The sequence below is a fragment of the Podarcis muralis genome, chromosome 4 (genome assembly GCF_964188315.1).
Source record: "Podarcis muralis chromosome 4, rPodMur119.hap1.1, whole genome shotgun sequence".
NCBI lineage: Eukaryota > Metazoa > Chordata > Lepidosauria > Squamata > Lacertidae > Podarcis > Podarcis muralis.
In genome coordinates this window covers 66,449,274-66,737,631 of record NC_135658.1, presented here as the reverse complement: position 1 = coordinate 66,737,631, position 288,358 = coordinate 66,449,274, and the positions used below count along the sequence as shown (strand labels likewise).

General features: G+C 40.8%; 5 protein-coding genes and 2 long non-coding RNA genes across 17 annotated transcripts; 5 read left to right on the top strand and 2 right to left on the bottom strand.

The window, feature by feature from the left end:
• Positions 1 to 19,793: 19,793 nt before the first annotated feature.
• LOC114595346 (uncharacterized) lies at positions 19,794 to 67,137 on the bottom strand. The gene is made up of 3 exons (XR_013392468.1): positions 66,806 to 67,137; positions 57,365 to 57,507; positions 19,794 to 19,892 (listed from the first exon to the last, which is right to left on the bottom strand). It is a non-coding gene; the product is annotated as an uncharacterized LOC114595346 (long non-coding RNA).
• A 41,180-nt stretch (positions 67,138 to 108,317) lies between these two features.
• On the bottom strand, positions 108,318 to 172,123 carry CTPS2 (CTP synthase 2). 5 transcript variants are annotated; one of them, XM_028727601.2, is made up of 19 exons: positions 171,984 to 172,123; positions 156,215 to 156,420; positions 153,431 to 153,601; positions 152,366 to 152,466; positions 151,877 to 151,993; positions 151,195 to 151,278; positions 149,978 to 150,058; positions 148,268 to 148,419; positions 147,198 to 147,330; positions 145,353 to 145,441; positions 144,112 to 144,206; positions 141,491 to 141,553; positions 141,067 to 141,110; positions 122,370 to 122,466; positions 119,324 to 119,379; positions 117,258 to 117,354; positions 113,635 to 113,779; positions 110,103 to 110,208; positions 108,318 to 109,879 (listed from the first exon to the last, which is right to left on the bottom strand). In XM_028727601.2, the coding sequence occupies exons 1-18, from the start codon at positions 172,049 to 172,051 to the stop codon at positions 110,139 to 110,141; spliced, it is 1,869 nt and encodes a 622-aa protein (XP_028583434.1). In that variant the 5' UTR covers positions 172,052 to 172,123; the 3' UTR covers positions 108,318 to 109,879; positions 110,103 to 110,138. The 5 variants fall into 5 exon arrangements, with proteins under 5 accessions (XP_028583434.1, XP_077783610.1, XP_077783609.1 ...); XM_077927484.1 differs by lacking the exon at positions 171,984 to 172,123 and adding an exon at positions 157,808 to 157,962; XM_077927483.1 differs by lacking the exon at positions 171,984 to 172,123 and adding an exon at positions 157,545 to 157,787.
• S100G (S100 calcium binding protein G) lies at positions 124,162 to 127,363 on the top strand. The gene is made up of 3 exons (XM_077927488.1): positions 124,162 to 124,186; positions 126,030 to 126,178; positions 127,120 to 127,363. Exons 2-3 carry the CDS (start codon positions 126,042 to 126,044, stop codon positions 127,217 to 127,219), a joined length of 237 nt encoding a protein of 78 aa, XP_077783614.1. The 5' UTR covers positions 124,162 to 124,186; positions 126,030 to 126,041; the 3' UTR covers positions 127,220 to 127,363.
• LOC114596257 (uncharacterized) lies at positions 135,305 to 139,796 on the top strand. The gene is made up of 3 exons (XR_003706484.2): positions 135,305 to 135,348; positions 135,734 to 135,881; positions 139,482 to 139,796. It is a non-coding gene; the product is annotated as an uncharacterized LOC114596257 (long non-coding RNA).
• On the top strand, positions 160,007 to 170,835 carry SYAP1 (synapse associated protein 1). Of its 2 annotated transcripts, XM_028727611.2 has the most exons (10): positions 160,007 to 160,374; positions 161,446 to 161,475; positions 162,293 to 162,411; positions 164,347 to 164,413; positions 164,926 to 164,999; positions 165,303 to 165,442; positions 166,148 to 166,290; positions 167,383 to 167,441; positions 168,476 to 168,620; positions 169,539 to 170,835. In XM_028727611.2, the coding sequence occupies exons 1-10, from the start codon at positions 160,167 to 160,169 to the stop codon at positions 169,664 to 169,666; spliced, it is 1,113 nt and encodes a 370-aa protein (XP_028583444.1). In that variant the 5' UTR covers positions 160,007 to 160,166; the 3' UTR covers positions 169,667 to 170,835. The 2 variants fall into 2 exon arrangements, with proteins under 2 accessions (XP_028583444.1, XP_028583445.1); XM_028727612.2 differs by lacking the exon at positions 161,446 to 161,475 and having other exon boundaries at positions 160,009 to 160,374.
• A 193-nt stretch (positions 172,124 to 172,316) lies between the features above and the next one.
• On the top strand, positions 172,317 to 193,276 carry TXLNG (taxilin gamma). 3 transcript variants are annotated; one of them, XM_077927487.1, is made up of 10 exons: positions 172,317 to 172,477; positions 176,983 to 177,127; positions 178,384 to 178,475; positions 180,327 to 180,497; positions 182,724 to 182,918; positions 184,684 to 184,803; positions 186,194 to 186,268; positions 188,007 to 188,099; positions 188,981 to 189,076; positions 189,880 to 193,276. In XM_077927487.1, the coding sequence occupies exons 1-10, from the start codon at positions 172,346 to 172,348 to the stop codon at positions 190,204 to 190,206; spliced, it is 1,446 nt and encodes a 481-aa protein (XP_077783613.1). In that variant the 5' UTR covers positions 172,317 to 172,345; the 3' UTR covers positions 190,207 to 193,276. The 3 variants fall into 3 exon arrangements, with proteins under 3 accessions (XP_077783613.1, XP_028583442.2, XP_028583441.2); XM_028727609.2 differs by having other exon boundaries at positions 176,983 to 177,298; XM_028727608.2 differs by lacking the exon at positions 172,317 to 172,477 and adding an exon at positions 176,226 to 176,347 and having other exon boundaries at positions 176,983 to 177,298.
• An 8,657-nt stretch (positions 193,277 to 201,933) lies between these two features.
• REPS2 (RALBP1 associated Eps domain containing 2) lies at positions 201,934 to 278,442 on the top strand. Of its 4 annotated transcripts, XM_028727597.2 has the most exons (20): positions 202,191 to 202,781; positions 222,182 to 222,305; positions 223,028 to 223,176; positions 224,386 to 224,512; positions 226,110 to 226,207; positions 227,204 to 227,342; positions 228,798 to 228,861; positions 229,651 to 229,793; positions 231,009 to 231,100; positions 231,972 to 232,043; positions 232,974 to 233,043; positions 233,728 to 233,802; positions 235,484 to 235,526; positions 237,707 to 237,843; positions 248,351 to 248,412; positions 250,358 to 250,435; positions 262,907 to 262,990; positions 265,060 to 265,205; positions 267,726 to 267,831; positions 273,334 to 278,442. In XM_028727597.2, the coding sequence occupies exons 1-20, from the start codon at positions 202,536 to 202,538 to the stop codon at positions 273,400 to 273,402; spliced, it is 2,124 nt and encodes a 707-aa protein (XP_028583430.2). In that variant the 5' UTR covers positions 202,191 to 202,535; the 3' UTR covers positions 273,403 to 278,442. The 4 variants fall into 4 exon arrangements, with proteins under 4 accessions (XP_077783608.1, XP_077783607.1, XP_028583431.2 ...); XM_077927481.1 differs by lacking the exon at positions 231,972 to 232,043 and having other exon boundaries at positions 202,189 to 202,781; XM_028727598.2 differs by lacking the exon at positions 250,358 to 250,435 and having other exon boundaries at positions 202,189 to 202,781.
• The last annotated feature ends 9,916 nt before the right edge of the window (positions 278,443 to 288,358 follow it).

The following is a 288,358-nucleotide window of genomic DNA, read 5'->3' as shown; positions in this document are numbered from 1 at the left end:
CAAACAGCATCACTGCATGCTGCACACCACTCCTTTACTGGAGATTTTCATAAGCAGTTTCTGCTATGATATGGGGATCCACTTCTCAAAAGAGGGAGAATGTCAAACATTCCGCTGGGTTTTGGGTCCACCTAAAGTAGCTCCTGGGAGCACAGCCATGGTCTGCGCAGACTGCTGTTCTTTCTCTGGTTGTTGCTGGTGTTTCTGGACCTTCCTGTTGAAGAGTTAGTCTTGATTTTCTGCCAGACATAGTGACACAGAATGAAACCCAGATGTGACCACATCAAAAACAAAACTTTCATTAAGCAAACAGATCTTTTAATTTATAGTGCTAACTCCATGTGGAAAAAAACCTGAGAAGTATTTGAGAAATACAGCTAAGCACTCATAATGTTTGGAGAGAGCTGAATAAGAAAATCCATACTTTGTCTGTGCTTCTTCTTCTCTGGGCTGTGTTCTGTACATTGCCTGACCCTGAACTGCCAATCAGGATGTTATTAAGCAGAATGTTCCATTGTGGGAGAAGGAAACCCAAGCCCAAGTGTCTTTCCCTTTAAAAAACTTAATTTCTTGGTGAAAATTCAGAAACAAAAAGCAGCAGTGTATTCTCAGGCCCCATCTGCTCAATACAGATAAAACAGTATCATACCAAGCCATGGCTTCCCTCAAAGAACCCTGGGAAGTGTAGAACCTTGTAGCAATACTTGGATCTTGCAACTGACATATGTCCACCCATCTTCCTAAAATGTGTACCCCAACATACTATAGAGTGCTAATGGACTCAGAATTGAGGCTGAACCTAAGAACTTCTTTGCTATGTACACTAGCTGGAGTCTAACTAAGGAAGCAGAGGAGATAAGCAAGAATGACCAGGCCTTAGATGCATGAGAATTCTAGTAAATGTTCATTCTTTTGCATGTTCCCTATGTTTTACTCTCTCCATTCTATTATAGCTGTAGCTCAATACAGCTTTACAATATTTTGAAATGGTCTGATCTATCACCACTTTGTTCAGTTGGTGGGAAGACTCCGATGAACTCCTGGTTTGTAATGTATTATTATTTATTGTTTTGCTAGAACTTTTAGCTGAAATCATTTGCAAGGATACAAAAACACTAGGTGTCATAATAAATCAACAGGAACATAAAGAAAATTTATTTGCCGATGACATTGTGATTAACAAATGATACCCTGACAGCAATTCCTGCTTTAGTTAATAATATAGACAGGTGTGGTAATGTGCTGTCTTACAAATTAATTGTACTAAATCTAGGAGAGTATGAATATTCTACCAGGGCTAAAGGTTTCACTCTATATCACAAACATTTCCATTATCTAGGAGTAACATTTCCTCCCAATTGTAAAAAAAACCTGCAGATATCACAATACTGGTATATATGTATCTATGGCTCGACTGCACTTGGAATATTGTGTGTGTGTGTGTGTGTGAGACTCGGGGAAGACTTCCGGTTCCGGTCGCGACCTGGGAGGGAGCGCAGAGAACCAGCTCCTGGTTTTCTGGGCGTTGTGGAGGTCTGGGGAGCTCGCTAGGGCGCTGCGAACCCGAAAAATCCGAAGGGGGGTACCCTTAGGAGACAGGCCCCCAGCGGCGTGGAAACGGGCGTATCAGCTCTCCGCACCGATAGAGAGTGAAGACGGAGCCCGCCAGCGCAATTGGGGAAAGTTCCGACCCCGCAACGCGACGCCTCGAGCTCCGTCCAGGAGAGCCGACGGGCTTCCAAGGAGAGAAGAAAGGCAGCCGCAGTGTGTAGCAGCTTACAGACAGAACGTGCATCTGCTGGGAAGCATAAAAAGCGATAGTGAAGCTGCGTTCTGCCTGGTGCTATTCAGAAGTGTGTTCGGGAGTTCACTTGGCGATGGAACTGAGAATGCGCAGGTGAAAGTCGACGGTATGAGAAGCTTTTTTATAAAGTCTGTCTGAGTGAGCGAACTTTAAGTTGTGAAAAGCGATTGGGAGACTTATTTGCCTAAAAGAGACCTTAAGAACTTTGAAATTATAAAACAATACAGACGCTAAGGACGTTGGGTGCGTCAACGATAATAGAGAGTGACTAAGCAGTGGGGGGGACGCTAACAGCGAACTCCTCTGTGTCGTCCACGTCGCTCTTAAGCACCGTATGCTTTTTGGAACTGCAGTTCTTTGGATCTTAGACTGTGCAAATTGTTTTCTCTTATTTTTTTTTCCTTTTGCGACGGATTTAATTGAACCACTGGATGATTATTGGCTGTCCTTGAAGGGAGTCTAGATGCCTGAGGATTAGGTGGAGTGATTGGCTGAATTTAGGAGAGTGTTGGCGGTAGGAGACACGGAGGAAACCTCTGGCGTCCCTCCCTCTTCTTTGCTTCGCCCCCTCCCCTCCTTGGCCGACTTTCCTCTGCTCCCCTCTATCCCCCCCTCGTTTCCCCGGTCTGAGGACGTACTTACTGCCGTTTGGACTTGGAATAAGAAAGTGGAGAATATCTCTTTAAGGCTTGCTCGTTGTTGACCGAAAGTGCTGTTGCTCTGGGACCTAAGGACTGTGGGGGAAGGCGGATGGGGAGGAACATTTGAAAGATACTGTTGGGATTTAAGGTGAGATCACCCCACCCCACGTCGTTCCGCACTGTTCCTTTTTCGATATCCCGCTCCGAACTAGAACATTGGGCTTTGGAACTCCGGGAGAGATATTGGCTTAAGACACTGCTCCGGAGAGGATTGGAGATTTGCGTTTGGGTATAATATTGAAAAGTCTGACCACTTCTAGTCGGTGTAAACTGCTCATTTTTGCTCTGTTTTCTTCCCCTCTTACTTTGTTCTACTTCTTCATAGTTGTCGCTTAAAAATTGTTGATTTATACTGATTTTTTAGGGTGGGACCTAGGGGAGTAGAAGGTAGGAGAAGGAAAGGGAAAGTAATAGGGAGGGGAAAATTGGGAATGGCGGGGAGGGATGGGAAGGATGGGAAGAAAGGGGGTGGGACTCCAGGGGAAAGGAAATGGTCCCGACAGGAAGAAATCAAAGATCTAGACAATCTGTGGGTGAGAATAAAGGAAGAGTTTAAACAAAATATTTTATGTATGGAAAATAAGTTAGGAGAGATGCAAGAAAGAATTGATAAAAGGATAGAAGGAGCAGTTGGGGAACTCTCGGCTAAAATACAAGACCTCTCTGTTAAGTCCAAAATAATTGAAGAATCTAATAGGAAATTACAGAAGGAGATGAGGGAACAAAGGAAGGAGACAATAAAGATGAAAGAAGAGATGAGAGAATTAAGCAGCTCACAAGAGAGGATCTGGGACAATCTAGCCATGGCGGACATGAGACAAAAGCAGTTACATTTGAAATTTAGGGGAGTAGCAGAGGAAAGAAACGAAGACATAAGAGGAAAAATGATTAGTGAACTCTCTAAATGGCTGGATATAAGGGAGGAGGAACTGGCTTCTTCTATAGAAAATGTTTTTAGGATGTCGAGACCTAAGCAATTTAGAAACAGTAAATTCTTGGGAGACTGTTTGGTGATCTTCAAATCAGTGGAAATGAAAAATTTAATTTTAAGGAAGAGCTACCATAACAGATTAAGAATTGATGGAAGACCCATTATTATTTACAAAGAAATCCCGGTCAGGTTATTACGTAAAAGAGAGAGATATAAACAGGTGGTAGCTGCCTTGAAGAGAAATGGGATACACTTTAGATGGGAGTTCCCGGAAGGGATCACTTTCTATTATAAGGAAAAGAAATTTAGATTGATGGACATACAGGAAGCTGAAAAGTTTTTGAGAAGGTATGAGAAAGACTTGGGAAGAACAGAGAATAGGCCGGGGAATGGGGGGGAGGGGGAGGTGGAGGTGGGGAGGATGGGGGAGGATGGGGGTCGAGAGAGGGAGGAGAGGTCGGAAGGATCAGATGAGGAAATTGATGAGGCCGTGGTGGGAGCAGGGACGGCAGAGGAGGAGGAGCCCTCTGGTAGCAGAGGCAGCAGAATCTAGTTTGGGACTTTGGTCAGTGAAACCGTAGCAGATAAAGGAAAACAATAACACACAAACTAAACTTTTTATCCTGGAATGTAAATGGTTTGAATGAGAAAGTTAAAAGGAATAAAATCGAGAGAGTATTGAAAAACAAAAACTATGATGTAATCTGCTTCCAGGAAACGCATATCGCGAAAAAACATAAACATATCTTGAAGAACAAAAAATTAGGAGTAGAGTTCATAAATTCGGAGATAAATAAAAAGAAAGGTGTTGTGATATATGTAAAAGAGAAGTGGGATCCCATACAAATTTGTAAAGATGAAGAAGGGAGAATTCTAGGGGTACAGTTAAATTTTCAGGGGGGAAAAATCAATGTTGTGACGGTATACGCCCCGAATAAAAATAAAGCAGAGTTTTATGAGAAACTCGAAAGAATTCTGCTAGATCTAGAAACGCATAAACTAATCCTGCTTGGGGACCTTAACGGGGTCCCAGTGCCGGAGTTGGATAGGAGCGAAAAGAGAGGGAACTCAGATAGGGGAAAGCTGCCGAAATCTTTTAAAGACCTGGAGGAGAATCTGGATCTAATCGATGTGTGGAGGTATAAAAATCCTACCTCCAAGCAATTCACTTACTATTCAGAACCTCATCAAAGCTGGGGAAGAATAGACCAAATTTGGGCGACAAGAAATCTTATATTAAGAGTAAAAAGATGTGAAATCTTACCCAGGACGCTTTCTGATCACTGTGCACTGGTTATGGAAATTAAAGGGGGATCTAAGGGACAATTTAGATGGAGGCTGGATGAAAATCTATTGGATATAGACGATGTGAAAGAAAAGGTTAAAGGCGCCCTGAAGGAGTATTTTGACTGGAATCTGAAGGGGGAACCCACCATAGATATGGTATGGGATGCCAGTAAGTCGGTCATGAGGGGTATCCTAATTCAACAAAATAATTACAGGAGGAAAATGCGAGAACAAAAGAAAGTAGAAATTCTTACAGAATTGAGAAACTTTGAGAGGAAATTGACCATAAATCCAGCAGATGAGGAGGTTATTCGTGCTATAAAGGTGCTGCAGGCCCAGTATTCAGCTATATTAAGCCAAGAATCGGACTGGAGAATCAAATATATGAAGCAGAGGTATTTTGAATCGGCGAATAAAATGGGAAAGTTGCTTGCGTGGCAGCTGAGGAAGAGGAAAAAGCAAAATGTGATAAGTAAGATAATGATGGAAGATAATATTATTGAAGATCCAGAGGAAATAGAAAAAGGGTTTGTTCAGTTTTTTGGAAAGTTATATGAGAGAGGGACAGAAGATAGAATAGAAATTGAAAGATACTTGGAGCAGGATAGAGGAAAATATATCTTAGAAGAGGACAGAGCGTGGTTAAACAGGGAAGTTACTGTAAATGAAGTTATTGAGGCCATTAATAGGATGAAAAATGGTAAGGCCCCTGGGCCAGATGGTCTGCCCTCAAAATATTATAAAACATTAGGAGAACTCCTTGCTCCGGTACTTAGAGATGTTATTAATAATATCCTCCAGGGAGGGAAAATTCCTGGCTCCTGGAAGGAGGCATATATAACTTTGGTCCCAAAATCAGAAACTGAGAAAACAGACATAAAAAATTTTAGGCCAATCTCTCTGCTTAATAATGATTATAAGATCTTTGCCGATATAATGGCTAGTAGACTGAAGAGGCTATTAATGAAACATATACATAAAGACCAGGCGGGATTTCTTCCTAATCGTTATCAGAAAGACAACGTTCGTCATATATTAAATATTATTGAATATTTAGAAACAAGGATAGATGTCCCAGCCGCCCTTATCTTTATAGACGCCGAAAAGGCGTTTGATAACGTTTCCTGGGAATTCCTATTAGTATGCTTGGAAAAGGCAGGTATTGAAGGCCCCTATTTGAAAGGCATCAGAGCAATATATTCGGAACAACAGGCTATGCTGATCATAAACAACAACTTGACCAAACCATTTAAGATTGAAAAAGGTACAAGACAGGGTTGTCCTTTGTCCCCCTTGCTATTTATAATGGTCTTGGAAGTCATTGCAAACAGAATAAGAGATGCTGGGAATGTGAAGGGTATTAGAATTGGAAGGAAAGAATTCAAGCTAAAGGCCTATGCAGATGACCTAGTCCTATCCCTGGAAGAACCATTGGACAGCGTTTGCAAGTTGATTGAATTGTTAGAGGAATTCGGCAGACTGTCAGGATTTAGACTAAATAGGAAGAAAACAAAAATTTTAACAAAGAATCTGGCAAATGAAGATAAAAACCAATTGGAACAAAAGACGGGCATTAAAATTGTGAATAAGGTAAAATATTTAGGAATTTGGCTATCTCCAAAAAATATAAATTTGGTTGAAGATAATTATGACAAGATTTGGCAAGAAATTAAAAAAGATCTGGATACCTGGCAGAGGCTGAAGCTCTCATGGACGGGGAGGATGGCGGCGATTAAAATGTGTATCCTTCCAAGGTTATTGTTTCTGTTTCAAAATATCCCGATAATCAAGGGCATCACTCGTTTTAGCAACTGGCAAAAAATATTGACTAAGTTTATCTGGCAGGGGAAGAGAGCCAGGATAAAGTTTAAATACCTGACAGATGCAAGAGAGAGAGGGGGGTTTGCGGTACCGAATCTAAAGTTATATCACGAGGCAGCCTGTTTAAGTTGGTTAAAGGAGTGGGCCACCCTTAGGAATACTGATTTATTGGATTTGGAGGGCTTTGACATTAGGTTCGGGTGGCACGCTTACCTGTGGCAGGGGAAAGGTGAGGTGCATAGAGGGTTTTCAAGCCATATAATTAGAGGTTCACTTTTGGCGGTGTGGAATAGATATAAAAAATTGATTGAAAAAGGGACCCCCTGGTGGCTCTCCCCAGTGGACATCATTAGATTAAAAAAACCAAACATGACGGAGGAAAGATGGACCTATGAGGATCTTTTGACAAAGACAGAAGAGGGTTGGAAGATAAAACCTTATGATGAGTTGAAAGATAAGATAAAAGAATGGCTACTCTTTCACCAGATTAACGCACTGTGGGGTGAGCACAAGAAACAGGGGGTGAGGGATAAAAAATCAAGATACCAGGTGGAAATCCTAGAGAGTAATGATAAACACCTCTCTAAATTATATAAACAACTATTGGAATGGGATACAAGAGAGGACCTGGTGAAGGGCGGGATGGTAAAGTGGGATAGAGACCTAGGATATAATATTGATTATAATAAATGGCGAACACTTTGGGGGAAGGGTATGAAATTCACAGCGTGTGCAACCCTCAGAGAAAACTTAGAGAAGATGGTGTACCGTTGGTACCTGACTCCAGCAAAGTTAGGAAAGATGTATAAGACCGTTGATAATTGCTGCTGGAGATGTAAAGATAAGATTGGGACTTTTTTCCACATGTGGTGGACTTGTGAGGCAGTAAAGGAATTCTGGGGAATGATTTATGATGAACTGAAAAAAATCTTAAAATATAACTTCCCCAAAAAACCTGAATTGTTTCTTCTGGGTATGATTGATGAGGAAATTAAAAAACCGGATCGAACCTTCTTCCAATATGCGTCAGCTGCAGCCAGGATCCTAATTGCACAAAAATGGAAATCTCCAGATATTCCCACGATCGGAGAGTGGCAAGTGAAATTATATCAATACATAGAACTAGCGAGATTAACTCAGAAAATAAGGCAAAATAACACCATGAAACATAAAGATGAATGGAAGAATTTTTTAATTTATGTTAAGAATAATATTGGCATTAATAATACAACAGCAGAAGATAGTTAACACCCTCGATGTATAATACAATTGTAAACTCTACTGTAAAGATTATATGATGGTTATGTAATTCCATACTAAGTTGAACGGAAGTTTGCTTTTTTTCCGCTTCTTTCCTTTTTCTTCCTTTTTCTTTTTCTTTTCTTTCCTTTTGTCTTTTTAACTCCTTCATCTTATTCCAATCTGGAATAAGATAGGAAACTTTGTAATTCGTTTTCTTCTTCTTTCTGTTTCTTTTACCTTTTTAACTGTGTGTATATATGTATCTGATTTATGATGTGTAACGTGTAATTTTTTTCTAATAAAATCTAATAAAAAAAAATTAAAAAAAAAAAAAGGAATATTGTGTGTGGTTCTGGTCACGTCAGCTCACCTAGAAAAGGATATTGTAGAGTTGTTAAAGGTTCAGAAAAGGACTATCAAAATTATCAAGGGAATGGAGTGACTTCCCTATGAGGAAGGGTTGCAGCATTTGGAACTTTTTAGTTAAGAGAAAAGGTAAGAGGGGACATGATAGGTAAAGGTAAAGGGACCCCTGACCGTTAGGTCCAGTCGTGACTGACTCTGGGGTTGCAGGGCTCATCTCGCTTTATAGGCCATGTGGCCAGCATGACTAAGCCGCTTCTGGCGAACCAGAGCAGCGCATGGAAACGTCCGTTACCTTCCCACCATAGTGGTACCTATTTATCTACTTGCACTCTGACGTGCTTTCAAACTGCTAGGTTGGCAGGAGCAGGGACCAAACAATGGGAGCTCACCCCGTCGCAGGGATTCGAACCGCGACCTTCTGATCGGCAAGCCCTAGGCTCTGTGGTTTAACCCACAGCGCCACCCATGTCCCAGGGGATGTGATAGAAGTTTATAAAATTATGCATGGCATGGAGAAATCAGACAGAGAAAAGTTTTTCTTCCTCTCTCATAACACATGGAGTTGAATGTTGGAAGATTCAGGAAAGATAAAAGAAAGGACTTATCCATGCAGTGCACAGTTAAACTATGGCACTCACTCCCACAGAAGGCAGTGACAGCCACTAACCTGGATGGTTTTCAAAGAGGATAGACAAATTCATGGGTGAGAGGGCTATCGGTGGCTACTAGCCATGATCAGCTGCCTAGGACAAATCATTCCAAGCATGTAGAGAAATTTGTTTTTGGACGTTGTGAAATCTGCTTAGAGAAGCCCAGTACCGAGCAAAAGATATCTCAGTTGGGTTGCTTATGTAATTTGCAAAATTAATGGCTTGTGTACTTCCTAGCTGTGTGACATTTACCTTACCCCCTGCCTCCATCTGGAGCCTGCTACAGGTAGGGTGCAGTGAGCTCTAAGCAGCTCTTCACCGAACCTTAGCAAATTATTCATAGCTGCTGCTTAGATGCAGGCTTTCTGTATCTAAGAGGTAAATGGAGGTAAGCGGATACTATGGTACTATGGCCAAGGACTAAAATGTAGCACACACCAAAGAGACAGCATAGCATAGTGGCTACAATGCTGAGATAAAAGACCCTGAGACTTCCCTCTGCCGTGATCCTAGGCAAACCCTCTCAACTCAGTTGCCTGCCCATCTTGGGGTAATAATAACAATAATCTATTTTATAATATTGTTGTAAGGATTCCAACAGGCATTATGTTGTCCTGTCTGAAATCCTGGAGAGCTGCTGCCAGTCAGTGTAGACAATACTAAACTAGATGGACCAATGGTCTGACTTAGTATAAGACAGCTTCCTAAGTTCATATGTTCCTAAAGGACCACCAAGTATGGTACTTGGTGTTTAAATGTGTAATTTGGGCTATGTCCAAAAAAAAGTGCTTCCATTGGTACAAGGACTTTTGGCTGTGCAGCAAAACTTCCCCTCCCTCTTCTTTCTGCCTGGGTTTTCTCCCAATGCTCTGGAGCAGATTTGGAGAGGGGGTACAGAGAGAGGAGAGGAAGGGGAAGTTCCATTGAACAAGCAGAAACTTGTGCAGATGTACTTCATTGGATACTGCTCAGTTTTATTAAAATTTCCGAAGGTCCCAGAACTCAGTTACTCCTCTTCTCGCAATAGCATCTTCAAGGTACATTTCCCAAAGTTGCTCTCCATACATGAATTAAATCTATCAGTTAAATTAAAATATGAATCAGTAAAGCTAAAGAAAGACAATTTTCAGTAATACAGTGGTACCTCGGGTTAAGAACTTAATTCGTTCTGGAGGTCTGTTCTTAACCTGAAACTGTTCTTAACCTGAAGCACCACTTTAGCTAATGGGGCCTCCTGCTGCCACCGCGCTGCTGGAGCACGATTTCTGTTCTCATCCTGAAGCAAAGTTCTTAACCCGAGGTACTATTTCTGGGTTAGCGGAGTCTGTAACCTGAAGCGTCTGTAACCCAAGGTACCACTGTATAAAAGAGAAGATGTGAATGGAGGAGAAACCTTGAGTCAAGATATTCAAGGTGAAGAATCCACTCTTTTTAGCTTGGTCTAATCTTTCCTGTTAGGGACGCGGGTGGCGCTGTGAGTTAAACCCCAGAGCCTAGGATTTGCCGATCAGAAGGTCGGTGGTTCGAATCCACACGACGGGGTGAGCTCCTGCCTGTTGGTTTCTGCTTTCCTTCACTGTGCAGCGAAAGGGCTTGTCACGAGACAGGTGTTTACATTCCACAGTCTGTACTGTTGGAGTTTCTCACGGGAAAGGGAGACTGGATGTGACGTACACTGGTTTCCTGTTTTTCACTGTGTGATTCTCTCCAAGCTGTCGAGGAGAGAGGATGCATTATCTGCTCCGGCAGAGGCAAGATGTCTTTCTGTAATATACCAGCTTTGAACTGTAAATAAAGCAATATAGAGTATGTAGTACGTACTCCTCATCCTTCCGCTGGGCACGGAACTCTGCTTTACACCAACACGTGGTTATGGGCCCAGAGGTCGAATCGGAGTGCCGGCAAAGGATCGGAATGCAGAGGGACGGATCGGATCGGAATCTGCTCTGCGCGTAAACATGATTGATGAGGTATGTGCTACTGCTCCGGGCAGCCTGCCAGCTTCCAGTTAATGGCTTTATGGCTGGACTTTGAACTTTTAAAGCCGTTTTGCCGGGAATACGCAAAAGGCTCCCAGGCACAAGTTACTATGCTGGGGAAATCGAAAGTAACTTTTAAGTGCGCCTTTGGAATAAAGCAGCTGCAGCGGTGACGCAGCAAGATTTAAAGCAGCATATATAACGCTGAAGGCTAATGCCAGAATCATGATGGCCCTTCAGGATGCTTGTGGGATTCCTAAGCTCAACAAGAAAAATTATGCGGACTGGGTTTTGTATGCAGAGGCAATTCTGCGGAAAGAGGGTTTGTTTGAGGTGATTACAGAAACCCCCCCAGCTCCAGTTACAGATGCATGGAAAGCTAAGGATTCCAAAGCACGGGGAACACTTACATTGATAGTATCCCCAGAAGAGCTCTGTCTATTGCGTGATAAGACCTCAGCCAGAGAAATTTGGGATTCTTTGAGAGAGGCTCACTTAAGGACAGAAGCTGGATCTACTATGTTTTACTTTAACAAGCTGCATAATATGGCTCTTGCTGAAGGTGGAGATGTGCGTTTACATCTGATGGAGATGCAAAATCTGAGACATGAGCTGCAACAGAGAGGACTCAACTTTCCAGAGGCTGTGTATTCTTTCATGATACTACAATCTTTGGGTTCAGGTTGGGAGTCTGTTGCAACCCAGATTGCTGTGCAGCCAACAGCTCAGCTGACAGTGGATTATGTTACTGCCGTGGTTTTAAATGAAGCAGATCGCCGGGGTGCTAGCTGCATGGGCAAGGGGGAGTCTTCACAGACGTCATCCCATAGTGCAGTGGAACCACCAGATGGCGCCAAAGCTTTGAAGGCAGTGAAATGCTACTCGTGTGGACGTCTAGGCCATATGAAGAGGGAATGCAGATATCCCAAGGCCAAGACAGAGCAGCGCAGCGAAAGCTCATCGCGCGGAAAAGGCCGAGGCAAAGGCAAAGGTCCGGTGTCTAGGACAACGCAGCACAAGGCTATGGTTTCACGCTTCACTCCAAAGGTTGCAGAGGTCCAGAAGAAGTCTAGATCTTTCTTCGTTGTTGATTCGGCGGCGACCCACCACATGTGCAACGACAAAAGACTGTTTGTGTCTTTTACACCGCAGGAAGGTGCGATTCACCAGGCGGATGACCACACTATTCCCAGTAAAGGCTACGGAACTGTTGTTCTTCAGAGTTTGGACTTATCGATACAGAATGTCCTTTACGTGCCAGACGCCAAACATAATCTTCTCAGCGTTGGACAGCTAATTGAGCGGAACATTGACGTGTCCTTCAAGAACAAGAAGTGCATCATCACAAAGAAAAATGACTATGTATTGTATGCTGAATATGTTGATCGTTTGTTTGTCTTGTATTATGATGATGTTGTGCAGGATGACACTTGTTGCATTGCAGGTTCTAACAAAAGTTTGCATGCAGAATGTATTCATGATTTTCATCGAAAATTTGGTCATTTGCATTTTGAGGCAGTATCTAAAATGCCTGCCCTGGTTGAAGGTATGACTATTAAACCCTGCAAGTACCACATGAAGTGCAAAGCATGCGCAGCAAACAAGGTGAAAATGGCTGCGAAAGGTAAGGTGTCTAGTAGGCAAGCTACGGAACCATACCAGATTGTTCATGCTGATTTGGTTGGACCACTAGCGCCCTCTTTGGGTGGAAATAGGTACTTCATGGTTCTCGTTGATGCATTTTCCAGATATATTTTTGTGTACAATCTCAAGCAGAAATCAGAGGCTTTTCCTAGGTTCAAGGAATTCTGTGCTTGGTTGGAAAATGTGCATGGTAAGAAGATAAAGACTCTTTTCAGTGATCGCGGGGGAGAATTCACTTCTCAGCAGTTTGAAGCTTTTCTGACTGAGAAAGGAATTCAACACGATTTGTCTAGTCCTCGCTCGCCATGGCAGAATGGACTTGCGGAACGGGCAAATCAGACATTGCTTCAAGGGTTAAAAACCTTGCTGCATGATGCCAATCTTCCAGAGAGTTATTGGGCCGAATCTCTCTCGTGTTTTGTTTACAGTTACAATCGCAGGTTATCTTCAGCGATTGGTTGTACCCCCTATGAGAAGATGTTTGGCAAGAAGCCATACATCAAACACATGAAAATTTTTGGTTCTGACATGTGGATCCACTCACCACAAAACTCCAAGTTAGACAAGCGTGGTTTGCATGGTATCTTTCTAGGTTATCAGAAAGGATCTTACAGAATAATGATGACTGACTCTAAGACAATTAAGCTCACGAGAAGTGTTGAGTACAATGCAAAGTGGGGGGAGAATGTGGGAATTTTCCAATGTTATCCTGATGACGGTGATGAGACTGAGGATAGTCAAAAGCAACCACAACAACCCACACCTACTGATGAAGGTTCTGAGTCTGAATCTGAAACTGAATCGGGTGATTCAGAGGATTTCAAGAGTGCGAAAGCCTCTATGCGACCCTCTGAAAGCTCTGATCGAGAAGAATTGGAAGAACCATTGTTCACAATAGATCGTTTTTCTCCTAAGAAGGAAGAGGAGAGTGTTGAAGACTTAAGGCTAATTCGTAGGTCACAGAGAGCCACAAAGGGCAAACCTCCAAAGAGATTTGCTGATGAGTTTGCTACGATAGCAGTAACAGCTGTTAAAAGCTCCAAGAAGGTATTTGAACCTTCAAGTTTCCAAGAAATCCAGGGTTTGGATTCAAAGGAAGCTGAGCCATGGTTAAATGCCATGAAGGCTGAGCTTGATTCCTTGGAAAGGAACAAAACATGGGAGCTTGTTCCAGTAGTTCCAGGAATGAAACTGCTTGGAAGCAAATGGGTCTTCAAAGCGAAGACAGATCAAAATGGCAAGATAGTCAGACACAAAGCCAGATTGGTAGCCAGAGGTTTTGCACAGGTACCAGGTGAAGACTATCACGAGACCTACTCACCCACAGTGAGGTATGAAAGCATTAGGCTTATGCTCAAGCTAGCTGCAGAGGAAAATCTACACATTAGTCACCATGATATTAATACAGCTTTTCTGTACGGATCTCTAGATGAATCACTTTATATGCTTCCACCTGATGGCGTACAGGTAAAACAGGGATTTGTTTGTGCTCTGAAGAAATCCCTTTATGGTCTCAAACAAAGTGCACGGTGTTGGCACACAAAACTCACTGAAGTATTGTTTTCTCTAGGTTTTAAGCAAGGGAAAGCTGATCCATGTGTATTTGTCAAAGAGGAGGGGCAAAAGAAACTGTACTGTTTGTTTTATGTTGATGATTTATTATTCTTTTGGAAAGATGTCGCAATGTACAATAACGCCCTAGCTCAACTGAAAGAGCACTTTGACATGAAAGATCTTGGTGAGGTAAGCAACTACCTATCTCTGGAAATAGAGAGAGATCAAGATGGTAACATTCTAGTACACCAGTCACGGAAAATTGCTGATGTGTTAAGCAAACTAAACCTGATGGATGCTAACCCTGTAGACACACCGATGACAACAGGTTATCAGGTAGATGACACTGAAGAAGCATTTTCTGACACTACACTGTACAGAAGTGTGCTAGGCAAGCTAAACTTCATTGCCAGATGTTCAAGACCAGACATTGCTGTTAGCTGTAATTTGCTAAGCAGACAAGTCAACAATCCTAGTGTCAAGGATTGGAAAGCTCTGAAACGCATAGCGCGGTATTTGAAAGGCACTATGCATTACAGACTGAGATTTAACAATCAGAAATCTGGTGGTCTTGAGATATTTGCAGATGCAAGTTTTGGAAGTGACACTACAGACAGGAAAAGTACGTCTGGAGTTTGCTACATGTACAATCAAGGTCTGTTTGATTGGTCATGCAAGAAGCAAACAACAGTTAGCTTAAGTACTTGTGAAGCTGAACTGAATGCACTGTCATATTCACTTAAGGATTGTGAATGGTTAGTACAATTGTGCAAAGATATGAAAATTCCTGTCAAATGTCCAATCCAGGTTTACCAGGACAACAAAGCATGTTTGGCTTTGCTGAAGTCTGAAGGTTGTAAGCAAAGCACGAAGCACTTGCAATTAAAGTTGCAGCATGCTAGGGAATGTATTCAGAAGGGACTCGTAACGGTGTCCTATATATCAGGTAATGAAATTCCTGCTGATGTATTGTCCAAGGTTGTATCAAGGGATCAACACTGTACCTATGTGCAGAAGTTGGGTTTGTACTGATATTGTACGAACACGCTGCCCAGTGATGTTCACAGAAAGGGGGAGGATGTTGGTTTCTGCTTTCCTTCACTGTGCAGCGAAAGGGCTTGTCACGAGACAGGTGTTTACATTCCACAGTCTGTACTGTTGGAGTTTCTCACGGGAAAGGGAGACTGGATGTGACGTACACTGGTTTCCTGTTTTTCACTGTGTGATTCTCTCCAAGCTGTCGAGGAGAGAGGATGCATTATCTGCTCCGGCAGAGGCAAGATGTCTTTCTGTAATATACCAGCTTTGAACTGTAAATAAAGCAATATAGAGTATGTAGTACGTACTCCTCATCCTTCCGCTGGGCACGGAACTCTGCTTTACACCAACACTGCCAACCTATCAGTTCGAAAGCAGATCAAAGTGTAAGTAGATAAATAGGTACCACTCCGGTGGGAAGGTAAACGGCGTTTCCGTGCACTGCTCTGGTTCACCAGAAGCGGCTTAGTCATGCTGGCCACATGACCCGGAAGCTGTACGCTGTCTCCCTTGGCCAATAAAGCGAGATGAGCACCGCAACCCCAGAGTCGGCCACGACTGGACCTAATGGTCAGGGGTCCCTTTATCCTTTACCTAATCTTCCCTGTTAGCCCTGATCTCAACAACAACCATGAAGCGATGGAGCAATGCTGAAGACAATGTTATTATCCCATGGAACATGTGCAACTCCAAGTGTCTGCCTTCTGTCATTAAAGAGGCACATGCAGACCCAGCTGCTGCATGAAGCAGGCATCAATTTTTAAATACATTTACATTTTATGAGCACCTAAATTGTGCCTGTTTAGCTCGACCTGTATTGGAGGCCACAAGATCAACCAAACTGCAAAACATCTCAATAAATAAAGCCCCTGTGTCATTTTGAAAGCAGGCATCTCGGAACAGGAGTAGCAGATGTGCTGCGTGTCAGCAGTGGCAGAGTTGTTGCAGAGCGATGTTGCAGAGTTCCCCAAATCTAACATTTGCCTCACTCAGTCTAGCCAGTGCTATTACTCATGTGTGTCACTAATGCTTGAAATTATTCCAGAATTTTGGGGGATTCTGGGTTAATTGGAAAGAGGCAAATTGAGAAGCCGAATGAATACATCCAATATCTAACCAGGTCTGTTATCAAGATACAATCCACATGTTTGTTTGCTAGACATCACTGCACCAATATTTTTCACAGAAGCAATTGCAACTCACAGGGCATGCTGTATGGAGTAGAGCCCTGTGTCTCCCTTGTTTGTAGTGAGATTTTGTGCTGCATGCCACCACAAAATGTAATAAAAAGCCAGAGGGTCTTAAGTCACAAGTACTGTACCTTTCAGGAAGCAGGAGAAGTGGATGCTGCTAGAATAATAACCTTTAAAATGGACTCGGGTACATGCATGCAGACCTCCACACCTTCAAGCTAATGTTGAGAATGCTCTCTCCATTAACTTGAATAGGGAGAGGAAGAAAGAAGAGGCTAGTCCCCCGCCAAAATGGCTGAGGGTGAAGGGTGACTCTCAGCTCCAATAAAGGCTGTTACTGCAAGGCTGCTTGATGAGTGGGTGAGATGGCCCCTCTCTGCCTAATAGTAGGGCCAGCCCTGGTGATTATTGTCCGCTGTTTGGCTGAATACAGGGCTAAAACGTGTGCAAGAAGTGAAAAGAGAAGAAGCGCAATTTGCCAGCAGACTCCCTCAATGACAGAGGAAGCTGGTAGTGCAAAATGATGCAGGCATGCACATCAAGCACGACCCAGGAAAAGTGCCGGATTAATGTATAGGCTAAGTAGCCAGAAGCCTAGGGCCTCTAAATCTAGGGGGCCTTGCCAGCCTGCCTGCTCCCCAGCAGGCAACCTCCCCTCTCCCAAAATTGCAAACCCAAGACTTCATGCAAGGGCAGGGCAACTTGGGACTCTAAATCTAGGGGGCCTCCCCAGCCTGCCTGCTCCCCAGTGCCACAGTCTTCCCTCTTCCAAAATTGCAAACCCAAGACTTCATGCAAGGGCAGGCCCAGCAACTATGAGACCCAGGGCTAGCCAGTGGGGTCCCATTTGAAGAAATGGGGCCCAACTTTAGTTTTTCGTTTTGATAGGGCCCCAGTCCACAGCCAAAACCTGCAAAATCCTATAGATATAAATAAAATTCATCTACATTGCCCTGGTGCTGGGGTCCTCTTAGAAGCTGCACGCAGGACCCAATTTGGCCCAATTGCTCCAATTGCCTTAAGGTCAGCCCTGATGAGACTGTGCAGGGGTTGGACTGACAAGCCCTGCACCTTCTAGGTCCCTGGTCACTATTCAGACTATAGACTCAAGGACTTGTTGTGGAAATAAAGAGGAGGGCACTTATTGGAAATCAGTATTGTCACCTCTCCCCCCCCCCTCAAACTCTGGGACAATGAGCCCAGCCACCTTTTATTCGCAGTCACATAAGCACTACACTACAGCATGGCCATAAACTTGTACGTTCAACTGCTGAAATACACACCCAATATGTAGCCATGGAGATTTATGTTACTGCTTTATGAATGAACGCTGTGTTTTATTAATGGACTCTGTATTTTTGGAATTAGCCAAGAGCCACCAATAGGGAGCTCTAGAATCTGACAGCTAACCAATTGGGTACTACCAAACAGTGACCCCTATTGCTGAAAGCAGGTAACCAACAGGAAATGCTTCAGCTCAGCCTTTGCACTGGTGACTGAACACCCCCTGCTGTGCAGATAATGGAGAAAGCTCATAAATTGTATCCCTTCTGGCATCCTGGCCAACTCTGTTATGCTGGTGTAAACCCTGGTGCACCAGGAGCCCAGAATAGCAGCAAATAAAATCCGCTCATACATCAGCGACTAATAAGGGTTGTCAACCAGTTCTTCCAAAGTCTTCCTAAATTATAAAGCTCCAAAATAGAGGCCAAAAGAGAACAGGTCTGGGAAGAGCGAACCATACAATGGGCACCACCAGAGAAAAGCCCCTGCTCCGTGTAGCTCCTGCCCTGTCATTTGATAGGGTGCCCACTTGCCCTCCTTCTTGACATGGAATGCTCTCTATTGGAGTCTCCAGGTCCAATATAAAGACCATAAGAAGGGATACAGGGACCTTAAAGTTCCCAATAGCTGTTAAGCAAGCAAGCAAGCACACAGGTTACCTTTGTCACAGGACGCCTATGTCCTGGCCAGACCTGCACTCAATCTTGTTTTTGTACAATCTTGTTTGTTCTCAGTAACCAAAATCATATTATCAACATAAACAAGCAGAAAAGTTGTTTTCCTTCATTTGCAAGGAATTGTACAAAACAAAGTGGCACTAATAAAGAAAAGTTCTAGGATGGCAACAGAAAGCAAGCTAAAAATGCTTTTGCAGTTCATCAGAACTATCCAGCAATATCAAGTTATAGGAAAACTGGTGTTATTAACAGTAACCCTTCTAGCTGGTTAATTGATTTGGCAACTTCCATGCACATGACGTCTGATGCTAATTCCTCCCCCCCCCCCCCCCGAATTAAATGATAACTCATCAGAGGCAGCTACAGTTGCAAATGGAAACAAAATATCTGTGAAAGGAAGAGAAGCAGTTTTGCTGAAGTGTGTTGCAGGTAGAAATACTGTTTGTAATGAAGTGAGAGCAGTAGTTGCTTGAATTAACAAATAAGAAAGTTTTGAGAAGTTACATGCTAGATTAAAATTGATTAATTCATTGAGAAGGGGATTGTAAGGAAAACCCTGGGGCCTAATTTGAATAATTCATTCAGGTGAGGGTCATATGCCTTGTCAATCCCAGCAAGGATATAACAGGAAGCCCCGGCCTGGTGCTTTGGCTCTCATAGAACAGTAGCAGCCTGCGGCCTGCCCAGCTTCTAGTTCTTATGCATTTTTGTCATTTAAGATTCAGTTGATAACCATGATTGCTCTCTGTACAGTTTTCAAAAGAGGTTGCCTGAACAGTTTTATATTTAATATTGCACCATTGTGAGGTATAAGTCAAGGTGACTGGAAAGGATCATAAAGGAACCCAGATGCTACAGAAGTCTTTTCAGACTCAATAAGCCATGAGGACATTTACATAAAAGCCATCTCACTCACTGGTACCTCTCTCATCCCCAAACTATTATTTTACTTATTTCATAAAATTTAAACACAGCTTGATTGTAAAAACAACAACACATAAACCCACAAAAACAAACAAACACACACCCTCTCAAAGCAGTTTACGGAAAGATAAAACAACAAAATCAATGAAAATTTGAAATCATATTTTAAAATGTACAAAAGTTAAAATACTTTTGCTATTTCCCCCCCTATTTCCTGTCCTGCCATTAAGTATGTCTCTTGAGTCTCTTCCTTGGTCATCATTTCATTGGAATTGCTCTTACAAAATGCCTAGAGATTTTCTTCTAGGAAAAACATACTAGACTCTTATTTTATAGAATAAATCTGTTACATATTATAGGTGGTGTTATTGACCATTTTCTCATTTGCAAAGTGATGGGCATCTCTGTTCCAGGAAGCCACTGATCTGTGGCACCACAAACAGTATATTATCTTGCAGTAGTGGCTGGTGGGGCAGGACTGTGCTGCAGCTTCCCAGGGCTGTGTGCTGCTGCAGGTTACTGAGATGGTGAGGGAGCAAGGGTACAGTGCAGCAACAAGAGTATGAGCTTACTCCCTGCTGCATCATGCAGTGTTGGGAGGCCAGGTCAGCAACACAACTCATCCCATGCTGCTCTGCCAGCTGCTACTGTTCTATGATAGCCAAAGCACCATCAGCCATAGGCTCTGTTGGCAAGACGTTTCTGGAATGGAATTAGAAAAGGCATAAGGATGGCATGTTGTGTGGCTGTTCTTGGGCCCAGCCTGAACTCCCAGCATCTCCAGGTAGGACTGCTCCCTGTCAAAAAAAACCAAGAGCCACTGTCAGTTACAGTAGACAGTACTGACTGGGGTGGACACAGTACAGTGGTACCTCAGGTTACAGACACTTCAGGTTACATACGCTTCAGGTTACAGACTCCGCTAACCCAGAAATAGTACCTCAGGTTAAGAACTTTGCTTCAGGATGAGAACAGAAATTGCGTGACAGTGCGGCAGCAGCGGGAGGCCCCATTAGCTAAAGTGGTGCTTCAGGTTAAGAACAGTTTCAGGTTAAGAACAGACCTCCAGAATGAATGAAGTTCTTAACCCAAAGTACAACTGTATAGAGCTGTTTCCTATGTTCCTATGTATTGTGGCATATGCTGTGGAATGGGTATATTTTTAAAGTCATCAATACAGATAACCTAAAACTGCTGAACTAGGGATGGTATTGGTTCCTGGTGCCATAATGTTATGGGCTGGATTCAGGTGACTCTGCAGCTACAGCACATCTTGAAAGAAGAGGCTTATAATTATTGTTAATCTGTTTAACCACAGCAAACAAACCTACTCACTCTTATTGTGATATAATCAATATTTTCACTTGACTGGAAATAAACTGAAGGATTGTCATACTATTCATTCTTGGTGGAGAGGGGAGAAATGCATTTTCAGAAGACTCCGTTTCTACAAAAGATTCCTTTTCTACAAAAGCTAGCAAAGGTATTTAGTGTATTGATTGAAGGTAAAGTTCCCCAGCCACCATTAAGCGCCTTTTGGCTCCGTTACCAGAATCAATTTTCCAATGACTTCTTTTCTTTTCTATATGATACATCTTTGTACGTTGATTCAGTGATGCATATTAGGGCAACACTAAGAATAAGATTCAGCTCAGATCTGAATCTGAACTTTTGGGAAGCCGTCCAATCGGTTCCACATCACACTGTGGCCTGATTTGATTTGTATTTTGGGTCCCAAGCAGCTTTGTTAAGAACAAAACTCTGTTCTTGATCATCCACTATTATGGGGAATTTAAAAAACAGCTAAAACCTTTTCCCCCCCCTTCTAACTGAAGTGGATGAACTTTGTAGGCAAATCAACCTTGTGGTTCGAGGACCCGATCCCCACATAGTGGAATGACACGTGATATAAGGTTAATGGGCAAGAAAAGGCCACAACTTTATTGATTACAGCAAGTGAAAAGGTATTGGCTTAGGCATTGGATTATGTCAGCTGACTCCACCCCCTCAGAGGGGGGGGGTGAGTCTGAAACGGGGGGGGGGTATTCACCAGTAGGTGGAGCCTGTTGATGCTAATCCAACTATAAGCTCTCCCCTGATGTCACCGAGGGTCGTGCCATGGCCTCCCGCCACGCAGGCATCGGACAGAATACACGACTGCCGGATTCCTTTTAACGGAATACCCAAAAATTGAAGGTGTAGGCGATGGCCACACCTAGCCCTTTGACACACCACAACACATTATTCCAATGCCTAACCTACCCACCAATACCACGAAAGTTGTGACGATTGCTACGAGGTAGGCGAAAAAACCAAAAAGCCTAATGCCAAATGGAAAAATTCCTACCAGGCCCCCCGGACAACCAGGGCAACCAACCAAAGGTCCATAGCAAGGCCAAAAGAAAACTGAGACCCTGAGCTCTAAGGGAGTGGAGGGTGGGTGACTCGCGACGGGACGACGAAGAGTGAGGCCGGGAGGCTGGGGCCGTAGTGATTTAAGCTGCTATACACGCCCCCTTGCAGGCACCTGGTTGGGTGCCTGTCAGTGGGTGTGGGTGCCAGCCAGGTGAGTGGGAGGCAGGGGGCTAACGCCCCCTGCTTGAGGCGGAGTCTGGCCCCGACCACAACCACTCCCCTCTTTGCAGGAGGAGAGTCTTTCCCTAGGTGGAATAAGCCAAATTATAAGCAAATACATATTGGGGCTTGGGAGCTAGAAACCTTGATTCATCTAGAAAACAGAAATGATTTGGGGGAGAAAGGAATTAAATTTTCAGCTATGATCACCCCTGAATGAACTCTACTGAATTCTCAGAAGAATAGCTGCAGTGGTTTTCCTGCAAAGGAAGGTGTTATAGTTTGGGGTGTGTAAAAAATGAGCGCTCACACCTCCTTTTGTGGGTGCCCTTTGCGGGACCGCACACAGCACCCTGGCTCACCAGTTGGATGGGCTGGCCCGCCTCCCTGTGCTAGTCATTGGGGGTTCCCACCAAACCCCAGTTAACCTATCAGCGCTGAGTGGAGGCGGGGATTGTGAAAAGGGAGTCACTGAAAGGTTGTCAGTGAACTCCCCACCATTGCAGGTATATGGGGTGGGCTGCCTGCGTACACAAGCATGTTGCAGTGAACCCTCCCATATCCCATTCACCCTGAGGAGCCCCAGTTCCCTGGCTGGGGCCTGGGAGGGATACATGCCCAATGCCTAAGCCAATATCTTCCTACATCTGAAAGGTTTAATAAAATTGTGGCCATTTTTAAATTCCATAACACATTGTCACAAGACATTATTCCTTCTGGTGGTCTCTCAGGGCTGGGGGGTTTCCTCCTGGGCACGCAAAAGGAACCACTTAATCTCACTTAGTGTTTTGTGGGAAATTGGTTTGGAAATTGCAGACATGAGGGGCGTGCCCCCGGGTAACAAAGCTGCTAAACTACCGACAAATAGGTCCAGGAGTGTTGTGCTATGCACCCTTAACATTTGTTGTTCCAAATAAATCTTGCATGTACATATTTATTGAAATTTGTATTCATTTTTCTTGTTGATGTTAATATCCTGTTGCTATCGATTTGTTTTGTTTGTATCTTTCTTACAATGAATGCAAGTACTATTATTTTCCTTTACCAAATCGTAAAATTGATAAATAGCATTAGATGGAGCCTGAAATCATGCTTGCTGACAGCTATATAATGGCTGCCCTGGAAATAATGGTGGTCTGTACTGTACTTGTGGTGTTATTTGTATTTCTGCAGTAAATTTACAGTTTTCCCAGATGTTTGGCATGCTGACATCATTAGTTTGGTGCTCTGATTCAAATTCAAGTTGACAGCCACAGGGGTTACACAAGTTTATCCAGACAATATTATTATTAAGATAAACACTTTTTTGTAATAGTTTGTGATCTATTTTAAATTCTTATGTGGCTTTTATGGTGTATGTATAATTGATGTACACTGCTCTGGTGTGTGTGTGTGTGTGTGTGTGTGTGTGTGTGTGAGAGAGAGAGAGAGAGAGAGAGAGAGAGAGAGAGAGAGAGAAAGAGAAATCATGGTATACAAGTATTTTTTATAAAATAAATAAATATTAACTTCCAAAGGTTAACAATTGAAGACAATAACTCCTGGCATGCAACCAATTTTAGTTTACTTTATCTAGTTCTTTATTCTAGCTTTTAACCTTCCCCCTACTTAGAGCCTGAGTAGGCAAAAACCCTTGTTTTTCATTTGCAAGATAAAATTGCTGCAATCTTATGCAAAGTTGCCTGGGACAATGCACCGCTGAACACAATAGGACTTACTTCTTAGTAAACATGTAAACAATTGTGCTGTAAGAATATAAAGCACATTACAATGCCCAGTACTTTTGGAAAGCATATTAGCATTTATTTATTCATTGCATTTGTAGTCTTTTCTGCCTTCCAAAGGAACCCAGGCATATCCAAACACGCTTCCTTGAATGCTTATGAGCAGGTTCATAGAACTGTAGAGTTGGGAGGGACCACAAAGGTCATCTAGTCCAACCCCCTGCAATGCAGGAGTCTTCTGCTCAATGTGGGGCTTGAACCCCCGACCCAGAGATTAAGAGTCTCATGCTCTACCAACTGAGCAGTCCCAGCATCAGGGTGAGCAGAGTCTGGTTTCCAGACCACTTTATGCAGGGTTCAGCTCACCCTGATCCATAGACGATTGTCAACGCCTAGCCATTTTCCTGCCCAATGTGAAGAAATTTATGTTAGGGGCAGAGATGGATGTATCTTTTGAGAGTGGACCCAAATCCATATCTGCCCTGAAGGGTGAACGTAACCCTGTATAAAGCAGTCTGAAAACCAGACTGTGTTCTCTCTGATCCTGCTCAAGGAATGCTCTAGGAACATTCAAAGAAGCCTAGTTTGATATGCCTGCGAAAACTCCCTCCACAAAAGTTCACCAGGTGCTACACTACTGAGCACAAGGAAGCAGTAAGAGAAGTTAAAATTGCTTTTTTTCCCACGGGCGACCATATCTATTAGTCCCAGAAGCCATAGCACCAAAAGATATTCCGCTAGAGCCTCCAATCATTGCTACCTCCTCCTCCTCCTCCTCCTCTATCCAAAAGGGAGTTTCTTCACTTTAGCTTCTCTTACTGCTTCTCTTGTAAGCAAGGGTATATTTTATCACCTGCCCTAGGACTTTGGGATAAGGTAGTGGCAGGAAGATATCTTGATAAACAATTATTCTCTTCTCTTTTACCATGATTTTTTTAAAATGCAAACTGTTTTGGTGAGTTAGTATGATGAGCTCTTATCTATATTCAGCGAGACATTATTTACACTTTTTAAAAGAGATGCTAAGGTACATTCTTTTCCCATTCTTAATTATTTTCAAAAGTCCTTAAGGCATTGTGTTTGGTCCATGCACTGATAAGCATCAGACCAAGACTGTGGTCCAATGTATGTTCATGGGAGAGGCAAATCCCATTGAAATGAATGAGACTCACCTCCAGGTAAGCAGGTCTAGGACTAGACTACAAAGCAGTGAATGCCCCATTTGGAAAGTCTACAAGCCGAAAGATTAGGAAGGAACGTTTATCTATGAAACATTTTAATGAACCCCTTAATAGACTGTGGATTAAAGCAATACAAATCTTTTAGATAACTCTTGTTCTTACCCTTCAGTATTCCTGCCAGATCAATCTGTGAGTGGTACCTTTATCACACTCCTGCATCATAGTTTTGCAGTCAACACAATTCTGTGTCCAATGTCAGTACAATGTTATCACAAGGTCAGCAGACTAAAGTTCAGAACTCTTTCCCCCTCCCCTCTCTCTGCCAATCACTTGCCAAAGGTGATGTAATTACAAGCTGATCAGGAAAGGGAACACACCATCTACAACACACACACAATGTTCAGCCATATCTGATTACTCATGTCTTACCAAGTTAATATAGCCTTATTCAGGCATTCTACTCCAGAGGGAAATCAACCCATGATGGCAGGGTGAATACAAGTGTATTAGATCTGCACCTGCTTGTCCTCCATGATTTCGAAGGATAACTTTGGCAGTGAAGAAGCTTTTGTACCTGTGTAGGCACCTATAACCCTGGACATCAGGCCTCTACAGTGGATGAGGAGCCTACATCAGTAGAAAAGGCTTCCCACTGCAGAACATATCCCTCCCACTCCCTGATGGAGCTAGTGTCTCGGCCACACTGTCTTCTCTCAGGTGATGATTGTATGATGAAATAGAACACCTGATTACAGTTTGAGAATTATGTGTCAAGTAAGAGTACCTGAGACTGCAGCAGATATTGGGAGACCAGGAAAAAAGAAGGCTTCTATATCTTTAGAGGGGGGAATGTGGGCTGGCATTTGGATGTCATTGATGTCAGCTGAATACTTCAAGAAACTTGAATGCTTAAGAAGCACTGATCCCACAATAAACATGCACCTGGAAGCACCTTGATAGCTTCCTCCTCCAGTGGGAAACTTCCACTCGATCCTGGTTCCCTCCATGAATGGAAGGAGCCCTTAAGTTTGTAGATGGACAAGTCAACGTTTAGCAACAGGGTAAAAAGAAGCAAAGGATTACATATGCCACATGGGAAGAATTACACAAACATAAATCTAACCTGCAAGCACAGCTACCTAACGTGTTCAATCTTCATATGTGTACAGGCACTTTATTAGGACATACGTTGTAACCACAATGAGCCACTTGCTGACCACACACCATGATCCAATGAAAATACATTGTTTGCACTGTATTCATTAGTGCTAATTTGTATAGGTTTAAATTATTAAACACTAGTTTATACTTCACACACACACAGAATGGTGGAGTTTAGATGGTCCAACTGGGAGGTGATCCTGCAATTCAGGACATGTTCCCCAAATCCTGTTTAATAATGAACTAGGTTGATAAAATAGTTTTTATCAAGCACATAAACTAAGGAATTGTTTGCCTGGATTAAACAACCCATGAAAAGGCAGCGTTTAATGATAAGATTAGTTAGTAGAAGGAAAATTATTCCAATTGCTTTTGTTGATTTAATACAAAGCTCCAACTAAACAGACTGTTTTGCTTGCTGTGTTACACAGCCTGATCCTGTACATCTTTACTCAAAGTAAATCCCACTGAATTAACTAGAACCTACTCCCAAGTAAATGTGCAGGGAAATGCAATCATAGGTTCAAAGGTGTGTTTTATTCATTACTTTAGTCACTCAGCTTGTTCAGATACCCAGCAGGAAATGCACTCTGTACCAAAGGAGAAAAATATTAAAACACAAAAACACAAAAATCCAAGCAGAAATTGAACAATTAATAAGGAAGCTAAAACCACAACAAGCAGGAGAGATAGCTTTAAAATGCCAAGGAATAAGAACAAATATAAAGGCTGCAAAAACAGAGGACTTTAAAATAAGACGCAGGTTCTAAAAGCCTGAGAGAACAAAAAGGGTTTTGCCTGGTGCCAAAGACACTAAACTCTTCAACACAATGGGACTTGGGAGAAAACATCTACAGTGGTACCTAGGTTACAAAGGCTTCAGGTTACAGACTCCGTTAACCCGGAAGTAGTACTTTGGGTTAAGAATTTTACTTCAGGATGAGAACAGAAATCGTGCAGCGGTGGCGTGGTGGCAGCGGGAGGCCCCATTAGCTAAAGTGGTGCTTCAGGTTAAGAACAGTTTCAGGTTAAGAACGGACCTCCGGAACAAATTAAGTACTTAACCCGCGGTACCACTGTATAGCTCATTCATATAAGTTGCCACTTGATCCCATGGTTTGAATGGAGATGTATGAAGCAGGCCTTTGGCTTTGGGTGGCAAACGGTTACTTGTTTGTGCTGCTGGATTGCATCTATATGGTGCTAATCGGTGGCATTTTATATCTTAGCCCTGCTTCAGAGACAAGAAGCCTTATAAATGTTGTTAGATTCCTGAGCCCATCACCCCTGACCATGGGCCATGCTGGCTGGGACTGATGGCAGCTGGAATCTAACAACATCTGGAGAACCATAGGTTCACCATCCCTGCTCTACGCAAAGTGTTGCATCTATGAAAAAATGGAGATAATATTTCTCTTCCTGCCTCCATCCTTTGTCTGTCGTCTCTGTGTAAGTTTGTGAGCAGTTCCTGACCTCTCAGGGCAAACACTTCCTGTAATGCATTAGCTCACAAAGGAAGGAAATAATTTCCACTTTTGTTGTTTAAATGTATTCAGCCAGGACACAAAAATGAAACACTTCAATGCATTCTTAGACTCCTTAGGTATATTAAAGGGATTACGTATATCAGGAAACAGATATGCAGCTTCCTCTCTCCTATTAACACTCAGAATCCAATTTCCCACTTGGCTGATCGTTTCAGTTAACATTTGCCCAAGCTGAGAGACAATAGTAAAATAATGATTGATGCAGAAGGTGCAGAGGATGTGGTAGAATGTGCACAGACTTGACAACCTTCACACTCTCCAGTCTTCTTCCTTCAACTTTTCTGAACATGATTTTTAAATATTTTTTTAAAATGGCTCTCTCATACAATGAAGTACTACCTTCCCAACTGCACTTCAGGGGAGAGGGTGATGCTGTGTGATGCTGACATGTTCTCAGATATTCTTTCATCATGTGTGGACTTTTGAGTGGACTCAACACTTGACTTTACGGAAAACATGAAAGATGAGAGTCACTTTTTGGGGTTGAAAAAGTGTTATCGCAGTTGAACAGTTGAGGTCTTGGGATGAGATGAGACTAAATTTATGTAGCACACAAATATGAATTTCATATTGTTCAGGCTAGTGCCCAGACTCTTCAATTCACATTGCATGTTGCCAGAAGCAGTAAAACTTGTAGTTGCCAGCCACAGAAACCGCTTTCTTCTATTTAGTAAATGGCAGCTGGTTTTCTCTCTTTATTTGTCCCTTTGCTATTGGAAAGCACGCCAATAAAAATCATAGAAGATAAAAGGGATGGGGAATGATAAATCTCTGTCCAAAATGTTAAATCTCTGCCCAAAGATAGAATGCTTTTAAAATATACTTTTATTTTAAGCAGTATTGGGTTTTACAGTCATACCTTGGGTTACAGACTCTTTGGGTTGTGCGATTTCATGTTGCACATTGCGCCAAAAAGTACCGGAACAGTTACTTCCGGGTTGTGGCACTTGCGCATGCGCAGAAGTGCTAAATTGCGCTTTGCGCTTTGCACATGCGCAGACATGCGGGTCGCAGGTTGCAAACACACTACGGGTGTGTATTTCAGCAGTTGAATGTACAGGTTTGTGGCCATGCTGTAGTGTAGTGCTTATGTGACTGTGAATAAAAGGTGGCTGGACTCATCGTCCCAGGTTTTTTGGGGGGGAGGTGACAAAACTGATTTCCAATAAGTGCCCCCCTCTTTATTTCCATAACAAGTCCTTGAGTCTGTACTCTGAATGGTGACACCAGGGACCTAGAAGGTGCAGGGCTTGTCAGTCCAACCCCTGCACAGTCTCATCAGGGTTGACCTTAAGGCAATTGGAGCAATTTGGCCAAATTGGGGCCCACGTGCAACTCCTAAGGGGGCCCCCGCACCAGGGCAACCTTGATGAATTTTATTTCCATCTATAAGATTTTGCAGATTTTGGCTGTGAACTGGGGCCCTACCAAAACAAAAAACAAAAAACTAAAGTTGGGCCCCATTTCTTCAAATGGGGCCCCACTGGCTAGCCCTGAGTCTCATAGTTGCTGGGCCTGAGTTGCTCTGCCCTTGCATGAAGTCTTGGGTTTGCAATTTTGGGAGAGGGGAGACTGTGACACCGGGGAACGGGCAGGCTAGTGAGGCCCCCTAGATTTAAAGGCCCAAGTTGCCCTGCCCTCTCGTAAAGTCTTGGGTTTGCAATTTTGTGAGAGGGGAGGTTGTCTGCTGGGGAGCGGGCAGGCTGGTGACGCCACCTAGATTTAGAGGCCCTAGGTTTCAGCCTACTTAGCCTATACATAAATGCAGCACTGCTGCTTACTCAAACTACAGTCCAGAGCTTAAAGGGGAAAATATGTCAATTTCCACCAAATACTTTCTAAACTCTTCTAGACTAGTTCCTAGAGAAATATTATTCCATTGTAACCCTAGTAGTCGTGCCCAGCACTGAATATAAGCAAGGAAACATCACAATAAAATACCTCATCTCTTATAGTTTGCCTTACACTAGCATATTTCATACTGAAATTATTTGTGTATTTTTAAAAAGGTAAACATGACCACTCTTAGAACCTCTAGACAAAGGTTAGGTTTTTGAGTATCTGAAAGTTCATCCTTTGTTCTAGCAACCATGTCAAGAAAAAATTCATAGAGTTCCCAGGCCGATTTGCTTGGCTCCATCACTATTTTGTTTCAAACATTTTCTGTGTGCTCATACTTCAATGGCTTTTAAACTTTCCAATTGGGTTATGCATTGCTCTTTTATTCTACCTTTTCTGCTGTTTTAGCGTTCCTGATTGTTGTATGTAATTACTGTTTAAAATAGTATTGTGAGGTGCCTTGGCAGCTCATCAAAAGGCAGGGGATAAATATTGTTGCTAGACAAATAAATATAATGCAACAGTGATGGAAGCAATATTTGATTTCTAAAATGAGGGATGCTGAGACTGATGCCTACCTGGAAATAATACATTTTAACATGGGTCCACAGGGTCCACATAACAGTGAAAACCAGGTTACACTTATCAATGAGAGAAGAGCATTTTGCATATGCATGGAGTGGGACACGCTGCTATTACTTCACATGTTCCAAGGCCAGCCTGTGGAATTGAGAAATAGATCCTGGAGCTATGCATCTGCCCAAAGTAACCCATGGGAGCAACAGCTGGAAGGATATGCCTCCCTCCATCAAGAATTGGTTGGTTTGCACTACAGTGGACTTACCTATTTGTTAAAAGATTTCTATACTGCCTTTCTCAAAATATAGCAAAGCAGTGCACAACTGTTTTACGACGCAACCAGGTAATGTGTACAGAAGGTATATATTAGCGGAATATATATGAATGCAAAAATGTTTATGTTCATGACAGTAGCATACCATAACACATTATATGATTACAAAACAATGCATGGTGCATGCAAAATGTGCGTATTATGAGCAATGGGCATTAAAATGCTGCTGCTAATCTTATCAAATGCCTAGGAAAAGGGAATGTTTGCAGCCAAAGAGCCTGTTTTCAAGGCGTCTTGCTTTTTCTTGTGCCTCTTTTATCTGACTCCTGCAAATAAAACATTCCCTCTGCACATGTCCCATTGTGACACGCTATCTCCCTCAAGCCCTATCTTGCTACTATGAAAAATAAAAAAGCCAAAATGAAAGCATTTCCATTCTATTCCATCTGCCAGTATTTGACTGGCATCAAATTTTATTTAATTACTTTATATATACAATATGGATGTCTGGGCGGGGGGATCAGAGATGAAAGTTTTAGGAAATGGGCAATAGCAAGGGACTTTTAATGTGTTCTCTGCCCAAACATTTAATTCTTTCTTCTTTTAAAAAAGGGAGAAATCTATATTTCCAATATTGCCAGCAACCACTTTAGCAGAGGTAACAATGTGTGTGTTCAGTGACGCTTGCTTTATATTCCCTAAAATCATTCACTTTTATTGGCTTGTTTTTCACTTCACTGTGTTCAAAGATTTTTATTACTATTTTGAGACGGGAAATCTTGTATTCCCTTTGACAAGGAGGTGAAATAAAAAATACATAGATCCTCTTTCTTCATCAATAGGACATAGAGACATGAACTTTTCCATGAAATGGCCAAGGAAAAATGTGTTTGGCTCTCCAGTAAGAGCTCAAAGAAAATGTTGAACAACATCTCAATTTTTTTAAAAAAAACACAAAACAAAAACTCACTACCTTAGTTGTGATAACTGTATCACAGAGTTACGGATCCGTAGATGCCTTGACTGAAACTATGGCAACCACATTTTGAAACAAAATGAATAAAAATGTTTATGCTTCACAAATACCCCCCTTCCCATTTATAGCTATAAAATTGCCTTTCAGCACCACTTTTGTCCAAGATAAATTTATTCATTCCCTACATGTTTCCTTCATCTTTTCATATATAATATGTCTGAATAAAACTCACCATTTATGCTATCATTGTCACAAGAACCCCACTGCATCCACCTATTTGGCTTTGAGCCCACAGTAACCTCACTGTGCCCGTATTAGCCTGAGATGTTGCTATAATTAATGGGTGCTGCGTCCCCTCTTATAGCTCAGCTGTTTCACTCACCCTGATGCTTTGTCAGCTGCAAACACTGAACTAGCAGCAACAAATTATAAAGCTGTGCTTCGAACATGCCTAAGCTCCTGTTCCATTGGATGCACTTTTCTAGTCCATGTTTATAAACTGAGCATGGTGAAAGAATGAATATATTATATCACCTGAGAGATGCAGTAAACTTTTTATTAATGTCTGTTAAATGGTCCATGAAGCAGCACTATATTTTGCCTGCTCTCCCCTTCCAAACAGAAGTCCAGTAGTCAGGGGCGGAGGGAGGGTGCAATAGGGGTGGTGCACCCTGGCTGTCACTACTGGGGGGGGTGACAAAATGCCAGGCAGCACTCAACACAGAGCCTGCAGCACGTCCAAGCCATGCGTCTCTCCTGGGAGTGGTGTGGTGGCTTGGGCACCTGCAGGCTCCGCACTACCCCAAATGGTCCGCCCCCCTGCCTCACCCTCAGTTGTAGGGCAGCTGAGTGGGAGGAGGCAGGCAGACTGCTTGGAGGCCCCGCGGAGCATCCTGACCCTGCTCGCCCTGCCCCCATGGGCAGCTGGCCCCGCCCCTGGGCGCAGGGCACGCACACTCCCCCAGACGCCCGATCGGCTTGCTCCACCGCTGCCAGTAGTGATCACTATTTTTACTGTGTTTGCTGCAAAAAAAGTCTAATGACACCTTAAAAGTTAGATCTATTGTGGTGGCATGAGCTTTTGTGGATCACAATGCACTTCATCAAAAGCATGAAAGATACTTGAAGGTATCTGAGGCTAACGCTTCATGCATCCTATGAAATGAGCTCTAGTTCATGAAGGCGTGTGCCATAACAAATCTGTTACTCTTTAAGATGCCACCAGAATGTTTTGTGTGTCTCTTTGTGTTATGGTAATCAACTTGCCTGGTGCCAATGACATGTACTATACTGAAGTGTTTTTCACCAGTGAGAATGTTCAGTTCTTCTAGTTTATTACTCAGATGTCTGACGCAAATATATTAGCATAAAAAAAATGAACATCACTTTCTACTTGGATTCAAGGCAGCATAAAAGGAATGCGGTGATCAGCTTGAACTCTTTTGCCCCACTTCTAATCTTCTGCTTTCAGTATTAAATGATTTCTGAGAGAAAAACTGATTTGTCATGTTGGGCTTGCTATCTTTAAGGCACTTTACCAACATGAAGGTTGACTAACCTTCCACAAAACCGAAACCTCATTTATTTTTAATTAACATCATACAAATCTCTCTGTGTCTCTCGCAATTTGCACATGAGGCATGCAAAAGGACTACAGGCCCAGTGAATACTGGTGAAATAATTAGGGCTTCCCTAGTGTTGCTACCTTTTTTTATTGGGTGTGCTCATGTGAATTTAACAACTTAACATACATAAAGTAAATGGAGTTTTCCATCACTCCCTGGCAGAGAAGTAAGTTCTGAGTCAGAACAGTAGCATGGAAGCTTCTAGACCTGATCACATTCCTGACATAGTCACATAGGTGCCAACTCCTAAGGGCCATGGGGGCTTTGGCCCCCACAATAAAATATTTGAGGGGGCTGGGCCCTCACAAAGTTGATGTGCATTCCCATTCATCATGATCAGTTATGTGGTGGGGCAGGACTTACCTGGTCCCCTACAATATTTTATTTAAGTTGGCAACCCTGCATAGTCGGGCAAATCTACTGTGAACTGGCACAATGAGAGACCATTTTAACTCAACATGGATTCAATGTGGAATTCTGTGCATCCCTCGAAAATTTCACAGCTGAAAATATACTGATTTTTTTCTGTTTTGAGGCAATCCTAGTCACAGGATGTGGAAAGATGCAATTTTTTTTGAGCCATGGCACTGGGAAATAATATATTTAATTTTTAGCCACACCCCACTGGTTCAAATTCAAGCATCCACTGAGGACCAAGAACACATACATATATTAAAAAGGTTATGCATTCATTTCTAACAGATGGCAAAAGGAAAACTGGAATGAAGACACATAAGCAAAAGTTAGAAATGATAAGGTTGTCTCAGTTTCTATAGCACTGTCCAGGAACTAATTTAAAACCGAAGCCTAATCCAATTAGACAGAAGCAACACTTATTTATGTACTGCTTTATAACAGTTTACCTACGTTGGCTTGGATCCCAAGATACATTTATTTAAGAAAGTTCCACTTAAAACCAGGTAAGAACTAGTCTTCCAGGTTCCATGAGAGGAGGAAGAGTTGGAAGATTACATCCTGCTCAAGTAAATCAAGGAGAGCAGATGAAAGACTCTACTAAGCGCACGAAGAAAGCAGACACTTGGCAAGGGTGACCCAACATCAAAAACATCTAGGTTTATGATGTCCTCTTTCACCAGGAACTGATGAAATGTGCAATGAAGTATCAGTATATACTATGTGTTTTTCTTTGGGCAAGCAATGCAGTCTGCTTTTGACAAATTAAATGAGTAGGTACAGTGTGTGTGATCACAATAATGACTAAATACTTAACAATGAATGCTATGGAATTAGAGGATTCAATTAAGAAGAGACAGAGTTTTAAATTTATTTTTAAAAGATTCCCCCACATTACATTTCTGCAAGAGACATAACTCGCAGAGATTGCTAAAGCACTGATCCTTTGTTTCCCATTACACCACTCCAGCTAATTAAAAATCCTGGGAAACAGCAATCGTTTTGGCAAAATCTTTCCCCTTTAATTGCAAAGAAGCCTGTAGGGACCCAGGCAGGTAGATCTGTATTTATCAAGGGTGACTAGGGAGGATGTAAAATTGCCTTTGCTTTGATATATTGACCAAATAAAACCAGCAACTCAATTTTCTCTCCTCCCTTTTAAAAAATTGAGAGAAATTCAAGGAAGTGGACCTTGTGATGGGGATGACTTAAACCAAATCCAGTAGACTCAGGACAGGTTGACAAGACAAGGAGCACTTAGGCAAGCCTTGGTTTTCTTGATCCAGAACATGGTTTCTGGGACGTATGGAGAATACTGAATTCAAGAATCAGGGAATATGCTTACTTTTCATTTTGAAATTGAACACTTGCTTGCATAGCAGAAATGGCTGCACTTAAGAAGACAACTGAGCCTATTAACATTAATCAAACATTAATCAAACAGGGTTTTCTGGCAATTTTTAAAATAAATTTTGATTCACCCAGTTTGGAGTCATTGTTTCAGAGTTCTTCTTAATCACATTTTGTTTTAACAACTCAGAACCATTTGGTAACATCAACATACTTGGCTTCCTCATTCCTCACCTGCAACTCTAGATCATTTATGAACAAGTTAAAAAGCACAGCATGTCCTCTGTCTTCCCCACTGTTTGTATTGTCCTTAGAGCCTTTTGCACTTAAGAGCTAATAAAAAAAGAAAAGCTTATACTCTAGGTGGCAAAGAGCATCTGCCGAGTCTCTTTGTGGATGATATAGCTCTCATACTACAAGATCCAGAAATGATTGTGGAAATTAATCACTATGGAGAGGGGGTAGGTTTATTTTTAAAAAAATAAATAAATGAACTGGAATCCCTCTACATTAATTTACCTAAGTTGCAGTGCTCAGAACTTGATAAGAACACAAATGGGTATTACTTTTTGTTTAAAATATTTATGGCATTTGGGTGTCAAAATTCAAAAAAATATTCTTCATGTCTTAGGAAAATTAAATAAGAAGCGAGAAGTTGGGAAAATATGGATTTCTCAATGCTGGGTAGAACTACAAGGATGAAAAGACCACTTACAGTGGTACCTCAGGTTAAGAACTTAATTCGTTTGGGAGGTCCGTTCTTAACCTGAAACTGTTCTTAACCTGAAGCACCACTTTAGCTAATGGGGCCTCCCGCTGCTGCCGCGCTGCCGGAGCCCAATTTCTGTTCTTATCCTGAAGCAAAGTTCTTAATCCGAGGTACTATTTCTGGGTTAGCGGAGTCTGTAACCTGAAACATATGTACCACTGTACTACTGTCCACAGCAGCAGTGATTGCAGCCCAACATGGCCGTGGGAAAGCCAGAGGGGGCCGGTGAGGATCCTCTTCCAGGGAGGCAGCAGCTGCGTCATCAGTCACAGTCAGTCATGGGGTATGCTGGGTCTTCCCACCAAAATTTTTAATTCAGATTGACAAGTTGCAGCTGTTCAACAATAGCTGGATGGAATCCACACCCCCACCAACATGTATCAGTTTTCTGTAATATATGCAGACCGGGACTCAATTGTCTTTGATTGCCAGATATATTTCTACTGGTTGACTTGCATTTTCTCCCTATATATTTTTCCCATGCAACTTTAAGACCCATAGATTTTTCCACTGAAGCGGAGTATATTTTACACACCGTGTTACAGGAATCACCGTCTGCTTCCAGCACAACATTCTCAAAGGCTGTTAGAGTATGGGTGGTTTGTCCCTTAATAAACTGATTTCAAATAAATTTGTTGAATCTGCAGCCATTTGGTCTTAAGTCCCATTAGGCCAGGTTTCAACTGTTCCTCAATACTGCATCAATTACTGGGGTAAGAAATGGTGTGAATCTTTGCCACCCTTTGCAAATAAGCAGAACTTTTAAAAAGGAACTCTATTATAAAAAGTTCTGCAAGAGGTTAATAGTATAGTAACTAAGTAAAATGTTTCTTCTTTAGAGAAAGAGGTTGTATTGTTAATAGAAGCAAAACACTTCTCTAGCGTGTTCGCCTACATTATTTAATAACCCTTTTACTAGTGTAGTAATATCTGAAAGATCAACATATTCAGAAAAGTACCAGTTTCAAGTACTCTACTTGTGGCCATTTAGCAGGTTTGCTTGAACACAGCGATAAAAAAATCTCTGCACTAGAGAAGTTCAAGGTTCTCTGTAGAGCCTTTTGAACACAGCAAAAAGAAAAAAGAAATCTGCATGGTGTTATTAAGCTCTAATTGTATGACAGAGATAGACGATAAACTTTTCAGGCCTCGTTGGTCAGGTTATTCAAATAGTCGTTCTGCCACTGTGGTTTAAAAGAACGTTAAACCCACAGCTGTATGGTGAGCGCTTCAAGCAGGGAAGTTGCACTGCTATATAGAGATGTTGGTTGGATCGGTTGAAAACCGTCTATCGAGTGCATTTCTTTCTGTCCACACATTTCTGTGTATTTCTGTCCACAATCAAACCATGGATTCTTGCTACGAATGCTTTTTACTTTAGTTCTCTACATCAAAGGTGGCACACATTATATGTAAATAGATTAAAAATGTCTTAGCAATCTATATTATTTTCATAATTGTTAATGTATGATTGCTGCTTCCTCCCCCCCCCATGGCCTCATTGCATTGTCTTTTGTCTGTTGTGTTGTTTGTTGACTTTCTATGTGTAGAAGTTATTGGTTGCTAGATGCTGTAATCTTAAAACTAAGATAGCAAGGCTATAATCCTAACCCCATTTACCTAGGAATAAACCAACTAAATTCAATGGGACTAACTTCTGGGGAATATAGTTAGGACCGCAGCTATAGATGGATTTGTGATGGGCCTTTGGCCACCCCCTCTAAGCATCTGTTGATGGCTGAGATATGCATGACACCTTTAGATCATTTTCCTATAGAATTTTTGTACTTCGGGTACAAAGATTTTTTTTTTTTGAACCCTAGGGTTCCCCCAGTTCGACTGATACCTCCATCTTGTGCAAACATGGCATCATTTTGGCTACATAACGATCCACACTCCAAGAATGAATTCAGTAGTAATGTATGATAGGATGTGCTGTCCTCATGTATATAGTCTAAATATGGAAATTATGTTGGTGGTCCCACCCACCTACCTACAATTTTTTTCAACATTGCAAATTGTTTTTCTCAGTTTCTCCACACCCAGATCTATACCCTAACCACTACATTACACCAGCTCAGTGCAGGGTGACATTTTATGATACAAAATACAGAAAATGCAACCAACTGTCCTAAATCTCTGGATTGACACAAAATTGAAATATACACCAAAATTATGTATGCAAGTAAATTTGTACTCCCCTAGTCTTTCCTTTAGGGATGCGGGTGGCGCTGTGGGTTAAAGCCTCAGTGCCTAGGACTTGCCGATCGAAAGGTCGGCGGTTCGAATCCCCGCGGCGGGGTGCGCTCCTGTCGCTCAGTCCCAGCGCCTGCCAACCTAGCAGTTCGAAAGCACCCCCGGGTGCAAGTAGATAAATAGGGACCGCTTACTAGCGGGAAGGTAAACGGCGTTCCGTGTGCTGCGCTGGCTCGCCAGATGCAGCTTGTCACGCTGGCCACGTGACCCGGAAGTGTCTGCGGACAGCGCTGGCCCCCGGCCTATAGAGTGAGATGGGCGCACAACCCTAGAGTCTGTCAAGACTGGCCCGTATGGGCAGGGGTACCTTTACCTTTACCTTTAGTCTTTCCTTTAAGACCTTCAAAAGAAAGTGAGTTGAGCTTGCTCCATATAAACCAAAAAATGAGCATTTATCCCTTATTACATTCTTCTCTGTTGCCTCTGCAAAGGGAGGGACAAGGGCTACCAAATCAGCAAAACCAAGATGAACAGTGTTGTTGTTGTTTAGTCATTTAGTCGTGTCTGACTCTTTGTGACCCCATGGACCAGAGCAAGCCAGGCACTCCTGTCATCCACTGCCTCCCACAGTTTGATCAAATTCATGTTAGTAGCACCTGGAGCAGGAACTGACAAGCCACTCCAGTATCCCTGCCAATAAAACTCCTTGGACAATAACAACAGGCTTATAAAAGATGAACAATAGCCAGACCTTTAAAGGTGATCAGCAGCACCAAGGTGGCTATAACAGGGCAACAAAACTATATGGTTTGCAATGCAAGGGAAATGACCCATGTCCCTGCTTCCAGCATACACATACTTTAAAACAGGCTCGGCCCTCCAGATGTTTTGAGACTACAATTCCCATCATCCCTGACCACTGGTCCTGCTAGCTAGGGATCATGGGAGTTGTAGGCCAAAAACATCTGGAGGGCCGAGGTTGAGAAAGCCTGCTTTAAAATGATGTTGGTTCATTCTTTATAACTGAGGAGCAAGAGAGGACAGGAAGTGGATCCAGAGAGCAACTGGGCAAAAGGAGTGGCTAAAGCCCTCACTTCACCTCCACTTGTGATGTAGGATGACTTTGAGGAGAATGTGGTCCTGGAACAGCAAAGTAGTACAAGACACACACCAGAGGATAAGGGTGAAGCAGCTCAAACTTTTAAAAACCACTGACGCCCTTGAGGAGGAAGGTGAAATCTGATTTATATTATCCATTTACACAAACATGGCCACTGCATCTTTAATGGCTTCAGGTGCTTTATCCACCTGGAGTTTATTTCTTTAGCATATGGAGGGAATTCAGTGATCAAAGCAGCATATGCTCACCCCTAACAGCTCTGTTAAATTGGATAGTTAACTTTACCTCAAGATACCTGACAAAGGGAAGGCAACATAATGCTGGATAAATCTCAGGCAATTGTGTTTGCTATACACATATTTGAAAAGCAGTTTTCCCCAATATCATTCATTTTTGTGTGTTATTTTCATACGACCCTAGTGTATACATTGCCTGGAAGCCTGCACTACAAAATTCAGAAAAATGTGAATTTCAAAACATTTTGATTCACATATTTCAGAAAGTATGACTTACGTTCACCTTGAAATGTAAAGTATGCAGATTCTCCCTCCTACTTCCCTAGTCATGACTAGGGCAGATATCATGGTGAAACTCTATGTATCCTTCTCTCTTATATGTGTATATAAAAATGCAACTTTAGTGTGCATTAGCATAGAAATGGCTTAGCCTCTACACCTAAGAAATGTAGGACCTTGATACTGTAAAGTCTGAAGCCCAGCAATAACAATAATTATAGCTAGGATTCCTATGGCAATTGTTAAGTTTTCAAAGCACTTCACAAATATTACTGCTTTCAGCAACTTATACAAATACTTGTAAGATAAGTGCATGTTATTTGACACACAAGCATCATAAGTTGGAGTGGGAGTGGGAAGAGAGTTGAAGTGGAAAGTTAGTGGTTTGCCTAATGGAATCTTTACCCATTGACCTCGCAGACTTAACCACTCATTGTTGTTGTTGTTTAGTCGTTTAGTCGTGTCCGACTCTTCGTGACCCCATGGACCAGAGCACGCCAGGCACTCCTGTCTTCCACTGCCTCCCACAGTTTGCTCAGACTCATGTTTGTAGCTTCAAGAACACTGTCCAACCATCTCGTCCTCTGTTGTCCCCTTCTTCTTGTGCCCTCAACCTTTCCCAACATCAGGGTCTTTTCCAGGGAGTCTTCTCTTCTCATGAGGTGGTCAAAGTATTTGAGCCTCAGCTTCACAATCTGTCCTTCCAGTGAGCACTCAGGGCTGATTTCCTTAAGAATGGATAGGTTTGATCTTCTTGCAGTCCATGGGCCTCTCAAGAGTCTCCTCCAGCACCATAATTCAAAAGCATCAATTCTTCGGCGATCAGCCTTCTTTATGGTCCAGCTCTCACTTCCATACATCACTACTGGGAAAACCATGGCTTCAACTAAACGTACCTTTGTTGGTAAGGTGATGTCTCTGCTTTAACCACTACACAACATCAACTCTCTGAAGATCAGGGGCAGCTAATCTGGCACCTGCCAGATGTTGTCAGACTACAACTCGCACATTTCTCAACCATCATTCTTAGGCAACATCTGGCTGGGGCTGATGGGAACTGGAATCCCACAAATCTGGAGGACACCACATTGGCCACTCCTGCTGGAGATCCTTTATGATTGCTTGCAGACATCTTTAGATGGACAAAGCAGGACAGCTTGCATCAAATTAAGGCAGAATATGAAGACAGCATTTGTGACCATATTACAACCACTGCTATGAGGTGGTCTGAGAGCTCTGTTTGCATCGCATTCTGCAGCATGTCATCAGAAATGTCTCTGTTCCAAGAACCACCTTACCATACATGAATGGTGCAATAAAGGCTTCACTAATTTCACAGATTCCAGAGGATATTTTCCCCCTCCCACTTCCACCTCTGCGTGTCTTGTTTCTTGAACCAAGTGTAAGGCATGATGTGTCATTTTGACCTTTCATTTCACAAGTGGACAAATTAGTAAGGTTGATGCTGCCTCAGTGGCCAACACAGAGCTTTTCCACATCGGCCTGAAGGCAAAATAGTTCAGGTTATGTATAGCCTTCAGCTTAAGCTGATCCATAGATGTCAACAGTCAGCCGCATCAAATTGAGAATGATGATGTACTATATTAGAGATAACATCCCTGCTGATTCTCCCATACTTAAGGCTAGTGTCACCTTGACATGCAGCAGTTTAAGTCAGAATACGTAGAAAACTCATACTGCTGCAGTGGCTCTGGCAGACAGAACTTGAAGGATTTAATAGCCTTTCACCACCCACATGATAATAAAATCTGCTGTCAATATCAGCATCATGCATATTACATGCAACTCTTCAAGGAACTGGAGATAATTAAAGCAAATTGTTATGTTCCACCTGTTACTGCTTTATGACTTTGAAATGATATAGCTTCCAATTAATTGCAAGAGGTGATAACAATAAACTTAAGCACAAGGGGTTTCCTCCTTTGTGCCACCTTGGTGTTAATTCAAATTTCAAGTAGTAAAATTTGAATCAAATGAATTTAAAATAAACCACTGATTGACGTTGACAAGCACTTTTGTACTGTACTCCTCAGAGAGGTTGATCTTAAAAGGAAACCAGCTCCAGAGGCAATTATAATAGTTTTATGACTTCTGTGGGTGTTTTGTTCCTGCAAAACTTTCTCATGATTGGAGCTTAGGGTAAGCCTCTGAGCTCCCATTTTGTGATAACCTTGAGGGTTCTATTTTCCTTTTAACAGTATCATGGACAGCTCCAGTTCAAAATATAAATAGACTTGCTGTTAACTTGATTTCACCTGAGCGCTTGTCTCCACTTCTCTGAACAAATAGGTGTTGCTCAGTTTGGCAATACCTCAAGGCCCACCTTTCTCCATATGAACCAACCTGGAACCTGTTCTCATCAACTGAGACCCTTATTCGTGTGCTGCCTCCTTCAGATGTCAATGAAATAAACAACTATCTGAAGGCAGCCCTGTTTAGGAAAGTTTTTAATGTTTGATGTTTTATCGTGTTTTTACTATTCTGCTGGAAGCCACCCAGAGTGGCTGGGGAAACCCAACAAGATGGGTGGGGTATAAACAATAAAACGATGGTAGTGATGATGATGATGATGATGATGATGATGATGATGATGATGAAAGGTTTGGAGGGTGGCAACACGAGAACAGACCTTTTCTGTGATGGCTCCCTGTTTGTGGAATGCTGTCCCCAGAAAGATTCTCCTGATGCCTTCATTACATATCTTTGGGTGCCAGGCAAAAACATTCCTCTTCTCCCAGGCCTTTGTTTAATTAGCCAACCTATGGCCTTTTAAACTGTTGGTGGTTATTGTTTTTGTTTTTACTATGCTATGCATTTTTGTGGTTTTACAGTGGTACCGCGGGTTAAGTATTTAATGCGTTCCAGAGGTCTGTTCTAAACCTGAAACTTCTTAACCTGAAGCACCACTTTAGCTAATGGGGCCTCCTGCTGCTGCTGCTGCGCCGCTGGAGCACGATTTCTGTTCTCATCCTGAAGCAAAGTTCTTAACCTGAAGCACTATTTCTGGGTTAGCAGAGTCTGTAACCTGAAGCATATGTAACCTGAAGCGTATGTAACCCGAGGTACCACTGTATATTGTAAACTGCCTTGCGATCATTGGATGTGGAGCAGTATAGAAATTTAATTATTAATAATAATGGTGGCGGTGGGTTTGGCAAGGCAATAAGGAGGAAATGGGAATAATTTGGTCACAGATGCTTCAGGGATATATTACAATGGGCAAAGAAGGATTTGATCTTCTTGGGTGATGTTTTGCTTGCAATGGGCTTTGCCAAGGCCAGCCTACCCATGAGGCAGAGTGAAGCAGTCCCCCTCAAGCAGTGGAATCCCACAGGAAAGGGCCCCTGCTGGCATTCTTCCTTCCCCTGCTGCTGTTGCTGGGGTTGCACAGCAACAGTAGTAGCAGCAGCAGCAGCAGCTTCTGGTGAGTTCTTGTGGATCTTGTGGAACTTCCACAACCCTGGTAAGTGAGGAGTGGCATTGTGGGGGGTTGTGGTGGGGAGTGGCACAGCCCTTAGTCTTTGTTGTTTATCCTCATTTGGTTAAATGATTCAACTGACTCATACAAGTGAAAATATGCAGCAATAGGGAGAAAGGACATCTCTCTTACTTATTCTCTCCAGACTTGTTGTGGCTTATACAGTCCCCTGATAATCCTGTAGCATGGAAGTAGTAATGCAAGAATGAACTGATCAGACAAGTAGAGAGGGTTAATAGTTACTACGGTCTCTCTAGCTCCAGGGACAAATTTGAGAGGAACAAAAGGAAATCACTGATGCTAAGAGAGATGGACGAAACATGCTCATGTGTTCTTCAGAGTATGCTAAGGATAGCTGTCTGGACATTTTCCGTGAAGGACGTGTTAAGCTGGCAGGTAGTATAGAGAGTCTAAAGCCTCTTATGTGCTCCCATTATTGCAGGTTTAGACTGACCGCTTACACATCATCAAAAAAGAGGACAAAATATATCATGAATTTGCATAAAAATTGCATACACTAATTTATATGTATAGATGCAAATTTAGAAATGATTACTACAATTAAAACAAACTGTAGTCTGGTGATCTGTGTGCCTGTTTAGTCTGCTGTACAGATGCTAAGTATTGATGGGAAACTTCAAAACCCTAACAAATATGGATAGAATACTTTCTACAACTTTCAAATACTTTCTCTTTGGGCTCTTATGGCTCTTTGTCTTTATACTGGGGCATTCAAATAGAAGATCATTTCAAATAGAGAAGGGTACTTTTAAAGTAGGGCGCATGGTCAGGTTTCTAGAAGGCCTAATTATGAACAAAGTGTACCATACTGCCTGCTGGTTAAGAGAAATCTGAATAAATCTGGCACAATTACAAAGTCTGGATTTTTAAAATGCGGTTAAATATTTATTCCCTCCCTTTCCTACTAATTCAGGCTGGTTGATGTACCTGTGGGATTCCCCTGCCCAGTCATGTAGGTTCCTAAATAATAGATTGGTATGTTTGTTTATTGCCAATTAGGGCCTTAATTTATCCTTTCTGATTTCTTTTGCTAAATGAATTAAGCAGTCACCAGTGCAAAAGTTAGTGTGCTGTAATTACCAAAGAGCTCTCACAATGGTTCCAATCAAGCTATGCAATATTTAAGCACATATTTGGAGGTATACTTTTAATTAATCTATTCAATGGAATTTGCTGCCAAGGAGTGTGGTGGAGTCTCCTTCTTTGGAGGTCTTTAAGCAGAGGCTTGACAACCATATGTCAGGAGTGCTCTGATGGTGTTTCCTGCTTGGCAGGGGGTTGGACTCGATGGCCCTTGTGGTCTATTCCAACTCTATGATTCTATGATTCTATGATTCATTTATTTTTTATTTGTCCCCAATTTCTTAGGACAGATGCTGTCTGCATTATGCTCTCTCAGGCCCTGGGGGCAGCAAAATTCTTACCACACTATTTGGCAGTGGGTAGAGTTGCCTTACCCCAGTCCCTCATATCTGGGCAGACTAATTTGCCTAATTGTTCTGCTAATTGTGCATACTATGTGTTGAACTGTTTTTGTATCTATTCCTGAAAACTAGTTAGAGAAGGCTTGCAGGGGAAAACCTTTTACCTAACCATTTGTTCAGGCTAGCGTTTCCTTAGTTTTCGAGGAAAATGGAAAGTCCCAATAGTTGCCCCAAGTCAGGTTTATGCTGCCATCCTGTGATTTTGATGAGTTGAATTTGCTTCCAAAAGACTTTCTCTCAATTATACCTAGGTTAGAGGTGGGCCAAGCTTTCGCAGAAGACATATTTTTTTTTGAGAAAAATTCTGACATTTCAAGCGACAGACCAATGCACCTGAGTAGGCATTCCAGCCTGCCATTTGAATCGGCAGGATGGAGCATCTCTGTCAGTAAATTATTCTGACTCGCTAGTTCCTCTCCATGACTGTGGACTGCAAAAAGCAAAAAACAAAAACAGACCAAGAAGATACCAAGCATGGCTTAAGGGATGGCTGACAAGCAATCATATTATTTTTTAAGTGCATTCGTAGTCTAGTAATACATAGGGAGGAACAGTAGAAATGCTTTTCTGCAGTTGGGATTCATTTTGAGAAATTGGTATTAGAGGATTTGGTTTAATGGCTTTCACAATTCTGCTGCTGTTATGCATTTACATCAATGTGAATGTCTTGAACCTATGCAAACGGAGTTCCATAAACTTAGTTTTATGTAGGACTTGGAGGCACCAAAATTATATGTGGCTATGTTTACACGGTCAGGGTCAAACATTTTAATATTGCACTCCTCCCCACATGGCAGTTTTCTAATTGCAAGCAAAATAGCTATTTAAATTGATGCCACACATTCAATGGTCATTTAATTACAGGGTACATAATTTAGATCAATATGTCCCATTGTTAACCTGTTTCTCAGAGAAATAAAAGGTTCTTACTGAGCTTTCTATTAAAATGGAAATGTGAGTTTGCAGATGAAAATAGGTTTTATAGGAGAAATGGATTCCATTACTAAAAAAACCCTATCATGCATATATTCCTATCTGAGCACAAAGCAATTGCAGTGTGATATACTCTTGAGTTAGAAAATAGCTTGTGTCCTGTTAGCATAGGATCCCAGTGTCTGCCAAGCAGCTTGTGTGTTGCAACAAATGTCACATTACGCTGCTCTTATGTACTTTCTCCCCCTTTCTAAAATGAGGAATGTTTGTTCTGTTTTATCTTTTGAAAAGCACACATAGTTCCTCAGTACAGAGACCAAGTTCCAACTATGCTTGTAAAGTTCTGGGAGGTGCCAGTTCCCATTCTCAACAGATTAAGAAAAAATGTACTTCTCTCCAGAGAACCTGCTCTAGGCCTCCACCTTCCTTTCATTCATTAGGAACAGCATCTTTCACTGAAGAAGTCAAAAGGCAGTACAGTCGTACCTCCTTGGGTCCTAAACACCTTGCAAGTCGAACGCAAGCCAACCTGACTTCTGCAGCTTCCAAATGGCTTCCTGCAGGCAATTGGAAACTGTGCCTTGGTTTCTGAATGTTTTGGAAGTCAAACAGACTTCTGGAACGGATTCTGTTCGACTTCTGAGGTACGACTGTACTTGGAAAGTTCATTTTAAAAAGGAACAAGTTCAAGTTTATCATTTTGAAGAAAGAACTAGTTCCTGTTCCAGTTTGTCCTTTTACAAAACAAACTCAATCAGTTCAAGTTCATCCAGATGAGCTTTTTAGTTCGTATTAAGTCCATCTTTCGGGAAATAAATAGAGGAAACGTTGCAACATTCTGAATGTTGATTTACTGTGCAGAAGTAAAGGTTCCAAAAGTACCAAAATTAGGAGCTGCACACCAGTAATACACCCATAACTGTAAAGGCTTATTCTCTTTAATTTGTGTTCAGATCACAGCAGCTAAAGTTACAAGACATCATTTAATTTGTTCCTATACTTTCACTGCAAGTTGCCCATGCCAGAAGACAGCACGTCTCTTCACCAAGTAATGTACTGGATATGCCTCACATTCCTTCTGATTACTTAGCAACAATGAGTAAATGGTCTTAACAACAGCAGAAGCTCAATATCTGCCTAATAAACTTAAGAAAATTGTCTCCATGTTTTGCTTTCTAACTTTCTTTATAGGTGTCCAATTGACACCACTTGAAAGTGAAACCTGGATCATCTTCAAGTTAAAAGCTATGGAAGATCCCTTGCTGCTGCGATTAAACAGGAAAACTGATGCTTTTCAATTAGGAAACACTCTGCTTTCAACTTAAAAGCACTGCAACTCAATAATCTTTAAAAAGTTAATTTGTCCAAGGTTATTGAGGCTATCAGCCTGTCTCAATAGGTCTCCAGCTTAGCAAATATACACAAAGGGCTGCTTGCTTTCATCAGCACCAGCAATTAACAAAGCAATACAGATGGAAGAACAGGATGTTCATACTAAAACATAGCTTGATTCAGTGGTGGTAGCCTGTGCTTTCAAACATTAACTCATTCCTGTCGCTTAGAAGTGACAAGGAAATATTTGTCCCCTCTAGAATTTTGCTTTACAAATGATATACGTACACAGGCATTGCCATCTGAATCAGACAGCAATCTCATTTACATTCATTGCAGTAGGGATGAGGAACTTGTGGCCCTCCAGATGTTGCTGACTGATGGGAGTTGGAGCCAACAACATCTGGAAGGCCACAGGTTTCCCATCCCTGCATTACAGGTTCCATTACATCCAATCAAAAAATCAGCGCTTATTGCAACAAACATTCCTTAAAATACCTTGGGGATAGGAAGAGAATATGTACCAGATACTGAGACAGTATGAGAAGGTAGGCTGTTGAATAGGCTTGGATTCTAAGATCGGCTAATTAAAGGAAGCTCACACCGATAATGTTTCTCTTCTCTCCCTGTGCAACCACCTATGCTCTCTTCCCTGTCTCTATGGTCAATGTGGGATGGGCAAACCTCTCTAAAGTTACAAAATTTTCCACAGCTTCTGCACGCTGTCTGAAAGGATGTATCTTTTGCTGCAAAGTAATTTTTAAATGGATGGACATTTTAGAAAACTGTGATGGAGGTGCTGAATTTTAAGATAAAAATACATTCTGACAATCTCTAATTGTTCTAGGAAAAACAAATACAACATTTTGTTTCATGTATATTTCTATGTGGAGTTTTATTTTTATGTGGAGGCTAGATGTATTTTATTTTGTTCTCATTTGATGTGGTCTGCAGATTAGTTCAGTAACTTTCTATTCTACCCAAAAATGGTTGGACTGCCGGGCGTTTATTCTGCTTCTGCAGTGACATGAGAGGTGAACTGGCTGCTGTTGTTCTAACCTGTCTGTACCAGGTAACCATCGGGGCAAGGCTGGTTAACTGCTGCAGCACCATGGACAGCTCTGAGGAAGCGACTTGATCTGACAAAGGCTAGAAGTGAACGAGGCCTTCTAAATCTCTTCCACCTTTCTTAAGCTGCTTTGGACTGAAGACTGTGGCTCTTAAAGGCCCAGCCCCTTGGTCTTCAGGAAAGCCCTTCTTCACCTTTCTGTGAACTCCTGTGCCATAAGGCAGGCATGGTAGCATAGGAAGCACTTGGTCATCTGATAAGGTAGGCTTGGGGAACATCTATGAGGGTTCCAGCTCAAGTTCTATAAGTTTGAGACTACCAGGCTCCATGGGCTCATACCACCAGGCTTCAGCTGTGTTAGCTCTGAAACATCAGCACCAGAAGCTTGGTTTGATTCTCCAGTTGGTGGTGCAGCAGCCCTGGAACTGATTGGCTGCTGCTCCTCCTTCTCCAACTGAGCTCAAGGACATGACACTTCCAGTATTTTGTGAAGATGAAGTTATCTCCTCCAGGTTGTCTTTGCTCCCTTTTATTACTCTTGATCAACATGCCTTGTCATCTCTGCAGCTTTGCGAAGAGTTAATTCCTCTATTACCTATATGGTTTCCTTCAGTTCTTTGTCTAGAATTCTACATAATATCCAGAGGGACCTTCAAGATGGTCAGTCAGAGAATCAGCTTGTGTAGCACCATGCTTCAGCCAAAAAGAGGTGACCATTCACCCAAATCAAGGAAGGCTTCTTGCACCAAAAGGCCTCTCGACATTTTTCAGATCATGCTTATCTAAGCAACTTGAAATTCTGTTTATCCTCCTACAGACAACCCGCTGCCTGATCTAACATCTAGTATGAGTCTGACACCTAATGCATATCTGGAGTGGAGTAATATATAACTGAGTAATATCCACAGTTACATTATCCTCTTTTGAAATAACAGTTTTAGGGTTTTGATTTCTTTTTCAAAAAGCAAACAAACAGTAAGGCATGTGAAGTAGAGGGTTTAATGTGAACAGTTGATTGAAAGTTAAATGATTTCATTAAATGAGCAGAAGCATATGGATCATGCACTGTTCCTTCTGCTTTGAATGGTTTTTGAGACCTCTATTTCTCCTCTGCTATCCAGGAGCCTGTTTATGCAGGAAGATAAATACCAATTGCTAGCAAAAGAGCATAGTTCAGTAGCTAAGCTAGTAGCAGTAAACATCACAAACAAAACTACAAACCACTTCTGACAGTTGCCAAACAATTCCAAATTGGATGATTCACTTTAACTACAAGTCTTGCCTATTCCATTGAGAAGCAAGAGGGGTCCACATTCAGTGAACATTATTCAACATTTCATTTGCACTCCTACACCTGCAATTGTTTTTTATGTGAGTTGAGAAGAGAAATGTGTTGATAGTTCCAGTAATAAAGGGCCTAGTCTATGATATGTCTACATAAATCCTTTTGATTTATAATACGTGTTAGACATTGCAAAAGCAAAACACTCACTCTGTTTTCCAGAGAAAGTCCATTAAACATCAATTCTTTATTTTTATCCTGTCTAGAGAAAGCCATGCCAAATTAAATAGAAGGATGGGAACTCCAACATTTGCACTGCATCAAAGCTTAGGATGAATTGCATATAGGTTAGAGAATGCTTCTCATGCGCTACACCAGCCTTCCCCAACTGAATGCCCTCCAGTTGTTTTGGACTACAGTTCCCATCAGCCCCAGCCAGCATAGCCAAAGTTCAAAGGTGTTAGGAGTTGTAGTCCAAAGATCTGGAGGCACCAGGCTGGGGAAGGCAGAACTATACCATCCCAAAGTTCCTAAAGTGGTATGTAGCATAATTGAAACATAACTGAAGATTTGTGAACTTAATGGGATGGCTATGAAGAAGGTAATAAAGTGAAGCAGACTGTGACAATGTCATTGCAAGACCATGACATCAGTCCAATGTTAGAAATTTGTAGTTGGAAGCTCCCTAGAGTGGCTGGGGAAACCCAGCCAGATGGGTGGGTGTGGCGATCACACAGGGTCCCCGGACGTTTGATGTTCTATTGATCCCTGTGCCACCACTGCGATCGCTTCCCCACTGCCACCAACCCGTTTCTCTCGGGTACACACTGAGTCCAGACAGTTGTTAACATTAAACCAAATAAACAAGTTTATTTTATAACCATTAACAAGTTTATGGTTTCAGATAATTTTTCTTGTCAGTTTCTTAACCTTAGTTTCTTTACCTGCCTATACCTTCCTAATACCTTCTAACTGATTAACCCAACTGTTTAACTGACTCCTCTTAACATATTCTCTCACTCTCACATCAAACTAGCCCAACCCACAGACTTATCCTCCCTCTCCCTTCTCTAACTCCAGACTGACTTCTTAACAACTCTAACTCTAACTCTAACTCTAACTCTAACTCCTCCCCTTGGGTTCCTATTGGTTAGGCATTTTACAATTAGTTAACCCTTTCCTTATGAACCCAATATGATGTCACACACCTAGGAGGGCAAACATCACAGTGGGGTATAAATATTACTACTACTGCTGCTACTACTTCTCTAGAAAGTATTGCTCGCTTTCCATTTTAGATGCTTAACCCTCAACTGCTCCTGTAAGATTTTCTTAACATTTTCCACGTTGTACAAGGGGTACAAATAAACACAGTAGTGGACAATAATGCGTCCGTTCTTTTCTTATCACTATTGAAGATCTTTATTTTGTTGCATCACAGATGGATTTATCCATTATCATTGTTGCTATAGTCTGTTTTTTTCAGCTCAAGCACCAATGCCACAACCAATAAACTATAAATGATCTCATTAGAATGCTGTCTGTTCCAGCACCTTGAATACTGCTGATAGTCATCTGCTCTTTGTGGCTTTAATATTATTTTAATGCTGTGTTTTACAAATGCTGCTCTGTATAAGGAAAGGTGGGGTACAATAAAAACACGATGATGATGACTGAAGAAGATGAAGAAGGCTGTACTCATAGGAGCCAACTCCTAACCTACTCAATAAAATATTTGAGGGGGGTGCCCCCCCCCCAAAGTTGATGGGCATTGCCATTCAGATGTTGAGTGTGCACTGTCTTGTGATCAATTATTGGGGTGGGGCTTACCTGGGTCCCCCAATATTTTATTCAAGTTGGCACCCTTGCTTGAATATATGGCTTAATAATAATGAGAGGATATTTGAGCAAAGTGCCTTTCCCTCACTACACTACAGTGTGGTGTAGTGGTTAAGAGCGGTAGACTCGTAATCTGGGGAACCGGGTTCGCGTCTCCGCTCCTCCACATGCAGCTGCTGGGTGACCTTGGGCCAGTCACACTTCTCTGATGTCTCTCAGCCCCACTCACCTCACAGAGTGTTTGTTGTGGGGGAGGAAGGGAAAGGAGAATGTTAGCCGCTTTGAGACTCCTTAAAGGGAGTGAAAGGCGGGATATCAAATCCAAACTCCTCCTCCTCCTCCTCCTCCTCCTCCTCCTCCTCCTCCTCCTCCTCTTTGTTGAGCAACCACAGGCTGCCTACAGATATTTCAGACTAAACCAGGTGAAAGAGTACGTTATCCAAGCAGATTTGAGTCCCAGAAGTTCTATTTTAAGAAATTGGCAATGGTCTTCCAAAATACAGACTTTGTGAATGACAAATAGTAATTATAAGACTTTTTAAAAAAGTAACATCTATATCTCATATATTTTTTTCCTCTCTAAGAGATCATCATTCCTTACCACTCTCTCACTATAAAGAATTAATGCTTAGCTGTAGAAGTCAACACATTTTTCCCCTCACAGGCCAAGGATCATTTCCCCTGATAGATGCTTGCTTGACAACTTTGGGGGAAAGCCATTGTACTCCATATTTCTAATGTATGTTTTCACTTTGCTCTAATAAATCTGAGCAATCTCAGAAGGCCAGTAAAAAGCCTGAAGGCATCATTTTACAGTATGTAATGAAGACAAAGTCTTGCTGGAATAAACCTGGATTGTATAATAAGAAAATTAGGTTTCATGTGTATCTGAGAATCATTATTTATCCATCCGGCTAGCTGGGCAGAAACCAAGTCTCATCAAATGCCTGTATTGTGGCTATCAATATATTTATAGCTATATTGGATACAGTGTGTGCTTAGGCTTACAAAATATCCCATCAAACTCTTCTACTAATAAAATAAAAGGAAACACTGCAAATGTTCATAAACAGGTGGAAACTTCTGCTTCATCTTCTATAGAGAAATTAAATTGACTCCCACCTCCCCTTCGAAAATTGCTGGAGCATCTCTGAAAAGCTCTGTAAGGTGGTAGAACATAGGGGGGGGGCCCTCAAGTTCGCCAGATGCTGTTGGAGTCCAGCTCCCATCAGCCCCAGCCAGTATGGCCAGCGGGCATGAATGATGGGAGCTGTATCCAACATTTTGCAGACGACAGGTTCCCTCTCCCTTCTCTTCCACTTGACGGAGCTTTCCCACTTTTAAGAAACTCAGATTTTATACTTTCTCTCTTTTTTAACATCCTTCCTGCCTGCTTGCACTTCTTTTGCCAAAGCTGGCATTCCTTTTCATTCTCTTCATTTGGACAATAATTCAATTTTTTGAAGCAAGTATTCTTGCCTCTAATAGAACCTTTCCTGACCCAACTGAGCTTCTAATACTGTGTTTTTAAACAACTCCCTAGCATTTTTGAATGGGTTGACCTGCTTTGCTTTGCCTTTCAACTTCATTTTTACCCATCTCCTCATTTGGGGGAAGTTTCCTTTTTTAAAAAAATCAAATGTGAGCATGTTGGATTTTCTTCACAATTGGCCATTTGAATGTATATTTAATTTAATAACACTACGGTCACTGTTCCCAATTGGCTTGACAACATTTACATCGCACCCTAGGTCCTGGGCACCATTCAAGAATACGCCCAAAGTCACTATCCCTCCTTTTGGTTCCATGACCAACTGTTCTAGGGCGCAGTCATTTAGAGTGCCTAGAAATGTTACCTCTTTCTCATGACTGGAACACTTGTGTAGCCAGTTCATGTGAGGGTAACAGTCAATTGGGGTGCAAAGCTGTAAGAATCATAGAATTGTAGAAGTGGGAAAGACCCCAACACTCATATTGTCCAATCTCCTGCAATGCAGAAATCACAGCTAATGGGTCCCTGACAGATGGCCACCCAAACTCCCAGATGGTGAGGGTAAGGCACCCCACACATAACTAAAAGAACTCTAATAGTACTTCTTACTTTCAACAGTTGAACACAGGCAATGAAAGTGAGCTTGAGGTTTCCATTCTAGCAAACTGAATTTAACTTTGCTGTGCTTTTAGTCCATTTTGTAATGCAAGTGCTTTGTCTCCTGTAGAGGAGCTCATCCTTCACATACCGTAACCAATTCATTCCAAAACTGAATGAGACGGTGTGCAGTCTGGATGATAAAAGGAGCAGTTATCCTGCCACCATATATCACTTTCTTGTTTTGAATTTCACAAAGAAGTTCACAGCAAAAGCATTGCATACTCCACATTTCAATTCTTTTTCAACAGCATTCCATTTAAAGTTAAGACTTTCTGGAGAGCTAGGTGTCAGTTTTCCCCATTTTGGAAGATTTTCAGAGGAGTCCAGTTTCGAAGGATGCTAGGGAATCCAATCTTCCAAAAATCCAACCAGTCATGCAAGGGTTTAATTATATGGAAATTAGATTCTGTGGTGATGTGCAATTTTAATCATATTTTAAAAAGAAGAAGAAGAAGAAGAAAGTCACCTATAGCACCCATCTCAAGCCATATGTGCAATGAAAGTGTAATCATAATAAATCGCCATGTACATGGAGCACTAATAGGTGGCATGTCTTCCAGCTCATTCCTGATTATGCTATTATGCCTGAAGTACTTGACATTTATTCCACTAACCTGAAGAACTGAAATACTCAAAGTTTAAAGCTATATATCCCAAAGTCTCTCATTACCGCTCTCTTTTTTGTAATCAAATAGCTATAATATTTTTGTGGTACAGTACTATGTAAAGGCCAGGTCACATCCTAGGTATAAAGCTCATCTAGGAGAATTACTGAGACCTCTGCCCTACTTGTGAGACCTCCTACAAGTGAAAGACAGCCCTGTGACTTTCTGGTTTTTTATATAGTTAATTTGAGGATTTTTCAGTTACAAAAGACCAATACGTTCTTCAACATTTCATTAACCACACATTTCAAATATAACCACCAATTACATTGTCTCTTTTCAGTTCCCAAAGATCAGATTAAGGTCCAATAGACAATTTGTATCACATTCCTCAGCATCCCTTAAATTCAGTTTTAATAATAATTTAAATGCTTGACAGAATCAGAATATAAAAATAGGATTGAGACAAATAAACCTTTTATACACATTTTAGAGTTGTTTAGAGTTAACGTGTTAAAAATGGGGCCTCTTTCCCCCAGGAAATTAGGGTGCAAACCAGTCCTAATTAGGTAGATTTTTTCCCCATTTTAAAGTAATGCTATACTTCGTTAAACTACCCCTTGATACAAGGTGTTTGGGGGTATTTCCATTGTGAAATAGCTCTTAATAAATAAATGCCCATAGTGAAACCCAGAGGGCTACATTCAGTCCAGAGGCCTGTGTTTCCCTCCCCTGACTGGAATTGTTTGTAAATGAAATAGTACATTAGAAGATCGACCATTTTCAATTTATGTGTTCTTATAAGGCATGATAATTTTTCCAGTGCATTTGAATTCAATGCACCTAATGGATTTGATATAGTAAATTAAATCTGAACCATTAGCTATAAGGTAAACCCCCGTAATGTAATTGGCTGTAATGTAATTAATGTAAATGTTTCCACACATCCCATAACCCACGTATAACCAGAATGGGTCTGAATAGTTTCTCATTCATTCTCAATTATATTTATTAGTAAGATCTCCAGTTTTGCATCATTAACTTTAAGCACAGACACCTCTCTGCATTGGGCCAATGATCTATGAATCACTAAGAAGAAGGACGAGGTCATATGAAATATGAAACATGGCTTTCATATTTCTCTGGTTACACCTATAGTAAGCTAGACATCTAAACAGTGTTAGTAATAGATATGAACTACTTAAGCTGATGTTGGTCCTGATGGCACCCAAGCTTTATGATGGATAATAATTTTTATCTAAAGGGTTGCTCCTTAGAGCACAATTATGGGAGAACTTATCTCAAAAGTATCAAGCCAAAAGCCTGAAATTTATGCATGAACAGCAAACAGAAAGCAATCAGAAATATATCCTACTGTCATGTCCCAACCAATACAGAACAGGAATGTCACAAGTCTGGACATTATCCCTGGGTAATAATGCCGATACAGACCTGAAGGACATGAGGTTCAGAGCTCACCCAACTTCTGGGGATCTGAAGCCTCATTTGGGATGGAGCCTATGATGAAGTCCAGCACAGAAGAAGCCTCCTGTCCAATAGGAATCAACAACCCAGACCTCTCAGAGTCAGCCCAAGCCAACCAAGCAGATCAGCTTGAGACAACCAAAGAACTGCCTCACCAATCACTGAAGATTCCTTGACCGATTAGCAGGCATATCAAGAGAATACAAAATGCCAGGGTGAATAGACCCTAAGCCAGAGCATCCAGCTCTCATTAAAGGGAAATAGACCTAGGCAGTTTTTGACGCTTGCCTCACTACCTAGGGTTCAGATCTGCTCAGGGAGTTGTCAGAATAATTTTCCCCCTAGAAGCAACCTGCAGTTCTTGCATCTGGCTGGCTCCCTGCCTTGCCTCAGCTTTAGGACTTTTGCTACCTGTAACCCACATCTTTTTATTTGAGGCACTGCGGCCTGCTGCCTCCAGTTCACCCCATTCTAACGCCACCCAGACACTTAGGACTCTTCCTTGACCAATGGGCTTCAACAAACCCTGACAGAACAGCTAAGTTTTTTAACCAGCTCAATGAAATTTGTTTGGCAAAACCCAATTTGGGGCGTGGTGGTTAAATTAGGTTTATGGAGCAAAACCCACCAGGGGGACAGAAATTTCATTTGCAAACCTGAGTTCCACACCAGCACAAACTTCACTGTAAAGTGTCAGTTTAAAATTTGAGTTTCAATTGATTTTTGTATTCTAACCATCTGATTTACAACTCTTTTTTTGTTTTTAAATCATTTTGGGTTTTGGTTGTTTCCTCCTATGTGTGAGGCGTGTAAATGAAGAAGGCGCTCTCATTATACACAATATTCATGTAAAGGACACACATTTGCCCTTCTACACCAGTAATTTATGCATTGGGTGCCACAATCTTGAAGCAGAGGGTAGCCACATAGAAATAAAATAAGAGGACAGGCTCTTAGGATCAATGAATTACTCCATCCCCGCTGATTTATTAACTTTATGAAGGCCGGATTGTCTGCAATGAATTGCAAGCATGTCAAGAGCTCAAACATAATACTTGTGTATAGTCCAGGAGAAAAGAGAAAACTCTTTTTGTTGTTCAGGAGAAGAACCCTCCATTTTCTGAGTCTGGTAAAGGTCACAAACAGTACCTTGAATGGGATCTGGATTCAAATCAGGAGGCAATGAAATAGATGCAACATTACATTGACTGCCAGCAGTCTTGAGTGCTGCACATTGTACCAAGAGCAAGTTTATGGACAAGTTTCTAAGTCAGCCAAAAATGCATCATGCTACAAAAGCTTTCCAAGTCCCAAATAATTTATGGCTATATGGATGCTTTGATTTGGATCCAGAAACCAGGTGGCATTCAATAAGCTGTTTAAGAACTGGTGAGATATATTCAGTAGAACTGTCCCACTGAGTTATCTTCTTGCTGCATTTGGCTCTAATGGAAGCTTCCATGAATCTTCAAAGGCAGCTTCCTCCCCCCCCCCCCCCGTACCTTGCAGTAGTCTAGCCTAGAGGCAGTTTAGTCCTGTATACCAAAAAAGACAGACCAGTAATGCATGCTGACCGTATCCCTCTCATTTTAGGTGAATGTACTGCCTCCTACACTGTTCCCTGTGCTATTTTCCTTTGCCTTTGCCGTCACAGGCTCTGACTCATCTGCTTACACTGCTGTTGAATCTACAGTGGCAGTGGCTAGTTATCTGATTTTTGTCAATGCCGTCACAGCATTATGTCTGATACGAATAGGGGATAAATTATTTCTGTTTGCATACCGGTTGTGGAAGTGCAAATTAAAGCGCAAACTAAAATGCTGCTATCTCTCAAAGTTCACATTTCTCCAAATTCTGCAGTGCATTTGCCAACCAAAAAATAATAATATACAAAGTATATACATTAGGTAAAGTGTGTACATAATGCATGCATTAGTGAAAATAATATATGGGGGGAAAGGATTATATTAGAGGAAGTTGCTTGCCAAAAATGTGTATATTAAGAGAAACCTGTGTTCACATAGAGGGTGGAAGTTCCTTTGGGCCTGGGTAAATATGTCAGCCTGAAGTTATTAGGATATCTTCTGATGTTCAGATTTAATACCCCAACAAAGTTTTTACATGGGCCTCAATAGATACTATGTGATCCCACTTTCCAGCAACCATGTGAGGTTTCCATGCATAGTAAGAGTTTCAGCTCTCTCCTAGTCCCGCTTTAGAGAAGTTGCTCTCAGTCTCCATCAGTCAGTGCCAGCTGGCAGCATCCTGTGCTCTCCACACAGCTTTCCCACCAACATCTTTAAATCCCTGTTCACTGCATCTCTGGCACATCACATTCATCTGCTTCTGCCTCCTGTCCTGCTGTCTGAGAGACCAGGCCTCCCTCGGCTCTTTCTCCAAGCTGTGCATTTCCCTGCTTCACCTTTGATCATGGAAAAGCTGCACTGGAAATGAATTAGGAATGCATAGGCCAGGCTGCTAAGGAAGAGACCAGTCTTGGAGGAATTTTTCAACATCATGTATTCAGGATGATATCTTCTCATGGTGGTATTGGGATGGTTATTATAATTACTATATTTCTTAAATTTGTATACCACCCTATACTCACAGGTCTCAGGGCAGTTCACAAGATGCATGTTGATAAGTTGTTAAAGTTACATTTAATGCACATCAAATGCTGATTTTGAATGCATAGCATTTAAAATGCTGTAAAGGGAAGTTGACCTTAGGCAAGAGGTTCCACTCTGGCAAAAGTGTCAGAGGGGGCTTGTGTTTTTCCATTTCAGTGAGATAAGTTACCTGATGATTCAGCACCAGAAAGAGCTATCACAACGGAAAGATGAGACTTGCGAAGCCAAGTTTGTGTGCTAGAGGGACCAGAAAGAGGGATGTTTATTTAACCACTGAAGCCCACTGCTTGCCTCTAATGCATCAACTTGTTATTTTGTAACATTTATCTTATTATAACTAATATTGAAGACTTTTCTGCAGTACAGATTTATTTTGCCTTTTAAGCAATGCTGAATGGGGCAGAATGGGTCATGGGGTTGAGTAATTCCAGGCTGCTCCAAGCTTTCAAACTGTGACACCTACCATGTGTTCTGCAGCAGACAGGGCGTTCCAGTTTTGTTGCACTATAGCACAAGTGTGTCCCTCCAGACACTAAGGAAGCAATGCGGATCAACTAGTAAAGTGGAATGATGTGTGGACAGTCTAATATAAACCCACCACCAAGGCACTGTTATGGTATCAACAATATAGCACAGAATGCACCCACACAAAAAGGAAACCCAGTGTGGAAGGGCCCATAGAATCAAACATGAAATGATTGTAAGATGTTTTTGGCTCAGCCCTAGATCTTGGGATTAAGAAAACCATAAGAGACAAATATGTAGGTTCTCTGACCTAAGAAGAAGTAAACATCTAATCCCCTTAATCTATTTATCTCTTCCAAACATTCTCTGCAGCAGCTCTGTTTGTCATGGTGGAGCATGGTCGTGACCAGTAGACAAATATTCTGAAACAGATCATTTCTTCCAAATCCCCAATCTAATAAAGACAGAGCTTCACAGTACCAGTGTGGCTTACTCAAGTGTTTTACAGGTCATGATACCCTTCCCAGCACTAGCTAAATTGTCAAGCAAAGTAAGTGTTGCCTCAAGGCAGGAAATTGTTGATTAGTGATTGACCTCAGTTGTGGGTGTTGGTGACTCTTTTTACAAGTTTCATTCTGAACTAGCTGCCTCTGTGTTTTAACTGTTAAAGCCACAGCAGGGTTTTTTGGTTTTCATTTTTGTTTTTAAATTGTCCTTCCCTCCCCTACTGAGATCCTGATGGGGAGGATCTCACGCTCTGTTTAGGGGGCAGGGGAATCCCATTGTTGCCAATAAGATTTTTTTTCTATCACGAATTGTAGCACATGACAAATGTTGGCAGGATAATAGCTAAAGAGAGGAGGGTTAAACCTCCCCTCCCCACATGCTATATGATTACAGTGGTACCTCAGGTTAAGTACTTAATTCGTTCCGGAGGTCCGTTCTTAACCTGAAACTGTTCTTAACCTGAAGACCACTTTAGCTAATGGGGCCTCCTGCTGCTGCCGCGCCGTCGCTGCATGATTTCTGTTCTCATCCTGAAGCAAAGTTCTTAACCTGAGGTAAAATTTCTGGGTTAGCGGAGTGAAACATATATAACCTGAAGCATATGTAACCCGAGGTACCACTGTATATAACATGATGTTGGCTGTTGGTATCTGTCTGTCTCAAGAGACAATGGAGTGCACCTCGGGTGAAGTCAAACTGCTGCATTAACAGCACCGAACTGACCTCCATGAGGTGCTAGCCTGGGCAGTGTGCATGGAGGTCCTGGGCTGCCCAGACAACAAGACCCCTCTCTTGGCCTCACTTATGTGTTCCAAAGGAAAGCAGAGCAATATTTTTGGCACCAGCTTGGCTGCAAGACAGGACACCATCCAACCTTTTTAGGAACGCCACTCTGGATTTGTGTAGAGCAGGGATGTCAAACAGGTTGATTGGAATCTCATGGTTGATCCCATGGAGGTTCCGGTCGATCGCGGTCTCCTTTTCCTTTGCAGTGGCATAAGAGCTTTCGGCCTCGCCCCATCCGCACATGATCGCTAGAATGGGAGACGGAATTTTCATTGTGAGGCTGTTTGTTCTCTTAGCGATTTTTTGGTGAGCGACTTCTTCCCTTTGCCCCTTTCTCCTTTACTAAATTTCCACACATTTCTTTAAAAAAAGCTCAACAACTTTGACCTTGGGAGTTGGACATCCCTGGCATAGAGTTTGCTTCTTAGCCTTTTCTTCTCCTGTATATCTCCCACAAGGCAGAGGAGGTTTAGGATCAGAGTTTTCCTTCTCCTAGTTGGCCTCCCTTCCCAGGCTGACAACCTTCTGCCCCTCACTTCTACAGCACATGCAGAAACTTCTTGACCATTGGACCCACTATTGGTCTTGTCCGCTCAATCTGCCAAAGCCTGTCTTCACATACAGTGGAAGACCCTTATTCACCAAGGATTTGAGACCCATCGGCTTCCCTCACCTGGTTTAGCCAGCCAGCTGAAGCCGTTTCCCTTTTAGCCCAGATGAAAAACTATCCCTCAAAATTTTTTGCTGTTGTCAATATCAGTAGTTCATCTCTTCAAAATAAAGCCTGATAAACTAACAAGCACTTTATTTAGTATTCTTGGAAACCACTGATGGTTTTGCTTTTGCTTCTGGCTCCTGCTGGTGCTGCCTTTTTTCGACAGCTGCACATGGCGACTGCCTCACTCAGTAAGCTCTCTTCCGCTCTACATTGTACCACCAATTTTCTGAATGTGATTGCAAGTAGTTTTTGGTGTTGTTGGTTTCACTGATGTGGTGAAAATTGTAGAATTAGCACCAGGAGTTAGCCTTCTTTCGTCAGATGTCTCTCGTGAATGAAAATCCAGTTCCCCCACCAGGTCAACTAAGCTTATGAACAAGCTCTTACTGAGCACTTATGACTGTCTCTGCAGAACTGGCACTGACAGGGCTAAGAGAGTTCCAGCCCACATCTCCTTCTATTCAATTATCTCCCTCATAGGCTTGACATCTGTCTCCCTGTTGCGTGTGGAACAAAAGTATCCAGAAAAATGGACTGGTCTCTACTCGCAACCTGCAATAGCCCCAGAAAACATCTGCAAAACATCACCAGAAAACTGTATTTATGTGATATTTAAACAACCCCTGCCAGCCTTTTTCTACCTGTTGCTAGTCAGAAATAGCTTTAGATCCCCAGGCACAACTTTCTTATCTGTGCTTTCAGAGAAATGTTGTTTGGCAAAATAGGATATGTTCGCTTGAGACAGGGCGGGGGATGGATGTTATCATATGAGCATGCTAAGCAGGTTCAGGAACTGACTGTGTGCACCTTCTTATCTGAAGTTGTTGAGTCATCTTGATCAGCAATGAAAAGAGAAAACATCAATTTTCTGCTGCTGTATTTTCAGCTGAACAGACAATAGCATGTTCAAAATGGCTGCTTTGCTTCACTTGAATTTAGATGTGGTCCTACAATTTTGCTGTTGGCATGGTCACTAACAGCCATTTTTGGTCGTCCAAAAATGGAGCAGCAGAGAGGGCAAATTGATCATTCTTCAAGTGAGAAGCAGGAAGGAGGGGAGGCCCTTGTTTATCACCTCAAGCGGTTTGCCTTCCATGCCTTGCCTTCCATTTTCTCCACAGTGTGAATTAGCAGCAAATTTTGCCAGACATGTTATTTTCCTTTTTGCAGATGAAAACCCTTCTGTATAGATTTATTGGGGGGGGGGGGTTGTTTACCTGTTATATATGTGTTTTTCCATGAACAGCTTCTTTTTTTAAGCCCTTGTTGATAGAATGAAGGTTCTGGGTTAGTTGGAACAAAGAGCTTGCACAGTCTTTGGATGCAATCCAGACTATTTAAGTACAATTGATTTCAGTCATGGGAGAACAATAAGGGCATTCTTAACTTTCTGCGGCTGAAATCAATAGGACTCTCAATGTGTTCTAATTGTGACTGTGCATCACACATATTATGCTTTTCTAGTACTTGATTTCCAGGTGGGAATAATTTTTTCTTAAGATGCTCATTTGGGTCAAATGTAAATACAGCTCGAAGTGGGTGGCCTCCTGTACCTATGGAGACTCCCCACATGTCTGAGAACTCTGAAAAATCTCATCCTGGCTGAGTTTCTGCCCCTTCTCCGCTGTCCTATGTTGTACCCTGACTTCCAGCTTTGCAACAGTTCTTTAGATTGCTTTTTCAAGTGTGAGTGCAGCTACACCTTATTCAACAGTGATTGGCACAAAATTTCACTATTCGTGCGTAGGGTCATAGATACTAAGTTTGCTTGTGCTTTCTCAGGTGGGGAAGCTTTCGGCCCAGCAGGCCAGAGCCTTTGACAAGGTGGGTGCGGCAACCCACTAATGTCATTATTACCTAAGATGATTGACAGGTAAATGGTTCTTTCAATCCATCAAAGCTCTGTCACGCAGTGCTGCCTAAGCACCCAATATCCAGTTGGTTGTCGGGCACTTGGGAACTGCAGCACAGGGGCTTTTCTGTTCCTGTAGCACCAAGCATTGAAACTGCTGGTAAAACAGAGGGGTTTTGCCCTCCATTTTAGCAGCAGTTTCCATGGAAACCACTTGGTGAAATTCAAAGAAGGTGTGCTCCAGCAAAGGAATGCTTTACGCTGCTGCTCCTTTATAGCCATGTCAATGTCCGTTTCATCATGGTTTAGGGAAAATGGCCTGGTGGGTCCAGTATGGAAGTCTGACAGGCAAAGTCTAGCACATAAACTGGAGTTTTCCCAGCCTTGGGGAATTCCCTGGGAAGAGGGATTGGTTGATAAATCACTCCAGGAATTGTAGCTCTGAGGGAAATAAGAATCACCTAGCCACTCTCAGAACCTTTAAAAAATGCAGTTCCCAGGTTTTTTGGGGGAAAGCTATGGCTGTTTAAAGTGGTATGATACTCCTCCAAAGATATGGCGTAGATGGGGCCTAAGTCAGTTACAGCTCTGTATGAACAAATATTTCTTCAGTTACCATAGTTGCTGATTTTGAATAGAAAGCATACACATAGATTTCCCAAACTGTACAATATTTCATACCACTGTTAACTTTGTATACATTCTTATCAGCTCAATCTTCATGGGAAAGCCCCATTTTCCTGCAGCCTGACTCTTGTCGAACACTGTCCCACAAAAGCCCTAATTGTTATGGTTGACTATTTTCATCACAAACATAGAAAAAGTAATGCTGGATCAGTCCAAAGGTCCATATCTTGTAATCACAGCAGTGGTGAAGGAGAAATTAAATTCAGTGAAAGAGGAACCTACCTCACACTTTCCTAAACAATAAAGAAACCAAAACGCAGTGCTACTTTGAAACCCACACACCTCTGCATTTTGCAGCACAGTACTACAGCTAAGAAATGTGCACAGAAATGTACTTACTAGGGTAAAGTGTCCCTACAAATGCATATATTAGTGAAAAGAACATTTACAAATTTGTTACCTATGGGGAAATTGCTTGGCAAAAATGTAAGTATGAGAGAAATTTTCGTGGAAATGTGTATATTAGGAAACATTTGTACTAAAATGCTTATGAATCCTCATGAGTGTTAAAAAAAACAACAACCCCAGAATATTACAAACTGATGTGGAGAACTGAGCTTAAGGCTGAGAAAATGAAGAACTGACAGAAACAGAAACAGACAGATTTGCCCACCCGTAATTCACAGCGGCCAACCAGATATCTAGAGGAAGCCACAAACAGGACCAGAGCACAACAACCCTCTCCATGAAATAACATGCTTGGATGCTGGTACTTCTAGAGCTGCTTCATGCACTTCTTCAATTAAGGCTCTAGGGGCAGTTGTTAACACACATGGGAGCATCTGCTTCTTACTCAGATTTTTGGAGCATTTTTAGGAAGACCTTGCCAGGGCATTTACTTCTGTTAATATGAAACCCCTATGAGAATGGAATGGTGGGTGTTGGGGTATATTTATGAATTAAGGAAAACTGATTAAAGGTGATTGTGTGGATCCCATTCTGGGTTTTTTCAGGTTGCTTAGTGCTGATTTGGGGCATGTGTGCTATACTGCTTTGGATGCTCAAGGCAAGCTAATAATTCCTTAATAACTTTATCATCATTGTGTGGCTTTATATGTTCCAAACTGCCTTGATATGTTCCAAACTGCCTAAAATATATATTAAATAACCAAGCAATTATCCTTGATTTTTGTTGTTGTTGTTGTTGTGGTTTTGTCCTGGTTGTGGATTTGCATCAGCGGACATCTACAAGATCTTCTCCCTCCCACAAAATAATTAGAACTGGACCTGTTTAAAAATTGTTCAAGGGATCATTGTAATAACATAACACTTGGTGCTTATCCTTCTGGAAATATTAATCTGCCACTACAATCATCAAGCTTGATGTTGCATGACAGATGGTTTTGAAAGATATTGGACAATTAAATAAGAATATACTGTAAATGATTTATTGCCTCCACGGATGTTCAGCAGTGTGTAGGAAGGGAGTAGAGATTATTTAGATACTAGGTCCTCTAAATACACAAGTGCCCCTGTTTTCATTCCTGAATTATTTTTGTGAGGGTATGGCCTTATCACTAACAACATGAATCATCCCACTTTATGTGATGGATTCCAAAAGGGGTGCCATTTTTATGCCTCGCTCCACTCTTATATCCTTGTGACCATATAAACATTAGCTTAAGTTCAGAATAGAGGAAGGAAGTAGCTTTTCGCTTTAGTTGTGTAAAGGTCGGAAGTTGCCACCATATGCATATATTGAAGAAGAAGAAGAGTTTGGATTTGATATCCCGCCTTTCACTCCCTTTAAGGAGTCTCAAAGCGGCTAACATTCTCCTTTCCCTTCCTCCCCCACAACAAACACTCTGTGAGGTGAGTGGGGCTGAGAGACTTCAGAGAAGTGTGACTGGCCCAAGGTCACCCAGCAGCTGCATGTGGAGGAGCGGAGACGCGAACCCGGTTCCCCAGATTACGAGACTACCGCTCTTAACCACTACACCACACTGGCTCTCAGTGGTCTCTTGTCTCAGTTTCCATGAGCTCAGATTGTAAGCAAACTGCTAGAGACATCTCTTCTTCCCCCTTCCTTTCTGAAAATTATCTTTGAATTCAGTTTAATCTCCGTTTGCTTTCAGTGGGACGTGTAGACCCACAGATGGCTATGTTAAACATAACCCTTCTAGAACCTTGAGGCAGATAGCTTGTTGTTATTATTTGCCTTGCAAGCCACTTTACAGACATAAAATAGCTAAAATTATTTTAAAAACCGGACAAGAACAACCAAGTGTAGACTTTTAAAAACCCTAAAATGAATACCTAATGCCTACATTTTCATCCAGCTGGAAAAGTCTGTTGAAACACACACAAAAACCCACGTTTTTAATTATTTCCTAAAACTACAGATAGTGGGCACCTGTTGTATCCCAACAGGGGTACTGTTCCACAGAGTGTATGTGTAAAAATTATATATGCTTGTTAGACAGGTGGCTTGTCATATGAGTAGCACACCTTATCACTTACGGTAACATCATCTCCCTGGAAATATATTTCAGAGTGAGAAGGAATGTGCTATACTGTGACTGAAATCAAGGAGCTGTAGCCAGTGTTAGTCATACTCAGAGCAGAGCCATATGACATTATTGGAGATGAATACCTTAGGTCCATTAAAAACAAAACAATGAATGTACTCAAATTTTACTGGGTCTGCTCTAACTAGAACTTGGTTGAGTATTACCCAAAGGCAGCATGTATTACATCCTCAGTAAAATGCAATGTGTTTGTGGGGCCAATACAATAAAACTCATCTGGATGTGTAATCTCTGGCTATGACAGAGAACTCTTGGAATATCTGGATCCATTCATCACACTGGCCATATGAAACAACCTTAAACCAAGTCACACCACTTACCCAGCACCATTCAATAAGACTGGCAGCAGTCTTCTAAAGCCTTAGGCAGAGGTCCCTAGGCCTGAAACACTCTGAATGCAAATCATATCCTCTGCTGCTGAATTCGACACCTTCCTAAATTGCTTCGGATAATTTAGCACTCCCTCAGCATTGTTGTCCAGGCTTTCCTGTTGAATTCTGGGAGAGTGATCACACTTTTATTTCATTTTCTGCTAAGAACAGCATTGCTCTGGTGATGTTTTCCAGAGGCTGAGGTAGGAAAGGAATGTGCTGTACTTTCGCTGACCATCAAATGTACACGTTACTTATATTACCCAATGATGCTGAAAGTTGCAAAGACAGATGGCCTCTCTAAAACTAAGATGCTGTGGAGGCCTATTTATCTTGTCAACTGACGCTACTTAGTATCACGATGTAAATGAAAAGTAGGAGAATTCTGAAACAATTAGGCACAAGATTAAGCCATGCTGAAAGGATGTAGTTATGTTCATCAGATATCTACATACAGTGCTGTTTTTCTAGAAAAAGAGGTGCCAGAACCTGTCTGCAAAGCAATATATTATCTAGAAATTATTATATCTCTATATATTATCTAGAGATTTGTAAAGCTACAAACAAATGATACTTCATTTGGGCAAGGGCCATAGTTCTATAAATGCAGAATGATTTAAATGTATGGTGTGGATGGGACTAGTGATAGAAGATGGCGGTTCTGGCCCCACCCACCACCTGCTGCAGCATCCAGTCCACTGTTTGGCATTCAGCACCTGACAGACTTTCCTCCCCACAGAATATGGCCCTTGGAGAAGAGGATAGTTCCCCACCACTGTGCAAAGCAGTGGGCAGTTTTACTAGATGTAAAGCTTTGCTAAAATGTAGAGTGCTCTATACTCTCCTAATTCAGTTTTCAAATGAGACTTCATTAGATTTCCACTTGGATACTAATTCAGTTACAGTGGCAAAAAGCTAATTAACTGCTAGCTTCCAATCCTGTTTGTTGACCACATCCCCTGCATCTCAAAAGTACAATCAGATGCCGCTGTTTGCTCTATTGAAAGCTTGCCATCAGCTGCAATCCTTCTCTCTTCATGGTTTCTCATATTCCATCTATCACTGTCATGTTGCTTCTCAGTACAATAGTTCAATCATCTGTCTCTTCCCCTGTTTCTACAGCTAAAGCTGTCATTCCTGCTTTTCCCCTTCCCCTTCCCCAAAGGCAAGTGCTTCTTTCCAGCCTTCTCACCACACAAGTCCATGGCAAAAAAGAGAGATAACACACAACACTTTCCTATTCTGGCCAGGCAAATAGGGAAACAGGAAACTACAAACAGGAAAGAAAATGTGAGAGAGGGAAAATGAATTCCGTTTTCCCCATGGAAGATATCAGACAGATCAATACCCATGATGCCTGTGCCACTTCTTCAGGAAGTTCATCTGAATAAGGTCAAATAGAGGTGACACAATTAAAGTCTAGGGGAAACAGACAAAATAATCAAAAAGGCACTGTGTCTGGATAGAATTCACTATCCAGGGGAAATGGCTGGTCTTTTGACAAAATATGCAACTTTTCTTCTTCACCAATGCACTGTAAAAGAGCCAACATGCTGTTGTGGAGGGTGGGGTGATTGAAAAAGCAATCCTCCTGTCAGACTGGGAATATCTTCTCACTCACCCAAGTTGAGGATATTCCACCATTCTTCAGCAGAATATCTTTCCTTTCAGCAAAGTAAGCGACTCACGTATATGTCAAACAAAGCTTCAATAATAAAGAAAATTGTAAACTGAAGAAACGAAAACAACATCATGAGGCGAGAATGACAGTTGGTCTCTTTAACTGAACCTAACCGAACACATGAAGGGAGGGGCCGATTCCGGAGAACAACACAAAAGCCCCACCCACCAGATGTCAGACACCCTACTATTCAAATTTGGCCCCAGTGTTTTTCTAACACATACCAGCATTTTTTTAAAGGGAGGATTTGCCATTTTGTTGCTTTTTAACTTGGCTTGAGGAGAGGCTTTTTGCAGTCCAACATCTTGAATGTTTGGGTTGCATCTGTAGACTTGGCCAATAATCTGCTCACCCTGTGACCCCTAAATGCTGCAGAATTCTCTGCTTCTGTCCTATGTTTATTGTTCTTCAACTAATTACTGATCAATCAGATGGCCTATCTTATGCTATGACAAGAGCATTAAACAGTTTTGGGTGCATGTCCTTGTCAAAAGTTTTTTGGAAGTATAAATATACAGTGTGTTCTGATTCCAGGGGGTAGGAGTAAACAGACAGCACTTGTAATGCAGAAAAGTAAGTAGTGGGATCCCCCAAGGATCTGGTTTAAATGCTAAACTCTGTGCTATTGTTCATAAATGAGTTTACATAATGTTTATTTATTGAAACAAAACCTACTGCTTCATTGTAAGAAAATTTCATAAGCAATTGATCAGGATGCTCACTGTTTATTGAGCCTTCTGATTGGTTTGAGCAGAAGCTGTACAATTTCCATCAATCGGTATCCCACACTTCCTTGTTCCTGCCAAAAAAATTGGTGTGTTTCTTTGAAATAGGTTTGTTGTGCAAAAGCTTCAGGGTGCTTTAATCTACTCTAATTGTGCAAAGGCAGGTGTATGACTGAATTCCTCCGGCAAAACAATGACAGACTGGAAGCTACAAAGAAGTGAAATATCACTTTATACATGCATCATGGTGCATGGAGGGAGTGGGAGAGAGTTGATGGTGCATAAGGCAATAATATTAGGGAAGCAATGTCAGTGCAAGAAATAAATCCAAGTTTCTGTAATAGCAAGGTGCCAAATGAAATTAAAGTGCCGGGGGGGGGGGGCTAGGAGGGGAAAAAAGCAGGAAGCCTTGCTGATTTCTTAACTACAGAGCAGCAATTTAAAACAACAGAGGCAAAGAAAACTAAGGATGATGGCAGAGAAGTGCAGGAGGCCTGGAAATGGGAACCACATCACCATCTAATACAAACAGAATAGAGATAGGTATATTACAGAACACTAGCATAATTTAAAGTCCTGAAAGGGTCTTCAATGACAGCAATTACCTTCCTATCTCAGTGTTGTTATTTGATCAGGATCTGGCTGGCAGCTATGTTGCAGTTAGAATTTTTAATTCGGCTGATACAAGCACAATTGCATGTCTGCAAACAGGTTTATTAGCTAATAAATTCATTATGTATTGTTCATGTCTTAATGTAAGTGTTTATGTCACGAGTTCCAAGGCATTGCTGGGCTCAGGAGTGGAGTAGCAGGCAGAGGTGGACAAGGAGGTGGAACAGGAGGATGACATGGGTGGGGCTGAGATTGGGGGGCAGAGGCTGAGGGACACAGGTACTGTCAGGTGTTCAGCCTACACTCGAGTAGGACCCTGGCAGAGACACATGCCCAACTGGCATGTTCCCTCCCTCCTGGTCGATCGTTCGGGAGCTTCAAAAGCTTTCTTCAGCCCAAACATCACAGTGACCGATGCCAACTGACACCAGCACACTGAGGGATCCGCAGAGTTTGCACAGTTGCGCAACAGACCTCAGCAACTCAGCATTTTGGCTAATCTACTTTATTTACATATAAACACACACGGAGCACTGCAGCATGGCTCCCTCTCTCTCTAGCATCAGACAGCAAAGAGAAAAAGGACAAAGGACAATAGTCCCACTTCACGGAACACAGTAACACAAACATCCTTTTTCCGTCACTTCCCACTCTGTGGAGTTAAAACATATACCGCCATGTGATAGACAAAAACCCCATGACTGCAATCATAGATCAGGAATTCTAACAGGTATATCCTCCTTCCATGATACAGTTGCCTTGCCTGTGGAAGCAGGGCTCCCCTCTCAAGGAAGAGAATTCAGCTGTGGAATCGGGGGGAGGTTTCCTTTTTGTTTATCACCCCCCCCCAAGGTTGTGAGGTATCTTTTTGCAGGCACTGTTGCCTTACTCACAATAGGAGGAAGGTAGCTGGGCTTCACCACATTTGCATGTACCGCAGACCCTCCAAGTGTCTCTGTTTTCCGAATTTACACAAGCCATCCCTGTTTTGATTTGATCCCGGAATATTCTGGAATATCCTTAGGACATCCTTATTTTCATCAGAGAAATATTGGGGGTGATTGTAGGAGGTTCCTTTATTCATTGGATAAATGCTGGAGGTTATGGAGTTATGTAACCCTCAAGCCAAGGAGATAGGTAACTATGCAACCTTTAGAAAATATCTGAAGGCAGGCCTATACAGGACAGTTTTTCAAAGTTTGATATTTTGTTATATTTTGTTATATTTTTATATATGTTGGAAGCTGCCGAGAGGGCCTGGGGCAACCCAGTCAGATGGGCAGGGTAATAATAATAATAATAATAATAATAATAATAATAATAATAATAATAATATGGAATAGGGCATCCCTGTTTTCATCAGAGAAATGTTGGAGGGGATGGTAGTGTGCATTTGTTATTTGATCAGGATCTGGCTGGCAGCTATGTTCCATGCTTAGGAAACATGCCCAGAGCCAGGTTTTCACCAACACAAGCAAAAGCCATTGTCACTTGTTGGCTCACAGTCCCCTAAAGCCTATAGTTTTGGCTGTTCTTTGCTGGAAATGATCCTTTCAGCAGAGACTTTGAACTATTTAACTAGCTAATTAAATAACACTAGGAGAAAGGAAAGCTTGTAGCCCCGAGGAGTGTTCTGTGAGACCCACCAAGGAGGCCACGACTTTGATTTTCCATTGCTTTAACTTTGTTTTCCGTGAATCTCTGTACTTTAGCTACGAAGGCAGCAGGCAGAGAACAGTGTGCTACTTTAATAAGTTTAATACAAACATAAATCTAGCAGTATAGCCATAAAGGTATAAGTTACGTCAGAGTCACATGGGGCTGTGTGTGCTGCCGTGTGGCTGCCTGTCCAATTTCTGTCATGAACGGGTAAGATCTCCATCATTATGACATATGAAGAGGCAGGAGACAGGGGTCCGAAACATAGGAAGGACCCAATCAATGCCTCTTTCTGGATCCCTTCAGCAAAGGCTGAATCACTCAGTATCAGGGATGGACAAAAGAATGGTGAAGCACTTTTCTCATAGGAGTGAATGACAGCCTTGCCCATGGAAGATAAGGGTTGCTTTCGGAGTCACAGTTAAGGAGAGGGGTTGACTTGTCCCCTTGTCCTGGTGAGATCTTGCCCCTTCATCTCTTTTTCGTTCACTGCTGACTTTTATTTACTTACTTATTTTATTTTGTAAAATTTATGTACCACTTGATTGCAGAGAAAACCTCAAAGCGGTTTCAGTTGTTCTTTAAATTTGTTTCTAACTGTTTTTATTGAGCTATTAAATATTTTTTAATGAACCGTTTATAGAGGTTTCGTTACAACCAAGCGGTGTATGATTTTTGACAAATCATTAGTAAAACATCGGCCATCTATTTTTAAAAAATCCAGTGCCCTTCATTATAAAGATGAGACAGTCGAAAGGCAGGGTAGAAATATTTGAAATAAACGTCTCGCTATAATGACGATATTAATAATTAAGATGGCCAATGCTTTTGTTGTTGTTGTTTAGTCGTTTAGTCGTGTCCGACTCTTCGTGACCCCATGGACCAGAGCATGCCAGGCACTTCTGTCTTCCACTGCCTCCCGCAGTTTGGTCAAACTCATGCTGGTATCTTCAAGAACACTGTCCAATCATCTCGTCCTCTGCCGTCCCCTTCTCCTTGTGCCCTCCATCTTTCCCAACATCAGGGTCTTTTCCAGGGAATCTTCTCTTCTCATGAGGTGGCCAAAGTATTGGAGCCTCAGCTTCAGGATCTGTCCTTCTGGCCAATGCTAGATTTCAGTAATGGTGAGCAACTCACCTAACATTTAGACTGGTGTCTTCAGTTTCAATGGTGTATCTTGACAGGGCTGGCTCAGGACATTTTGCTGCCTGAGGTGGTGAGTACCAGGGCCTGCTTGTCCAATGATTTTGGCACCTGATGCAGAAAACACTCTTCCTGGTATTTTTAAAAAATGCAATAATAATAACTAACTAACAATTTGTTTCCCTTTCATGACCTTCAAAATAAGCCACTCTGTCAAAGGTAGGGCTGGACCTATATGAAATGAGAGAGACAGAAGGGGGCAAGGTCCTGTCATATCCCCTTCTGCCACCAATCCTGGAAACTGCGGGGTCATGTGGGGCTCCCCATTGACAAGACAGACAGCTGTTCACCACAGAAATGCTTGCTGGATTTTACCCCCACATTGCTGCTCCCAGTTTCTTACTTGGATCCTATGCAGTCATCAGGCTGGGCCTTCTAATTGACGTTCAAAATAAGTGCTCTGCATTCCAGCAGAGAAATTAAATTGCAATAAGATTTAACGGGATAATCAATATTCCCAAAGCATAGAAGACTCAGGCAAAACCTTCTGCATAAATGCATGAAGAAGGTAAGGAACAGGCTGACTGCAGGGCAGAATACAGCCCATCAGAGAGAGAAAATCACCATCCCTGACGCATTTCCCTTTTTGAAACAGAATCAGATATATGAAAATTGCTTTTGAAATTTTGTTTCTGTCTTCTCAGCAGTGTCTCAGTGATGTTTCCTGGGCTTTGCATGGAAAGGAGCAGAAGAAATTTAATCCCTGAAGGCAATGCTAAAACAGAAAAATTCAAGTTCTCTTTCACTCTGTTTTTCCCCAGCTTAAACAAGAGAAGGAGAGTTTTCCTTTTCTATTTCATCAAATCTGCAATAGTTTGGTTTGAAACAGAAAGCTAGCTTTCATCTGTATATAAAATATCAAATTGTATAATTCAATGTTTCAATGTTTTAAGAATAAGTTTAGGCATTCATTCATTCACTCATTCATATTAAAGTGTTTTTATACCCTCCAACAATTCTCCAATGAGAATAGGGAAGTTCTATTCCATAATAATAATAAAAATAATAGTAAAAACACTTTAAAAAGTAATACAGAGCACTCATTAAAACGACTGCCTACGTAAGTGGTTTTCCCAGTAGTGATGTATGGAAGTGAGAGCTGGGCCATAAAGAAGGCTGGTCGCCGAAGAATTGATGCTTTTGAATTATGGTGCTGGAGGAGACTCTTGAGAGTCCCATGGACTGCAAGAAGATCAAACCTATCCATTCTTAAGGAAATCAGCCCTGAGTGCTCACTGGAAGGACAGATCCTGAAGCTGAGGCTCCAGTACTTTGGCCACCTCATGAGAAGAGAAGACTCCCTGGAAAAGACCCTGATGTTGGGAAAGATTGAGGGCACAAGGAGAAGGGGACGACAGAGGATGAGATGGTTGGACAGTGTTCTCGAAGCTACCAGCATGAGTCTGACCAAACTGCGGGAGGCAGTGGAGGACAGAAGTGCCTGGCGTGCTCTGGTCCATGGGGTCACAAAGAGTCGGACATGACTAAACGACTAAACAACAACAACAACACAACTGCATAGGCCCGACCACATAAAGAAAAGCCTTTGTAAGTTCAGAGCAAGGCTGCCTGCCTGCTGAATCTCTGCTGGAGAGTCCTTCACAGCGTGGTGCCAGCCACACTAAATCTCCGGCTTCTGCTTAAGGCCCATTTGGCCTCTGTAACATGGAGAACAAGTGACAGTGCTCCTCTGTATTATATTAGACATTTCTAATATATTTTGTAAAGAAATAAATATGACCTGACTGAAAAGGAAGGCAAATGTCTGTGCTGGACTGTGAAATGCTTTCTATGAAAACAGGCTCACACTTAACGACCAACATCACAAAAACAAGTTGTGACTCGGGATCGTATAGGTCTGCATGCAGTGTTCTGCTTGTACAATAGAACTTCTATTTCTTCTCCTCCTGCACCTAACAGCCCAATCTATTCCAGAGGGTCCCACAAGCCTCTGGAGCTGTTGTTAAGGGTGTTCAGCAGTCTAGAGGGGACAGGAGAGGAAGAGGAAACCCTGTCCTATGCATAGAAGGAAGTTGTACTAGCAGGGCTTCAGCATTTTGTTAGTTTGCTAACATAAATATGAATTATGCAATGTGTTTGATATATTTATGACTTTGGCTGCTATCCCTTGTTCGTCATGCTGAAGTCAATAAACCTAATTCCGTTAATTTCTGTGGGTTTATTTATTTCATTTATTGTTTTCTTCCCACAAGGCATCCCAAAGCAATTTACAATAGAAAAACAAACAATAGCCTATATCAAAACAGTTAGAACTATAATGGAAATAGAAATTTGTATTTTCAAAGTAATTACATTTAGGTAAATATAATTAAATACTGAATAACAATTTTGTAGAAAGGTATAGTGGTGTTTAGGGTATGTATTAACACAGAGTATTAAAACTGTTGTGTGCTGCCGAGAATGTTTTAAGTTATTCATCTGGGAAAGCCAAAGAATGGCAACCGAATAAAAGTAATACAATTGCAGTATATTAAAAAAAAGCAATTTTACTTTTCTAGTGAGGAGCAAAAAATGAAAATTTAAAAATAAAACAGTTAATACTTATATAAACAATCAGAAACAACTGCATATGTGAAAACAATTTAAAACAACACACACATAACATCAATTCCTATCCAATACAGACACCAACTGGGATCAAAGTCTCCATTAAAAGATTTGTTGAAAGAGAGAAGATTTCAGCAGGCTCCAAAAAGATGAAGGGAGCAATGCCTGCCTGGAACTCCCTCCCACTGCATAGCAGGCAGGATCAGTACAGACACTGTGCAGAATGGGCCTCCAGATAGGGTGGTGCCTGCAGGATGAAGCCCTCTCATACAGAGTGCAGTGATCGGTTGAATATAGAACGGATGGGACATTTAGGTATCTTGGTCCCAAGTTATACAGGACTTTGCAGCCCAGTAGCTAACAGGCAGCCAATGCAGCACTGTAAATGCAATACGATGCCGATATTTTACCTCAGTGAACAGTCAAGCTGCCACATTTTGCAGTAGCTGCTGTTTTCGTAAAACATTTGAGAAAGTTAGTGCCATTAATCGTTTTGAGGGTTTGCTTAAGCTAATTACTGGTGCTTAATGTAAAGAGAAAGACAATGTTACAAGGAGGAGCAGTTAATCAAGCCTTAATGAACATATTGGCCATCTAAAAAAGATTATAGTGTCTTGTTACATATTGTAACCCAACAAAGTCATTATTATTCTTTAATTGTTACCTAAGCCTATATTAATTTTAACTAAGGACATTGGATTTTTATTATTCTTGTAAACTCTGGGAAAAGCTTGAGGAATGCAATAATTAACAGTAAACAATAAACTCTAGAATTCATTGATATGAATTCATCATTAAAGGTCTTCTTTTACTTCTGGTAAAAACCAATTATGCCGGGGTGAGGTAACAAAAGTATCCAGTCCCAACTTTTACCCTTTTCTACACAACACCGGAGTCATTTTGATTTTGTTTCATAGCCAAGTGTCTTTTTCGAATCTGCCAAAACCATGTTTAGCCTGTAGCTAGCCCTCGACCTCATATTCTCATGAGATGGCATCATGCCTGAAGCCAGGTCCCCATAGAGTACATCCTTGGGGATCCCGCCATCTTCCATTTTGTGGACATGACCAAGCCAGCATAGACATCATTGAGACAGGAGTGTGTACATGATTGGAATGTGGGCTCGGGAGAACACATCTTTGCTTGAGACTGTCCTGCCATGCGGTGCCCAAAATCTTCCTGAGGTAGTGCATGTGGATGGCATTGAGGCATCACTCCTGGTGGCTGTAAGTTGCCCACAGATCACTTCCATAAAGCAGCATGCTCAACACTCAAGCTTTGTAGACGCTCATCTTGGTATTGGACATTAGCATCACATTTTCCCATCCCTTTTGGGAGCGGCGAGCCATTGCTATAGCTGCCTTGCCAATACACTTGTCCAGCTTAGCATTGATGGAGGCAGACAAAATTATCTACCACCTCAAGTGTGTAGTCATCAATGCTGATCCATAGAGTTCTGGTGACGTCCTGACCCAGGAAGCTGGTGTTCGCCATTACTATTACTACTACTACTACTACTACTACTTACTTACTTACTTACTTACTTACTTATTTATACATACCCCTCCCATCTGGCTGGATTTCCCCAGCCACTCTGGGCAGCTCCCAACAGAATATTAAAAACACGATAAAACACCAAACATTAAAAACTTCTCTAAACAGGGTTGCTCCAGTGTTGCCTGGGGCTTCCAGGAGGTGCACCTGACTGGCCGAGAGGCCAAGCGACATGGCTCTGGGGCCTGATCCCCTTGTCACTGCGTTACAATGCCCACCACATTTCCTGGACGCACCTGGCCAGCAGATACAGAGCTGCCTTGAACCTTGCATGGCTTACTCTTGGGAAACCTCTGCAGCATCCTTGCCTCAGCAGCTTTTCTAGGATCTCCTTACCATCCAATTCTTGGTAATTTTTCAAAATTAATAGCAAGTGTTTAAACTCTGGCAGGCCTCTTCTTATTTCATACTTTCTTTCTGGTTTGCAAAGTCAATTCCTCTTCTTTAGGTTCAGGGTGGAAAGGAAGCTGAGCTTGGCCCAGATGTTGTAGAACTCCAGCTTCCATCAGCCTGAGCAAGTGTGACCAATGACAGGGATGGTGGTTTTATAGTTCAGTAACATCTGGAGGACGCGGGTGGCACTGTGGTTTAAACCACAGAGCCTAGGACTTGCCAATCGGAAGGTCGGTGGTTCAAATCCCCATGACGGGGTGAGCTCCCGTTGTTCGGTCCCTGCTCCTGCCAACCTAGCAGTTCGGAAGCATGTCAAAGTGGAAATAGATAAATAGGTACCGCTCCGGCGGGAAGGTAAACGTCGTTTCCGTGTGCTGCTCTGGTTCACCAGAAGCGGCTTAATCATGCTGGTCACATGACCCGGAAGCTGTACGCCAGTTCCCTCGGCCAGTAAAGCATGATGAGCGCCGCAACTCCAGAGTCATCCGCGACTGGACCTAACAGTCAGGGGTCCCTTTACCTTTACTAACATCTGGAGGACCAAAGGTCTCCCACAACTGCTTCAGTGCCTATTTGGCAGAAGCCTAGAAGTGCATGGCCATACAATCTGCAGTAATATTTCCAGAGCAGGAGGCTTCCTGTTAACTTTGATATCTGCACTTTTAGGCTCCTGCTGCTGGTTTCTTAAATGGTCCCCCCCCCAAAAAAAAAAGTCTACGAAAAACCATATAAAGCACATCCTTCCATAGGCTTACAATGGGGTAACTGAAGTTGATGATATTCAAACACCACTGTGCAATTCACATTTAATACACATTGTTCCAATTTGTTGGATTTACACCTATACTCATGAAACTATATCTGTGGTTTGCCAAGCCTTTATTTCTGGCACAGGCAGAAGAGCAGAGGGGCAGCTCATCAAGTACCTGTTTTCAGCACACAGACAGCAAATATCATGGGACATGTGTGAACACAATGTACAAATCAGCCCTGTAATGAGCTGAAATGCAGTCAGGATATCGACAGCACAGACATCTAGGCTCTAGATTCTAGAGGGACTGAGATCCCATCAAAAGAGAAAATTAAATTGTAAGGTTAACTTAATGAAGTTGTTTCCCCGAGACTTAAGAGACGCAGCACAGCAAACCAAAGGTTTACGTGGGTCACGTCCATCCAATCCATTTATAGCCCTCTTATACCACTTCAGCAGGCATGGCTCCCCCCGAAGAATGCTGAGAACCGTAGTTTCTTAAGGGTGCTGGGAATTGTAGCTCTGCAAGGAAACACTAGGATTTGGGAAAAGCTATATTTGTGGATGGGGGAGAAATTCAATTCAGGTCACATTTAAAAGCGAACTCGTTGAATTTGCACATTCTGAAACAATATGTGAAGTGAAACATTGAGATTGACACCTGTGCAAATTCTGCTATGCAGTTTGCCAACCAGTGAAAAGCCCGCTGAGCTCAGAAGATGCACTGACCCAACATGCTTAGGACCTGGAAGAGGAACAGCTCTCCTTTTGGTTCACTCTCCTGAGGCTGAACAGCTGCCTCCACTTCCTCCACTTTTCACTCTAATGGCTGCACTGGCTTTACCTCCAGGGCAGGCCCTACTTTGAGGCAGAGTGAGGCAGCTGCCTCGGGCGGCAGAGGCTGAGATGCAGGCTGTGTAGCCTGCCCTGTACGTCCAACACTAACCTTCTGCCCTCAAGTGCAATGGGCAGCACTGTCCTTTCACCAGTATTGGAGTAAGATTCAACTAGCACTCCAACTGGCTTCTGTATGTGCCTTGGGGGAGGGTACCATCTTGACCTTTGCCTCAGGCAACAAAATGTCTTGAGCCAGCCCTGTTTCCCTCTCATTTTGCAGCAAACTGTGCTCTGCTGTTCAATATGCAGCTTGCAGACAAGTCATGTAAACGTTAGATGGTTTTGTTTCTGACAAAGCAAGTTAAATATGTTTCCAATTAGAAAAAACAAGCAACGTGTGGGGGACAAATAAATAACATGCTGTTGACTGATGTTTTAAAGTAAAGTTCAGACCCTTTCACACCCATTCAGAAAAGCTGAGGTGAATAACTGGCATATGTCATTCTCAACATTTGACCCTAAATATTGACACCTGGAAGGGTAGCTGCTACTCAGACAAGTGACATTTGGCACAGCTTTATTAAATTCCAAATCAGGTTTGTTCAGTTTGCTATTAATTTGCTTATTTTTTTCTAAATGTCAACCTGATTTTTTTCCTCCATTGAACTGAAATCCAAGATCGAAGGGACTTTCATTCCTGCATTGTTTAAATATTTTTATTTTTTATTTTTATTTTAAAAAACAAAAAAGTAGTAAACCTTTTTTAAAATTCTGTTGCTGTGTTAATTGGAGCTATCTTTTAAATTGGTAATAGTAATTGATTGGTAATAATCAATTGGTAATTGATCCCAATGCTGAACAGCTGCATCACTGATAAATAAAGTTTATCTTTATATACCTGTATGGTAGCGCTCTCTCTCTCTCTCTCTCTCTCTCTCTCTCTCTCTGCAGCCTGCATACTCCCTGTTTTCTCTGTACTTTGAGTGGGGCTCAGAAAGTAGCACTGAAAATGAGGGCTGTACCTCAACCCAGTGGCATAGCACAACATTGGGGCAGGGGCTCAAAATTTCAACACCTGGTGCTGCCTCAGTACAACTGCATGCTTCCATTGTTGGGATCCATTGAAAGCGGAAGTGACTTTGAACCAGGAAGTGACTTCCAGACAAGGGAACAACTCTACTTTTCTCATCTCTGTGGCTGCAGTCTCTTGGGTGATGTGGATGCCATTAGGCAGTTGAATGGCATGTGCACTCTGTCCATTTCCCTCCCTCCCAGCCACTCATCCTCTTTGTGTGGCCACGGGTGCTGGCAACCCACACTACGCTATTGCCTCAACCTAGTACCCTCCAAATGTTGCTGGACCCCAGCTTCCACCATCCCTGATCCTTGGCCTTGCTGGCTATGGCTGAAAGGAAATTGTTGTCCAAAAGACCTCTAGTTGGGGAAGGCTGAAGAAAGCATAAACTGAGAAGAAGAAGAAAGTGGCAGTATAAGTGTGGGTTTTTTTAATTGCTCCCCTTAAAAAAAACAACTTCTCAACTGGAGCCAGTTCCTAGGTGGGATTCAGGAATCAGATTATAATTAAATCCATTCCTGATGCTGGTTCTGCTGACTCATAAATTGAGTGAACCATTGCCAAAAAACATCACAATCCAGCTGACATATTCCATAATGCGTGAAATGCGAAAAAGATGTGTGAAAGCATTTCACCCTAACTGTCTCTACATCAGCTTAACCATGTTTCTAGGTGCCAATTTAGACTGTGCAACAAATTGCTGCTTCTTTTAATCAAGGTTTAGCAAGCAGGCAATAAGGGGATTCCTTTCTCCTGATTGAATTAACAAAAAACTTCCATGTCAACATACATTCTGGCACCTTGTTCCTAAACATATTAAATGGAGAAGAAAAATCCAATTGATATGAGTAGGGGTGGGGTGGGGAACTAAAATTGCTCAGGATTACAGTAATGAAAGCTAGATTTTCCCTTTATTTCACCCACATCTGAATAGGGAAATATAAATTTGCATCAGTAAAGATTTTAGAACTACATACAGGGTTTGGTACTAGAATAAACTTCACTCTATTGGATTTTTACTACCCCCACTTAAAAAAACTCTTAAGAGGTTTGAATGGGCAGGACTCGAATTCTGAAGTTTACTCCACTAAAGACTTATAGGAATTCAAGTTTGCTAAGGATATGCTAAGCATATCCTTATAAGATGCTTAGCCTATTTCCTTTCTTCATCCAGATCTTTTGCAATGAGTTAAGTGCCATTTATCAAGGGATCTAGCTGCTATGGTATCGTTATGACAACCAGTTTACAGCTGAAGCACATCTTTCCTTTTACAAACATCAAGTTCAAGAAGGGAAGATTCTAGCAGTAAATAACCATTATGTTCACATGGGCAAAAAGTAGGAATTATCCTACTTTTGCAATATGACATTACCCCTGGGTTGCAATATGACATTACCCCTTTGTCAAGACAAATTAACTCTCACACATTTGATCTGCTAAAATTGGGAGAACACAACTGAACAGGGAAAGGGGAAGTTTATACAATTAAGGAGTCACATAGGTTTGCTTTTCTTATCTATATTTGTATTTTTTAAGTTAGCTTTGAAAAGACATGCAAAAACTTGAACCAGTCCTCAAAAGATCTGGATTGGAATCTCTTTAGCACATTGCAGGTTAGATATGCCAGTTTAGGTTCTCATTTTTCCATTCTTAAATGCTGTTCTCCTGTTACAGTAGTGTCTCACTCATAATCTACACAGCAGCTAACCTGCTGTGTTCCCACAATTTCTGCCACTTTGTTCCATATTTATCTGCCTTGGTTTATAGTGTGGTGTAGTGGTTAAGAGCGGTGGATTCATAACCTGGTGAACCGGGTTCGCTTCCCTGCTCCTCCACATGCAGCTGCTGGGTGACCTTGGGCCAGTCACACTTCTCTGAAGTCTCTCAGCCCCACTCACCTCACAGAGTGTTTGTGGGGGAGGAAGGGAAAGGAGAATGTTAGCCGCTTTGAGACTCCTTCGGGTTGTGATAAAGCGGGATATCAAATCCAAACTCCTACTCCTCCTCCTCTTCTTCTTCTTCCTCCTCTCTTGCTCTAGTCTAGTGTTTCTAGTGTAGACACATGATATGTTATTTCTACACTTAGCCAGTAGGGTTACCAGCGGTTGCACGTCACCATAAAAGGGAACAAAAGAAGACACAGTTTTGCAGGAAATGTGCATTTGCTGATTTGTATGTATTGGTGCAAATTCAGAAAGAAATAGTATAGTGTAAATATAAATACAATACCTCTCACCAGCAGGGCAAGACTGACACAGGGCAACCTGTGTGCCTGATCCCTTTGCTGTACAGGTGATATCTGTTTGGGGGCAGCTCCTAGGCCTCTGCTCTTCTGCCTTATGGTTCTTTATCTTTAAACTGGTCTTGGCCCAGACAGCCCTTCAGATAAAGCACTGTCTTTTGAGCAACCTTTTCGACAGAGGACTGTGATCTGCAGACACATGGCAACCCTGTTGGATCGGTAGGAGCAGTTTTGGCTTGCAGGAAGAATTTGCTGACCCTTAACTGGGGAATGAACAAGAAATAGACAATTTCTTCTCCATTCCCAACCCTTTGCAATCTGACTGGAAGTTCTGCCTTTCTCCCCCCCCCCCTTTCTTTTTTGTAAAGGTTATTATTTCCAAAACTTAGTTAATCGCTGCAGCTGATTAGCTAATAAATGGATACCAATAGTTAACTTCTTACAAACTCTGAAATGTTTAATACAATGTTTAGCTTCACAGTGGACCAGATAGGATTCTGTGTGCAGAAGCTGCAAGTCAAACCTGCTCAGCAGTATATTCATTAATCTGGACAAGTCGCTGTGGGAGAGGAAGATGGAAGCTTTTAAAAAGTAATGCCCCAAATCTCTCAAGACTGCACAGCACAGGCAGAGACAGTGAGTCATTAGTCTCTTGGGACAGACCCTGGAAAACAGAGATAGTTGGTCGCATAAAGCATTATTAGAACTTGCTTTATTTAATCATTCCCGTCACACTTTTGCAAGCAAATGCTTCTTTGCTCTGCCGTCTATTCACAGTCAGGCTTTGGCCAACTCACCATTTTTTACCTCACTGCATATGAAATCGAAACTGTAATTAAAGGCGGTAGAGAGATACAGTGGTACCTCTGGTTACGAACTTAATTCGTTCCGGAGGTCTGTTCTTAACCTGAAACTGTTCCTAACCTGAGGTGACACTTTAGCTAATGGGGCCTCCTGCTGCTGCCACCGCTGCGTGATTTCCATTCTCATCCTGAAGTAAAGTTCTCAACCCGAAGTACTACTTCCGGGTTAGTGGAGCTTGTAACCTGAAGTGTCTGTAACACCTCATATGGGGCTTATTTTGCAGATCACATAGGGGACAACAGTTGCTTCCCTCAGTTTCCAGAGGTCAGAATGGAGAACTGGAGAAGGGAAGAAGAGCAAGATAGACAGAGGGGGACGGATGGGTGACCTCCATCGCAGTTTCATGTCTTCATGTGTAAACAAAGAAATAATACGATCACCCATGTGATTTGTGCAGCTAACAATATTAGGATATGAATTTGCACTTTGGCCCTGCGCAAATTGCTTCCCTTTCGTAACAGACGACATCTGATTTGCAGACATGCTGCGCAGAAGGGGGAAGTTGAAGGGTAAGACAGATGGATCACAATCTCTCTGATTCAATTTGCGTTAAAAATCATATCATGTATTGTAGCTTTCTAAGAGTGCAAAGGCAGATGGGTTTCTTTGTGAAGTACCAGCTGGGAGTGTAATGGGATTTTATTTTATTTTATTTATTATGACATTATCATCTTGCCTTTCTACTGCAAACAGCAGCATTCATCAATGAAAAAATAATCTATATATGGTTAAAAAAAATAGAAAGGAAAATATGGAAACTTGGAATAAGCTACACCTCTCTCTCTGGGGCAGAATCTCGGTGGTCAAGATGAACATACTCCCCAAAATGATTTTTCTATTTCAAACTATACCGATATTGGGGGGGTTGAAATGTTTCCAAGAGTGGAAGAAAGATATGTCGAAATTCATATGGAATTGGGGGGGGGGGGGACGAGAATAAAATAGATAGATAAAAAAGAGAGAGGAGGCTTTGCACTCCCTGATCTAGAGTTATACCATTCAGCTGCAGGACTACTATGGCTTAAAGATTGGATAACATTAAGGGATTTTGATGTATTAGATTTGGAGGGATAAGATAATCAGTATGTGTGGCATGCCTATTTAATATATGAGAAGGTAAAGGTCCACAGGGGCTTCCTGAATCATTTAATAAGGAAATCATTATAAAAGATCTGGTCAAAATATAAAGGAATACTAGAACCCAAGATCCCCCTGTGGACCTCACCTACAGAAGCACAGGCAGTTAAGAAAAAGAATATGGAAGGGGAATGGGCCACATACCAATTATTATTAGAAGGACAACAGGATGAACCTATACTGAAAAAATATGAAGAAATTAAGGCATTTAACAGACTGGCTGCAATATTTTCAAATACATCAAAGATTAATCATTGATAAGAAAGCAGGACTTGCAAAAGAAACATCAAAATTTGAAAAAGAATTGATACAAAGTAAAGGAAAATATATTTCGTGGGTATACAACCTCCTATTAGAATGGGAGGTAAAGGAAGAACAAGTGAAAGCCGTAATGGTGAGATGGGCACGAGACCTGGGTTATAATATTTACATGGAACAATGGGTAAAATTATGGCGGGAAGATATAAAATTCATGCCCTGTTACAATCCCAGGGAAAACACAATGAAGATGATGTACAGATCGCGCCAAATTCCAGAAAAACTTGCTAAAATGTATAAGAACAGATCACCAATATGTTGGAGATGTAACAAAGAAATTGGGTCTTATTTGCATATGTGTTGGAAATGTGCAGACATTTGTGTATTTTGGAATAATATATATGAAGAACTTAAAAAAAATTATTTAAATTTACATTTTAAAAAAGGCCAGAAATATTTTTATTATGAGTCTTGCCAAAAGAAACAGGGAAATCGAAAAGAACATTGTTCATGTACGGGATAACTGCGGCCAGAATTTTATTAGCAAGAAATTGGAAATATACAACAATACCCAACACAGCAGATTGGCAAATCCAAATGGTAGAATATCTGCAGCTAGCGAAGGCGACAGGAAGGGTAAGAGGCCAACCAAAACAAAAAGTCTATAAGGATTGGAGAATCTTTAAAGAATACTTAGAAAACTATGGTAGAAAAGGAAACATCTTGGCAGAATTAGACTGATCCTTGTATTGTATAAATATAAGTTCGTAGGGAGGTAAAAAGAAACTATATAAGAAATATGTAACTGTGCGGTATAATGGATAGACAAAAGCCATGGTTTTCCCAGTAGTGATGTATGGAAGTGAGTGCTGGACCATAAAGAAGGCTGATCACCGAAGAATTGATGCTTTTGAATTATGGTGCTGGAGGAGACTCTTGAGAGTCCCATGGACTGCAAGAAGATCAAACCTATCCATTCTTAAGGAAATCAGCCCTGAGTGCTCACTGGAAGGACAGATCCTGAAGCTCAGGCTCCAATACTTTTGCCACCTCATGAGAAGAGAAGACTCCCTGGAAAAGACCCTGATGTTGTGAAAGATGGAGGGCACAAGGAGAAGGGGACGACAGAGGACGAGATGGCTGGACGGTGTTCTCAAAGCTACCAGCATGAGTTTGACCAAACTGCGGGAGGCAGTGGAAGACAGGAGTGCCTGGTGTGCTCTGGTCCATGGGGTCACGAAGAGTCGGACATGACTAAACGACTAAACAACAACAACAACATATTAATCTTGTTGTTTCTTATATTGTGGTTGTTCGTTTGATTCTTCTGTTATTTGTTTGCTTGATTGTATGTTTGTTTAGTTGTTTGTTCGTCTGTTTTCTCATAAATGTATTTATTTTAAATCAATATATATATTTTTTAAAAATAGAGCAATAAAACAATAATGAAAGCAACAAAATAGCAATATCAATAAATCAATACACCAGATGAAGAAGGGTAGGGCACTGGCTGCCAGCTTCCTTTTTCTTAGCCTCAGCGTCACCATTGCACAACTGAGCAAGGAGAAGGATGGGGACAAACTAGAAGTGGTTGGCTCTGCCTCCACAAATTGTCGGTCTCCCTGTCTTCTGCTCTGCCAGTTCCAATGGGCAGCAGCTGACACAGGTGGTCGGAATGTAAGCACATGGCAGGGGAAGAACGTCAATAGGTGAATAAGCCCAAACGTTTTGCTCCAGTGGTTAGAATGAATTTGCATTCAGTGTTCGGAAGAAACATGGCAGGGAACATCTCCTGCTATTTCACTAATCCGAAGGAATCAATGCATGGCTTCTTGAAGTTGACTTTTACTCAAAATTCAGCTTTCACTATAACAACTGGCATATAGTTTCTTTTCACCAGTCTAGACAGGCATTTGCCCCCAGAAAACATTTCCCCACAGAGACATTATTTGCTGGTACAGCAAGCAACTGTTTACTGGTACAGCAAGCACCCTCTGCGTACCTTGAGAAGATTGTGTTTAATATTGCCCATTTCGTTTCAATGTGAGAGTCGTTATCTTTTCTAACTGCAGGCAACTCATCAATACTGCTTTCTGCCTTCATTCTGCTCCAGTGAATTATTGTTACAGATTCCTCTTCAAATGCTTTGGCCATTATAGTCAGTTCTGCAGTTCATCCTGACAGTTGTGTTGGTGTTTGACTCCACGGCAAACACGGATCACAGTCATCACTGAAATATTTCGGGTTTCTAGTATTAAATGCAGTGTTAAAATAACAAACTGCTCTGTTACCCAGTAGTGAAAGGAGAAGTCCTTGGTTTGTGTGTTATACATAGATCGGTGTAAAAAAAGTTGAACTGTCTGCATCTTTATTCATGCCTGTATATAACATTCGCCTAAATTGCATCCCTCCCATAACTTGAAAACTATAAGGCATAGGAAATATTGATTCACACCAGTGACTTTGACCTATGAGATAATTTTAATCAAAATCTGAGATGTAGTAGTTTTAAAAAATGTGGTGATCTATCGTGGAACAACCCCACTGAAGAAAAGAACAGTGATTACCCAGAACTGGTTGCTGGTTGTGAAGGGAGGCCCCATAACAGTTCAAGCTTCAGGCCCCTCAAAATGTAGGTTCACTAGTGTGTTAAAATGCTCAACGTTGCTGAATGTTTGTCTTGTGTGTTATAGGCCAGGGACAAAGGGCTAGTATACTTCTCAATGCATCCCCCAGTTGCTGTTTTAAGACTAATCACAATACTCGGCAGCTACCTGGACTCAAATGGGAAATGGAACGAATTTGCCTGATACAAAGGACTCAGCTACATCTTACATTTAGCACATGGTTACTTGCCATGTGATTCTTCGTTTATGGCTGATAAATGTGGATGAATGAGAATACTAGGTGGTACCTGGAATGCAAAAAGCACACTGGTATACTCACCCCACTTGTCTGAGCACCAGGAATTTCTGGGGATGCAGCATTTGATCCAAGTTTGGTTTCCACCTGAAGGAGTTCACTATAGACATATGGGTGTTTGGTTACATGTTCATGGGTTGGTTGGTTGGTTTACAAATGTACAGATTGAGCGGAGATGCAGCTTAAGCTATCTAAAAGATAGCCAGTGACTACTGACTGCTTCCACATCAAATCTCCAGGAAAGCAGCCTGTGCTGCTTACAGAGCCCAAAGTCAGCTCTGCGTTTCTTCCACTTTTTCACTCAACTTGCAGTCTCTCTTCACACATCAGCATCGAGAGGTAGGGAAGATGAGGGGGAACCAGAAGTGAGAGGCACTCCTGTTAATTCTGCATCAGTGACACATGCAAGGCAACTTTGCCAACCTGAAGTTAGAAGGAATGGCTTCTAGAAAAACCTGAACTCCAGGAGCACCTCTTCTCTTAGAAATGCACTGTGTGTGAATAAATAAAAATCATAGCTGACTGCGGGCAGGATGTGCAGTGCGGTTTCAAATTCAGTACGTGACAGAAACGGCTCCATGTTCTTTGGTCCATGAATATAAGGAACCACTGTGAGTTTAAGGCATGTTGTCTATTTACTGTTTCCCTAATACTGTTGACTAGTGTACCATGCAAGGTAGCTTCCATAAATTATGAAGTGTATTTCTACAAACAGAACACTTCTAGAAAAAGCCTTTCTTTGTGTGCCTCCTCTGCAAGAGGTCCAGAGGGTGGCAACCTGAGAATGGCCTCGGTTTTTTTTTTATTATTCATTTTTCATTACCAGACAATGACAAAAAAAAACAACAACATAAAAAGAAAGAATAAGGTAACAGTCACATATCAAAAACAAACAAGACCATCAACCAAATCACAACCCCCAAACCAACCAACACACAAACATTACAAACAATTAACAATTGACTTCCCTCCATCTCGGTTTTGGGTTATATGTGTATTAAATCCAATCTGCAGTTTATCATTATAAAATATCTACGCATCGGAAGAGTTATATTACACCTACTGTGATTTTTATATCTCTAGAATTTGTTTCTATATATGTTATAAATCTAGACCATTCGTCAATAAACTTTCTCCCTTTTTGCTGTCTAATGTTCTGCGTCATTTTTGCCAACTCCATATACTCAAATAATTTGATTTGCCAATCCTTAACGGTCAGGATATTTGGCGTTTTCCAGTTTTGTGCTAATAAAATCCTGGCAGCTACAGTTGCATATTGAAATATTACATAGTCCTCCTTTTTAATTTCCTCTCCAATCATTCCCAAAAGGAAAACTTCGGGCTTTTTGACAAAGGTGTATTTAAATATTTTCTTTAATTTATTATAAATGGAATCCCAAAATTTCTTAACTTCTTCACATTTCCACCACATGTGATAGAAGCTTCCCTCTTTAGATTTACATTTCCAACACCTTCTGTCCCCGTTCTTGTACATTTTTTGCAGTTTCACAGGAGTAATGTACCAACGATACATCATATTTTCCATATTTTCTCTGAGGGCAGTACAGGCTGTAAATTTCATTCCTTTAGTCCACAACTTCGTCCATTTTTCAAAATCCAAATTATATCCAATATCTATGGCCCACTTTATCATAACTTCTTTGACCTCTTCATCCTTGGTGTCCCAATCTAACAGTTGAGTATACATTTTAGATAGCAGTTTAGTTTTACTTTCTATTATTTCTACCTGGAATTTAGATTTTTTCTCATTCATTCCAATCTTTCTGTCTTCCTTCCATAGAGCATTAATTTGGTGGTACTGCAACCAACCTGTCAGTCTACTCTTCAACTCTTCATAGGGTCTAATTTTCCATCCTCTTTCCGATCTTTCCAGTAAATCTTCATAGGTCAGTCTCTCACCTTCTATATTTATTTTTTTAACAGTTAATATATCGATAGGCGATAGCCACCAGGGGGTGTTTTTTTCCAGTAGTCTTTTGTTCTTTTCCCACACCTCTAAAAGTGCTCCTCTGATGATGTGGTTTGAGAAGCCTTTATGCACCTTTTCCTTATTCTGCCAAAGATAAGCATGCCATCCAAATCTTAGATTGAAGCCCTCTAGGTCTAACAGATCTGTATTTTTTAAGGTGACCCATTCTTTGAGCCAACAAAGGCACGAGGCTTCATAATACAGTCTTAGATTTGGGACCGAGAAACCTCCTCTATCTTTTCTATCCGTTAACAATTTAAATCTAATTCTTGGTCTTTTACCTTGCCATATAAATTTGGATAGGATTTTTTGCCAATTTTTAAATATTGCACTTCCTCTAATCACTGGGACATTTTGGAATAAAAATAAGAGTGGCCTCGGTTTGAGCGGCTTTCCATTTGTGGAATGCTCTCCTCAGGGAGGCTTGCCTGGCTCATTTGTTACTTTTGCCTGTAAGTACCAAGTTTTTGTTGAGATTTCCAGACCACCTTAAGGAGCAGACGTGTGGAACTGTTGCGTATCACATGTCTATTTACATTCCAGCACAGTCTGCTGGGAACTTCCATTGTGTATAGCTTTTCCCTTTTCCCTGTCTCTCTGAGAAGACGAAGAGAGAGACAACATGTTTCTTTGTCCTGATTTATGGTTATTAAATCTGTAGTTGTAGTATGCTTTCACAAGCCTCTTGCCTATTCTGCGTGCACAGTTCGATCTGCTGAAAGTGTGCCCTGGCTTTGAAGCCCGGGTCGCTGATTTACATCGGACCAGAGGCCGATGGGTCTTCACAGTGGTACGGCTGGAAGGAGATGGCCCAGCTGGGCTAGTCAGCTGGCCTTGCGGCCCTCTGCATGGCAACAGTTTTTGGCTAATTAAACAATCTATGGCCTTTTAAACTGGGGGGGTGGGGTGTTGTTTTTGTTTGTTATTATGGTCTGAATTTTTTTGTTTGTGCATTGTAAATCACCCTGTGAGCTTCAGCTGAAGAGTGGTATAGAAATTTAATAAATAAAAATAAAAATATGACCACAATGTCTTCAATGAAAGTACTATCTGCTTCTTAGAGCCACAAACTAGAGCAGGGGTCTGCAACCCGCGGCTCCGGAGCCACATGTGGCTCTTTTACACCTTTGCTGCGGCTCCGGGGCAGATATTAGCGAGGGGAGGAGGTGCATTGTGCGCCCCGACACTCCCCACTGTGGCGGGTGCTGTACTGGCTGTGACGTCGCATGGGGGCGGTGCGTGCGTTAGTCACGCACCGTCCCGACATCACCTTCCCGCCCGCCCGCCCGCCCGCTACATTGTAAGGGGCATGTATGCTAGTCACTGCATTGAAAGGGGAGTGAAGAAAACACACACAAAAAAAAGGTAACTTGTTAATTTAACGTTTATTTCTATGAGGAGGAGTAATTCTGAGGGGTCAAAACAAAGAAATAATTTTAAAAAGTGACAAAAAAGTTATTTTTATAATGACGAGTTTTGCGGCTCCCAGTTTTTTTTTCTTCGGAAACGGGTCCAAGTGGCTCTTTTTGTCTTAAAGGTTGCAGACCCCTGAACTAGAGCCCCCTCCAGACTGGTGGATTTTTTCTGCTTTGTAGGTTGCTCTGTGATGCTTCCCCAGTGCTACCACATTTGGGCTAGGGGAGGTGTGTAGCACAAGAAAACAACTCTAGAAGATTAGTGGGTGAAAAATTAGGGAATTTCAGCAGGAAGTTATAGGGGATGTACCAATAGGACATGAAGCAGCAGGACTTGCCAGGTGCAAATTGTATTCAAGGTGGGGTGACATAAGACCACCCCAACTGCATCATGAGCACAAATTAGAATCAACATGCAAAAAGTGGGTGCCTAGAGGGACCCTGGGGCTCAGCACCTTCCCTCAGCCATGTCTGCTTCAACCGCATGAGCCTACCTGTACCTTGCACTCATGATAAGAGGCCTTCTGTCAGACAGGTGGGCAAGGACTTGAGAAGGGGTCTTCTTAGCTGTTGCACCTTGTGCTTAAATGCCTTCACAAAAGAAGCGAACTCCTGGCACCAATACTGGTGACATTTCCATGCCAGGTGAAGCTGATGACGACTGCTGTCAATTGTTGTTGTTGTTTATCCAGGCATTTTGGTATATCCATAAGCTGGTTTTAGTGTGTTACACCTTCTGTTGGGTTTTATTATCTGCCTTTGGTTTGCTGCTTTTTTAGTTTGTATGTTTGTTTCATCTATTTGTACTGTTTTCAAGTGTACATCTGGGAGCCTTTTGCTGAAAGGCAGCATATAAATCCCTCCAAATAAATAAATAAATCTGCTGCCTGACTGGAAACATTTAAGAGCCTCCATGGCATTCACCAGGAAAATACTACCAAAAAATGACCTTCCAAGGGTGATTTCACACCAACTCAAGCCTCAAGCGTTGCGGGAAGGGGCTCTTGTGTAAAGGTAACAAAATTGCCCAGACCTATCCCATACTTTTCATTTGATTAGCTCAGAAACAGAGCACCAAACCCTGGATTTCATCAGCACTATCTGTGGCGAGAAATACTTATCAGTATGCAGAAACTGTTGTGAGTAAAAATTATGACTTCGGCTGATCACTTCAAATACTTTGCTGAGAAATTACATATGATATGTAATATCGTTAGCAGTCTTGCTTGTAAGTAATTGCTAATGCATAATAACCCCTGGCAAGCTACTGAAATTAATAATTAAGCTGCCTTTGTTATGAAGATATTTCATATATAAATGACTTTCCTAACAATTAGCTAAAAGGAAAACCACGTAGGGATCCAGTTCTCCACACTCCATGTTAAGGTCACCAATAATGAACCACCACTTTCCCTTAAGCTGGCAGTAAAAGCTGTATAAAATATAGGGCTTTGCGGAATCTTTCTTGGCAAGGAGTTCCAGAGTGGAAACAACACAGAACTATCACACCCCACCCCCCAAAATAATCTAGCTATGAAGATTCAATCTGCAGATCTCAAAGTATGGGGTTATACACAGTGCTTTTCTTCTAGAAAATAACGGTGCTAGTACTCATCATGAAGTTGCTTCAGTAAGTGCCACACTTTTAACCAGTGCTTTTCTTGTAAAAAAAATAAAGGCGCCGGTACTGAGTACACTTGTGTACCCCCAGGGAAAAAAGCACTGGTTGTACAGATTATATGCACTTATTAGTTTGTTTATGCTCACAATAGGTCACCATTATCCTCATTTTACAAATAAGAAACTGAGGCTGAAAGCAAACTGTCCGTGAGTCCATTGCGAATACAGTGGTACCTCTGGTTACGTACTTAATTCGTTCTGGAGGTCTGTTCTTAACCTGAAACTGTTCTTAACCTGAGGTACCACTTTAGCTAATGGGGCCTCCCGCTGCTGCCGTGCCACCACAGCGCAATTTCTGTTCTCATCCTGAAGCAAAGTTCTTAACCCGAGGTACTATTTCTGAGTTAGTGGAGTCTGTAACCTGAAGCCTCTGTAACCCGAGGTACCACTGTATGTCTAGTCCAGCTTCCTGTTCTCACAGTCGCCAACCGGATGCCTATGGAAAGCCTGCAAGCAGCACATGAGCAACAGCCACAGCACTCTCCCCATCTGCGGTTTCCAGCAATGGTATTCAGAAGCATGGCTGTCTCTGACTGTGGAGGGAGAACATATCCATGAGGGCTGGCAGCCATTGATAGCCTTATCTACCGTGAATTTATCTAACCCTTCTTTAAAGCCATCAAAGCTGGTGGCCATCACTGCCTCGTGGGAGAGAATTCCACTTTTCAGGCCTTTCTGGAAATGCCAAAAAGATGGCTTACCTGACCATGGCAGATCTTCATGCTGTGACCTACACAGAAGTAATGTGTCCAGAGCAAATTGGTTTTGTTTTTTTGGAAGAGCTGTAAACAGAGCTAAAATGAATACTTATGCATTCATGTCAGTATTTTTATTCTGCCCACCTATAACACGAAGGACACAAATTTAATACTAAACATTGTAATACCAACCACTTTTATTTTGGCGTGGAGGTGGAAATATTCCCAAACAACAAACTTGATAAATCTACACTATTAGCCCTGAATTAGGGGGGGATGGGGGGGGGAATCATAACATATAGCCATTTACTGTGATAATTAAAAACCCTCAAATTAGGTGTCCAACTAATGAACAAATTACGGGAAGTGGCCATTAAAAACTTTATCTTTGTGACACCACAATTTCAAGTTCTCATGTTAGGCTCTGCATGCAGGAACTGTGCAATTTTATAAGCATTTAGTATTTAAATGCCCATAAAGGGAAGCTGCAGACTAGCATATCCAGTACAGCTTTGATTTTTTTCTCCACATTGAATAGCAATTTCTCCATCGTTACAGGACACAAATTGTACAGTGGTACCTCGGGTTAAGTACTTAATTCGTTCCAGAGGTCCGTTCTTAACCTGAAACTGTTCTTAACCTGAAGCACCGCTTTAGCTAATGGGGCCTCCCGCTGCCGTCGCACCGCCGGAGCATGATTTCTGTTCTCATCCTGAAGCAAAGTTCTTAACCCGAGGTACTATTTCTGGGTTAGCGGAGTCTGTAACCTGAAGCGTCTGTAACCTGAAGCGTATGTAACCCGAGGTACCACTGTATTCAGGAAGAACCCAGAAAGCTCTCACATACTGTGTCAAACCACTGGTCTACCTAGCTCAGTAGGGATGTGAGTGGCCCTGTGGTCTAAACCACTGAGCCTCTTGGGCTTGCCAATCGGAAGGTTGGTGGTTTGAATCCCCATGACAGGGTGAGCTCCCGTTGCTCTGTCCCAGCTCCTGGCAACCTAGCAGTTTGAAAGCATACCAGTGCAAGTAGATAAATAGGTACTGCTGTGGTGGGAAGGTAAATGGTGTTTCCATGTGCTCTGGCACTCATCACGGTCCTCCATGTGCCAGTAGCAGTTTAGTTATGCTGGCCACATGACCTGGAAAGTTGTCTGTGGACAAACGCCGGCTCCCTCAGCCTGAAAATCAAGATGAGCGCTGCACCCCAGAGTCGCCTTTGACTGGACTTAATGGTCCAGGGGTCCTTTACCTTTACCTTACCTAGCTCAGTATTGTCTACACTGACTGGCAGCGACTCTCCAGAGTTTCAGGAAAGGAACATTCCCAAACATATCTGGAGATGCTGCGAACTGAACATGGGACCTTCTGGGTGCAAGGCAGATTATCTATGACTAAGCTTCAGCCCTTCCACATACCTGTTTCTTCAGCTGCAATTCTGCGAGCAGTTAGGCTGCTTACATCCCACTGGCTTTCAATGGGATTTAAGTAGCCAAACCGTGTATAGAATTGTAATCTAAGCTACTCTTTACCCTGTGTAATAAAAAATGCCTGCAGAGGTGACCTAACTTCCATATGTGACAGCTAATGGGCAGAAATAATCATAAAAAACCCCCACAGGAACACTATCCTAATTGAAGTGATTCATAAATCTGATGAATCCTATGGTTCTAAATCCTATGGACTTTGAAAGTGATTTCACAGGCTATGTTGGAATATCGCCGGCCTAAGTTTTGTAGCGAAGGGAGCCAAACATCATCTGCTCTCAAAAGTGCCATGTTTTTGTTCTAGAGGTGTCCTCTTTGGTTCTCAGTCAGGCGATAAAGCTGTGCCGGGGCTGGGCCATTTCAGACTGTAGGTAGACACTCATAGATCTGTGAGCCTCTATGTACACACAACGTATCTTCTATATGGAAAACTGTAACATGTTTCTGATTTGCCCCCCCCCCCCCCCCGAGGACTTAGGCTTCGCCTCTCCCTCATTTTAGGCCACAGGCTAAGAGAGGAAAACAGCAGGCCTCTCTTCAGCCTGTCCACCTCCCACCCATGGTCAGCTGTCATACTGCTCTCGGCTGCCTACATGCTGATCTCTGCAGCCACGGTCCCATGGCAACATGATAAGTCCACCAGGCATGAACACATGTCAACCCTTTCTTGTGGAATTGGAGTTAAGTAGGTAGGTCATTCTGAACCCCAACATTCCCTGAAATGTTAGCCTCTACTCCTTGCCTGTTTCCTCATTTGATCTGACAGCTGTTTATATTTTGAGAAATAAAACTACACCCATCCTTTTTTCTCTCACCACAATATGACATTCCAGAGAGTTATCATGCAAATACTGCATTTTACAGCACTATTGAATATAAATTGGAGTTGGTGGTTTATAGTTTGGAATATAAACCAGAAGAACTTATTTTGACTTGGCAGCATTGGAGATATTGCAAGCCAAAATCATCTGTCCCCATATTTTCCCTGAACGGCCAAAGAAACGTGCTTGGAATACATCTCTGTTTTAATCCAACCACCCTCGTACATTTTCATTTTCATCTGGAGCCCTTTGAATATTTCCATTTCTGTTTTCATCCAGTACAAACAAACCATTAAAAGCCAAAAGGGTGCTTGGTCACAATAAGTGCTTCCAGTGACAAAATATGGAGTTTATTTTATTTTATTAAGTGATTGAAAAGGAGCATTAAAAGGTAGCAACTTATTTTGAGAGTTGCACTTGAGTGCCTCAGCTAAACAGTAAAGGAATAATTACCAACAGTACTCAAATGGGAAGTGACCATGTCCTAGTATGTGACTGATGCTTGTGCCCTCCGACTCAAAGACCCTGTCCAGCACACCAAATGCCTGAGGTCTACTTGTGCTTAAAGTAAAGGTAAAGGGACCCCTGACCATTAGGTCCTGTCGTGACCGACTCTGGGGTTGCTGCGCTCATCTCGCTTTATTGGTCGAGGGAGCCGGCGTACAGCTTCCAGGTCATGTGGCCAGCATGACTAAGCCGCTTCTGGCGAACCAGAGCAGCGGACGGAAACACTGTTTACCTTCCTGCCGGAGTGGTACCTATTTATCTACTTGCACTTTGACATGCTTTCGAACTGCTAGGTTGGCAGGAGCAGGGACCGAGCAACAGGAGCTCACCCCGTCACGGGGATTAGAACCACCGACCTTCTGATCAGCAAGTCCTAGGCTCTGTGGTTTAACCCACAGTGCCACCCGTGTCCTCTACTTGTGCTTACTTAGTAGTAAAAGAACCCTCTCCACCAAGTCTGTGACAAAGCCTTTATACTGACAGAGGATCCTTTGTCTTAGCCCTAGCGAGTCTCCACCCATATTACGTCTTTCTGTCTGCAATGTCTGCTGTAGGAATGCCGTTACAAGTACAGGTGGGGTGGGAGCAATGTCAGGGCTCAAAGGCCTTCTTGGATATAGTCAGTACTGAATTGTTAGAAGGCAGTGGATTTTAAGAGTATTTAAGAGTATTTGTTGTGGTTACATTGATAAACATAAATATAGTAATCATGTGTGGTCTAATCTATAAGGAAGGGGGAGCTATTTCCACCTCCCTGCCCCCAGGCTTTCAGAAGTGGCGCTTCTGGTCCATTCACTTGCTTTCTGTGCCGAGAAAGATTCACAATGTAAGATAATGAAAACCACTTAGGGTTGGTGTGTCGACACTCTGAAATGTAGGTCATTTAAAGTCAATACTCCCAATGAACTATATTATACTTGGAATCCCAGTGCTGCCCCATTGGCATATAAGGATGTCCCCATGCAGCTGAATCCATCCATTCAACTGTGCACAAGAAACACCACCATTGAAATGGTACATTCGGAGCTCTTTCCAGAAATTCAAGGAGCTCCTCCTTTCACAAAATGTTACATCTGGATCCAGTGCCATGAGTTTCCATGTGTACACATCTCAGTATGAATCAGCCCAAACATGAGTAGTCTGGTTCCCCAGAATTAACAGCTTGAAAACTTTGCAGTGAGATAATGATTATTTCCCAACTTTGCAGGTTGTACACTAATTTTTTAGAGAGCTTTGAAGGCAAAACATTATACTTGTTAACTTCAGGCTAATTGACTGCTAATTGATTGCCCTGAAACATTTAGCATTCTTAGGCAAGATGTGCCACTAATGTGTGACACTTCACTTCTCACAGCTGGAGTTGTCAAAAGCAAAAGGCTGCTTATACTCAACTAAGAAAGGGGGAGGAATCATTATTAAGGGCACCATCCTTGCAAAGCTATTGATTCTGGATATCTCATTAAATATATTAAGCCTCGTTTTGTCATTACATGGCACAGCAGGTACTTTGAGGAGAAAAGCATTTCCAAGTCCCTTTGAATAAGGTTAGGTTTTTTTTTTATTTCTTAGGTTCCACACACTATCCTTAACAAGTGCTACCCCAGCAGTAGAGTGCTCTCTTAGTTATTTTGCATATACTTGCTCCGAATTGATGCTTTTGAATTATAATGCTGGAGGAGACTCTTGAGAGTTCCATGGACTGCAGGAAGATCAAACCTCTCCATTCTTAAGGAAATCAGCCCTGAGTGCTCACTGGAAGGACAGATCCTGAAGCTGAGGCTCCGGTACTTTGGCCACCTCATGAGAAGAGAAGACTCCCTGGAAAAGACCCTGATGTTGGGAAAGATGGAGGGCACAAGGAGAAGGGGACGACAGAGGACGAGATGGTTGGACAGTGTTCTCAAAGCTACCTGCATGAGTTTGACCAAACTGCGGGAGGCAGTGGAAGACAGGAGTGCCAGGCGTGCTCTGGTCCATGGGGTCACAAGGAGTCGGACATGACTAAACGACTAAACAACAACAACAACTTGCTCCTAACACAGCAAGCCCTTGGCCACTACATTGCACAATTCCAACAAATTAACTTGCACAAATACAATTATATTTGTGTTCTGCAACACTGTTAAATGATCAGTGGTTTCATTCCTAAATTGTATATTCCAACGGTAGAAATCCAGTCCAAACCAATTTTGAAGTGATCCTCAAAATACTGTAAATAAAAACATGTGTGAATCATGAGAGACAACACAACAAAGACTGCTTTTTATGTAAACATACTTCACTTGAGTTCAGTCGAACAGCTATTGTGTGGAAAAGAATGCATGCCCAAGTGCTCCATTATATCCAATCAAACATGGCTGCCCCATCTTGAACCAAAGACCTTTTCTGTTTTCTAAACAGTCATTTGTTCCCACCAATTACCTTGGCAGATTGAAGGCATCAGCTGAAGACCTCTTCACTCAGCATTGCTCTCTACAGCAGGATTGCTTCTCAACTCCTGTTGGGTTTATACTCTTCCAGGACAACCCCATTCTCTAGCCAACACAAGAGGTTATCCCACCAGGTCCATAAACTTTGCAATGTTTAGTTACCTTCCTTCCAGATTCTGGCTTCTGTCTTCATTTGCCCTCCTGCCCAGTCACTCATGAAGAGGAAGACACAGTGATTGGCTCTCTTACCTTGTCCTCTGCAGACAAGAATGAAAGCCATCTGATGAAGGCTCGCAACACATATTGCTGTAGCATCTGGTAAAAGTTGGGGTCTATAACCAGCTGGGGCAACAGCAGAAGACAGGAGGGCCAGTGGACTCTCGCTTTGACACCACGGTTATCCCTGCAATGTGTGCCATTACTTCTTCTCAGTGCACAGGGCTATGTAACACATTTTCCTGCCTGAAGATGTTGGCATCAGCACTAGGACCTCATTCTACTGGCAGTTATATATTACTTCAGCCCTGGAGAGGAGACCTCATCCTCCACCACTTCTGAGGGCAGTTGGCTAGCTTAGCAGGTGCCGGGTAGGCAATGTGTCACACACAGCTCTGTCTTCCAACATCTCACTGCCATTCCCTAACATCCAGTGCCTGAGGTGACTGCCTAGTTTTAGCGCCGGCCCTGTCAGCCCATTTGCGACAAGGCTGGTGAGCTTTGCCTTTAACAAAACTTAAACCCATGGGGTTTGTTAGATCCAGGTTTAGTTGTGCTTATGACAAACCCACTGAAATCAATGGCAGTTTTGTTGACTACAGTGGGCGTGACATAGAAAGCAATCCCAGCCAGGGAGGTACAGATTTTCTTCTTCACCTGCAGCCCTGACAACTCCAACAGAAAATGGGAGCAGAGGGAGGGAGCTTGTTTACTGCACCAATTTCAGGCTGACACAGGTGACAATATTGGGTCTCCTGTCCAGGAAATGGGCCAGCTTTAGATCTTGCAGACTCATTGCCAGCTCTGCCCTGCCATGCCCCTATAATGTAATGACCCATTTCAGGGTCTTCTGATAACTAATGCCTGAAGGCATACTGACATTAGTTGTGTATGCCCAACCATGCTTTCAGTGGGTACAGCAGGGTCCTCTGTGGCAATGGAGTCCCCCATCCCAATGTGCTGATAGATTCTGATGGAGCATATGTCCCAACCTCCTAGCGCTAATGCCCTCCAGCAGTGCAGATTGGGTGTTAGGATTGCTCTGTAAGCCTAAATTTGCTCAAAATATTATTTTTGGTTGTTAAAAGTTCCAGGTCTTTTAAAATCCATTATAGCTATACCCACAAATATTGAGTCCTAAATGTGTCTTGAAAGGAAACATTTGTACAAAAAGAAATACAAAGCAAAAATTCTAATTTTAATAAACACACACAGAGAGAGAGTTTGTTTTTTCCTGCAGTGGGGTTATTGTGGTTTGCTTTGTGTTGCCATAGGAATGGCTGAAATATCAGGTTCTGTGCTATCATAGTCCCAAAGTAGCCAATATTATTTGCACAATACCATTGGTCTTCCTTATTCGTATTGATGTTTCTGTCAACTAAAATAATATTCCGCCCCTGAAGCTTTAGTAATTCATTGGAAGAACTATGGTGCGACGCAGAGTGGTGAAAGAATGCATTTTACACACTAGAAGTAGAGGCAGAAATATGGTATAAAGGCTCATTTCCAATAGCCCACCTTGTTAAAATCTAACTGTACAGTAGGTTTGGGAGAATCAAGAATAGATTCCGTTATCCAAAGATCCACACTCTTTGTAAATAAGCATTATGAGAAGGATGATGTAGGAATGGGTCATAAAAATTGCACAACAGAGAAAAAGTAAAAGCAGAAAGAAAACAAGAAAGACAACAAGATGTACAAGGTTTTAGAAATCACACTTTTAAAATACATTTTATGCAAAAAAAAAACACCCCACCCCACCCCCACAAAAACCTTTCACTCATACCCAGCTAAAAGGATGAGCCATTGTTATTATTTAAAAATTTGTGTGTTTCTGTATCTTTAAAAAAATAATAATAATCCAAAGATCCTTTATCCAAGGATCACAGGGCAGTTTAGAATATAAAAACACAAAAGTACATAACATAGTAACAAACAAAACAATAGCGTGCCCCACGTTTAAAAGGCCATAGTTCAGGGGTGCCCAAACTTTTTTCAAAGAGGGCCAGATTTGATGAAATGAACATGCGTGAGGGCCGACCAAAGTTGTTGACCTTTTTTTAGGATTTTATTGAGCTTTTGGGGGGATTTTACCCCAGGAAATAAACTGCCGCAGGGGCCAGATTAAACTGACTGGCAGGCCGGATTAGGTCCCCCCAAACAGACTTTGGACATGCCTGCCATAGATTGTTTAATTAGTCAAAGGCTTGGCAGAAGAGGAATATTTTTGCCTGGCACCTAAAGCTATGTAATGGTCTCAGGTGAGCCTCCCTGGGGAGAACATTCCACTACAGAAAAGGCCTGTTCTCATGTTCCTGTCTTCCAGACCTCTCACAGAGGAGGCACATGAGAAAGGGCCTCAGATGATGATTGCTGGGTCTGGGTCAGTTCATATGGGGAGAAGTGGTCCTTGAGGTATGGTGGTCCTAAGCCATTTAAGGCTTTATAGGTCAAAAGCAGCATTTTGATTTGGGCCCAGAAAGTAACTGACAACCACTGCAGTTGGGACAGGATTGCTTTAATATTCTCAACTTGTCTTGTCCCAGTGAGCAACTTGGCCACAAAATTCTCCACCAGCTGAAGTTTCCAAACTATCTTCAGAAGCAACCCCATGTATAATGTGCTGCAGTAATCTAACCTAGAGATTACCAGAGCATAGGCAACAGAAGTTAGGCTATCCCTGTACTAAAATGAAGACTAAAAATAAGAAGGATCAGGCTGTGTGGTGCTGCAACATTGCAAGACTACTGGGGGTGGGGATCCAGTGTACCCAAATTCCCAGCAATGCTGTGAAGAGTATTGGCAACTCACAACAACCTTTCCAAGACGAATGACAACTTGAATTTGGATATGGCTTTTCAAAGCACTTTTGTCCAGTGAGGCATGTGATTTCAATTTGAAGTGGGCATTGTGCCATACCATTTTTTTAAAAAGGCTATTATTGTTTTTGGCAATGAAGCAAGTACCATTTAATGGTCTTATTCAGCATGTAAACAATCTGATTGATGGCTATATAGTTGATACGTTTAGGCTTGGACTCCTAGCGCAGGTTTGGGGGGAGAAGGTGCCAGCCATGGGAAATCCTGAAAAGATATTCAAAAGGAAATCCTCCTCCAGCTGCACATTTTGGGTAAATCTTATTTCAGCTCTGATTTTACACCTCCTCTTGAACAATGACACTTAAAGGATCGTCCATTTGTGGTCATCTCTGCCGTTTTCCAGATTTTGATTATGTTGAGTGTCAGAGCACAAAGGGTTTACTTGGGTGGGAAATCACAGAGATTCCGCAGGGCTTGTTAAGTAACACCCTGAGAAAAGAAACTGTGAGTAGGCGCTATCTAGTGGCAGAAGCTCTGTACTGCATACAATCCATCCAAAAAAACCAAAGTGCTGCTCCAAGTAGAAAATAACCCCTTTGCAGGGCCACAAATCCTGAAGCACCACTTTAGCTAACTGGGCCTCCTGCCTCGCCACCGGAGCACAATTTCTGTTCTCATCCTGAAGCAAAGTTCTTAACCTGAGATACTATTTCTGGGTTAGTGGAGTCTGTAACCTGAAGCATATGTAACCTGAAGCGTATGTAACGCAAGGTACCACTGTACCTCAGGTTAATAACTTTGCTTCAGGATGAGAACAGAAATCTTGCTCTGGCGGCGCGGCGGCAGCAGGCGGCCCCATTAGCTAAAGTGGTGCTTCAGGTTAAGAACAGTTTCAGGTTAAGAACGGACCTCCGGAACGAATTACGTACTTAGCCCGAGGTACCACTGTAGTGTAGAACAATGTTAGTGGTTGAAGTATAGGACTAGGACATGGGAAACGAGGGGTCAAACCCTCACTCTCAGACATGAAGTCCACTGGGTGACCTTGGGTCAGTCACTATCTCTCAGCTGGGTCTACCTCACATGGCTATTGTGAGGAAAAGATGGGGGGCGGGGAGTGTTGAATGGTTTCTTTAAATGTAAAGGTTCACCATTGTTCCACCCGATGTGTGTGTCTTTAAGGGGCCAGAGCAAGGGCCAGAGCAAGATAACGAGACCCAGCTTTACAGCTGTGAAACATAGCAGGTGCTGCTGAGTTGCATTGATTAAGCTGTGTCAGCAATAGGGTGTAGTATATAAGGAGCAGCACCTAGCTCTCCCATTACCCTGGGGGATGGGTTGGTGGTTGGGTCATGTTTGTTTGTTGATGTATTTAGTGTAAAAGGAGTTTTTGTTTTTGTAATTAAAACCTTGTTTAAGTACTTTTTGAGTCCCTTTTTAATGCATGGTCTCCCCAGCAAGCTCTCTGCTGTGCTACCATACTGCAAATAGCCAACAGGGAGAAGCAGGTGTTCTTGGAGAAAAAACACAGGATATGAATGTCAGAATAAAAAAATGCCATACAATATACACAAACCATTGCTAACAACCATAGTCAACACCAGCGGAACAAAATTAAAAAGGAAGACAGAAGGATTATAGAAATTAAAATGTCTGGGTAAATAAAAAGCCTGGCACCACAAATATTGTAAAGTAGGTGCCAAGTGTACATTCCAAAGCCATGGCACCATGACTGAAAAATCCAAAACCAGCTACTGATGGGATAGTTTCCATGATGGTGAAGATGAAGCCCAAATTTCACCTTTTCCCAAGTATTATTGGGATAGTTATCCAAACACTGCAAGAGATATGTACAGATGAGGCAGGAATACAAAAACCAAAATTGAGCAAGAATTTATAAACTTTGCATTTATTTTTTTAAGAACCAGCACTAGAATAGTTTGGAACATACTGTTCATATTACTGAACAAGAAATGCCCATTTATCTAACAAGAGACTGTTATATGGATTGCCTTTGGGTGTTTTTAATGAACTTACTGATCACAACAACAAAATTGGAAGAGTTAAACTCATGCTGTGAGAATTTGGATTTATACATCAATATACTAATGCAGCACATAATTAGGGTTTTGGATGAAATAGTAAAATGTGTATTATCCTCTTCAGTTTAATTCTTTCATGGAGGAGGCTGAATGTAGGGATGTGATTTGGACTGACAGTACTGTACTAATGTATTTATTAATCACGACAAAGAAATGCAAATTCAGGATGCATTTTAGCAGAGCGTCATGACAGTATTTAGGTGAAATGTTAATGGCATTTTCTTCTACCCTATACTTCCATATTTATTTAATTTTTTTGTTCCATCAGCATATAATTTTCTGATGCAGTTCAGTTTGTTTCAGGTCGCTTATGAATACTCAGCTGTAAGGCAATTAAGTATTTAATGCTGCTAACATAAAATTTCATTATCTTTCTTGGCTTTACTCAAATGGATTTTGCCCACGAGGAAAATTTGAACCTTAGTGCAAAATTGGTGTTAAGATGTGTGGATTTTATTAATTGAAGGCGTTTATTAATTGAAGGATTTTTATTAATTGAATCAAAATAGCTCATAAACTCTAAAAAAAAATTTATCCAAACAGAAGGAACACAAATTATTTTTCAATAACACGGCTGTATTTAAAAGGTGCTAACTGTATAGGGGATTTTTTTTTTTTAAAAAAGGAAACTGGAACCACTCACAAGACTTTTTAAAAGATTTAAAAGTAGTACCAGAGATGGGGTCAGAGATTCTGTGGTCCAGAAGATGTACAGTTGGAACTTCATCTGAAAGTAACCTTGCAATCTTGTTCAACGTCTGCCATAATAAGCCTTGGATAAATGACACTCTTCCACTACCACCACTGGTCTTAACAGTAAAATGGTACTAATAGAGATGGTCCTTGTAAAAAGATGCGTACAAATAACAGCAGAAGTCTTGCAGGCAGGTGTTCACTAGGACAATATGAGAACTGTGCTCTCCAAAGAGGTATGAACTTCAGTTCATTTTCTAATCAGTGGTGCTATCAGGGGCAGAACTTGAGGGGCAGAAGTCCTTGCAGAAAGGGCAGGAATGTTCCCAAACACAGCAGGGCTGGCTTACACTATTTTGAACTAAGTGAAGTGCAGGTAACAACCAACTGATGCGCAACCATGCATGCCAACCAATGGGCGCCCTTGCACTGACCGTTGAGGCCTGTAGAGAGCTGGAGTTTGAGCAAGGATGTTTGGAGGGAGCAATTGTGGTGGAGTTTGGCGTCTGGTAAGAGCTGCTGGGTTTTTCAAGGATTTCCAGAGGTTTGGAAAGTGTTTGCAGGCTTTTCCATTGGTGTTTCAAATATACGCGAATAGATGCTAATCTATTCAAATATCTCACAGATTTCCATTTCCATCTCATTCTGTATGAACGTTCACAAACAGTTCCATAAAGCGACTTTATTAGAAAGCAAAACCAGACAACAAAAACCTGCAACAGCACCAAGGAAGCTGTAATTGGAAATATAGTAAGCAGTGGCTCCACTAATTGAGCGCTATGAAGTTATCCAAACAAACAAATGAGCCCAATACATTTTCCAAACAAGGCCGGCCATCGGATTTATGGCACAGAAAATATAAGCAGACATATATTGCAGAAAGGTTTTAAGGGAAAGGTATGAGACAGAGGCTTGGCATATATCTCAGCTATTTTGGCCGCTACTAGGAAGTCTAAGGTCGTACTATGCTGAGTGAATATTCCCTCTGCCAACACCAGCTTTTTCAGCAATTTTAAGGAGGATGGGAGTGAATCAAACTGGTCTGCGAAGAAGCACAGGAGAACTTTGTAAAAAAAATGGGGGGAGGGGGTATTGCGCTTGCAGTGGTACCTCGGGTTAAGAACTTAATTCATTCTGGAGGTCCGTTCTTAACCTGAAACTGTTCTTACCCTGAGCTAATGGGGCCTCTCGCTGCCACCGTGCTTCCACCATGCAATTTCTGTTCTCATCCTGAAGCAAAGTTCTTCACCCGAGGTACTATTTCTGGGTTAGCGGAGTCTGTAACCTGAAGCGTCTGTAACCTGAGGTACCACTGTATATGTGGCCGAGTGGAACTTCAAAGTTAAAAAGAAATATGAAACACTGGGCAGCACAGGGCTCGTCTTGCAAAGGCTTACATTTGGGCACTGCTTCTTAGGAGGACTATGTGACTAAGCTTCAAAAGAAACATGAAAAGGAAACAACATCCACTTGTGTACTTCATACATTTAGTAAGGTGCACGTACCTCCCAGAAAACGTCTTTGAAGTTCTTCTACTTTCTGGGAAAGAAGCAGGAAGAAACAAGTACCTCTTACAGAAAGCGAAGATTTTCATGAAAGAGGGGGGGGGCTACACGCAGCACTAATCTTAGGGACAAAGTGTATATCTTTCAATATCTGTGTGTAACAGTGATGCAATTATACTGAGTCAAACCATTGGTCCCTATAGTTCAGTACTGTCCACACAGCCCAGCAGTAGCTGTTTTGGGTTAAAGACAGGGGTCTCTCCCAGTCTCACCTGGAGATGCCAGAGAATGCCCCTGGAACCTATCATATGCAAAGCAGTGTGGAGCCTGCGGTGGCACAGCGGTTAGTGATGGACCTGGGAGACCAGGGTTTGATTCCTCACTCAGCCATGAAGCTCACAGGGTAGTCTTGGGCCTATCACTACCTCTCAGCCTAACCTACCTCATAGGGTTGTTGTGGGGGTTAAATGAGGCGTGGGAGAACTATGCCACCTTCAGCTCCATAGATAAATAAATAAATAAAATACCGCTATGGCTCTTCCCCAAAAATACCTTACTGGTTTGACAGGGGCTTGAAACCAGTATTTTCTGCATGTAACTCGGACATAATAACTACTATACTATGGAATTCCAGTGCATGCTTAAAATGCATTTATATGTGTGTTTTGGTTTCTCATGGATTTTTTCTGGTTGAAAATGCCAGCTCTCATATTTCTACTGTCTTGTCTATTCATTTTAGCATTTTAAAAAATGTTTTATTCTATGATATCAAGACAACTGTCTTGAACAAGCATAGGCAAACTTGGCCCTCCAGATGTTTTGGGACTACAACTCCCATCATCCCTGACCACTGGTCCTGTTAGCTAGGGATGATGGGAGTTGTAGTCCCAAAACATCTGGAGGGCCGAGTTTGCCTATGCCTGGTCTTGAGGTACCCACATAACAGTTGATGTAAATTTTAAAAAAACAATTAAGCAAATGGAGGTGCAAAACGGCCCCACAGTTGCACTGATCATCTCAAAAGGGCAAAGAGATCACAGAAAGGAAAGCAACCCAGGAATGTCAATCCGCCTTTTGTTTCCTGCTCAACTGTTCAACTTGCTCATCGTATGCAAAATAATTGATGCTTTGGATTCGCTTTCAAGCAAGTAACTGAACTACAATTATAAGTAAGCTTTCCTAACCTCCACTGCAAATATTTTATTTGATCTAATAATTTATAGCTTCATCTTCTCCACATGTTCTCTGGAGCACTGGGGAATCATCAAATTTATCCCAGCTCCACTGTAATAAAAGTGGGAAACAACTAAGTACACAGATGAATAAAGTATCCCTCGTGAAGTTCAGATTTTATGGGATATGTTTTGATGGCCTGTTTTACTGCCCTTCCATATAAATTATATGAACAGAGTATTCCACCATAATAATGCACGCCTTGCTTTAACTCTTTGTGTAGTATTCATTGAATCACCAAATGGTAGAGTTGGAAGGGACCCCAAGGGTCATCTAATCCAACCCCCTGCAAAGCTGATTCAACCAAGTCTTACTCAGAGTAGACCCACTGTAATTAATGAATATGATGAAGCTAGGTCCATTCATTTCAGAGAGTATATTATTATCGTAATTTATTACCAGCCTTTCACGCTAAGATTCCAGGGCAGGTTACCAACAATTAAAACACAATATTAAAGAAAGTTTACGGCTACTTACAATCATGGAAATAAGGTGGATTGTAAAAATATACTCCTAGCAAAGCTTATTTAAATACTGCCCTGAGAGATCAACAACAATTTCTAAAAGAAAATAATCCCAAGGGATGGTTATAAAAGAGCTGTTGGGATTTTTGTCATTTATTTCATGGAAAGTTAAGGACAGCGCTCAGAGGCATCTGAAAAACCTGTAGGCGTGTCTAGAAAACCCGTTTGCCTACTTTCTATAGCCAGTGTTTAGGAGTCAAATATTTACTGCATGCAAAGATTAGCCAAAATCCTCAACAACTTCCACAAGATTTATTAGTCTATTTAGCTGTGCTCCTTCTGGCCTGCTCATGACCAAAGGGCCACAACAGAATAGTAAGGCAGCACAATCAGGGCGGCTTCTCTGTTGCTCCACTGTGCTTTAATGGCAGCAAGACTCATTCTGTCACAGTCCCTCTGAAACCCTGGACAGCCACTGCCAGTCAGTGCATACTGAGTTAAATAGACTAATGGTGTGACTCAATATAAGGCAGTTTCCCATGCTCCTAAAATTGGTGACATACCAAGGATCTGAGGCTCATACCCTGAGCAACCTTGAACAGCCACAATAACCCACATTTGTCATGTACCACAATGGTTGTGTGAACTAAACCAAAGTCTCTGCTGAAATCAGGCAAGAAGTTCAGCTGCTGTCATCCACAGAGCTGATACAAATGGGCCAAATATTTTTGTCACCGCCCACTGATCTTCTTAGAAACTCATTTAGATTCAACATCTAAGGCCTCATCAATAGTTTACTAAATAATGGTTTTGCTTTTTCTTTATTATTTTTTTAACCTAGGTGAAAGGTAAAGGTAAAGGACCCATGGACGTTTAAGTTCAGTTGAATTTAACTATGGGGTGCGGAGCTCATCTCCGCTTTCAGGCCGAGGGAGCCGGTGTTTGTCCATAGACAGCTTTTCTGGGTCATGTGGCCATGACTAACTTAGAAGACCTTATCAACATTTTTTTTTTTTTTTGGCAGCACATTTTTCTCATAATAAATTATTTTTACATAGCAAATAATTACAGATAAAAAGTTAATACCTGGTTTATTCAAATTATGTGATCGCAATTAGCTGTCTCCATTTCAAAAAACTCCTAGTCCTATTCAAAATCTATATGCTTCATTGTACATCTTCCCATTAGTACAAAAGTGAAGTAAATATCAGCCTGGACATGATTGTACCTGTCCTTGGAGACTGGTTATGGTAGGTCCAAAAATATTTATTTTTATTTAATGTATTTATTATGTTTTTGTACAGCACATCCAAGCAAATTCTTTGGGTAGTTTACACAGACATTAAAAGAAAAATACAATTTACAATTAAAAACCCTAGTGATGATGCAGAAACCCAATTAAAATTGCCATAAAGCATACCACCTAAAATAGGTGAGTTTCTGGGAATAGAGGTGCCACCACCGAAAAGGTCGTCTCCTTAGTAGCCACCCACCATACTTCACTAGGTGGGGGGAACCTGGAGAAGAGCCTCCAAGAAAGATCTCAGGGTCTGGGTCATTATATATGGGGAAAGCAACCCTTCAGGTAACCTGGCCCCATGCTGTTTAGGTCTTCAAAAGGTCAAAACCAACATATTGAACTGGGCCCAGAAATGGACAGGAAACTAGAGCAGATTATGAGCCCCTGTTGTAACATGATTAGATGTAAGCCTGCTTTGAAAACAGTTGATCCCAAAGGACTGGTAAATAATCATTTAAGCTGGCTACCCTGTTTGGGTTATCTGTTTTCAAAGCAGGCTTACATCTAATACATTGTAGTAATCCAACTGGGAGATTAACAGAGTACAGGTAACTGCCACGAGACTATCTGTCCAGGTAGGGTCATAGCTGATGGATCAGGTGAAGCTGCTAAAAGGCACTCCTTGCTACTGCCGCCACCTGAGCCTCAAGTGATAGTGCTGGATCTAAAAGCACCTGCAAATAACAAGCCTTCCCTTTAGGGGGAGTACAACTCTTTCCAATGCAGACTGAACAAACCCCCAAATGGACAGAAGCGCCATTATATGACAGCAACTTTGTTTTGGCTGGAATGGGTCTGTTTATTTGCTTCAATAAGCTCCTTAGCAAACCCAAGCACTGGTTCAGAATGCCCACTGCCTCATCTGGGTTAAATGAAAACAAAATATAAACCTGGATGCCATCTGTATGTTTAGGCCCCTACATTTTGTCTTATATAGTCAGTTTTTAGTCCTCATGTATGAAGTATGAATTATAAAAACATGACAAGAGTGTGCGCCCTAACCCTGCTTATTTTGTAGCCCACAGCTGAATCGTCAGAAAATGCTATTTGCCATAATCTAGCCAGAGAAGGAAAGAGGGCATGAACAGAAATGGGAGCTATACTTTCTTTTTAAAATCCAATGAAACTTTTAGCCACATTCACTAGGCCAATAGAATAACAGAATTGTAAAGTTGGAAGGGACGTGAGGGTAAGCTAACCCAATCCCTGCCATGAAGGTCTTGGGCTCAAATCCTGAAATTAAAGAGTTTCATGCTCTATTGACTGAATGCAATATAACGTAACAGACATATCTTCATTTAACATTTTAATGCATTTCAAAATTCAATTTAAACTTACAGGAAATCTTTAAGAAAATCTAACATGCTTTAGATGGCAACGATCAATGTATGATAACTGAGACTCAGTCATCTAGCAGCATCAACTCTCATAAAATTTTCCAATGCATTAAAAAAATACAGGAAGAAAGTTACTTTTCCCAGTTTTCTCTTCACATGTTACACTGGCCTGAACATTAGGAAACTAATGGTTTTCTATTGCAGTTGGTAAAATATCATCTTAAGGTATAGAATTTTATTTGGAAGGAAAATCGCTTTAAAAACACACAGCACTTGAATAACAGGGCAATTTCCTGTAGTGACACAGGATATTAAAACACACAGCTTCTTATTCCCTTTCTTCCTCTAATAATAATAATAATAATAATAATAATAATAATAATAATAATGATGATGATGATAGGCATGCCATCAAGCTAGCTCGTGTCTGGACATATCTCCACTCACCTCAAAAGGGCTCTCAAAAGAAGCAGTGCAAAAAGCAATCCTTTGCTGCTGCACTAGTGACACTGCTACTCTACTGCAGCAGACATGCTGAAAAAGGTTCTACCTAAAAAAAATGTATCTGGAAGTTACCAGTCTCTGAACCTCTCTGGGGCCCAAAGAGAAACTTATCTCTGTCCCCGTGTCCCTAGTAGCTGTTTGAATATTCCACAAATTATAGAGCATCCCCAAACGGATGAGATCACATGGCACAAACTAGTCTCTGCTGGGAGACCAAAACAAGGAATTAGGATTAAATCCATGTTCACAACCAACTCCCTAACATGTGTATGCCACAGATATAGAAACTAAGATATGGGCTTGTGTCTAACTATTACTCCCCAATCTGTTATGTTAAATGTATGATGAACCCAATTATTTTTCATTAATGTAGTCATATTTTATGTATCTGTAGCATCACAAACTTCTGCTCTATTATTTATTAGGTTGGTACTGTGCAGCAAATACTTTCTACATTACTTCTGTCGAAGGACAATCATCGTGTACAATGGTGGAGACCAAGATTTTATTTCTATATAGAAATAAATCAGCATCACTTAAGAAATTAGACAGGGTTATAATGCATCAGAGGCATTGGTCAATCCGATAACAATATGAAGGAAACAGACCTAAAACAAATCTGTACTGATCATATTTATGTATATTGGACAGTTTCATTTTTTAATTTGATAAGCAACGCTATTAAGGGATTCTGAAATTTCAAATGGTTTAGAAATGTATTCAAAATATTCCCATACCTTCCAGTCATCAAAAATTAGCACAAAGCTAACATTTACCTGAAAACATGAGACAGAGTGAGACAGTCCTTTATGCAATTTTAAAAGAGCTATAATGCTTAAATGGAATTGATTTTTTTTCTCTGGGTCAGTAGAAGCATTGTCTGGAACACAGGGGGATCTTCACAAGATATATGGAAAGCAGCTGTGTGATGTTAGTCTTCTCTGATGGTTTTAAAATGTAATAGGTTTCCCCCTGCTTGGAATGATCTTTTCAATTATGCCTTTTCTTCCACTTATTTTTTTATATTGGAAAGAAAGAAAGAAAGAGAAACATGAAAACAAATTACTACTATGCAACCACCTTTTCTACATGAGCAATTAATATCTCTATAAGCAAGCCCATAAATAAACAACTGAACCATTTGACCTTGAAGCAAATGGGAAAATGTTGTCACCTTGAAAGCAGGTATTTGGTTTGGGGTGGGGTTGGGGAATCTCCAACTAGGGATCTAGTTTACCTGTTTCTTCCATGCTCTTCCTCTTCGGAATAATGTTCAGCCTCTTTCTGATTCGGGATATTCTTTTTCTGGAAAACTGTCGTCACTAAGGTCGCCATAGCTGTCACTGAACAGAAATGAATGAATGAATAATAGAATCATAGTATTGTACACTAGGAAGGGACCCCAATAGTCATCTAGTCCAACCCCCTGCAATGCAGGAATTCTGCCCATGGCTGTCCTGAGAATGAATAAGAATCGTATTTCTTCCCCTTCAACTCTTAATCTCTATTAGTACAATAGCAATCAATATAAAGCATTTTCAAATCCCATTAGTTTCAGTGGAAGAATTAAACACATATTAAATGCTCTTCCTTATGGAAATCAGTAAACCTTAAAAACTGTTTAACTTTGGCTGCTCATTCCCTCAGGATGATTAACAAAGTAGTAATCTCAACATATGAGAGCTTTCTTCCTGCTGATAGCATCTTAGCTGCGCTAAACAGATGAGAAATCTATTTTGTGATGAGTCGCCGGGTGATAAATACTTGACATGGTTCAGCAATTGTGTATCAGTCACAATCAACATGCAACACCCATAAACAGTGTAGTCATCTGACTCCACCCTTATTTTAGCCAAAAGTTCCAAATTGGGAAAATGATTACATATTTAATATTTTTTTTGAAGGGCAGTAGGCTAAAGTCTCTTTCAGGTTTCATTTGCTATATAGTTTGTAAAACGTCCTTGAATGTCACTAGATGTAAACATTTGTTTAACGAAAACCTGTTATTATTCAAGCCATATTTCTAACTTTCAAAACTGAGTCAATCTTCTTATATCAGTAGAATGGTAGAGTAAAATATTATGGTCCCTCTTATAAACTATTGTATTTCATGGGTGCTACTTGCAACCCTTGTTTGGTTTAAGCAGCTGTTCTGGTAAGCATTAACAGCCTAGGTACAGCATTCGGTATTGATTTCCATCTGGCGGCAGAGTTGCAATTGCCCATGACTGCTGGTGATGCTTTGGGGGTGCATTCAGAAACCATTACTCAACTGTCTTCTGGTTGTGTACTGGTGACTGAATGAATCCATTGACTCTCCATTTCTGAACAAGAACTTTTATTGCTTTGATACATAGGGATCATCAAGATTTCTGTAACCGTGAGGAAGTGGATTGTTCAACAAGCTCTTATTTGGGCTGGGTATTCCAGCCCTGTGTTGTTGGGCACCCAGGCACCCCATGGTTATCAGCTCCCTCCACACCTGATTACAAAACAACAACAAACCTTCTCTGTGCTCTGACTGCTTTCTAAGTGAAGAAAAGTGATTGAGGAGACCATGGGGGGGGGACGGACACTCCTATCATTCCACCCAGTCTCAGTAACATCTCTATCATCCCAACCCATCCTCAGCAATGTCAAGGATAAGGTAAAGGTACCCCTGACCATTAGGTCCAGTCGTGGCCGACTCTGGGGTTGCGGCGCTCATCTCCCTTTATTAGCCGAGGGAGCTTCCAGATCATGTGGCCAGCATGACTAAGCCGCTTCTGGCGAACCAGAGCAGCGCACGGAAACGCCGTTTACCTTCCTGCCACAGCAGTACCTATTTATCTACTTGCACTTTGACGTGCTTTTGAACAGCTAGGTTGGCAGGAGCAGGGACCGAGCAAAAGGAGCTCACCCCGTCGCGGGGATTTGAACCGCCGACCTTCTGATTAACAAGTCCTAGGCTCTGTGGTTTAATCCACAGCGCCACCTGCATCCCATGTCAAGGACAGGAGAAGGTTTAAGTCTCAGCTGAAAGGTGTCCTTGAAAGCAGCAGTTTGCTTTTATGATATTCAGGACAAGAATAGCAGCCATGCTGTTCTTTTGGAAGGTTGGGGAACACAGCACTGTTCTCTGGGATTCAGCTGAGATTCCCTGACCCTGGGAAGCAGAGTGCCTGCTGATGGGGACTCCATTAGAGAGGAACGATTGGTACTAGCTTCTGTTGTAATGAGGGGTGTTTTGCTAGTCACTGATTTTAAAGCACGAGTAACAACATAGTCAGAGATCTTGTACTTACTGCTGCTGTACTTACTTTCTTCTGAATGTACCCAAGGAAGCATGGAATAGAACACGGTATTATGAAACAGTTTTGCATATTGCACCAAAAATTAAAAAGATATTAAAATACGATGACCTGGTTCACACATCATACCAAGTTAAACTACGGTTGCACACCCTTTCCAAACCTGGGAGAAAACAAACCATGAGAAGAACAAAACATTTGGTCTTGGCTTCTTCTTGCAGTGTGCCCAGAGAGAAACAAGCCACAAGAACTGTTCTGTACATAACACTGAGCTAATACTTTGGTTTGTCTCTTCCTGCTTTGGAAAGGGAGGAGCGGGGGGGGGGGGCATGTAATTTTAGCACGTGAAAAAGCATGTCGAGCTATTTTATGCTGCAATCCTAAACACACTTACTTAGAAGTTAATAACATGGTTAATATGTAATTTCAAGAATTAATTCAAGAACAGACATTTTATCTCTTATTATACAAAATCCATTTCTCTTCTTTTATATCTTGGTACAGATATAACATTATCAGCTGAAAGCAACCCATTTCTGTATGAAAATAAAAAGCACGGCATTTTGGAAGTCTGTTACAATTTACTATCGCTGTTACAAATTAATAATACAAAACACAGTATTGTTTAGAGATGGCTCTAGACTGAACATGATTATAAATTGTTACAAATTGTTATTATTTCAGTTAAGGGCGTAAATTATAAATAATCCTAATAATCTAAGGATTTTGTACAAAAAAAGGTACTTGCTCTCATATGGGGTGGGGGTGTTGCCCCTCTTCTCCTCCCACTGTCTGCAGCCCCAAACCCTCACTCCAGGGCACAGCTATCCAAACTGTGTGTCGCAATACATTAGTGTGTCGGCTGCAGTCTGTAGGTGTGTTGTGTGAACACACATGCGCTCCTCCCGGGGCTGGAAAGGGGTTAGTTTAACCTCTGGTTTGCTAGTAAAACTGAATTACTATGTCGCAAAATGATGCACATTTAAAAAGCGTGTGACCAACAGGAAAAGTTTGGAAAGGTCTGCTCTAGAGGGTCCCTCTTCCTCTGTGTTTGGTCAGCCTCCCAATCTCCAGGGAAGTATATTTTACTTATTTAGTGAGATCTTTGAATCCAAGTAATTGTTTCCTGCAAAACTCCCATAAATAAAAAAGGTAAGTTAGAAACCCAGAAATCTTTTATGATAATCAGCTTTTATTCCCTGCAGGCAGTCATGATTTAATTAATTGCCTGGGATTAAGGGATGGGTTTCTCAACCTCTACGTTTATTTGGCTCTCATAGAAAAAGCAATATATCAACTCATCAAATGACCTTTTAAAACTAATCATTATTCAGAACTTTTCTAGTACACATAATAACTAATAATAAACACTTCAAAAGTAACTTTGCTTTTCTGGAATTGCATATCAATCATGAAGGCTTTTTATGAAGCATCCATCACACACACACACACACACACACACACACAAAGCAAAGTTACCTAGGAGACAATTTACATCCACGTTGCAAGTAGGCACTGAGAGACCCTGTTGCAGCAAGCAAAAGGCCAAGGTAGGCAGGCGATGGCTTCATAGGCCTTGAGGAAAACTCTGGGTGGAACTGGACACCAATGAAATACGGGTGATCTACAGATAAATCACAGAGAAAAGTAAAAAAAAAAAAAGTTAAAAGGCAAACATATAACACTAATAATATTACAAACTATTTAAATTACAATGACTTTAATCCTGATTTCAGACATGAAGATACCGGTACATATTACAGTGGTACCTCGGGTTACATACACTTCAGGTTACATACACTTCAGGTTACAGACTCCTCTAACTCAGAAATAGTGCTTCAGGTTAAGAACTTTGCTTCAGGATGAGAACAGAAATCGTGCTCCGGCGGCGTGGCAGCAGCAGGAGGCCCCATTAGCTAAAGTGGTGCTTCAGGTTAAGAACAGTTTCAGGTTAAGTACGGACCTCCGGAACGAATTAAGTACTTAACCTGAGGTACCACTGTAGTTAGCATTTAAAATATAAATGCTAATGTCTGTAAATTTTAGATAGCTTTACGGTTCAAAGAACAGCACAGAAATTATCTTGTTATAAATCTTACTGCAATATAGGCAAGTATAAGTGGGATCTGCAACAAAATGTTGCAGTGTGGTCTATGTTTCTGTTCAGCCAGCCACACCCTCCCACCACCATATTCCATTTAATTCTTCCTTTCACCCAATTATCTTCCTCCTTTGAAATGCTTTCCACTTAGCTTATCAGTGCTGTGAGGCTGGAGAGGTAACAATAGTGGAAGTGAACCTTCAGCCCCATTTTTTGCAATTAGCTACTTTCTGCTTTCAACACAGGCCTCTCAGTTGAAAAACACTTGCCATAGGGGAAAGATGCTTCAGTCGGTAGAATAAACACTCCACCCCACCCCACAAGCATATCTAAACTTGCATACTTTGCCTATTAGTGGCAAGGGAACTGTATTTCTTTGCTTAGCTGATTTGTTTTCTGCTATGAATGAAAAGTCTTGCCTTGCCACCCAAAACAGATTCTGGAAAACCATTAAGGATTGCATTGCTTGCTTTAAGGAAAATTTAATGAAGATGATGTATAGATGGTATTTGATAAACTTGCTAAAATGTATAGAACTCAAGATAAGGCATGTTGGAAATGCAAGGAGAAGGAAGGGAATTTCTTCCATATGTAGTGGACGTGTAGTAAAGTTAAAGCCTACTGGGATATGATATACGATGAATTGAAAAGATCTTTAAATATACTTTTATTAAAAAACCGGAGGCTTTTCTATTGTGGAAGAAGAAATTCCAAAAGTAGACTTAAATATGTTTATGTATGCTACCACGGCTGCAAGGACACTTTTAGCCCAGAAATGGAAGCAGAAGGAACTTCCAACTTTGGAAGAATGGCAGATAAAAATGATTGAACATGCAGAACTGGCAAAACTGACAGGGAAAATCCGAAACCAGTGTGACGAACTGTTTCAAAAGGACTGGAGTAAATTTATACAATATATGAAAGAACATTGTAAACATTTGAGAACATTTGCAGGTTTGATTTAAAATATTTTGTCATGATAATTTTTGAAACTGATTTACAAATACTAAAGTAATTTTTTTTAAGTATGGTAAGAAGGTAAATAGGGTGATATAGAAATGCGAAGAGGATTGTGATTGCTTAAGAAAGTCAGGGAGTGGGAGGGGGGAAGTCGATGCTCGGTATGAGCAAAGTTGTATGTGATGATATGATTTGATATGAATGTGACAAAGGAAAAATATTATATATATATATATATATATATATATATATATAGGTTTTGGTGTCCTCGGGTGTCTTCCCGTGTAAAAGTTGGGGTGTCTAGGCGACGTTTCGACGAGGTCTCACTCGTCATCTTCAGGCTGGTGCTTTCGGCTTCTTGTTACTGGAACAGAGCAGGATCTCAGTGTTTGAGTTCCTATAAATACTGTTGAGGAGGTGTGGTGTATAGCCTCCAATGTTCTGGGCAGAGAGGAAGTTCCCAGGCTAGTGTGCCTTTTCTTCTTTTGTTCCTTAATTACTTGAGGGATATCTTGAGTGATTTCTTGAGTGATATCCTGAGTACCACTTAGGTGGGTCATTAGGTGTGGATTAGTTGCTAAAGCCTTTGTGTCTTGACCTCTTGAACTTTGTGAAGAGTTTTCCTGAGAAGATGGCTGTACTGCACTTAGTTGTGCTCTGGCTTGGCTTCGTGTATAGGGGCGAGCTGTGGTTTTGTGGCCTGTGCCAGCCAGATCTGTGTAGGGATTGCAGGGGGGTGCAGCATCCGGAGGTGTATATACACACACACTCTCTCTCTCTCTCTCTCTCTCTCTCTCTCTCTCTCTCACACACACACACACACACATTGCATTGCTTATGTTATTTCTTTCATAGCAGCAGTGTTTAACAACACTGTCATATTTTATCAAGATCTGTTTTCAGTATGTATATCAGAAGCAATATAGCAGAAATAAAACAAATGCACTTAGACAGTTCTTTCTTACAGGTTTTGAAATATCTCCAAAAGGACAACCTACGTTTTGTGCCATATCAGCATGAGACTATAGAAAGAATTCTTTCTGTCACATCCTGGAGCCAAATTTAATTACTATAGGCTTCAGGCTTTCATAACCAGGTAAATTTACATTTTTGTTTTTACAGACAGCTAGTATCTCTGCAATAATTCAGTTTTTAATATCAGTATCATACGTTTGTGACAAAGGATATGTATATTCCTAAATGTGAAGTATTGACAAATGTCAGTGCCTGGAATTCAAGACTTTTACACTGTCTCCTTTAAAACAGAGATTTCAAACTTTGTGGTTAGCAGTAAATAAAAATATGTTGTAAACATACCTTATTGGGCAGCAACACCTTTAAAGTGTAAACAGCCATGACTAAATGGCTGTAAGTCAATCTATATGCATACTGGTGATTAGTCACTTTGGAGTTTTGTTTGAAAAAACGAATATATAGACATTTCAAATAAATAAGCAGGACATTTTGTGAGTGGTCTATCCTTAAGAACATTTTCCTTAAGAACAATTTAGACTTGAAACATCTGCAGGAACATTTAAAGCTGAGTAGTTGCTAAAACAATGATTGTGTCTCCACAAAATGTGCCATAAGAAAGCAATCAGCCATTTTTTGGGTGTCTGCTGATGTGTCTGGGCTATATAAAACCACCAAGGCATCTTCTGTACCTCTTTCCAGCCCATTTTCCCTTAGAGCAAAACAGACTGTGGAACATATCCTCCGAAATTAGCCTGCCTGGCTGTTTTTTGTTGTTGGTTTTTTAACTAAGAAGCATACTTTCTTTCTACAGGTTCATGTATCCTACCATTTGACCAGCTGCTACTTGAAAATAGAGTAGTTATAGCCCAAAACAGTGTAATTCCCTCTTCACAAATGTGGCTTCCTGGAATAACTGAAATCTGCTTTCCTTCTTTTTAACAGAAGACCGAATGAGAACTGCAGATAAAAGTCCTCTCCAGTGTGTATCTGTCAGGTGTGGTTCTGTAGAGTGAACCCTCCATTTCCTATATATGAGAATGCTGCAGCTAAAAACCAAAGCCCTTACCATTCAACTCAATGACCTCCATCCTTTTCCCTTCAGTATCATGGCCAACAAATCTCAAACCTTTATCTTCAAAGAAGTGAGTCAACTCAGGGTTCACCTTTGAAAGAGCAAAGCAAAAGAGAGAAGATAAACATACTTTTAAGATGAAAACTGCAATACCGGTGGAGATGTGCATCCACATATGAATCAGTATTGGCAATGCATATAGATGGTTATTGTGCTACAATAATCTCTCTCTCTTGCTGAAACATACCTTTAAATGGTTCTAATGAAAGAAAGCTTTCAGGACTAACAATAACATGATAAGACTGTTTCAGACATAATGTCCAAACCATGGTTTGGTATTTGTGAGTGCCACACACACTCGCACTCCCGCTTCTTCCCCTTGTGTATAGATACCGCTTTGCTTAAACATAGGAAAGCTATGGTCGAAAGCTGTCTCCAAACCACCATTTGAAACCAGGTTTGGAATGGTGAAACTTCATACAGGGTTTCCAGAATAGCATTTGCTCAATTTGTTTATCCAGCTGAACAGGAATGGAAGGAATCCTGAAAGGCACTAATGATTACCAAATCCTGGTTCAATCACAGCACCTTGAACTGAGACAATGGATTTCAAAACAGCAATCAGCATACGTTGCAATTTGCAGGTATTACAAAATATGGGAATCAGTTTTAAAGGAAATACTCATTTATCCTTTCTGGAAGAGAGAAAAAACACTCAATGTCAAGAAGTACAACGGATAGAAAGAAAGAAAGCTGCCTTTGCCTGTATACTATTGTGTGGCCTAGTAACAAAACAAACAGAATCAGAAAAAACTGTATTTAAGTCCTTTGTTGCCAGAGAGCAGTATTCTGCTATTGTTCTATGTGTCCTCTCAGAAGCAGCTTAACTCAAAGGCTTACTTTTGTCTGCAAACGTTAGCTAGACTGGAAAAGATCTAGCAAGCTGAGTCAAAGTACACTTGAAAATTTCCCACCTAACGCTATTAAAAGAGACAAGGCAGTGTCTACCCCCTCTGCCATCCTTCTCCAAACTGGTGCCCTCCAGTTCTTTTGGATTACAACTTCCATCAGATTCAGACAGCATGGCTAACAGTCTGGAATGATGGTGGTTACAGTTCAATACCTCTGGTGGGCAGCTACTCTCCATATAATACCATAGGACCTCCTGAAGCAGTGTTGCTTAATCTTCCTCAGTTCCTCATCTTTTCGAAGCAATGCTGTTGATTGGATATGGAGAGTCCTGAGTTTTCATGTGTCCTTTTGAAGAGACACTTTATACTGTAAAACGAATCTCTGAACTGAGTGTCCGGCATCTCCTGATTTCCACCTGAGTCTCCCCTCAGTCCTCCATGATTCCCTTTCTCCGAGTTTCCTTTGTGCATTTTCATTAGTTTTGCTGGTAGACACTCTGCTTAAGTTTTTAGAGTGCCCATCTGGGTGCCTGTTCTCAAACCTTCAAACCCCTAATTTCAGGTGGCTCTGAGTATCAATACTGATGTGATAAACTCAGGGCCTGAATGACCCTGGACTCTTTTCTGCAACTCTGTGTTTTCAGTGGACTCTGCTTCATAAAGCCTCACTGAGGCTGACAAGTGTTTCTTTAGCTTCTTTTGGGATTGTACCCCTATGTGAAGGATTTTATCCCCTCCTCCATATTTAAGGAACAGCACATAGAAGGAAACACCACCTTGCACTGAGTTTATTTGCAGTAAGGTTTGGGACTTTCCTTGTTGAATGGGTATGTGGTGCTACATCTCAAGCAGTAGTTCATAAGACTTTATTGTTTAGACTTATTATGCAGATTCTATGAAGACTTTCCATTCCAGAGAAGGGAAATGCTGATAAAATACACTTCCGTCACACCCCTTTAAAGCCTACATTTGTCTGTAGTTTTATACAGGCTTATAAAGGCTGTTTTATACAGTTTTATACAGTTTAATACAGGTAATAGTTCTCATGGTCTTACTGTGAAAACCTGATGGAATGGAAAGGTGGCGTTGCCTTGACTCCAAATTGAACATGGCTGATAGACAGCAAAAATTACGTTAGCAGTTACTTGCCTCATAGCGATGCCTATGTCGTTCTTCCACAAAAACTTCGTCACCATAAAGTTTCCCTACAAATACATTTAAAGGGTTACTTCTGCTTTACTGTTACAAGTAAAAAATAACATTTTTGTGTATAATCTAGTATTTTTCCAATCAATTACGTATAAAGGAACACAGATATTCAAATAGATGCAGTCTAGCCATGTAATGTGGCAGGACAATGTTGAACATATCTAAAAGATAAGCAAGGAAGATCATTAGAATTTTAAAACAAACTTTAGGGCTCCCTATCTCCCCGGACTACATGTGGACCTTGCCAGAGGCAACTAGACACTTCCTGCATCTTATAACATACACAACAAAAAGCAGATTGGGGTTATATTGAGAGTTTAAGAAACTGGGGAAGAAGGATGGAATAAAAGAGAAATACTTCAAAAACACATCTTTTTTAAGATAGTGAAGCATGTATCTAAAAGATATTTCAGACGGGGAGTAGAAGTGCAGCTTCAAGAGACCTCATGTCAAATTCTATGTCATGTCCCTTCTCCTGCAGCTCGTAATATTTTCTGTACTTCCCTTTTTGTGGCAAAGCCTAAACTGGAATATAGTTTCTTTGCAGCTATCTTGGATGCTTGTGGAATTCAGCAGAAAGAATGGCCAGGAACATAGGAAGCTGCCTTATACAGAGTCAGATCATTGGTCCATCTAGCTCAGCGCCATCAACAGTGACTAGCATGGCTCCCCAGAACCTGGGACCTTCAGCGAATAAGGCAGATGCTCTGACACTCAGCTTGCCCATCCATCTTAAAGTATTACACACTACAACTGCTACTATTTAAAAAAGTGAAATGGCATGAGAGTTCAAGGGTCAACCTCACTTTCCAGAAGTTCAGAGATCCACGGTCCCTGGGACAGAGGGAGATAGGATGACATGAGGGGCCACGAGAAAGGAAAGTCATAAGGAAGTCACAAACCCTCCCATGGATATGGCCAGCCAGTCTCGGAGAAGGTGAATGAGGCACTCTTACTGCAGTGATCCAAAACTATTCCTTTGCCTTGAAGCAAAGCTTCCTTACAATAATAAGATCATGAATAAAGGAGCTAGAAAACTGATGTATCTAAAACAAGCATATGCACCAGGTCAACAAAAGCAGGGGGGTATTTCACTGACTCCACAACCACCAATCTGTTACTAAACAAATGATCACACAGTCATGCAATTTTTGTCTTTTTTTCCAAGTTAGTTTCCCCCCCAATCCAGTTATTTACATACAGGAAAGGAATCTGGAGCTTCCATCTCTCACAGCAACTAGAAGTGCCTCTTCCGGGAGGGCTGAGAGATTACACTCATCACATTATGAGTTAAATGGCTCCTTAACAAAGTCTTCCTAATTAATATCAGTGTTTTAATTATAAATCCAAAGTATTATGAATATGCTTATTGCACTACTTGTCAAAAACAATACTGCCTAAAGGCGAAATTATACAGCTTACATGAAAATGAATAGCTTAATAGGTTTGTTATTTGACAAGTTCTTATCTTCAATGGCATGTGTGTTATTTTAACAGGTGAAACTTAATTTTTGCTAATTTCTTCAATGAAGGGGTCCTAAAATATGGTTTTGGGTGTGAGAAATTCAAATCTGCTCTTAATTTTGTTACCGGATAACGTTTAGCTTGGTAAATCTATGGTTGATGAAGGAGCACATGAACTGCTTCCATAAAAGCAAATAATTTTAATTTTACCACCTGAAAGTGTCAGGTAATGCATAATAATAATAATAATAATAATAATAATAATAATAATAATATAACTTCAAGTGCTTGGCAATCATTTTAAATGATTTGTATGCAATTTTACACACATTAAACTTACCTAAATATATAAATGTAACCAAAATACTCTCTGAATGCCTAAGTCATGTTACAACTTTTTAGCACCCCTCATTTTTTGGAATTTGAATGTTGAGAAATGCAACACAGCCTATGTTTGATATTTATTGAACCACAATTCTGACGGAGTTTTTAAAAGTCAGTTTTCATGTGAATGTACTCTTTTTCAACCTGAGATGGAAAGGTTAGAATAAATATGCAACAATAATAAAGGATAGATTGTAGGCAGGCTGTGCTTGGCTAGTGCACAACTTAGAATGTGAAGTACAGGTTTCTAGCCATACCCACAATTCAATGGCGGTTGTTCTCCGTAGCTCTTCCAGGGGCTTCAAAGAAGTTCAGGCAGGGGAAAGGGAGGCCATGAGGCGTAAATCCTCCTGGTGCTTTCTACTGGGGTCTAGGAAGTCCACTGCATCCCACAGTGTTGTGCAAGCCTGTGTCTGCCAACTTGGAAGGCAGAACGGAAGTGATCTGGGAGTGTGCCCCCATCATGGACTAGCCTCTGTTACTTTGTGGAAGGTTCCTCCTTAATCTGGATTATTGGCGTTAATCAAGAGGCACTCCCGAAGCTTCATATGCAAATGGGCTGCAATCAATCAACCACCGAAAGAACTGGGACTGGTTTTCTGAAGGTATTTGAATTGTTTTATGAAATTTGAGGATCCCTACTACAGCCGGGAAAGGAAAGGTGGAAGACGAGGTGCTCTGTGCTTTCTTATGGTTTTCTAATGGTCTTTTCCCCCTGTCCTCCTCTACATAATGAAGAGACATGTGTAGCTGCTGCTCAGCTTGATACTTCGAAAAAGAAGGGGGCTTTTGATTTATGCTTTACAAGGGAAGCACACTTTTCGGAAATCTGAACAGGTCAACAAATTTTAGTTGGTCTTATTAAACCATAAAGACTGTGCCATATATTAAAAAGCAGGACTTCTGAAGAAAAGGGAATATGGCTACTTGTTACTTTTTTGGACGATAAACATTAGGCCCCTTCTTTTTCCATGATCATAACTAAATATGAAGAAAAGGTAGTGAATCAAACCATTATTACACTTAAGTCATTCATACATTATATGAATATGTATTATTTTTACATACAGATATGCGTTTTTTAAAAAACATATATATCACAGAAGCAAATACATCTGCCAAAGAACGTAAGACTTACTTAAGATAGAGTCCTTTGTATTAAAGATAGTTTTCCTTTCCCCTAGTCTCATTGTTCCTCCCATGTCTCCAGGATTGTGTTCAGGCATGTCAATGACCTTAACGAAGAAAAACATTTACTTTGGTTTACATTATTTCTATGCTATACAAAGCACTCGGGTCACCACCTTGCATGCCCATAAATCTTCCCATGTTTCTAGTACAGCAACATTGTATACAATAAAAATAGGTTCAACCCACAGATGGTACTACCACTGAAACTGAGATGTTGAGGGTCAGGGAAGAGTTTCAACATAGGCTCTGTTCTTTATGTTACAGCTACTGACAGTATACTGGGTGTGCTTTGCTCTAATGAAGGTGTAGCGCCCAATGTATTTACTATGTGGATCTTTTGCGTTTTAGAAATCCTTTCCCAGAAAAAAATGGGCCTGACCCAGTTAAACTTAAGCAGAAAAGGGAGAATCAAACTTAAAAAAACAAAGACCGCAACACTGTGTTGGGTGAGTTGACCAAGTGATTTCAAATAATATTTACATTGATTTAAATTTAAATTAACATATTTAAGTATTTTGCTAAGACTGAAACTTAGAATGCAAGAGGCTAAAAGATTTTTGCTCAAACGAGATTTTAGTTTATCATCATATGGCGATTTTACTCTTCCACTTCCCATGTACACACAAAGGGTATATATGAACTAATGAAATTTCTGTCAAATGTGGTTGAGGATCAATGCTACACAAAGAAAACACCATTCACTCTTATGAAAACAGTATTAGATGTTTCATAACATCAAGCAGATGATACAACACTAAAGACATAATAAGAATAATGCTGATAAGAAGAAAAATCTACTTTTTTTCTTAGCTTGGAAGCTCAAAGCATCTGTAGCAAATATCCTCCCCACCCCCTGAAATGTATTCCTGTCCTTCAGTGGCCCATCAGCATGACAAGGATAGCTTAAAAACTGTAAAAATATAGACAACTCTAAAACAATGCTAGAAGAGGATAAAACTCCCATGAATAAAAACTCACAACAGCTTAAAAGAGTGAAAAGTTAGCCTAGTGGAAAAAACCTGCTTAGCACCAAAATGGTAACAAACCCTTCACAATGCTAACCTATATAGAAATGATTTGACCACGATATTCTACATGGGGCTGCCCTGGAAGATGATCCAGAAACTTCAATATGACAGATTACTTGAGATTCCATTTAGAACTCCTATCACCTTTTTTAAAAGAGTTGCACTGGATCCCAGTTTGTTTCCAGGCCCAATTCACTGTGCTCACACTAGTGTTTAAAGCCCTAAACAACTCGGGTCACAAATATCTGAAATATCTACAGGTGTACAAAGGGACTCTCTTGCTAGGTCCACTGACCTCGGAGGTTTGGGAGGTGGCCGTGTGGGAAAGGGCATTTTCTGTGTCAAATTCTAGGGGCCATCCTGTTAGGCTGCAGTAGATTGCAATGGATTGCTCTGAAGTCACATCAGCCCCAGATTTTTTGGGGGGGAGGGGGGAATCACCCCCAACCGCCCCTCCTCTCCCTATCCTGTATTTTGCCAGAACAAAGGTGGCACCCTAGTCAAAGGGAGTTCTTTCTTGCAGAAATATAATTAGGAATTTTGAAACAAAGACATGGGAAAGAAGTACAAACAAACTTAAACTATTAATTATTATTGTTAATAGCAACAAACAACACAAACATTTCACAATCAGGTTGACACTCCTGCCTCAGACAACTATAAGAATGCCAGTCTCAAACTGCGTCTTTTAAAGCTGCCTTGACAATTTCAGGGGGTTTTAGGTTTGCAGAGCAAGGTAAGTAAGATCTGAATTTCATGTGATAATCTATGCTTGTTTGTTTTATTGTTTTAAATACGGTAATTGCCCTGGAAGCTGTAGTTTACTCAGTCTTGGGCTACTACCCTGCATGACATTGAGTTGTAACTTCTTATCCATTTTAAAACTCATCTGGTCAGTCTGAAAAACAAGCCCCATTTTCAGCCTGCAGCACAAATTAATTTAGAACTGGCACTTGCAACTAGTTCTGAAATCATTTGATATCCATATTTAAATTGCTTTACTATTGGCAGTATAGTATCACTTATTATTTAGAGATGTCATTGCTAACAAAACGGCAAGTGTTGTCATGCTATTCTACTATATAGTATTGCATTGTGGGGAATGCCATATGAAAAGCTGTGTAATTGTTTTCAACCTGTAGTAACCCTCCTATAAAGGGATGTGGGCGCAATATTCACCCCCGCCAAGGCCCCTTCTGAGGGGCATGAATTGAAAAACCACGAAGTATGCCCTAGATCTAATCCTCCACAGAGTTCAGTTGCTTAAATGCAATGGCTCAAATCCTATTATAATGCTACAAGAATGTTATTGTTAGAATTAGCAATGTGAGACAGTGGCTATGGAAGCGCCTTTCTTAAACCGTTCAATAGAATTAGGATTGCACATCCCCACCAACAATGAATAGTCCATCTGTAGCTGATCATTACAATTCCCTTGCTGGATCAGGGAACTGAACTTTGCAAAAGATGAAGTTCCAAGTTAGTATTTCTAAAACACACTTAATTGGAAGTAATTTGAAATGGGCAGGGTGTGCTTCCAAGGAAATGAACCTAGAAACTGTAGAGTGAGTGGGTATCACCAGGTGGTGTGGTTTTTTTGCCTCCACAAAGTGGCAGACAGAAATCCGGGATATCAGGCAATTCAGTTTTTCCAACTTTTATTTCTTCATGCCATATATCATGCCATATTTTATCTGCTGCTCGCCTGTTTTCTGTGTTGATCACCTGCTTCCCAATCTTTCTAATACTGTTCTAGATAAAAACTATGTTCAAAATGTTGCTTCTCCTTGCATTCATCCTGAGTATGTAACATGTAAATTCAAATACATTACTCTATTGCTTTTGCTTCATACTGGTGCAGCTGTAGGTAGTCTTCATCATAAACACCGAAGAATCGGGTATTTTAATGCCAACAGCATTGCAGACGTGTCTGTGGACGGGATATATTGATTGAAAATGTCTAGTAAACCAGATTGATAGTTGGGTTCCTACTGAGGGTATTTGGTGAGCCAACATGACGGAGATTTGGGATTGAAGAATGAAGTGATCATTCTGTGATATTATGACAGTGGACAAAGCTGTATTGTAACTTTTGAATAAATGTGTAAAAAAACCACATATATTTTCTGCTGGAATAAATCTGTTCAGGCAGTCAGTAGGCTGCATACAAATTGCAAACAGAAATGTGTGGGGCCATCAATGGACATGCAATTTGATCAGGATAAGGTAACAGGTTTAAATATATGAATTTGCCCTGTAGCTGCAATTGTGGAAGACTGAAAAACAGAAGCTGCAACATGTACAGGAAACTGTTGCAGATAACAGTTTTAAACAAAGTTATTTACACTGTTTTTAAAATAATCCTGATTGACTGTTATGACTGCTTTTGTTATCTTTTGATTTTGTTTTTATTTGTAAGTCACTTTGTTTAGTTTTTCATAGAAGAGTGAAATATAAATAATAATCAAGTGATTTGCATATTTTGATCCTCTTTTGTGGTGATTTTTTGTTAGCTTATTCTACTTCTGTGTTCTTTTCTTTATTTCTAATTTGAGCACACTGGAACATTACCTTTTCAGGAGGTCTATAAAATGCCCAAGACATCTACTGAAGAACTGAGAAAGGTTTTCGCCAAGTATGCTTCAAAAGGGGGTGATCCTAATCAACTATCGCAATGTGAACTGAAAGAATTAATTGAGAAGGAATTTCCAAATGTACCAAAGGCAAGTCCATAACTGTTTCATTGAGGCAGCATATGAAAGTGTGTGGAAATGTCCAAAAGCAATTACAGAAGTAATATTTGCCAAATATTTAACTGGGGATGAAGAGAGCAAGACTGCAGAAAGCGCAGAATTTAAAAGAATGAAGCCCCAAGCATTTCCATTTTTCCTAATGAGGCATGTGCTCATAGTCCCATAATGTACTGTACATTGTTTTATTTAATGTATATATATTTACTCCACAATGCCTGAGATAGATTGCTGGAGGTTCATTGGCACATAAGTTATACTCAGACTAGACCCACTGAAATTGATGACGTTAGTCATGCTCATTGCTATCAATGGGTCTAATCTGAGCAGCACTAACACTGTAAGCAACCCGTCACAGAAAGAGAGACACAATAAATGCTGGGCTGAAGTTTAGCTGAACAGCATGTCAGTAGGTGTCCTCCGTGGCTGGAGCAAAACTGACCATTACGTTTAAGAAATTTGCTTGTAATTGTAGCACCAGTGCTTTAATCTTCAGTTTTAGTATCTCATTTATAGTAAAATATTTAACGACTGGCATTCCAGTCCTTAAAGCACTTAGTTCTTACATTGGAAATTATGGGCTGTATCTTAAAAGTTATATTCAGAATAGAGCCACTAGGTTGCTAACTTATGTCCATCGATTTTAACAGATCTACTCTGAGTATGACTTAGTCTAAGTGAGTGTGTGTAGGATTACAATCTATATAGAACCTCATTGTTAAACAACTGGGGAAGCCAAATATCAAATGGTAACCTAAGAAACTTTAAAAATGAACCACACAGTGACTTGAGTAAGTATAAGCCAGGGACTGCTTCACAGAGACAGCAAATCTCAAAGTAGAGAGAAAATAGCAAAATTATTGTCACTAAGGTGACATCCATTGATTTGACCTTCTTGTTTTGTATTAAAATCACAGGCTTCTACTATTGATGCCATATTCAAAGAGATGGACAAAAATAATGATGGAGAAGTCAGTTTTGAAGAATTTGAGGCTGTGATGGCCAAACTAATGGGGTGAAGCCAATAGTACGCCCTACAAGAATATGAAAAGCACTGCAATTTCTAGAAAGAAAGCAAAACAAAATCATAAAGGACGAAACCCTAAAGTGACAGACTGATTTCTTTCTGAGGCATGAGAACAAGATTATGACAATAAAAACATCTCAATAAATGTGAACTGCTTTATTCTCTAAGCTATCATTACATATGGGTACAGTCGTCACAGGATATTTCTTTCAGTAAGGCTGTTACACTGAATGGTAGCTGTGCAAGAGTACAACAACTTGAGCTAAAAAGAACAATTTGCTCCACAGGGTGTGGTTGGGGTGATGACAGGAGGAGAAGTGATACAAAGGCCGACACCTCACACATCTCACTTGGGTTGATTACAATCACTTCCTCTACTGTAGTATAGTGTAATGTGAGAGTAAGAAATACATAAAGTTGAGTTAAAAAGAAGTATTGTGAAAAGTGCATTCCATTATCTAAGGAAAAGAATAACTTGGAAGATGAGCTTCTGAAGTTTCTGAAACCTGACACATTCCATCCATATTTAATACATGCCCATTCATTTATTAGAATCAATGAAATATTTGGTTCATTGGATAAGGACGACATTGGTTCACTTGAATTCTATCTCATGCTGCTTTATAACATGCCACTTATATCTACAGTGGTACCTCGGGTTACATACGCTTCAGGTTACATACGCTTCAGGTTACAGACTCCGCTTACCCAGAAATAGTACCTCGGGTTAAGAACTTTGCTTCAGGATGAGAACAGAAATTGTGCTCCGGTGGCGCAGCGGCAGCGGGAGGCCCCATTAGCTTAAGTGGTGCTTCAGGTTAAGTACAGTTTCAGGTTAAGAACGGATCTCCAGAACGAATTAAGTACGTAACCAGAGGTACCACTGTATTTGTCCTGGCAAATGAAAAATTCCCTATCAATATATTCTCCAGCAAATTTAACTCATGTCCGTTTTCCTCAATAATTTCCCAGTTAACCATCTGTATACCAATCTAGAAACCTTACTAGGTGCACCCATTGCCTACTCTCACATTCCTGCTCACTTCCTACAATTCTCTTGTGCAACACCAGCCCCTCCATCATGCCACTTCTTCCTTTGTGTTCCTGTGCTCATCTTCTTTCTGTATGAATATATCTCCAGCCAGAGGTAACTGGGCCTGGAGCGACTCCAACACACTTTTCTGTTTCAACAATCCCAATTAGGATGTGAGCCGTACTTTGTGATACCCTAAATCTTGGCTCCTTCCAGGCTTACTACGAACAATGCACACACACACACATAATCTGATGTTTTCCACTTCAACACACTCTGGTGACCTACATTTTCTGTTTATGAAACACTAGTTACACGTAACAACTAGTTAATTAATCGAAAGATGCAGCCAGCCACTTCAACAGGACATGAATGAGCATCCTTATGCACTTTCTCACTAGCAGTATTTTTAATCTGCTCTTTAGCCAAAAAGGCTATAAGAACACCTTATATAAGATCAATAAACACCGGTACTCTCGTCCCCTAATCTTATATTCTAAAAGGCACAACTCAAAAGGAAAAAGGCATGAAGAGGAAGCAAATTTCTGATATCTCCCTCTGCTGGAGCCTGACAGAAAATCTTCTTTTACAAATGGAGTGACTGCCATTATTGCTATATACTATCACAAAGTTATCTTCAGGGGAGATAATTTTCTACAAGCATTATATTCAAAACTGTTTATACATTTTCCTATTATTTCTGATGTGTTTATGCGTTTATACATTTCTGCATCATTACCCCAGGGTTTATATAATGCACTTTACCTCACAGCAATATCTATAGGATCTCACATTATGCTTGAGGTAGTCTTTAGATACGATCCACTGGATATTTGCATACCTGTAACTGAATTATTTTAATGATTGTGTAGATGCAGCAGCAAAACCTCTTAGCATAGCAAAATGATAAAACGTTGTGCATGTGCCAGCCCAAAGATTCATACTGAACTCAAAACGATCTACACTATTTTAATTATATATCTTCTTAGAGTTATCTGCAGCACACACCCTTTTTGCCCCTATGGGTTATTTGGACCTTTTCCATTCTTGGCAGTTAAAGGATGGCAACTTTATCCATCCTTATCAGACTTCAGAGAGCAATCTTTTGGAAACCACCCCCTAAGGTGTATTTAATTTTAGGGTGTATTCAACTGACTTCTTTCTTGCCACAAAAACATTTTTTAAACTTTCCTTCCAGTTGCATGTGGATAAGACACATGAACGGTGTAAAGAAACCCCCCTTTTTCTAGCCCATTTGAAAGTGGCTTTTATTCTGACTTTACTGGATACAATTTTCAGTGAGGAAAAAATTCAATTAAACAGTGCTTCATGCCGTCTGTGAGCGTCTGACACAAGATGGTGTGAATGTCACCATGACTGTGGAGAAATTGGCTAAGTGGCTGTGTGGCGAACAAGCACGTGCACCTTCTTGTACTGGAAATATGCCTCAAAGTCACAGAAGCCTCTTAGGACTCCAGTGACAAGCTAGAATCCAGGAGTACTCCCAAATTATGCCCTGGCACAGTATCATATCAAGATTCAGCTTCAACTGATTATCCCTCTTCCAGCCCATCATGGTTTCCAGAAGCTGGTCCAACACCTTCACAGCTTCTCCTAATTCAGATGGAATGAAGAGATAAGAACTGTGCACTGTGCTCCAAATTCTCAGATGGTAACTCACAGTGATTTTCTATAGATGTTGAGCAGCATAGAAGACAGAATGTAACCTTACAATACCCTTACAGCTCAAAAGCCACGAAGCTGAGCAACAGTCTCTTAGTACAAATAGCACTGCAGGTAGGAGCAGAACCGCCACAGTACAGTGCCTCCGAGTACCATCTTCCAGAGTAATTTCAGAAGGACCTCATAGTCAACGTGTCAAAAACCATTGAGAGATCAAGGAAAAACTACAGGGAACCAACTCCCACTCCATCTGTCTTCCAATAAAGGCCATCAATCAGGGGGACCAAGGCTGCTTTAGTGTTAAATATGAACCTGAAACCGTATTGAGCCAGGTCTAGATTAACTGCTTCCTCAAGGCATACCTGTATCAGTAGAACATCTTGCCCAAGAAGAAAGTATCAGTGGTAGTTTTCTTAGACCACTGGATCCTGGAAGGACTTTTTCAAGCAGGGCTGCACCACTGCCTCTTTCAATGACTCCCTTTCACAATGAGACATTAACCATTCCCTGCACCCATCAAGTCAGTCACTTACTTCTAGACTTTATCAGCCATGATGAGGAGGGATTGAGGGGGCATGTAGCTCCTCTCACTGCTACAAGTCTCCTGTCCACATCTTCCGTCTGCAACAACTGATGTTGAAGCCACAAGCTGCAACTTAACAATTTTATCTTCAAAGCATTTGGTAAATCTCTTGCAGCAGGCTATTGAGTGGTCTTTGATTAATGATACAGCACTGGTCTGGACCTGCCAGTTTACCACTCACTCTGCAAGGCATAGAGCACACATTGGTTCTGGCAGCGACTGCTCCATCACACAACAATGAAGAAAATAAAAAAGAAAGCAGACCTTTTTAAAAAAAGCCTGTCATACACGGATCCTTTTTTAGAAGCTGAAGAGAACAGGATGGGGCAGACTTTCCAAAAAGTTCCCACCCCCATAAGCTAGCATCACCAGTAATGATTTGGGGGAAATGGCCTTGTGGGCCAAACTGGACCTTCTTGTGGGCCCAGATTAGGACCTTCTTGTGAGCCCACAGGCCAGAAGTTTCCCATCCCATGTTGTATAAAGAATGGATGTGGAACCCCCTACCCCAGATTTCCCTCACTGGGATATTCATTTAAAGATTCCCTCACTCCCAGCAAAGGGTCCCACAACCCACTAGAGTCCTCCTTATGGTCCTTGTCACCCTGGCTTGGCCGGCCCATTGCATTCTTGTCCTTCGACCTGCTAAAAGTTTATACAATTACATATTCCAAAGGATATATGAATTACCCTATGATGTTTAAAATAAATTGCTACAGACCACAAATTAAGTGTGGACATTCCAGGCAACAGATAATTAGTTGATTAACCACAAACAATTAAGGAAGGGATAGGTGGTTTCATTCTAAGATCCAAGCATCTGCTGACTCACAGGACACATGGGACAATTACAACACAATCCCAAGTATGTCTAGTCAAAAGCACACCCCAGTAAGTTCCCTGGGGCTTACCCCAGTTTAGGATTGCCGCCATAGATTAATTGTTCCATGCTTAAAAGAGCACCAATAGAAGCTGCAATATGGTGTTAGTCACTGGTGTCTGGAGCCTTTGCTGAATGCAAGGATGGTGTGCACCTCAAAATTTGAACTTTGCTGATTCTTTCCTAATAGGCCATCTGAATCTAGAGATGCAGGCACACCTTCATTGTACATCATGACACATACATGGAATGGAAAGAGTTGGGAGTGGTGCTTAAGAACAGAAACACATGGGCAGGACATGGAGTTATGTTCTACTATATCTACCAGCGCTCTGGATATCTAAACCAGGTATCTCCTATCATGAGTACAAATCTGATTATCTTAGACTGTTTACTATGGGTGATATCCAGCATGAGTTATATTCAGAATAAATGACTGAAATCAATAACCTAAGTACAGATTTCCAGGGGTCTACTCTTAGTGAGACTTAGTATTATACATCTAATATTATTGTGTGCCATATTTAATCTTAAACATTATGTTCATTCCAGAAACCATGGTGTCGTGGTAACCAACTACAGAACTGCAATCATTACAAGATATGGAGCCAAGCACATCCACCATTTTCATGCTCATTTATAGAATTCCTATAAGAAATGTTCACTGAAGGCACAGAACTGGAGGGCTCTGAGGTCAGATATTTCATGAAAAGTAGGTGAAAGCTTCTGTGCTATATTCTGGCACTGGCCCAATTAAACTCTGTCCTATAGAATAAACCAGTAAATTTTATTCTTTTTATAAAAAAAAAAATTAAAAGAAAAAAACTAGAAGTAAATGCCACCTTTATTCACTGCCATTCCCAATTACCTGAACAAAACAAAACCAGATTTTACAATGCGAAATACCACAACACACTCAGATATGTTGTCTAAGAATGGTGTATTGGAGACTGATTGTTAATTTTAAAAATCTGTTCCTTTTTCTAATGGGATACTTACTAAATGGGATATTTATCACCAAGCAATTCAGTCCTAAAGTGCTGTCGTAAGCCAGGATAGGCAAGAATGTAGCTGACCACACTTTCCCAAGAATTACGTCCACATCCTCAACTTGCACGAACCAAAAGGTACCCACCAAATTTGGAGAAGAAAGAGCTGTAGCTACATCTGAGACAGGATCTCCAATCTGGATCCCTAAAACAATCCACAGCATCCCTTCCATACATTACTGAATCACCTTTACGATTAGGAAACGGACACCATTACGGATCATGTACATGTGATTTCATCCTCCACCCCCCACCAGTACATAAACTGCCAAAATTGCAAAATAAATTTCTGTTTTTCCCAGTTTAATGTATACTGTAGGTAGATTTTATAGTTGATAACAGGAAGAAATGACATTTTGTAGTGAAACAATATGAGTGTTGGACCCGTCTGAGTTTGGCAGAGTAGGATGGAACTTAGGAACTAGCTTTTATATAGTGATTGCTTCTCTTGGCATGCCTTCATCCAAACATGCAATACTTCTGCCTGTTTGCATTAGAAGCCCCACTTCCTGAGTCTCCTGCAGCTGCTGCCTTTCCTTTAACCCTGTCAAACAACATCATGTCTCTCAGCATCATACTGCCTTTGGAGCAGGCTTTGAGAATAAGCAAATAAATTCGTTAGCAAAGATTTGTTCTGTTGTAAATACATTTATCAATACAACAGATGGGGGTACAGAAATGCACAAGATGAATAACAGCTTATAACTGTTTTCTTAGATCTTATTATCAGCAGATATCAGAAATGAAAAGGAATGATGGAAAAGACCATATTCCTTCTAGGCCAGCAATAACTTCAGAATGAAATGTCCTAGCGCCCTAGGCCAATCATTAAGCTCCCTGGATTCAATGTACACACCCAGTTTATAGAACATACGCCCTATGAGAAATGTGGGGGTGTTTAGATGTAGAGGAGATAAACAGGGAGTAAATGGCAACAGGCATCATGATGGTAACAAATCAGTGCTATGGAGCCAACAATACAACAGTAGCAGTGTTCTTCATTGTCACAACAAACAGGTGTGTCGTTCTGAAGATTTAAAACATCATCACTAATAAGGTGCAGTTAATGCAGTAACCTGAAGCAGACCAGCAGTGGCACCCACCCCACTCACTCACAAATACTTACTTGACTCTCTTAACAGATCTCTGTGACTGTTCCTTCCCTCATCTCCATGCCTGATCTTCCATTTCAGACATTGTGATATATCGGAATATTGTGATGTTTAGCTGCTGATATATCACGATGTTGAAAACCAGATATCGCTCAGCCCTAGTCTATTTTTTAATATACCTAAGATCTTTTGCTTATTAGGGGGCTACCGCATATTTTGTTCCAAAAATTGCTCTGCAGAGGTAACTACCATGGAGCTATAAAAATTTTCAAAAGTAGGGAGTCTGTGGCTTGGCCTTTGAAATATAGGGGGTCCTCAGTAAATAGCTAATTGGGAACCAGTGATACAGAGAATTCATTAAAAGTATCAGCTTAGTTTGTCCTGAATTCAGATTTGAAATTTGATATACTACTACCGGCCAATGAAGTCAGTATACTTTGCTTAAAATATTATTTTACAACCTACAGGTAGCTGCCACCTACCCGTATTACCTATCTCTTCTGAAAAACATTATTTGTCTAAGTATCTTATTAGTTTCTAACATCCTGCTAAAATGCCAAAACTACATGGAACTGTGGTAAAATCAGGATGACTTAATAGTCATTTTATAACTCATTCTCTCTCTCTCTCCTTGACACTCTTGTTCCCTTATTAGTTTCAATAAATCTGTGTTTGAAAACTAAACACAGGCAGAGCAGCGGAAGAAAAAAACCCTTCTTCTCGGTTACTTAATTCCTTTGAAAGGATAGATGTTTTCAAGGGCTACAGGTGTGCTATCTGGTATGAAGCTATGCTAAGTGCATTGCTATGTCAGGGACTGGCGGGGCTCTGAAGAGTGTGTGGCGGAGGCAGGGGACTGAGGGAGTGACCCCGGAGAGGGGACCAGTGACTTATAGGGTTTGACGCCACCCACAAGTAGGAGCCAGGGCATGGGGAGGAGGGAGAGTCGGAGGTGAAGGAAGGTGTGCAGGATGTGGCAGAAGAAGAGGCTGTTCAAGCGACAGATGGGTCGGGAGACTCCCCACCTTCCCCCAACCCACTCTCTCTGAGAACCAGGAGGGACTTGAAGCGGGAAGAGCAGCAACGAGTTCCATGCAGAAGACGTCTCAGGTTGTTGGTGTGCAACCCACCAGGTGAGGGAATATAAGCCAGCAGAGGGGTGGCGTCTCACTGTTGCTGCAACTGCACTGCAAGGAGCATATCTGTGGGGGGACAGTTGCTTGGTGGCTAGAGGCATGTTTGTGCATATGCGCTGCGGGAGTTGCTGTAAGTGCTTCTTTTATTGATATAGACTTAACTATCAGACATGGGCCTTCCAAAGCTGGCATGGGCCAGGGCATGCTGTGGCATTTCCTACTTACACCACAGATGTATTACAAGTATGAATGAGGGGAATCAGGAAAAACTTGTAATACTGCAGTGTGCCTGGTTACAAAGATTCTATATAGATCTGTCAAAAGCGTGGGCTGCTGTTAAAAATATAACAAAGTTCTAGCAATATCCAGCTATTTCCTTATCCCAAAAACACATCTGAAAAGGAAAAAACAAAGTTTCTATGATACACCGGCAGGGTGAATCCAATTACCATATTTTGTTCTTTAAAAAAATAAACGTGAATGTTAAAAGTATGTAACACATCCAACATCTGCCAGCAAAGACAAATTTCATAATCAGGGCGGAGTGAGAGTCATAACAGGGTGGAGCGGGAGAGACATAAAAGGATGCCTCAGCCCTGAGCTTCTCACATTGCATTTGCAGAGCCTCTGCTTTTGGAGTATTAGGTAAATATGATTTATTTATTTTATGTCTTTTTGGATGTCTTCTATGAATGTCCTCAATTCTACTACTTTCAGAATGCATTGCACCACAGTGTATAAAGAAAAATGTGTTTTTATCTTTCCAAGAAAAATATACATCAGGAAAACATGATAAAGTTTTTCCACAGGAGAAAATACCGCAGCTTCTTACATGTCAGAAGTTTCACATATGATGCCAGTTAGCTTGCAATTAATGTTGTATGAGCTGAATTAGCAACTTAAGAGAAAATGGCTTCATTTTAATTGCTATATAAAACTACATTTTCCACATACCTATGTAGTTGTCATATTAAATCCATGTATTTCCCCTCTACAGACTTCAAAATATGTTAACTTTGCTCTTTTACAGCTTTCGAATATACAAAAATATGGCAGAATTTAATAGTGACCAACTCTTAAGTCTCTTCACTCAGTATGCTATGAAAGAAGGTAGCAAGCATCTGCTTTCCATGGACGGACTTAAAAGTTTGATTCAGAGCCACTTCTCGAATGTTTTGGTAAGTCTTTCCAAATTGGACTGCCAATTACACTAGATAACATTAATATTTACCAAAGCCTGCATCTAATTTGTGGTATTTTCCAAACAAATCCAACTCACTAAAGTACAAACAAGGGACATAGTCCAACGAAGCTCTGAAGAGTTTAAAACATGACTGGACAGCAAGGGAGGGATGGGGAGGGACAGCAATGTGGGAATAATTCAGCAAGATAGACAACAGCTTCCATTCATTGTAATAATTTATGTGGCTTCATATCCAATTCTAAATGAAATTAATACAGGCTTTACTTTGGTGAACTGCTTCTATAATGATTACTTGTAGCTGTTAGGCAACCTGAGAAAAGTAGGATAATCTGATCCTAAGAAAAGCATGTTTTACAAAAGGTAACAAGGAAAAAAGAAATCTAGTACACTGATGCTTGAATGTTTGTCTTTACTTTACATGCTGAAAATATTGTTCAGAAAAACATTTGCAATATTTAGATTGTTTTTGTTGATCGCACCTGAAAAGTTTTAATTTAGATGAAATCATGTTTTCAAACATTGAAATCTCTCCATCAAAATGTTTTTCAAACATTTGAATTAACATTTTAAGGGTTTCTTCAGACAAATATATGGGTTTGATTATACAAAACACTGGGCAATCTATGAACGTGTTATGGTGAAATTTTAGTTACTGCTAGAATCTTAAGTAGCTAGAGACAGGAAGTTGATTATAATATCAAATTTTGAAAACAAAATTATTATTTTAGCTGAAGTTAGTTGTTGGTTTCTGAGGCGAGAGTCCTCTCTAAGTTACTTACATAAAGAGCGTCACTGGATTACAGAATAGGTGGGGAAATTATAAATTGAGAACCACAATGGAAAGATGTCAAAGTCAGGACTTAGAACAACAGAAGGGTGCTCTAAGAATTACCTAGTGAACTTGCTGAATATGCCAACAATATAAAGCCCTCAAAATTTTCTTTCTCTTTTAATATCATAGCATCCAGTTTTTAATATGGTAGCTTCCAGCAGACCCCCAAAGTGTTCAATGGATATAAACAAGACTCTGCCAGAACAGGCCCAAACAAGAATGGGTTGATACGTGTGTATAGAGTAAATGTTAGCAAATTTGCTTAAGTTCTGTTTAAGATCATAATAAGCATTCCAGTGCCTTCTGAAACAAAGAGTCTAGTCCAGGCTTCCTCAAGCTCGGCCCTCCAGATGTTTCTGGCCTACAAGTCCCATGATCCCTAGCTAGCAGGACCAGTGGTCAGGGATGATGGGAATTGTAGTCTCAAAACATCTGGAGGGCCGAGTTCGACGAAGCCTGGTCTAGTCTATCCATTTCTGTGCAAAATTAAATCTAGAGAAAACTATGCACAATTAATAAGTACTTTAAAAAATATATGCTCCTTGCTAAAATGTAAGTGTTTCATTTAGGTATTTAGTGAAAGCTAATATTTGGGATAAATTGTACATAAAGGTAACTTTTATAATAGTTTTGGAACAAAAGATGAGTTCAGCAAGGACAGTGGGAATATACATTAAGGGAAAATCGCAGCTGAAAAATGTAACTCACCAGAGCTGTTAGGATCAGTACAATCTAGTGGCTAGAATGCTTGTTTTGAACAATGAAGAAATACATGTTCAGATACCCACTTAGGTGGGCAATCACCGTCTTTCAGCTTAATGTGAGTCATAGAAATATTAAAAGAAATGATAATACCCAGTAGATAAGAATGCCACTAAAAGAATGTGCACATTCACAAACAGCATTTGCTAGCACAAAAGCTAAAATACTAAGAGATAAATGCGCTGTCTCAAACAACCACATAGCGTGCTAATAAAACAAAGTATGAGAAAAAGGGTGCAGCTGCACTTTTTAAAAAGCAGTGCGAAAGCAAACGCTTAAAATGCTAATATGCTCTGCAAAAGTAGACAGAACTATCTGCAAATGTATCTTATTTCTGTTAACATGCCTGGTACAGCTACTGAGAGTAGTGCAATCTTTGTGCCCCATGTAGAGTGGTGATCAGAAGTCCTAACCCTCTCTCACAAGGCGCACAGCAGCATGGTCATGCCATTCACTTCAATGCAAAGTTCCTTCACACCTCCCAGCAACAGCCAAGAGATTGTTCTCTGTCCACAGATATACTCTTGCTTTTCCCACAAGCAGCCTACGTGGCAGGAGCCTGGGAATAAAAATAGTTGCCGAATGTTCTTGGGAAGCACTTGTTTAGTGAATGGCAGTGCTGTGATCCCGGTTGTGGCCTGGAACAAAAGCAGCTGGGCACAGAGACGCCATGTCTGGTTTCTATAACAATAACAAAATCCCAGCCACAGGCTAATGGAGGCCTACTAATATGGGTCTCATGTCAGTCTTATGTCATCAGATTTTAACATTTGCCTTGCCATCTCCCTAAATTAAAGGCAGGTTTGGGCAGGACCAAAGCATACTTTGGCTGTGATGTTAAAGGCACAGCGAGTTAGGTTTGCCTTCCTGGCCTATTATACCTTTCTGTAGACTGTCTGTTCAGTACAAGAGGACTGCTAGAGGGAGAGTATGCAATGGCCACGGAGGCTGAGCCACTGTGTGTGTGAGAGCAGAGCAGATTTTGCACCGTAACAAAAGTTCAGTGGTTTAGCTTTCTAGCTTAACTGCTCCAAGTACAGTGCTTTGTCTTTTTTCCACAGATGTGAATGGTACTCAGTTAATTCACTGAGAGCCTTTGTGAACTAAGTCAGATCCTATCTGCCCCACTTCTTAACATCCCTCTACTCAAGCTACATATCTTGGTGTGATGCTAGAGTCAATTATTATTGTTTTTGTTGGTGTTTTAAGTTGTTACCCACCCTTCAACGCTAAGGTCATGGGGCGAGTCACAACTATTTGAAAAACAACTTTGAAAACAGTTTAAAAACTTACAATTATAATTAATGGCTTTTGCATATTTGTTTTATAAACTTCTGTCTCAGTGTTTAAATTATGATTTAGGTATCTGTTTTGATATATTTTCATTTTATATTTCTATTATGCTTTGGGAAAATATCTATAAATATTTATAAATATAAAAAATTGTATTTTTATATTTTTATTTTGAAAGGCAGTGTTTGAAACCAATAAAAGCCTGTTACGTTGGATGTGAAGGGGAATTACAGTTCTTTTCTAACCCCACTCTCCCAGTTCTCCATCACCCATCAATGAGGCCATTTACTCAGGCCAAGTAAAGGACAGGGCAGGTCTGCTTTTTTACACCTGGTCCCACATCCTGTTTTCCCAAACCAAATGTAGCCTCAAACTCCTGAGAGAAAGGCAAGAAATATTGTCTCCGTTTCTAACTTGGAAGAAGAACACAGAACGGGGCTGATGGGGGGGAAAACAGTGTTCCAGAATTGTTCAATGGTGTACCCAACATATACCCTGATAAAATTGTACACCACCTATAAGGAAATGAAAAGGCTTGCTCAACATTATTGTGTATAGATAACCATGTTTCAAGGAAAAATTTTAGCTTAAATATGTTCTGTAACTCACTATTCTGAAAGTTATCGTATATAAAACTATTTTGCTTTGTTTTCCACTCCCTTACCACCACCCAAATAAAACTTACAGGGTTCAATGTCTCTCAACGATATATCCAAATACGCGGACTTGGATAAAGATGGAAAAATCAACTTTAATGACTTCAAGGCACTGATGAGCAAGTTAGGCAGTTTGGCAGGATTGTCTAATTTGGCTGGAATAACCGGTTTGCTCTCCTAAGGCGTCCAATGAAGAGACAACAGACAGAAAGTACTTCCAAGATCCCCAAACCAACCTATTATGGACATTTACAATTACATTTGTACAAAGAATCTCTCTAAAACTAAATTTAATCATTGTGGAACGATGGATGTCATTGAATAAAAATCTACTTTATTTACTTTATTTGCTTTCAAACCATGTATGTATGATGACTGGTAAAACCATGCACAATCTTGACTAGCAGATTTAAAGGGTTTACACAAAGCATATGCAACTGGACTAAGTCTATGGTTAATACTTCTTTTTATATATATCTAGTCCCTTTCCTAAAAACTTTGCCCTTTTCACTGTTGCAGTACACTGAGTTGACATTTTATATGAGCTTTCTCTGCTATGTGTCTAAGGAGCACTGCCCCACCAGCTCAGTCTGCTCTCAGCCACCCGCCTGTCATTTTGCTTATAACCAGTCTAGGACTGGGTCTGTCGGTCGCTGGTTCTGGCTCCACCAGCTGCTGGTCCCTCTGCCTTAGATCCTACGGAATTCACCAATGGGCACCAACCACCACCAAATAATCCTAACATTACTAGCCGGCTGTTTACAACTCTCCACTGTAAAATTCTCTGTTATTCATAACTTTTTGTTCTTGTTTTTTAGCTGGCCTTTGAACCCTAGAAATAGGAGTACATCTCCTAATGCAAAGGCTTTTTAGAGTCTGGGAACTTGGCAAAAGCTATCTGAAAAGTCCAACCAGAGACATATTCTTTAATATGAGCTCTATTATCCTATACAGAACACTAGTCAGCTCTTGATCAATGCATGATAATGGTTAGGGTGTTTTTTGACATTAAAGTAATTCCAGAATTATTCTGACCACGTGGAACTGCTAAAATTTGTACTGTTATTACTTCTTCATTTACTAATCCTCAAGATAATGATCTTTTTAAACAGATTTATCCAAAACCAATCAGCAATTTGCAAATGATTCACTTATTTGCTCTATGACCTCTGTTATGCAACCTCTCTACAGTTTGATCAATTGCAATGGTGATAACCCATTAAATTTGTCTAATGGAAAGTCTCATTAACTGAGAACAGAGATCATCAGGGCAAATTGCCAAATATGTTTTCTCTGTTGGAGCTGAGCACCAGAACATACAAAATGGAATATTAACAAATGTCAATTATTTCTTTGGATATGAAAAGGGTATGGGGAACATGTGACCTTCTGAACTACAACTTCCAAAATCCCTCAACATTTGGGCAGGTTGGTGCTGGTTGGAAGAGATGGAAGTCTAGTAATATTTAGCAATATTTAGAGCACCACAGATTTCCCACTCACTGCTATAGAGGAACAAACTTTCAGCCTCTCTTAATGCCACCATGACTGACACAATTTTTAAGTAGCCAGCACAAAAGATCTATCAAAACCATAAGGGGAAATTCAATACTTACAACAGGATTCTTTGTGTTTGGGTTAAATTCTGTAGAATTTGCATCTGCAGAAAAAGAGCAACGACATTTTAAAATGTTAAAGGTGGTGAAACTAAATATAGCACCTTTGTCATTTTGAAGGGGAGGTTTTTGGCACACGTATCAGCAAAACGTTTGGGGGGGATCATATGAATTTTAACATCCACAGAGAGACATATGTTCAAAATTACAGCACTTCACTTGTCCTTGTTTCAGGAAATAAAGATAAGCTAAAGGCCAATATAAGGAGTACACCCACAGCAGAAGAATGAAGATGAGGGGGGTCAGGAAATGACAATTCTTTGTCCACCTGTCAAATTGGCATGGCAGGGAGATCTAGCCCATTGGCTAGCAAATGTCACCCATCCCTGCTTTAAATGAACAATTTTCATAGAAGGTAACACACCTTGCCAGTTTAGACAGTTTCTTGCAAACTCCACTACTGCCAGCTGCATCCCCAAGCAAACCCCTAGAAGAAACAGAAAAGAAGAATGAATGAGCACAAAAACTCAAACTTTTTTATATTCTAGGCCATGACCCAGTTCATATTTATTGGCTTTGGAGAACTCAATTGTGGGAAAGTGGGATTTAATATAAAAATGAAATCAAATGTGTTTGCCAAAAGATTTTTCCATTAACTGCTGCAACATATCACTTCTCACTAACCACTATTTAAATTCAGAGTAGTTTGGGGTGATATAAGTTTGATTTTCTAGTACGGCTTTGGCAGCTCACCCTCAACTTGCCAGCACAAAACAGTCACAGGATGTGCAAAACAGGCAAACACAGTCTACCCAGATTAATCAATGAAAACCTTACAGAAGTGCCTGCTATAGGTAAGTACCTATATGTTCATTAGTGGTGCAAATACTGCCTCAAGCTACAGTGGTACCTCAGGTTAAGTACTTAATTTGTTCCGGAGGTCCATACTTAACCTGAAACTGTTCTTAACTTGAAGCACCACTTTAGCTAATGGGGCCTCCTGCTGCTGCCGCGCCGCAGGAGCATGATTTCTGTTCCCATCCTGAAGCAAAGTTCTTAACCTGAAGCACTATTTCTGGGTTAGCAGAGTCTGTAACCTGAAGCGTATGTAACCTGAAGCGTATGTAACCTGAAGGGTATGTAACCTGAGGTACCACTGTACAACCTCAGACTTTGACGTAAGATTCCGTTTTTCTCTTCTATCTCTCAGACCATATTCTCATTTTCCCTTCGGCTCCTGCTTGATCCAGAACCATCAACCTCTATATACCTCTTCCCCCTTCTCCCTACTTCTCAGATTCAGGAATATTAAAATCCAGGGTCCATAACTGACCAACTACTATGGATATTCAGAAAATGCAACTTCCACATGAGCAGTTTCTACAATATATGTATTTGTATATCATTTAAATCAAACCTTAGAAACTCTCAGGTACTGATTCCATAGTAATTCTTACATGTTATAAAACAGCAACAAATTGTTTCCAAACACAACCCAAACCAATTTCTTTCCCACTCACTCAACATTTTAGCAACATATTATAATAAAAACAAACCTCAGTTTCAAATGTGAAAACTGAAATGCTTTCCAGTATGCAAAACTAATGATGCATTTTGTCACAAGAGACCAATTACATTTTTATATTCCTGAAATGTTTAGCCCAATTTACAGACTTCCTAAACTGTGTGAGCATCTTTTTCAGGCACTAATGACTACAGTGGACATTTTTGCCCTTATAAAAATTCAGAATTATCTTTGCAACTATTGGGCTAAGCATTTGATTTGGATTTAATTTGAAAGATTAGGTTTTTCACTGTTTAATACAATCCCAACAGGATTCATTATGCCTGCTAGATCAAAACTGACCTGTCCTAATTTACTCCTGCTAAAGCGATTTAAATGGGACCAAACTTATAACTGTATACTCCAATGAAATGGATATATGGACCTATCTAAGAACTAGAAAGCTTTTTTAGTTTCTCTTTTTTGCTTTTTTCAGCAAAGTTTAGTTTTACTTTAAACACTGAGGGCAAAATCAGAACAGACAATAGGTCATACACAATCACATAGCCTCAATGTTATAAAAAGTTGAATAAATGAAACCATGACAGACTTGGATTGGGGCCATGAAAATGGAAAGGGAAATTTAACCCTCCTCCCATGCACTGTTTGTTTTCCTGATCTAAATTGTCCTCCAGTATGGTTTCATCTTCTCTAGTTTAATCTTATAGCTAGAACTCTATGCACACTTATGCGGGCATAAGTCTTATTGAACTCAGTACAATACACTTCTGAGTAAACATGCTGCATGTCAAAAACATTCAGTAAGAAATGGAAGTGCACTGCAGGAATAGTCAGAAGCAGTGTTAGAAACTGAGATATGAAAGCTAGGAGCTAAATGGCACCTTAATCCTAGGTTATGGGCGCAACAACGGAATGTCTAGGTGCGCTTTTTTATAACAAGAATACAAAGCTGAAAATGAATGAACTGGAGTTAAGATATTATGTTCATTTTTCACATGGCCTAGTCCTTCCCCTGCCCACCCCCCTAATATTCTTAAGAGGGTCTCTTCTCCAGTTTTCAGAGAGTAGCTGGAAGTGGGAAGGCAGAAAAAGGCCCTCCTTTCCTTTCACTCTGCAGTTTTAATCTGAAATCTTAGGCACAGTACTGCGCCTTAGAGCTCAGAAACTGCTGGCACTAATGAAATTCCCTGATACATACTGTGCCTATAACAATGGGAGTTTTGAACACTGGGCAGAAGGTAGGGTGAGTTGATTTCCAGTAGATCCCTAGTGCTGCTGTGATTTTTGCAAAAAATTAAAATGCTGAACTAGATGAGCCTTGATCTCAATTAGTAGGGCACTTCACTAAGAAGTGCATATTCAGGCCAACTGATCACAGATTAATCATGCCTTAATTAATAATACTCTCAGAGTGGACACTTATGTTTTGTAAATCAAAAACACATCGGTAAAGCAGATGGATTCTAGTTTATAAATATGAGACTGCGCAGGTTGGCCCACTCCTGACCTTGAAGTCTTACCAAGAAAAGGCTTTTTCTTTTTTCTTGCCCATGAAATGGCTTGAAGTTTTCCCTCTGTTCCCCTATGTCCAAAACCTCCAGGAACTAATATACAACTGGAATAAAATACAAAATGCAAACACAGCAGCAGATGAGAAGATAGAATGGCGAGTTAGTTTAACATGTTACTTTGGGGGGGGGGTGACATGTATGTACAGGAACAGCAGCAAGACCTCACTGTGCACAAAAGCTCTCAGCTTGTTCAGATTTCTGATCTAAGAGTAATATGGCTATGATAAAACTAAAATTCACATCATGAAAATTGGACAGTGCAAATACATCATAATCACCATACAGCAAATCAGTTCTGCTTCAAATACTGTAGATCTCTATAAGCATTCACCAGATTGTTCAAGTTACTCCAGAGTTTCAAGTCACAAATTACAGACCAAAATGCCGAAGTGTACAGTGTACACATTATGAATCCTAGCCGGTGCTTTGAATTGTAAACTTGAAATAGTGGAAGCATTCAGAAAGGCTTCCACTATATTTCAATGAAAATATACACTTTAAAATACATTTATGTTATTTTAATTTATGACATTTGACAATTTTGTGCAAAACAAACTAGACTAGGCATATATTAAAACACAAGGCATTTGCAATCAGTTTAAGCCATCCTTCTTGTTATCTCTTAACAGCCCATCAACATTACATTTGTCAAGTGTTCAGTTTTAAAATTCCATGTCTACATGGCATTTTATGTGCCTATTAAGAGTCTCAGAACAAATTGTAAGTCTTGCAGAAAGTTTGCTTTAAATTAACATGTTCAGAATCATAGTATCAGTTCAGCATGGATAAGCTCTAAATACAGGCATCCCAATGCTTAAGGCAGAGCTTTTCAAACTGTGTGTCGCGGCATGCTAGTGTGTCAGCTGCAGTGTGTAGGTATGTCGCGTGAACACTCCCTGTGCTCCTCCCTGGGCTGGAAAGGGGTTAGTTTAATTTTCAGTTTGCTGGTAAAACTGAATTACTATGTTGCGAAATGATGTGTGTCTAAAAAGTGTGTCACCAACATGAAAAGTTAGGAAAGCCCTGGCTTAAGGTCTAATGTGAGTTTTTAACAAATCTAAGTGTCTTTGTACAATATATTTGCAAAGAATAAGCTAACAAAAGTAAGCACTTGAAATTAGAAGGCAACAAGGTATTGAAACTGGAAAGTTTTAAAATTATTTGAGCTTAAGAGCTAGACCATCACTTACTCTGCTTTGCATAGTTTTTGCCAGGCTTGGTGGAATTTCACTGGATTCTCAACCTCTGTATTATTTTCAAGGTCTGTTGAATCTATATACTAATTAAGAAAACACATACACACTCACATTCATGTGTAAGACAATACAATTATTTTCATATAATGATCTTCATACTCTATAACTAATGAAAAAACTATAGGCATTTCCAATGGGGAAAACTGAATACATGAAAAATACCATCGCCTCAGAATGGTACATACTTTTTTCCATAGATGACTAGGATTGCTGTAATTTAAACAACATGAAAGCTTTGCTATGCTACGAAACTATCTTGTATCACTATATTCCCTTTTAACTTTCTGATAGAAAGCAGTTATTTTACATTTTTTGTTTTTCCAAATGATGGAAAGGCAGGTGTGGAGGAACTTTCAGTCTGGAGGACAAGCTTGAACCATTAGGAGGTCCAGTTTGGCCTGTGAAGCCATTTCCCCCCAAACCATGCCCACCTATCAATCAGCTGATATCACCCATGACATCAGCTGGGGGAGGGAGGGCAGGGTTCAATTTTACATTGGCTGCAGGGGCCTGTTCCCAATAGCAATTAGCTGATGAGTGGGGGTGAGATCCTGCTTAGGTTATGTGCCAGGAACGTGCAGGCAAAGAAAGCCTGTAAAATGCAGAAGCTTGCTGCTATCAATACTTCACATAAATGCTCCAAGGCTGGCATAGTTTGATCTCCTTGTTTGGGGCTGCGGTGGGGGATTGAGAAGTCGCTGGATCTTTTGGATCCAAATCTTCCTCTGGTCCTTGCATGGCATACATCCCATTGACACTACTGACACTGCAGCTATAGGCCACGGATGTTTCTATGGGGAGGAGTAATCCAATACTGCATATCCCCCTCTTTCCTCTGAACTCTCTTTACTGCTTTGGAAAGTGAGATCTGATGTTTCCTATAAATACTGAAATGCTCTCCTGGGGAACACAGGAGTGCAGAGTTAAAACCACAGTCCACAGAACACTTACACCTAAAGTAGATTAGCCAGTTGAAAAATTGTAAGTGTAAATGGATATTCCTAGTCATATGTTAAATCAATGCCTTAGTACTTAATGCTGCAATTAGGATTAATAAAGTCAACAAATGTCCATGTTAGTATTTGTTAAATGTAAGCAATTCCCTTCATAATGCACAAATCCAGTTAAGGGAATTACTGTATCGTTTTTCAAAATAAACATCATATTAAGTCACTCCATAGTTCTACGCCCATTAAGTTATAATCAACTTATCCTTTATTTCTAAGCAATATTCATGAAGTGAAAGCCTAGCTTTTAAGTAAGGAAGGAGAATGCAAAGAACGGAAGCAAGGTAACATATTTTTCCATGTATAAGACGATTTTTTTTGCTAAATTATGCTAGATTGTCTTATACACAGAAAAATGCAGTCTCTCTTTCAGCAACACAGCGACCAAGATTTCCTTGATCTTCCCAGCTGCAGTGAAAGCTTCCGCCACCAAAGACATGTTTCCACATGGGAGGCAGGCACAGCTCCCAGCAAGTGTCGCCTCCTCCTTCTCTGTCCCCCCTCCCCAGATGCACGTGCCGCTCTCTCTCGCACATACATGGCTGATGGGTATGCCACAACTGTGCCACAAACCATGCAAGGTTAAGGACAGCAACTGGAGCACTGCAAGGAAAGTGCCTCCTGGGCCTGTTCCATCCCTTTGCTTGGCAGGCGGTATTAGAGAAACATAGGAAGTGCGCACAGCTGCCTACGGAGACTTAAGACTTCTTAAAGCTTGGGTTTTAAAAAAGGGGGCTCGTCTTATACATGGAAAAATACAGTAAGTCCTCACCATTAAATTGAGTCTGTGGTTAATTGCTAGGGCTGAATGTTCTAGGGCCTTGAAAACAGAGGTATAGCAATCACTCAGCTTTGTATACTTGCCAACCAGAGCTACAGAGCATGTCTTCAACATCCTTTCATACCTGACAATATAAAAGATCAATCAATGTGCAAATTTCCACAAGGAAGAGGGGAGGAAACATTTTTTCTTATATTTAGTAAGTCACCAAACCACTTATAAACTTGAATTACTTTTGGTCTAAATAGCTATTTCTTACATATGGTTTTTTTAAAAAAACACACACATGGAAAAACATAATCTGAAGTGCTATAAATTCAGATTGATAAGACATCTATTACAACTATGCTCCAGCCAATAAGCAGGGCAAAGTGCTCTGTCTCAAATGGGAGATTTTGGACTATCATTAAAACAGATTCCTATGAATTCAGGGGAAAGAAAGACAGAAAAAAGAGATCCAACACGTGATTATTGATGATGGTATGGAAATAATTCTCATGCGGAGCCTGACTGATTCACTAGTTGCTGGGAATCACAAGTGGAGAGGGTGCTGTTGCTCTCTGGTTCTGCTCATGGGCTTCATCCAGGCATCTGGTTGGCCCCTGTGAGGACAGGATGCTTAACTAATGGGCCTTTGACCTGATCCAGCAGGAATCTAAAGTTCTAAGAAGTAGAAATCAGCAAAGATCTTTCCCTCATACTTTCCCAATCAGTATCTACAGTGACGGGGATGCAAAGTTGGGCACAGAAATCAGAGAGGACAAGTTGGATACAATTTACCTTGCTAAGTCATATAAAACCTTTGTTTCAGTGTTCATTGTCCAAAATGACACATTTCAGGTTTAAGAAATCATATTAACCTATGAACAAGTCTTACTAAGCCATTTCCCAGGATTATATATTAGCCCTGGGAGCACACTATAACTACTGTCTTGCTACAGTCATCACAAAACTAACAGACCCTAAAAATTATGCTTGCATGTTGAGTTATTTACTACAGTTTGGCAAATAGATTTGCAGGTGCAAAGTAAAAAGAAGAAGAAGAAACAGAAGAACAGTACCTATCTGCCATTTTCTTCCATTTGAATAGAAGATCACTTGGCTGGTCATCAATTGGCAAATTCAGCCTCTCTTTAAAATATTTAATTATCCCTTGCTCTTCCAGCAGAAGAGGCACTCGGTAAGTGGAAGAAACATCATGGATGAATATTACCTATGAAACATAAAATTTAAATTACTGATATGTGAAACTTAAAATTGAAAGATACAGTACATCCATACAAATCATATACAATCATATAGCTATTTTAAAAACTTGCTAAAAAGGAAGAAAATACTTTAAAGCTAGTTGGTAATCATTTTAATTAATTAATCAGTTCAATTAATTCATTAAAAAGTGCCCCAAATGAATCTGATACACGGCTCTTCTGCTTTGGTGCCTAGTGCAACATACACACAGATAAACACAAAGGCCTGATTCACACATCACACCAAGCAAAGCCAATGCGAGGAGATGAGCTCAAAGGTGCTGTCCGTTGCATTGAACTAATGCAAGCTGGAACTAATATCTGTTCTTTGTTAAAACTTGTGATTGTTCTGGACCCAAGGTTTCTGAGTACTCATGTAGAACACTGCACCGCAAATAAGCTTGTAATATACTGGCCGTCCAATATGCATTATTATTTTTAACAATTGCACTTCCTGCAAACCAAAATTGGGGGGGGGGGGGAATCTGATGGGTCCAGTATTCTAATTTGCATTGAGAAGGCATAATTTTCTATCAAACATATAAAGGGCCTGCTGGATCAGGCCAATGGCCTGTCTAATCCAGCATCCTATTCTCACAGTGGCCAACCAGATGCCTGTGGGAAACCAGCAAGCAGAGCATGAGCACAGGAGCACTCTCCCCTCCTGCAATTTCCAGCAAGTGGTACTGAGACACATTGCTGCCTCCATCTGAAGAGGTAGAGCATGGTCACGATGGCTAGTAGCCACTGATAACCCTCTCCTCTATGGATTTGTCTAATCCTCTTTTAAAGCCATCTTTGCCTCTTAGGAGAGTGAGTGCTGGTGTTAAAAGAGAGGGAGAAAAACTTTTCTCTTTCCACTTTCTCCGTGCTACGCATAATTTTATAAACTTCTATTATGTCACCTCTTCCTTTGAGTTATCAGCCTCTAAACAAACAATTGCACTGGTGGGGCAGGGGGGGGAGCTCATGAATCTGTTTTCATTTCATGGTTAGACAACTTTGAATAGTAAATTTTTAATCTGCAGGCTTGTCTAAGAATGCAACACTGACCTCTGCTGGGATGTAATGGGAGTCTGATTTCTGAATAAGTTGATTGTCCTAGTGATGAACAGCACATTCACCTGATTAAAAAGGTAAAGGTAAAGGGACCCCTGACCATTAGGTCCAGTCGTGGCCGACTCTGGGGTTGCGGTACTCATCTCGCTTTATTGGCCGAGGGAGCCGGCGTACAGCTTCCGTAAATCACGCTGAATTCAAGGAGGATTACTCCCAGACAAACAGAGCTAGGTTTGTAGCCTATATTACTGCATGTAGTATAATGCATATAAACTATTATAAATTACAGAATAAAGGAATCCTGAAAATAACTATTTACTTTTTGATTATCTCAATGAGCTGCTGTTTGTCCCCCGCAACCTGCCTCCAATGTCTCACATACTCGGTCACATGAACTAAAAATAAAACACCTAGAAAATGATAGCAGACATTAGAACAACTGTGACTGTTAAAGACCTTACCAACCTGTTCAGGTTCCACATGGCAAAACATGGAAATCTTTTCTTTCACAGCCATTTCTATAGGTTTGGTACTTCTGCAGACTATCTGTCAAAAATACAAATCTACAGATAAGCAGCACAAATTGTGAAAAGACCAACATCTTCGTCCTTTTTATTTATTTAAATAATTAACATAATATTTAAATGTCCTGTTTTCTATGGGAGAAAAAACACACTCCCATTGAACAACTTACAGTCAAACAACAGCATCTTATCATCTAAATGATTATAAGTTTCTTTTCCTGCCCTACAATGTGCTGCTCAGCATGAGCAGGGGATACACAAATTGCCTCCATGTTATGAGCTTTTCTGATTGAAATAAATGGACATGTTAAACGTCTATATACTGGGGCCTCGCTTGCAGGTCTTGTACTTTTGTCAGAGAACATTCAGTAATAGGTGTTCCCTTTTTTGGGAGGGGAGGGGGTTCACTGACTAATAAATAAGCAAAGCAGATTGGATCCAGAATTTGCCTTCCACATGTGGAAAAGCTCTTTCTATCCGAAGGAAATATTTTGTGGATGGAGACGTGCTGTGAGGGGTTGCTGGGGCTGCAGGGCGATGAGTAAATCGGCAAATGTTGCCTGCTCACACCTCACCATTCCAGGACAAGAATTACCCCCTAGTGGAACTCTACTCACAAAACACGCCTGAGGGAGTGAAGTCCAGATCCGAACCAATATGCACAGCCAAAGATTTAAGGCAAGCCCTTCAAGTAGAAAACTTATATGCATGTCTGTTTAAGGTACTTAACTTCCCCAGAATTAAGTGTGAAGTATAATAGGTAGAAAACCAAACAGGCACAGCAAGAAACATAAAGTTGTGTGATCAGCTGGACACCTAGCTTAACATTCCATTAGCATATTACCTGATCCATCAAAGAATACATTGCTGTATTTAACAAAGTATTTGGATTCTGAACACATTTTCATGATTTTATTGAACACATTCCTACTCAAACCTGACAGGAGCAGCTGGTGGATTGGATCCACCACTGTGCCAACTTCCCTGCCATCTCTCACAAACAACCTCTTGCTAAGTGCAGTGACGATGCTGAAGAGAGACTAGGTATGTTGTAATGCCCGCCCCCCCAACCAGTTACTCCTGCTGCCTGAGTTATATTGCTACCTTTATACTGGCCTTCCTTTCTAACATGATATTGTAAAATTTTATCAAACTCACCAAGTCAGGAGAAAGGCCAAGCCCTCTTAAAGCCCGGACACTATTCTGAGTAGGCTTTGTTTTCTGTTCTCCAGTAGCATTAGGCTGAAAAATAAATGTTTTGTGCCATTGACTGCTGTTGCAAAATTAAAATCTGATAGGCAACTATATTAATATGCCCGGAAGCCACTAAAGTAGCTATTTCTCTGCTTTAATGACTTGTTCTATGGTTGCCTGAGCACAAACATCCACAGTAAGAGTTGTACACTACTTTGTCTCATTAGTATGAAGCCACAGACCCATGTTGGACTTCTCTAAAAAGAAGTCATACAGTATCCCAGATTTCCTAAAGCATATCTTCAAACAGAGTAACGTGTCTATAGCTAATGGATTATTTTATATTAAATGATTGCTTAAAATTTGTTATAAGGCTCAGTGCCATCCATCTAAAATGTTTAGGTTTTATTCTATTTCACCAGCTGTAATAAATGTTTAACTTCTCAAACCTTCCCCCAAAGATACTATATTTTTCGCAACCAAACCTAGAGTGAGAATAGGATGAACAGGTATCAGCGCATCTATCACCAAGTTAATGTAATTTGCTCGTTATTCACGGTCCTTAAATATACCCTATATGAATATTTCCCCCAAAAATTTAGATGTGTAAAACATTAAAGCACAATAGAGTATGAAAACAACTTACTTGTGGTACAAGGCTGACATGGATATTGCAGAAGTTCTCTCTTTTGGCCTTAAATTGAAATTGTCGGAAAGCTTCTACAAAAGGCATTCCTTCAATATCTCCAATAGTTCCACCCAGCTGAAAAGGAATATCTATAGTCAACTAGTTGGAGCAACACGAAAGGAAATTGACTTATATCACCTCTATATGCTTCAATTTTAGTTTAGTGTTGCTTTTTTTAAAAAAGGAAAGAACTACCATCTTATGCAGAGTGCCAAAAATAACATAGGTCAATGAGAAGTAGCTATTGACAGATAATGACAACTGCTTCTGTAATGCAACCCACATACGTAATAGCAATAAATAATGATTGTTTAATAATTATTTCCTTGCAGTTATTAAAAGTAGCTTTAGAATGACAGAATAAAACCAATGAGGAAAAATACTCTGCATTCACATTATAAAACAAACCCTGTCTTTATCCACCATTTCAGACAATTTCTTACTTACCTCAATTACACATATCTGTGGTTCTTTCTTATCAGCATCCACAGGAACCTTTGCCTGATTCATTACCCATTCTTGAACAGCATCAGTAATATGTGGGACAACTGCAAGGCAAACCACATGGTAATGCTAGAAAAGGTGAAAAATGCATGACAAGATACAGCTCTGTTCAAAGTAAGAATCAGATGTAATCCAATTAAATTAGAATAAAAAATAGCAGCATTTAAAGCTATAGCAAATTCCTTTCATATATGAATCTGAAAAGGTCCCTCAAAAACTCCAAAGTAAAAAGAATAAATGAAGTGAAAATAAAGTACAAATGCAACGGATGATATCTAGGAGTAGGATCCCACTTGTGCGATAGACTACTTCTTGCACAAACATGATTTCCTCTTTAGGAGGGAGGAAACAATATGCTTAGAGGGTTGGGGGACTGTCTGACGCAACCTGGGGGAAAGGTAACAGGGTGATTCAGGAGGGAGAAAAGGAATGAGAAGTCCCACAGTATCAGCTGGTGAAATGTTGGAACCAATTTGGGCTGGTTCTATACTATTAGAAACACTGGTAAAGTGGGTTTGAACACTTCTGCATAAGATTTTTAAAACATGCCTCTGTAAATACTGTACATACGTCGTCGTCATTTGCTTTCAACATTTTGAACAGTTTTATTGCTACTTGGCATCCAGGAAAGCTTATGCATTTAAATAAGAAAACAGTACCGCAGAGACAAATATGGCGACAGTGGGATGCCAGCCCTGCAAAGATTATTTCATCAGTCAAAGGTGTGTGTTTTGAACACTAAGCTAATAAATAAAGATTTTTTAAAAAACTTTTGGCAATTATGCCACACTTTGGTTATGAGACACTAAACTAATCCATATGAAGATGACTGAAGACTTTGGATTTGGAAGTCCTCTGATCAAACCTCTGCTCAAAGATCACTGGGTGGCCTTGGCCAAATCACAATCTCTCAGTCTAATCTAACACCCAGGGGTTGTTGTCAACAAGATAAATTGGGATGATGACAGAGGGAGGAAGGGAGGGCAGAATAGAAATATGATAAAGCACCTTGAACTGTTTTTCCCATGTAATCTCCATGCCTTTCTTTATTGATGACATGCTGATAGATCTTTCCAGTGGTGATGTTGTTATCCTTGTAAAGGTTAATATCCAAGAATCGTTCATAGTTTCCCAAGTCGAGGTCAACCTCTCCACCATCGTTTAGCACAAAAACTTCACCTAAAGAAACAAATCATGCTTTTACATATTTTGGTGAAACATACATATTTATTCTTCAATCTCACAATGTTATGCACAAACATATATTTCAAGTACATCCATTCAATATGTCCAAATTAAAGAATATGCCTTTTATATTTGACTGTGAACCAGGAGCTTTTACTAGTTTCAGTACACAGAGAAGTAAAGGTCGGCTCTAAGTACGTTAAAAAAAATAAAAATCAAAGTCAATACAAAAGTAACAAGAAGCACAAAAAAATAAATTAAGACAGAAGGCCAAGTTACTTTTAAGGGACACAGTGCATATTTCAAAAGTATTGATGTTGAACGGAGGTAATTTCTTAGTAGCAGAAAGGCCATGTATAATGGTTAAAAATAAGCTAAAAACAAAACTAATTTCCACTAGCAGATGCATTGTAAACTTGGAGAAATCTTAATACCATTTCGGGGTGGAGGGGGGACAGACTCCACCTATTTTAGTAAAATCATGGGGGGGAAATCATTTGGTAAAGATATCCAAATCCATGAAATTACATGAACATTCATTATATATTAGAATGAGGCTGAAAAGGGATTTCCATTTTCCCACACTGTTTTTCTGTTCTGGGCCTATCGTATATCCTTAATGCACTGACACATTTTCTTCTTGTATGCTTGGGTCAATGAGAAATTAACTAACACAAAAAGAATGATTAGCTCAGCAGAAAGGCCAGCTTGCATCATCTCTTACAAAATAAAAATAATTAGTTAAGTCATAAAATATATTCCATGATCTGCATTACCATGGTCAGCTACCTCTACCAGAAATCATATGTCACAGATGTCAGTGCCAAAGGCTACTGTTAAAAATTCACCTACTACATTAGGCCTAATATAAAATGCATCACATTTTACAGCCAGCTCTTTTGAGTGATTCTATGCTGTTGAGATTCTTAACAATAAATCTCAACTTAATTACCCTGTAATGTATCAGAATAAAAATCCTACAAATTAGTCGTTCCGTCTTAGTAGCTATGTCCTTGTAACCTCTGTCTGCAAGTTATTTCCTTTTCTTATATCAGCAAGATTATATTAGTTCACAAGTCCCAGTTATTCTAGTAAACCTGGTTAGAACCACATAGAAAACAGAAGCCCAAATTAGACATGATTGTGATAGATCTGTCTTCAAATATGGACTGGCCTCAATAGCGGAAAACACTTGATTTATAATGCAAAAGGAACACATGGGTGGGGGATATTGAACTTTCCCCATCAGCTACTCCCAAAGTTCATCAAACCCTGGGAGACCTTTGCTCCAAACAGACTCAAATAGTAAAAGTGATCCTGGCTGAAAGAAAAAGTCATTGGGGGCAAGTGAGGCCAAGGTTCAGAATCACCCAACCGCATACCTTTCTGGTGCTTTAAATCTAACTCCTGTTTATATTGTTACATAGGTGGCACGCCAACCCCCAAACTCTGCTGAGTAGTAGCAAGATTACAGGGGGTTTCAGGTGCTCACCACGGGTTTGTGTTTCTGTTGAGAATCAAGATGTGGCAGAATATGATTTATTCACATATTTATACCTGAATTTGGATGGAGGGAGTTCAGATCTTACAGAATGGTCATCTCAAGAGGGGTTTGTTCCCCACAGCACTGCAACACTGGACTCCAAGGCATCTCTCCCAGCCTGTGTTCCGCCAGTCTACCAAGATGGATCTGCCTTTGCTCCCCAAATAACTCCTCCTCATCCATCTGCTATTCCAAACCTAGTTTTTTACAGGAACATTTTTCCTGTGAGTACAACCTGCCCCCTCCCTGTCATCTAAGCAACTCCTGTCTGCCCAGGCCCAAGGATTCCTCTTGGATGTGGGTCATCAACACCTTTTGTCATGTTAACCTCTCTAGCCCAGGTGAGGCCCTTGCTTGGAAAGGAAGCCTAGCCTGTATTTTTCCACTGGCCTGGAATCTTCCCTTCATTAGAACAAATATTAACTAGATTCTGACATTCATTAATTTCCTGGGTTTAGGGGGGGTCTCTCCTCTCCCCCCAAATTTATGACAATATATAACTGGTCTACATCAACATCAAAAGTTATGCAGGCTTAGGCTGGATCAGAGGTTACTAGTGATAATCAAAGCAAGAGCAATGCCTCCCCCTTCCCCTAATTCTCATATGTCATGAATCCAGAAACTCTGCAGAGACCAAATCCAATTCAGAAATCTCTATAGACAGTTCAGATGTCTCAGAAAAAAACCCAGTGCAGGAGGACACAAGATGGGTAATGATGTAGGAGGACTGGCAGGAGCAGAGAACTAGATCCTAACAAATGTGAACCAATCCTATGCAAGATAAACACATGTTAGATATCACACTGGGCAGTTAACTGAGAGAAATAAGTCCTACTGAGTTTAATGAGACTTACTCCTAGTTAAATGTGCATTGGATTGCAGTTTTAGGCACCTCATTGAACTCAGCATGACTTCTGTTTCTACAGTCATGCATAAATACAATACTTAAGTCTCTACTATATCGGACATTTCACAGCTTCATATTCCAAAAAAGAGAGATCAATTTCTCAATAAAAAGGAATGCAACCAAATTTGCAGGGAAAAGACGTTTGTGTCACTCGTACCATGTTCATATGGCGAGAAGGTTCCAGCATCTATGTTAATGTAAGGATCTATTTTGATTGCAGTAACTCGTAGACCGCATGATTTCAAGATGGTGCCTATGCTGCTTGCAATAATTCCTTTACCAATGCCTGAGATGACACCACCAGTTACCAGGATGTACTTCATGGGATAATTATGGATACACTGTGGTACTTGAGCTTGAAATCTAAAAATGAAGAGTTAAAAGTGAACTTATGAAATACTATGTATTTCCCCATAAAAAGAAGAAAAGCTGGAGCTATTTTCAATATGGAAAAGTATTTTTCACGCTTTTCTTGGAACTCCCTGTGAAATTTATGTTGTTGTAAAATTCTTCATTGACACCAGAAGACAGCAATATAAATAGGTTCAAGGAAGGACAGAGAAATGCCTAAAGACAGGATCTTCAACATCACCAGCAACAAGGCAGAGTATCCAAGAAGGCACTGTGATGTTCAGAGTATTCCTAATGACAGGAATCATATCGACAATCAACAAATTTAGGTGCTAAGTTAATGACAGCTATGTAGCCAAAACTGGGCTAATGAGAAACAAGAGAGAGGGTGCCTCAAAGCTTACAATAGCAGAAAAAAATCTTTTTAACAATAAATGTTAAAGTGGTGGGGGAAAACAGAACAGTTCAATGAGGACTGGGTATGGTGAGGAGCCACAGATTGCTAAACTTGATTGGGAGCAACAGAATGGAGAATTCTGAAAGAAGGTATGGCTGGATCCCTAAAACCCTGAACAAGGGAACTCCAAAGGGTCCACGCACAGTACTCTTGTTCTTGTACATGATGCACTGCGGAAGGCAAAATACTGAGCTAAATGGACAGTGGTGGAGCATATGCTTTGCTTGCAGAAGGTCTCAGGTCTAATCCCTGGCATCTCTGGGAAAAAGACTTATCTGGCATCCTAGGGAACAGCTGCCAATGCCAGGGATGAGGCCTTCCAGATGCGTCCTTCCAGTGTTTTAATTATCCACCCTTGCAACGAATTATTAACAAATAAATACTTGTTTTGTGGCACAGCACTGCACTTTTTTTAAGAGCGCCAAAGCTAAACAACCATGTATAATAGTGCAGCGGTTGTACTGTTGGGACACAGCAAGGACTGGCCCAGTCACAATCTCCCAGGTCAACCTACCTCGCAGGGTTGTTTGGAGGGCGAACCGCGGAGCAATAAACGCAATCAATAAATAAACTCGCTCTGGAAGGGACTCTATAAAGTGTGGCGTATTAAAAGATCCCCCTTCCCGGGAATTGAGTGCGGGCGGTAGGTAAGATGAGGAACGGAACCCGAATCCTGCACCTGTTATCGCCGTCGCGGAGAGGAGGGATCCAAGCAAGGAGGAGGCCCGAAGCTTTGCTTTGCCTGCTCTAGGAATCAACCCCCCAGGAGCCAGCCTTCAGGCCGCCGCCATGGCCGCGGGACGGGGCGCCCACTGCGACCCAGGGGGCGGGAGAGGGACTTGGCCGGCGCTCCTCCTCCTGCCGCCGCCGCTGGGGCCTCCCGTGGTCGCTCAGGAGAGCCAGCGCGCTCGCCCTGGTGAGGAGGCCCGAGAGGCCGCTTACCTGCGCCCGGCGCAGTCCTAAAAGCGGCGTCACCGTCGCAGCCAAGTTCCCCGGCCGTCGCCGCCCCCTCCCCGCCGGCTGGTTGCAAGGAGACGGCCGCTTTCGCAGGAGCCCTATCCCAAGCGGCCGCTAGAGCGGGGGGGGGGGGGGGGGCTCAAAACTCTCAAGCCCAGCCGCTGTGGTTTTTTTCCTTCAGGAAAACGGGTCCCTGAGGCGCAGAAGTCCTGCCTTCTTAACCCCAGAAGGAATGAGGCGGAATCGCTCTGCACGCGCACAGAGGCAGCGCCGTTTGCCACCACCCTTCTGAGTAATACCCCTTCCCACCCTCTCACTATATATAAGGGTCTGGTGACTTCTGTTTCAGTGTATCTGAAGAAGTGTGCATGCACACGAAAGCGCATACCAATAACTACCTTAGCTGGTCTCTAAGGTGCTGCTGGAAGGATTTTTTTATTTTTTATTTTTTTATTTTGTTTCGACTATGGCAGACTAACACGGCTACCTACCTGTAACCTGCTAATAATGACACTCGCTTTCTATCATGCATGCGAGCCACCAGATTTGCCCACAGGGCAGATTTGTGCACCGTTCGCATGCACAGTGATGAAAGAATCACTTCTGTGGGTGACTGAGGCGACAGGTAGGCAGCAAGGAAGGAGGAGGGCTGGCTTTGCACCATAACCAGGTCCCCAAGACCTTCTTCAGCTGCTCCTGCAACTTATGGAGTACCAGTGCCACAGGCTGCCTGCCATCTGTGTCGGAGCTTTTTGGCCCACAAAATCAATATGTAGGGCCAGCTCAATACATTTTGGCGAATGACAAAATGGTGCCCCCTCCTCGCCAGGGAAGAAGCAGGCGTGGAATAGAAGTGTATTAAGGCCCATTTTTACAAAAGAGGTTGAATGATTTGCAAAGACCTAGGAGTCCATAGCAATGTCTGCTTTATAATATTGTCCCTTGGCCTACACTAAAGGCAAATATTTGATTTTTGAATATTCAGCCACTCAGTTATTACCTTGAAACACATGTGGGAACCTGTGGCCATTCAGATACCGTTGGACTCCATCAGCATCAGTCAGCATTGGCCAATGGGAAATATGAGAGTTGGAGTCCAGCAACCAGGACAGCTAAAGATCCCCTCAGCCACCCATCCAATAGCCCTGGGGGCACTGTTAATATGCTTAGTACCAAGCTATAGGGCCGCAACACAATCCTGAATGTTTTATATGGCCAAGAACAAGTTTACTAGAGCTACTCTCTAGAAAATGCACATACGAGATTTCAGCTTTACTAGCATGCATTTGATTCTTTTAAATCTACGCGTCTGAAGAGATGGCTGTATCATGTGCTAGTTTATCCTGAAATCTCTTTGGACAAGCTCTGGGACCTAATTATTCATTTGTGCTTTTCATTATTTGCTCTATTATAATTACTCCTTTTTTGGCACAAAACTCTAGTGTGACAGCCTTGATTAGTCCCTTTAGCATTAGTGCTCCTTAACAGTGTTCAGGATGGGAACTGAAGTTCAATTAGCTGTATTTATTAAACCACGATTAATGTAGGATAACTAGTAATCACTGCTGAAAACCTTCAGAAGGGAATCTGCTACAGTAAAAAAAAAAAGCAAGAGTTGTAATAGCTGAAAGTCTAATAAGGCAGCAGACCAATGCACACCTGTAAACAAGTCCCATTGAACTAAGTGGGGCATCCTGAGCAGACAAGCCTAGCGTTGCACCACTACGTATTTATGATGCACACACTTTTGTGGGCTTCAGTTCCCTTCATGAAAGCTTATGCCATCATGTTACAGCGCAATCCTCTGCATGTTCGTTTGAAAGTAAATTCCCCTGTGCTGTGCCCACGTTACGCGGGCTTGTCTCATTCTTTCAGGTGCTGCAGCCTGGTTCTTCGTAGGCTCGCCTAAAGATATTGCATTTAAGGCTGGGGGGGGGGGACTTCCACTACAACATTACTAAATGCAAGGTATAAAAATATCACGCTACGTGTCTCAAAAATTTCTTTTCGAAGAAACAATCTTAACATTGTCGAAGGAAGGAGCTCTTTCGAACAAACGCACACGGGCAGGATGGACAATAGAACTATATCCAGCCAAAGCCATTTGGAGACGTGGAGAGGAAGCCTAGAGCGTCGGTGCCCGCGGTGACGCGTCGGGATGACGTAACTCGGAAGTAGCCGAGCACCCTTTTCCGGAAACAAACAACGTTGCCTTGCTCTCAGGAAGGGGCGCCGTTCCCGTGAAGTCGTTGGAAACGGTTGAAGGGGTTGGGGGTGCGGGGCTTTGGCGCTGCATTAGTAGGCGACCTGCTCGAGGGGGGCGGCGTTTCGCCACTTAGTAAGGATGCTGCGCGGCCTGAGCGGCTGGTTCGGCATGAGCCGGGAAGGAGAGGAAGAGAAGCCGCCTCTCCTCGAAGGGGAAGCCGGAGCTGCTGCTGCTGCCGAGGAGGGAGAAGAGGGGACTGGAGGGGACGCGGCAGTGCGGAGCCCGGAGCAGGTGGAGCTGCAGAGGGACTCGGACCCGCTTCTGAACCAGGCGAAGGGGCTGGGCAGTGAGTGTCTCCCTTGCTCCCCTTTAACGCCCTTTCCCCAAAGGCCTTCCTTTCTCGCGTCCAGACTCCCAAAGCATCCCTTCAAGCTCATATAACTAACCCCCACAGCCGCCCTATTAATGTAGCAAGCCACCTGCTCAGGTACCCTCTTCGCAGTTGCTTGGAGTTAAGCCCCCCTGGACGTGCACTTCCGCAGCGTGGAGCTTCGCAGGAGTGTGCTCACTAGGGATTACTGCCAACCTAAGTGCGGCTTTCAAAGCAGCAGCCTGTAGCCTGTTTTACTCCATGGAAGTTGCTTCCGTTAGTATGGATTGTGGGTTGCAGCTAAGTAGTCCTATGTGCGAGTACTCGGGGAGTAAGCTTCACCCACTTCTGCAAGCCTTATTTCTGAGCTAACTTCCTTTTGAAATTATTGCTTCTCCTTCAGTGAGCACCCCAACATCTCTTAAAGAGTTGCATCTTTTAAGCACGAGAAAAACGCAAATCGCTCACCTCTTTCAGGGACACTAGAAAAGGTTCAAGATATGTTCTGTTACAGTTCCATACACCTTAAAACATAAGTCACATTAACAAAAACAGTGGGATGTCAGCTTTGTGCCTAGTGTTTTCTGTGGTTAGGTGGGGTATGACTCTTTTTAAAAATAGGAACACTTCAAAATTATGGTCTCTGGATGTGTTATTAAAGGGAAATAACAGTACTGTATCTTTATGCAAGCCCTGTTGGTCGTTTCCAATTTGCAATAATGATACCGCTTGAGTTATTAAAAGTAGTATGTGACTTCTCTGAACATAACTAGATTTCTCTATCAACATTTTGAGCTTTACTAAATTGTCATTATTTGCTTTGAATTTAATAGAAACTACCACAATTGACTTTAAATTACAACTGAGGAATGGATAGTAAGCAGTAAAGCACTAATTCCGGAGTAGTTAGATTTTTCTTAATGTAACAACAAATCCAGCTAAAATAAGGCATTAGGTTATCAGTGATACAAATAAATGTTAGCTTTTTATGTCTGCAAAACAGATTGTCTTCATAATGGATTCCTTTTCTATTGCTGTGTACTTTAGAACAGCTTCAAATGCAGCATCTTGGAAAAGGTACTGTTACCTTAAATTTTTACATAATACACATTGCTCTTTCCCGCTTACAAGATGTGCAGTCCAGAATTCCTCACATCTGCCACACACACAAATAGGTAGATGGAAATTAATGTGGCCTGTGCATCAATATCATTGATGCACAGGCCACATTAATGGTGGTCCATTAATGTGGCCATAAAGGGTGGTCCACTTTTCATATCAAGTGGGCCGCAAGAGTTCTTTGGCACACCCACAGGCCACACACTGCCTTATCACGTGGGGGGAGAGGCAAAAATTTGACACCCCCAAGTCCTCGTGCTGCATTCCCAAAGCTGGGTGAGGCCAGATGTGGATTTAGGGCAGCATGGCCAGTTCAGCCGCCATTGGCACTGAGCCTAGGGAGAACTGCAGGGTATTGCAACTATGATGTAGTGAACTGAGCAAAATTAAAATCAAGAAAACTGAGGGTGCCAAATTTTGGCCTCGCATAGGGCACTGCTGAAATCTGAAAGACCAAAGTCCACCCCTGGCAAGGTACCAGGCTTTGGGAAGGAGAGTGGAGGGCTCTAGGACCCTGTCAGAGCCCTCACACTACCTTACCAAAGCCCATCCCTCACCTGGCTTTCCTTATGCAGCACAAGGCAAAGCGGGTGTGGGGGTGTGAATTGTTGCTGAGGGCTACCAAAAATGCCTCAAGGCCTGCACATTAGACCACACTGTTCTAGGAATTGGAAGAACTGAATGACTTGACTCTGTAAGGTCCTAGTAGGTTATCGTGCAGCATATCTTAAAGACTTTGTAATAAAGAAAAATTTAATTGTCTTATTTCCAAAAGGTTATCTCTTCAGTTTTGCCACTACTGCCACAAAAAAGATATCTGAGTCAGTTGCTGAAACGGCACAAACTATAAAGAAGTCTGTAGAAGAAGGGAAAATAGAAAATATAATTGACAAGGTAACGTTTATGCTGTAAATAATTTGTTAATAAATTTGGTATCTGCTCTTGCATGTTCTGCTTATATTTAAGGCTACTGACATTATGGGTTTAGTGGCAATAAAGTGTTTTGATCAAGTGCTGTACTGAAATGTAAGCCAGATCAGCAACTAATAAAAACTTCATTGAGCTAATTTAGGAATGTTTTAAAAACATGAATTAATCAGTACCACTTGTTTAAAATTTTATTCTTAATAATGCAGTAATATAATTCAGGCAAACCAAGCACACACAGGAAATATCCTGGAACAATTGTAAGCAGTTTACAAAAAAAATATCAATTTGTGTTGCAAAAAAATATTATGTGTTAGGCAAATATTTGATATTTATGTTGCCTTTTCACAGTTGTTTGTGTTTATCAAAGGTAGTATGCAGGACTGAAAGCAATTAGAAACTTGTTGACACTATAATGTACAGTCTGCAGGCACCAAAGCTTGAAGCACCAGTCTAGAATGAGAACCTTTGATGTATTGTGGTTTTAAAACTACACACAGCGGTAGCAGTTAAGGTTCTCCATGATGTTTTATTAGAAATAAGTGTAGTCATGCTTTTTCCAGCAAATATGACTATCATTGACTTGTTAAACCAAAATGTCAATGAACGTTTTCCCAATGACACAGCTCCTTTTTAGCACAATCAAACCAGAAGGTCTCTAATTAACTATAGCTTCTCATTTCATCCAAACTAGGAAGCTTTGGTTACCAGATTCCAAGAAACTTAGGATATTAAACTATGTTTAAAATTAAACATATTAAGCTATGTTTTAATATCCTGGCCTATTCAAAATGTGGCAGCCATTGCTTCCTGCTGTGGACAAAATGGGAAACTGGTAGGTTTCCTCACACCAGGAAGGAACTGCGTAGATGAGCAAAAGGTGTCCCAGCTTATTAAACAGAGATATATGGCTTGAGTATTATATTTGAAAGCTATTGTCGACAATATGCAAATTTATTTGTGTAAACAGTTTTAAGAGATATAAAGATTAACAAAAGATATCTGATAATGTTTCTCTTCTGTGCAGTCAGTTAAACCTGCCCTCAGACTATTATTTGTTTGTTTCTGAAACCTGTTACACATGAGCCTGCATGCTGACTGCTGTAGGTGTCCCTATGCTAGCTCAGAAGATTGGAAGAAGAACTGCATTGGGTCTTCTAGCAGTTTTTGTCGAATACAATAGAAAATTCCCAGTTGGTTCAATCACAGCTTGCACACACACACACTGCACATTTTTAAAAGGTTTTTTTAAAAATATGTTTATGGGATACTATTGTTTATTCCTCTCCTCTCATGCCTATATCATAACAAATAATTATGCTGGTAGAAGAAAGGGGGCAGAGTCTGACAGGTTAAGAGAGGAAGGCATGTGGAGGTATCCCAGTACTCGGCCTGAAGTTCTTTAGGTTGGCTCCAGACCCACCTTTCATGAATGGAAGAGCTCCTTTCATGAAAGCAAGAGATCAAGATCCAGTGGAGGTGCCTGCTGAAGAAAGATGGGTAGAGACTCTTTTGCCAATTCCCCCTAAAGCCCTCTGTGCCATCTCCCATGCTATACCAGGACATACTCCAGTCCTTTGGAAGAGATTTTCAGGAGACAGCAGTAGCCTCCCCAACCTTCCTCCAGAAGAGGGCTGCATGGATGGAGTTGCATCTGTGCATAGTCTGAATCTAAACCTTTGTATTGAAGGCTGTTACATTCAAGACACTATACAATGTGCAAGTATTTGGATGTACTATTGAAATCTGATATATACATGTTACAGATAGGAATTTGGTTGACTTTGGGCAATACAAATAGATTCCAATTTTACATGTAAATAAGTTGTTGGTAACAGTGAGAACCCAAGTAGTCTGGCAAATTTATTGCTGTTCTATATATAACTTTGTTTTTTCTTATAGACAATTATAGGAGATTTTCAGAAGGAGCAGAAAAAATTTGTTCAACAGCAGCAAACAAAGAAATCAGGTAATGCATAACAGCGTAATCTTAACCAGGGCTGGGAAGACACAGGGCAATGGAATCCCTGCTGCATCTGCAGCCCTGTTATCCAGGGTGTAAAAGTTTTGGGTTTTGTTGCAGGCCGGCACAGCACAGGTATTTAGATTGGGTCCCTCTTTTGGAAATGAACCAGCTTTGGATCTAGTGGGTCCATCACAGGTCCTGTCCTACCACTGCAGCTTCCTGTTTTGGAGCCTTAACAGTGATTTCTTTCTGCCAGTGGGAACACTGGCAGTAGTAGCATACATTCCCCTATGCTTTCAGATAGCACAGCAGAGATCTCTGTGGCAGCAGACACATGTACACACACTGCCAGGGGACACCTGGAGCATCCTAATTCCCTCAGCTAAAATGAAATTTAGTTGGGAACACTTGTTACACAGATCTTGGCAAGCGGCCTTTTTCAATCAAAAATGCCTGTAGTTCACATGTCTTCTAATACTGAACGCAATATACATGTGCTCCCCTTTTCCTTACAGAAGCAGCTGTGCCTCCTTGGGTAGACAGCAATGAAGAAGAAACAATTCAGCAACAAATACTGGCATTATCAGCAGTAAGTAGTATTATGTTGTTTCTGTTTAAGGTTCTTCCTCCTCCTCTTTGCCTACCTAAAACAGGACTTTACATTTTGAGGCATCAATGTGTTAAATAATAAAACTGCTTATGGGATTTAGTGAGATCATGCTAATTGATGATATAAAGACTTCTTTTATTGAAAGGTGTTTCCCCGTGTATCTAGCAGAGCTGCTTGTGCTATCAGTTACTTTTCAAAGCAATTGATTGACAAGTGCTCTTTGGAAACAGAAGCGTAACCTTTTCACCATTGACAGATGGATGGATTTATTTTTTTGCAAAGGACCGAAGAAACTTCCTGCGTGACCCACCGGCTGGGGTTCAATTTAATTTTGACTTTGATCAGATGTATCCAGTGGCATTGGTAATGCTCCAAGAAGATGAACTTCTGAACAGAATGAGATTTGATCTTGTTCCAAAGCAGTGAGTGATCTGCCTATATTTTCATAAGCTGTTGAACAATTTTTTAAGTCTGAGTAAAAATAATAGCTTTGTGTAACTTGCAATATTTACTAATATTGTGTTTCCATTTGTACATTAAAATGTGACAATAAATAGTTCATGGTATTCTATTCTGAAATTTAAGTCACAGTCTAAACCTAAACATTAAATTATTTCTCAGTGGTGTTTTTGTTTGTTTGTTTTTTGTTTTTTTGGAAACCTAACTTGCCAAATACTGTTACGCCTACCTCTGAGGAATTTTATTTTATCTTTGGCAGAGCTAGTAATAGTTGAGTGTAAGCTCATAGCACAACCTTATGCATAACTACTCAAAAGCAAGTTCCATTTAATCCAATGGGAATTATTCCTGGCCAAATACATGTGGGTTTGTAGCCATCAGGTTGTATCCAGATATGCCCACCTGCAAACTCCAATCCAGCAGAGGCTTCCAGTGGAAAAGTAGGAAGAGTGATTTTTGTCAATTCCCCCTTTTTCCATGCCATCTCTCATACTGTTCTGGAAGGTCCTACAGCTCTTCTGAGCTGCTTTGCGGGGAAGAAACCGAAGCAGATCTCCTGCTCCACTCATCCCTCCACTATGCATACAGTAAACTCCCACCTTGCATGCATGTTTCATGTTATATTTATATAGCGTAGTTATCAAAACCATATATTTTGTTGTCTCCAGTGTAAAAGAAGATGTGTTTTGGAGGAATTACTTTTACCGTGTCTCCCTGATTAAGCAGTCTGCACAGCTCACAGCACTGGCTGCACAACAGCAAGCCGTGAGGAAAGAGCAGAATGGCAGCCAAGAGGACAGACAGCTAGCAGGTAGAGATTTGTTTCACTATGTTGGGTGGCAACTCCTTTCTCACCTGGCTGACAAATGCACATTCCAGACTTTCTCCCTCCGTCACTTTTTAAACATTTCTTATGGTGGAAGTTTCATAAATTATTAGCCTTCAACCATTTGAGAACAAGCAAAATAGTTCCATTATTAGTTCCACAGATATTCTTATTGAGGAAGAGAAATCTAAGATACATATTTCCACAATATAGCACAAGTTCAGGACTATAGTTCAGTTTCTTCACAATATTCAGTTATATTACTTTCTCTGTTAAGAATTAAAAATAGTTTCATGTAGAGAGTTTTGCTCTTCATGAAAGCTTGTCCTGCTGCCTTTTGGTGGGGATGAAGCCCTAGCCTTTTACCTCAGGAGCTGAACATGGGGGTGTGGATCATTGTTCCTTCCTTAGCTCTAAGGCTAGGGGGAAGATAGAGTGGTTTGGCCATTGCACTGAAACACAAGGAGTGCCTTGAAAGCACAAGGTCAAACTACCAAGGCTCCAAATTTGGAGTCTGAGGTGGAAGCAGAGTATTATCTCTAATCTCACATTATAGCACAGTATAAGGCCAAGGACAAGGAGATGGGTAGCTCCTGGCAACGACAAAATCCATTTCAGCTATCAAGGCCAGTCAAGAATTGTGGAATCAGACATGTGAATAAGTCATGCATATGCATATGAGCCGCAGCAAGCACAGAATTTGTACACACACACACACACACACACACTTTTTTCTTCCACAAAAAAGAAAGCAAAGACATTGCAAACTATGACCAAAAACCTTCAAACTACATTTTGTTCAACCATAGTTAACAAACCAGAAAATCAAACTTGATAACATGGCTTGTACAAACCACAATTTTACCTATACATAAAGGGAAGCTGCAGCTTGTTGTAAATCAGAACCAGAAGCTTTAAATATTCTCGGTGTAAAGAGAGAGAGGAAGGGTGTGAGTGTATTGTACTTTGTGTGTAATGATAAAACCATGGCTTGTTATGTTTGAGTCACTGTTCACTCAGCCACAACTTAAGCTTTAAATGCTCTGCTAAATTCTATCCTTTCTGTCTTTTTCCTAGAAACAGTACGACCAAAGACACCACCCGTAGCGATCAAATCTCAGCTAAAGCCTCAAGAGGTAACATTATTCTCCAGTTAAGATTAATATGTGTATTTACAGCATAACCATTTTTTATACTTTAAGTTTTTTAGGTGCATATGAGTTTGGCTAACTCCAAAATTGCTTCACAAAAAGCCCTTAAACAAATGTACTGGAGGAATCAAGAATTTGGCTGAAACAAGGTTAAAAATGGTGGCTGTTTGAGGACCTTCAGAATCCTGAGCAAAGGAGGTCACCCTTTTGATCAAGTGATTGCCTATGATTGGCAAGTTCTAGCTGAGCCGCTAAAGTGCAATTTTCCCTTCCCCAACCCTGTATCACAGCACTTCCTCTCTTTGGGAAACTTTGCACTTTACTATGGTTGATTCAAGTATTTTATTTATACCATTAATGCCAGGTGTGGGGTGGGATAGTGGAAAGGAATAGTGCAAGGGCATAGCTCAGTGCTGAATTTTCCAGCTAGAAAACAAAGGTAACTGTTTTTGTAATGTTGGCCAGCACCAGGTATGAGGAACCTTTGACCCTCCAGATGTTGCAGGACCTTCAAGCACACTGCCCAGGCTTGCACCCTGGGGAGGTCACTTCAGTGCTGCTAACAGTTTGACTTCATCCCCAGAGACACACTCCATTGTCTCTTGAGACAGATGGATGCCAACAACCGCTCCCACTATCCCTGACAATGTCTGCTGGAACTGATGATGCTTAGCAACATGTGGAGGGCCAGAGATTCTCCACATCTGACTTTCTGCTGCATTGCATATCTCCTAAGAAAGTAATACAGAAGGAAAATGAGGACAAAATGACTTTGTCTATCCCTTCTACCTGCCATGGTGATTCTCATGAAGATAAGCTATTTTACAAATTCCTATTAGGCCTTTGTTCTGTGTAGAGATTCTGTGCATGTGACCTCATTGGTTTCCCTTTCACTATAGGGAAACGGTGCATAACATTAAGGAGAAATGCCCATGATATTACTATATATATACACTTTTAAATTCCTTCATCATCTCCTGTAAATAAAGATTTCCTTCCTTTCTCATCTCCAATTTAAGGAGGAAGAAGAAATTTCAACTAGCCCAGGTGTATCAGAATTTGTGAGTGATGCTTTTGATTCATGCAGCTTGAATCGGGAAGATTTGAGGAAAGAGATTGAACAACTTGTACTTGACAAGAGCAAGGAAACTACTACAGTAGAAGGTAAAAAAAACCCCAATGTTTTGCAAATTATGCTCCCTCTCATTATGGGTATATTAAATTTGTAATTATATTCCATATTTGAATCAAAAATAGCTTTAGAAATATCCCCTTACCCAAAAAGGATAGGCTATCTGAAATAGTAAGATTTATGCCTTTATTTGCTTATTTGATTGATTGATTGATTGATTTAGTAAGTTTCTATACCACCCTTTATCCAAAGCTCACAGGGTGGTTTATAATAAGCAAAGCTAGAAATGTGTCCTGTTCTTAATACTGCTCATCTTCCCTGCATTCTGAAGTCTTGAAGTATCTTACCATAATTGTTAACAGCACTATCCTTTATTTCCTGGATTGTGGCTGAAGCAGAATGTGCAGGAAACTGGTTTTGCAGATTTAGAGTACTTGGATGTCTAGGTTTATAGAAGTGCATACCCCAAGGAAGAGAACAATGTTGAAAAGGAAATCTAGATGTCACTAATTTGGGAACAGCTTTTTCATACAACTTACACCCAAGTAAGGGTTTTATTTCTGTATGTGCTCAGCTCTGGCCCTTCCAGAGTATTCTTTCAATTGGCATGCCTTGCATGTGATTAGAGAATCTTGGACACCGGCAATTCCCAAATGCATAGCATTTGGAAGACATTTTAGTCAAAAATATAGCAGTAATTTCTTGATGTACAGGTTTGTTTTCTACACGTTCATGCTTAAGAAAGCTTGGAAATGTGAATGCCAAAGAGAACAGAGTGTAAATTGACAAAGTAGAGAAGTATTTAAACAATTGCGATTTCCCCTTACTTGCAGTTTGAACTGGTACACAACACTTTGTTGTGTGGGTAGACTAGTCCTTATGAGCAAAATTAGTACTAAATTAGTGCAACATTTATTCAGCCCTGTGACCTGTATATGTTTTGTTTTTAGAAGAAACTGCAGACTGGGAAAAGGAACTACAACAAGAACTTCAAGAATATGAAGTAGTTGCAGAGTCAGAAAAACGAGATGATAACTGGGACAAAGAAATAGAGGAAATGCTACAAGGAGAAAATTAACCACTTTGCATAAAAGTTTTTTGGAAACTGATGTGAACCCGTTTTTATACTTGCTTCAGAGACTTTTCTAAGGCATAAAATTGCTCTTTGTGAAAGAAAGAAAGAAAGAAAGAAAGAAAGAAAGAAAGAAAGAAAGAAAGAACGGACTCCAGGTGATACGTAATCGGGTGTAAAAACAGTTCTTTGAAAGTACTGTTAATCATCCAGTGGCATGTGAGGCAAGTTTTAAAAGTTAATGAAACAACAAAAGTTGCTGGAAAATGTTAACTGGATAATCGGAAGTGAATTTTAAAAATAATTTGTGAGCTGCTTTCTGTACTGGGGTAAAAAATTGAAAACTTCTAACCATATTCCTACAAGTAATAGGAAGTCATGTTAATATTTTGATCCCTTTGGCTCATTTATAAATATAAGTTCATAATACATCTAGGTATTAGTCCCTTAATACCATACATTGTCTTAGAAAGTGTTATCAGGCTTTGTCTATAGCTTTTTTTATCTTAGCAGAACCTCGGCACCTAGACATCAAAAGCGGTGAAGGTTTAGAGTGATGGTATGGTGTGGCTAATCAAAAATTCAGTGATTCAATTATCCTCACTTTAGTCACTAGACAGAAAACAATGACCGCTCAAGAGATACATAAATGGCACATATACTGGCTCAGGGTTCACTTACTTTATTGGGATTTTTTCACTCCAAGAATAATAGAGCATTTTAGAAGAAAAACGGTTCAGTTCTTCTGTTTAAGATAAAAGTATCTCTTCATTTAATTGCTAAAATGTATAATATACTTTAGAGTGAAGCATAGGTTAAAAAGTAGAACCAAAGTGTAGCAAGAAATTCAGGCTTGGCCTGTGGGTGTGGTTGAGTAGTGCTATACTCATAAGTGTTAAATGTTTATTAAGGTGTGGGAGGAACACTGTGGTGTGAATAATCAGAAGTCAAAAGATGACTGCCATCCTAGACTGACAAGACAACACTACAGCTGGATAAAGGGGTCAGAACTGAATGGAAGGTAATATGTTATATTTAGCAGTGTTGCAGGAGACTACGCATCTAACTTTGGGTCAGTAATTGACTTCTGTTGCCTTTGTTTAAAATGTAAAGTACTAGGAACTTGATTTTTGGAGCAAACTGCTGGAGAATAAACTGGTTACTAGTAACTGGAATGATGGTTGCTAAAGCATAAGTTAACTTTGCGTGATGTCCAGATGTAAAGAATTCACGAGACATCTTGTCTTACTAATTCCCAAATAAAGATTTCACAGAATCATAAATAAGCTGTTGTTTTCCTACAGGAAATAGCTTGGTTCTCTGTAATACATGAGCAAGTTATTTGGCTTTGTGTGAAGTCTACACTTCTGAGGATCATTATGCTAATGTATATAGTTTAATACACTACTACTATACTAGAAGGCTAATACAAAATGGAAACATTATATAAAATGAAGTAGATACTGTGCATTAGAAGAGAATTTATCTGAAGTGGTAATCGGTGTTGTCAATTTTAAAAATAGACACCCTATTTTTTTTTTAAATTTAACAAATGTTAAAAGTCCAAAAATATTTATTAAGAGATGTTTCTATGCAGATTGAGTTTTCTGTTACACACTGCCAGATTGGATTAATTACGTTTTTCCTTCAAAAGGCACACTGGTTGCAAAACTAGGCTTGGGATGGGGATGGGGGCTTTTCCTTTAGCAGGTATACCCAAGCTGGGTCTTAACTTGTCTTGTAGGATGTCTTATAGGCTGTATTATTCTTCTCCCTTACCGAAACAACTACTAGGGGTGTGATTTACACACAGGAATACATACAAGGATTTGACATCCCTGTATGCCTGCTTTCAATAAAACTTGTTTATTTTAGATGTATAAACAGTACCTAGACTGAAGTTAGTGTTCACTTACACTGTGCTGAAATTAGATGGGCACTAGGGGTGTATCCAAAGTTACTCTTACCTGGATTAGATCCACTGAAAATAATGGACACGACTCCCTTGAGTCCATTAATTTCCGGGATCTAATCTAACTTAGTTGCATACTGTTCTAAAAGTGTGGAAGTCAGACCGTGACCTTAAAAATAAGTCTCCAGGCCTCCTCTTTGCTGATGCTACTCCTTTAATGCGAAGTACATTTCTTCCTGGATAAAGCGGGGCTAATGAGGCTGTTTCGCGGTACTGTGTTCACACTGAATTGCCCCACCCCTTGAGAGACCAGGGTTTCACCCGCCAGCATTCCACGTTTACCAGCTTCAGGAAACGTCGGAATGCCTGTCCAGGATTACAAAACAACTCCTGAAAATGAAGTGGACTCACCCCAGCCTGGAGTGGGGCGCTTTGCTGAGAAAGCGCCTCAAGAGCGGAAGGCATCCCGCAGCGGACATGTGCGCACCCCGCCGCTACCAGCGAGAGAAGGAAGCGCGCCTTGGACTACAACTCCCGCGAAGCAATGCGGGCGGGAGGGAAAGCGAGAGGGCATGCTGGGAGTTGTAGTCCGAAGCTGCTCTCACGGCCGCCTCTTCAGCGAGTCCTAGGCTCGCTCCCTCACTAGCCTCTTCACCCGGGCCCAAGCGGTGGGCGTTTCTTCTGAGTCACATGACGGGAAAGGGTGGGCGGTGATTGGCTGAGAGGAGGCGCTTCCGGCGTAGGCCGGCTTGTTTGGGTATTACCGTCACACTATGGCGGCGCGCAGAGCTGAGCTAGCGTGTGTCGACGGCAGCCGCGCTGTGGGGACCGGACCGAGCCCTGCACAGCCGCAGGAGGAGCGAGAGGGACAGGAGGCGGCGCGGGCGTCAGGAGGCGGCTCTGAGGTAAGAGCCCGCCCTTACCGTTCTCCGTTGCGCGAGCCAGGGGCGCCTGCTCTCCACGCGGCCGCTGCCCCGTGGCGTAGTGGAAACGGCAAGGGGCTTCTCGAAGGGCTCCCTGAGGAAACGGGGCACGGTGCCCCCAGGAGCGTCGCGCGCGCCTGCTCTTCTTGGGTGTGTGGCGACTCGGGGCAGACGCCCTTGGGGAGGTGAGGGCTTCAAGTACGTTTCGGGGCACAGGAACCGAAGGTGGGCTGCCCGTGGCGACCGCTGGGTAAACGACAGTTCAGCTAATCCGGTTCTTGCGTTTCTCTTTCTCCCGGGGCGTTATGACTTCCCCGCCAAAGGGCCGGCAGGCCGTTCTCGCGTAGCCGCACAAAGTCGTAACGACTGCAGCAGCAGGAAGAGATGTCTCTTAATAGGATTTTGTGCGCAAGGTGATATTAATATTTTCCAGCCCTCCTTCCTGGCGAGGGATGGGAGTCAGATACAACAAAATCATATCGATATGGGTTTGCCATACGGATCTCCCAGGCGTTGCTAACAAACACCTGTTCAGAACAGTGGCGTAGTGTGGGGGGTGCAGGGGGGGCCGGCCGCACCGGGCACAACATCTGGGGTTAGGGCAAATCCACAGGTTAGGGGGCGCAAATCCACGGGTTAGGGGGCGCAAATTACTTGCCTTGCCCCGGGTGCTGACCACCCACGCTACGCCACTGGTTCAGAAGGTAGCCTTGCGAGCTTATGTGTGGGCACGCACTGGTTGCCTGTCTGCCTCTTTTAGCCAAACCAAAAATGCGGATCGTTGTTTTTGCTTCTCTCTCACACGCTGGTGCCCAGCAGCAACTGCGAAGGCCCTAGGTCAGTATAGAAAGGTAAGAAGGATGGACAAAGGCATTGAAACAGCTTTGTCCAAAAGCAACACTAAAAGCCCCTGTGAATTTTTTTCCGTTGGAAAAACAGGCTGGGATGTGTGTGTTGGTTTGAGCAGTGGGCAAGAAAGCCATCCATACAACATGTCCTTCATGAAAGGCAAGTGGAAATATGCTGGCTTGGACACTGTCACTCAGGAGTCCTCTGTGCAGCAGCCAAGGAAGCCTTTCCTCTGGCCTTTCCTGATCCAGAGCCTAAAAGAGCAGATGGCTTGATGACATGACCCTGCTTGCCAAAGCAAATCTTAGAGTTAGAAGACTGGTTGCTAATCAGGTTTGTCCAAGGACAGCGGGACACTTGTTACAGTGAACAAAAAAGACTTGAGTACTTGCTTGGATATCTATTATGTACTATTGGAAGAAAATTTTGCTTATGTGGGGTGGTAAATACCAGTAAAATGTAACATGTGAAAAAGGGTGTTTGGCTATATTTTGCTACATATCTGAGATGTGAAGTGTGCAAAATATGGGAAAGGGGAAGACACCTTTTACTTCTCCCAGTATTATGCTTATGTAAAATGAATTAATCCTGCATACTGAACAGGGAGCTTACAACATATAATAAAAGCAACAACCGGATAATAAAGCAAGACTGCAGTCCTCACCCTAGTTAGAGGGGAGTTAACCACATTGAATTCAGTAGGACTTTTAAGTAGATTGTGCTGCAGAAGAATAATTTATTAATATTAAATCTGACTAGACAGTGAGCTTTAGCAACAACAGCCATTTCAAATCTCACCAAATGGTTAAAAGCAAAATTTTAACTGGTTCTTAAAACTCAAGGAAGGTTGGAAAAGTTCAAAAGAAAGGCTCTGTCTCTTGTAGCCACCCACCTTAGTTCAGAAGGTAGCGGCACATAGAGACATCCAAGGTCTCAAAAGGTAGATTCCTATGGGAGCAGGCTGCAACATTTAAAACTTTAAAATATCAAAAACAAAAAATTTAATGTGTGTCCTTAAGCACATAAGAATTCTGTGAAGTTTTAAAAGATGGTTCTTTCTGTTCATACCAGACAACAACAGGTATGTTCTGGACTAGCTATTCTTGTGTGAAATATATTCACTTCCATAATGGACAGGAATATCTTGGTAACATCTAACATAGATTACTGCAGACCATAAATAATTTGAGAGACCATGCTTTTGTGTGAAGAGCTGTAGTTTAATGTAATTGCTTTAAAAATATGTGTAAATGTCACTGCCGTTTAGAAGTACAGGGGATGACAATTTTGTATGTGCTCAAAGCAAGTGTCATGTTTTCAAACCCAAATGATAGCAGGTCAGGCTTCTGCGCGATCTACCGACATGCATGATGATGCAGAACACAAGCCCTGTGCAAATCAGGGGTTGTTTGTATACTGTTTGCTCAGTTGCTGGGTAGGGGAGTATTTAAAACATGCTTTGAAAAGCAACTGTTTGTAATAGTTTGATGACAATGCTGCAGTCTTAGCATTAAATCACATGCTTCATATCATTCTCCTACCTAGAATATCTTTCCACAGGCCCCTAGCCTGCAGAGCCAGTATTATTTAGCATAGTCAAAGTTTGTATCTTAGCACAGCCATGAACTCCAGTATGGTATAAATTTTGCTTTTGCTCCAGATAAAAGAAGGGGGAAATTTTGTTATACAGATGGAAAACGATGGCTCAGACCCTACCTTTTTAACAGTTTGCCCTTTATTCTTGATGTATGAATACGTAGTTTGTTAGATAGCTTTTAAATATGGATTGGAAGCAAAATTACATCAGGATAAATATACAAATAATGACTATATAATCCATAACCAAACTCTATATTGTTAGGTAAAACAAGATAAATCTAACATTGAAACAATAATTGTGCATTTGCTGTAGATTGATTTTACTGTACAAAAATTAAAGAATGACCACATTTTAGCAAGCTTTCTCCACTTGTTTCTTTGACCCTTAATTAGGTCATTTAACTATAGATGAAAATTCCCACAAGACCTTTTCTGTTTAAGATGATATGCTCAGAAGTCTCCCAATATTTTGCATATAGAAATATTGGTGCTGTCACAAAATGTTGGTTCCTTGTCCTTTTTTTCCCTGTGCCGCAACAGTTTGTCAGGAAAAGAGAAGTTCTATTTTCATTCTTCCTTTTTTTTGGCCAGTCTTTACCGAAGATTCCAACAGGCTAAATTAATAGCTTTTTCTTTTCTAATAAGTAGAGCATCATATATTTTCATTACCTTAATTTCCCTTTATGACCCTATTTCAATAAAAATTGTGGTCAATATTCCATAAACTTTCCCAACCTAATCCGTAGCTTGTTTCCTAAAGCTGGAGCCCAGTTAACCATGCATCTCTCCCCTTACCCGCAAAGCAAATACCATCGAGTGTGCTGATGGAATCTTTCAAATGCTGAAACTGCATATTGCTGATTTGTTATAAGGTTTTTAAACTGCAGAGTAATTGAGCCGTCGGGTTTGAACAGTTGTTACATTCATTTCCCCTGCGGGACATTCCGATAGCTATTAAGAAAGCCTCTTTCCAAAAAATAAACCCGGCATCAGGCTTCCTTTTAAATGAACTTCAAATAAACGTGCAACTAATTTTTGTTTCGAAATTCCCCATGGCGCTGAGAGAGCGGGTGTGTGCACATTTTTTTAAAAAAAAACCTGGGCTGCCCTCCCATTTGGGGATGGAACTCCATTGTCCCCAAAGCAGCCCCCGCTTGGCCTGCGCTTTCCTCGCCGGCAGCCGGCGCCGCAGATGCCTCTGACGTCCTTTCTCCCGCGTGCGCGCCCAAGCCCCGCCCACCGGGGCGCACGCGACGGAGCGCCGGCAATAGCCGGGTATTTAAGCAGCAGGGAGCGGAAATCCCTCCTCCTCCCCTTGGCGCCCTTCTAGCCCCTGCGCCAGCTTCCGGCTTCGCAGGTTCCTCGGGTCCTCGGTGGTGGTGGACGAGGCGGATGGCGGAGCAGGTAAACCGCTTCCCGCCGCGCTCTCCTCGCGCGCTCAGCTGAGCAACAGCCGCGCATCGGGACAAAAGGCGCCGGTCGTCGTCCCCCGTCTCTCGGCGCCGTCCCTTCCCGGTCCTCGCTTGTCAGGGACCTTCTCCGGTGGCGGGTAGCATCTCCCGCCGCGCTCTTTCTGCCCCGCACGATCCTCAGCTCTTTTCAGGAGAAGTGGACTGTACCGCGAGGGATTGTACCGAGGCGCGGTTAACTAGAAGGGTTTGCTCTGGCATTCCTAGCCTGCTGCTATGTCATTTGTAAAAAACAAATAACACGTAATACAGTACAGGGATACCTCGGGTTACAGACGCTTCAGGTTACAGACTCCACTAACCCAGAAATAGTACCTCAGGTTAAGAACTTTGCTTCAGGATGAGAACAAAAATCGAGTGGCGGCGCAGCAGCAGGAGGCCCCATTAGCTAAATTGGTGCTTCAGGTTAAGAACAATTTCAGGTTAAGAACGGACCTCCGGAACGAATTAAGTACTTAACCCGAGGTACCACTGTATATGGGGTTTTGTCAATGTGTGTTAATCTCGGGACGAAATACAAATGGGTCTTTTCCGCCTGGGTAACCTGAGCTCTTTTCTCTCCCTTCAAAGCATATGCTGCTTACTGAGGAAGAACCGCAAAACTGTAAATTTGGAAGGAGCAGCCTGGACCGGCAGCTGAGGAACAGCAAGTGCCCTGCGCTGAATACAATGTTGCAACATTCAGATACAAATTGCGATGGCACGGAAAATGCAGGTGCGTTGGAGGAGGCAGAGGATTTTATTCCCAGAAACAGAAATGTGTTGGGAGCAGCATTCTGCCCTCAGGAATTGCGAGAGGAGACCCCTGGAAGAGAAGAGACTCGTACTGACCCACCTGATGGCCAGCAAGACCCAGAAAGTGAGAAGGGCAAAGAGAAAACCTTAGGTATACGACAGTGCTGAACCAGGATAAATAATTGAACATTGACTTTTGAAGTTAGGTTGTCCAGCATTGAAAAAATAAAACACTTGTTTACATTTCTTGATAACATACTTAGCAAAGCAATCAAAAGAGGGGCTAAGGTCGTGTGAGCCAGTGGATCCTCTGCTATAGCCCTGCCAGTTAGGACTGAAGAAGATGTGTATGTGGGGAGAGGGAGTCTTTGTTGTGGCAGCTCTAGTCTGGTGCAGGAGACATGCTCAGATCAGGCCCTTCTCTAATAAAATGACTGGCTTAGGATCAGGTGGATACATCCCTGTCCCTGATCTATCCCCTGTTTTGGAACCCTATGGTAGTTTGTATCAGCAATAGCTTTTCAACATCCTGTGCTTTTGGTAGTCACAGTGGAGGCCTCTGTGCTAGTGGAGTACCCCCCCCCCCCCTGAGCAGAACCTGGCAGATAGAGACTTCCACTCAAGCCTAACTCCCTCTCACTGTTCTGATCACGGGATTAGGACACCCAACAGAAGGTTCTTCTGCTGCCTTGTTCTTTGCTTTCCCCCCCTTTGCTTTATCAAATCTAATTTTAGAAAACGATGAGACATTCTGACAACTGGAGAATAAAGCTATGCTCTACCTTCAGTGTTGGAGGTAGTATGCTGGGAATCAGAAGTGGGGAAATCACCCTTGTAGTCAAGTCCTGCTTGCGGGCTTCCCATAGGCCTCTGGTTCGCAATGTGAGAATAGGATCCTGGTCCAGATATGCCTTTTGCCTGATACAGCAAGGCTCTTATGTTTTTTTTATGGTACTTTGAAGAATGCCTTGCTCTGTTTCATCACTTTGCCTTTGAAGTAGAGTTCCTAAGAAATGTCCAGTATTCCTACTGTATCAAACTTCTTAGGTCCTTTTTCAGTAATCTGGCCTTGTATTGTACCGAAGTTCTTGTTGCTTTTTTTGTTGATAATTGCCTAATACTTTGCATTTTCTAGGTATAATTATAAATGTTCCATTTTCTACTATCAACATATGTTACTCAGAGCACAAAATGTTCTGGTAATACTTCTAAAATACTTTTCTTCTTGGTCTGTAGGGAAAGAAGTACTCTTATTGATGCAAGCTTTAAATACTCTTGCTACTCCGGAAGAAAAGTTGGCTGCACTCTGCAAGAAATATGCTGATCTGGTAATTATGTACTACAATTAAAGTCACATGCTTTCTCTGTAGTTGCAAATTAACTTTGTAAACATGCCTAGGTATCTTAGCATTGGAGTTTCATTCCTTTGAATGTTCCTACAACCAATAGAAACAGATTGAAATGTCAAGAACAATTAAACATCTTAATGTTGTTATTTGCACCGTTTCTATACTGCTTAATATCACCCTGGTTAAAGCTTATTATAACGGGATCATGGAAAAAATATTTTTTTATGTAAGTTATTTGGCACTGTCCTCTCAAAAGTGCGGGAACTTTTTAAGCTCCTGGTTGCATGTTAAGACATTATTTGGTTTTGATAAAGGTGAGGAAGCAGAACTATACTTTCTGTTGCCCCTATTGCTGCTTCATTCAAAGACTCTAATTCAGGGGTGGGAAACCTGTGACTCAGAAGCAATTTAGTGCAGCAGCAACTGGACAGTCATAGGTTCCACATCCAAGCTGTAATTGGAATATGTATAAATACAGAGGAAATGGTATTTACATGTGCTTTGGCTAGGTGTTTTTAGTCAAGACACCAGCTATCATTCAGCTGTATTGTTGACTGCAAGATTGCCTGTTCCCTCTCGCATGCACAATGGATAATTCTTTGAGAAAAGAGTGTATGCAATTTCTGTTTATGTGGGATCATGACCCTAGTTCCTGGGTTATATCCAACATGTCCGCGTGACAGCAGACTGGACTTCTACTTATGCAACAGGTCTTCCCCTTCTTCTCCTTCCCCCTGCACACACCCCAGATCTGCTGTGTATTCAATTCAGAAAATGTTTAGAATGTAACAAATCTTGAGTAAAGAATTCTATAGATGAAGGTCAACATATGAGAGGTTGTCTATGTGCACTTATTGTCTTGTCAGACAAAAAGTTCTAAAAGATTTGCTGATAAATTTGCCTCAAGTCATGGAAGGACAATGTGGAAAGAAGAAAGAATTGTGGATTCCAAAGTCACAAGATTCTAAAAGAAACTAGCATTGTGAATCCTGTTCTGAAGCTAGTTCAGAAGTAAAGAGGAATATTGGTTATAGGTGTATGCATTGTGTGGTGGCTGAGTTGATGGGGGTAAGGACACCTGGCCATCACCACAGTCCAAGCTTCCAGTTATACTACAAGGGTAGCAAAGATTGCAAACTAAAATAACTGGGAGGTGTTGACCCTCTTCTTTAAAATACAGTCATACCTCATGTTAGGTTTGTTTCGTGTTACGTTCTTTCAGGTTACTTCCCGCAGCGACCCAGAAGTACCAGAAAGGGTTACTTCCGGGTTTCGCCACTCATGCATGCGCACAAGCACCAAATTGCGCCATGCACCTACGCAGATACGGCGCTTCAGGTTGCGCTCTTTTCATGTTGCGAATGGGCCTCCGGAACGGGTCCCGTTCACAACCAGAGGTACCACTGTAGATCTCTCCAGTCTGGATAAGAGGCCCTAGCAGACCTCAATCTTACCTGGATTTGATTATGCTCATTTATAATGAAATGAAACATAATCCAAGTGAATAGCTCAGTTGGTTAGTGTTTGGTGCTGATAACTCCAAGGTTGCAGGTTTGATCCCCATATGGGACAGCTGCATATTCCTGCATTGCAGGGAGTTGGACTAGATGATCCTCAGGCTCCCTTCAATTTCTACAATTTTATGATTCTGTAGCAAGTTGTGATTGTGAGGTTCTGGTTCTGTTGGCTTATGGCCTATTTATCTGATTGATTAAAAACAAATGCAATCCGTTGGAGACTGTAGCTACAGAAAACCACTTCAGTTCTAAAGGGTAATGGCAAGGAATAGGTTGGTGGTTTTTTTAACCTCTTCTTCTTTTTCTCATTTAGTTGGAGGAGAGCCGAAATGTTCAAAGGCAAATGAAGATGTTGCAGAAGAAACAAGCACAGGTTGTGAAAGAGAAGGTCCACTTGCAGAGTGAGCACAGCAAGGCCATTCTAGCACGCAGCAAACTGGAATCTCTCTGTCGTGAGCTTCAACGCCATAATAAAACTTTAAAGGTCAGTTTGATACGATAGTACATGAAGCAGATTCTGAGAGCAATATGATTTTCTAAAAATAGGGTGGCTGCTGGAATATATAAACAATAGTATAGCAAAATGGAAAACAATTGGGAGTGGATGGAAACACAGTCTATTGAGCACCAGTTTAGTTTATTCCTTGATGCTATGTTATAGCAAAGATGCTTGAACCTCTAGAAGTTGACTGCTGGTTATCCCCTGGAAATGTGTCTCTGAACAAGGTTGTTAATACATTTTACACTGGGACGCAGGGATAAGAGGCTAGAAAGCAGGTGGGCTTCTCTCAGTTTGTGTCCAGCTCTAAACCCATATTGGATGCAATGAATTATTGCAAGTACAGTGTGACAAGGATGTAGTAGTAAGAGCACTTGAGATGATTAAGCAGCATACAGAAGGGTGGTATGGGGTATTGTCATGCCAAAGGCAAGGTGGTTCTTTTATAATGAGATTCAGAAGCAATACAAAATACACAAGTGAGTGAGAAGATTTAAAGATTTTATTCCAAAACAGCAAGCAATATATACATACCAAGCAAGCACTTCAGTCTGCTACTTGGAAGCCTTCAGGAAGCGGCAAAGCGACTCCCCCAGGTAGCTTCAGTCTGCACGGCCCTGCAGCCGATCAGTCCATGCACGAGCTTCAAAAAAACCCTGCCCAAACTGTCCAATTTTATAGATAGCCTGTGTGGCTTCCAAGACTGGTTACGTGCAGATCATCCATTAGCCACCCCCTCCCAATGCTTCACTTTCTCAAAACAATGTCAAACATCAAAGAAGGTATCCAGCACTATCCTCCACAACTGAGGAAGGCAGCTGTGTGGGGGGGTTCACCTCCTCCCAACATTCTCAGGATATTAAAGACTGTTCTCACATCATCAAAAAACTTAACAAGAGCGAAGGGAGGGGGGGAATGTCCACCCCTCCCTCCCTGTTCCCAGCTCTGGAAATCAGTTTTTGACTCTCCCTGACACTCCCTAGCATCCTTTGGGGAGATTAGTTCTCTAAGTAACAAAGACGCCTCAGCCCCATTTAAGGAGATCTGCTGGTGCCTCCTGCTGCATTACAAAGTCTAGTCTGTGTGATGCAGTATCCCATAGAGTCCTAGCAAATTGCACATTGGGGAAAGGCCATTACTAGTTGTAAAGCACATCGTTGCATGCAGAAGGTCCCAGGTTCAACCCCCCTCTGCCAGAGGACTCACTGCTACTGGTTTAGATGGGCCAGTGGACTCAGTATAAGGAAGTTTCTTAAGTTCTTGTGCTCTGATCAAGCGGGGGAGGAGATGGGGGGGCAAGGCAATACTGTTCTCTTCCTAGCTCCTGTGGAGATAGCATCACTCCAAGTGTGAATTGTATCCTTCCCTTATTCCATCCTGAAGTTAAAGCTATGATATTGTTAGCACTTTGGGATGTAGCTGTAGTGACGTGCAACTGTTCTGGAAAAAACAACCTGATTCTTCAGTTAGATCAGCCCTTAATTCATGGAAATGTGCTACTACTCGCTTTTGTTGATGGTTGAAGTTAAGTAGAAGTAAAAATTAGGGTGTCCTACTAGACCTCTCAGTCACAAAGTTTGACCAGCCTGGTTCTAGATAAAAGAGTTATTTGCATACTGTGCGCTTGTACTTCAGTGGAGGCAGGAGCCTGTCTGCATATTTAAGGCAGGAGCAAGAATAGAAAGTTGGACCTCATGCTGGGTGTTGGTGTAGATCTTGTGGTGACTATTGATTCTCATGAGGCAGAGGGGTGGAAGCACAACGGCAAAGGCCCTGCTGTGGAAAACAATTGATAGCTCCTTGTTCCCCCAAAATATAGACTTGCTTGCTTCAGTAGAAGCCAGCCTATTTTGCAAATGAAGTGACAATAACTGTCTAGTGCTAGTAGCTGCTGGTACGTGGAAAATAATTCATTTATAAGCTGCTTTCTTTTGCTGATTCAAGCTCATAGCCACCACTTCTCCAGTTCAAGAGGTATAACTTAATAATTGTGCCTCAGCAACAAAACCTACTGAGAAGCTTCTATATACTGGTTGGAGAGCAAAACGGTGCATGTTCATGTGTCTTATAGGCAAATTGTTCCAGAGAAGTGGAAGCTAGCATCCATTCCAAGGGACTAAACCATTAAGATGACATTGGCCTGATTTTTTTTTTTATTGTTGTCCAAAATAATTAGTAAAAACACGTTGCTTTAATCTCTCTTGGTAAAAGGAAGAGAACATGCAACAAGCCCGTGAAGAGGAAGAGAGACGTAAAGAAGCAACTGCCCACTTCCAGATCACACTAAATGAAATTCAGGCACAGCTGGAACAGCATGGCATACACAATGCAAAGCTTCGCCAGGAAAATATTGAATTAGGAGAGAAGTTGAAGAAACTTGTAGAACAATATACACTGCGAGAAGAAGTAAGTGGATTTATTAGTCCTTCGCTGTTTTAGACATTGCTTTGTTATTCAGTAGCATTCCATTTTGGAATATTACAGGTTGATGATAAATTATCTCACATGAACATATTTACTCTTAGGTTTGAATGTGATGCAGTGGCTTCTGACTGCAGGAAATGCATTTGACAGAGTAATTAATAATCAAAGGTTACACGTAGAAGGAAGGAGACACCATTTAAAGCTTGACTACATAAGATGCAGTACCTGCACACTATAAAGAAATACAGAAAGGAATACAAATTCTACTTACCTCAACTTAGGAGCAAATGTTTGATCTATACAATGTTTCTATATAGCAATGTGGGGTACCTGTGGTCCTCCACCTGTGCTCTTGACTATAATCCTTGTCCATGCTGACTGGGGCTGATGAGAGATGCAGTCCAGCAATATCTGGAAGGCCACAGGTTCTGGCTCTTTCAGACACACTGGGTTGTATCCAGAGTTGCCTTTCAGCGAATGGAACAGTTCCTTCAATTTACAGAGAGGGCAGAGCTCCAGTGGAGGCTCTGCTGAAGGAACAAGGGGGGCCATTATTTTCCACCCGCAGCACCCCATGTCATCTCTTACTCTGTGATGGAGGGTCCATTACCCTGCCCTCCAGTCAGATTTTCAGCAGGTATCAGGGGAAGAAAGAATTCACAAATGTTGCTTTCTTCCATAGTATTGTCCCATGTTTTGCTCGGTGCAGCTCTAAATCAAACCCTCTCTCGTTGTCCTGCCCTTCCTCCTGGAAGCAAGGGGGTGGTACACATGGTAAATTGGGCTGAGAGAAAGTACCAGTCCAAGAGTTACCTTAAGAGTGAACACATACAGATGTTCTCCATTTTACATTTTAAAAATGCTATTGCATTCCTTCGGGGATCCATAAGACACTCTTATTGAAATTTCACAGTGTTTAAATTGCACCAGTTAACTAAATAGAAACTCTGAATGGCATAATAATAATAATAATAATAATAATAATAATAATAATAATAATAATTTTATATTATTATTATTATTATTATTATTATTATTATTATTATTATTATTATTATTTTCTTTACCATCCTCTCAAAACTTCAGTTACTGCTTGTTCTATTTAGTATTGAATAATCCACTGTATAGTGTGTCTTACAGAGTTAATGTTGCTAAACAATACTGTTTGAAATCAGCTTCTGGTTATCTACGTTTCATCTTGATGGCGGTACTTCTCAGTCTTTGATCCTGCTCCTTAATAAAATAAAAAAGCCTCTACTATAAGTCAAGCTATTAAACTTTTCCTCAAGCCCACTTCTGCTTACTTGTTTTTGAAGTGCCGCAGATTACTATATTGTGTGTTAGAATCGGAATTTATGTTTGTGGGGTGTATGTGCAGCACCTGTTGCTTAATGGTGTAATCCTGTGCATGTTTACTCAGAAGTAAGCCTACACTGTTAAGCGGGGTTACTAAGTGTGCATAGGATTACAGCCTGCATGTGTTTTGTCAGTCCTACGTTGGTGGTTGTCACTTCAATTTCAAGGGTTTTATGATGGTGTCGAAACTGCTAGCAGGTGTTTTCCAGGTTAAGCATGGTTTTCCGTATGTGGTGGTGGCCAGTTAGTTAAACCAGGTAAGAGCCATGATGAACATGAGGATACCTTTAAAGTTAAAAAAATAAAAAAGTCTGATATGCAAATTCAGTTTTGAATCTTTTGAAAAGGTTTACTAGGTATTGATGGCACCAACATTCATGCTTTCTTCTAGCACATGGACAAAGTCTTCAAGCATAAAGAACTGCAACAGCAGCTGGTGGATGCCAAGCTTCAGCAGACAACTCAGCTAATAAAAGAAGCAGAAGAGAAGCATCAGAGAGAGAGGGAGTTTGTAAGTATTTCTGATTGCAAGAAAAGTATTTGGATATGCCTGAATTTTCTCTCTGGTAGTAACTTGGTACAGTAATGCGTTTTAGGCCTGAAACTATAACTAGAACAAATGGTAAACTGCTCCATTTGAATGTTCTGTCTCGTGCTTACTGTATGTTAGCAAACTTATCAGTAATCTGTATAGGTCATAAGTCCTCTAGAATGGGCAGTTTGGCAACTTCTGCACAGTTCACTGGCATGGAGTAAATTTGTAGCAGTAAAATGTATAATATATAAATAATAAAAATTATGTATGCATGTATTTGTAGCCCACCCATCTGACTGGGTTGCCCCAGCCACTCTGGGCAGCCTCCAGCAGGGCTGCCTTCAGATGTTTCCTAAATGTTATATAATTACTCATCTCCTTAACATCTGATGGGAGGGCATTCCACAGGGTGGGCACCACTACTGAGAAGGCCCTCTGCCTAGTTCTCTGTAGCTTCACTTCTTGCAGTGTGAGAACTGCCAGAAGGCCCTGGATCTCTCCGGGCTGAACGATGGGGTTGGTGACGCTCCTTCAGGTATACTTGCATATGCAGCTTTGTTTCTTGTTGGTCTCATTACCTCTTAGCAGCTTAGTAATGCATTTCTACATGCCATTATTTTTTCTTCTGCTCGGAAGAAATACAGATGTGTTAACTCTTGATGGCTGGGATGCCTAGCAGTTTTATGGGAGCATTAAGAAAAACTGCTACAAGAAAATCTTTAGATTAACATATTTATAATTCCATACATTCAAAATATTTTGAACAGATATTCTGTAGTTACTCAACAAAAACTGTGTATTTTTAGTGAACAATTAAAGTATGTTTCCGAACACCAGATCATCACATTGTGTGATCCATGGTGCATTAAATTCTTCAGTGCACGTAAACTCAGAACATCTTTCCAGTGATGTTCATTCAAAACCAAAGCTTTGCCTTTGCAGAGAAAAATTTGCAGTATTGTTGTAGAATCTCCAGTAGTTAGGATATAGTAACCAGTGATACTATATCCTATATAGGAGTAAAAATCTGCAGTAGTGTTAATAGGAACTGCTAAACAAAACCAAATACAGTAAGACTGGCTAAATATGTTCATATTTTTGAATTTATTTGTAAATTTGTCTCTCTCATGTATCACCACTTTAATTGACCTTAAGAAAACAAATACATTTGTTCTAATTGACTTTGAAAAAATGACTCTAAATTTGAATGCCGGCTGGTAAGTTTCTTCATCTTCTGCCAATAAATAACTTTGTTTAAAATCTCTTACATAAAATAGGAAGAATAAAGGCTTAGCAAAATGTAGATGATGTGCTTTCTTTGGTATAAAGGTAATGTAGAGACAATACAATTTTTCTTCCTCTTCAGCTGCTAAAAGAGGCTACTGAGTCTAGACACAAGTGTGAACAGATGAAACAGCAAGAAGCTCAATTAAAACAGCAGGTAAACTAATTTAAACATTTGCTGCATTAAGGATGTTAATCACTTAGTTACAAACTTGGTTGAGAGAATTATTTGTTCTCTTAGAATTTCTAAAACATTTCCAGAAACTAGCAAATCAGTGAAATAAGTTGGAAACCCACAAGAAGCCCCTGGGAAAGGGAAGATAAAACAGTTGGGAAATTCCACCCCCCTTGGAAGATTGGTGAACTCTTGAGATAATGAGTAGCTTCCTGTTCACCTAGCCCCCTAAATCTGTTCTGGTGTTCCCCTCAACTTTTCCAGCTAGATTTGGGGAGGGGCACATGAGAGGAGAGGGAGTAGTTCTATTGCACAAGGGGAAATCTTTGCACTAGCTTGAGCCCATTATTATTGTTATTGTTAGAAAACAGTATATTAACTCATTTCTTGTTCTGATGGTGCTGGGTACGTTTTGGCTGGTCTCTGGCAAATTCACAGGACTATTATTTTTCCCCAAGGTGGCTGTTTTTTGGGCCATAATGCAGGTACTTGTGAAACCATTCTTGTGAGTGGGTTTATCACTTTAAGTGGCTGCTCTTATGTCATGCTAGGTAAGTCTCAGAAATCAGACTTTCCTAGTGTATGATGATCCCACTAACAAGAATAGATTTTAATACGAACCTCCACTGCATGATGCCACGTGGAAAAGTTCTACCTTGTGGCAAAAAGTTCTAATGCCTTGGTTCTTGGTTTGGTAGTGCCCTGCCTAAATCTAAATGCTGCTGGATTTACTTCGTTTTTCCAGTGCTTACTAATAGTGCATGGGAAAGTACCCCTGAGAAACTCAGTGCTGAAACAAATTGCATACTAACCTATAATATTGGCAATGACTTAACAATATTAAAACCATTTTTGTGCACCCAGTGGCTTGGCTTTTTTGTTCTATGCCTTATTCTGCAGCTTAAAGTAAAAGAGATATTGGTCAATAGTGGCACAAATAAGCAGTTCAATTGGGAATTTAGTTTCTAGAATGATTTTGGCAGAAACATGTCTTGTGTGGTGTCCTGAAAGGTTTGTGATGGATTTACATGTCACGTTTTGTGGAGGACTGATGAGATATGTTCACCCATGACAGCTCAACCACTCACGAACTTGTTATTCCTGTAGTACCTTCCCTTCCACTTCAAGTTTTGCGTCATTATTGCATACTATGCAAATAAAAGAATTTGTATTACTTTAAGATGGGTTAGGTAGCCTACAGTGCAATCCTACACACGTCTACTCAGGAGAAAGCACCATTAAGTTCAGTGCAACTTTCTCCCAGGTACCTGTGTGTAGCATTGCATCCTTAATCTCTTGGTTCTAAGAGAGGAGTGGGAGAACAAATGGCTAGTTTGCAAGATTTTTCCTAGGGCATGTGCATAGGTGGTGGTTGAGTTTAATACTTGAGTGAATAGACCTTAGATAAAAGTTCTTCGGGGGGGATGGGCTCAAAGCAGTTCACTTCAGTGGGACTACTCATGAGTAGGACTTAGTTGACTACAACCCAGCAAAACAAAGAATCCTTTATTCTCGTTATTTTTAACTCCTTTAGCATGCTGTTCTGCTTTGAAAGCCACCTCATTCTTAGGTAATTGTCACATAAGTGAAGTTCAGTCTTTTGAAATCACATATTTCACTGTTTACCAAATAATGGAATTTCCAGTGTGTGGCTACTGCATTTTATGTGTAACTCTAAATACTGCACGTGTATAGAGGACTTAAGCATTGTCTCCTTCAGCTTTCTCTCTACATGGATAAATTTGAAGAATTCCAGACAACAATGGCAAAGAGCAACGAACTTTTCACAACATTCAGGCAAGAGATGGAAAAGGTACTTTATTTACATGTATTATTTTCTGATCTGCCTCATTCATTCATTTACAGTGGGGAGAGCATAGTAAGACTGCAGCCTTTTCAGTGGTGGCTGGTCCATGAGGGTGAATGGGGCAGTGCCCCACCAACCTTACTCTCCCCTTATCCAGCTCCCAGCTACCTGCCTGCCTCCAAGGTTGGCATTTCCTGTCAGAGTCCTCCACCTTAGCCTCGGTTTTGCCCTTGTGGAATGCAGCAGGGAGGTGGACAGACACAAAACTAGAATGAGTTGGTTCCACCTGCCATAGACTCTTGCTGCGGTTCGCCCTCCCAGTCCCAGTGGCCGAATCCTGTATACATTCACCCAGGAGTAAGTCCCATTGAACTCAGTGAAACTTAACTTCTGAGAAAAGAGGTATAGAATTGCACTGTGAAAGAGACCTAGCTAGCCTGTGCACATCTTAATTATTGAAATCACCACCGTTAAAAGTTATTAATGATTTTAATTACTAAAATGCCAATAACTGAGTGATCTTGGTATGCTTGTCTTGTGGGAGATAGTATAGTGCACTTAAAACAAAAACAAAAACCTTTAAATGAAACATGTAGGGAGGAGAGGGGAGAAAGTTCCATTGCACAAGGGAAAATTCTCCTACTGATGGAACATTCACCTTAGCACTGTGTTGAATTCCTCCCGTAATGTCTTTTTTTCAGTTTAACATCTCATTTTAAACAGTGAGCTTGAGTGACTTAAGAATAAAGAGGCATTGAGACTTAAAAGGTAGGATTGGCTGGTGCCTGAGGCTCATGGGAGTTAGTGGTCACCAAAAGGTTAGTCATCCTGGTTTTAAGTAGTGAAATGTTTTTGCTTAAAAGAAATCAATAACTTTAACATTTCAGATGACCAAGAAGATAAAAAAACTGGAAAAAGAAATAATAGTTTGGCGCACAAAATGGGAAAACAACAACAAAGCTCTCTTGCAAATGGCTGAAGAAGTGAGTATTAGGTTTCATGATTAAAAATCCAATGTGCCTTATATATTATGCAGGTAGCCTGTTTTGTATAGCTTTGTAGAATGTGAAGTTGAATCAAAACCACCAGGTCTCCAACCCATCATTGGAAAGCAGACTGTAGAAAAGCAGCTGAGAAAGGCTTTAGATTTTATTATGTTTGTGGATAAGCTTGTTGATGTCATGATCCATACAAATAATTTGGCTGTCTTGGTGAACAAATTTATTTTGAATAGATGTCTTCCATCATATTCTAAATACATTGGTCAGTGTATGCTGCTAAGTGATTTCACTAGTGCAGTTTAACTTGCCTTCCCTATGTACCCCCTGCACCCTTCTCAAATCTGCGCCAAAGGGTTGGTGGGACCTCAGAACAGATTTAGGGGTTGCACAGAGGGAGGCGAAGTTCTGATTCACAGCCGAAAGTCCTTGCACTAGCAGAAGCTCTTCTGTACTGCCTGTTGTCTTTCTTTTTCTCTTGTGAAATAGTTACCAGTTATTTTTATACAAATCACTTTTATTAATATCTTCTGGTTAAACAAGGGAGGGCCCTGCTTAATGCTCCTAAACATATAATTTATTATCTTGTTTCTGAACATTTCAAGTATTTCTAGCATGCTCTTCATTGTAATGCAGGTTACAACAATATATAAATGAAAACCAACCAAACATGCAATCCTAAAATAAAAAGAGCAGATAATATTACAGCATCCGCAGCAACAAGAGGAATAATCAGAAACAGGTCACACAAATGTCATCATGTGCAATCTCTTGCTTGTTTTCTGCAGAAAACAGTGAAGGACAAAGAATACAAAGGCTTCCAAATAAAACTGGAGCGTTTGGAAAAGCTGTGCAGGGCTCTTCAAACAGAAAGGAATGAGCTGAATGAGAAGGTGGAAGTTCTTAAGGAACAGGTTTCTTTAAGAGAAACAGATGTTGATCTAGCTGTGCATGTGTTGCAGTCATGCACACTCAATTCGCATGAGGAACTGGGGAGTTCTACCAATGGAGCGCAAGAAGGAATTCAGCCAGATCCTGAATCTTCAGTGGCAAATGAAGGCTCTGAAAAAACTGTTTGCCTGGCTTCCATTCCTACTGCAGATTTTGTTGACTAAAAGTGTAAACACTGTATTGAGAGATATATTTTGTGTATAACTTTAACTGGTGGTGGTAACTCTTAGTTTTGTGGTGAAAATTTTCTTACTTTTTCTACCATATCTGTATTTTCTTAGAACAGAACTTGCCTGGTACAGGAAGCTGCATAGCGGCTATTGAATAGCTTATCTATAAATTTTCCACAACTGTGTTGCACATCTGCCTCTTTTTTTAAAATAGAACTCATAAAGGATGCATGCAGATTCCTTCCTTCTGACCCCATAGCACACATCACCATGTCATCTAAGACTCGTGTACAGATTTAACATCATGTCAGGGGAACAACTGTGGCCAGAGTGTTGCAGACTTGGGGTTTGGGGGGGGGGAGGGAATCGTTGCTTCTATTAAGTGAATTAAGGCTTAGTATTGAATTGTAATGACCAAATACTACAGTGAACTATAATTGGAGATGTGATGGCCAGTGGAAGCTCATTACTGGATTCATATATGAACAAAACTAAAAACTCTTACAGGGTTTAGTGTAGCTGCAGTCTTGCCTACAGCTTTGAAATCTATATAATTTTGCAACTGGAAAACAGGGTGTACAACTCACATATTTCTCAGGATTGTCCTGCACAGTCAATTCATAGACTGTTGCCTGACCTGTTAAAGTGAAGAAACAAGGGAAGAAAACGGGCGCTTAAAAGTTTGTCCAATTAACCACCGACCAAAACTCAGATGCATTTTGAGCACACTTTTGCGTCATCCTGGAGATAAAACCTTACTAGTTAAAACCTACTGCCTACAAATGCATGTGTGTAGTTGTGGCTTGTCTGATAAAACAAAATGCAATGGGTTTTTGGTTTGTGGGTGCTAGGCAAAAGTACTTTTTTCTGCCATGATTTCTTCACTAGGTTTGGTGCCTAATTAGCATGAAATAATGAACAGCTACAAAGGTGTTCATCACTGAAAATGAGTGTAATGACCAATAACACTCCATCTGTTGGTCCCTTTAATAGACAGTACAGCAGACCATAATGCACATATTTGACTGGAAACATGTTCCCATGAAAACTTACTTGCCTATTTAACAAGGATAGGTCAGAGTATAGATAATACAGTTTGTCGTCTAGGGATGGAGGGGGGAATACTCTGATCTGTTTTCTCAACTATTGCTTTTTGTAAAATAAAAATGTATGACTAGATAAAACACACCTGTAAGCGAAAGTGCCTTCTGGTATCTATAGGTTACCTGGTAGATTTGGCACATCAGTTAACTAATATACAGCAAGCGAGGCTCCACTTTATTTCTGTTGCGTTTGTGGTTAGTGTTGTGAATGTAGATTGACCTGGAAAAGCCCAGATACTCCCATAATTTGGACTTGTGTTTCTTTGATTTATTTAAAAGACAGGGACCAATAGTGTTTTCTTTGTTAATGTTAGGCAGAGTGCTACTAGGTCAGAAGCTGCTGTTTAACTCTGCCTTGCAGTTAGTAGCTTTCTAGTTGCTGGTTGTTTTGAAAAATGCAAATACTCCTATTTCTGGTATTTAATTTGGTTTCCATTTTTAAGAGATTTCTGACTCAAGCACATAATTGTTGGCAGGTTCTCTCCTTGCCTACCCATTCTCTCTGAGTTGCAGATTACTTGAATGTTCAGGCTATGTTGCTATGTGCTACCCTTTTCCTGATGAAATGTACAGAATGAAAATAGATGTCTTGAAAGGAAATAAAGGTTGGATCACACCTACTGAATGTTACCTAATACCATTGAGCAAAATCAAATTGGCATCTGCAGTGACCAAATTTGGAAACTGGCCAGTTAATATTCCTTATAAGGTGCATTTGCAGTTTTTCCTTTTCTTTTTTGGTATGCATTTCAAGTACAGTAAAAGAAAGCAAAGCTGGTGGGAGGTTTTATAGTGAGGAAGGGTAGAATGAGCTTTGTCTGTCATAACAATTTGATTGTAATTGATTCTGGAGAGAAATTTTCTGATGTTTCCTTTAAAAAACAAAACAAAAAACCTTGTCCAATACTTTAAAGCATATATGTGTAAGCAAAGACGTCATAGTAAATAATTTGAAACTGAATGCAATTTTGAAGGACCAAACTGCAGTGTATCTGAACCATCCCACCCCACCAACCCAATGTATGTGGTTGCCTTGCATGTAGCCAGGATTGGTGTAACGTTTGCTTTCTTTAGAGAAGAGTAGACTTTCGGTCCCGGTGCATTAAAAATTGCTTCCACGTTATAGCTAAAAACACCCTAAGGATTGTGGCCACTAATACTTAAAAGTAATTGAATTGAATTGACTATTCTTTCTGGTTCCTGTCTTTTCTAAGTGTAGAACTAAATTTTGTTTCCTGAAATCTTAAGACATTCCATACATTGACCAGTGAGAGGGCCAGCATGGGATAAGCGCAGTCCTTGTCTGATCTGGAATTGCACTGCTGTTCTCCAGCTCTTTTTTCCAATGTACTTCCACCTGTACAACCCATGCTTACCACTGGCAGCTGCTTTAATGTGCGAATTCCAGTAATCATGTGCTAAATTTAAGGCTGTTCCTTGTACCGTCCATCTCTTTATACCTTTTGCAATGATGCGTACAGTGTGGGGGGGGGGAGTGCACTGTTTTTCCTATTGCATAACCGGTGGTTCAAATCTGCCGATTAAGCCCTAGAATCTTAAACTATTCTCACACAGGACCCTCAAAGCCAACACTCTTTTTCATTTGTAATTCTTAAGTGCATTTGAATACATGCTTGGGGGCTGTATCTTTCCAATCCGTTCTCCTCTCTCTATTACACCTGGTTATGTTACCGTTCAGTTCTCAGGTGTTGCAGAAAATCTACCTCTTCAGACTGTAGATGGAAATAACTGTGAAAAGTGATGCAGATATTTAGTTTGTGCCGAACACTCTGCTTTATTTTTACAACCCATACCTGCTTTCATGAAAAAGAAATGCTGAATAAAATAGCCAGTCTTGTTTTTGCTTTTCAAGAACATTTTGTAGAGATTTTTCACTAATGTGAATCTGAAATTTTATCTACTCAGTTCTGTATAAATTAAGTAAATATGTGTGCTTAATATACTAGGCTATGTGTCTTATTTTTTTTAGAGTTCTCAAGTAAATTTCGCTTTTCTGGCTGTAGGTCTTGTCCGTAGATGTGTGGTGTTCACTGTACGTATTATTAAGTGAACTGTAAACATGCAGTTTTGCACTTCCATAGCTATCCTAAGGATTCAGAATTGAAAGCAAAGCCCTTCCATCAGTGTATCTAAATGTTAAAACACCATAGCTGTCTTAAACATTCCTTTAATAATGGGATGGAAAACTCCATTCGATTTCCGTCAGTAGTGCATCAAAAGAGTTTACCAGCACCATCTAGTGGCAAAAGACAAGAGTCTTAACAAGCATCTATTATGGGTGTATGTCTTACACAAAACTGAGGACAACAATCCCTTTAATTATCTATCGAACTTGTGGTCTGTACTATTTCTTCCATCTCAACTAATAAATTGACGCAAAATTCTCTCTTTATAAATCGAAAAGGAAGAAGTTTAGGATAGAAAGTGTCAAGATGTCATTCTAACATTCATTTTTGTTTTACCACTCACTGTCACTGGCTACAGTGTGAACAAGCAGTATTTTGCCCAATAGTTTTCCCTCTGTCCTTTACAGGGTCAATTTGATTTAATGAACCAAACAGTGCTTCGTATTAAGGTGCCTAATGTGTATTTTCACACACACACACACACACACACCCAAGTTGTGCCAGGTGCTTTTTTCACGATTACGAAAAATAAAATATTTCTCTCTACATTAATGTGCAGCTGGTGTTTTGGGAATACCTGTTTTGCTAAGTGACCTTATGAGAAAGCATCCCAGTCACACTACTGTTAGGCATAGAATCATAGAATCATAGAGTTGGAAGAGACCACAAGGGCCATCGAGTCCAACCCCCTGCCAAGCAGGAAACACCATCAGAGCACTCCTGACATATGGCTGTCAAGCCTCTGCTTAAAGACCTCCAAAGAAGGAGACTCCACCACACTCCTTGGCAGCAAATTCCACTGTCGAACAGCTCTTACTGTCAGGAAGTTCTTCCTAATGTTTAGGTGGAATCTTCTTTCTTGTAGTTTGGATCCATTGCTCCGTGTCCGCTTCTCTGGAGCAGCAGAAAACAACTTTTCTCCCTCCTCTATGTGACATCCTTTTATATATTTGAACATGGCTATCATATCACCCCTTAACCTCCTCTTCTCCAGGCTAAACATGCCCAGCTCCCTTAGCCGTTCCTCATAAGGCATCGTTTCCAGGCCTTTGACCATTTTGGTTGCCCTCCTCTGGACACGTTCCAGTTTGTCAGTGTCCTTCTTGAACTGTGGTGCCCAGAACTGGACACAGTACTCCAGGTGAGGTCTGACCAGAGCAGAATACAGTGGCACTATTACTTCCCTTGATCTAGATGCTATACTCCTATTGATGCAGCCCAGAATTGCATTGGCTTTTTTAGCTGCCGCGTCACACTGTTGGCTCATGTCAAGTTTGTGGTCAACCAAGACTCCTAGATCCTTTTCACATGTACTGCTCTCAAGCCAGGTGTCACCCATCTTGTATTTGTGCCTCTCATTTTTTTTGCCCAAGTGCAATACTTTACATTTCTCCCTGTTAAAATTCATCTTGTTTGTTTTGGCCCAGTTCTCTAATCTGTCAAGGTCGTTTTGAAGTGTGATCCTGTCCTCTGGGGTGTTAGCCACCCCTCCCAGTTTGGTGTCATCTGCAAATTTGATCAGGATGCCCTTGAGTCCATCATCCAAGTCGTTGATAAAGATGTTGAATAAGACCGGGCCCAAGACAGAACCCTGTGGCACCCCACTAGTCACTCTTCTCCAGGATGAATAGGAACCATTGATGAGCACCCTTTGGGTTCGGTCAGTCAGCCAGTTACAAATCCACTGAGTGGTAGCATAGTCAAGTCCGCATTTTACCAGCTTCTTTACAAGAATATCATGGGGCACCTTGTCAAATGCCGGTAGGCTACATCCACTGCGTTCCCTTCGTCTACCAGGCTTGTAATTCTGTCAAAAAACGAGATCAGGTTAGTCTGACATGACTTATTTTTCAGAAATCCATGCTGGCTATTGGTGATCACAGCATTCCTTTCTAGGTGCTCACAGACTGTTTGCTTAATGATCTGCTCCAGAATCTTCCCTGGTATTGATGTCAGACTGACTGGGCGGTAATTATTTGGGTCCTCTCTTTTCCCCTTTTTGAAAATAGGTACAACATTTGCCCTCCTCCAGTCTGCCGGGACTTCGCCTGTTCTCCAGGAATTCTCAAAGATGACTGCCAGTGGTTCTGAGATCACATCTGCCAGTTCTTTTAATACTCTTGGATGCAGTTCATCTGGCCCTGGAGACTTGAATACATCTAGACTAGCCAAGTATTCTTGTACTATCTCCTTAGTTATTCTGGGCTGTGTTTCCTCTGCTGAATCATTTGCTCCAAATTCTTCAGGTCGGGCATTGTTTTCTTTATCGGAGAAGACTGAGGCAAAGAAGGCATTGAGGAGTTCAGCCCTTTCTGTGTCCCCTGTTTGCATTTCACCATCTTCTCCTCTGAGTGACCCCACTGTTTCTTTGTTCTTCCTTTTGCTATGAACATACCCATAAAAGCCTTTTTTGTTGCTTTTAACCTCTCTAGCAAGCCTGAGTTCATTCTGTGCTTTAGCTTTTCTGACTTTGTGTCTACACGTGCTGGCTATTTGTTTGAATTCCTCTTTGGTGGTTTCCCCCCTTTTCCATTTTTTGTACACATCCTTTTTTAATCTTAACTCAGTTAAAAGTTCTTTAGATAGCCACCCTGGCTTCTTTAGGCACCTTCCATGTTTCCGTCTCATTGGTATTGCCTGAAGTTGTGCTTTTACTATCTCCCTCTTAACAAACTTCATGCCTGAGAGGAGATATGATAGCCATCTTCAAATATCCCAAGGGCTGTCACATGGAAGAGGGAACATGTTTGTTTTCTCCTGCTCTGGAGGGTAGGACTCGAAACAATGGCTTCAAGTTTCTGACTAAATGTTCGAAAAAACTTTCTGACAGTAAGAGCTGTTCAGCAGTGGAACAGACAAGAGGTGATGGACTCTCCTTCCTTTGAGGGTTTTAAGCAGAGGTTGGATGGCCATCTGTCATGGATGTTTTAGCTAAGATTCCTGTAGTGCTGGGGGTTGGACTAGATAGCCCTTGGGGTCCCTTCCAACTCTACAGTTCTATGATTCTATGTAAATTTCCCTGACTCTTTTGTATCATTTGCTGCCGCGAAAAGAGCTACAAAGTCTGACAATTAGGGACAGCTCTTCCACAAGAAGCATGACCTTGCTACACATTGTTCTAGTTCAAGCCACAAAAGGTAAATTCTGTGGTAAGGTAAAGGTAAAGATAAATGACCCCTGGACAGTTAAATCCAGTCAAAGGTGACTATGGAAACATTAGCAAATAGTGTTTTCAGTCAATTGAAAACCCAGAAAGTGTCAAGGTGTGTTGTCTTCTGTTTTCCTTTCATGATGAAAGGTGCGAGGTAATCTCTCTGGGCTTGTGGGGTCTACGCAACTGGGCTTTCATAGTTAAAAACATAAGAAGAGCCTGCTGCATCAGGACAATGGCCCATCTAGCCAAGCATCCTTTTCTCACAGTGGCCGACCAGAGGCCTTTCGGAAGTTTGCAAGCAGAATTTGAGCACAAGAGCACTCCAGCTTCCTGTGGTAGAAACATATTACTGCCTCCAACTGCGGAGTAGCCATCAATAGCCCTCACCTCCATGAATTTGTCTAACCCTCTTTTAAAGTCATATGTAGGGTAGTTGAAGTCACCCATTACTCTAATGTCTCCTCTTTTGGGTGCTTCCTTGACTTCATTCTTCATCTCAAGATCTCCCTGAGCATTTTGATCAAGGGAATGGTAGCATGCTGCTAGTACAAAATGATAAAATTACCCACAATGATTATGTGGGGAAGGTTGCCCCTTTGGGGATTTCTAGCTTGCTAGACTCCAAGCTTTCTTTGACATACAAAGTTCAAAGCTGAGACCTTGAAATAGATGATCCGGCTGACCAGAGAATTATGCTACGTAGGGGGGAATGGGCTTGATCCTATGTCTTTCCCCCAGGCACAGGAGTTGAGCATGAGAGAACACTTAACAGTAGCTTGCTGGTGCTTTGGAATCTGAAATATTCTTACTCGAAGGCATTTCAGCTATTTCGCTAGCTCTAAGTGTTTTGCTAAGACGAATTGGGCAGTTCAAGTACCCTTGAACCAGGATTATGATATATCTTGTTAATCGCTATTGTTAATCCATCAGTTTCCCCTAGTTCTTTCAAATGAACAAATCTATTGCACAAAAACAAGTTTCTTTTTGTACTGGATTAATTCATTATCTTTGGTTTCTTCAATTATTTTCTCAAAATGCCATTCTAATAGAATTGAAAGCGCTACAAAAAAATTGCCACCTTTTAAAAAAGACATTACATTTGTTAACTAATACCAACCTATATTTCAGAGAGACATTTTTAATAATTGGGTTGTTTTAAAAAATGCCTTCTCTACTTGAAAAGTCTCCTTTTGTGGATTTATATTCAGTGGTTCTCAAGGGGCAGAAAACCTCAATAGTAAAGTCTAAGGTGAGAAGAATGCCATCAGGTTTGCATTACTGTCTGAATAACTTTAAATATGCAAAGTTTCTTCCTTCTGCTTTGTCTGCATGTTGATCAGTATTTAGCTGTAGTACGCACAAATATGAGGGCATTCAGTTGTTATATTTCAGCTGGTGAGTAGGCGTTAGATCCTGCTGCTTTGACTGCACATGCCAGTTCCTTTTGCAGAACCAGCAGGAGCAGCCAACACAGAATTGAACTCCACCCATCACCCCAAATTGCCCAGCGATGTCAGCCAATGGACAAGGTTTGGGGGAAATGGCCTCACTGGCTGCATTGGATCCACTGGTAGGCCAGCATTAGCCCATGGGTTGTAGGTTCCCCACCCCTGATTTACACATATGATAAAATAAATCCACACTCTTTTCTTTCCATGTTAGAGCAGAGCATGAAGGTTGTGAAACAAGCTCCACAAGGCTTGTTAACTGCTTTGTGCCCTACATAAATATATATCACTGACCATTCAGAAAGGGATTTGAAGAATGGAGCAAATATGAAGGAATGTCTCTTGTTCTCAGGCACTGTTTACTTATTAAATTCTTATATATGAGAAGTATAGTAAGTTCCAAGCATACTTTGAACGATAATGAGGCATAATGTACCTTAGCCTGCCTCCTTGTTTTTATTGTTTTTCATATCTTCATAATAGGTCGTCCTTGGAAACAAGGGTCAGGTGTCCTCCCAGAGATGAAGTAACATTCTTTGCATTATTCACTTACACATCAGGAAATTCACCAAGAATTAACAAAGGCAGTTGATGCTATAATCACTTTCACTCAGGAAGCTGTCCATGCAGAACCAACTACTGTATAGACTTTTAAGTTATATGAACTGCTGCTCCCAACCTCCCTTTCAAACTTGACTAGGGTAATATGGAAATAAAGCCAAATGGTTTAAATAATTTAAGACTTTGTGTACGGCTGCTTTATCGGCTGGTGCTGTTCCAAAGTCAGATATTCTGCAAGATCTGGTTCCCTGGAAATTATTTCTGCCATGACATATTTACTGCTTGCAAAGTAAGGTTAGATAGAGCTTCAATAGTTTGTTTGCTTTTTGTGTTCACAAATCCTTACAGGAGGTAATACATTTTTAAATCAAAGTCTTTGCTCCCTCTTTCACATCCTGGGTTTTACAACTACTTCTAGCTGTTTTTGTTTAGCTTTAGAAGACATTTAACTATTCATCTTGAATGTAAGAGTTGGGAGAGGCAATTGCAGAACACCCACTAAAATAAAACACAGCTTGGGTGGCCTTCTGGCGGTATCCTTTTCAATGAAAGGAAAAAAAACAGGTGTTAAGTAACACTCTAAATAATCTTGACATGCACACTCAAGATTACGGGAAGATCAAAAGCCATTCCTTGTAAGGGAGTTGCTACAGCCCCTTGATCATTTTGATTGACCTTAATGCATGGTTTCCAGCTCTACAATATCCTTCTTGAGATGTGGAAACCAGAACTGAACAAAATATTCTAAGTGTAGTCTCTTTCCAGATTTTCTGTAATAGCATATTAGCAGTTGTATGTTTGTTTGTTTGTTTGTTTGTTTGATTCCTTCCTTAATGATACAAAAATGGAATTCATATTATTCACAGCTGCCATATACTGGTGTGCTATCCTCCTAGTAATTGTATAAAGCAGTCATAAAGACATTCTGTTAACATCAGCAGGACCAATACGGCTCTAATCCTGTATAAAACTCACATGCTCCTTGGATGAATATTTGCATAGGAACTGCTTGCATATTTTCTATTTGTATTGAGCTTTACTTGCAAACCCAGATTTTGTTGTGCCTGGATTACCAGGTGTCTTTGCTGTACCTGCCCCTGCTTAAGTATTTATCTTTTTATAGACCTATAAAAGAAACTTAGGATAGTACCCCTTTTCTAATATGTGTTTGGACAATGTGAATGTATGGGATTGAGATCATGCCATTTCCACTGTGTGAAACTGCAGGAATTATTGCAGAAAATAACAAAGCCATTGAATATACTTGGCATAGCATATTACCTTGCCATTTCATTATTCAGCGTAAGTAATCTCAAACTTGAAATAAACTCATTTTTATTATAAATGTGAAATAGATGGTCATAGTTGTAATAATTTAGAAACGGGTAATTTGGAAAGGCAACTAACTGCTGGTGACGAAGTGTGACAATTTCAAAACTGGTGACTAATATGCTGCAGTGGATGACAACCTGTTGACTAAATCGAGGCTTGTATCTTCATAGAACATATATGGTGGCCTTGAGAAAGGTTGTGGTTAGAATAAATGTAAAACACTGTAAAGTACAGTAGAAAATGTTTTTAAAATTGACTTTACATTAGCTGACAATTTAACAAGGAACAAAATCGCTAATATGAGTGCTGAGTTTATCAACTTTGTGTCAATCATTATTGACATATTTACCAAACTTACATTTTGTGAAATTGGGCTGAATAGTTTCTGGATTGTTTAGGATCTAATTTGGTGATGAATGGCTAGCTAAAAATTAACTTGTTCAAATTTATGTGTGGTGGCAAGACTGGTTCACACATTTGCTCAACTATGATTTTAAAGAAAGGTCTGATAGAACTGTTTAATTTATGTATGACAGTATTCCCCCCAATGTGATTTGTTGCCAAATAAGACTGATTATTTTGTTTTTATGCATATTTATTAGCTGAGGCTCGAGCCATAAGTACATATTTAACTTTCTACAGCTGTGGCCATACTTAAACATGCAGTTGGCTGTGTCTCTGTTTTCATTTGGCCTAAGGCACAAATGCCTGCAACAGAAGGTTAATAAAAGGATGCAATATCAACTTAAACATTTCCTCAAGTTTTCTATACCATTGAAACTAACCCAAACACTGTTTCTCCTTACATCTTCTTTTTTCTTCTCATCTCCATTCTGATTGTCAGGTATGTGGAGAATCGAAGCATAAACAAGTATTAAAATATGTTTCATTTTATGTCTGTCTGTTAATAACTCTTCTGTAGTTCAAGAAACAATTCCTATTAAAATATAATCTTCCATCTGAAACTTGAATGGTTTCATGTTTCAGTAGGGTGGGTTATTTGAGGTCTACGTGTAGTTAAGGCAAAATAACCTAACATACTGGAAAAACGGTCTATCTGCCATCTTTGCAGTGGAATGCACTGCACACCCAGCAGGTTGTTTTTTTAAGGGCAAACAGGAGCATAGTAGGTTTTAAAGGGGAAGACAGCAGGTGTTTGTCTGAAAACTTCACTGCAGGCCATTCTCTCTTCCCTGTTATTTATTTAATAATCACTTTTCTAAAGATAGGGTTCTCTAAAGCAGCTTTCAAAGCAAGCCAAAAACTCAAAGCAACCCAATGTCATCAAACCAGTTTTAAACTGCATGTCTATTTATATCCCACTCCAAGTACCTGAGGTAGTTATGTTAACTGCAAAATCTTCTTGCCCTGTTGGACACCTTTCCCTGGCTCACCAAAATAAAAGCTTGAGCACAAGGGTTTTTGCACCACTTCTGGAAAACAATGTTGGTCTCCAAGACGCAACTCCCTTTGGCCTCCCCAATAAAATATGTGAGGGGATGCCCACCCCAAATTGATAGGCATTGCCATTCAAATAGTGTGTGCATGCCACATCTTGTGATCGATTATGCGACGTGGGGTCTCCCTGGACCCCCCCCCCCCCCCAATATTTCATTCGAGCGGGCACCCTTGCCAAGACCAGGGCTTTTCGGGGGTACTCGCCGGAACTCAGTTCCAGAACCTCTCAGGTGGGTGCCATTGCCATTCTAAGAGAGAGGTGTCCCTGGTGAATTCCTGCAACCCCTCCCCCCCCCAAAAAACAGAACTGGCCAAGACGTAGCTTTTACCCCAGGGTCACCTGCACCCACCCTCAGTACTGGGCTTCGAGTTAAGTCTTCAGGTGAGAGGAAATTCCACAGGTAACCCCAAGTGTCCTCTGCTGGGCACACCTTGGTGCCCAGATGCCAGAGAGATTGAAACGCTGTGGGGCTGCTTTTTTCATGGAAGTGGGGGGGGGAGGGGGAGGGCTCTCTGCTCATGCTCAGATGCTCAGCCCTACTGCGCCATTCTTCGAAGAGCAGGGCGTCAGGGTCAAGCAAGCCCGTCCCTGAGGTGGCCATGTGGGCGTCTAGCCTTTTTCCTCAGAGTGTGGCTCTCACCCCCCTCACCCCACGGAGGTGGCGGCGGCGGCGGTTGCCTCCTGCTCCAGCCCGGCGTGTGGAGGTGGAGGCTGCGGAGCGGGAACGCCGTTTTGGGCACGTGCCCTGAGGAAGCCTTTTTTCCCTTCCCCTTCCCTCCCCTTCCCTTTCCCGAGCAGCTGCCGCCGCCGCTTCCCGCTCTCGGCTTTCTGAGGAAAACCTCTGAGGGAAGCAGAAGAAGAAGGCGCGAAGAAGAAGAAAGCTTCTCTCCGTCTCCCGCCGCCGCCTCCTCCTCCGCCTCCCCCCTCGGGCAGCACTGCAGAGGCAGCTCCGCTCCGCACTGGGGAGGAGGAGGAGGAGGCGGGGGAGGCCGCCGCCGCCGCCGGACGGAGGACGAGGCTCAGCTGCAGAGGCTCCTCGCTCGCCCCTCTCGCCCGCCGCCAGGAGTTTCTCTCCCGGCCTCGGGAGTCGCGCCGCCCCCTGCCTGATTCCCCGCAGCCATGGAGCCTGGAGCAGCCGCCGCCGCCGCTGCTGCTGGGCCGGCCGCCGCCGGCGGAGCCGCGGCGCTCTTCTTGGCTGCGAGCGAGCAGCAGGGCTACTCCGAGCTGTTCTCGCTTTGCGGCGGCGGCCAAGCTGCGCCCGAGGCGGGGGGACCGGCGGGAGCGACCCCCGCCGCCGCCGCCGAGGGGAGCAAAGTGGCGGAGTTGTTCCGGGCGTCGCAGCTGCCCGCCGAGACGCTTCATCAGGTAAAGTAGTAGGAGGGGCGCGCAAACACACACACACACGTGCAGAGTGTCTTCTGGGCATGTGCAGAGTGCCTTCATCCTAACTATTAGGGGGTGAGTTTTCCCCCCCCCAGGTCGGAGGGTTGCACTCTGGTTGCGCCTAAAAATAGAGAGAGGCTATGACTTTCTCCCACGAGGTTGATTCGCCTGTCTGATGCTCCCCCAGCCTCACGACGAGTCCAGTTGTGCGGTTTTGGAAAAGAAGGCGATCTTCTTTCCTGCGCCCCCTTTGCAAACGTTGATATGTGGTGCAAGAAAAGAAACATCTGTTCCTGTTGTCTTTCTCTGTGTCAACGTTTTTTTGTTTTGGTTTTTTGTACGCTCTTGTTCTGTTTCTTCTGTCTCCTTTCGTTAGTAAGGTACATACATGCCTTTGAGTACAGGGAGTGGTGTTTAAACCGTGGCTCCTGTCAGATTGCAGAGTATAGGTAGACAAACCTTTTCAGTACGGAGTTGTAGAAAATATGGGTGCTGTTAGCTTGTAAAAGTGAACTGCTGTTTATTCTATCCTCAAGCTGTTCTTGAGTATGAAATAAACAAATTCACCCTTTAGTTCCCATTGCCCCGTACACAGCTTCTTGGTTTGATCTTTGCAAGAAGTAATCCTAACAAAACCCACACAAGAGTAGATCTCATTACAGCTCCTATCTCACTTCCAAATTGTTTTTGAATTTTGTTACCTATTGCACCTATTGGTACTTGGTGTTTGATTCCAGTATGCTGTTCATTCGGTCATGTAGTTCACATGTATTGTAACTGCTAATTTTTCACATTGGGAGTCAGATTGTAGATTGCAATGGAAGGGAGCCTTAGTTTTATGCTGTCTCATCATCCCACTTCCTTTATTTCCTCAGAAGTCCACAAAGGGAGGTGAAAACAAATGAAAACTGTAGTAATTTGCAGCTGTAAAGGCACACACTGTTTGTTATTGTTTGATATATACCTCCTCCTCTACCAGCTGCAAAAATGTTTATATAATAGACATTTCCTGTTGTTGTTTTTTAAAAAAAATATTTTTTGGCAAGCAGTAGCCTCTGAAAATTTTGCTCATGAGTTTAACATCGTTACTTTAAATATTAATTTAAAAATATTGCACTAACAATAGATGCTCTTTCACCTTCAAGGGGCTAATATTTTTGCTAGTAGTGGAAGATAGACACTTGTGGTATCCATTTGTGTTATTTTGGGATGAATTAAAGGTTGAGATCCTTTGGGATACAAATGAAACGTTACTCATGCATACCACTCCAGTTACAAGATAGAGTAGAAGTTGAGTTTTTAGTTGCCTTTGAGAATCAAGTTGTTTGCTTGATCCAAAGAACACAGGATACAGTAGAGAACTGTACACCCACTGCTGTTTCCACATTTCGAGACCTCCCAGCCCAGTGTAATCTAACTTGGAAATAATCAGAACTATCAAAGGAAGAAAAGGAATGTGCCCAAACAGCATTTAATTTCCCCATTCCAAATCCACTGAACCAAGAGGATAAGTAGACATCAATTTAAAAAAAAAAAAAATGGATGCAACAGACAATGTTCTTCTGGCATCAGTTATACACAGACAACTTCTACTGATTGAAGCTGGTTTTATTTCTGATCAAGTAAGTTCAGGATTGTAGCCAAAGAGTAAAGTTTACACAAAAGCCAGAAAATGGATTCTATAGTTCACCACCCCACCCCCACCCCACAGCAGCTGCCTTCTGCGCCCATACTGTGCAGATCCAGACATAGTCATATGTTCCTGTTCTCATTTTTGTTAGTGGATTAGAACAGAATGTTCTTGGGGTTAGGGGTGGGGGTTGGAAAGGCTGATATACCCCCAGATTTATTAATGATATTTCTCAATTGGATCTACATTTCTACCCATTTCAGTAGACACAACTGTATTTTAAACTGATTGCATACCTGCAACAATTTGGACGCCAACCTCCCTGGGGTTTTATTGTTTTTTGCCTGTGGAACCATGCAGTATTGATTCATTATCACAAAGCTTCTAATAGTATGTGAAAAGGTAGAGGAACACACAGACTGTAGTTCATATATAAGAATATAACTTCAAAACACTTGTTGTAAATCATATAGCAAGAAGTATTTTAAAATCTAAGTTGGGATGCAGGTAAAGCTAGTCAGGCATTAAAGGCACTAATAATTGTCTCCTGTTTCCCTAGAAACTGTCTGTTGTTTGTTGCTTGCTGCTGTACCAATGTTACTCTTTCAAGTGGTTCTGTGTTAAGTTTTTGAGATGTCATTCTGAGATGTCATTTGCATAAAATGTTATCTATAAATTATTCCACCAAACACTGTTCCTCTCCATTGTGCTAATCACCTTTCAGGAGAGCGAATAGTGGCCCTGATCCAGTGCACAGAAATACATTTTTCCTTTGCAAACCTCTTCCTGTGGTTTATGATGTAAAGAAAAGCTTATCTTTGAACATGCCAGTTTTGGTGCTTGCATTGTTTCTTGATGTTACCTATACAGAAGTGGTAGATTTTTAAAAATCTTTCTCAGACCTAGGTAAAGAATATGGTTTGAACTAGCCGTACATAAAATCTTCATTAGCTTTTGACACTTGCAAAAATGCACAATGCTTGTCCTAAGTCCTCTTTAAAAAATGAGAGATAAGAAGGAATGTCATTATGGGGAAAAGTTGTCACCCTTAATGATCCTTCTAGTAGTGCAGATGGAAGCAGGTCAGATTTGAGGTACGCAGACTTGTAAAAGTTCGATGAACACCGAATACTATTGTAATTCAAGCCTCAAATGTTCACCAGGTTAGATGAGTCCTAAAGGTCGTAGCAGTTCAGGCAGGTAGAGCACAAAGCTAGACCTGGCACCAGTAGTCAGCAAGGTCAGGTACTGGCCAAGGGCTCTAGGTGCTCAGAAGACTTCCTTACCAGCCTGTGCAAGCCATGTCATCACTCCTTTCACCACTGGGCCCCTACGTAACTGGCCAGCAGCTATGAATGAGAGTGAAGCTTGGGTTCCATCTGTGGTTGGCTGCCCACCACCTTAATGTTAGCTCAAATGCAATGCCCTTGATTAGCAGTATATAATCTATAAAACCCTATCTATAGACCTATAGAGGGGGCGGACAGCAGGCATCACCAGGACCATGCAGATGGCCCCCTGAATCCTTGTTCTAGCTCTGATCAAAGCAGTGCTTATGGAACTGAACGGCAAGGCTGGGCTCTGTTGGTTGGATGATCTTGTAGAGTATTTGAGGGTAGCATTCTACAGTCAGTAGGTAACGTTACCCAGTTTGGGTAATAATGACTCCTATTACTTAGTACTCAACATAAAGTTAAGCTCCAGCTTTGGTAATATAGAAACTGCCATTTTTTGTTCTTTGTTTTGCTTGAGTTCTCAACCTAACAAGGAACCTGTCTGTTTCACTTAAAGCTGGAGGCAGAGCTGCTGGATGTTATATTATTAAAAATGGGGGATCAGCTACCGTCTGTTTCATAGGTGTAATTTGAAGCCTGCATAGCACCTGGTAGAGACTAATCCCTTTAAGCCTGCTATCTCCTCTTACACTCCATCATATGACTTTGACTAAAAATGCAGACTTTGTAGCTTCAACTTCAAACTGGTTTCTTTCCTCTGTCACGCACACAGCCATACCACTTTGCTTAACATCCAAACATCCAGCCTGATGAATAGCTCTGAAAAACTTGAAAGCTTGCCCACTATTTTGTTAATAGCGTAGATTGCTTGACAGTTGATGTTAGATTTTTTTCCTTATAGACCAGCATAGCGTATTGTATTGTATTGTATTGTATTGTATTGTATTGTATTTGGCTTTTTGTGAATTAGTAGTAGTTCAGTGCTTAGTGTAATACCATCTTGGGCTTTCTCAGCAACATATTAGGTTCTTTTTATGCATCTTTTAAAAACATATTTGTGATAAGAAAGCTTTTCAGGTTTTTATTTTTCTGTATAGAACATTACAGTCTTCTGTTTTTTGTTGTTAATTTTCTAAGTTATGCTTAAAATGCTCAGCTATAGCATTAAGTAATTCATTGATACCACAGAATTTGGGTGTGTGTATGTTAATTTATGTGGTAATCATATGAACTGCTATATATGATTTCATTATTCAACATTCCTTTTTATCGGTTTGCTCTAAGACAAACAAAACTTTCTTTTTTAACCATTAGGAAATAAATGCTTTAAAAATGTGCTAGGAATATGAGGTGACAATTTTGTATGATAGCTTTGCTGCTGATGGCAGGAGGAAGCACCCATTTCAGGAAAAGGCTTTCAACTGCATTTAATAGATAGCTTATGTATTTTGAAATAAATCTGTCAGTTGAAGTTACTGAGTGTTAAAATGTTTCCTCATTAGCACCTAGCATCTGAAGAAATCTTAGAGCTGTTTGAAATTTGCATGCAGGATACCTATGTTTAGATGCCCTGGCTTAATTTTGGAGTACAGGTGATCTTTGAGAGACTATAGTAATATGTAATCTAGTTTGAAGTCTCTGCTGTTGTCTTGCCGGGTAGTCTTTCAATGTTTTGTCATCAGAACCCTGTAAGATTTTGGTAAGTTTACAGTGCAGGATTACTGTCATGTGGCTGTCACTGTGCTATTTTTCTGGAAAAAGAGGTGCTGGAGCTCACTGTGAACTTCTCCCTTGTTCTCTTAGAATGGAAATGGTGTCCACCTGAGAGGTACTGGAGCTGAGCTCTGGTGACCTCTGCCTGAAAAAAAAAGCCTTGGCTGTAACTCTGATAATTTGCATCTTTCTGCATTAGATTTTTCTTTCATTTCCTTCACTATTGCCACTCCAATCTTCAGTGAAGCTAACAAGTTTAGGGGGAAGGTTTTGTCAATTTTATGGAAACATGGCCGGCTTTTCTTTTTCTTTTTAAAAAAGTGCAATGGTGCTGTGATAAGAAATAAAAATCAAGGTTTTTCTCTTGACCTTGCCAATTTCACTGGAAAACAGAAGGGCAAGGAGATGGGGGAAGGAAATGGAAGTTTTAGAGATATCCACATTCACAGAAAAAGAGATGAACCAAGAAAGGAAACATCTGCTAATAATGTACAAAGACATACTTTTCTGACGTTCAATGCCTGACATTCAGTGCCCTTAAAAAATAATAATTGTGGGGTGTGATTGGGTTGTTCTTGTTTTTATTTTGATTATGTATTCTGTGTTTTTATGTTGTGATTTTATCCTGTGAACTTCCCTGAGACCTGCGAATATAGGGCGGTATACTAAATAAATAAATAAATAAATTTTGTTAAGGAAGGTGAGGTTAGCTGTGAAAAAAGGCCATTCCCAAATGTGTACAAGTCTATGGAAAAAATGATGGGTGAAGTAATTGTGCTTCACATAAAATCCGTCTGTTTGTGGGTGATGTACAGTTCAGGAAAGCTGAAATGAGATTATGTATCTACTTCCTGTATGTCTATTTACAAATCTGATACAAGCTTATTTTAAAACTGAATTCCTGTTTTTCACATAGGCATAACACCCACAGGAAATAGGCTTTATATTGCTTTGAATACCACTATGAAATTGGTTTTAATTTTATCAGGTTGCTATCTCAAAGCACTATGGAAGAAGCAATATTGAACTAAAAGTCCAAATGTCTACCATGAGGTTACATCACACTTAAAAGTTTAGAATGTGATTAATCTCATGCAGCAATGAGTTAATAGCTAGTAGCTATAATTTGAAATGCAAACTTACTACAGAGCATTTTTAGCCAGACAGTATTCACATCTGAATGCTGGAGAAAATGCACATCGCAAATACATTATTTTATTATCACCCACAGTACATGTCTCAGAATTTCATCTGAAGCATCTGAAGGTATTAAATTTAATTTAAAAAAAATACTTGTTGTTTTTATAAACATAAACTCCCCCATGTTTAGAGTAAAGAGCTTTTATTCATGCATAGGAAAGTGTTTTATTAAGGACAATGTTTTTTAAATTTTTATTTTTTAATTTTCAAATATCCCAGGGTTCAATTATGTAACTTGTTTTTATCATGAACTACACAGACTTATATGCAAGGGCATAAATTAAACTGTATGATATAATGCCTTCACAATGTCAATAGGCACACAGTGTTGCAGTTGTAAGGACCTGTTTTTGAGCTGTTGTAATTGTGCAAATTGCAAGAGGGCATGCTTTCCCTGCCCCACGTGGTGGTGCTGGAACATAGAATTTGTGCCTTTGTCCAATCACAGTCATTAATCACATGAGCTTTGAAAGCATCTGTAGTGGGCCACAATGTTTGTTCATATCTGTGAAAAATGCTGACTTGGCCCCCAGAAAATGGCACCTGCTTATATTTACAGATGGTAGAAAGGTGGAGGGAATAGCAACAGCAACTAGGATCTGTTCCAAAAACTATGAATGTAATTCTGCTTGCCCACCTGTGATTGTGTGTGTTCTGGTTTTGTTTAATGTCGGTATGCTCCAATAAGGTTTTACCCTATTCAATGGAACCGCTGGCAAATATTGTACAGCTGGGGGTTGATAAGGATGGTAAGTGCAGAACAAAAAATCTGGGACAAAATTCCACAAAGATCAAAATGAAAATCAAGGCAAAGTATTTTCTGGAATGTAGGAGAGGGACTTAAAGCACATTCTGTCCTGGAATGGTAACCGGCTGTTCAAAGGGAAAAAAAATTGGTGATGGGTTCACGAAAACCCTTGTTCTTCCTAACTAGCTCCAGATTTTCTATGCAGTGCCTCACTTAGAGCTGGCCCACTCCATATTGAGAGCAATATCTTTTAGCAGCAGTAATCTGTTGTAGCAAGTGGCTGGATTTTCCCTTCAATTCATAGTTTTTCAGCTCAAGTGCACATATGACAGAGCATTGAAGATTCAATTTATATTGAGAAATAAGCCATATAAGAACATAAAGGGCAGAATATGCTTTGAGGTTTTGCAATTCTGGCTCTCATTTAAAATATTTTTAAACCAGTCTCTCAAATTTTTCAGTTTTCCCCTCACAATCTTTTGATCTTTCGCTCGCACTTTTCTTAAGTCAGTCTTGAATGTGAGCTGCTATAGCATTTTGAAAGCTTGAGTTTCTTGTCCAGTTAATTATTTCCAATCTAGTTGTTCACAAACAGATGGAAGCAGGTGTGTCATGACAGAGGTGGTCAGCAGTTTAAGTGTTGAAAACTACATTGGAAATATTTGTGATATCCAAGTCTATATTTGCTACATTGCAGATTAGAAATATTTTTTTAAAAAACAACTTTAAGTAGTAGAGCACCTCCTTTTCATGCAGAAGGCTCCAGATTCAGTCTCTGGCATTTGCAGATTAGACTGGGCATGGCCCTTATCTGAACCATGACTCTTGTCTCTGCACTATTGCACTATAATGGCACTGTTTTTAACTTCTACTACCTCTTTTGATGACATAATGTTATATAGGATTGCCATATGTCTGGAATTTCTCGGACATACCTGAAATATTGTATCCGAAAGGAGTGTCTGGGTGGAAATCAGCTAAATGCGTAGGAAAATCTGTATGGCAACCAATGTCGGCAGTGTTGATTTTGCCGATTTTCCTAAGGAAAAGCTCAACAACTTTGGCCAAAAAGCTTTTTAAAATATGGCAACCCTGTGTTATAGTCACCAGTGGTCAAACCAATCTGTAGGTGAGCATAGGATTGTTACTAAATGCAATTCCTGCTCCACTGTGGCTTTTGCTGCCTGTTTTTAGGGTTTGTGTAAGCATTGCACTTGTGCCATTATAAGTGTGGTGCTATGTCGTCTCCCTGATACCGGCATATCTTTGGGCTCCACTGGGATTTGGCCAACCAGCATGAGTTGAGGATAGGGTTGTGCTGCCAATTAATTAAGCACAAGTATGAAACTTTTTTCAATGTGGGGGGGAAATCTGAGGAAAGAGCTTTATTTCTTGAAGAGTAGTCATCTTGCACGTTCTTAGGAAAAGAGAAGTACTTTCATAGGGTATACCGAGTAATATACAAACTCAGAGTCTCCTTTTCAGGTTTCGTTCATTTAGGCATTTTGGTTGTGTAAAGTGAAATAACGTTGTTATTTTTAACTGAACTAGCTTCTGGGAGCGAGATTAAATTATCATTCCCTCCGTGCCCCATTTTCATAAAATCATAGTGCTAATAGTAGCTGGGAAGGGGAGTTTGTTGGAACCATGGTGGGAAGAAGTATTAACTCATTTTCCACACACTACGGTCCTGCTTCTGCACAGGTGTTCCCGTTTACTTTGTTAAAAGCATGGTAACTGCTTTCATGCAACAAATGAAACCTCTGGTTTGACCCTAAGAGATTTTCTGTATACTGTATATGCAGAAGCACATATGCAGAAGGCAAGCTTGGACACAAAACACAGTTTCTGGTAATTCTCACAAATGAAGACCTAGATATGTCATATTTACAGCACACTTGAAGAATTATAGAATCCTAAAATTGTAGAGTTGGAAGGGATCATGAGAGACTTCTAGTCCAACCACTTGCAATACAGGAATATTTTACCCAAGGTGAGGCTCAAACCCATGACCCTGAGATTAAGAGTCTAATGTTCTACCAACTAAGATCCTAAGGTTAGAATGGTCAGCATGAGTAATATACTGGTAGTTCAATCCCTTTGCAGTTACACAGAAGTTGCTATTTACTTGGTTAGTGAGATTTTCTGTCTCTGAAAGAGCGACCAGCAGTATTTGTTTTCAAGACTGGCATTTTGCCATTAAGGGTGGTTGTTCATTTGATGACTACAGTGTCAAGCAGTAACTTATATGATTCAATGAGCATCACAGTCACATAGCACAGACAGAACTTTTTAATAGTCAGTTCACACATCCCCTGCAGAGAAACATTAAAATATACTCTTTTCCATTGGATTTTCAAATTCCTGTACTTGACAGTTCTTCTTTAACTCGTCTTGCTTTGTAGCCACCAAACCAAATGGATATTCCTCTTTTTCTCACAGCCATGACCTGATAACCTCTCAGCTAAGCTAATCATTACATTTCCCCCTTTTCTCTGGGAGTCAGGGCCTCCCATGACTGGATGGCAAGGCCAGCCCACCCATAAGGCATGGTGAGACAACTGCCTCAGGCAGCATGATCCACAGGGGCAGCAGATCCTGATGTAGATCTTTATTTCCCCCTTGTTCCTAATGTAGAGCTTCACTCAGCTCTTCTTCCCTGGCAGCTAGGCGGGGGTACGTGGTTCGTCTCAGGTGCCAAAATGTCTTGGGCTGGCCATGCCTGATGTGCAGCTGTTTCTCATCCTTACCCTTGCTGTGCTCAGCCCCTCTAGTCTTATTTTGTGCTGTAGAGATCCATTTCCCTTTGATTTGGCTCTTTGCTAGCAGCCTTTATCATAAAGTCATCTTAGTCATCTTGACTAATTGACTAAAAATGTCCAACAGGTTGGTAAGGGAAGTTCTTTTTATCTGCGGCTGTACCCTGCAAAATGCTTGCAACTGAATGGATGACTTCTACCATTTTATTGGCCCATGATGACAGTTTTAGAGCACTATGATAATATATAGACTAAACATATAGGCTAAACAGATTACAGCATTTTAGACGAACTATATATGTATAACAGACTTCTATATTCTAAAGGATCTTTTCATTCTTTAGAAAGCAGCCTAGGGGCTTGGCCACGCAAGCTGACTCCCTGATAAAGTTGTTGCCATCTCACAGTAAGTACTCTATAGTTGCGGAGCATACGTTTTCAGGACTAGTGTCTTACAATTTGCAGTAAAGAATAAAAATAAACAAAATCTCTTGTTTCTCACAGCGTGAAAACAACCCCCCCCCCCAATAACTGAAACTGTGGCCAAACTTTTGACCATATCTTAATTAAAATCAAAACTATGATTTGGAGACAGTCTTAACTATAGTTTGCAGCTATGTTTGAAGTAAGCAAACGATGGTTAGGCAAGCCAGGAAAGAGAAGGGAACCAGAGTTGAGAAGGGAGGAAATCTGTGGCCCCATGGCACATTCCTATTAGCTCCTGTGACATCTGAAAGGAACCAGTATGTTTTCCTCTTCACTGGGTTAAATAAACAGCAAGGAAAGGTTGCTTGGAGTCCTGCCAGAATCACAGCGCTCTTAACTGATCTGATGTAATGCAAGGCAAGCTCATTTAGCCTTTATGGGCCTGATAAGTGACCCAGCATTAAACCTAGCAAGTGACTTTTGTTTCTACAAATGTTTGTTGCATACACAGATGTAGAGGGCGTAAGTATTATTTACTTTTTATTCATTGGGTTTATGTGTCTAAAAGGTTAAGGAGTAACTATGATTCACATACTGCCACAAAATAAATTATATATTTCTACAATCCTATTTTCTCATGTATCCTAGTAAACCGAGAATGTAAGACCATTTAAATAATGAATACGTATATATGTGTATATACTTGAAAAGACTTTACACACATAATCAAGTTATATTAGAGTCGCTGACCACTAAATGTTAATGTTTCCCTATGGTTAGGGGTATGTACACACACACATACACGTACAACCCCCCCTCTTTATCTGTTTGAGGAGCACAAATTTTTATTTTTGAGATCAAAATTGTATATCAAAGGTAGACAAATCTGTTGCATTAAAATTGTTGGAAGTCGTACAGGTATTACTTGGGATTTAAAAACACCACCACCACTATAGTCTTATTTCTCTGTATCTTGTATACTTATACAAGTTACAACGTTTTGTAGGATTATTGCAGGACAGATAACTTTCCAAAATAACATCATTACATTTACCTTCTGGAGCAACTGTTCTCTATCTGTAACTTTGGAGTGAATACAGAAGACCTACTGACAGGGCGGAGAAATTGTGATTCTTTCTGGGCTGTGAAGACATTAGTTCTACTTACCCTTCGAGTTGCTGCAATGTTTTGTGTCATTTCCTGGTGACAACCCACAACAGATAAAGTCTCTTGTCTATCTGATTGTCTGGCCATCCTTCCATAAAGAGATAATCCTGTGGCTGCATCTGGATTATGTTGCCCTTCCTTTCTGACATTTGCCAGAGTCCCCACTGGATCAAATCCCTTTCCACTACTGGAAAGTCATTTTTGGATCCAATCCATTATTTCATAACAACAGTTAATTTGTTTTGTTTTGTAGTTGGCATAATTATGAAACTTGCGTTTGATTATCTTATTAGTTTTTATACTATGAATGTTTAGAAAATAACTGACTATTATTTTTATTGGTCGATTGACCAAAATATTTTTTGGGGACCAATCAAATGCCTAAGCTTACATACATTTAAAAAAAAAAAAATCAATGCATTGGCTTAGCTTGTTAGTCTTGCATCTCCCTGTTTCATGTGGGTGATGGTCCTGTTAAGAAGCCATGTTAAAGTAGCTTCTTCATAAAGTAATTCTTCATATTACGAAACTAAAGTAAAACTCTTTTAAAATCAGTTATAAAGCTGGTCAGGAATTGTAGGGCAGTATGCTGATATTGTTGCAGACGCTAGCCAATATTCAGTTGACTTTTCTACAACCCTTTGGAAATGTGCCGAAACATTTATCTACAGAGCTTACTCCAAGATAAAATAATGAATGTGTTTCCAGGGCAATCTCTACCATGTCTTAAAATATTATGTCTGTCTTCATTGTTACAGTATATAAAAGATGTTGCTGCATAACTTTAGAAATATGTGCTCAATATCCAGGTACTGTATAGCGCCTCACATTTTAAAATAAATAATGCTATCCTTTGGCTTCAACCTATTCACATTTTAACTTGTAATATGTCACATATTTCCAACAAAACAATGGAACATCTGGTAAGTGTTTCCAGGTTTGTTTTTCTTCCCAATTGAGGAAAGGATCGTGGCTGTTTCCAGCCGTTTCTCTCCTGTAGTCACATGCTGCTTGCCCCTAAAGCCAACCTTGGCTGCCATCCAGAAGCAATACTCCTGACTTTATTATCATAGGCCAAGTTTAAAAGAACTATAGTAAAAGAAAAAGAAAAAGTTGGAAATATTTTGCACTGAAATGGAATCATCATCCATGATGGAATGGAGTACCAATCCATTTTCTTTATTTTTGAAGGGTGGAAGTTTCTTAGTCACTTTGAAAAACTAATTGGATGATATAACTTGCCTGTGAAAACGTTGCTTTCTGTAGCTGCAGATTGGACTGTGGTTGTGAAAATTACATTTTCATGTTATGTTTAAAGGAATAACTGTAAAGGAAAGCCCCAATAATATTGTTGTGCTTTATATTACCAATTTTATTTTATAAATCTCTGCTCTCAAGAGTTTAATTTCTTATATGCTGAAAGCTATTGAAAATATTCCTCCATACTGCCCTCATTTCTGCATCATGTTATATATCTGGGCCCAAATGGAATATAAATCTCTTACTGGCCTAAATCTGAGACTAATCCTTTTCATAGCTTTTGTAGAAAATCAATTTCCTCTGCATGGTGTCAAAGTTTTTGAGGTCAGTTTGGTTTGGAAATGTTCCCAATGCACTTTCGCGGTGGTATAAGGTCTTCTGGGGTGCAAATTCATTCTTGCTCTTGAATTTCTGACCAAAATGAAGACAACTGGGTTTCACTGTGTGTCTGTGTGTTTTCTCTGAAAATGTGAGGGAGATATGCAGTGTGTTGGATAGGATTTTTTCCTTCTTCCTCATCCCCTGCATTGTAGTGTCCTTTTGGAACCAAAGGTTTTGAGCTCTCTAAAATGCAGCATTTCACAAATAGACCCAACAGGATTATAAAATTATGAAGAGCTGAAGCATAACACACCTTGATACTGAATAAACTATAAACAATGTGAAAAAGGCTAACATCTGCTAGCTTTGGTCTTAACATCATATAATGTGATTTTAAACATAAGGGAGTTTTTGTTTTGTTTTGTTTTCAGTGCTGCAGAACCAGTAGTAGGCAACTTGACTCAGCTTAAAGAGTTGTTATGTGGTTTGGCCCAAATAAATAACTAAATTATTTTTTAAAGTACATTTATATGCTGCCCATTAACACAAGTTCTCTGTGCAGCTTACAATAGAAGTTAAAACAATTAGATATAAAAATGGCTACAGCATGAAGCCAGCAGCAGAAGATAAAAAGGAAAACAGGAAAGCTCACAGCATCACCAGAGATTCACAAATCTTGACACATTTTGATGAGGCTGCACACACAGGTTCCTTGGCAAATGGTTTAATTTTTAAGGAGACCTAGGAATCATCCTGTAATAAGTTCTATTAAATCCAGTCCTGTTAAATTCTATTAAATCTAGAGGGGCATACTGTATGTGTGAGGAACTCTTATCTTTGCTAGAGAAGATCAGACTCTGTTGTCCCTGCTTTCCTGCCATCTTGTCTATTCCATTTACTAATTATATACACTCCAGATAAGGAAGATAAGAAATTTTTGGCATTCCACTTTTGCAAGTTCTGCTTTTAGAAGGAGATTGGGACTTAAATAATTCACTTCATTTTCTTTCCATTATATTCCAAAATTTCAAAATTTAGTTAGAACACATATTTTTGAGAATAATTCATATATAGTCTGGCCAAAATCCTATACCCACTTAAAAAAACCACAGTTTTCCTGGCACATTCACCATGTACCTCATCCTACATGGGGACCACCAGGAGGGCCTCATCTGCTGATTTTAAAGCATGGGCAGGTTGATATTGGAGATAGCTTGTGAGGGAGTATTCTTGCAAATAGCTTTTCAAAGGGCAGCAGTGTGTTCACTATCAATTACTTCACTTCTGTAATTTGCACCATCATTACAGCGGGGAATAAACTACTGCATTACTAAGATCTGATCTTTACTTAATCTGCATATGTCTTGGGATGCTGGTAGATAGTTCCTCCCATTTTATTTCCTGACTTTGAGTGAGGAGCATGGGATACTTTTGAAAAGGTATTCTGCTGAGGTATTTCTGCCCAGCAGGATGGGAAAAGTTGTACTTCTCTCCAGAACTGTTTGGGGTCTTTCAGCAGCCAAGGGGACACAACAGCTAAATTAATAACTTGGATGATTCATATATCTCAGTTTGTAGTGTTGCTGACTTAAAAGAAAAATGCACATGAGATCTGGGTACTTCATAAATGACAAAGTTACTCATTAAGCAAAAACATGTAAAAAAACAATTTCTCATCTGAGAATTGGTTTTGTGTATGCATGCAAAAATTGAAGAGCTTTAAAAAATGTATTCAAGATTTGTCTCACAGGATCATAAATGTGGAGGAACAGGTGGAACAAGTCTCATAGTTAAAATATTTCTATGTATTGTGTCCCGACCTGTTTGTCAGGCTATTCTCTGTTAAAGTTACTCATGGATGGAGCCTTTGGACTTGCTCCTTCCTGTGAAAGAGGGATTTTTAACAAATGTAGTGTACAGTGGTACCTTGGTTTACAAACTTAATCCGTTCGGGAAGTCCGTTCTTAAACCAAAGTGTTCTTAAACCAAGGTGTTCTTAAACCAAGGCGTGCTTTCCCATAGAAAGTAATGGAAAATGGATTAATCCGTCCCAGATGATGAAAAACAACCCCTAAAACAGCAATTTAACATGAATTTTACTATCTAATGAGGCCATTGAGCCATAAAACCAAAGCATTAGATCAGGCTGCAATCTACTATCCAGTATAAAAACTCTTACTGCAGCGGTGGCGCCAGCATCCTGCCCATGCCGTCCTGCGCCTCCCATGGTGACTCTCCACCCGTCTCCAGGGTCAGTCAGGCTTCCGCTCCCTGATCTCTCTCTCCGTAGGGCTGCGATGGAGGCAGGAGGGACCCAGAAGCAGAGAGCGAAGCAGCCTCTTGGAGGGCCATCCTTGCTGGCCTTGACTGCCGCTTGCCTAGCCTCACCTTGCCTCTGTTCTGCTGAGAGTCGGGGATCGCTCTGCCAGTGGGAAGATGGCTATGGAAAGAGTGAGCAGGGAGCCCAGTTCTGGAAACCGGGGCGATCTGGAGGAAGCAGTAGGTGAAGTGTGGGGCTTGCGGTGCACTGCTCTGGGTTGGAGGCGGCTCCCTCATTCACCACTGCTGCCGGGCTGAGCTCCACACTCGCTCCCAAGCTGGTGCTTTGTGCCCGGCGGGAGAAGGTGCACCTCTCGAGGCTGGGAGAGCGGAGCGTGCTGAGGGAGCGGAGCAAGCGGAAGTGCAGCCCCGAATGGAGTACGTTTGCAATCCAAAAAATAAATAAATACGCAAACTGGAACACTCATTTCCGATTTTGAAGTGTTCGTAATCCAAAAAGTTCGTTGGCTAGGTTGTTCGTAACCTGAGGTACCACTGTAGTGTGTGCCAATGACATATCTTTTCATCCTCAACTTAAAACATGCTCTTACTAAGCCACAGGGCTCATAAATGTGCTCTGAAAAACCTATATCTTATTTCTACTGCATTTCTAGATTCCCACCCTCCATTTTAAAGAACACTTAGCCCCCAGACAGCCTATCAAGATCCTGTGGAGTAAGGGGAAATTAGTGGGGGTGGAAATAAAGAAACAACATTGAATGCAGATTGAAATATATACATTTATCGGACGCAATACCTAAGCACTGGACCCCTATGATCATAAATATTATCACCCATTCCGTTTACTTGATAGGTATTTGAGTATTTCCTTGAGTGGATGCCTTGAAAATACGAAAGAGTAAGAATATTGTTGTCTTTCCCTCCCACACAAACTTCAGTCAGCAGGAGTGGGGGGATTGGATTGGATACTGTGCCATGATGAGAAGTGGGATGAGGATGTCTACTCCACAAAGACATTTGAACTAATATGTTCTGTGACTCGTGAGTCAGTCCTGTTCAGTCAGCCCTTAGGCTGCAATCCTATACCTATTTATATGGCTAATACTGTGCACACACTCCTGTTTACTCTGCATCCAGTGCACTCCCACCACAGGTTCAGGAAGTTGTGTACACACAACGTTAACCACAATCTACAACTATCCTGTTTCCTTTTTTTTAAAAAAAAAGAAATGCTTTACTTTGATGTGTTTTTCCAAACCAGCTTGGATCCAAATTGAAAAAAGAGCAACCTAGCTGTGTTTTAATCTAGTAATGCTTATGCAGTCTAAGCCTCACTGAAATCAACGGAAGTTATTGTGAGTTGACATGTTGACATTGTGCTGTTATATAGTTAAATGTTTGTATCTATAAAAATGCAATTAGCCTTAGGTTAAGGTTGAGTGTTTTTTTCTTTTAAAAGCAAACCCAGCCAAATCACCAGCTAGTAGTGGTAACTAACAACAACAACAACAACAACAGAGAAGCTATTTCTTATCCAAAAGCTGCTTCTATGTGTACATTGGTTTCCATTTCCTACCACCCTACACCAAAATGTATCTGAAGAACATATACGCAATATCCACTTTATATTTGGTGTGTTCTTAGAAGTTAGACTGGAAGGAGCTACTTTGCCAAATACAAAAATGAAACAGGAAAATTGAGGAGGATGCTTTAACAATGTTTTTCCCAAAACAAGAGTTTCTTTCTCTTCCTTTCACTCCCTTGGGCTTGGGCTGGTAATAGAGCAAGCTCAGCTGAATCTCTCCTAATTACAGTTTCTGGTTGCATGTTAGCCTCTTGTTTATCTCAGGAAGATAAATTCACAAGCCTGCATTCTAAGATCATGTTAAATCCTAGACATTTACAGTGTGCATTTTCCTAGGATGTTAAGTGGTTCAGTGTAGTCAGATACCAGTATGAACATTTATTGGGGGTTGGAAGACTATAGGATGGATGGCCTGTGGTCCTCTAGAAATTATTGGATTCCCAACTCCCATCAGCCAGTGAATAGGGATAGTGGGAGTTGGGGTCTTAACGACCTCTGGAGGGCCACAGGATATTCGCCACTCTTGTTGTGGATGCAGTGTAATTTCAGCTGTAGTGGTGAAAGTTGCCTAGTGAGCTGATGCTTCAAATGCTTTTCCTTTTTTTTAAGCTGCTCTCACTTTCTCTTATCACTTTCTCTTTCTCTTATCTTAGCAGAATTGAAACCTTGTGTTTTGGGACAAAGCACTTTGGACTATTTATCGCAGGAGTGTTTACACTGGCAGTTGTAAAACTTAAAGGAAAAAGACCTCTAGCTTTTTCTCTCTCTTCAAAGTAGTTGTTTTTAAGAATGCTTTAACTTGCTTACCAAATCCCAAGCACATTTGTTAATGAAGTACTCTGCTACTTGTGACAGGATTAGTACATGCTTATAAAAAAAATACTGCAGAAGCCAAAAACATTTTGGATGTGAACAAATTCACTCTTGAGAAACAGGACAACAGCAACAGGCATCAAAGCTTGTACAAGATTGTTCTCCATAGCAGTCCACAAATTCCACGATGAAACTAGTTATGACACACCTGAAAATGTTTTAGTTCAGTTTCTGTGCTCAGGAAGGGTAACAGTTAAAAATAAAGCACAATACCCGATTAGAGTAAAATTGGCTATGTGGTTTTGTATTTGGGTTGATTTCCAGCTCAAACAGGAAAAAATTTACTGCATTTCTGAAAGTATTTATCAGATGTTGGCCTTTTAGAGTAGAGATCATACACCCTTTTTATTTTAGAAAAATATAAGCATTTATCCTGTTCTGTCATATCTTTTCACCACAGCTGTTGCTGCTCTATTGTGCTCAACAAGGTTAGAAGTCTTTATGGCAAAGTGATGATATAGCAAAAATTCTATTGGAGGTGATAACTTTATAAGTCATGAAACTGTATAATAAAAATTAGAGTGAGTTTTTAGGTTGTCTTGTATAATTGATGAAAAACTACTATTATTAAAAGAGACTGAGAACGATAATGTCAGGAAACGGTTGCTTTTGCTCCTCTCACCTACATGATTAGCCAGTCTGATCTGGCTAGGATTGGCAGGATTCATCAGCTTTTACTCTGATGAATTTTGAATGGTGGAATCTTGAAGAATCTAAGGAGGAGCTGTTCCCCTTTATGGTGCTGTTAGTTGTGCACTTGACAGAACAGAGGTTGCCCTGCCCCCATCAAGACAGACAAAAATAAAGTGCATGCACAAACACACTTTGCTTCTCCAAGGGATCAGGGTAAAAGTGATGTCCAGTAGAATTAATCTGAGCTTTGAAAAGTGCATAGATCTGGAAAAGAAAGTGGGAGGGAGTGTCAACTCTTCTAACAGTAGAAAAAAGTAACCACCCCATAACACCTCATGACCAAGGGGATAGTTAGTGGAGCGAGTGGCGTAGAGGCTTTGTAGGTGCCAATCAAAGACCTGAAGGTCACCATTGTGCCCACACGCACCATGTTGGCAATCCCTGCTTTAGAAGATGGTGGGTTGTTTCCAAAGGTTCCCTTCCTTCAAGAGGAGTCCTTTTGACAGCATCCCATGTTAATTTTTGCTGTGTTTGCAGCACCAAAGTGATCTCTCCATGGTGGAAGCCTGGACAGTGTGTATGGAGGTTTGTCCTGGGCTGCCCAGATGACAATACCCACCCCCCTTCAGCCTCACTGATGTTGTCCAAAGGAAATCAGAGAAATACATTTAGCACCAGCTTGGCTGCAGGAGTTGCCGAAAGGAAGCATACAAGGCACCATCCAACTGTCTTAGGGACTCCACTCTGGATTTGTGCAGGGTTTGCTCCTTAGCATTTTCGTTTACCAAAAATGCCCCACAAGGTAAAAGGTATGGGTTGTACCTCAAGATTCACTCCTGAAGCTTTTCTCACTAATGAGCATAGCCAAAAGGCAGTAGCTAAGGAGTTTTACTTTTCCTAGATGAGCTACCTTCCCAGGTTGATGAGTCCCATCTGTCCCTCATTTCCCTCAACAGCACATGCAGAAACCTCTTTCTTGACGATTGGACCCACTATTTTGACAGCCAAAGGGCTCCTAATACTGGGGGACAGTAATTTTTTGAAATCATCTAATGAAACATTTCCCCCCCCTGCTCTTGAGGAAACATTTTCTTCCTGACTATATTGAGTGAGAGGGAGATTTCTGTAGTTCAACATCTGTTTTTCTTCCTTAAAAAAGAAGAAACTTTTCTATATGCTTCTAACTGGTTATATACAATATTCAGGTTTTCCACACAAGGATTACTGTTCCCCCTAACTATGGGCAAAAGAGCTGAGTTGTGTGAAGATAGATTAGGTGTAGCACAGCCTCTAGTTGGGGAAGGTCTATTTGTAATGGGTGAATGGGAGGATATGGGGAAACTGCCTCTGCAATGGAATGTTAGCCTTTTGGGGTGTCAAATATAGGTCAGATGCCTGAGTTTATCTCTTTGCAAACACAATTCCAGCTTTTCTTCAGTAGCTTGCATCTTTTCAGTTTCATCTACAACCAATTTTTACATTGAAAGCATTAAGTGTTTTAATTATTTGAACTCTGTCTCTCATCACCCTTTCCCCCTTTCCCTCCTTTCAGATTACAGAATTGTGTGGTGCTAAACGTGTTGGTTATTTTGGGCGTGCTCAGTTTTACGCTGCTCTGAAGCTCATCGCTGCTGTGCAGTCTGGCCTCCCAGTACGGATCGAAAGCATTCAGAATGGTAACTGTTTTCAAAACCTAGTTGTCTTCCTTGGTGTTTATTCCAAAACCCCATTTGAGATGGTAACTATAAATTACAAAATGTTTAATTTCAGTGAATGTGTAGGATGTATTGTATAATGAATGGCAAAATGCTACATGATTTTAAAGCTATACTTAACCACTGTTAAGTGTTATGCTCAGATATCTAGACTATGCTTAAATATGGACTATTATCCCAGCTGTAAAGCCATGCTTTGAAAAGGATTGCAAACAATAGTTTTCATTAACCTTGCTGAGAATTACACCTGCACTAGACAGATTAACTTCATGATTAACAGTGTAGCCCTATGCATATTTACTCACACTTACTAGGGAGAATCCTTTTGATGGCAACAAGGGTTGTAGTACTCCACAAACCAGTCTCTAGGCAAACGTGATATCCTCCATTAAGTTGCTAAATGCAAAAATGTCCACTCTTTTGCACTTTTCTACTCACTGAATCTCCATGTATACCAAATTTCATTTTTATAGATCATGTACAAGTACCCCATTAGAAATTCTTATATTATGAGATACGTTTCCTGGTCAATCAATGAGGCTATGAGTATACTTTTGGATAAGAATTCTATTCTCTTTTAACACTGCTAAGTGTTAAATTGACTTTTGTGGTGGGGAGCTTTGTTTCAATATGCATAGTTCCATGGAATTTTATTTTGTCTTTATTTCTGATATTTATTTAAGAATTGCCCTTGCCTCGATTTATGGCACTGAAAACTGATAGTGAAGTAAGGTACAGTCATACAGCAGAAGCGCATGGAACTAAATTTCAGATTCCACATGCAACACTTGAAAAAAATTGCTTCAGAAGATTGGATGGAGGAGAAAAGCAGGTAAAGGCCCTTTGCAAAGTAGAAATTTTGGTGCACAACTAACTATAAGGCACTAGATTATTTTTATTTTCTATGCACACTGACTGTTGATATTTCTCATTAAAGTACACTATTATTTATCAGCATGATTATTTGACTTTTACAATTGATTGCTGCCTCTTTGAACTGCAGATAGTCTTTAATGGTCCAGATGTGTTAATTGAGACGAAAAAGTGAAATTGCTCAGCCATTAGAATGGAAGACAATTTATTCTATGGAACATCAATGCTACAGACTTTTCTTCCAGGTCCAATGTATGTGTTTTGCCAATTGCTTATAAGGCCAGTGGAATACAGTGACACAAAAGCAGTAGCCACCTAGCAAATTTGCCATCAAAAGTTACTACTTGCCCTGTATTCCGCGCCCCCCCCCCCTTTATATCTTACTCATATGAGGGCTAAGGGAAGTCAGAACAGAGCACTTGATCCTTTTTTTGCCAGCTCCTTTAATGGATATAAAGCAGGCCGGATTTTTTGTTTTTTTTAAAAAGTAGGCTAGCTGTATCAACACCTTTCTATGCTGAAGTCTTTCAACACATTAATTTTGCTAATGGTCATCCCTGTGCTTTCTTGAACTATGAATTGGGCAAGAGTGAATATGTGATGTGCCAATTTCAGACAGACAAGAAAGAAGACTTTGAAATCATCAAAATTTAGATTTTGAATTTTAAACAAGTACTTTAGAAAGTCTCCTATGTGGTATTTGTTAATTTATTTCATATGATAACAAAAACCAAACAGGAGACTGTCCAATGCACTCAAATTTCAAGTTAAAAAATCTAATGATTTCAAAGTTTTATCTCTGCTTGAAACTGACATTCTTTGATAGCCTGTAGTTTTTCACTTGATAGATTGGCCCTATTGGCTATCATATCAGGTAATAAATACTGTTCCATGTCAAGTGTCAAGTACAGTCCGATATGATCATACTATTGTAAGTCATCTGTCAAATATCAGATCATGAAATCATGTATCAATGAATCTCAGATATTGACATGAAATTTTGAGTGTTCAGCAATATTTAATATCAAAAATTGCAGAGGAGGATTTATGTGGGCATATTTATTTATTTTTACAATTTAATATTCTACTGTGGTTAGATGAAATCACTTTGACTATGGAACAGCCAGCATTCAAAGTCCTTATTCTTTTCTAAAAAATTATTTTGAAGCAAGAAGCAAAGTCTCCCCCTATGTCTCCCATTGATTCACCTCCTGCTTCTCCATCAACCTACCAGAGGATTCCCTTGAGTTATGGGTATGGTGTCCTGAGAAGTGGGCTTGAGCAGCAGCATGGAGGTAAGATGAGGTCTGCTTTGGAGTAATCAAATCATAAGAGCACGGAAGCAGCCCAACAATTTCATAAATTAATTACATCCCTTTTAAAAGAAACTGACTTGATTTGTGTGCTTTCTCATTATTCGGTCTTGTCTTCCACTTCCTGAGAATCAGTTTAAATTAGAACAAGCATCTGTTTACAGATTTATATTCTCAACCCTTTTCAATGTAGGGTGTGGTGGGGGGTATTGCAGCCATAGATTCTGTTGAACAACAGCAGTACTTTATTGAGTTTATTCAAAAGTTAAATATTGAATGTCCTGATGGCAACACATGGGCAACTTTGGGTGAATCTGTTAAGATAAATATAGGGTACGGTACACTTTGTGAACATCCAAATGAATATGGGATTTATACTTAGGTAAATACAGGTAAGGAGGAGGGATTGGGAGGAAGGATGTGCCAGTTTCTTTATATACTTTAGTAAATCGACCCATTTTAAAGTTATGGTGGATAGAATTGTGAACAACTTCACCACTGAGTGCAGTCTTCCGGGTGTAGTAATGGCCTTCCAGTGGAATGAGGGTTTTTTTTTAATAAAAAGAAGAAGAAATAGAAGTGGGAAGGCACATCACACACACCTCGTAACCTGGCCTCAGCCGGCTGGCACAGCATTAGATGTGACACTTGCTCTGTCATGGATTCTGCATACATGCACACCAGTTGTTCTGCCTATTTTTGTTGGTGTCTTGATAAAGCTTGGTTGAATTCAAGCTAGGATCCAGATAAATGGCTGGAAGGTGGATCCAGATCTTGAAGAATGGGCAGCAGGTAACACCCCTACAGTCCCCTCCCCAGCAGCATCTCATCCACTGGAAAACCTTTTCTGGGCTTTGGGGTGGAGAGGAAAGCAGAAAATCAGGCAAAGTCCCCTTCCATGAGCAGAGCTTCTATTCTTTTCAATGCCCCGTTCCTCTTGAAGGGCCCATTCCATTCAAGAGGGTTCCAGTTTTAAGTGATTTAATGAACTACAGTTCCGTTTAAATTCTAGGTCTCATTCTTTACTTGCACAAGACGTAACAGACTGTTGAATGTTCAGAATCAATATTTGGATGCAAGCTTTAGTGGTTTCAGTGAAAGATGCCTCCAAAATGGTGTGTAGTTCTCCCTAGTTGGCAATACCAGTGTTTACTCTTGGCTAACACTGAATTTAGTTGTTTTGAATCAAACTCTTATGCTGCCATCAATGAATCCTTGTTCATTTATGTTTTTCTTGATGTTAGCATGTCTCATGAAAGAGCACTTGCTTCCTTCTTTGCAATAGGATACTTAGGCAAAAAGTCAGATGCTATGCTCTTAGTGTGGATTAAAAAAATCACCTTTCAACACAGTAAGTGAGTATTTAGTCAATAGTCAACAGCATGAGCAGTAGCATTTTGAGAATCAGGCTTTATCATAAGTGAAGGATTTGGGTAATAAAGAGACCTTTCATAGGAGGTGTGATTGTGTTTTTATTTTATTTTTTTTGAGACTGAAGGATGATATATGTTTTGTCATCTTTGATTTTGCACAACATTAGCAAGTATTCAGTTTTTATTTTCCCCTTAATTTTCCATAGGTTCATATGAAGTTAGACATACTGCTGTCCAACAAGATGGACCAACTACAGGGAATTATGGGTCTAAATCAGTTCCACCACATTCATCTCTCATTCGGGTAATGAACTACTTAGGATGTAAGATGTTTAAAATGAAAACAGCAATGTTGCTGAAATAATTATTGAGAATCAACATGATTTTATGATCAATAATGTTTGAAATAATCTTGAATGTAGCCACAGGTCTACCCTATAGCTCAAACTGTGGTATTCATTAGAAAACTACCACAGGCTAATATGGATGTAAAACTAAACTTTCAGTAGTTTGTTTTGCAATCTTGTTAGCTGCCTTTCTCAAGGCACATGCAGCATATGATAAAATCAGTCAAATGGATACATAATATTATAATATAATGGGCAGCTTCTAGACGCCATTTTTTTCCTGTGGGAAAAGAATAATTTGACTCCTAGAAAGCATTTAAGGTAGAGAAGGGGCTCAGTTGAAACAAACTCACAATGAAATGTGTGAACTCTAGATTCTGTTTTTATGTGTGATTTCAATGCATCAAAGGTAAAGTGAGGACTTCTTACTAATGAAATGCAGCACGAGCAGTTATATGGATTGAGTTTTATGTCATTGTATTGATGGGACTAGAATTTAATGAGTTTGAAGAAGTCTGATTTCAATAACCATACTTACAATTAATCACAGTTTCTTGGGTTCAGGGCAAGCTGTTCCTAATCAAAAATGGAAGCAAAAGCATCCAATCTCCTTATGATTGTGCTGAATGAAGAGGGCAGAACCGCATGAATCCAAGGCACAACTAGGCTAATTCTCATAATACTGAACCATTGTTTGGTGTTACAATCGAGTCAGTCCAATGTTTATATTCATACAGATTAGTTTGATGTATGTAAAATTTCCTATAGTCCTATGAATAAAGGCATTTATTGTAAACCCAACAGGACTATTATTGAAATCAGGCCTTCCCCATCAATTTCTTTTAAAAAGAACTACACAGTAAGAACAAAGCAACTTCAATACTTTGAAATTTCAGACATCTCAGCATTTTCTCTACCTTTCAAAATGATGCTTTGCCCTTCCCCCCCCGAAGTCTCTTTCAGTAGAGAGAGAACCACAGGACGGCAGTAGTAATTACTCAGATGACCCCTGGAGAATAACTGAGGAGCAACGAGAATATTACACCAATCAGTTCAAGTCCCTACAACCTGACCTGACCTCTTTCATTTCAGGTAATGTTCATTGTATGCACAGCAAGGAAGGCTAGAGTAAAAGGACAAGGAACTGACACAGGCTAAGTGAAAGCCTCCTGGATTTTTTAATAAGTGTTTTGGGTGTGTTGTATGTATGGTAATGTGCACAGACCCTTATTTCCGTTTTTTAATGTCACAAGTGAGTTACTGTGTTCTTGTTTGTTTTTTTTAAAAAAAATATTTTAACAATATACTGTGCATGATCCAGACAAAGTTAAATGCTTTAAAATTCCACTGCGTTCAGTAGAAGAGATTCAATCATAGGTGAAGAATGTTTCCACATGAGATATGTTATGGTACAATTGCCATTTGGTTTTTTACTCCTTGTATGTTTTTATTTAATAAGAGTTTAAAATTATTCACTATTGTAGCCTTATTAGACTAACTTGCATTTTAATTATGTCTTATAAATGTAGTTGTGATTTTAAAAATACTCAGTTGGGACTTTACACATCACATTAAACTTGTAATTTCTTCAGGGAGTTTATCTCCTTGCATGAAAACAGTAATATAGTGACCACACATCTCTAGGCCATTTCCGAAGCTGTCTCTGAAGTAGACAATTATGTCTTGTCTCCTTTTTTCTGGGAAGAAAAACAAGTTGCATCTTGAGGAATGAGCAAGCAGTAACAGCAGTCTCTCTCTCTCTCTCTCTCTCTCTCTCTCTCTCTCTCTCTCTCTCTCTCTCTCCCCCCCCCCCCCGTGTGTGTGTGTCTCCGTCCTGTCCTCCCCTCCTTGCATGTGTTTCAGACATTGCATTTTCATTCCAACAAACCACCCTTGAGGGGTCTCCCTTTCCATCCCTACTTCACACACCTGATTTTATAGAATATTTCCTAGTTGTTTTTTTTAAAAAAAGCTGTTTGTTGTGATGCTGGAACTAGGAAACTGGCCTTGAGCACTCCCGATTCTGAGCAATTTAGTTCAATTTAGAGCAAAAAATATCAGCTGAATAAGAAGCTGAGCTTTTTGTGCTGTGCTATTAATTTTAAAGATTAGTCCCATTCCAAGAGATTTTCTTTAGGCATGTTGTTGCATTTCTGGAATATTCCAGAAGATTTGAAAGTGTATTATGCCTCTCACCCTTGGCCAGAATTTAAACTTAACAGGATTTTACAAACCTAAAAAAGCAACCCCAGTCACACATGCAGATGAGATTTCTCCTGTTGGCTTTATCTCATACATGGAGTGATCTGTGCCTATAAAAGAAATTAACCCCTTCCTCCATGTCCAGTTCCTCCAACAACATGTTCATGTCTTCTGATTAGAATAGTGATATTGGAGCAAAATATTTCAAATAAACATGTCTAGTGTTAAATAGCATTGCATAGTAAAGAGTACTCTTGAGTAATTTCTTTATATTGAAATGCTTTGGAAAATGTGTTGTTCAGTAGCTTATTATTTCACTGTTTGACAAGCCATTTCTGTTGACAGGCTCTGTGGCTAAGAACTTCTTCACAAAATCTAAGCTGCCAATCCCTGAGCTTTCGCACATATGGTAAGTACTGTTTTGTAATTCAGATTAATTTTATTGTGTGTGAGAGAAACTACTGTGGCTGAAAGTTCTTCATACTTCTTACAATTTATCTCTAAAGAAATCACAGTAATTGCTCCCATCAAAATCACTTTGAGGTCCAGGCACAGCAGGGTGTATGTTGATCTTTATTTTATGCTTGTTATCTTTGTAGAGATACTGTCCCTTCTCAGCAGGACTAGAGAGATTTGAACAGCAATGCACACTAGAAGAATATCTTAAAGAACATAATTAGCACAATAATTCAACAGATATTTTTGTGAAATGGATTCAGATAAACATACATTCAGAATAGTTAAGATAACATCATAAGCTTCAGTTCTAGCTGTGCTTATCAGTTGAAACCTAATTAATACCTAACTTATTTAAAAAGTACTGCTGCATAATTCATCAACACTTTACTAATGAGGCCTTACCCTGTGTTTTTTTAAAAAGAAATCTATCTAGCTGACATTGCATATGGCCCATTGCAACTTCAGTTTTATATGAATCCTATAAAATTTCTAAACTTGTAAGGAGGAGCATTGCCATATATATATATATAGAGAGAGAGAGAGAGAGAGAGAGATTAAAATATTCAGAAAAGGAATGTATTAAAGAAAAATTACAATGGTTTCATGAAATAAATTTTAAAGAAAAACATCTTAAATGTCAAAATAAAACAAATCCATACCTCAAAAGCATAATTATATATATTGTGCATGCAAACAAAGATTTTTATTTCAATAATGCACTCAGCTATCTTATTCACAGGGAGCTAAGTGATGTAGACTGTGATGGAGCACTGACATTACCAGAGTTTTGTGCCGCCTTTCACCTTGTTGTTGCTCGGAAAAATGGTTATCTTTTGCCGGACACCTTGCCAGAGACTCTGCTGCCTGACTGTTTTCAAGCAGGTGAAGCTTTAGTATTTGTGGGGTGTTTTTTTTAAAAAAAATATCTGTTGATTAAAATGGCATTTTAACCAATGTCTATTTTGAGGTACAATTCTGGGGAAAGATGGGCTCTAAATTGCATCTAAATGGCAGAGCTGAAGGAACCAGCTTAGCAGAATTAACACCAGCATAAAAGATGTGCTTGGCTTGACTAATACATTGATGATATGCATTGATGATTGTGCACTAAACCATGGTTTAGTGCTATGTGTATGAACATAGCACTCATCTCACTCCTCCTCTTACACTACAAGGAGGATATCTTCACCAGAATTAATTTCTTTCTTTCTTTTTTAAAATAAGATTTTATTAAAACTTTTTCATAATGTAATAAGAGAAAAGAAACTATTCTAAACACAAACAAAACCAGAGACAGAGAAGAGAAAACACGGAGTCCTCTCTTGAAGGTAGCTCTTAACCCTTGTCTCACACAGAAAGTGGTGGACCCTCCCAGCTCTCACCCTGGGAAGTCTTCCCTTCCCTGCCTCTCACTCAGAGTCCTTAACACAAACTATCCACCACCTTCACATGTGTGTAAGGGACTCCAGTAACGGCCCAGAGCAGCAGATACTAATGGAAAACTAAAGGGGGGGGGGGAGAGAAGAAAGTTATTTTTAGTTTCCAAGATTTCTGGCATTACATGCAAACCAGATTACCCAGTCAATTTCAAAACTAATCAGTGAGTTATGAAATGGCATTGTTTAAACATCCAGAGTTTGTTCTAAGAACACACTCCTTTATTTGCACATAACAACAAACCAGGAACCCTAGAATATGAAACTAACTTTAGTGGAGTTGTCCCCCCAGCAGCACATAGTGGGGTGAAGAAATCTGTGGCCCTCCAGAAGTTGTTGGACTCCAATTCCCATCAGCCCCAGCAAGCATGACCAGTGGTCAGGGTATTAGGAGTTGGAGCTCAGAAACATCCAGAGGGCCACAGGTCCCCCAGTGGCCCCAAATAAAAATCAATAGTTTTTCCTCCATAAAAATGGCATGTCCATAGCCCTGGAATAGAATAAAAGAGCATTTTAAAATAAAAACTACTTGTAAAATAATAGCACACAATATATTAAAGAAGAACGTTAATACAGTGGTGCAGTTCACAGAAAATGTTCACAGTTCACGTAAAAGTTAATGCAAGGACTTATTTGCTTTTCTATCTTTTTTTCCATCTAGCTCCTCTTCAGCCTAAAAGTGATCGTGTCTTGAATTCTTACTCAGAATCATTGGCAGCAAGTCAACAAACGAGGGACTTCAGTAGGACTGAAGTAAGAAAAACTCACCTGCTGGTGTGTTTTTTAAAAATGCACCTCTGTTTTATTGTCACTTCTTTTAAATTTAATTTAACTTTAATTTTTAATTTTTAAAACAAACGGTTGAGAGAGAGAGAGAGACTTTGTATCCTGCATGAGACTAATTTAACCGTTGGATAATCAACACTCCATCCTTAGTTTACCTTTAGCAGGTTACTCTCTGTGCTGGCTAGACCTTCCATGCATAATGGACTATAAGTGGTTATAGAGAAACGTCTAGCATGGGAACCTTTGGTGCTCTGGATGTTGCTGAACTACAACTACCATCAGCCAAAGCAGGCATATTCGATGACCAGAGATGAGGGCCAAAGGTTCCCCACATCTGGGATCAGCTGTAGAATGGGTTGAGTTGATAGTACAGATAACAAGGAGAAATCCAGAAAGACAAGGTCAGTGCCAGACTTTGTACAGCCAGTAGTATGGAGCTGCCAATGAGCCCCCAATATTCGCACAGGCAATGCCCAACCTGGTTGAGCTTCAGTATGAGGGCGGAGCTTCAATTCTAGTATGAGGCCATGTTTCAATTCTTTAGACCAACTATATATGGCCTGCCCATACATAAACATTTTCTTACTCTAGAAACAATTTCTCACTATAAGCTACAATAAATATGAGACTGGGAAACTTTGGTTGCCTTACTTCAGCAATAGATTTGTTGTTAAAAGTTTCTTTCAAAACTGAAAAAGAATTATTCAATTGTCACTGCTATATAACTGGGAAAGCCTTTAGTTTTAGAATTTATACTGATGTGCTTTTTCACACTACAGAGGATGATCTATTCTTCTCTCTCTCATTTATTTTATCCCTCAATTTTAAAAATAACCAGCTTGAAACTGTTCGTGAAGATCCAAGCAACTCGGAACCATTGATTCTCTTTGAGGCAACTTCCACTGACCCAGTTGGTGACCATTTCTTTATATTTATTGCATTAGTCGCTGTGTAGAATTGCATTTATTTATTAATTAAATTTATAAATAGCCCTTCATCTAAAGATCCACTGGGTAATTTACAGCATAAAAGTACAAAATGAAAACACAAAATATGCAGCACACCAAAAACAAACGAACAAACAAAAAACCAGTAGCCTTCCTCAGGTTTGATTTTACTTATATACTCTTTTGTATCCTTGCTGAAAAAGTATTACTGCATGTGCATTTTAAAAAGATGACTGTGGAATAGTAGGAGAAAGAGAGCTTACTTCATTGGATAATTTCCTGGCAAATACAATGCTGGAACTATAACCTGTTAACAAATTACATTTGGACAATTCTCATACAATAGGACCTGTTCACATGACCCTGAAAAATGATTGAAATATGAGATGAACCAACAGGCTGATTGTGATTACAAGGCAGTCATCATGTGATTGTTGGGTTACAAGCATAAGTTTCAGGTTTTCACTGTGGACAGAACTCTTGCTGCAGTGTACTGTGTTAGATGTAGTAAAAGAAGAAAACACGACTTTGGCTACAAAATGGAACACAGTTTCTTGTAAATAAGTCACTGAACACAATGGAGCTTACTACTGAATAACTGTATGTAGAATTGCAGTTTATATCACATTTGTGAAGCAATTCCTTTGCTGTTTCACTTCCTTTCAAATTCAACCCACCAGCTTGCTTTGTGACACATAGTTTAGCTTCAAAACTAGATTATATAATATAGGAAATTAAATTTGTCCTGATTCTACTCTTCTTCTAAGGTCTTCTCCTGAGGTCTCTCCAGACCTACTGTCAGCCTGTAACCTCTAAAATGATTTGCAGGTTGCCCCTCTCTATTTCTTTTTCTTTTTTAAAATTACAAGCTTACTTTTCCTCTCTTTTATAAGGAGACTTCACTTGAAGAGATGTCTGATAAAGTTGCCCTGACACAGGACACAGTTAATGATGACAAACAAGGTACAATAGCAAACTGCTGTCTTTTAATTAATTAGGTTTCAGCTGGAAATGGATAATTTATACAGTTCCTCTTGGTTAGGAAAACGAAACGAAACTGGGCATCTCTGGCAAGGCATGTGGCTCCTGTCAATGAGCCGCCCCCCCCTCCGGCCCGTCCTCTTACCTACTGAAAAAGCTCAGTGCTTGTATTTCGTAATCAAGATTGATGCTTCTGCATAACTGCCTCAGACAGTATTGATTTCTCACACAACCATCTGTGGAACAACATTATAGTAATGTTATAAGAACTAAGGCTAAGCTCTGGTAAAGTTATGCATGATATATGTACTATTCTTATCCATTTAGCTACTAAATGTTTTTCCTAAACTTCTGCATACTTTATCCTGGGCTTCCAAAGGTTTACATCTCAACTAAAAACTCATAAGAGTAGTTTACTGTTGGGAAGTCTATGCAGGAAACAACAAACATTATTGAAGTTAAATGTATCTTAAAGCTTATCCATATTATGTAACTTCAACGTTGGTCTTAGCCCTGATAACTCTCTGTGTGAGCTGAATTCTTCTTAGCATGTGACAAGGACATTTATAGGGACAAATAAGAGTTAGAAGTGGTAACTGGGATAACCTTTTTTCCTATGTGGAATAATTAATAACAAGTAACATTCCGGTTTTTGTTTTTACTAAGGTCTGAAAGTTAGTGCTTCTTCCCAGATAATACAGAAGGAAGTCAAAGCATCTCAGCACTTGGCTGTCAAAACAGGTATGGAAAAATTCCTATATAACACAGAAGCAGGTTTGTTTTAATGTGGAATCTCTAAGTTTACTTACATTGGTGCTTGCTTCAGCATAAAATATATTTATTATTGGGTTATTAGCTATCAGCAGTATAAAGAAAATGGCTTCAAGGGTTTCCAGTATATATAAAGTATTGACCAGAATCTTGTGCATACATAGCTGTCTGCCTATTATAACTAATTGGCTCTACCTTGGAATATTTTTCCTCTTCACTGTGTGAAGTATTAGAGAAGCTTTTGTAAGACTTGTGTATTTGTTGCTCTAGTGAATGAAGAAAAATGAAAAGAAGCTTATTCCTTGTTACATTTAAACTTCAATCTTATGCATAATCATTAGAATTTAATAGCACTTGTTTTTCCCCACATTGTTAGAAAAAGATATACTTTATTTTGATCTCTCTGTAAAAGCTATCTTATTACATTTTAAAAACTGTTTCAAAAAAGAAATAATCCAAAACACACCTAGCAAAATTGGGTCGCTGAGCACCTGCTGCTGAAGTTCTGTCTCCTACATAAGAAGATTGTCATTAATGAATTAATAAGTATCCCGTCTTCCTTATGCAAAAAGTCCTGAACTTACACATGATCTAAAGTGAAGAGCCACTTAGTAAAATCTACTTTTCTTCCTGAACTTTATTGACTGTCACTTTCGTTTAGTATAATACTGCCTTCTTATAGTTCATATAAACATACAGAAAAATGTACCACTTGAAAGCAAATGTATATGTCTGAATGGTCCTGCATGTTAAAACCAAACCACTCTATATATAAAAAGTTAGTATCTCAGGAAGAAATAGTATATCTTAGGTATCTTCCTGTTCTGTAAGTTTTCTATGTTCTTTGTTTTTCGAACAATCAATGGATCATTGCTTGTCATGGCCAATTGAACCATCTTCGAGTTCTCCTCCCATGGCTGCAATTTTATGTGGTTATACAATGAAAACTTGTAACAGGTGCAGCAGTGTAATAATGTATAGAATGTAGCTGCACAGGCCAATTTGTATATTATTGCTGTAACATGAGAGGTTCATGTGTCATACTGCTAATGGCCCAGTGCAGACATAAAAATCTTAGTTCAATAAATGATGGTTTTATTGGGCCAGGAACAAACTGTCCATTCAGAGTGGCTGGGAAAACCCAGTCAGATGGGTGGCAAACAAACAAACAAACAGGTTTTCTGTCCAGTAAGTGGTATATACATTTTGCTAAATAAATAGAGTGTAGTTTCTCATTATGTCTGAACCAGGGAACCTAAGGTTACTGACTTCCAAACAAGTCAGGTTAGCAAGCCAACTTTTTACCATGGCTTAGTAACTTGGCTTGTTTGGAAGTCAGTAACCAGAAGTTTCCAGTTTTGATTAACCAAAAACTTCCCTGCTTGTTTCTTAGCTCACATGTGGGAGCACAAAGCTTGCTCATATCTCATCTTAATACACTGAGAGATGATTGTTCAAATGCAGTCTTCTTTGTTCAGACCTCAGAATACAGTCAAGGATTTTTCTAAAATGTGAAATGCCTTATATTCAAGCGCTCAGTAGTGCTGTTCATAGGCAGTGCATGTTTACAGTGATTCATCTTGAAGCATCACTGATAATTAGGGGATCTGACTTCCTGAAAATATTCCTAACAAGTGATCCTTTGTTACAGTTGCTCAGGAATCTAACACACTTAAAGCAAGACCAAGATCCAGGTAAGCAAAGGGAAGAACAAAGAATAATTCATTTCTTTCTGTGTGCACCTGTTCTTGCCTGCTACCTTCTACATGTTTGCAGTCTATGGTGCGAAAATAACTTGATGATTTCCCCTCCCCCCCTTGCAAAGCAAAAAACCCCAACATTATATAAAAAATGGAGGCTTGCTTGCTATGAATCATTAACCAGTTAGCAATTCTGAGCAGGGTAAAAGTAAGAACTACAAGTGATAGCTAGTGCATTTGTATGCTTAATCGCATAATATATATAAACTATTCGCTTATGATGGGGGAGTGAACTAAAATTCAAGAGATGGATTTTTTAATCGTGCAGAGCAAAAGAATGGAAATTCCTGTTAGAAAACATTCAGGAAATCCATCTGAATCCCTTGGCAGTGAAAAAGACAGCTGCAGGTAGGGGAATTTATCTAGATGAAGTGAAATGGTTTGAATTGAGCAAAGTAGATGTAAATATAATTGGTTGGGTAAAGGCTCACAATGATGCCTAAATCTAACTCAGATTTAGGCATGCCTAAAACAGAAGTTTAAGCATGTGTAACTCTGCACTGTTTAAGAACCCTCATGAAAATTCATAATGATCTTAGTGTTTTGTTTCCATTTTTAATGAAACGGTAACAAACATCAACTATTTTCTAGTCAGCACTGAAAACAGTTATTGGATTAGATCCAAAGACCTATGTGTAGAGTTCTGCACATCCCCAAGACTTCCCTGTGCCTCATTTGCAACCACTCAGTTGCTAGGAAAGTTGCCCAAGGTGCATGTGGATGAGAGATCGTTGTTGTGCTCAGGTTCTGCTTGCAGTGGTGGGCCACTATGAGGACCTTTTGCTGGAGCAGATAGAACTTTGGCCTAATCCAACAGGCTGTTACGTTCTTAACTGTGATGATTCCTGTTATTTGCCCGAATGGAGGATATTTGTGTGTGGGTAGAGGTAGTGTAGAAACCTTTGATACTTGAAGAGCTTCAGTGTAGCCTATCAGGCTTGTGCAGAGCTTATCAGAGACCTGGGACAAGAGTCTTGTTGGAATAACGTTATAATTTTATTGCCCTTTTAAAATGTGTTTGGGGGGGGGGGGTTATTGGGTTGTTTTTGTTGTTATTTTGATTATGTATTTTGTGTTTATATTTTGTGATTTTATCTAGTGAACTGCCCTGAGACCTGTGTGTAGGGCGGTATACAAATTTAATAAATAATAAACTCAAACAAAACCTCCAGCCTGTCCCTAATTTTTTTGCTTCGGCCTCCGAGGCCCAGGGCAAGGGTACCTAGCTGCTCCCCGACCCCCTTGCATGGGCCTGCAGCCTTTTGTACAAAGATAAGAGTCACAATAGTTGCTCCTCACTTTTTGCCTCTGGCCCAGCCTAGGATTAAGGCCCCAGAAGTTTGTTCATGAGGGAATGTGGCCCTTAGGTTAAAAACAAAAAATTCTAGCTCTGCAGCATTCCATGCCTTGGTCTCGCAATGCAATATATACAACTAAGGAGTTTTCAAAAACTACCCATCTCTAAAAGCCAGTTTTTAGAATGTCAGTTATACGTAAGACTCCCTACTATAAAGAATTGCACACACTGTATGTGTTGTGTACACCTGCCTGTACCATATTCAAAAGCCTTCAGTATGTAATCCCTGGAATTATCTGTTTCCGATGTTTTATGTACACATTTCCATCCATATATAGGTTTACCATATATTATCCTTAAATAAAGTGCATTTAAGTGTGATTTCTGCCGATGATAGCTAAAGGCGAGGAGCCAAGTCATCAGATAACTATGAGGCAGCTTATCCTAGTTCTACCCAAAGAACATCCTGGCACAGTACTATGACTTATGTGTGTTTGAAGGAGGTGTTACAATCCTCATATGGTAGAGAAGTTCCACATGGTAGGTAATTACATCCTTTCCACTAACACCACAATAATGCTTAATAGGAATCAGAATTCTGTCTGTATGACACACACAGTTCACATTAAATATTATTGTGGAGTGGACTCAAGCTGGCTCCACCATGTGGCTGTAAAGCACCGTCTCTAAACATAAAGTCAGGGGGTATGTCATATTTAATGAATACATTCTTCCAGTGTTTGCTTTTTACAACCTTTGTAGTAGGCATAAAAACCCCAGTAGCTTTCCCCTTTTAATCTTGTCTTTTTTACCCAAGATCTTATTCAAGCACATCTATAGAAGATACGATGAAAAAGGGGGGAGAACCACCAACTCCTCCACCAAGGCCACAGAAATCACATTCCAGAGCATCCTCCTTAGATCTCAATAGGATGTTCCAGCAAAACACACAAGGTAAAGTTTCGCAACCCTTTATATATGGCCTCTGCTGGTTAATGGTTGTTAATACTGTAATCGGCTTTAAAGGCAACTGTAGTAGTTACAATTTCCCAGTTATTTGCACAGGCACTTACAGCTGCTTCACGTATGCATCTTCATTTCTTGATGTTGCAATATCAGGTGGCAATTTGAATATTCAATGGGTCGGCACAAATAGAACTTCCTTTTAACTCACTGTCAGTGCGAGTTGAAAGTGCCACTCAGTTGAGTTGCTGGACTTACTCTTCTTCCGGGAGTCATGAGGAAATGTGTCCTGCCCAGCCATGTTCCAGGGGATCTTCCAAACCACCAAGGCTGTTGTGGGCATAGACAGCAGCAACAGGCAGCCCAAAGTCCATTTCCAGGCAACCGGAGGTTCCAGCAAGGGCTCAGGCAAGAGGCAAGTCGAGGGGCATTCCAAGGTGCAGGTAAGCCAAGGCCAAGGATCAGATACAAGACACAGTGCTAGTAGCAAGATGTTGTTCCAGCAGCAGATCTGCAGCCCCCTAGAAGTTTCTACAGAGAATCCTTCTCATAAGGAAGAGTCCTAAGTCAGAGTTTACGAGGAGTCCTCTTCTGCACTCAAGCATTCTACTTGACTGTGCGGGTCTTGGTCTGCCTCTTGAGATGCCATCATTCCCAGGATTTCAGGGGTGGTTCTGTCTCTGCTTCAGAAGCTGAGCTTCCTTTCTGGGGGGTGGTTTGCCTGCCAGTCTCACCCAAAGGCCCTCCTGGTTCTTCCTTAACTGTTGTTTGTGAGCCATTCCTGAGCTTCTGTGGGTTCTAAATCACCCTACGACAGATTCTTCTCAGGTGAGGAGTCATCTGTCAGGGATGGATATATAAAAGTTTATAAAAGTTATAAATTGATTGTAAAAACCCCCAAAGCAGTTGACAAAAAATGGGAAATGAAGCCATGTGCTTGCATTGGTGAACCAGTCCTTAGCCCTTCATGTTTACTGGTTGAACAGTGCATTCCTTTATATAACCTTGCTCTGAAATGTCCAGTGCTTCCAGAGAACTTCTAGTAAACAGACAAGTTTGTCAAATTTCCTCCTCCTGGATTATATGCAGCATGCTAGCCAAATATTATGGTCTTACTGGTGTTTGATACACCCCAGGTTTTTGCATATATTTAGCAGATAATTGATAGGCTGCAATACTATATATGACAGTTGTGCAATGCCAGATATGGCTTAAGAAAACACAACTGCATGTTAGCACAGTTTAAAGCTCATGAGTAAGAGGGACTCTTCCTTTGGTTCAAAATTAATAGGATAGTTTTATGTTAAAAATAAAGCAAATTCTGTAGCTTATGGACCAAGTTTAATATATTACTACTCAGCTATTTGCATATTCTTCTTGGAAAACAGCACATGGCAGCTGCTTGGGTTTTTTAAATTAAACATTTTTTCAAATGACTGTCAAACGTCAGGTGAAGCCAAAGCTGCCACTTTAGATGCCCAGCAAAACTGTCATCATTTATGTCTTTAAGCTTGCTCTCACCTCAGCAGTGCCATCCTTTTGCAAAATTGCTGGTGACTTTGGCTAGGAAAAAAATCTGTGCCTCCATCGTATGGAGATTTTGTCCATTTGTAATCATCTGAGAAACCAATCATACATTTTTTGTTTCGGAGGTGTTCTTTTTCCTTGTTTGCTTACTATCCATTGATGGAGGTTTATTTATTAATTTATTAAATGTATGTCTCTTCTTATACATACATACGAATATTTGCCTAAGGGATAACTCAGCCAGTAGAGCGTGAGACTCTTAATCTCAGGGTTGTGGGTTTGAGCCCCATGTTGGGTGAAAGATTCCTTCATTGCAGGGGGTTGGACTAAATGATCCAAAAGGTTTGGTGTGTTTGCATATATAATTTTATAGATGCATACACATCCAACTATCTTTGGTAATAGTGGAGACCGCAGCACTGTGATATGTTTTCATTCTGATGCAGTGACCCAAAAAAGCATCTCTCAACAATTCATCATGCTGCCTTCTGTGTCTCTGCTTTGCATACTGAACATTTCAGGTTCCAGGACTTCTTCCACCTGGCCAGCTTTGTACTGCTCCTTCTGCTACAGACTGTGCAAATGGCTGCTTAATTCCTTAACAGAAGAGCTGGTGTGTGCCAGCAATTTGCCTCATGCTGCATTTCCTATGCTGTGTTCCTTTTAATCATGCTGTGTTTAATAGTCTGATCAGTACATTAAATTAAGAAAGGTGGCAACTCAGACTAGTCTTTCAAGTTTTATATGGCTGGATAAAAACCAACAAAGCCCACCCACAGAACACTTAAGGTATTGCTTAAATTTAAGATACTGGTACAATCTTCTGCCAGCTATGCATGCTTAGTATAATTTAAGTCTTCATCAAACTGTGATGAAGCCACATAAATTAAATGCGTTATGTAGAATATAAGCAGAATCAGAGCATTTAGATCCTATATACATTGCCATGTAGTCTTCTGTCATATAGCTCTGCATTTAGGGTTGTATTATTCAGAATGCCCACAAATGCATGTGAAATAGGAACTTGAGTAGGCATCTGGGGTTTTTCCTTAGCCTTCTATAATTACAGGGAAAAGTCATACAAAGCTTCCACCTGTAAATCATGAATTCCCATTCATGTTAAATGTACTATTCTATTCAAGTTGCTTTATGACAGCAGGCTGTGGATGAAAGGGCACCTTTCCCCCCTGAAAAAACTTGCACTAGTCCTGAATAAATGAGTAGAGCTGTACACTCCTGCTTCGGAATCTGGTGCTAGGTAATTAATTTTTAACACAGTCACAAGCTATGTATTCGGAGCTGGGTGTTTGAAGAAAATAGTAAAGCAGAACTTTAAACAGTAGAATACAGGAACTTACTTATAGACTGGCATTGATGAAAGAGAAGCAAAACATTTTGCCTTACCAGTTTTTTTCCAATCAGAAGGGGTAATTCAAAATTGAAAGGGCACCTCAGTGATAATCTTGGCATGCTGGAATTTTAACAAAGATCATGTCCTTTCAAATTGACCTGATTTAAACAAGTATTAAGGAGTTTGTAATTACACGTACTAGAAGTGTAGATTAAATAATAAACACCAGAATTCAAGGTTGTTGCAGGAAGTTTCCATGCAGATATTGGGGTTTAGTATTCATCTAATAGCCCCTTTCCTAGCAGAGCCCCTGAGGGAGTGACACATTGAATGCTTCTTGGTTCATGGAGGACTATGCTCAAATGTGAGCCACCATTGAAAACAAGACAGGGAAATGCAAGCTTCTTTTAAAAAAGCAAAAAACTAATAATTACCATATTTTTCCATGTATAAGACTAGGTTTCCCCCCTAAAAAAAAGTCAAAAATTAGGGAGTGTCTTATACATGGATACATCTCCTCCCATTTTCTTAACCTGAGTCTCCCAAAATAGGGGCGTCTTATACATGGGGGCATCTTATAGACAGAAAAATACAGAATGTATTTTACATATCTTAGCACATCAAATATACAATTGTCATCGTTAATCTTACACTCCAGACACTTGACTTCCACACACATCTCCTTAATTGCCACCCATCTCCCTTAATTGCCACCCATCTTCTGCTTATTTTTAACTGCTGCTCATATACTAACCCCACTTGGGTCTCTGGCTCTCTCTTTCCTTCTCCAGCAAGCCAGCCTTTCTCCTCTCAGGGCTATTGAAGCCTATGAGCTACAAGAGCTCTTCATTAGGCCTTGGTGATAACAGTGGATCCCTGTAATGGGCTGTGCTGCCTGAGTTGACCTGTAGAGTTGCATTGGGAACTTCTTAAAGGGGCAGTCATGGAGATCTTCACAGCCCCAAATGCAAAAAATAATAATTTTAAAAAACAGACTCAATTTCTGGGTTCTTGTTGTTGTTGAATATCTATTTTCCACAACCTTGATATGAAGGCCATGGGGTTTAGATTATATTGGCAGGATGTGCTGTGATGTGCTCTCTTCTCTCTGTGTGTAGTGCTGAACTGAATTGTTTCTAAGTGTGTGCATTTATGTAAGATCAAAGGAAGATGTTAACTTGTTTATAGAAATTATGAATCAGTACTTTCTAGCACCAGCTGCAGGTGTGTTGCGCCATTGCTCTTTCCATTTTTGACCCTTCTCCCCCTCCTGTTCTTTATATAAAGCACTTTGGACTTAAGATGATTATATACTGCACTGTGGAATTTTTATTGCTAACTACACTTAGACTACAGAGCCCTAAAGTTACATAAACATGTAGCAAGCATTTCCAGAAATTTAGCATGCTTCAAGATGTCCACCTACTTCCATGGCACTTCTCATAGAAACAGAAATGTCTGTTATGCTTATTACATCTTTTTTGTGGAACCTAAGCCGCTGGATTACATACCCGTCTTTGATATCCACATGGAAGTGGCCCTAAGTGAGCATAAATAAGCAAGATTTCTAATACAGTAGTTTCTCCATAAAACAAAATGTACAATCTGCATTGTTTGGGATGTATTTTCATTTGCATAAAAATTGGAAGCCATAGTCTCTGATCTGAATATTTTTAGAGTTTGACTTTCAGATTTTATTCAGTTGAGAATGAGTTCAGTTCCTAAATGCATGCACACATGCCATTACTGTCTCTAACAAGCAGAATCCAACAGTGACAAATCTAGCATGCCACTATACTTGCCTGTCTACTGCATATATATTATAATATATAGAAATACATTCACATGCATGTGCATATTTTCTTTCTTTCTCTCTGACTCTCTCTCTCTCTCTCTCTCTCTCTCTCTCACACACACACACACACACACACACACACACACACACATTGCTCTCCTGCTTCGGAAGAGATTTTTGCTGATGCTCTGTTCTAAGAACTCTGGATTGTGCCTGGGAATAGTGCTCACATAAGCATACTACTTTTAAACAGGTCAGAGATATTCTGAAACAGCAGGATTTTATGAATATTTCATGAATAGCTTAAGTTAGAATTTTAGGATTAAAAAAAAGCAGGAAACTGGGTCAAACATGCCTGGTCTGAGCATTTTGCTTGCCTAGAATGCTGAATGCCCAGATACAGCATATTTTCCTAAGCTGAACAAGATGTAGCGCATATATATATATATATATATATATATATATATATATATATCCTGTTGTGAGAGAAACAACTTAATGTTCTGAAATGAACTGAATTCTGTACCTTTGGCGGTGCTGATAAGATACTGCACGTGAAACCCTTGCTTGGAAGAAGCCCCAGTTTATTATTTCTTTTTAATGCAATTTGCTATTTCTCCTTGGGGATTTACCTGACCCCACAGATGGCAGTGTTAAGGGTCAGGACATGAACACACAATAAATATTTGCAGCGGCTTTACAGCAAGTTTAATAAAAGGACAGCAGATGAAGACTTTTTGTAATCCTGTTGTGGTTAAAAATGGAGTTTTCAGTAGAAATTGATTTCAAGATATAAAGAAAAACTATGGATTATTGGCAACACATAGTTCAAAGTAACTAGTTTCTCATGTAGGTGCTGCTAAATGCATTTGAGAGCACCTTCACTGAAAGAATGCAGGACTGATTATGAAACCTGTTTTTAGATTGCAACATGATGGATTCATTTGTGATGTTGCTTCACTTTCAGTCTATATATGCACACTGGGAAGATCTGGGGAACTTCCTGACCTATATACCTATATACATTTTAAGAACACAGACTTGACACACACTCATGATTACTCCCATCAGTCCCAGCATCTGTGGGATAATGGCCAGGTATGATGGGAGTTGTAGTTCAGCAACATCTGGAGGACCAAATGTTCCCTACACATGGGTTTTGTCAATTCCAGCACAGGAATGTCTGTTTTGTAACAAATAATCTTGTGTCACCTAAAGACTAACCCATATCATTATTACTTACATTTCCATGGACTCAGGTCTACTCTGGAAACTCTGTGTAAGAGATATCTGATGTGTGATACATGCTTTGACTTTTTGTCTAGCTGTAAGGATAACATGACATGACTGCAATATATACCCAGGTTGCAAATGCTGTAGCCTCCAACTTTTCCAGGACTAGAACTCAGTTTTATTATTTTAATCAAATATTCTGCTACTCCACTCTTTATGCAACCTAGAAGAACTTGGGGATTGGCTAATTCAAGATTGGCAGGGTTTCTATGTTGCTGTTTAAAGAGTTACCTTTCACCTCCAGCTATGTGCACAATATTCACTGGATTTTTTTTCTTAGCACACCCATTTCTTCCCAATCATCAGCCAAATACAGGTATAACCCACAACTATATGTATACCCAATGTATACCCAATACAATTTTGTTTCTGTGATAAAGTAAGAGGAGACCATAGTGATGCTGCTTCCCCTACTGAGCTCTTTTGACAATTTCCACAGCTCTGATCATTGCGCCCTGTTCTATGATTGGTGGCCGCACATTTTTAATGGTTTTTAAGTGCTTTATGTATGTCCTTAAATTGTTCTTTATTTTTATTTTATCACTATCGTGTTTGCCACCCTGGGCTCCTTTGGGGGAAAAGGGCGGGATACAAATTTAATAAACAAATAATTTTCCCAGTTGACAAATTAAATACAAGGGTGCTACAAAGAGAAGGCTGATCACGGCTGCTTTCCCATGGTGTCTGTTCACCATGGGAATGAATATCTGATGCACATAAGACCCTTTCATACATTACATACGTGAAGAAGGTTCACATGATGATTAGGGTCACACACTTCTGTCCTGGCAGCATGCACCTGGGCTAGGCCTGTGCAGATATCTGGCAGATATCCTCTGGAGAGGAGTCCCTGTGTGGGGGCTGCTGTCCTGTCCCCTTGTTATTATTTATTGTATTTACTCTCCACTTTCTGCAGAAAATATCTCAAAGCAACTGACAATTGTAAAATATGTTGTTGCTGTTGTTTAGTCGTTTAGTTGTGTCCGACTCTTCGTGACCCCATGGACCAGAGCACGCCAGGCACTTCTGTCTTCCACTACCTCCCGCAGTTTGGTCAAACTCATGCTGGTAGCTTCAAGAACACTATCCAACTATCTCGTCCTCTGTCGTCCCCTTCTCCTTGTGCCCTCCATCTTTCCCAACATCAGGGTCTTTTCCAGGGAGTCTTCTCTTCTCATGAGGTGGCCAAAGTACTGGAGCCTCAGCTTCAGGATCTGTCCTTCCAGTGAGCACTCAGGGCTGATTTCCTTAAGAATGGATACGTTTGATCTTCTTACAGTCCATGCGACTCTCAAGAGTCTCCTCCAGCACCATAGTTCAAAAGCGTCAATTCTTCGGCGATCAGCCTTCTTTATGGTCCAGCTCTCACTTCCATACATCACTACTGGGGAAACCATAGCTTTTACTATACGGACCTTTGTTGGCAAGGTGATGTCAAGGTATAGTCCGTATAGTTGTAAAATATACAGAATACAAAATAAAAGGCAACATCAAAAGATAAAACAAGTATTAATAAAAGTACTAATCTGTGGAATCCTCAGCATGCATGAGGAGGAACACACACACAACCTTTTGAAGGAAATAAACGTCACCACCAACATCAGGCTCGCAGTGAAATTTAAAAGGCTTTCCTTAGTGGCTGTCAGTTCCACCTGCATGTGGAGAAGGGTGGGAATAAGGTTTTCCAGCAGAGAAGGGTGGTGATGTGTAAGAAAATGGTTTTATCAGTGGGGAATTGTTATCAGGAGTAATTGGATAATAGTGTGAAGAATTATCAGAAAGACTTTCCTATAGAGGAAAGATTAAAATGTGAAAACAGTCATTCCCAAATATGTACAACCCCTGCAACTCTATGGGGGGGGGAAAACTATTTAGTAGAGGTCTAAGGATGCACTTTAAGGGATACAAGAAACACAGAAGTGAAATTCAGGGGCAAATCTACTTTCTTGCATAGCCATCAATTTAATTTAAAAATCTTATACAAGAAACCCTGAATTAGGGCAGTCACATTTGATACTTTCATTGGGATAAGTAAGCAAGTTATTTACTATTAAGAAGCTATCCATCCAATTGCTAATTGCATGGTGATGTCGGTTTCTCAAGCTGGAAATGCTACAAAAATGCCTCTTTTCATATGAAAAGCAATCCAAACTTTGTAGCACACACACCTTCCAAATGTTGAAATCTAAACCCACTGACCATTCCCTAAGAATCAGCAACTGAGATTATTTTAACTGGAGACGTCTGGGGTTGCCTCGTAATGCACTTGGAAAATTCTAAGTTGTACCTAGGTTGATGTTCTGCAGAAACAAGTTAAATGTTTTATGTACAGTGGTACCTCTAGTTATGAATTTAATTCATTCTGGAGGTCTGTTCTTAAACTGAAACTGTTCTTAACGAGAGGCGTGCTTTCGCTAACGGGGCCTCTTGCTGCTGCTGCGCTGCCAGCACACGATTTCCGTTCTCATCCTGGGGCAAAGTTCTCAACTCAAGGTAACTCTTACAGGTTAGCGGAGTTTGTAACCTGAAGCGTTTGTAACCTGAGGCATTTGTAACTGGAGGTACCACTGTACATGGGATACCCTTGAGCTTGAACAAGTATCGAGTCCGCCTGGCAGTTCATCTGCACCTTCATGATACACCTTTAGGTGCCACGTGAAAATCTTCCTCTTCAACCAGGCCTTTTTGGCTGACTAACATCTTACATACTTTTAATTGTGTTTGTGGAGGGAGGGGGGGTTATTGGCTTGTTTTGTTTTTATTATGCATTTTGTGTTTTTATCTTGTATTTTTATGCTGCGAACTGCCTTGAGATCTACAGACAAAGGGTGGTAGATGAAATGAATGAATGAATGATGCCATTCTGAAGTCTCTTTCAGAACTGAGTAACCTTTATGTGTTTGTTGTTTCAACATTTAAAATTCTAGCATTTGTTGTTGCAACCTTTAAAATTCTAGCATGAAGGTAATGCCATGGGAATGCTAAACAGGAAAATGATTCCTATATATACATGAACTGAAGCCTGTGTGCAGGCTTTTCATAGGTATCAAGCAGTGAGAAAAGGATGTTGGACGGGATGGGCATTTGGCCTGGTCCAGCTGGACTGTTCTTTTCTGTAACCTTAAGCAGAGGACACATTTCTCGCCATAACCTTTGGTTTGAACATTCATAGGATTTTTCACTTCCAAAACATGAGCGGCCTTAAACACATATGTGGAAAAGTGAGATATAAATATTTTAGATAAATTAAAATGAAAACTGGCTAAATGGGGAGGGGGAAATACCATTAACATAATACATGTTTTTTTTTTTACATTTGATGACTGCAGTTTAACTTTTTTTCATCCTGCAAATGTGTTTGTGGGTTTTGTGGTTAACGTTACCTGAATTCTAATAGCTCACCACCTTGGTGTTTGGGTTTCAGCATGTCACCAGACATTAACAGACTTCAATATTCTCATTTATTCCTTTTCTTTGTTTGTTACACATACCCTTGGCCAGCATTCACTATTTCCCTATAAATCTTAAAATGCAAAAGTCTCTATTATTCCCATATGCTTTATAAATATCCCTGCCCAAATAAGTTTAAAAATGAGAACATGGTTAAGATTTGATATACTTAAAAAAAATGCATGTGCAATAAGATTCATAGCTTAGGATACATTTATCTATATAGCATTCTCGTGGTGTGACTTTAGTGCTAGAATTTTAAATGTCCAAATAACAAACACAAAAGAGGTTGCTAAGTATCTTTTCAAATTGTGTTTGCTAAAAAGGATCAGCAGTTATAAGGGGTTGCTAGAAGGTTAACTATCAAGAGATTCTTCAGTCGTGCTTCATGTGTACGTATAATCTATGTGTCATTATAATTGCTTCACAAAGCCTCGTCTTCTCTGCAGTTCTGGCCTCTAAAGGTTTATGGATTTAACTGAAGCCAGATTGGGAAGTATAATAGATGGTCCCATCATGGGTGTTAGCATCTCAGATTTCTGGCTCAGAGTAGAAGACTGAATTATATTATGTTACCATAAAGCCCTAAACTGACTTGTTTGGTCTTTTCCCTCTTCAGCTCCTGCCAAAAATATTTAAAAGCTACAACTAGCTCATCCAAGTGCCAGAACATCTAATTCCATGCACAGATGTTTTCTGTACAACTCCACTTTTTCACATCATCGCATTTTATTTTGAATGCTCTCTAATGTCCATGTTAGAATATTGCTTCACTTTTTAAAGGCAAGAGTGTTTGTGACAAAGAACAGAAAACTCAAGGGGAGTTTAACTCTCATGTACCAAGCTCTGTATCTTTCACTGAAATTTGTTAATTGCATCAGCATTGACTGTATTTGTCATGTTTATTCTGAATAGAGATGTCTCTGTGAGGTCATAGAAGATAGTGGTGATAGGTTCACTTGAAGTGTGTTTTCTTAAATTGATCTGAGTTTTTAAAAAATCAAATAGTGCTAATAGATTTGTTTAGTTCTAGGTTGCGTTCATTCATGTTGTTTATCTCCTTCTGTTTTGTGTTTTTGTAGTTCGGGCGGGTTGGCTACCACCCCCACCACCTGCTCTACCTCCTCGACCTTTTGTAACACAGGTATGTATAAAACTTCAGCATGAGAATATTGGGCTTAGTGCTGTCTTTAAAAGGAGCGGTGGCCATTGGCAGAGTCTCCAGAAAGGCAAAGAGCAATGTTTCCTGGCACAGGTCTCAATTTGGGCTTTGGGACCATTTCCCCCAAACCATCCCGCCTGCTGCACACTGACATCATACATGACGCCAGGTGTGAGGCAGGGAGAGGCGCAGCTGCCAGTGAATAAAGTACATCCCCAATTATGCATTGGCATGAGAGGCTTACAGTCAGTGTCGGAGCTAGCTTGTTGGGAAGCAGGGCATAGGAAACGACAGTGGCCTTTGAGTCGCCACCCAAGTAGGTGGCAACTCGGAACCTGCTTTCTTCAGGAATCAGCTGTGCAGCCAGAGAATTCAGTCATACAGCCTATTCCTCCAGAAAGGAGGCTTGGAGTTATCAAATGATAGATGATAATATCAAGCCTGTTGGATCACTTGCACAACCCAAGTAGTAGTTCAGCTGATCCCTGCAGAAAGCAGGCATGGCATCACAGCAGGCTTCAGAGTAGCTTCTTGGCTTCCTTGACCCGGATTTTGTTTTGTAGTGTGGATGGAGTTTGGGATTTAGATCAACTCTGTGATAAACTTGTGCAGGTTCTTTTGAATGTGATATAATGTAGTACAAGTTGTTCACTTTGCGGAATAGATTTTTGATCTGCAAGTTCTAGTTCTCTAGTTTTATCATTTTAGCTCCGTTTTCTGCCTTAAAACTGTATTCAGAATTCCATCACTCACAAGTGAGGTGACCATGATGCTTAAGGATATGTTGTATTTTTGCCTTTTTTATAAGTTGTGGCAATTGGATTCATTCTAGCGTTTTACTTTTTTGTTGTGTCATAAACCACCCTGGGATCATATGATGTAGGGTTGGCTAGATTTTCTCTAATTAATTAATATTATTCTGGGCGAGAGATAGATTTATTGCGGCCATTGGCCCATATCGAAAACAATACATCAAAATTTATCCATAAACAATACAATTTAAACAGTTCCAAGTTAAAACACCCATATAAAACCAATTTTACTTCAGTTAAGTAAACACTATACACAATAAGCTCCCTCTATGTAAACCGCAATTCAAATCCATCAGATTTTGGGAGGTATGCGTCTTAGTTCTGGCACTTATTGATGGTTCTTAAGTTTAGCTAAGCTGTCAGAGTCATACAGTGATCCATTTCTCCTCTTTTGAAATAAAACATTAATCAGGTATCTAGTGACTGCAAGGGATCTACTTGTATCTTCGTCGTTTAATAGGTATATTATTTGGGCTTCCTGAGGTCCGTCAGCAATTCTCGATAAATATGGGGCCAGAAACTTGGACTGTGAAGCCGAATGTAATGGACAACAGAAGATTATATGATATAACGATTCTATAGATCCACTTTTACAGTCACAGAGGAGTGAGATCTGTCCGTTGGAGAGTCTGTTACCCAACACGTTTGATGGGAAAACATTGAATCTAGCCTTTATAAAGGCATACCTGTGCGTCACCACAGATAAGATAGTTAAATAAGATGGAAGTTTCGTTGGTGGTGTTAAGCCAAGGTTTATCGGCGAACAGGTGCCACCACCTGTCGCAATATTAAATTGTAAATCCATCTCCTCTAATTTGTGAGTTATAATTCTCTTGGCAGAAATTAAATCCAATTTTAATAGTTCAGATGGAGATAGTCCTAGGGACACAAGTTTCCCATGTATTATTTTTGCCCAGGAGCTAGGGAAGTCATCTCTCCAGAGACACTGTATCAAGTGGAGATTTGGAAGTTTATGCCATAATGCCAACCAGTAACAGAGGATGCATTTCCATAATGTGGTTTCTAGAGATGTAACATTTAGTTCCAGTCTATCTCTATTCTGGGCATTCTTGCCACCTAATATATCACAACTAAAAGTTTGTCCTGTGCTGCAGGTTTCTCATCCTGGTACAAATGCTGAAACAAATGCTCAACTCAAATCAAGCTACATAGACTTCAGGCTTCAAGAACAGGTACACCTTTAAATTGTAAGCGTAGAATTGATTTGGGTACGGATTGGGCTAACAACAGCAAGATTCCTCCTTTTAAAAAATATAAGCACTGTTGCCTGTTGAACACTTATTCCCTATACACTTGCAGCTTGGAAGAGATTAACATTCTGTATCAAATATTTCTTTTTTTTTTTTTAAATACATACATAATCTTGGTATTTTGGCTGTGGTTAAGCACCATTCCTTTCTCTCACCTTATATGTCTTGCAATAAAAACCTGCCTTAAAGTGGTCAAAATATTATACATACTAGTTGGAGATTGTAATTCAACTTTGCTGTTGCTCAAATAGAGCAACTGGAGTTGTTAGAAGCATATGGGTTACATTACTTAATGGGGCCCTTGGCTGAAAAGAACATATATAACTAGAAGTGAAAGAGATTTGTTTTCAGAGGAGTGGGGTGAAGTAAAGATTCAAAGAGAAGCAGAATCTTGGCATTATGTAATTTTATGTGGTTGGGGGGGTGTATGTGTGTAACTAGTTTTCTAGACCAATGCAAAATAAATATTTTCCTTCCAATCACTTGGTTACAAAGAATTACCACACTCTTTTTATATGAATGCAGTAGTTGAGCAGCATTTTCTTTCAAAGACCCCAAATTTAGATTAGGTGGCTGAGAGAAATGTGGGTTATGCTAGAGATTTGGGACACCATCCTGTGTGGCAGCTTTCCTGCTATCAAAGGGTTCTGTTGGCATCCTCCATGCCCACATGCTTCTTGGGCAGCCGATTGCTCACACAAATAGAACAGTTGAATGAGCAATTATTTGCACATATCGGAGCCAATCTGTAATGGATGAATCAGCTGCTACCAATTTTACAAGTGTCCTTATTTGCATTTTATTCATGCGTTAACTCATGCAACCATATTGGCATGATATTTGAGATCTTCAATCTGATGCTTGTTGCACAGCATGCGGGCCATTGAGCTGTACCTCTCTTCAGTTCGATTACTTGTGGGGAAATACCAAGAACCACTGAGTCCCAATTTGGGTTCAGATAAGTTGGTTTGTTTATGTATACAGTGGTACCTCGGGTTACATACGCTTCAGGTTACATACGCTTCAGGTTACAGACTCCGCTAACCGAGAAATAGTGCTTCAGGTTAAGAACTTCGTTTCAGGATGAAAACAGAAATCGTGCTCTGGCGGCGCGGCAGCAGCAGGAGGCCCCATTAGCTAAAGTGGTGCTTCAGGTTAAGAACAGTTTCAGGTTAAGTACAGACCTCCGGAACGAATTAAGTACTTAACCTGAGGTACCACTGTATAGACATAACTTTCATAATGGTGGTCAATATGTAAAATGGTTTTGTAGCTTGAAGTGCTAAGTATAAATGTTACAGAATGGGGGGGATGGTTAATTATTGCAAGATTATGCACAGGCTACCCAAATTCACCTTCAGCTTATATAACAAGCACTTTTAGGAGTTGTTTGTTTTTGTTTTCCAATGTATTTCTTATCAATAAAAGATTGGTATGGCACGAGCAAATTTTTATTCTGAAAGTGTGGGCCAGAGAAAAAAGTTTGAGAACCACTGCTCTGTAGAGAAACTTGGAGAACTTTACACTGTTTTCGCTCTTTGAGGTTCCTTCCTAACGTGAAGAAAACAACAAACATGGAAAAGAGGCAAGGGAATGGGGAAGAGGAGACAAAGGAAGAGATCTAGCTGGGACAATCCATTCCTGTTAAGGCACCACAAAGTCAAACAAACCTGAGCAAAAGTATGGAGCAGCCCAAAGCCCCAGTGGCTTCTTGGGGCAACATAGCCAAAGACTTGACTGCCTGAGTCAAAGGGGCACCTGAGACAAAAGGCAATTCGGTTGAGGCTGAGGCCGGACAGAAGGAATACTCCAATGTAAGAGAGAGATTTGCTGAGTCACCACCGTTACAACAACCTCAAGTTTCCCACTTCAGACTGATTGGGCAATCCTAGGTAACAAAGAAGAAGACAGGCAAGAGTAAATTGACATCTCTGCGCAAAATGAACCATTTATCTGTGGAAAGGCAAGATTCGGATGTCCCTAAAGTCGAATTCTCCCTCTCCCTGAAGTGTATGGGTCTAGCACATAGTTTTCTTGGAGCTGCTTATGTCCAGGGTTCAAATTTGTATCCCAGTGAGTAGTGTGGAGTCTGAGCAGAGTTGATGGAGTATGAGCTTCAGTTGCATCTCTGGTACATTCAAGTGGAATAGATCTAACGTATGCTAGAGATCTAGAAACTGCAAAAAAAGGGGGGGGCGACTATACACATATATTATAGCCTTGTAATATTTGCCATTCAATTAAGGAAGTGGTTTATTTTTGCTACCCAAAGTACTCAGAACGCTCTGCTTTATTCATCATCTGCCCACAACAGTTCTGACATTATGTCATGTAGAATAGGAAATCATTCTTCTTTTAAAACCCACAGGGGGTATAGATTCTGGTGCTATGAAAAGGGTTTATATGCCCTTCAAAGGAAAAGGAAAGTGTTCATATATTGGCAAGACATTACTGCAAAGGTCACATTGTAGCCTCACATTTATTTTTTCTTACAAAAGGGCTACATGAGGGCTTTTGTGCTGCAGAGGATATATATGCACAGCATTCTCACTCTCTCGCGTGCACACACGAGAAAACCTTTTGAAAAAGTACTATATCTGCACAAATATGAATTGTGTATTGGGTGTCAGTAATGATGTCAGAGATGGCGTTTGTAGTGTGTCAAGGAGGATTGCTTAGCAAAGTTATTCATGTCTTAAGCATTTGTTGTGCTAGCAGGAGTCAGGTGTCATCTCTTGGACTGGGGACATCGGGGTGTGTGTGTGTAGCACCACTTATCTAGTGCAGCTGCATTCTGTATTTGTCTGCTATATATACATGCATTTGTGTGTATGAATATAAATATAGAGAAAGAGAAGGAAGGGGAAGGAGGGAGGGAGGGAGGGAGGGAGGGAGGGAGGGAGAGAGAGAGAGAGAGAGAGAGAGAGAGAGAGAGAAAGAAAGAAAGAAAGAAAGAAAGAAAGAAAGAAAGAAAGAAAGAAAGAAAGAAAAATGAAAATAGTCTATGTATTAAGATGGAATGGTTGTTTATTGAGAGGGGAAACAGTGGTTGTCCCATCTTTCCTTAAACAGTCCAAAGCAGCTAACAACACAAGATAATAAGAAAAAACAGTAATGTTATGCACACCCCAACTTCCCAGAGTGGTGAAAAGGTTGAGGGGCACAGTGCTTAACTGATTTTAGCTACCTTTTCAGGGAGTTCACTTGAGGCTTCTGGTATTTGCGGTAAAGGTACCCCTGCCTGTACGGGCCAGTCGTGTCTGACTCTAGGGTTGCGTGCTCATCTCGCTCTAGAGGCCGTGAGCCGGCTGCAGCTGGCAAGCCAGCACCAGCGCAGCACACAGAAACGCCGTTTACCTTCCCGCTATAAAGCGGTACCTATTTATCTACTTGCACTTAAGAGTGCTTTCGAACTGCTAGGTGGGCAGGAGCTGGGACCGAACGACAGGAGCTCACCCCGCCACGGGGATTCGAACCGCTGACCATATGATTGGCAAGTCCTAGGCACTGAGGTTTTACCCACAGCGCCACCCGTGTCCCAAATTTGCAGTATGTAAGTTTATTTACAAATAAACTGGTTGAACATAGGTGCAGGCACTGTTTAAATGCTTCAACAGACAGCCAAATCCATTACCCCTCATCTGTGTCCATCAATATATAATCAATAACAAAAGATTAGTATTATTTTGTATATATCGCCGTCAGTATGCATGGCACCTTACAGAGTGTAAGAGAAGTTTACCTTCCATAACATTTGTGGGCTTGCTCTAGTCAACAGCACATTTGACATTAATTGCAATCATTGCCTTAATGAAATGATATAAATTGCTATATAGCATTACTTATGCTATCCTCCATCACCTGAGTACAATTCAATCGGATTTAAAGTGCAAGTCTTGATACCATTTCATTTTATTTATTCTATAAAATAACATAAATACTCAGTGGCATGATAAAATAGGTTTAAAGGCAGAGGAAGCTCTGTGTACTACAGAGCTTGTTGGTTGAATACATGAAATATTCCCTAAGGAATTCTGGTACTGCAAAAAATAATAATAATACTTTCATTCTGTATTATATGTATTTTTTAAAAAAAACACCAAAAAAACCACACCAAGGAACCTATTAATACAGCCATAGAAGAGTAGACATACTGCCTTCTATCTTACTGTAATCTGGTTTTGTGAAGCTGGAGTATGAAAGATTGGTAATATTTCCATCAAGGTCCTATTCATTACTTCTGAAAGCGCTGAGCACTCTTGTGATTTATATATGTTACTTCCTTTGCCCTAAACCTTATCACTGACTCTCAGACAGCTTCTTCTTTTTTCTTTTTTTAAAGAACAGCTTATCAAAATTTGAGGATTGCAGAGGGCTGCAAAAGCAGTTGGCTCAGCAAGATTTTGGCAGCTTCTTGCATTTGCATCCCTATAGGTTTTCTTTCTGTGCTATCACTTTCAGCTTTTACAACAAGCTGCAGAAAAGAATCTGATGTTTCACTGTGCTAGATAGTAGGTTCACAAATTGAACCGAAAAAGTCTAGCTGCTTCTGAGGAAGAGATGGAAAAACAGATTTAAGGACCTAAAATTAGCAACACTTTAAAGGGAAAACAAACCATTCTTAATGCAATGGTGTGTCCAATTGATACGTGAACGCTGACATGTGTGTCATTTTCTGTTTTGGAAGGGGACAGGATGGGCTTACGCATGACAGCTGATGCACACAGTGACCCAGATTGCAACCCCACGCAAATGGGGAGTTGCCTGTATATGCAGAGAAATAGATGATTGCTCAGTTTTCATGCATGGTGGGTATGGTATACATGGACTGGTTCCCCCCCTTCTTTTATGTTTGTTTAGGAAAAACATGCCTATGTGTGTAGCCATTCTGAAAAATAAAGTCATAGGAAGAAAGTGTACATAAAGAGATGGTCATATGAATCACTCTTTAGGGTTGTACACAACTAAATTCAGTTGTGGGCAGAATTCATTTTTATTCTCTTACAGATTCGCATTACACATGCAAACTGATTTATGCTGCATACAGACTGGGAAGCCATGCCCAATCATGGTGACCACATAAGTGAATTTAGTTCATTCATAAAGCCGCTCTCAGTGGCAGCAGAACAATTAAAGCACATTAGAAGTTGAATTTGATGTTCATCTTCATGTGAACATAAATCTATTGTGCTGTGAGCCTGTGTTTTTTTTTTTTTTACTTAGCACAACACAGGTGCATCTACATATTTTCATTTCAGCTGCCAGATAGTGGTGGATAAGAAAGGAGTCAAAGTAACTAGAAAGTTCAGGTAAGTTCATGCTCTCATACATGTGCTCCAGAGTTAACTAAATTCACGTGTTTCCCCTGTAGACGTTTGAAACTGCCAGCTTTTGCCAAGCAAGTGACCTTGTGAGTGTGTGTTTTACTCTTATTGAACTATTGTGACAGTTTCCACTAGGTGGCACTTTAAGGATATGACAACCAGTTAGACTGTCAACCTCATGTTCATACCTGGTTATTTTCTTACTTGAAATAATATTTATATATTTATATATTTATGTTGCACCAGACCTCTCCATGCAGCTTGAGTGTAGTATAGATTTTGAGTTGAGCATCCCACAATGGAATAGGGTCCTCACAGCCTGGTGCTCCTTGTTAGCCTCTAAATAGCCACTTGTTTTTCCCTAGGTTGTTCCATGAACTTGATTGGGCATCTTTGGAAAAGCCCCCCCCCCCTGTAATCAAGGTTAGGAAATGTAAGTCTGTGAAAGGTTTGGTGGGGGTATAAAAAAAAAAATCACTGTGGATATGGTTTCAATGCCTGCAGACTGATACCTTCAATATTAGCCTAGTGATTACGCTGGTCCCTATCAGTCCTTGGATTCTGTGGTAGCACATAGTACTGTACTAGCCCAGAAGGAAAAATCCAAGGTTAATTGTTGTTCCTGTCCTATCTCAATGGCACAGAAAAAGCCAGAAAACAGTAAGAAATGCTGCCTCATCAATTATTTTGATGTCAGAACTGCAAGGAGTCCATAAAAGCTATCCTTTAATGTTGGCGCTTGTTTTTCTACTGGCAAGCACTCCTCTCCCTTGCCTGGTGATATATTTATGTTGCTTTTTGTACAGCTTCCTCAGTGTCAGCCAGGATTAAGGTAACTGGTGGGGGGGGGGTGTGACACATCCTCAAGTCTCGTAGCATAACTCTTAGTCTCATTTAGAATATGAGATTGAGAAGGAGGGACCTTTAAACGGAGACACTTGAATTTGATGGAGATAGAAAAAATTGAACAATTCACTATGAAATCTCAGGAAATGAGTTGGATGACAGTACTGCTGCCTTATAGGTGGAATATATTTATGGAATAATTGATATTTTACAACTATTCAAATAGTATTTTAATTAGGAGAGCAGTTATAATTTTTCATTCAGCAGCTTATTCAGTTTTATGTAATGAGTGCAGTGACACTTTCAGATGCCCTTTAAATTGCATGTCACACTGTGTTCTTTTCAGGAAACAGTGTTACGTAAGTTCTGAGCGCTTTTTAGAAGTCCCACTGAGGCGAACAACTAGCTGAAAGCAAATAAGATGGACAGATAGAAATGGGGGGAGGAGTGCTAGGTGTGCAGCTGCAAAGTGTTAGCTTGTTAAACTTGGCCAGAATCTGGAGGCAGAAACTAATGCAACTCTGGGGAATATAACTTTTTAGAACCATTTATCCCATTTTCCTTTCTTCTTCTTTTTTAAACCTTTATTTTGAGTGAGATAACTTGCCTCCATTGCATTCTCTAACACTATTATTGGTGGTTCTCAGTTAATCAGCCAAACTCAATGCTGTGCTATATGAAAGTTCCAGTGGCACAAAGATTTCTCGCAAAGTGAAACATTCTCTCCCTCCTCCCCCATGCACCCCTTAAATCTGTTTGAGGGTTTTCCCCAATCCTCTGGAGCAGTAGACCAGGGTTAGGCAACCTAAGACCCAGGGGCTGGATGCAGCCCAATTGCCTTCTCAATCTTACCTGTGGACGGTTCGGGAATCAGTGTGTTTTTACATGAGTAGAATGTGTCCTTTTATTTAAAATGCATCTCTGGGTTATTTGTGGGGCCTGCCTGGTGTTTTTACATGAGTAGAATGTGTGCTTTTATTTAAAATGCATCTCTGGGTTATTTGTGGGGCATAGGAATTCGTTAACCCCCCCAAAAATATATATAGTCTGGCCCCCCATAAGGTTTGAGGGACAGTGGACTGGCCCACAGCTGAAAAAGGTTGATGACCCCTGCATTAGACATTTAAGGTATGTTAATGGATTTAAAGCACACAACTTCCCCCAAAGAATCCTGGGGCCTGTAGTTTCCCCCTCACAGGGATATCATTTCTAGCACCCTTAACAGACTACACTTCCCAGATTTATTGGTGCTTTAACTGTGCATTGAATATGCTTTAAATGTTGAGCTGCCCTAAGGATGTATCTGCACTACTACATAACCACAACGTGCCGATTATGCGGTCAGTTTACACTGCACAATGGATTCATCACTGAATGAACAGCTGACTCACATGTTCTGCATCATGAAGGAATACAGCTGTGGTGCCTGTACAGTGTTGGTGCAGAGCTGTTACATACTGCTTTGTTTCTCTCTAATCAGATGCATACGGGGCATGATGCTTTTTTTAGTGGAGCTGGTGCACTTATTCTCTGCATTTGATCTTGATAGTCCACATGTAACAGGACTTTAGCACCCATTACAGTTTGGGAATTTACACATAACACACACAGCTTCCTGCTCTTGTTGTTGAAGCTTCCCAGAGAAAATATATTTTATACTTGTTTGGCAAATAATGCAGTTGAGAGTACAGGAAGCTCACAATAGTAGTAGCATATCTGTATATGTTGCAGCAGCCAAAAAGAAAAAGTAGAAGGGAAACCTAGGCACTATGTTCCTTTAACAGATTGTGAAATGGGTGGATGTATCTTAATCCTGTTCCTAAATCATCACGATCTCTGTCAGAACCATCTTATTGTCCAACTTTAATGTGGAACAAACAATGGGTTTTATATAATTCTGTGATCTAGAGCTACAGATATATTTAGCATCCGCATTGTTGACTTTTCTCTTTTCCTAATATATTACAAAATTAGAACCATGTCACACAATACTTTTTCTGATGTGGAGACAGTATCTATGAGGTACTTATTCACACAGCACATAGTTAAATTATGGGATTTGCTGCCAATAAGATGTGGTGACCAGCCACCAGTTTATATGTGTTTGGAAGGAAATTAGACAAACCAGCAGAGGATGAGGCTATTGATGTCTACCAGTCATGAAGGTTATATATGCATCTTCCAGTAACTAAGGCAGTATGCTTCTGAATGCCAGTTCTGGGGAGAAAACATCAGGAGAATTGCTAATTGCTTTCATGTTATCTTGTGGACTTTCCAGAAACACCTGGAACAGGCTGTAGGACTTGATCGGCCTTTGGTCCAATACAGCAGGGATCTTCTTATGTGGGGAAGAAGTTTATCATGGTTCTAATGAATACAGCACTTGGGCAGCCAGGAATATAATGACAGGTTGTGTGGATTTCATTAATCTATTTATGATGTATAAAAGTATTTATAAACTGTCATATCATAAAATATATATTAGCAGTTTACAGCAATTTAAAAACATAAAATCAGACAATGAAATCACAAAAAGTTAAAAACAAGTAAAAAGCAAAAATGAATTAAAAAACAAACATCAGTAGACCATTGTGGGGAATATACTCTTAATAGTCTCCTGGCAAAATAGAGAAGTTTTCAGCAGGTATTTAAAAGCTGGCACAGAAGGTGCCCACTGAATCTAGATTTATCTAGATTTCATCAGAGGTGTACCTCAGGTCCCTGGTGGCCTTGGCAAGGAGTTATATCGGTGCCACCCCCATCACTTCTCCTGTGTTTGATCTTGCTGCAATAGCAGCGGTGCGTTGCTGGTACAAGGGACTCCAGGTATGCCTCTGGAGATTTATATATACTGATCATGTTCGTACATAGACAGTTGACGCCCTGCAAATGAGACATGAAGGCTGGTAATATCAACCCCGCCATGTGGGAATCCCTTGCAGAAGACTGCAGTACCTGGAGACAAATCAGGTTGTGTATCCACAGCACTGACCAGAGGAGGAATGACCACTAGGATGAGTGCAGAGAGAAAGTGCATCTAAAACTGCACATCCAGACACCTTCATCTGCCCCAGCTGCAACAAAACATGTCTTTCCTGTATCACTCTCTACAGCCACAGCAAGTGCTGTAACTCTCCAACCCCAAAGGTGCACTCCTTCATTGTCTCCTGAAACAGACAGATGCCAACAAGAGATACACTGTGTTGAGGCTGATGTGAACACCAGAGAGGGCAAGACAAATAAAGGCCACCAGAAAAGAAGAGCAGGCTTATTGTGTTTCAAATGACATTTTCTTATCTCAGAGTTGTACTGAGAAGACCGAAGAAATAGTGCCACGTAGGTAAACTCTCAACGGGTGCAGTTAACAGTGGATTCTGTCACTTTAGCACAACCAATCCACTTAAAAAAAAAAAAAAGAATATGGACTTTTTGCAGTTTGGAAAGTGTCAGGGAAATGCATTGACAAGTGTGGGATGAAAGAATGAGTAACGAGAAGCCATCTAAACACCCTATAAGCAAATCAGGAAGAATGCAGAGCAAATGCTCACAGTCATCTAACGGCTCAATAATGGCCGGATGTAATCTAACGTGTGAGCTTTGTGCAAGCAAATCAGAATGAATGTTCAATAAACTGGCCATCTGTAGGGGCAAAATAACACTGAGAGTTTGAGGCTGCTCCCTGAATTGTACAGGGAGGAGCCCAAGCCTCACAATGCTCCAGGAGGCCTTGCTTGGGAGCGCTCAGCTGACAACCCTCTTTGACCTGCCTGCTCATCACAGGCAGTGGCTTCTTTCGATGGAGGGGCAAGACAGCTTTGTAGCTCCCGCCAGCCACAGTAGCTGCTGCTGCTGCTTGCCCTTCCCCGTGGACTGAATGTCACCCTCCACCCACTCCCCAAATTTGGGGCTACAGATTTGGTGCTGCTGCTGCTTTCTTCATCTCCTCTCCCCCTTAATTTGGTACTGAGCCATTTCATCTGCCAGAGCCTACATACCCAAGGAAGGAGCAAAAAGCTGCATTGATTCCTACTTCTCTTTAGACGGTCTCTCTTTTCGTTGATATTAGACTGGTTAAACAGTGCTTTTCTGTAGATGAAATAAAACAAATCAAATATAAGAGTACAAAACCTTGTAAACATGGGAAAGTTATTACCTAGTTTATTAACTAATGAGCCCCTCATCTCTGGGGTAATTTCTGTGCATGTATCCTGCACCCCTGACGAGGGCCAGTTTCACCAATCCCTAGGTATGCCTATGCATTTCATGCATCTACAACGTTCTGAATTCTGGATCCTTTGATTTGACTCAAAGATTATGACTCTCTGCATACGCATACACAGGCACACAAATTAAATGTCAGAAGCAAAGTGACTTTTCATCCCAGGTGCTTGGAAAATGTCAGGTTCTTCAGAAAAGTTGGACAAAGCTGGAGTTTAATTTTGCCTCTGTTTTCAGTTCTGTGGCTCAGCCCTGGATGTATATTTTAATTGCATTTGTATACCTTGCTAAAGGAGAGTAAGCTTCCATTTTCTGCCAGCAATCTTTTCCCAGCTACTACTGTGTCATAATGAGAGATACAATATAGTCAATGTCACTGGTTTTATTTAATTTTTAACTTTCATACGTTTTCTTACATTTATATTCCACATTTCTTCTATCATGGCACCCAAGGTGGTGTACATTTGGGGGGGGGTTCCAATAAGGCCTCCCACCTAGGCACTGACCAGAGCCAGATACAGTTGCCTTCAGCAAGTTGGCACCTTCACATGGCAACTTGAATATACAGTGGAACCTCGGTTGTCGAATGCTTTGGAAGCCGAACAATTTGGAACCCAAACGCCAACAACCTGGAAGTGAATGCTTCCATTTTTGAACGTGCCTCGGAAGTCGAACGGCTTCTGAGACGCGTTACTCCCTTTTTTCAAAGGAATTTGCTGACTGGCAATTGTGCCTCGATTGTTGAACGTTTCAGAAGTCAAACGGTCTTCTGGAACGGATTACATTTGACAGCTGAGGTTCCACTGTATGCAGTTGGGTCATTTACTGTTGCAGAAGTTAGAAATGCCAAATTTTAGTGTGTGTAAAATAAGTGCAGGCAGATATTACATTACTTATGTACACCAATAAGCCTTTCCAGGAAGCTGTCAGGCTTCATAAACTGTCACTTCATTGATTCGCTAAAACTATGTCTTTGCATAAAGAGGACTATCAAATTGGTTAGCTGGTTTCAGTTTAACTTTGTTTTCATTTGCTACATGATGAATGTTTGTCAGGGGCAGGATCTTAAAAACTAGCTATTTGTTTTAATATAAATAAGACACCATTGTTTCCCCCCTTAGAATGTTCCTCATTACATAATTTGATTATATAATTGTTGTTGTGTGTTAGTGTTGCAATCCTAAAACTCCCTTGGATTAATTGGAAATAAGTCCCATTGCGCAGTTCCATAATGTTGCTTTCCATGTAGCCAATGGAGACCACATGTCAGAAATTAAACTGTTGCTGGAAGTAAAGAAAGTTTTTTTATTGTATTAAGCAGAGGAAACCACATATGTGATCCTTTGCCATGCTCTCGCATATTTAAAATTGCTGTACTAATTTCCTAATCTGGGTTTGTTTTCACCAAGCACTGCTGCTCCTCAAACTCTGTAATCTCTGAAAACTGTTTTATGGTGCATGTTTACTCAGATGTAACTCTCATTATGTTCAGTGGAGCTTGCTACCAGGTAAGGACTGCAGCATTAAAAGGACTGGAGGTTGTGTAGCTGCAGTGCAAGGTGAATCACATCTGTTTTCATTATATGTTAGCAGTACGACTTTGTATACTGCAGTTGGGGGTAGGACTTGTATATTTTGTGGATCCTTGGCTGGGGGCAAGGCGCCTTTGAATCTCTTGTTGGTGGAAAGCAGGCCGCCTAGTGTCAGGGATAGGGAGCAGATATTATTTTACTTGCATTACTGTAATAATGCTCACAAATGTAGCACACTTTTGTTTTTCTCATTAGAGCGAATGGCAGCCATTAACTTCTGTAGGAGAATGGGGTTCATTCACAGACATCACTGCAGCAGCAGCTAAACCAGCTTCCCAGCCTCTGAAAATCAAAGCCTGCTCCTATTTCTTTTGTTGGTCACACTGGAGTGTGACCAAGTGTTGAAAGCTAGTTTTGATTGATGTGTGGCTGCTAGCACTTTTGGTGTTACAGTGTCTTGTCTATTGTTACAGATGGAACAAGAATCTCAGATTGAAATGCATTTGCCAATGAACAGGTCCTCATCACAAGTTGAAGAAGGCAGCCCAGCAAAAAAGGTAAGGTCAAGGCATATAGTTTTCTCTTTTCATTTCAAACCCATAAAGGTGATAAATAGTTCCACATACTGACTTCTCCTGAAGATCAGGACACTAAGAAATAGCACTAGCAGCTCTGTTCTACAAGGAGCAATCTATTGTGGCACCACATGAGTGCAAGTTGTATATTTTTCCTACCACAGACAAACTGGTAGAGTCCTTTTTATATGTAAAGTTCATGTTTTGCACATAGAAGGTTACTGGATACCATGGTTCTTTGGGAGAAAACATGGTTGTGGTGGTCTGCGGTGCCTCCATGAAAACAAGCTATGGATTGTTTTCATTTCCCAGGAGGCAAAAGGTGTAAGCTGAATGGAGACAAGCCTTTTTTGGTTCCCTTGAACCCCACACTCTGCATTTCTTAAGCAAGGCATCTTGGGTTCTTCTCAAAGTAATGGAAAAATATGAGCAGCTTAAAAGAGGGAACAGGCAGCTGTGTGTTCCTTCACATTCCTAGCTAAATCTGAAACACAGATAAGAGAAATGGAATGTGACAAAGGTAGTCAGGATAAGGATATAGGGGAGTAAGGCTGTAAGGCTGGAGCAATGTAGCCCAGGAAGAACCCCCTGAAAACTGAAGCAAGTTGGAAGAGTACAGGTGAGAGAGGGACTGACGAGAGCTGAACACTGAGGTTCCTACGGTTCTGTTTCCTAAAGGGAGGGCTTTACTAGCACAAAGGGAAGGGGGCTCTAAGGAAAGGGGGGTTAACTGGAGTACTAAGTTATTCAGACTTTCCCACCACGTATTTTGGAAACTGGCTGAACACTAGCTTTCTGACTGTTGGTGCTGAGTGAAGGTAGAGGCAAGGAAAGAAGGAAGAAAGATTCAGGCTGGGGTCATAGTTCTTGCTTTATTGATTGCTTCAGAAAAGTGGGTGATAGGTAGCAATATTCACACAACAGCATAAATACGTGCATGGAGGAAAAGGAAGTGATGTGTAGCCTGAGACCATTCATATTTCAAGTAGTATCCTATAGGTGCTATAACAATATCAAGGCACCTTCCTTGTAGCAACGGCAATAGGTAAGAGTTATCTGAAGAAATAATAATGTTCTCTCAGGTATATAATTGCATCCAGTGCTTGAAAAATGAGGTATCCTTGCTACAAAAGTGGCAGAGAATTGCACTTGGAGTACATACAGAAAATTGGCAACCAATGCAGGCTGACCATATAAAAACCTGCTCAGCTGAAAATATGCAATGTTATACTGTAAGCTGTATTTTTCCTCCTCTTCCAGCTCTAAGTCTGTTTTAGTTGTCAATGCATGGGCTACTGTATATACTGTCAATGCATATAATGTATACTGTATCGGTTTACACTGTAAATGTAATTTGCCTTTGGAATATTGTCTCAGTCCAAATAAACTGATTCAGAAGAATCTTCATTGTGGTGGTCCTACTGAAATAAACAAAAATTAAGAGCATAATTATGATGTTAGGCAACCCTTATTCTTAGCAATGGATTTGCTCAGGAAACTTCTATATATTATGGAAAGTTGTTTATCTGTTTGCTATAGTTTGGACAACTCTTAAAGATATTGTAGCCAGATTTTACATGCTGGTTTCTGAGATCAAGAAGCAGGATGGGTGGTTGTTGTTGTTTGTGTGTATTATGGCTACAGTTAGCTGCCATTTTGAATCTAGATGGCAGACTGAATTTTTCAGAACTGCACCAATTGCAGCTAAATTTTGCACGATGGTTCCAGAAACCAAGGAGCAAACTTTTATCTATGTTTGGATGGCATTTTGAATCAACATAGTGAATGGAACCTTTCAAGCTGCACTGATTTTTTGGTTTCTTTTAATTCCTGAGGAACTCCAGGTATGAATATACTAGTTCCTAAGAGATGATGCCATAACAGAGATAAATTAAATTGGTCTACGGAATGAGGATAGACAGAGCCAAAGTAAACAATACTCTTTGGGTCCGAAAAAAATTGTTTATGAGATTCTGATGGCTTTGTTGTTTTCCTAATGAATCATCCATAGTTATTTTAATCCTTGCTCTCTCTCCCCCCCCCCCCCACAGGAGGTGTTGCTTACTCAACCACCATCAAAACCGATTCGCAGGAAATTCCGGCCTGAAAGCCAGACGCTAGAGAACCAGGAACTTTCTCCCACGAAAAGTGTAGCCCCTTCCTTGCCTGCCATCAAATCCCACCATACAATCCCAAAGTAAAAAGGCTGACTTTTATGAGAAATTGGGGAGAGGGCTTTGTGGCAACATGGAGGGATATAAAGCATTCTAAAAAAACGGAATGTGGAAAAAGTGCAAGTGAGCTGCACTTCCTTCTACTGTCTTCCAGATGTGAAGTTTGAAAATAATTTTGTTTGGGCAATTCACAACCACCAGATGCTGACACAGCTTATGCAACTCACTTGTTTTTTCTTAGTACTTAGAGCATGCAGACTCGCTGAAAAAGACATCTAGCCTTCTGAAATACTCTTCTGTGGATTAGGGGTGGGCAGGGGCGGGAATCTGGAAAAAGGACAGTTAATCTATGGAGAGATGTAGGCGGAAAATCCTGGTGTATGGCAAGAGACTGAATAGATGAACTTTGATACCTGTTCTAGTGTTCTGGCTCCATGATTTTGAGGGCTGTTGAAATGTGTTTTGGAATCAGTACAATGAAGGAATAACTACCTGGCCATTGAATCCATGCAGCCAATTTTTATTTTTTTTAAAAAAAGTTTTCCAATCCCATATAGTACCTGAAAAATGGTGGTATAAAGTCACACCCTTCTGAAGTATGCATTTCTGGCAAGTAATGTGGAAGGCTGGAACTCTTCCTAAGAGTTTTTAAGTGATCTGAAAGTATTAGTGTTGTTTGTAGAGCCTAATTGACTCTTTCAAAACAGATGCATTTGCTGCTGGCATAACAAATTAGTCCTATTTTGAGAACAGTAAATGACTGAAGTTTACTTATCAGTCAAATCAGCATATTTTCGTTTTCCTCAGCTAGAGTGTTGAAGGATGTGGCGGAGGGCAGAGAAGAAACAGGGGGAAGACTTTCTGGAAAAATCATTGGGATTCTCTTCCAAAGATCAAATTGTCACCTCTCTTTTTAGAGAGTGGGAAAGCTAACTCCACTTTTTTCACATGGACTTTGTGCTGTTTTTAAAACAAATGTATCTGCCTTTGATCACGTTGTCATTTAAGAGCTGCTAACACCTTGCAGAAAATCATAAAAGGCTTCTCTCAGGAACAATTCTGCTTATCTAGCCTATATTTCCCCCATTTTTCCAGTTTCTTGGTTTTCTCTCAAGATGAAAATTGCTAACACATTCACTTAAAAAAAAGTAGAACAGATGGATGTACAAAATCTAAAGACTCATACTGGAAATTCTGTTTTACTTTGTAACATCATAACTTTGGTCTCTTGCATGCTACAAAGAAGCAGGGGAGTACAAATGAGTTTTGTTTATGCTTTTACTACTGCTTCGTAACATGCAAACTACCTCTATCGCTCAGGTGGGGAAAAAACCCATGAAAATATTAACTAATAAAGGTGGGGCAGCAAACATATCGGTATGCAAATGTTCTTAATAAGGTTTCCATAGGGGAAATACTAGTAGGTGCAGATATGCTAGTAAAACAGAAACAAAAAACTTGCTTTTTAAAAATCAAAGATAATATCAGTAGTCATGATGGCTATTTATTTCTGGTGAACACGAGTAGCAGAGGACTTCAAATAGATTATTGTACTTTGAAAAGTTGGGTCCTGCTTCTAGGTTTCCCACAAACGTCTAATAAGATGCTTCTAGTAAGAGCTGTTCAGCGGTGGAACGGACTCCCTCGGGAGGTTGTGGACTCTCCTTCATTGGAGGTTTTTAAGCAGAGGTTGAATGACCACCTGTCATGGATGCTTGAGTTGAGATTCCTGCATTGCAGGAGGTTGAACTAGATTCTTTGATCTAACTGGCAGCTGTGGGGATAGAGTGCTGGACCAGATGGACCTTTGATCTGATCCAACAGGGCTCTTCTTACATTTTAAAATATATTTCTCATTCCTTATACTAAACAGAAAAACGCATTTATGACTGTTTGTACTGAAAGTTAAACACAGGTGCTGTCTTTAGACCTATTAAGGTGAGTTTCCCCCTTAATATATAGGGGACAGCTGTGTTGATCCATAAAAGCGTGCCATTGTCCATGTCAGGTCATGTAGTAGGAGGGCAATGTTAGACTGGAGATCCCTCCATTTGAGCTGATCTAAGTTCAGTGGTATATAGGGAAAGCTTTAATGAGGAAATTGAGCCAGGTTAACATAGTAAATGAATTCTGGCCTACAGATAGCGCTATTAAAATGCCTGGATAGCCAGTTGGTTACAGTATGGTGCTGATAACGTCAAGGTTGCGGGTTCGATCCTTGTATGGTACTGCTGCATATCCTTGCATTGCAGAGGGTTTTACTAGATGATCCTCAGGGTCCCTTCTAACTCTACAATTCTCTACAATTTCTTCCTTCCATTTCTGATTTCCACAAGATCAGGATCTCTTATTGAATGCCCTGATTTCATAAATATTTATTTCTGCATAGCAACTCTCTTTTGTAAATGCATTTCCTCCCCCCCACCCCATTTTGATTTTAATTAGTCTCAGGTGTAAGTATCATAATGCATCCCTTTTTACCAAACAGCAGGAAGGCCCTGCGATGCATTTTCTGAAAGTGGTTTGTCTTTACTCTCCGGCAGGCAGTCTTCAAAACAGAAGAAAGCTATTCAGACAGCTATCCGTAAAAATAAAGAAGCGAACGTGGTCCTAGCTCGGTTGAACAGTGAACTCCAGCAACAGCTGAAGGTAAGGAGCACACTTCAAGTAGGGATCTATGTTTAGACGTGCCATGAAGCTCTCTGAAGCCTATGTCATATGCCTCTGTCGACACTGTTAAATACAGGAAGCAAACCAAAGTGTGTGCACCTTGCCGAGGCAAATGCGTGAATGGAACGTGAATGGACTCAACAATAAAAATAAAAGGAACCAGATTGCGCATATTTTACTAAAAAAGAACCTCGACTTAATCTGCCTACAAGAGACTCACGTAATAAGAAAGCATAAGAGAATTTTAAGCAATAAGAGATTAGGATTGGACTTTGTGGCTTCAGATAGAGTTAAGAAACGAGGAGTGGTTCTATATATAAAGGAAAAACTTCATCCAAAATTACTGTATAAAGATGAACAAGGGAGAATGATTGTAGTACAGATTATGTTTCAAGGAGTAAAGATTATTGTCGTCGGACTATACGCACCTAACGACAGAAAAGCAGTCTTTTTCTCTGAATTAGGTAGTAAGTTAACAGAGTGGATGGATCAAAAAATGATAGTGATGGGTGACTTTAATGGGGTGGTGTCACCAAACCTGGATAGTTCAACAAGAAAACAAGAGATTAAGGAAGGCAAGTTACCGCGGACTTTTTTTGATTTGGTTGACAATATGGGATTAATTGATGCGTGGAGATTCAAAAACCCTACTGTAAAACAATATACTTTCTTCTCAAATCCTAACCAGAGTTGGGGGAGAATAGATGGTATTTGGATCACTAAGGAATTGATACAGAACTTAATCAAATCTGAAATTCTCCCACAGATTATATCTGATCATAATCCAGTATATTTAGAGTTAAAGGGTAAAGAGGCTAGAGTACCTAGATGGAGAATGAACGAATCTCTATTTAATGATCAAAAGATAGTGATTAGGGCAAAAGAAACAATTGAAGAGTACTTCAAGTGGAATTTAAATAAAGGGACAGCTTTAGAAACGGTTTGGGATGCAGGGAAAGCCGTCATGAGGGGCTTTCTAATCCAGAAAAACAGCCATAAAAGAAAAGAAAAAGAGAAAAAGAAGGAGGAGATTTTAGTACAGTTAATGGAGAATGAAAGACAATTAACTATCAAGCCAGGTGATGAGACTATAAAACAAAATATAAAGTTATTACAAGCCCAATTTTCTATGATAGTAAACCAGGAGATTGAGTGGAAAGTTAAAATGTTAAAACAGAAGAGTTTTGAATCTGCTAATAAAATAGGGAAATATTTGGCCTGGCAACTAAGAGAAAGGAAAAAACAAAATATGATCTGTAGGATAAGGGATGGAGACAAGATAGTGGAAGACCCAAATGAAATAAAAAGGTTATTTCAGAAATACTATAAGGATCTATATAAAAGAGGTAAGGAGACAGGCTATGATATAGAACGCTATCTGAAAGAACATCATTTACAACAGATATCAACCGAAGAAAAAGAATTATTAAATCAGCTGATTACAGAGGAGGAGGTAAGGAAGGCAATATCAAAGATGAAAATTGGTAAAGCGCCGGGGCCAGATGGTCTGTCAGCCAAATTTTATAAAGTATTAAGTGATCAAATAAGCCCAATCCTATGTGAAGTGATGAATAATATTTTAAAAGAAGGAAAGACCCCGAACACCTGGAAGGAGGCCTATATTACATTAATTCCTAAAAAAGATGTGGATGCCTTAGAGGTGAAAAACTATAGGCCGATTTCGTTATTAAATAACGACTATAAACTGTTTGCGGATGTAATGGCAGAAAGATTAAAAAAAGTATTAAATAACAGAATCCATAAAGATCAAACAGGCTTCCTTCCAGGGAGACAATTGAAGGACAACGTAAGAAATGTGATAGATATCATTGAATATTTGGAAACCAGAATAGACAAGCAAGCCGCTTTGATTTTCATTGATGCCGAAAAGGCCTTCGATAACGTTTCTTGGTGCTTCCTGACAGAAAATCTAAAAATGATGGGGCTGGGTGAAAGATTTAGAAAAGGTATAGAAGCTATCTATAATGAACAAAAAGCTAAGCTAATAATAAATAACTCGACATCAGAATTTTTTGACATATCTAAAGGGACTAGACAAGGCTGCCCCCTGTCCCCTCTGTTATTTATAACAGTACTTGAAGTACTTACTAAGAGACTGAGAGAGGCAGCGGAAGTGAAAGGGATTAAGGTAGGGACTAAAGAACATAAGATAAAAGCCTTCGCGGATGATATTGTATTAACTCTAGAAGACCCGAAAAATAGTATGAAAGAAGCCTTGCAAAAATTTGAAGAGTTTGGAGCGGTGTCAGGCCTCAAGATTAATAAAAATAAGACTAAAATGTTGACTAAAAATTTAACTAAGGAAGATATTCTAGAACTAGAACAAAAGACGGGAATTATGACAGCAAAGAAAGTGAAATACCTTGGAGTGTGGATATCAACGAAAAATATTAACCTATATAAGGATAATTATGAAGTCACTTGGAAGAATATTAAGAAAGATCTTGAAATCTGGGAGAGATTGAGGTTATCTTTTCTGGGGAGGATAGCGGTTATCAAAATGAATGTTCTCCCCAGAATGTTATTTTTGTTCCAAACCATTCCGGTATTAAAAGGTCTAAAGCAGTGTAAAGAGTGGCAAAGAGCCTTAGCGAGATACATCTGGCAAGGCAAAAGACCACGAATAAAAATGAAAATATTGGTGGACAAAAAAGAAAGAGGGGGATTCTCTCTACCGGATCTAAGTTTATATTATGAAGCGGCGTGTTTATTGTGGCTGAAGGATTGGATAAGATTGGAAAATAGGGACATCTTGGACTTGGAAGGTTTCGATAACAGGTACGGGTGGCACTCGTACCTGTGGTACGAAAAGGTGAAAGTTCATAGAGGCTTTCTAAATCATATCTTTAGGGGACCATTATTCCAAGTATGGGAAAGAAATAAAAATATATTGGAAAGGAAGACACCTTGGTGGATTTCACCAATAGAGGTGTTAACTATAAAAAAAATAAACATGGGAGGGAAGAATGCCACCTATGAAGAACTAACTTGGAAGACAGAGCAAGGGATTAAACTTAGACCATATGAAGAGATCAAAAATCTATTTACAGGGTGGCTGCAATACCACCAAGTAAATGACTTGCTAAAAGAAGACAAAAAGAAAGTAGGATTTGAAGATAAAAAATCTAAATTTAATGTAGAAGTTATAGAAGGTAAGAACAAAACACTGTCAAGGATGTATGATATTTTGCTGGAGTGGTATACAAAAGATGAGGAGGTGAAGGAGGCCATGATTAAGTGGGCGATAGACATTGGATATAACATCGACTTTGAGAGGTGGTTGGAACTATGGAACAAGAATATGAGATTTACGGCATGCACGGCACTAAAGGAAAACCTGTGGAAAATGATCTACAGGTGGTATCACACACCAGTGAAATTAGCGAAGATTTATAAGTTGAAGGAAAAAAGATGCTGGAAATGCAGAGAGGTAGAAGGTGACCTCTACCATATGTGGTGGTCGTGTTGCAAGGTGAGAGGCTTTTGGGAATTGGTTTATAATGAACTTAAAAAAATCTTGAAATATACATTTCCCAAAAAGCCAGAAGCTTTTTTGTTAGGAATGGTTGGTAAAGAAATTAAAAAAGAAGACAAGATCTTGTTTCTATATGCTACGACAGCTGCAAGGATTATGTTAGCACAAAACTGGAAATTAGAAGTAATACCCAACATAAGTGATTGGCAGGTTAAAATGATAAATTATGCTGAGCTTGATAGAATATCAGGAAGATTAAGGGACCAAGACGAACAGAAATTTCATGATAATTGGAAGAAATATTTAATGTATATGGAATCTAAATCTCAGGTGACACTGGCGGGGTTGAAATAACTCTAACAGCGGGAAAGGCCTATGTGAAAGAGTTAAAAAGTATGCGACAATATAATTTATTCGATACTTACCAAAGGAGTGGAGGGAAGTCCAAGGTTCCGTTGAGACTAACTTAGTTATGTATCTTATTTATGATTTGTGAAGTGGATATAATTTGTATAAGGTATGTGGTGGATTTTTTGTTTATGTTTTCCTTGTAAATATGTGCAAATATGAATAAAAATTTATTTAACAACGAGAATTATTTCTTGAATCATCCTGCATTGTAGCTCAATTTGATCTTTGCCTTTTGTTTCCTTTGTTCTAATCAGATGAGAGGGGATGCCAAATCCCAAATTACGAAGAATCTATCATACTGCTTTTGTTCTGAAAATTTATATCTTATGAATAACCTACATTCAACTCAAAAGCACATAACTAGTATCCTCCAATAAAATATATTGTACTTAAAAACTTGGGATTTGGCATCCTTTCTCATCTGACTGGAGTGGAGGAAGTGGAAGGTAGAGATTGAATTGAGTTGTAATGCAGGATGGTTTTTAGTTAAAGTCTTATGTTCTCTGTGTCTATTATAGTGTAATTACCTTTTTTGGTGCAGAATACAGAAAAATGACAAGTTAAAACTATTCTGTTTTGGAGATTTTTCTTGAAAGAGAGGACAATTTTAAAATTAAATTCATTTCCTATATTGCAGGAACTTTCTCATCCCCAAAAAAAAAAAAAAAAAAAACACAAAGTGTGTGCACCTTGCCGAGGCAAATGCCCTCTCTCCCATCTTGAAATATGAGAGCAGCAGGATCACTTGCACTCTAAGCTGTGGGGGCTGCGAGTTAGACCCAAAAGCGCCCTTTCACAAATGGAAGGAGCTTGGATTCAGCAGAAGCTAAAGTACAGATTTTAGCCAATCCCTCCACCATTCCCCTGCAGCCCCATGCTGCTCCAGGGTTCCCCCTCAACCATCTTGATCATATTTTTAGGGGACTGCAGAGGGAAAGGGAAGCCAGTATCCCAGACCGCCCCATTTGTGAGTAGAAATCTGCTGTAGAACTCTGGAGCCAGCTTTCTCCTCCCCACCCATCCCACCTTCTTTGTAATCTTGGAACATAAAAGATAGTTCTGGCTTTTCTGCCAAGTGGTGACAAAATGTTCTCAGTTAGGTGCTTGGCCTAATATATTCCAGTCAGTGAATTTTATATTTGTATGAGTTGAAAGAAAAAAGATTCAAATTAATAATGTTGGGCAAATCAGTTGACGAGAGCTAGCCTAATGTTTGTGGCATCTCAAATAAGCCATCTTCTGGAAGCTTTGTGTACTTTAATACACTGTTGTGTTTAATTCCTTAAGCACCCAGATTTAAACTGACTGATGATTCCAGGCCCTGCATTCAGGGCATAGGGGAATGTCAGTGGGACATTTAGGCAATACTGCTGCACCCAAGCCACTAATTGAGTGTAAAGTATGTAGTGTTGTAACATCAGTTTACTTGGGCGTGAGTGCTATAAGTATATTAATTATGGAGTGATTGCAAAAGTGGACTTTATAAGTCTGCATCATAAGACAAGATTGTTTTTATGCGTTTATGCCTTTAAGGGCTATATTCTGATTTTTGTTTGTTTGTTTGCATGATCTAGGAAGTTCACAAAGAACGAACTGCACTGGAAACTCAGTTGGAGCAGCTCCGACCTGTCACTGTCTTATGAAATTCTGTAACAGAATTTTTGCTTCAAGTACCTTTAACCGCACAATATATTGGCAGAAGCTTTTTTCACTAAGGCAACATCATTTGGAAAAAGTGACTGCCATATTTCTTTTGCATTTCTTGCACCAGTTTACCTTGCAGATGAAGAAGGTACACAATCTGAATGTCAAACCTTATGCCTATGAAATTGAACTTGTTTTCCCACCGACCCTTCAAGAATGCCTCAGTCAAATTCCATCTCTCTCTTACTGTTAACACTTATTTATTCCAATAATTCTTGATTTATATTCATTGGGGTGGGGTATTTAAATAGTATATATGTCTAGAAAATTTGCTTATATTTACCTTCATCCTGGATTATCACTTTTTACATATCTGTGATCTTTAAAGTCTTTCTAGTTTTAGAATAAATGAAAGCAGCATCTACAAAGCTCTGTATTCCTTATGTACACTATCTGTTTATTTTTTTTAAATCAACTTTGTGATTACTGACCATTTCTGGATGCAACACTAGTGTGCTTTTGCAACCCACTGTGGTTTTGCCAGTGGCGTAGCGTGGGTTGTCAGCACCCGGGGCAAGGCAAGTAATTTGTGCCCCCTAACCTGTGGATTTGCGCCCCCTAACCTGTGGATTTGCGCCCCCTAACCCTAACCCCCAGATGTTGCGCCCGGTGCGGCCGGCCCCCCCTGCACCCCCCACGCTACGCCACTGGGTTTTGCAACTCACACACATTTTCTACAAACTACCATTGGGTGTTGACTCCCTGCCTGTTTCCTGAAGCCTGCATCTCAGCCGCTCTGCAGTAGTTGCTTGGAGTTTGTGCACAGGTCCCAAGATATCTGTTATCTATGTTGCTGTTTTCAAAATTCTGAACCATGGCTGAATCACACTGTGTACTTCTCCACTACAATCTGCAGTTTGGCTCCTGAGCCAGTCAGTATAAAATGAAAGTCTGTGTTCCCCATTCACTATAATGGGGAATCTAAAAACAGGTAAAATGTTTCCCTTTTGGACAGAGTGGATTAAGTTTATAGGCACAGAAGTGCCTCCAGAGTGAATTAGGCCTGCCAAATTGCAGACAAATTCCAGGTGCTTTTTGTGGGGAAGTAAAAAGAATGTACTTTTCTCCATAACCCCAGGGGATCTTGTCTTTTTCTTACCTTAAAATAATTAAGAGGTTGCCAAATGGTGCATATACTAGCATGTACGTTTAAAAAAACCTTCGCAGCTTCACATAAGCCTTTCTCCTGACGATTGTTTGTGACCTCCAACAGGCTTTATAGGCCTTCCAGTAGACCTGCACAGGTCTCTAATATACTTTACAATGTTGAGCCTAGAATGTTGCTTGCAGAGTTCTAAAGAGCTCTGGGTTGTTGATTTTGTTCTTATTAAAACAGAGCAAAGTATACTTTTTTAAAAAAAACCTAAGATGAAATGTTTTGCTTATTATTATTTTTTTGTAAAAAAAATACCCAATGCTGTGCTTTGCAGACAACATTTTCGACCCCTTCACTTCTTGCAAAGCCCTTGGACCGAGAGAAGCGTAGAGATATACAGGAAAAGATAGAGTTGTACTGGCACAGAAACAAAGAGGCTCTGTGGCTTTGTTGGTGCCCTGATCAAACTGAAGGGGTGGGAATTACACCTTTCTTCGACTCAGGGAGTAGAGGAGTCCCACACATCATCCCAATTTGCCTTTTTATTTGGCCCCCCAAAAGAGCAGTGCATACCCCAGCAGTTACCATTGGTCCAAACCTGGTGTTGAAGGAATGGAGGTATGTTCCCCGACTGGGAATCTTTGCAGCTACTCCAATCATTTCAACAGCATTGGTGGGTACTGTATTGCCCTCAGACTATGTGGCAGTGTGGGTTATATAACTCCCTGTAGTGTTAGTTCATGGGGTTTGGTGTGTGTAGTCTGCCTGAACTGACTTGTAGGTGCCTTGGCACTAGTATTTATGTGAGTTTTTCTTACTGCTGCAGCATGAAACCCACATGTCTTGGAATGGCTAAGTACAAGGAATGTGCCATAGTTCATACAGGGCAGACTTACTCACAGTTGTATGCTATGCAAGGCCGAGACATGCTGGAGCAATGGTATGTCAGCACAATAGGATTTGTGAACTGTGCCTCATGTCTGTTCATATTACACCTTTTGTATTTAACTTATTATCAAGTGATGAAAAAAATTAAATGCAAAATTTAGAGATTCGTTGCTTTTGGCAATTAGATGTTTTTGCTTATTTCTTAACTTGTTCTGCTTATTATATCTTAGCAGTGGGCAATATCCATTGGCTAACTGCATGTGTCTTGGTAAAATTCCACTTATTTGCTTTTTTTAGTAGAATTATATTTGTTTTGTATTCTGGTGAGTTGATGTTATCAGTGAATTCCACATATCCGTTTCTCCTCCATTTCGGATTAATGGATCTTGTTTCCTTATGGCAATTATTGTTTTGGTCGTCTATCCTACTCAGTTAATACACTTCACTCCAAGGAAGTCCTGTTAACCTAGTAAGACTCTTTGGCAGTACACATTCATAAGCATATTTAATCTTGTCCAGACTGAATTCTAATAGAAAGTATTCCTTGAATTGCATTCTAGAATTGCACTGGCAACGGGGACAGTGATCTTTTGGGGGAAGCTGCAGGTAGGGAAATATTTTTACCACTGTAAATTTATGTAACTTCATTTTCCTCTCTTAAGTTTTATGTTTCTGAAAGTCATTCCTTAACATAACACACTCACTGCATCATCTACGAGATGTGATGATGTCCTCTAGCTTGGATTTCTTTAAATGAGGATTTGATAAATTCCTGGAACAGAGGACTATCAACAGCTATTAGGCCATTGCACCAATGTGGAGCCTCTCCTGACAGTGTGGCAGAGAGCACCAGTTATTTGGGTGCAAAATAAAAGGAGAGGACTACTGCGTTGAGGCCTTTTTGTGGGCTTTGCACAGACCTACCTGGCTACTATTAAAAACAGGATATGGAATTATACGTCCTGTTGCCGTGATCTGGTAGGGCTCTTCCTGCATTATATGACCCACACCGTTCACTGAAAATATTCCATAGCCTTGCAAAGTAAGCATAATGTCAGGCGACAGAAAACCCTGTCCACTTCGCCCAGACCAGGTGGCCCTCCCAGATGATGATGTACTGCATCATCACTAAACCATTGGCCATGCTAGCTGAAAGGAGCAAGGGCAGCCAGTGTAGATTCTCTATCCCAGAACTAGACAGACGAGAATATGCTCCAATACATCGTGCTCTGGTTTTCCTAAAACAAAATTCTTCATGTATACCACTTAGAAACCTTGGTGATTAAGCAGTATATAACTAACTTAAATGAATAGTAAAAATCTTAGTCATTTCTACAGATTCTCAGCTGTAGCTCAGTGACAGAGCACATGCAGTTTATGCAAAATGCCCCGTGCTCAATTCCTGGCATCTCTGTGTGCAACTAAAGCTTTGGAGATCTGCTGCCAGTTTAGAGAGAACTGAGCTTGATGGTCTGACTTAGTATTAGGAAGCTGCCTATAAACGTTTTAGCATATGCTGACAGATTTCGGGCTAGTTTGCTAGCTTCTCCACCCTTCTATTTTGATAATGAAGTATGCTATGCAGCATGACAATAGAACTTTAAAGACTGGGTTATAGTGGCTTCTCAGCTGTACAGTGTGTACACATTAAAGGAAAATCATTTACTTGCAGTTTACTTAAAACTTTAAAACAGCTGCACAATATGAATGCCATCAATGCAAATATACTTAAAGTTAACAAGAAATAAAACGTATTTGCTAGTATTTATAAAACATTGGTTGAAACAGGGATCCTTACGTATAAAAGAATCAAACCGTTAGTTTCTTAACTAAATGGTAATCCTCTGCAAAATGATAGTACCAGTGAGAAAATTAGGTTGGAAGCCACCCCTTCCATTTTTGGTGGTAATCAGCTACTGTTGTCTCATTAGTTACTCTTATTGGGAGATTATTTCAGGTATCCTATTCAATTGCTAGAGTGAACAGCTGGATGAAAAAAATGGAAGTTGTTTAAATATTCTAAATTTTCTTGTTGCCTGGTTTTAATATTAAATTAGATTCTAATGGCAAGTATTTTACAGTGTAACTTTGATGACGCCTTAAACATTCCCATGATTGTCTCCTACATGTTTTGGAATCCTGATTTTAACATTCAATTTTTAGTTTTAAAAATTACATTTTGAAACACTTCTTGGGTGGATTATTTCTACTACGGTATTTGCAAATATTTCAGATAACTAGAATGGCACGATCAGATATTGTTTTGGATACTATCTTATTCACACTGGAAGGCAATAGTACTTATTGCATAACTTATCTGTATAAGATCCAGAATATACATCCTTCAGATGTTAATGGTAGAACCTTAATAATCACATTACTCCAAAACAGACTCTCATCAGTCTGTTTACCTTCAGTAGGAAGATTATTCTGTAAAAGTATAAACAGTGTTTGAGGAAGAATTGCGCGAGATTAGTTCAGTGTGAACTCTCCTTGCTCTTATAGCTTTGTTGCCACTGTAAACAAATTAAATCTGGGAAATGCACAATACAGCAATTAATCTCTATATTGGACTGTTCTGGAGTCAGTGTTGATCCACATTAGCATGAAGAAAGTATGAAATATTTTTTTCTGGCTGTTGAGTTTGTTCTTGAGAAGTGAGTATTTTGTAGACCATGGAAGAAGTTTTGTTTTAAAAAACTGCTACTCCATTCTTGAATAGCCTCAGGAAGGGAGTAATACTGCCAAATCTTTATGGTTTTTTGCACATACGTGCACACATTCAGAAATAAATATTTTGTGTGATAAACATCTGATTAGGAAAGACTGATAATGAGCCTGTGTATTCTATGAAATAAGAGATAATTTATTTTGTTAGAACATTTTTACCCCAAATGACTAAGATGGGAAGAAATTATATATTTGAAGTTTTCCTTGTTCTGTTATTTTGTTGATACTGTGTTAATAAAATTATGTGATATGTTTTGCTCCTCTACTGACTTTTTGACTTTCAAAATATTACTGGGAACATTATTATGTTTTCTTCATGTTGCTATATGTTAGCATATACACAATTGAAAATATGTGGTCTTCACAACTGCAGAAGTATAAGGCAGTAAACCTGTAGTTTATATACTATGCATGCGAAATTTTTTGGAGACCAGAACATACAAACTTGGTGTAACGTTTAAAATTAAAATGTTTATTATTAAGTACTATAGCACATAGGCAGGGCAAATGCAATTTCCTTGACCCTAGTGAATTCAATCAACTTATGGAAAGTACCGTAATATTTCCTTTTCTGCCTTCTGCACTCAGACCACATACAAGGAAACATATAGTACTGCTTGTTTATTTAAACATTTAAAACATACTTTCATATAAAATATTGCAATGCAGTATACAGGCTAAAAGCACAGGATTACACTAAACACAACAAAACACATCAGTAAAAGCTGGTTGGCAAAGAATCTCAGGTTCAAAAGGCCTGTCTGAATAATACAGAAGATGTCTGCAAGTGTATATGGATGACTCCTACTGAGCCTCTATTGGCAAGGAGTTCCGAAGGGCAAGGCCTGCTACACTAAAGGCTCAGACCCTGGTAAATGATTAGTGTGACTCTCCGAGATAAGCACCTAATCTGCCAAGTAATTAACATAATCTCAACGAAAATGGTCTGATTAATAAAGCATAACTTGGATAATGTTCAGGGGCAAAGCACTCAGCTGTGAAGAGGCAGTCTCCTGGGAAGGGTTAGGCTACGTCAGCCAATGGCAAATTATCCTGTGAGACACCTTGCCAGGTTTGTCTAAATGCACCATGTCCTAAGTGCTTTGCATGCTCCTGATTCACTTATTTAAACTCCAGAAATTGAGGATCAGTTCCTATGTTGCTTTTTCCTGACCTTTGCCTTAGGTTTCAAAGCTGAAAGTCTCCCAAAGATCCTGAAAGGTTAACTTGAGTTGTGAATGAGTTTCTGAGCTACAAACATCTAGTTAAAATGTGCTTAAAGGTAAAGGTAAAGGGACCCCTGACCATTAGGTCCAGTCGTGACCGACTCTGGGGTTGCGCACTCACCTTGCTCTATAGGCTGAGGGAGCCGGCGTTTGTCCACAGACAGCTTCCAGGTCATGTGGCCAGCATGACGAAGCCGCTTCTGGTGAACCAGAGCAGCACACGGAAATGCCGTTTATTTTCCCGCCAGAGCGGTACCTATTTATCTACTTGCACTTTGACGTGCTTTCGAACTGCTAGGTTGGCAGGAGCAATGACCGAACAACAGGAGCTCACCCCGTCTCGGGGATTTGAACCGCCGACCTTCTGATCGGCAAGTCCTAGGCTCTGTGGTTTAACCCACAGCCCCACCCACGTCCCTATTAAATGTGCTTAGAGGCTGACAAAAACCAGCCTTTTCGTAGATTGTCAAGCCTACTAAATTACATCTTCATCCAAAGAAGGGTGGGGGGGACAGTGGTCAGAAAAAACTTGCAAAATAACAGTGGGTAGTGTATAATGCATATAAATGCATCTTATATGTCGAGGGCTTACAGGTGAAAATGCAGCTTTTTCTCTGTCATCTACACTTATGAGAAAATCTGAGAGAACAAAAATGATAAGATATAGTGCTCATGTTTCCTAGGTAGACAGACAGACAATGCTTCCCTTGATTCCCCCACTTCTTGAACACATAACTAGCACCCCCCCCCCCGCCTTTAAATTGCACCTCCAACTCCGAGATGTAAAAAGAGGCCAGCAACTTAATATTCTAATTATTTCGTACCAGATTTGTTTTAAACAATCAGGCATTTCATTGTGTTTGCCATAGGTTTAAGGTGTGGTTACTTGGCAGTACCTGCCTTGCCTGCTACAGAGCTTTCATTGTTTACCGTAAATTCCTTTCTCTTTTTTTGTTACTCTTATGATAACAACACGCACAGGACCTCGGCTGTGTCTGATATCCATAATCTCTGATTTGCCTTGGAGGAGCCTAGTCACTTACATTAAAACAGTGGCTTCCAGTTTCATCGGCTGCCTGGTAATTTATATCTTCTCTATGGGGCATCTTGGGTTGTTGGTTTTTTTGTGTGTGTGTGAGGGTATTCTTGTTTTACATTATAGTAGCAATTCTGCAGGGTCCATTTTGGGAACTTTCCACAACCTCCCCAAACTGGATTTAGACACCAGAACCAAACTAGACCAGCAGCACAATCCCTTAAGGCTTGTTAAGTTCAGTGGGACTTACCCCCAGATTTCATATAGGATTGCAGTCCCAAGTCCCTGTTAGGTCTTTGAAAAGGCAGAATCGCTGCCTGAGTTGTAACTCCCTGCTAGTGATTTGAAGTACATGCATGCTTGCACATGTGGGGCCTACTGTTGGTTCCCCCCCTTTTTGGCTGTGTCTTGTCTACCCACATGCCCAAATGTTTTTCCCCACTAAGCAAACTGTTGGAGGGGTTAGCAGGGCTGTTCTGCTCCCTGCCAACCCACTATGGCTCGGTCCGGTGTGGAATTTGGAGCCCAAGGGGGTCCAAAAGATGCCATAGAATGAACAGCATATAAATGCAGAGGGGTGGAGAGACAGAAAAAACCAGCAGGAGCAGCAGACACTCTAAAGCAGCCTTTCTCAAACTGGGTCCCCAGACTACAGCTCCCATCGTCCCTAGCTATCTGGACCAGTGGTCAGGGATGATGGGAGTTGTAGTCCAACAACATCTAGGGACCCAAATTAGAGCAAAGTGCTGCAGCCTGCTGCCCTCATTTCCCCAGAAATGCCTCTGACCTGACAGACTCATTGAATGTTACATGTGCATAACTGTACTGTATGTACAGTATTTGTGTACACAGGTACAAAGGACTATACACTGGTTGAATGTAATGTATGAACACCCCTAATATTAACCATTTCATGGTTGTCTTGAACAGCTCCTTCTGCACTGAACAGAAACCTATGCAGTGATAAAAATATCCCTGGCATTCAGCTGTTCAGTTTGATCTGTTTTCCAACAGATGTTCACACAGAGCTGCCATGTTTAGAGGGCTTTAGCCAGGTAAGACCCAGTGCTCTCTCCCTGGATGCTTTCCTTCTGTGCTTTATTAGTTTTTATTGCCAAATATAATTTGGTAGATTTATTTCCATCTTTCTTGCGTCATGAAGTATGTGGGGCTGCCAAGTGATTTCTCGTCCAGACCCTAACCAGGCATAGACCTGCTTTGCTTCAGCAAAATGGATGAATTGTTCCTCTCCATTTCAGTTTTGTCCTAGTCTGCAGTTTGTGTTTCATACCGGCACTTGCTTCTCTGATGCATTGGCAAGTTTCGCTGAAGAAATGCCCTTCCTTCCCTTCTATTCCCCAGGATCATCAAGATGAAAAGCACGAGGTGCAGTATAAAACTCAACAGGCCAAATCCTCAGCAGGGATTATGGGATTTAACAACTGTTAAAGAGTGCCATTCCTACAGTGACACTGGAAGCAAATTTTGTAAAACTAATTACTCGTATTCTGATCCCATTCTGTCACCTCTCACCAAGCTGGTTTTATTAGTTAGCTTCATGGAAATGCGTAGAAGTTACTCACCCTCAGTATTTCACAGCAGGACTAAAAGACTTGCGGGGTGTAAGGGGAATGTGGAGGTGAACCAGGATTTTGGGCAAGGGCTGTATGTGGAATGGGACCTAATGAAGAAAGTGCTTAGGTGATAATACTTTCTTGGGTGACAAGGCTTGTCTGAGCTTTTCTCTGCAAACTATCTTCCCACGCTAATCCAGAGTAATGTTGTTCATACAGGGCCACCCCTACCAATGAAGTAACCACCTCAGGTGACACATGCTGGGAGGTGGGGTGGAAGCAACAATCACACACACACACCCAGCTATCCTTCCTAAGGACCTGCTCCAGCCATGCTATGAGATCTGTCTTAGCCCCACTGAACTAGTCTGCTGTTTTGGGTGCTGTAGAAGGCACTATCCTATCACCCTTGTTGAAGTGAGATACAATTACCAGTTGGCAGCGGTGCAGGGAGATCTTGTCCCTCACTTCAGGCAGCAAAATGTTGGGCCAGACTTGAGTTGGCGCTACATTGCTTTCTATGGACAAGGGGAAGCAAAAGAAGAGGCAAAGCTTTGAAATGGCACGGGTGAAAAAATGAGTGGGATCTAATAGGTATCCTCACAGAAGGTGTTTTGATCCACCTGACACTTCCACTCATGGAAGGCTGATGATTTCTCCCTGCAGACACCTACACCGTTCAGGAAGAATCTTCAACCTTCAACTCTCTGGAGCCTCTTTTTTCTTCTTTTTTTGCAAGAGTTTAAGGGAGAATCTGTTGAAATAGCAACTGTTAGATGCCACCCACTGTCTTACTAAATAATAATCCTAATGAAACCATAAGTGCCCAGAGCAACCTTCCTCTCATCCTATGAACTATGCCTTCCATGCCAACCCCATAATTCCTCCCCTTTAGAACTCTCCTAACCCAGAACTCCCATGTTTTTAGCCATTATGCAACATTATGCAACAATTAAGAATGAGAACCTTTTCCCATTGCCATGTTACTCTGCTGAGAAAAGATCTACCCATCAAATTGCAAGCTGTCCTGCAGGATCCTTGCTGGGCTAACAGGAAAGATAGTCCTGCCCATTTTGGGAAAAGGATTCACAGAGTGGCTTAGCCAAAGGCACGGAGTCAAGAGCAACAACCTGACTGCAATGAACTCGCAGCACTGCGGTGGCAATTGTGATGCAATGGTGAGGCATGTGGCAGCATAATAAAACCCAAGTGGGCGAGGGAGCCCTATGATATATCAGCCAGCTGATGGCTTGTGAATGCGGCTTTCCACTTCATTTGCTAGTTCTGTGCTGCTTGTTTCCTTTGTGGCTAGAAGGGGAGGCAAAGAACTACAAATACAGCCTTGGGGAATGGCTTTCAGACTAGCTCATAATCAAGTCCAGGTTGATTGCACAACAAAATAAATTTCCTTGGCAGTTCTCGGGCCAGTCCCTAGGTTTTTCCCATGCAGGCTGCACCATCCGATATTTCCTCTCTTGTCTCAGGTTTAACAAACGTTTCCCCACGTTTCCCCCCCCCCCCCATGTTTTTGAACTTTTATATAACTTTGCTAAGTAGATTCTGCAATTCCTATCTGCACCTGTTTCTTGGACGAGGCCATGACTCCGTTAGAAAAACAGTTACATCCCAGCACAGATCAAACAAACTTCTAGCATGCTGGCCGAGACACAGCTTTTTTCCTATGCTTGACTGTGGAAAAGAAGTCATGCGAATATACCCAGGAGGCACAACCTGTACAACAGCCAAAGAGGGAAAGTATTATATGAAAGGGAGTTCAAAACATTGTTCATAGCATCACCACTGCCTTCTGCTATGCCTATGCAGAGCCAGAGGGCTATATAACTCTTGACTGTCTTCAAAGACAGAAGCAAGGGACTCAGAAAGCCCTCCTAGCTCAGCTGCTGTTGTTTGCAGGAGCCTTACTGAATTGGAAGGTGCTATTTCACACCATGCAATGGAGGGAGATTAGCAAAAGTGCTAATCTGACAAGAGTTTCATCTAGTTAATGGTGATAATGATAACATACCTAATATGTGTAACATACAATCAGAGTATTCAAAAGCCCTTCAGATCAATTATTATTTTCTACTGTGATGTCATCTTATTATTCCTATTTTACAAATTGGGAAGCTGAAACTGACAAGAGTGGCTTGCCTTAAAACCACCTAGTGAGTTCATTGCAGAGGTGAGATTCAAACTGGGGACTTTTGGATTGATAGTTTAAAGACCACACACCACACAGTCTGACAATTCTAGGAACTGTAATGGGGGAAAACAGCACCAGTTGAATTTCTGCCTGTCAAGGCAGCTGTTGCAGGCACAAGCTCTTTGGAATACAAAATAAACAGTGGTAGCTCTATTCCTTATGCCATTTAATCCTCACAGCCAGGCAATTAAGGAGGGTTAAGCAAATAAATAGTTTGTGGATCCTTTTCTTGGAAGGCTTGGTCTGTCTCTCACAGTTCAACAGCTGAGAGTTTCAGGGCTGGGCTTCATTTGAACTTTATTGTGCGGTTCCAAATCCAATACCCTGTTCATTCTACCATTCTGACCTTGCCCAAATAACAAAGCTCAAGGAATGCATGATGCTTTGCTTTCTGAAGGGGTTAAAAATGACCACTCCCCTGTAAACTGTTCTTCGGCTTGTTAGCCTCTGATTTCCCAAAGCCATTTGCAAGTGCATTGTCACTCCTGCTGAGGAATGTGGCTCTGCCCAGCTCATCCTTCACCAAACTGGTGCCCTCCAAATATTTTGGACTACAAATCTCATCAAGCCTTTCCACCCAGGGCCTGAATACAGAGATTGAAAATGTCAGTCAGGCTACAAAGTAAACATGCAAACTAGAAGAGAAGAGTAGCTGCTGTTTCAAACGCTGGTCTAGGTTTTGACATGGGTAGCAATGACTGGTGCATAATATCAGCTTGATATGAAAGGCCACAGCCCAGAGGAATCTGGATGTTCATGAATCACAAAAGCTTTACACAGTTTTAACTTGGGAATAGCTAACTTAAAAGGCCAGGCAAGAAACACGTTACATTTTGTTCCGTAAAGATGAAAGCTTGAGCCTGAAGTTGCCAGGTTTGGCTTGGTTTTTTCTTTGGCAGACTCCTGCAACTTTAATAAAGGCACAAGCATAAATTCAGTGCTCATGCTGATAATCTCACCAATATAGTTACTGCTGCTTCTCTCCCCTCTTTGATTTTCTTTGGCCTACAGCCTTGGCGTGACTCCTCCACTCACTCATTTGATCTTGTTTTCTCTTGCCCTGTGTTAGCTCTATTAATGGAATTTTTCCTCTCCGGTCATTACCTTGTGACTCCAGCTTCTTGCGCCTGTTGTGACCTGCGGTCCACCGACTTTCTCAGAAACATTATCCCTCTTATCTCCTCTGCAACTTCTGCTGACTCCCTCCTCGCTGTGGTCTCCACCTACGGCTTCTCCCACTCCTAAACTCTTGGCTTATTTCTTACACTGTTCCATGAAAAGTTGCACAACTTTCCAGACTAGCTATAATGCCCATTCATCAACTCTGGTTATTCTCTTGATCAACAGAGTGACTTTGGAGGAAAGAAAAAGGCCCCGGATTCCTTGGATTGGAATAACTATTGACCAGTTGCAAATACTCAGTTGTGGGGAAAGTGGAAGAGAGAGTTCTGGTGAGACAGCTGCATATTTTGTGGATGACACAGATTACTTAGACCTGCTCCAATCTAGGTTCAGGCCTGGCAATGGGACTAAGTCAGCCCCAGTCATCCTGACAGATGACCTTTCCAGAGACCTTTCCTTGCTTCTTGACCCTCCCCCCATGGCAGCCCATTCCATTGGCCACAGTATTCTCCTGGATAGGCTCCATGGAATGGGAACACAGAATTACAGCAGTCTTCATCCTACCTATGGGTTTATGGCCAGAGAAAAACATTGGAAGATTTACACTATGGGGCACCACAGGGCATCACCATGTTTATATGCTCTTAATTTTGTGCTATACCATGCCCTTTCCTATGCAGCCATATTGCATTACGCCACACTCCCATGGTAGCCATTTTGTGAATGGCACCCACAGCACTCTCTCAAATTTCAAAAGGTGCCCACTGGTCCAAAATGATTGGTGAACCCTGCCTTAGCTGGTTCTCTCACTGTTTCAGGAGTGGTTTATTTTATTTTATTTTATTTTATTTTTTTGTTAGCGTCTTTTAGTGAGAAGAGGATGTTTGGTTTGTTAATTAAAAATATTTGTAGCCTGCCTTTCCATTCACCATGAATCCACAGAGCGACCTGAAGTTAAAACACCAGGCATAATAAAAAACAACATTTTTAAAATACATAAAACAGCCAACAGATAAAAGGAACAGATTCCTGATAGACAATTCATCAAAAATAAGTAAGATCAACAGCATCAATATTTTGCAGCCAAGTAGCCCCAGTAAATGTTTCAGGAGTGGTGTTTCAGGAGTGGTTAATCCATAGCATTTGGCCCCAAGATCTCCCATTTGTCATTTAAATAAATAAATATTTTTTTAAGGGATTGTCTATATGGGTCCCCCACTATGATGAGAGGTTACTGTAACCCATGCCCTCTGCTTTTTTTAAAAAAAATATGTTTTAACTGACTGTGCCCATAGATCCATCACTGTGATGCCAAATGCTGTGCACAAAGAGAGAATCTGTAAGTGTGCTCTCTCTCTCTCTCTCTCTCTCTCTCTCTCTCTCTCTCTCTCTCTCTCACACACACACACACACACACACACACACACACACTACTGACCACTCCTGTGGGCTCCCTGCTGATTCTGTGATGCCGAAAGGTTTTCATGACACAGAAAGTCTAGGCACATTCAGCCAAACATGCATAGATTCCCCCCTCCTTCAGATCTTCCTGCTCAATGGGGAGTAGAACCAGGGATGTAGGGGCAGACCATGGCCTAGCTTCAGCAGAGGGCGGCATGATGGGGTTGTGCCTGACTTCCATCTGGCTGATGTTGTGGCGACAGGGAGAGGTGCAGTGGCAAGGTCAGTGTGGTGGCAAACATGCTAGCAGGAGCACCTGATTGACTCTGCCAACATATTTGCCTCTTGTCACGACCCATGTCTCCTCCATTCTGATATGCTGCAGTGACTCAGCTGGATGGAGGGCAGGTGGGTGGTGTAGCTCCACCACGACATCCACTGCTGCCTCTCCCCATCCTCCACCCATTCTGAGAATGCTTGCACATGAATGCTACAACCGGACTGATGTCTAATCACCAACTCAAAGTCAACATGGACAAGATGGAACTGCTTATATTTACTCTCCTTGACCCCTTAACAACAACAGCAGCACTCACCCCCAGTAGGACCCCGCACACAGCTTCATCTTTGATTCTTTTATCTTCTTTGCTCCCCACATTCAACCTTTTACACACCAGCAGCTTAAAACACAGCAAGGTCGTCTCCTCCTGCTGTGTTTCAAGTCCCATTGCTGGACACACCAGAGAGAGGGTGAGGATGTTATCACCTCATGTGAATTACCTGATTGGTTTCCTCCAGCCTACAACTCCCCTGAGCTCTTATTCAATGAAGCTGTCATCTGCGCATGTGCAGCAGTTGTCTCAGATCTACAAACTTCAGCTTGCATTTTCAATTCACATGCAAGCTGGTTTGAGGGGAAATGCATCAAACAGCAGTATTTCTCAAGGAACTGCAGGGTCCAGATGGATTATGCCTATTGCCATGTTTACTTGGCTTCAAGCACCAGCCCTGGGAGATCACTGGAGCCGGAGTAAATGCTAATGTGTACACAGCCTAGGTTGTGCTCTTCCTGCCCAACTTGGCAGAAACCCACCCATGATCCATCTTTGTCTCCTTAGCTGATGAAACTCTGGCTGTGTCTTGGCCGTTCCCTGCTTTGACTACGGCTCGCAAGTCAATTAAGATTTCCTTTTCCTTAAAGTGATTCTGCACATTCTCTCTGGTTGCCCTCCCTGCTCCAGCCCATGGGTGGGACTCCCTGCCTTACCTGGAATACTGGATCACCCATAGGTGGATTTAGGGCAGCAGGATTGGTCCCACTGCACTGGGTGCTGAGCCTAGGGGGTGCTGCAGGGTGTCACAACCATGACATAGTGGATGGAGCAGAACGGGAGGTGAGAGGTGGTGGGTTGCCAAATTTTGACCTCTCACAGAGCACCTCTGGCCACCCCTGGGGCCACCTCTTTCCTTTCCTTCACAACTCTCCTCCAAACTTCTGTTTTCCGTACAGTAGAGTGGGAACCTTTGGTGCTCCAAATGTTGGTGGATGGGATGTTGGCTGTGCTGGCTGGGGCTGATGAGAGTTGGAGTCCAGCAACCAGTGGTGGCTGGTGCCC

Bases quoted from the DNA above. Each gene is read 5' to 3' on its own strand.
- S100G (XM_077927488.1), top strand. From the start codon at position 126,042: ATGCCCAAGACATCTACTGAAGAACTGAGAAAGGTTTTCGCCAAGTAT. The intron at 126,179-127,119 runs TCCATAACTGTT...AAAATCACAGGC, and splicing joins CCAAATGTACCAAAGGCAAG to TTCTACTATTGATGCCATAT.
- SYAP1 (XM_028727611.2), top strand. From the start codon at position 160,167: ATGCTGCGCGGCCTGAGCGGCTGGTTCGGCATGAGCCGGGAAGGAGAG. The intron at 166,291-167,382 runs GTAGAGATTTGT...TCTTTTTCCTAG, and splicing joins AGAGGACAGACAGCTAGCAG to AAACAGTACGACCAAAGACA. The intron at 167,442-168,475 runs GTAACATTATTC...CTCCAATTTAAG, and splicing joins CTCAGCTAAAGCCTCAAGAG to GAGGAAGAAGAAATTTCAAC.
- CTPS2 (XM_028727601.2), bottom strand. From the start codon at position 172,051: ATGTCCGCTGCGGGATGCCTTCCGCTCTTGAGGCGCTTTCTCAGCAAA. The intron at 145,442-147,197 runs GTGAGGACTTAC...TTTCTTAATTAG, and splicing joins ACCACAGACTCAATTTAATG to TATATAGATTCAACAGACCT. The intron at 113,780-117,257 runs GTAAGGGCTTTG...ATTTATCTGTAG, and splicing joins GGAGGTCATTGAGTTGAATG to ATCACCCGTATTTCATTGGT.
- TXLNG (XM_028727609.2), top strand. From the start codon at position 172,346: ATGGCGGCGCGCAGAGCTGAGCTAGCGTGTGTCGACGGCAGCCGCGCT. The intron at 172,478-176,982 runs GTAAGAGCCCGC...CTCCCTTCAAAG, and splicing joins CGTCAGGAGGCGGCTCTGAG to CATATGCTGCTTACTGAGGA. The intron at 180,498-182,723 runs GTCAGTTTGATA...TCTTGGTAAAAG, and splicing joins GCCATAATAAAACTTTAAAG to GAAGAGAACATGCAACAAGC.
- REPS2 (XM_028727597.2), top strand. From the start codon at position 202,536: ATGGAGCCTGGAGCAGCCGCCGCCGCCGCTGCTGCTGGGCCGGCCGCC. The intron at 202,782-222,181 runs GTAAAGTAGTAG...CCCTCCTTTCAG, and splicing joins CCGCCGAGACGCTTCATCAG to ATTACAGAATTGTGTGGTGC. The intron at 226,208-227,203 runs GTAATGAACTAC...CCCCCCCCGAAG, and splicing joins CACATTCATCTCTCATTCGG to TCTCTTTCAGTAGAGAGAGA.